The sequence below is a fragment of the Ammodytes marinus genome, assembly GCF_949987685.1.
Source record: "Ammodytes marinus genome assembly, chromosome: 14".
Classification (NCBI taxonomy): Eukaryota; Metazoa; Chordata; class Actinopteri; order Uranoscopiformes; family Ammodytidae; genus Ammodytes; species Ammodytes marinus.
In genome coordinates, this window is record NC_137218.1 from 10,843,226 (window position 1) to 11,131,583 (window position 288,358).

At 40.8% G+C, this 288,358-nt stretch overlaps 10 protein-coding genes across 16 annotated transcripts; 6 read left to right on the plus strand and 4 right to left on the minus strand.

The window, feature by feature from the left end:
- The first annotated feature begins 79,023 nt into the window (after positions 1–79,023).
- Positions 79,024–87,448, plus strand: ccni2 (cyclin I family, member 2). The gene is made up of 7 exons (XM_080040442.1): positions 79,024–79,289; positions 80,110–80,266; positions 80,455–80,589; positions 80,963–81,037; positions 81,198–81,338; positions 84,637–84,930; positions 85,688–87,448. The coding sequence occupies exons 2-7, from the start codon at positions 80,153–80,155 to the stop codon at positions 86,024–86,026; spliced, it is 1,098 nt and encodes a 365-aa protein (XP_079896568.1). The 5' UTR covers positions 79,024–79,289; positions 80,110–80,152; the 3' UTR covers positions 86,027–87,448.
- Positions 87,449–89,616: 2,168 nt separating this feature from the next.
- Positions 89,617–121,524, minus strand: septin8a (septin 8a). The gene is made up of 10 exons (XM_080040441.1): positions 121,365–121,524; positions 112,247–112,361; positions 111,825–112,020; positions 109,716–109,902; positions 105,355–105,516; positions 103,419–103,515; positions 93,719–93,887; positions 93,443–93,575; positions 92,518–92,687; positions 89,617–90,840 (listed from the first exon to the last, which is right to left on the minus strand). Exons 1-10 carry the CDS (start codon positions 121,392–121,394, stop codon positions 90,837–90,839), a joined length of 1,263 nt encoding a protein of 420 aa, XP_079896567.1. The 5' UTR covers positions 121,395–121,524; the 3' UTR covers positions 89,617–90,836.
- Positions 121,525–123,679: 2,155 nt separating this feature from the next.
- sowahaa (sosondowah ankyrin repeat domain family member Aa) lies at positions 123,680–125,229 on the plus strand (the record flags this gene model as incomplete). The annotated part of the gene is made up of 1 exon (XM_080040901.1): positions 123,680–125,229. Exon 1 carries the CDS (start codon positions 123,733–123,735, stop codon positions 125,227–125,229), a length of 1,497 nt encoding a protein of 498 aa, XP_079897027.1. The 5' UTR covers positions 123,680–123,732.
- Positions 125,230–130,722: 5,493 nt separating this feature from the next.
- On the minus strand, positions 130,723–143,396 carry shroom1 (shroom family member 1). Its single transcript, XM_080041613.1, has 9 exons — positions 143,305–143,396; positions 138,359–141,262; positions 138,062–138,242; positions 137,597–137,649; positions 136,571–137,209; positions 135,747–136,328; positions 134,638–134,749; positions 133,572–133,844; positions 130,723–132,144 (listed from the first exon to the last, which is right to left on the minus strand). Exons 2-9 carry the CDS (start codon positions 141,025–141,027, stop codon positions 131,890–131,892), a joined length of 4,764 nt encoding a protein of 1,587 aa, XP_079897739.1. The 5' UTR covers positions 141,028–141,262; positions 143,305–143,396; the 3' UTR covers positions 130,723–131,889.
- A 17,838-nt stretch (positions 143,397–161,234) lies between these two features.
- On the minus strand, positions 161,235–192,616 carry aff4 (AF4/FMR2 family, member 4). Of its 6 annotated transcripts, none has more exons than XM_080041118.1 (22): positions 192,333–192,616; positions 184,002–184,186; positions 179,552–179,681; positions 175,701–176,486; positions 175,341–175,379; positions 175,027–175,113; positions 173,684–173,711; positions 173,499–173,562; positions 173,167–173,259; positions 172,810–172,951; positions 171,595–172,348; positions 170,960–171,111; positions 169,686–169,771; positions 169,037–169,274; positions 168,126–168,223; positions 167,689–167,752; positions 166,934–167,070; positions 166,669–166,740; positions 166,404–166,497; positions 166,197–166,240; positions 165,669–165,886; positions 161,235–165,257 (listed from the first exon to the last, which is right to left on the minus strand). In XM_080041118.1, exons 2-22 carry the CDS (start codon positions 184,016–184,018, stop codon positions 165,130–165,132), a joined length of 3,471 nt encoding a protein of 1,156 aa, XP_079897244.1. In that variant the 5' UTR covers positions 184,019–184,186; positions 192,333–192,616; the 3' UTR covers positions 161,235–165,129. The 6 variants fall into 6 exon arrangements, with proteins under 6 accessions (XP_079897244.1, XP_079897242.1, XP_079897245.1 ...); XM_080041116.1 differs by having other exon boundaries at positions 165,660–165,886; XM_080041119.1 differs by lacking the exon at positions 184,002–184,186 and having other exon boundaries at positions 165,660–165,886.
- Positions 192,617–193,915: 1,299 nt separating this feature from the next.
- On the minus strand, positions 193,916–201,083 carry zcchc10 (zinc finger, CCHC domain containing 10). Its single transcript, XM_080041622.1, has 4 exons — positions 201,025–201,083; positions 197,643–197,804; positions 196,569–196,610; positions 193,916–194,585 (listed from the first exon to the last, which is right to left on the minus strand). The coding sequence occupies exons 1-4, from the start codon at positions 201,063–201,065 to the stop codon at positions 194,360–194,362; spliced, it is 471 nt and encodes a 156-aa protein (XP_079897748.1). The 5' UTR covers positions 201,066–201,083; the 3' UTR covers positions 193,916–194,359.
- Positions 201,084–202,309: 1,226 nt separating this feature from the next.
- hspa4a (heat shock protein 4a) lies at positions 202,310–215,302 on the plus strand. The gene is made up of 19 exons (XM_080041398.1): positions 202,310–202,589; positions 204,390–204,447; positions 204,558–204,698; positions 205,741–205,863; positions 206,998–207,097; positions 207,363–207,496; positions 208,016–208,260; positions 208,509–208,585; positions 208,987–209,138; positions 209,436–209,542; positions 210,014–210,147; positions 210,535–210,704; positions 211,351–211,434; positions 211,964–212,116; positions 212,485–212,610; positions 212,727–212,834; positions 213,241–213,360; positions 213,452–213,613; positions 214,296–215,302. Exons 1-19 carry the CDS (start codon positions 202,483–202,485, stop codon positions 214,494–214,496), a joined length of 2,502 nt encoding a protein of 833 aa, XP_079897524.1. The 5' UTR covers positions 202,310–202,482; the 3' UTR covers positions 214,497–215,302.
- A 1,048-nt stretch (positions 215,303–216,350) lies between these two features.
- On the plus strand, positions 216,351–222,263 carry rnf14 (ring finger protein 14). The gene is made up of 9 exons (XM_080040510.1): positions 216,351–216,409; positions 217,403–217,561; positions 217,946–218,076; positions 218,275–218,464; positions 218,900–219,288; positions 219,678–219,906; positions 220,223–220,395; positions 220,635–220,765; positions 220,882–222,263. Exons 2-9 carry the CDS (start codon positions 217,411–217,413, stop codon positions 220,940–220,942), a joined length of 1,455 nt encoding a protein of 484 aa, XP_079896636.1. The 5' UTR covers positions 216,351–216,409; positions 217,403–217,410; the 3' UTR covers positions 220,943–222,263.
- A 2,412-nt stretch (positions 222,264–224,675) lies between these two features.
- endou2 (endonuclease, polyU-specific 2) lies at positions 224,676–228,739 on the plus strand (the record flags this gene model as incomplete). Its single annotated transcript, XM_080040902.1, has 6 exons — positions 224,676–224,777; positions 225,228–225,327; positions 226,127–226,248; positions 226,550–226,662; positions 227,268–227,421; positions 228,485–228,739. 6 exons carry the CDS (start codon positions 224,676–224,678, stop codon positions 228,737–228,739), a joined length of 846 nt encoding a protein of 281 aa, XP_079897028.1.
- A 1,032-nt stretch (positions 228,740–229,771) lies between these two features.
- Positions 229,772–238,557, plus strand: LOC307261107 (NEDD4 family-interacting protein 1-like). 2 transcript variants are annotated; one of them, XM_080041556.1, is made up of 7 exons: positions 229,772–229,929; positions 232,042–232,132; positions 232,773–232,903; positions 236,096–236,183; positions 236,352–236,476; positions 236,786–236,852; positions 237,390–238,557. In XM_080041556.1, exons 1-7 carry the CDS (start codon positions 229,900–229,902, stop codon positions 237,500–237,502), a joined length of 645 nt encoding a protein of 214 aa, XP_079897682.1. In that variant the 5' UTR covers positions 229,772–229,899; the 3' UTR covers positions 237,503–238,557. The 2 variants fall into 2 exon arrangements, with proteins under 2 accessions (XP_079897682.1, XP_079897683.1); XM_080041557.1 differs by having other exon boundaries at positions 232,773–232,891.
- The last annotated feature ends 49,801 nt before the right edge of the window (positions 238,558–288,358 follow it).

Genomic DNA, 288,358 nt, shown 5'->3' on the forward strand with positions numbered 1-288,358 from the left:
AACAAGCTTATGCCAAACATCCGAGTGAAAAGGAATCTGCATTGAATCCAAATGAGACACAAGGGGAACAAGAAGCTTTAAAGGTCCCATATTATGCTAAATGCACTTTTTAAATGTGTTCTAACATATCCATGGGTCCACGGTGTGCCTAGAGACTGCCAAAATATTTTTAAAAATAACAATCTCTCCTTTTCTCACTCTCCCCCTTTCTGAACCCTCCACCCCTCCCCCCCAATATACTCCAGTCAGAAGTCTCCTCGTTTCTGACCTCACAAACTGGAAAGCCAGAAGATTCCACTGTGCAGCCCACACCCCTATTTCTTATTGGTCCACGGCCCTGACAGACAGAGGGCGAGGCGTATCTGGCTTCGCTTCCGGACAGGGGGCGGGGGGAGCTCAAAGATTGTATATTTACGAGGGGAGCTGCAGCTCTTTTTAAAAAATAGGCCATTGTGAGATTAGCTGAACATCAGCATAGTACAATAAATTATCTGAAAGTTTTTTTCAGCAAACAATTAAAGAAAAACGTATTAGGGACCACTAAGACCATATGGTGTATAATAGAACCGAAAAGTGTATAATATGGGACCTTTGACCCTTTTCCTGTATTTTAGCCCCAAACTTTGTGACGGTTAAATATGTTGTTGTACAGATTATATAATAATGTCTATAGGAGCTTCCATGTCTTCAATGTTCACGTTATCCAAACAGGCCAGTACTATGCAGAAATATTCACCTTTTAAGTAACCCTTACGTATATTTCACATGTCTGAATTTGCTGCTTTCCTTGTTTTATAAGAACATTTATTGGATATTTGTGGGTTTTGGACTGTTTGTCCAAAAATGCAAATCATTTAAATAAGTCACCTTTTTTGCTGGGAACTGGATTTATAGGAAAATCATTGATGATTGACTGATTGACCAAAATGAAAAAAATCGGTAGAGTAATCCATCATGAAAATAAATCATTAGGCGCAGCCCTGCATTAAATGTAATCCATTATTCCTGTTAAAATAGAATTGATCTAATCCCAAGAGCATCTGAAATCTAATACAGATAGTGAAGACGGATACGCTTGTGCATATTTAATGCACAATAACATGTTTTTACTGTAGCCTATGTCGTCCCCCTCATCAATATTATCAATGTTAACGTGTAAAGGCTGCTGAAATATCTTTCTGTTCATCTGTCTTCAAAATACTCGCTTACGTCCTGTTGAAGAAAGTTAATAAGGTATAGACAAATTATTAATCTACAAATTTTTTGTCATCATGTTATACATTATTCTTGGTGATAATTAACTAAAGTGTGAGTTGCACTGCTGTTGTTTTTAAAAAAAAGCAAATCAGTACAAGCCTAAATGGAACATGGATAAGGACACACATGCATTCACTGTTTCAACATGTTATAATTTATATGCTAGAGAAGAGGACCTGTGTATTTTTATTTGTCAGTGTGGTCACATCCAATAGTCAAAGTTGTATTCCAAAATTGTCTCTCAAGACTATCGTCAAAATCAAAACAAAAGTTATAAAAAGTTAAACTTGCTCGATGGCTAACACTGTGGTTATCTTGTTGCTTCACCAGTGTTATTGACTGTACTTCAGAGAGAGAGAGAGAGAGAGAGAGAGAGAGAGAGAGAGAGAGAGAGAGAGAGAGAGAGAGAGTGAAAGGCACTTTGCCACTGAGAATGATGATTGATAGCTTACTATTTGCCTGGAGGCCACTCACAGCTTTTGAAAAGTTCACATTTTTCAAAGGAAAAGTGGCATAAACTTCTGAACTTCAAACTGGTTGAAATCTGTCCCTCAAGTATTTTCCTCCATGGTTGCTGGTTAAAAAAAATAAAAAAATTCAGTAAAAGTAGGCTGACTTTAATTGAATCACAGAAAAAGAAAAAAGGTTTTTAATTTGTTAATCTTGAGGCAAAGCATGAGCGGTACAAATTATTTAATTAGGCTCAATGACTGCCGTGGCGGAGAATGCCTACATGACTCAGTTAATAATTTTGATTTACCTCATCGTTATGCCCGGAGAAAGGTCTGAATATTCTACTTTGGCTTTTCTCTGCCTCTTCTGAGAATAGCACCAAGGCTGGGATGATTTTATTTTTGATTAGTCCTATGTGGGAGCCAAATGTAATGAGAAAGAGCTACAGTGACATGTAACATCATTGCTATGGCACTCTAGATAAGGGAGCAGGCAGGAAATTATTTATTCTCCATTTTAAGCTTTAAAGATTACTTTTAAATCCTGATTTTATGAAACAGCATGACTGTAAGAGGGACTTCAGCTCTGTACTCACTCAGGCCTAGATTTCAACTGCACATAGACTCATTTCAGCTACAGAGGGGTCAGTCAATTTCATTTTGCAGTTCATGACAAATCACCGGGTCAAACTGACATACAGAGGTTACATATAAAGTCAAAGCACTTATTAACTACTGCTACTATCATTTAATTCTGGGAAATACATCAAAGGCAAGTGTCTGTGAACTAATTAATGCACATCTCCTTAGTCAACCAGAATTACACCCAGAGCATGGCTCAGACAGGGTTGTGCTACGGAAATCTGTATTCAAATTAATGTTTTTTTATCTCTAAATGCTCTGCCTTCTAACCTCAGAGCAAGTGGCACCAAACCCAAACCACTGAGGTCAAAGGTTAAGCTGCAGTGTGTATGTGTGAATTCCTATATATGTGGACTTACTGTGGGCTAAGTGCCCTTAAGCCTCACATTAAAAGAGGTCTGACCAACACACAGAGATATTTGTGCAAGACAGATAATCCCAGCACCCTTCTAATGTATGGCCATGAGCTTGACTTTATGTATTCGATTTAACCCCCTGTGCATAGTCAATCATGTCTCGCTTGACAGTCTTACTCTGCATTAACATGTGGTGATAGGACTACCAGGCATGACACCTGAGGCAGTGAGAGATGAGGGCCCTGTTAATGGGTAGAAAAAGTAGCCATTGGACTGTTTCTGGTAATGTGTCCCATCTGGACTACCCTGCACATTATCAACCCCAGTTCATATCTCTCACACCCAGCTATTCCCCAGGCAGCAGAAGATCAAATCCCGCTGTGGCAGTGATGGATCACATTGAAAATGCTTACAAATTTTCTCAGTAATGACAAAAGAGATTTGAACTGAGATATGAATTATGAACTCATGGCAAAGTAGCAGCGTGACACTGAATTCAGTATCAAATAATAATGGCACTACCCTTAGAATACCCCAAACCCCTGTCTTAAGGACATTAGGTCTTGCCGCATTTTTTTCTCTAACTTCAGAGCTGCAGGGTGGGACAAGAACAAAAACATCTGGGCATTACATTGTCATACCAAACGGATGGGAGGGTTAGGGTTAGGGTTAGGGTTAGCTGAGCCTAAGCTGGTAGCACAAGTATAACTCTCTAAAACAAATCAAGTACCCAGCATTGCTGACTCAGCCAATTTTCAAAAGCCTGGGTTTGCCAACAAAGCCGCCGAGAAACACTTTGATGCAGGATTTTCATTCAAGCCTTGTAAAACTATGACGGGAAGTATTTCTAAATCTGGTGGGAAAAAATGAATATCTTACTATAAGCAACAAGCAGAGGAGTCTTTAAAAGGTTAGCATTTCACCTAAATGTAATAAAGCGGCTAGTGACAACACTTTTAAATGCCAAGGCAAATCCCCAGGATGTCCTTTTGGAGCGGACCTCATCTACAGATGATCCAGTGCAGCTTCTGTGTGACTACTAGCAAAAGGCCTGCAATGCATTAATGTGCATGATTTTGAGTTTTTGACTCTATCCCGTTACGAGAATAGCCTAACCAACTTAATTTCACTAAATAAACCAGACCTATCTTACTTCCTTGACTGAATAAGGGTTATAAAACATGTGTTATCTTATAGTAGGCTTTGGGAATCTTGGCTTGATGGTACTCTAGGCCATCTCACAAAATAAATGTAAATTATGTCCTTACTAAAAGGACTGGGGTTATACCCCGCATTTAAAAATGCAAAACTTTGCAGCAAAATCAGTGCTGGTCTGCCCACCAATAGCAATCCGCCCTGTCAGTGCTGACCTTTAAGAAGACGGATCGCTCCAAAATTCAAAATGGAGAATGCTATCGTAGCTTATTAGCTGAGTTGCACCATCAACTCTCGTTTAACCTTCATCTGTCTAAAATGGGCATGGTTTGCAGACAGTAATGAGGCAATGATTAAAACAATCTGATTAAACCATGTGCTCAAGCTTACAAGCTTACTTATGGAGCTTGAAGATCTATTTCCCTCTTCAGAAACTCTTTATTGAATAAAATTATGTACACTTCTTCTGACAGCTAAATACCAGAGAGGAAGAAACAGCCCAGTAGCCTTCAGATAAAATGGAATGTCTGAGAAGTTCTCTGATTAGTGTTAGCATGTTCCTAGCAGGCCAAGGTGTTAACACTTAACTTGTCAAGTACAGCAAGCCCTGCAAGTTCTCCGTAGGCTCTCCTTGTTTTTAGTTTTACTTCCCTGGTGTGACCGGGCCTTAAGACATGCTGCGTTTCTATCACAGTTGAAAAGAGAATATGGGTTGATATTTTAAAAATGGCAGTAGCCTACTGCAACAAACCGAGCTTCATGGGTAAATGTGAGCACTGTAAAGGAAGAAAATGCTCTGTGTCATGAATATTGTGTACGTATAGTCATTCTTCATAATTTACCAGTCAAACGTGTATAAGACAAGAAGCTTTCCCTTGAAGAAAAACAAATCTACTAGTACTCTTAACTTTGAACCTTGAATAGGCATATTGGCCTAAATAGGGTAGCATATGCTGAATTATTAGAAAGTCACTGGAATGCCATTTTCTAAACGGCATACGGCAACAAAATTTGGTGTGACACATTTCATCTTTAAATAGCAACTCCTATTGACACAACATTCATTATAATTATTGATGCAACCTTTTAAAGAGTGTCGCAGACATTATCCTGAAGCAATAAATCGAGTCCTCTCAGTCTCACTGTCAACAGTGCGATGTAATCCTTTTTGCAACACGCATACATGCTCAAAGTCACTGCCAAAGCTAAGAAGACAAGCTAGAGTTGCACACACACACACACACACACACACACACGGCTGCTTATGCATATTGCAAGGTAAGCAGTGTACTTAAGGCAAAATTTGCCTCCACCATTTACAAAAAGTTAGCAAGTGCATGATGGTTATAAAAGGAAAAGCAGAGAGCAGCGAGAGAGAGAGATGCATGGATGAAAGGATCAAAGAGGGCAGAGGACAAAGTGGGGAGGAGAGGTGTGTGGGTAACTCAACAAATTGGATATCAAATTAGATTATGAGGTTGGACATGTCTTTTTTGTGCACTCAGGCCTTCCCGCTTTGTCTCGTTCACTATCTGTTTCTCCCCCTGTCACACCCGACTAAGAAACAATAATGTGAGAGGGTAGTGTGCATTTGGCCACAGTGAAACGCTTTATCCTTGGCCGCCTTACACTTTGGCACACAAATAGACATACACAAAAAGAAATGCACACACACACACACACACACACACACACAAAGATGTATGCTCACTGCTGGCGCCACTGTGTCATCTCCACTGCAGAAAAGAGGACAGGAGATCGACTTGCAACAGCATCTTATACTGCCGTTCTGCTATCTTAAACTTTCAATGTTTCATCCATCTAAAGTACAACATGTACAGGGTTGCATTGTCCCTGACCCAACACAAGTTATTTGAACATAGAAAGATATATTGGCACTCAATGGGAGATGATTCAAAAATCTTTCAGACATTTTTGGATGCAAAAACTCCTGTCAGGGGGAGTGGGTGGTGGGTTTGGATCTGGCCATTGGGTGCAAAATGTTGGGTGTGTATGTCAAACAGGCAGTTTGAAATTGGATCAACTTGCTGAGATTGTACTAAACATGCCAGAGAGGAGATTGCCTCGAAGCAGTCCTACATATACAATGTCAAACAAAAGTTTGAATGTTAACACAGTGGCCAGCAGAGTGAAACAGGGCAAAGAGAGACCAGGTCTGCAGTGAAAACAGAGAAATGTGTTGAAAATTTGGAATCATTCGGGCAGAACAGACCGCAGCTATAAGGTCGGTATAGCTACACATCTGCATTCTTAGAAAGAGCCATCTCACGAAGCTCTATCCCAGGGTTTATTAATCTTTACTAGACCCAGTTTTAGTTCCCATAATTCTCCTGATTGCAGCAATTAACTGCGAAATTGAGTGTGCATTATTTAATATTATATTTTGAAGATAATTGCAAGAGCTCTGATTTGGATTAAAATGGTTTTGCATTTCAAATGCATCTATTATTGTAAATGCTTAAGCTATATATTTTAAATTATGAAAACTCACTGCCATATTTGCCACATTCAACCCAAAGGATGACAAGGAGTTTATATTCCTATTTTGCAACTCCATCATCATGATCAAATCTCTTGAAAATAATTGTAATTATAAAATGAGAGAAACCATGCAGTTTCTTATTAACGTCTCCACTTACTATTGGAATACGATAAATTACAGGTTGACTCATTGCAGTATACAATGGAAAAGTGGTGTCAGGCATATCATTTTATGTAATGATTAGTGATTAGCAGTGGTAGGACCTAGGCTGCTAGAATGATATGCATACAAAGCCAATAGGCAAGTCCCAGTTTAGCAAAGAGCTGCTATGAATGGCTCATCCAGGCATTCTATTTAAAAAGCCAACCCACACATAGGGCAAAAAAAAATGCAGCCTTCCCACTGGGATGAGGGTAAAATGCTTTATGTACATCACCATGACCTTCTAGCGTTTTCAGGCATGAAGGATAGCTTTTCAATGCGGCGGTTGTCACAGAAACCTTCTTATCATTATACCTTTGGGATGAACTGGCAGGGGATGCATATCCCACATTGTAATAATCAAAGTCAAAGCAAGCAGCAACCCTCTGTTGAAAGTGACGTAAAAAGAGATCTGCCATTGGAGGTTAACAAGCGCTTTGGAAAAGTGTCTACAAAAAGCAATTAACTCAACTAATCAATGCTTCTTTTTTTAAGCACCACTTCTGAAAAAGAAATTCTTTGGCTTTATACCTCAATACGATGCTTTGAACATTCATATCCTTGGTAGCTCCTTGAGACAATCCAAGTTGCACAAGCGTGTCCCTCTCAGGATTCCAACATTGAAAGGCAATCCCTGGCCATCATCACGCCCATTGCACAGTTAAAACGGGGAAGCTGCAAGAGTGCTCAACTGTCTATTTTCTTTTTATGCCTTGAGGACAAGAAGAAACACCAGAGAAAGTTAATGCTTGAGCCGGTCACTTCGGGGATGCGGTCACTTCGGGGATGTTAATGCTCAAAACAGCCCTATTGGCAATTGTGAAGCAGCTAAAGGATCTTTTGTACCCTTCCACCAAAGAGTAATCATGCTTTGAAATACTTCAGCTAATAAACCCAGATTTTGTCGACCAAAGTAGTGTTGAAATCTGGATTTGCTGCCATAGCCATGGATGGTGCAATAGGGAAAGCCAGGAGTATAAAGCTGAATACTGATGGTCTCACCAGTGGATTTTCATCATATTGAAGTCCTGCCTAACTATCAAAAGCCCATCCCTTGTAAACATACACCACTGACATGGAGTAGAGAGGGGTTGTCCACAGTTTCACACGAGCTGTTTTAAATCATCGTCCTCAAGGGAGGCAAGTAGCAGTGGTAGATATATGGCAGGGACAGAGGTGCAGGGATATACAATGTCGCCATCTTGCCAGCGACAAAGCCTGGCATTCAGTAAACTACAGCTGGTCCTTAATCCCTGTGTTTCCTGGCTTGGCGTGTAGGAAAGACAGATTGCAAGGGTGACAAAACACAGGTGTCTACCATAAAGTGTTCCAGACTTTATGATATGAATGAGGTGCATCATGCTTTTTAAATCAAATGCTTTCTAACAAGGCTGTAAGTTGCCTGAGGCAAAGACGCTTTTAGAGCAGCAGATAACCAGATCTCCCTCTCTGCCTCAAAAAGCGGATCAGACAACTATCCATACAAATCCTAATGTTTTGTCAACTTTTACTACGTACTGACTTACCCAACTGAATAAGTGATTGCAAAATCAGGTGATTTATATAAGGAAAATCATCTCATGGAAATGTCTTCCTGTGATGTACCCTAGACCGAAATCACTACAACACACACTGTCTACCTCGATGTGTTTCTATTGGTGTGGTTTCACAGATCAGGCAGTCACAAAGATGAAAAAGAAAAAAATGCTTTCGATGCCAAATAAGACACTCTCGGGGATAAAAAAAAAGTAGCCTCACAGGTAGAAATGAAACCCCCCATGACAGATACACACTGACATACAAACAAAATTGTTCTCTTGATGACACGCTCTCCCTCAGTCCCATGAACACACACACACACACACAGTGATGGTGCCTGAGGAGACACAGGAGGGATTTGCCGAAAACGAGCTGCATGTGAAAGATGAGTGCTGAGTGTAATCCCTGCAGAAGGTAAATAGACTGGGGAGGTTTTATATAGGAGCCAGGGAGCAGGGCTGAGAGTGTCAACTCCCGCTGTGGCTTTGAAGACTAGGGTTGAAGAGCACAGAGCCAGATAGGACAGGGGAGAACAGGGAGCAAGCATCTGTTTTCTTGGCTGGGTCGCTTGGGCTGTTTTATCTGTGTGTCAGCCTGCCTGTCTGCTTCTCGGTCTGTACATTTCTTTCCCCTTTCTGCCTTGTCCTATTTTCCTCTGTGTCTTTGCCTGTGTTCTTCTCTTCTCTTGTCTGATGGACATTTTCTCTCTATGAGGATCAGATGAATCTTTAATGTTCCTCTATGGAAACTTTTCCAGAAGCAAAAGTCATAGGATAAAGCTTGGAGAGAAAAAATATAAACATGAAAACACAGGACAAGGAATATAGGATTGTGCAAAAGTTATCTGAGCTGTCAAAGGAAAACCTTTTTTATTTTTTTTATTTTTTGCTTTGTCAAAAAAAGCAACTACTTTCGTGAACGAAAACAATTATTTTATGATACCATACTATGGAAAGTTGGAGGAGAGGTTTTTCAAGAGAAATAAGAATCTGTGTAAGCTGGGATAAAATTGACCAAAACCGAAATGACTTCATTAACATGACAGCACATGCAGCTTTGGCTGTTGCAGGGTAAAACATGGTAGAAAGTAGCAACTGTTTGATGGCTGCTTGCCTGCTTCCAGAAAAGCCCGCCAAGCCCGTACCAAGAGGATATTGAAGTGAGTTTGAGCACCTAAAGGCTAGTGACGTCCGCTTTCTCGACTGACAGAGTGCTCTTGCGTTACCATTTATAGGACCCGTTTTTCATTTCACTGTCCAGGTTTTGATTGATCACTTCCTCTGAACGGAGATGATTTCCTGTCAGTGACCGAACCTGCCGAGATAATTTTATACGGGGGGACAATACATTTAATGTAGCCTCTCAGTCACAGCTGATGGGATACTCTTCTCTACTGCTGCTCCACTACGTGATTGAAGCTGCGGAGACTAGTGTATGCGAGTGGCTAGGCTCTAGAAGTGGCAATTATGTTGTTGCTGGATGGATTGCAGACATCAGGGAACCCCTTATTTCTGATCGTGTTGAAATTGTCCACGTGTCCAACACTTAATAGCTAACAGATAATTAAAAGGCTACCTCTATAACAAATGAGTCAGTACCCGTTAGCCACAGCTGGATGATTAAACGCTTATGCAGAATGCCAACAGGTTAAAGTTTTTAGCGTAGACAAATTAAAGTTGAGCCCACCATGAAAATGAAAAGCTGAGCCTGACAGTCCTTTTGATTAGGTAAAGCATGGCCTTTTTAGTCTGGAGCAGTGTAACTCGATAAAGATAAAACACACTACAACAATGGTTGGTGACTGCTTAAGTGTCTCTCCTACATGTCCCTCACTACCTCTCTCTCCCTCTTATCTCTTTAACTGCATTGCAACACTTTCTCCTTGCCTCAAGCCCCCATCTCTGTTCTCACGGCTTTCCCTCTCATCAGCCTCCATATCTACCTCCCCCTTCCCCATCTCCCTTCATCTCCAAAACCTCCACCCAAGCTTCTCTCATCCGTCAGCACTTAGATCAAAGTATCAAGGAATGGGGCATTTAACCCATCACTGCTTTTGCTGATCAGCACCTTCCAAAGTCCTGCTGGCAGTCTGACAGAGGCTGTGATTCGCATGCGCGCACACGCACACACACACACACACACACACTCCTTTATTATCAACAGTATACACACACGTGTTTAAAAGCCATAGGTTTCATTACTTATTAATGTACTTGAATTATTGCAATACATTTGATCCCATTTGCTCTTCCATTGTAAAACAGGATAAATATTAATATATAGTGTGTCTATCTGGCTCCACTTCACTCGTGACATTTCTGGTTAAAGGAGAAAGTCAGTGAACATCTAGCTGTATTTGCAATTTTTCCATACAACAATATTACGATCTCACAATGACAGTAAGGATTTACAATTAACAAGGCAATGGATAATTACAGTGAAATGCTGCACATTGAGCTATTACTGTAAAGCCACCACTTTCTACTTTACAAATGCAAGAACAGAACCTCACAGAACCTCCCATTGCACATGATGTCACTGTAAAATGATCTTATTGCAACACAAATATACAATACATAACAGAAAAGCTATGTAAAGCATATTTATTTATTTGTATGAGACATTCAATGCATAAATGTACGGGAATTGTTCCACAGGGTTGCTCAAACAGTATACATGCAGGCACAGGCACATGCTCTCACACAAACAAATGCACACACACACACACACACACACACACACACACACACACACACAAACACACACAAACACACATGCACAAACACATACACCATTGATGTCAATGCGTAATGAAGTCAAAAAGTAAAGGCAAAGATAAGACATAAAGTTTATAACATTAATATTCTTGCATAGGTATGTTCATTCTCTCCCTAACGCGCGCACACACACACACACACACACACACACACAGACACACACACACACACAAACACACACACGCACAGAGGGAACGCCTAAGCCCAAGGAGACGGAGGAAAAGGTTATTGGCCTTTAAAACGCAAAAGTGCTGATGCCTGCCATCGGTTGATATCTTTAATCTGTTCGATGGGGCGAGTGCATGCATAATCACAATTACAGATGGGTCTGATCTTTAATCTACAGCCCATTCATTTCTGTCGATGCTTTTCATTTATATTCATTAGTTCTTTAAAGATTCCCTCTCAAATTGTCGAGGTCAGATGCTGCTTGCCGTCACATAACTTTTGTAATGCAGAGTTTTAGGGTCACTCTCTCTATCTGTCTTTATCTATATCTCTACATCCATCCTTCCATATCTCAAGTAAGTAACCTTATGCTTTGATTGAGGACTGCACTGAACATCGAATCTAAACTTAGTGGGGAAAACAGCTGCCTCATCAGTTTTCAAAAACTTCCATTGTGAATGCTAGAACATTACCACTGTTTCAAAGTGGTTTCATCATAAAATATGTTCCTTCATAATATCCAAAGAGAGCTGAGCCGAGGCAATAAATTAGCACATTTATCACTCTTTCATCAGAGTTGCCAAAGTAAGCTGCCGTTTTAAAGTGAGGGGAAGCAGGCGACTGAGACAGAGGATTCAAACATTTCCCAGAGGGAGAAAAAAGCAAAATGAGAGCCTCATGTGGGTCCCACCACTAATTGACCTGATTATTTTTTGTTGCAGTATGTGTGTGAAGATGCTTCGCACAAAAATAACAATTGTCTTGGCATATTTCTACTAAACACATACAAAAAAATGTGTTTCTATGTTGCATCTTGATGTACTGTATGTATAAAGCCTTTAGGGTTTTAAATATGTAACAAGCGTGTGAAAGTTACTTTTGATCAGTCCATCAATCGATGACATATAAACATGCACATATTTTCAAGCTGTCAAGTTGTGACGTCTTTTGAACAAGCCTTCTCGAGCCCCTGAGCATTGACTTACAGGTCTGCCTTTTTTCTCTCGTAGCCTTTCACCTCGACCTAAGCTCAGACGGGCCATATTTTTAAGTGCTGTGATAAACATGACAAGGGGAGCAAAGTGACTCAATGAAAAAAGGCAATTACTGTAATGGATATGGCAGGACGTTCAGTTTATGGATAAATGGGGAACTATTTTTCTCCTGACCCCTATGACCCTGTCTCAAAGCCATCATTGCCAAAGTGCCACGGCCAGCTGATATTGACAAATCTGTTTGGCAGGGATGATTGGTCTATTGATGAAAAGGTATATGGGGTTTAATATGGGGAGGGAACCCCCTTTGGCCATAAGCGATAGAACTTCTCACCAGCTAGTAAAGGCTCTGTTAAATGTGAGTGATATCTAACGGATGGTTAAGATGGGGGAGATTGAAGTAGATAAAAAAAAACGCCCAGTGCGGCAAGATGCTGTTTTACATAACTTAAAATTACTACATACAGCAAAAAGGCTCACTCAAAATAATCCCCCAAGATGTCTTCTACCATGCAGAAAGGGCATATTTATTTTCCATAAAAAAAGAGGGAAGTTTGATACCCTTACACATCTTAACATGACAAACTGGGGATGGTCTAAAATATATATAAAATAAGGGATGAATCTGGAAAGGGAGAAAGCTTTCAAATTAGGGAAAGCATGTGCATTTTTCTACTTCAAAACTCTTTTACATTACCATCCAACGATGAAAGCCATCATCAGCTTGACAGCTGGGGGGGAAAAATCATATGTGATGGAGCAGGACTGGCCAAATCACCTGAGACTGCGAGGATATATTTCCTACTTCCACTGAGCCATGCATCATAAAGAGATAAAAACCCAGGGATGAAACAGACTGAATGAAGCGACCGACATGTCCATCCTTTCAAAAACTACCTTCATTGAATGTCTACCCTCTCATCTTTTTTTTTTTACCCCCGTTCAAAACCAAGTTCTGTCTGAACACACTGACTCACATAAAGGAGCAAGCTAGAAAAACGGTCAAGAGCTTGTAAATTTGTTGCAAACGATTTGTCGATATCATGTTTGCAAGTTGTCAAATCCTTCTTTGTTAGCTGATGTGTGAACAGCCTCAGCACATCGCCAATTAGTCAACATCAGCAGGGGGGCCGAGTGCATCTTGTTTGAGGCAGGAGAAATAATTCACTACATCTAACCAAGCTTAACAAGAGTCTATCATTTTAATCATCAACGTTCGTGTCATCATGGTTCATTCACAAGTCAACCATTGTGAATGACTTGTCAAGATCTGCATTATGCAAATCCGGTTCCTGTGAGTTGACAGCGCCAGTCGCCAGATGCACCCCGCAACGTTTGTTCGTGAATGTAATCACTGTTTTTCAGATTCATTTGTTAGCGAATTAGCCCCCTGACAACGTGACAAAGACGTTTGATAATCTTCATCATTTTGAAACATTAACCTTTTTGTTGTAATCATTAATTTCTCTGGTTGAGCGGTGGCTGACAGGAAGAGTTGGTGGTTTGCTCCCCACATCATAATGAGTCTTAATATGATTGCTTATGTGTCTGCCTTAAAAGGGTCATTTCACACGTATCACGAAAAACATATTTTCCACTTAGCTTCAGACAGTTTTGATGATGTGTCAAATCTAAACTGTACACATTTTGCACTGACAGCGGCAGCACTAAAGAACCCCCCTCCAACAGATGATTAAGTCTCAAAACGCAAGTGTGAAATTGATATGACGCAGACTTCAGATAAAAAAATATCACTCAAGTCTATGTCTGGATGGGAAACTGCCATGTAACCCCTGCCAACCTGGCATTGGGTCTTAGCTTGCGATTGTAAATCATCAAACTCTCAATTCATGGTGCTTTGCTTTGTGATCGGATTAAATACATCATTTAACAGAAATTCTTACTTAACAGCCTTAAAAGTGGGATTGCAGCCAAAAAGCGTATGCAGGAGCCAGCCCAATTAGTAAGAGATCAGAGGCGCACCGCAGGCAACGATGGAGGTGAATGAACGTTACTTTCATTTCATGGAGCAGAAGTTTGTGGATTTTTTCTTTTGCACGCTGACAGAGCTGCTGATAACAGATCACTCACTGAGTTGCAGATAAAAAGAGGTGACGCTGTCTATTAACCCTGGACTGATGTAGAAAAGTTTGTGTTGTTTTTTAAAGGCCATAACCTTTATTTAAAATGGCATTTGAAGACTATATTATCACTATATTGGATGGATGGCTCATCCTTAACATACACTATCATAAACATTTTCAAGTTAGATTTGTCCATAGAATGGAGGTTATGCATCCGCTTAAAGTATCAAATCTATTTATTATTTGTAAATAAAAAAGCGTCACACTTAGAAATGACAATGTCCCAACTGGTAATCCACATGTCGTATGCCAAGAATAATTGATTAATAAACACCTCACGCTCATATGTGTGTTTTTTTAAATAGAAATGTTGATGTATTTTCCTCATTTGGATAAAACTAAACATATAATTAAATCTCGTCATCCAAAGGTTAAGCATGATAACCCGTGTTGATATGCTTACCTCACTGCACTCATTTACTTTGGGCATAAAGTGATGTGGGATGGGTTAGATAAATACTGTTGTGTTCTGGTTGAAGATGAACAGTGTTTGATTACCAGACAACCTTGTTGCACTGTTCGCACACACAAAATAAACAAACAAAGCATTTGTATGGAGAAGGTGCATTGAATAAGCATTCTCCTCAGTGTGACTGTTTATTTATTTTCTTTTGCACACTGCTGTTAGTCCCTTATGTGTGCTCTCTGGGCCAAGTGCCAAAAAAGGATTTTTAATCTCAATGAGACGTCTTTTCCATGACCTACTGTTCCTTAGATAGATATTCCCACCAAATAAAAAGAAAAAGAGAGAGACAGAGTGAGAGACCAAATGAGACCTAAGTCAGGGTAATAGCACTCCCAAGTACTATAGTCGATAGGGTTACGTAACTCAATTTCCTCTAAGTCCAGGGACATCATGAAGATAATGGATTTCTTGTCAGGGGAACAGAGGCCTTGCTGGTCTAAGATTCCAGCGGTGGGCAGACATGCTGTATACTGTTGTACATGGAATGTATGTAAAAAGAAGGATAACTAAAAAATTGTGAAAAAATAAAAGGGATAAAAAGGTTTTGGAAGAAAGGATAGAAGCTGGTGAGAAGAGAGAGCGATGCCAGCCAGAGAGAAAATTAATAGGGAGGAGGATGCATATTTGTGGCTGGAGGATAAAGAGAGAACCTTTAGGGAGAAAAAAACTAAGAAAGAACTGGAAAAGGAAGGGGGATAAATTACTGGAAGGAAGAGGAAAGCAGAGGTGAAGAAAGGATACATGGTTTGACCAGTGGTTTAAAAGGAAGACCAAACAAATAAATAGGGGAATTTTATCAAAAGCATTGAGCAAAGGTAAGATCATTTTGCTTTAGACAGAGATCAAAAGAGAGAGAGAAACAAGTGGGGGGGGGGACGCAAGGACAAATCGAAAAAGAAAGAATGAAGGGATGGATGGAGTAGGAGAAGAGGGATGCAAAGGCAGATAGTTTCACTGGTGGATTAAGCAGGACCCTGAGGACCATCCCAGAGGAAGGGAGGATGATCAGAGAGAATCACTGACGGTTAATTTACTTCACGGGGAAGTTTGTGCACGCTGTGGACCACCTTCAGCCTCAACAAACTTATTTCATTGTTTTTTTTCTTCATATTTTTAGCAAACGCTCAGAAGTGACACATTGTATGTGTGCCTAACAAAATGATGTCCTGTGAATATAGGGGCATCAGATGATAAATAGCTTATAGCTTTAACTGTGTGTGCCATTCTGAAGGGCAACTAATAATTACGTATGTGTAGTTTTAGTCATTGTTTACCATGATAACATTTAAAAGAGAATACTGTGTGGATAAAAAAACAAGGATTTTTTGATTAAAGGCACTACGAGTAAGTCGGCACGTTGGCGACACCTTTGAACAAAAGCGGTAGTATTATTACGACGCCAGCTGTCGTGAAGCTGTTTGCTTGCTCGTGCAGGGCTGCAAGATTCAAATAATCAGGAAGCAATATGGTGCGTGTCCGTGTGTGGACTCATTTCGGCTCGGTGAGAGTGGTGGTGACACAGCATCTACTAATGCCAGTAAGTGCTAAACACTCCTGATTGCAATGAGTTGATGCATTGTCACCTCTCACGGAGCTGAACGAGTCTTTAGTAGGCTACCGCTCATTCATTTAGGAGTAAACACTGCAGTCTAGGTTCACTCCGTGAAATTGTGTAGGCCTATACGTTGCTTGGCAACGCCCTCCCACCCGCCTATCACTCTCCCTTTTTTGCTTTTCTTCATTGCATTTTCTTTTTTTGCTTTGATGGTTCAGCCCCGTTATCAATTATGACGACAAATAACTGTCTCAAACAAGGCTCCCGCTCCCCTTCTAGGGTGACCAGATCGCATTTCCATTACTTTTCACACGTCCCGCAAATTGAGACGTTGTCCCGCATTGTTATTGAAAGTGAGCCCCCCTTTTTAAATGCGTGTTTTATAATCTGGTAGCCTATATATCCGATAGCTGTGTGGAGACAGCAGTCTGTGAGTGTGCGTCTCTCCGTTTGTCTCTGTGTGTGTGTATCGCACTGTCGGGGGGCTGCTGGGCTCAGTGGCTCTGTGAAGGTGCTGCCTGCTTCGGCATTTCCTTTCTGTTACTTCAAAATAAAAGCCAACTCACGTTTGTCAAGTGAAATGCTTATGTGAAGCCAGTGAAATGCTTTTAATGTGAAGCCGCAGCCTTAACTCTATTTGTTTAACAGTAGCTAACTTAACTGCTGCGCGCTGATCTAAAGATAGTGTTTTTTAATATAGAAAGCCGTGTCTCTGGCATTACTGGTGGTGACACGAGTTTATTTTGCTAAAGAAAACGGCACTTTGTCCCGCACAAACGTAGTCTTTGTCCCACATCTGGTGAATTGGGATCTGGTCTCCCTATCCCCTTCCCTCACCTGGAGCCATAGGCTTCTCAAATCGCGTTCCTGCGCCACACTGAAATCTGCGACCAATGCGGATATGTGACCATAGAGCATGCACGCGTGAACCGAAAATCGGACTGGGTGTACGACCAGATCAAATGCAGTAATAAAAACTATATAAAAACGTCTTTCTTTGCACTGATGGACTTGTTTGCTGTTAAAGGTAATTTATGATTATGAGAGGAAACATGAGGCTGTTTAAAAGATATTTAAAAGTTACTCGTTGCCGCTTTAATGGCAACTGCATGGATATAATGGAGATGGTGCATTGGAATTCATTTGTGGATACATTTAACAAATTATGGTTTCTCTGCGGTACCTGCCAAAAGAAAGCCTTTTCAATTAGGGGCTCTCACTTTAAAGTGACTTAGATTAATTTGTGTCAAGAAAAACATCCTTGAGGAGTTGAGTCTCCCTCTGGACATTTGAGCGTTAATAAGGGCTTAGCTAAACATGTTGCAGTGGGGAGATGTCAATTACCTCTCCCTGTATACATGCAGTGTATAAAAGCACCACTGTTTCTACAGCCTTGTACTGTTTCTCCCACACATATTTGACTTCCTGCCCATCAGTGAAAGTGCATTCTTCTCCTCGCTGTTTTTCGAAATGGTACATTTCCCTGTTGCACATTCATTGCCTCAGTCTACGACCTAAAGCACATTGTGAACAGAAAACCACAAAAAAGCAGTAGCCTACGGTACATCAGCTGTTGGACCATGTGTGTCATCCATATGGGAATAAGGGAGAAAAAGAGTTAGAGCAGAATGAGAGAGGGGGGTTGTGGTGGTGGAGTGTTTCTCTGCTGATGAGACATGCCAGTTTGATATAGCACTTGTTTGATGTTGCTCATTCATGTATTCCAATAAATGCATTAGATTTTCAGAGGGCAATGCAAAATTGCACATGGAAGCACACACAAACACGGATACATTATACGTAGATAACAGCGTGTACTGATGCTACAGGGACTCGGCTGCACTTAACCTGTTTAAACTGCATACATTTAAGAAATTCATACACGCCACTGGTAATGAATTATTCTAGCTATCGCTGAGATTAATGTTGAAAATATAAGTCAATGAACCGATGGGAGTTAATAGACAGAAAAATCAATGCATCCTTTCAGTCATTCACCAGGCAAAAAATCTGGATCCCGGTTCTAAAATGTGTGGATTTCTTATCCATTTATTTGTTATGTTTTCTCTATTTTTTTTTCTTCAATTCCACATATACCATAGCTCTGTTGTGGAAGAGTTTTTACTTTTTTACTCTACTCAAAAAGTCAGTGCTGTATAGAAAACTGCTAGCATGCAAAAGGGCAAGATGGGTGTGTGTCAAAGTTCAGCAGTAGAAATCTACACACACTATGTACCTCCTCCATTTGATCATTTGATCATTTGATCACAGCAATTTCATTCAAATTAATTGAAATCACGGTTATCAATAAAAAAACTATTTGAAAGTATCACCATTATGGTGATACTTTCAAATAGGCTCCAAGGGTAAGCTCCAAGGGTCTATGGCATAGACCCTTGGAGCTTATGATACTAATGCATGAAATGAAGCGATGAATCGATTAGCCCAAAGAAATGGTTGCTTTCTTTGAAAGTTCAATTTGCAGCATCAGGGTGTAAAGGCTGTTGGATCTTCATTTGGCAAGACTCTTAACCATCAAGTAAGAGGGTTGTCTTGTCACTTGTGATGGAGAGGTCTGGTAGAGAGCAGGGTTTTCGTAGAGAGAGAGAGAAAGAAAAAAAAGAAGCTGAGTCTCGTCTAGATTGATGGTGGGCAGATTTCCAACTCCAGATAATAAGGAGAGCAGAGTTGTGACGTTACATCTTGGTGTCAGAGGAGAGAAAAACTAAAGCTTAACAGTCACAGCAGCAGAGGGAGATGTTTCGTAATGAGACCATGTGGTACAGATGGCAAACCCTGGTTGAGAGGGTGCACTGTCAAACAAACCATTGACAGACGTCCATGTCAGCACAGGTGGCGAGGAGCATCTGGTGGTCAACATTTTGAAAGGCAGGAAAGAGTGATAGTGAAGTGATGTGTGTGCTACGACATACAGAGACGGTAAGCCAGATATATGTAGCATGCTTTAGAGCTTTGGAGAGAGGAAAAAATTAATATTTTATTTCCTGTAGTTTTTGACATGGGGCACAGGTTAAGTGATTGTAGCTGATTGAAAGCAGCTGGTATAAAGCCAGATGCTTAGTTAAAGGAGGTTTTGATGATAGTAGACATCACGGATGCTGAGTAGAACTAACGGTCGGTGAAATCTTAGACGAAAAGACTATAGAGAAGAAATAAATGAAATTAAAATAGAAATGTACAATTGGTGTCCTATCGTCCAAGTCCATTGATGTTTTTTTTTCACACGTTGTAAGAAGTGAAGTTCTGTGAATATTATGTTATATAGTAAGCCTATAGTACAAATACAGCATCACAAAGCATCGTGTTACATATGAGAAAGGCTGCATCTCCCAAAAAAGACACACAGTTGCTTTATGACCACTGCCAAGGCCAGGAGAAGTCTCTGGTGACCAAGTATGTATGTACAGCATCATGGCCATCCATTTTCATAGCCGTTTAGATATTCCAGTCTGGAGTTGCGGACCGACTGATATTGCCATCCCTCTAAGTGACATGCCGCTTGCATGAGCACAACCACTTTATGGGGTTCTCCACTTGCTCACGCATATGCCCCCAATCCCAACATCACTCTCAAGAAGACTATGCTTAATGTGTAACATCTATATACTATACAGTACTTCTTTCATGTTCTCTCCCTTTTTTTTTTATATCAACCCCTCCTTCCTTTCTACTCTCCCATTCTTGTTACTTTTTTATCTCTTACCAATAAATCCAATTTCTCCTCCTGGGATTCTCTGCCTTCTATACTGAGTGATTAAAGTTCAACCACACCCGGTCTCTCCTTCCTCGGTGGGCCCTTTACAGAATCATATTAGTGACATTACTGAGCCAGGCCACAAAGGGGTGATGTTAGTGGAATGGGTTTGAGGTGAATAAGTAACGTGTGTGTGTGTGTGTGTGTGTGTGTGTGTGTGTGTGTGTGTGTGTGTGTGTGTGTGTGTGTGTGTGTGTGTGTGTGTGTGTGTGTGTGTGTGTGTGTGTGTGTGTGTGTGTGTGTGTGTGTGTGTGTGTGTGTGTGTGTGTGTGTGTGCGTGTGTGTGTGTGTGTGTGTGTGTGTGTGTGTGTGACTCTCTCTCAGCGGAGGGCATTGTGCACTTTTAATTATTTCCACTTTGAGGCTAATAATCAGAACCAACGACGTCTCAATTGTAGTTTCCAGTAGGCCAGACTTCCACTAAAGATTAAATGGGAGGTTACCTCAACAAGAAGCCAGCATGTGAAAAGGAAGGTGGATGGGTCAAAGTCACGAGAAAGGAACTTTCTAACTGGAAAAGTTCCACTTTGCACAATGACTGCTGTGAAAGTACCATTGCTCAAGTTAATTAACCACAAACTGTTCCAATGGTGCTGCACAATACAAGACTGAGGCTCTACTGGCTGGGTCTCAGGTGGATATGAATGTCTATGTGATAAAAAATAAGGGCAGGACTGAAATACAACAGTAAGAAGATATTTAGCAAAATATCTCAAAGAAAGGCACACCGAGAGAAACACACACACACACATAAATAATGCAGCTAATGTGAAATGTTATTTACGCATATGAACAGATCAAGAAAGTCAGAGGAAATTGTTTTAATGGGAATCCATTTTAAAAAGTGGTGAGCCGTAAGCTTTTGTCCTGTGTCAGACAAGCATGGATAAGATCAACATTCATATTTTGGGTGATGTATTCTATTAAGAAGTCGCATAACATCATCTCTACACTTTGGAACACTAAACTAAAACTAAAAGAACAGATTGCATGAACACCTGTCCGTGTGTGTCTTTAACATCAGTAACAACAATAGCTTCTCAAGCACAATATAGAAACAAGAATGTACCTAAAAATGACACATAATTACAAGGCTATACAGCAGTTATGATGTATCTATATGAATGTGAAACTGCACCTCAGGTTGGGACCAAATCAGCTTGCCCACCCATCCTAATGTGGCCTAAGAAAAATTACGCGGCCGCTAAGAGCCTATAATGCGGCAGCCATGATAGATGGAACCATCAATCAGGGGCCCGATGACAGCTGGGTAATTTAAACTGCAGCCCGCCTCAGGCTTGTGTTGTGTATATGACTGTACAGTATGTGAGAGCATGATGTGTGTCTTCTCTCCTGTGTGTGTGTGTGTGTGTGTGTGTGTGTGTGTGTGTGTGTGTGTGTGTGTGTGTGTGTGTGTGTGTGTGTGTGTGTGTGTGTGTGTGTGTGTGTGTGTGTGTGTGTGTGTGTGTGTGTGTGTGTGTGTGTGTGTGTGTGTGTGTGTGTTTGTGTGTGTGACTGTGATAGTGCAGGTCTACAACCACTCAGCCCCACAGCCACTGGTAGGTAATGAGAGCTTTATGTGTTTTCATTACTTTGTGCCAGACAACAGAATCACACTGAGGGCAGTTGGCAGAGACAGAGACATAGGCTGGAGAAATGCAGTCAAATCAGATTAAGGAGCTGAGATGTATGGTATCCCAAAGTGAGCGGGTATAGGCTGACTGAACTAGCAAACCCGTGCTCAAGAGACCACTGGAGCATTCACACACCTGCATCACAAAAGTGTTAAAAGCACACCCGCTACAGCTCTGTGTGCTCACAGTGCATAGAGCACATGCAAAAAGGTAAGGTGACATAGACAAAGACACGTTGCCAGTGATGTGGTGGAGGATACATGTGTTGATGAAAATTATACAGCTGTTCCCTTTTAGAGAAAAATATATTTGAACAAATTTCCTTCTGAAGAAATATTTCTTAAACAGTCAAATTTTTCCTCTGACGATCATAGATTACAATTATGTAACGGCAAACGAGACTATCAGTGCAAATAATTCTATTTTCTAAATGCCTTTGTCATGGGTATGCTCAGCCAGGAACTACAGCTGCCATGGTAAAAACACTACCGCTTTTGTCCAAATAGGATGCAAGAATAAACACAAACTGAATGTTCCTCAGAGCACCTTCAATATTTTGTCTGTACATTTTTAGTTTTCCTTTTGTATGTTTTTTTTATCATGCTTATATTCTCCATGTTATATTGTGCACACCGTCGGACCAAAGCAAATTCATTGTATGTGTGAACTTACTTGGCAATACATCTGATTGTATTCCAATGAGGGCTGGCATTTTTAAAATACCATCCTCACAAGGTAGACAATTTAACATTTGATCAAAGGCTGAATAAAACATGCCTTTTGTTGTTTTGCTTTGCTTTAAACTCGTGCAAACAGTACTCATACAGACTCTGTCAATGTATTTTGGATGTCAGATGTTCAAAGTCTCACTAAAGGGAACCTCGGCAGAGAACAGGAGGCAAACTCCAGCTACAATGTGTGTGTGGACAATGTGTCCATGCATGCTCAGTTTGAAGGCATCCTTCTTCCATCTATTTGACATGACTATCACAGTGTGAAGCTGACATGTCACTGCAAGCCGAGAAAAAAACTACATTTTCTTTCTCATATTATACCTTACGAATCGTTTCGTAACCTAGGACTAGAGTAAGTTGGACATAGACACACACACACACATATTGAAAATACATACGGTAAACAACATGCATTGTGTTATTAGCTTCATACACATGAGTCGCCACATGCATTGTGTCAGCATCTTCAACCTTCGGAAGGAAACTCATCAAACTGCCAACACAAACCGACACATCTTGAAAAGTCAAAAAAACACAAAAGGAGGAAGAAAAATGAAATGAAGAGAAAAAGAGTGGAGTAAGAAGTGAGAGGGGGAGAGAGCAAGAAGGTGATGGACTTGACAGACTTGAGTGGTTCCTGGGAAATAGACTGCAAGTGCCTTGAGACGGAGCAATCTTTAACGACACTGCCTCTGGACCTTCGATACACCCTTGATGAGTTTGGCCAGAATCCCACCACCTTCATCTGATTTTTTTGCTACAGGCTTGGGGACCAAAAAAAAAGGAAATATCAAGGGGTTGGACATCTCTCTCTTCTTTGCAATAAGAAGAAGCAAAGGCAGGCTCTGGGAGAAAGGGAATAGAAGGAGCCACAAATTATTAGTAGTAAATTATGGATGTGGGACTGCACCAGAGACTGGAAATTGGTCTAATAGAGAGGAGCTTTCGAAATGAAGAGAGAAGCGGTGAGCAGTGGCTGCAGGAAAACAAGCTGTGGAGTTATTGTGAGGAATGAAAACAATTAAAAGTTATTTCTGGAGTGCAACTGATACACAGCCTCTATTATTAAAACTTAACTTCATAGCTAAATGTTTGGGCTGCAACAGCACTTACAGAATGCATGCGTGGACAGCAATATGTATTCCCAAGATGAGCTGAGCTGTAAGTCATAGGCGAATGTAAAAAAAAAGTCATTCTAAAACATTTGTGAGTGATAGATTGAATCATTATTTTCATTTACTCATGAACCATAATTTCCCTTTGTTAATTATCTTTTGTTTATCCTGAATTGTATAGCTGGTTCTCAAGTCTGTTTCAATTAACCCTCTATAGATTAATCATACAATAGATCAACCTCCTGATGTCTATAAGCTAAGATGGCTTACAGGTGCATGTGATGAATAATTCGGCCCCATTTTCTTCTTTGCCGTTCTCCAGGTCTAAAAAGTGGTGGGGCTCAAGTATCGAATGGTTGCAAACTGATTTTCGGAGGGCATTTCCAGGTCCATTTGAGTGAAACTAGCACCCAGTTCCACAATGATTGAGATGTATAAAACAGAATCATGAGCATGTGTCTTTATGAATCCCAAAAAAAAAAAAAACAACAAAGTTTCTGACTTCAAGAATCTGGCCCCTGGACTGCTGACTACGATTGAAGTAAGTCCTGGACATGTAGTTGTGTTATTTTCGACACCTCTGTAGTTGGATGCCCTACGTTGTGTAATGTAATTGCAAAATAATTAAACCAAGACTATATGATATTGCGTAGTAATATCTTTGGAACAGAACAATATTGGAATCCAAAGGCAACTGTAATATTTCTGAAAAAAGGTATTCTCTCATCGTGACAGCCTTTATCTGAGTCGCCTTTTTCCTTCTGCCTGTCTCCCACTCAGCAATCAGGTCGGTCACGGTGTCTAGCCAGCGCGCATGTGCTCGTGCAAATCCTGCTTTCACACGACTTGCAACCTTACTATGCAAGAAAGGCAGCATGGGACTCGGAGGAATTGAGAAAATGTTAAATAGGCTGGCCTTCTTCGAGGGCGATCGAGGGACAGGCAAGCTACGTTGGAAAAGAGGGAGAAGACAAATGAGAAACACAAGTAACACAAGTAGAGATTGTTGGGCGACGCCACATCCTCCCGAGACTGTGTCATCTATTTTTGCTGCCTGACAAGCGTGTTTCTGTCGCAGCGAAGTGCGTCGGGGCAGGAGGAGACAGTGAATACATAGTGAATCAGCACCATCTCTCTCTCTCTCTCTCTGAATGTCTCCCTTTCGCTATCTCCCTTTTTCACTCACATACGTACACACACACACACACACACACACACACACACGCACACACACACATCTCCCCATGGATGCCATGTCACTGACTTGAAGAGAGGACTGAGCATTTGCATTTCCCTTCCCTTGTGTCTCTGAACTCACATGCTGATTCAAATGACAGTGTGTGCGTCCGCCTGTGTGTGTGATCCCGCCTGTGCCTGTGTGTGTGTGTGTGTGTGTGTGTGTGTGTGTGTGTGTGTGTGTGTGTGTGTGTGTGTGTGTGTGTGTGTGTGTGTGTGTGTGTGTGTGTGTGTGTGTGTGTGTGTGTGTGTGTTTTTTTCTGTGTTTGGATTCGGTTAATATGCGTAGAGATACAGCATGTCATATGTTTTACACATTTGCACTTGCCTGTTTGGGCTTTGATCACTTCCTGTTGATTTGTATTTTGACAGGTGCTGTACTATATTTCTTGGGGAAGGGATGCTCTTCAGCCAAACATATTGATGCTGTTAGGAATGGAGTTTACAGTGGACAGAAAGAGAATGGAGATTTTGTAGAGAGAGAAAGAGAAAGAGAGAGAGGGGGGTTCAAGGAGAGAGCCTTATGACCGATAAAAAAACATGGATAAACAGGAAAATCGAAATAATTTGGCACAAGTTTTTACCAAGCACAATTTGACGCATGTATCTCAGTTGTAGTAACAGTAAGAAAGAGGTTGGAGGTTGCCAGTTTGAATGAATCATTTATTTTTACACAATGGAAAACTAAACCAGTAACTTATTTTTAAGTGAACTAAAAATGTAAGATAAAGTCCTTTCCACTCCAACAACATAAAAGCAATGGACAAAACAAAACACTGAAGGTGGGGGATCTTGGATTATTTTGCTGTCGGACGTGCAAGGAAGCTGTCTGTTATATATGAAAATAAATGAATGTTACATCAGATGAAAACACTGCTGTGGATATGTTGCGCAATGTTAAAACATTAGAATCACCTCTTCAAAGAGCTACCGTGATGGCAACGTGCTTGGCATCATTTTGTCCTCATACGCAGGCACCGGAAAATAACAAAACACTGACGAATTTGGGCGGGAAATGATCAGTAAACGAGCAATATCATTACGACTGACATGAATGTCATTTGTATTTTCCTGCAAAAAAAGGGATTTGGAAATCATGCAAGAGTGGAACCAGATGAGGAAATAAAGTTAAATCAACGCCCATAATTCAAAAGTATACCTTCAAGTCGCAGGCAAATTCTTCTGTTTTTCTACTTCATACATTAGAATACACTGTATATTGTATTCAGTAAATCTATTTAAAGCAAAGGAGTCCAGATTCAGCCAATTGCAGAGCTCCTGGGGACTCGATTAACCCTGTGGCTATGAGTCACGAAGTTGTTTTACCCAACAGAAAACTAAAGATGTGCGTTAAAGAGAAGACATTATGAGGCGCTGAGTCTGGCCCAAGCATTTTATCTTGTGCCTTCTTCTCCCGTCTGTGCTGACCTGTGGAGTCCAAGTGTTTTAATTAAACTCATTATCCTCAGGGAGAGGCCAAGGGCTAAGCATGAGTTGGGAGGGAACAAGCAGGCAGAGGTGGGTGTCTGAGGGAGACAGGGACATGGTAGACCAATAAAAGGGAGGGTGGGGTGAAAGATGCCTTCACCCCAATTTTAATTGTGTACCTCTCTGGCAGTCCCACTTCACAATGTTCTGTATGTTTGGACTGTTTACCCCCATAAGACATAGTCTTAAATTGTCCAGTAAATCAAACTCAACTGCGCTTATTTGGGGAGGTTAATGTCTATGCAAGGAAATTAAGAAAGTTTACGGTAAAGAAAATAGAGTCGTGTCTTTATGTACAGGAACAGTATATTGTTTGTTCATCTTACACTTTGAAGATATAGAGGGGTAATTTCAGCCAAAATAAATAATATAGCTGACACGCTTGTCTAGAGAAGAGCAAACAAGAATATGTCGATATCATTAGCATGACAAACACCAGTAAGTCTGGTTGGATCATGGTGAATGCACCTGTTATACATACAAAAACCCACACATAGTTTCAGCAAGAAAGTGGCTATATACACAAGTTAGTAATTATTTCCCCGAGTTCACTTCAACTTCTCCTTCCGCAAACATGTCAAATGCATCGGAGCGTTAGAGGCAGAAAATAAATGGGGCTCTTCTTGCCGCTTTGCCGAGCAGAGTTTCGGAAAAATGCTCAGAGCATTTGTGTATGTGCACTTCTGTTGTACGGAATGTCAATCAAGTCGATCAACATTTGCCCACTGAGGTTTCCACTCAATGTGAACGGGCGTATGGGATGTATTGTGCAGGTATAAACACAAGCATATTGTCTGGGTAGAAATATCCTCAAAAAGAGACATTTTTTAAGTCAATATGGTCGTGCTTATTTAAAAGAAAAATGGGGAACTACTTTTCGAATCCCCTGCGGTATACACTGATGTGAGGCTTTCATCTTCATTTTGATTCACGTCGTCAGCCATCCCAAGCTGTGAGAACTCTGTGCAAGTCATCGGAAGTCACAGGAAGGTTGGATACATCCATCTATCTTTAATAACTTTGTGGCTGTTTTCCATCCTTTCTTCCTATCACGTTTGCACCATCTTAACGAGTGTGTGCATATAAGCATTCATCAAAGCTATGGACAATAAATCAACCATATCACAACATGTCAGCGCTCCTGGTCACTGATAATAAGCGATTAGTAATGCAATGCGCGTGCATCACACACACACACACACACACACACACACACACACACACACACACACACACACACACACACACACACACACACACACACACACACACACACACACACAATTAAACACGTCCTCCCTAACCTGCAGAAAAAAGGAAAACTTGCCACACTTCACAGCAGTTGTTGGCTTGGTGACAATAGGAGGAAGAAAATGTATACAGTATAATTCACTGCTATCCGCCCATAGTTGTTGAAGACAATTTTTCTTTCTTTGAGTTTAGTAATGAGGTTAATATGAAAATAAATAAACCTCAATTCATTGTCTGCAATATATCTCAAGTACTTTCCACGCGTAGCAATAAACAAAAAAGGCACAAACACTCTGCACACACCGTAACTAAAACCACAGAAAACAGCAGACGTACACAAACGCCAGACCCCCAAGCCGCTAGCAACATTCGATTGAACCGTCATTGGCAGTGGTGATTGTCAGACTCGGTCGAGGGCTGGAGTCTAATGGCCATTAGAGTCCACAGTGACTGGGGGTTGTAGAGTGAACTACAAAACTGATGTACCCTTAATGGAGACTTCATTGTCACTACTAGGAACATCATTAGTATAGGCTCCGCTAGCCTCACACGGCGGTTTCATCTTAACACTCGCAGTGTTTATGAATCCAATTAATTATGAAGACTGACGTTAAGTTTGAAGCATTTTTAAGACTGCAATTCTAATTACCCACAGGTAATTAGAATTGTTTGCAGGAAAAGTGTGTTGACCTACCATATGGGGATGCAGACCAGTTTTTTGTGTGTGCATGTGCTTGATCGTGTCAACGATATCTCAGTGACAGACCTTGTGTGGACTACATAAGAAAGAAGTCTATTCAAAAGCAGATCTTGGAAAGATAGGCTTAAGATTTTGCTTTTCTAGGACCCACTTCAGAAATAAAATAACAATGAGAAGCTAAACACAAAAAAAAGATCCAAGTCTGGTAAATAAGAAGAGATCTTACATGTGATAAGTTTTCCTCTGGGATTATTATCCGGAGCTGTGATTATAAAGGTGTGGAAACACACACGCACATACTCAGATTTCACTAGAATAATCCCTTTCCCAAAGTAGTTTTTGTCCCTTCCCAATTGAAAATGTGTCATATCAATTTGGAGTGCTTGTGAAAAAAAATCCCATCCTCTAAAAAGGATTTACTGAAACTTGGCACAAGTCAAAAGATTGAATGTATTGAGATGTACTTCCCCAGAAGAACAAAGGTTACAAGAGTGTTGTCAGGATACATTCAATAGCCCCTTTTACACAGAGATTGCGGCATATTGACGGAACAACATCACTCCAAAATGCCGGCTTTGCTTGCTTCTGTGTTATTTACACAGAACCAAGCAACGCCGGCCTGCTGGCGCATCAGTAGCCCCTTTTACATAGCGCTCCGGAATGAAAGAGGTGCTTGTAAACAGCGTCAGGTGTGACGTAAACATTTAGCGCCGCGCCGGTCAGCTGCTTTACAACAACAACAATGGCCGGTGAATTGAGAGCAGAAGTGCTGGAGCTTGCAGTAAGAGGGCCGTATTTTACTGTCCCCACGATGTGCCAGTTGATCTCGCTACGTGCTGAGTCCAACATCACTGGGACAGTTAACCAAACTGACTAAATCAATCCGACCGCTTCACCTCTGTGTGTGTGTGTGTGTGTGTGTGACAGGTTGGTTGTGAGCGAGTCTCTTTGTGAGGGCAGCGATCTGCCAATCAGACATACACGTGTATACACATACACACAGTGTGTGAAGTCACGTTACTGTAGACAGAAATAAAGTGTGGATATACGCTCAGACTTAGGATAATAATAGCGGCGGCGGAATGTGTTAGCAAAACAGTAGCTCTGTGGCTAACAGCTGAGCCGGAGCCATTCAGTCAGCTGAAGCAGACAGTCTAGCGGGGCGAGCAGACTATTCCCCCGTTACTAGGTCGACCTTCAAGCTGAACAAGAGCCCTCCGCTGCGCGTCGGGCTCCTGCTTCAGCTTGTCGGTCTTTATTTCTAGCAAGTGACCCGTTCGCTATACTTTATCCCTTACTTAGCCTAGCCTAGCTTTCCATTGTACAACTTCTCCTGGGCAGAAATAGACTCATACACTCTGCAAAATGAAGCGCGGGGGTTTGGATTGAGCAACGGACCTTATGATCAGCTAGATTATACCCCGTTCCTTTTATTTGGTGATTTTTACGGGACATCAGGCCGCCGTGGTTAATGTTAAACACACGTCCTTCAACTGCTAACATGGTCGCATGTTTAGAACGTAGACTATGGAACGTCAAACGCCCCCCTGTTCCGCAACAACAAGCTGGAGCATTTAAACAGAGAGGCGGAACTGATCGTGTCGGGAATCTTACTACCCCCCGAGGTAGTAAAATTCCCGGAACGATCACTCGCACCTTTCTTCCCTCGTTCCGCAACTGTCGCATTTACACAGCTGGGGGGAGGGCCGAAAGGCCGGCATATTCCCGGCTTTCACTGGCTGTGTAAAAGGGGCTAATGTCTCCTGTTGGGACTGAAATACTTCATTTTGGTTGTCCTTATCTCATGACACCAGGTCCTGGGTGGGGGTTGGAGGTTGAAAGTGGCTCTTGAACTGAATCAAGCAAGTTCTGGGTTCAAAAGGGCTGATCAATGCACCATTAAAAGGAAGACCTTTAGAGACATCAGGACTGGGTGATTAAACTGGAGCGCTGTTCAAACAATGATGGAAGTATATATTGATCGTAGTTTGGCCAAAGGTGTGAGGACATTTTCAGACTGCAGTGGAAAATACTGACTCAGCAGGATTGTGAGGTGACTTTTTCTTGGCCATATCACAGAGACATTCGTGTTGTCCAAGCAATTTGGCATTTACAAGTGTCTAGCTAATGTAACTTATCACCTCATGTTTGGTATTTGTTTTAGAAATTAAAGATTTCATCCACCATCTTTTTTTTCTGGGATTGACTCAGCTACGGCGTAATCTTAAACAAACTGAGAGGGCTTATCATTATTATCAATAGGATTTAGCATAGTGGAGCAATGAGGGGAAAAGCTGGTCCACTTTCTTTGATAGGCAATTTCCAAACCCAAAGCCAAAGTATCCTTTGAACCCAGAGTAGCTCCAAGAGTAGCATTCATTAGCAGATAATGATCTGACCTAACTGTAGAAGGGGACAAAAGATGAATTTCTCCACAGAAATCAATACAGATTCAATGTCTCAGGTACATTCACAGCCTCCAGCATGATGAGAAGAAGACTAAGTCATTTAAAGAAACCTACCTGGGCCTTTCCTTGAAAAAAGTCTGTAACATAGTTTGGTTGTTCGGCTATAAAATGGTTATTTGCTTCTTCTTCTTCTTCGATTTTTGTTTTAGGATGGTGAATTAGTTTTTCGGGCATTGGCTGGTTATTTGGTTCTTTTAATTGGGTGGTTGGTATTCATCCATGTACTTTCATTTATTTTGATGTGTTAATAATTGAAAACAAAAAATAACAGTGGTTCTAATTATCTTCCAATATGCCTGATGGGGTTCAAACAAATAATGAACCATATGTTTGTCTCACTTATGGTCTTCTCTTTTAGAATTATTTCGATTGTGTTTAGATTTTTGCTTGGTTTGTTGGTAGGGTATACAATATTTATTTTGATCGGATGATTGTTTGGTTTGTTAATTAGCCATTTAATTGATGCATCTTTAATAACTCATGTCTGTATTCACTTTGATTTGGATGCATTCTTCATTGGAATTTGAAAAGTATCCGGTTTCTTCCAAATGCGTATACTAGGTGGGCAAAATTATGAAATTGTATGATGACTCTGCAGAGGATGTTAGTGGACATCCCTTACTACAAAAACAAAGGGATATGTAATCCAGGTTTAGGATTCCTCTCAATTGTCTTCCTCGTGTACTCCAGTTGACCAGAGGATTGATTACAAATTGGCAGGAGATGTAAAAGAGGTGTGTCTTCACATGGTAAATATGGCTGATTCAGCAGGGTTTCACAAGGGTAAGATGACTCATTTCTAATACTGCTAATGAGTGTTTTATAAGTTTAGTTTCACCGACCATAACGTTTATGAATGCAGTAAATTACAATACAGTATATGAAACTGGAGGGGAATTTTCTCAGCAGCACAGCTAGCCAAAAGCAGATTTATTCATATAGGCATGCAAATGATTGGAAAACTATTGTCTTGACTAACTACAACATTCTTTACGATTGCTGTGGCTGGTTGAATTTCTAATCATCCCGCAGGCCTGAGTGAAGGACATGTTTTGGGGGGTTCAGTATATGACCTATTATTTACCATCTATGTATATGACCCATAATACTACTGTGAAATTAGAAACCTCACTTACTGGATGCAATAAAACTCTTGCCAATGTCAGCCCTTTCACATTGACAGGGCACTGTGAAACCCTTAAACTTTGCTATAAGGTTAAATTGGTTGAAGCGTTTGTTTTGAGGTATGGTTTGGAACTGGGTTTAATACCGACTGTTTCAGCTTCCATCAAATAAAGAAACAACATATGTGTGTTGTCAGAAACCCAAAGTAAAAATGCTGACATCCCTCAGCCCTTCTATCGTATTGTTTCTCTCTCGCTCGGCCCTTGTCAACTTGAGTCCCGGGAGTGAAGTTTATTGATCTGCCGCCTTGTAAAGAGATTGAGAGCTGCCAGGGACACTGCCTTATACACAGACAGTGGAGCTAAAGTATGTTCATTCATCCTCTGACAATACAGCTGATGAGTGTACAATTAAAAAGGGGAGTGTGTAGGAAGTTAGGAGACAGAAAAGGCAGCCGCCGATGATGAGTCTGAGAGTAGAGGAGCCAGAGTGTGAAGGCAAGGTGAGGCAGTGAGAAAATAAAAGTCCCTTGTGAAGTAGATAAAGAAAGAGGGTGGGTAGGAGGAGAGCGCAGAGACAAAATACAGCTTTAACAGGAGATAGAATTGGCAGTGATACAATACACAATGGAATATAGGCATACTCTTTATGGATCATTCATTTCATTTGAATGAATCATTCTTCACTTACTCACAGGAGGATTCGCTCCAAACGACACACCTCGGAATAAATATCTCAGGGAAAAATAAGGAGACACACTGTTACTCAACTCGATGCCGCCACCATCTGCAATTCTAAATTTAACAAACAACTTTATAGGGGCCGGAACTGGCACTCCAAAATGAGTGTTTATGAGTAAGTCGTTATGTGTGTTTTATATTCAATTGTTCTGTCGGATGGAGCGTACTCTTTTTCAGGGTGGCGCTGCTTCATGCAGAGTTATTTCCTCACCCCACATCAGTCTCTGAATTGTGTCATCCCCAATCTCTGCCTCTCTCTCAAGTCATGTCACTCTGCTACTCCTGTGTTCTTCTTCCTACTATTTCAAGTCTTGCTATCCCCATTTATTCTCTTACTTTTGTTTCGTACTTCTCATTTTCCTCTGTGCCTTTTTTCACTCCCACTTCTTCCTACACTTTTTATGACTTCAATATATCAAACGTTTCAAAGTAGCATTTTATTTTCCCCATTTTAATATCTATTTTTTGGTGCTGATCATAAAAAATGGAAATAACTCCATTGCGGTCTAACGTAATTTTGGCATGCATATGAAACAAGATCCCCCTGTGGCTGTGTTTATTTCAAATCAGATTTATTTTAATCAATTTACTTTGCTCCTCCTCCCACTTCTGCTGCTCATGTGATCCTACGGTATGTCTGACTGTCTGGACTAAAAACAGGGAGAGATTTAGCTCTCGCTGTCTGCCGAACCACCATCAGACCCCTGTAAAGACTAATTCCTGTCTAGTGCTCCTTGTTTAGGAATCGCACATCTTAAATATGTATGAGACCGTTTCCTACAATGTTGCCAGACGAATTAGCCCTTTGGGGATCACAATAAAACTTTAAAGTTGAGATTAAATGTGTGTAAATTGACATACAAACATAATAAAAGTAAGTCAGTGTGTTAACTGCTTGGATGATAAATATCATTATGTAATTTTTCTTAGCCCCTCCTCCTTATGATCTACACAGTAACATGAGTCAAATCCATTTTGTGGAGCTATACACTTCTCTAAAAGTTCTGTGGTGGCAGATATTGAATGTTGGAATGCTTATTAATGTAATAGTAAACATTGTATTAATCTTGTATTACTCCTGCATGTCTAAGGTTAAAATCCTCAAAAGTGTATTTCAGAGTACTCAGACTGTACCTCCCCAACCCCCCCCCCCCCCTCCTCCTCCCTTGGATACCCTCCCTGCAACAGTAAACAGTCTGTCACTGATCCCTCCCCCACCCCCTCCCCCTCACCTGACTGCCAATTGAAACACACAACACTATTCTTGATGCTGATCTGACTTGTATTTAAGATGTGACTTGCCATCTGATCGGGGCCATTCTTCTCAGAAAGTCATCGCGGGGCTTCCTGGGTCGGATGGACCTCCATGTTCTACTGGATAGAACATGAAGCCTCTGTTGTTTGATTGAATACTCCTTGCTTGATTATTAAACACTCTCTGCTTGATTATTACAGCCTTATGATCTCACTTTTCTCACTACAGTTCAGTGTTAGAGTTTTTTATGTTAATGATCACTTGCTCCACCCTGTTGATTCAACTGCATTGTTTAACTGGGGCGACTGTGGCTCAGTTGGTAGAGCGGGTCGGCCGATGATCAAAGGGTTGGAGGTTCGATTCCCGCCCTGCCACCTGTGTCATAGTTGTTGTGTCCTTGGGCAAGACACTTCACCCACCTTGCCTCGTGTGAATGTCGATAGTTAGCCTGCTATCGGTGTATGAATGTGTGTGTGAATGGTAACGTGTAAATGGGAACATGTCTCCCTTGCAAAAGAGTCTCCGGACTCAATGGGATATACCTGTATAAATAAAGGTTAGAACTGAATAGTTTGTTTTCTTTGGTGTTGTAGTAACTTCTATAGCAAATCTACATGTATTCTTCATTCATGTTTGCTTAGTATTCTCTTATAGCCCCACAGCAGAAACATAATCTTCATGTGGACTTGACAAATTCATATTATATTTATTCCATTCTATCGCCTTCTTTCAATGTTTTTCCCCCTAAACCCTCCCACCCCCTTACTCTCCTCTCACCCCCCGCCTTATGAGCTGCAGGTGGCACAGCATCACCCGCAGTGGACTGACAGTTCACATCGCGGCTTCTCCACTCAAAAAAAAAGAGGTGAAAAACACACAAAAAACACTGTTCCATGTGCATACTATCATTTCCGCCCACTGCATCCCATTTATCTTAGCGGGTCTTGCAAATGTGTTAGACGGCAGTTTTGTGACAAACACGCACGCACGTACACACACAAAAATATATGTATTCACTCAGTGGACAAATGATCTGCAGTTGCGCTTGGCGTTTCTCAGCCTGTGCTGTCTGTATAATGTGAGCAGTTGCATCGTACTCCACTCTAACAGTGTGTCTGCTCAAATGAGTCGCTGTAGCAGTGAACATTGTTCTAAATCACAAACATGACTCATGTGTACTGCTTTCCATATTAAGTACACATACATTAACCTGTGACCAATTTAGTCGCCTGTTTTAACATTAGAGGCCATACGTAACTGCTGCCAACCGCTGATATGAGGTCATCACATTCAACTCCAATACATTTTCAAATCACCTGAGGCTTGTTTAATTTGAGTGAATACTACGACAGAGGGCCTTTTCTTTCACATTCACCAAACTGACCTCAGCTTTCCATCCCCCCAAGAAACATCCTTGCATTTAAATACGCTATCATTTGCTTTCCACACCCTTACAAAAAAATCAATGCAAATCTTTAAAGTAAAAAGTGCACTGTTGTCTCTCCAGCAGAACGTTCTGCCTCGGGGGAGCTGTGTCCTGAGGGGCCTAGGTGCGACGTGTACTGGTTTGCAATAAACCAACAGTAAATAGAAGGACACTGCTTAGCAAGCTAATTGTAAAAGCAGTGGCTCATCTCAGCAGCATCCCCCTTTAGGAATGGAGCTGGCAGCCACGAATACAAAGCAAATACGGTCAGACATTCAGCCAAGTTCACAAACAAACACTACCAAAAAACTCATCTGTAAATTATTCTTGTTTTGGCCAATTACTTTAAAGAAAGTACTGGAGCGTTTGCTGGCTTACATTTAAGTATAACTACAGTGGTTTGCCTTCTTAGTAAGATTCATACCCTGAGGGGGGAGGCTGAATACAATAGCTGCCCCAGCAGTACACTGGTACAACTAAGCATATCATTCTGAAGATTCCCATGTGGTGGTGACATGTACAGGTACAATGGACTGACAAGTGGCAGAGAGCTTAACAAACATCACCAAACAGTGGAATGTTAAGCATTTTGAACTGCTAAAGACTTGATAGCAAACGTGACCCCAACCTTACAAGAATTTATTCCAAATATCCTCAAAGACCTGAATATGTGGTCCACTCAGCGATGGAGTTGTAAGAGCACAGGGATGATATGAAGGAGGTGGGCATGGCCAGAGACAGACTGAATAACAAGCTTTCCTAGTGGCAACTGGCCCTTTATCTGGTCTACAGAGGGCTACAGTGATGTCAAGAGACATCAAGCAGCACACCATTTCACCCAGAATAATAAACATATAATATTTAAGATTTATGCTTTTCAAACCAAGCCTGAACTGAAAGTTGGAAAAAGTAGAATTCATTGCAGCTGGCTGTTGTATTGTTAAAACTGTGTTGCTTGAGCATTTTCCTTTCAACAAAGGGGGTGTGTGCATAAACACCAAGCAAAGTGGTGTGCTGACTGAACAAATGTCCAATCATAGATCCAAGCAGTGCATCCCAAAATAACTTCAAATCATAATTTTACTTTCCCACTCTTCAGTCTGTAACAATCATGGTTGGGGCATAACCAGAGCACTTTAATATAGTTTAGTTATGCTGTGTACTAGAGCCATCAATGAGGGATCACTGGAACACTAGCTTGTGCCCCCAAGATAAACAAGAAAATGAATCTCGAACTGGCTCAATATATTTCTCATTAAAATTCAAGAGTAGAGTTTTAGTGGAGGGCAAGCTTTCTTTATAAATAAATAAAAACGTGTTTTTTTTCAGCAAAGTCCTGTCTTCTGAATTCTCTTTTCACACATTCTCATGCACAGACTGTAGCACCCTGGTGAAATCATGTAAGTGGAGCCAAGTATGATGTTTTGCATTTGAGGCCAGTTTGTGAAAACACGCTGTGGGGTACCTCGCACTCCCACGACTGCTGCTGCTGCTTAGGTTTCCTCCAAGACTTTTGAAGATCAGTTGGTCCTTGTGTGGGAACGTCGGGGTCCAACCTCTCCCACAGACATCACACAGTCTTTCCTTTGTTAAGCTATACCCTTGACACTGGCGTTTCACCCGTGGACACACACACACACATGTACATGCCTGCATGCGACTGACATGAACCCGCACTCACCCTCAAAGAGGTGGACATTGCCATTACTTCCGAATCCTCGCCCAACAACCCGATTAAAAATGTGACAGCTTGCTTATTGCTCTCCTCCTCCTCCTTTTTTTCCCTTCTTCTGCTGTCAGCCATTGATTTCCCTGGCCTGATCTAATCCTGGGTTCAAATAGCTGAGCATTAATTAGAGAGGGAGATGCGGCAGGAGGGAGAGAGAAGAAGAGCGCCCCAGCATTACTTACACCCAAGGCTTAAAAACTGCAGGTTCAAAGTTGGATCAAGGGCGGGTAGAGAGAGTGAGAAAGAAATGAACAGAATCCCTGAGTCAACCATCCGCTTTTTATTTCATTTGTGTTTTTACAGACCTCGGGGTATCTCCCGTAAACTGCATTTTGGTAATCAAAGTTCTCCATGCCAACGCCCTCCTTCTCATTTTCCTCACTCTCAGTTGCCATTTTTCTTGCCACTCCTGCTGCTCCCTGTTCGCTTGGATGTGACACGGCTGTATCTGTCACAGTGGAATGAAGCACCCGCAAAGCCCCCCTGATGTAATGGAGCACTAGGTCTCCCTCTGCCTTTATGGAAACGTGATTGAAGAGAGTTGAAAGGACCTGTCTGCCTGCTTGGGGAAAGAAGGGGCAGAGGAGCCCCTGCGTGCCACTCACCATCTGTAGAAACTCACGCCCAAGTTCTTTTTTCTCCTTTCTGTCGGTCTGTGTGGCTTTGCTTCCATCTACTGGCTGCCCAGGAAACTGCTGAGAGGCCAAGAGGGTGGATTCTTTTTTTTTGGGGGGGGGGGGGGTGGGGGGGGGCAGTGGCTGACAGTTTATGCATCATGCATTAGTGAGAGTTTATGTCAAATTGGTGAAAGGATCATTGTAATGATTTACTAAGTTATGACACTGTTATGACGAGTTCTACAAACAACCAAGCCGTCTGTCTCCTCTGCTTCTTCCACTACTCGGTGATCCTTCCACAAAAAAATCCAGCACAGCCCTCCCAATGCATGACTGAAGGGTGTCTCAGCTATTTAAAACATGTGTGTTGCACGCTAAGTGTGTAAAAATGTATATCTTCAAATTTCTTGACTAAAGGTTGGAATTTTGGGATTAAAAGATCAAACAATGTGGTTGGTTTTATTGGTATTAGGGTTGAGTATATGGAATCATATTTTGGAATTAAATAATCCCAAAGTGACACAAATCACAAAATAATGGTTACATATTTTCAGGCTGTTAATGCTCTTCCCAAACACTAATACTAGAAAGGATTTACTCATACGCATGTGTACGCATATGAAATCCAGTAAAACTGGCAGTCATGCTAACTAACCTTGGCCAAGGTCATTGCTTGGAATCCTGATAAACAAAGCAGAACAAAGTGTGTTGGAGCGTTCAGTTTTTGTGTTTGAAATGCAAGTGATGGTAGTCATCTCTGACATATTACTGGCTTCTGGTCTTATGCAACGATGTGAGCAACTCAAGCTTTAGAAAAATGGTAATATTACATCATCAAGAAACAAGAAAAGACTTGCATTGATAAAGCCCGACTGAATTCCCTGTAGTGTGTTACTGTTACATTGCTTCTGTCTTTTATCTCACAATAAATGTCAGTCTCTGAACCATTTGATAAGTATTGAATGAATCAAAAACAAAATTATTTTTTATCCTCTTTGTGGGTATCAAAAGTATTACATGAATGTGAAAAAAATGGAAGATTGCTAGCAGTTATGCAACGCTGAATGTTGTGCTGGAATAATATGTTAATTTTGTCTTTATCTTGTTTCCTTTTGGAATTAACCATGGCGCCAAAAATGTGCACAAACACAAACCCTGCATCTCTGAGGATGACGTCAACTACATATTCCAATAAAATTAGATGTTCTGGCTATTGTGGTCTTACGGCACAAAATAAGTGCCTTCAATGCCAATGTATACTAAAACACTTACATGGTAAAACTCTCTTTCCGTAGTGCCCAGAAACAGAGTATGTCTTGATCCCTGTGTAATGAATCTTTGACTTATAGCCAATACAATACTCCATAACTATTATGAGAAGATTATGACAATTTAAAGGTTGTTAGTCTTTTTGCTGCTATATGGCTTGTAAATAAAACGCTTTAGACGGGATATGAATGCTCTGCACATTTGCGCTCATTACGATGAGGGGTAAATTGTGAAGTGTGCCGTGGCTGCCTGTGGCCCAAAGCACGATGAGTACTTTCACATGGGTTTTCTGGTTGGCAGCAGCTGTCTTCTGCCAATTAGACTTGTTGTGTGTGTGTGTGTGTGTGTATGTGTGTGTGTGTGTGTGTGTGTGTGTGTGTGTGTGTGTGTGTGTGTGTGTGTGTGTGTGTGTGTGTGTGTGTGTGTGTGTGTGTGTGTGTGTGTGTGTGTGTGTGTGTGTGTGTGTGTGTGTGTGTGTGTGTGTGTGTGTGTGTGTGTGTGTCTGTGCTGTGTGTGCCTGTGCTATGTGTGCGCGCATTCATCTCCAAACAAATACAGCCCAGTGCTCCTCACCCCCGCGGGCACATGCTGCCTTAGCCTTGGCAACCCTCTTGACAGTGTTCATACACAAACACACACTAAGCTCACACTCACATTAGATCCCCCAATCTTCCCACACCCAATGCGTTTGCCCCCACTAGGCCCTCAAGATGCTCTGGGGTTACAGAAGCATCAATTCAGATCTAATGCCATCTAAATCTGGGGCAAGCATGTGGTGGAGATCAGAGAGAGAGAGAGGGGGGAAGTCAGAGAAGCTAAGAAATTCATGAAAATAAAGCAGTAAAAGATTGATATTCCATGTCAGTACACTGCTGTACATGTGATGAAACACAGAAGATACCATTTTAATATCCCCATTGGTGTTCTGAGAGTACATCGCGTTCAAGTGGTGCATTAGCCTGGCATTCCCAGACCTGCCACTAGGCGCTGGCAAATTAAATTTGCTGCGCCTGTTGGTCTGGACACTCTCCATTGAAGCTTTTTCAGAAAGTCCAGAAATCCTGACTCACGTTTCAATTGGTTCTATCTAATACGGGCGCGCCAGAGCCCTTTGTATGGTGCTCTGGGGCGGACGTAACCGGATGACGACAGTGACGTGCATGCGACGTCGAAGCCGTGATAGTAAACATCAAAGATGGCTGCGGATATGTTGTGTGAGTTTGAGACTGCTTTGGCCTCGACCCTTTACGATTTGGAAGACGGCACTCAAATCTTTCATTAGCAAGTAAGTGGAATGTTCTGTTTTGCCTACCGACCACGGCAAAAGTTTAATTTAACAGTTTAACAGCTGTTCGCTAAACGAACGGGGCTTAATACGTCACCGTGTGCATCGCTCTGATTGGTTGTAGTGCTATCCAACTGCATGCAGTGGCATTTTAAATGCACGAGTAGGAGCCGCCCCTTGAGTTGGAAATTACTATTGATCGTGGCCAGACCCTCTATCGTTCAAGTTATCAGGGTCTGGATTTCCAGGCTAGTGGTGCATGGGATGAGAGGTTAAAATTCATGGTTTGCTTTTTTTTCTCATAAGGTGCTTGTTAAGGTTGGAACAAGCCTGGCCTCAGTAGTCACTTGTACAGGGTATTCAAAACACTCAAAAAGGACGTCCAAAAGCATTTTCCTGAAAGTGTACATAATAGCTGAAGTGGTGTTTGACCTGCTTCTTTAAAACAATAACAAGGAAATGTGTTTCAAATTTGTGGTCAGTAAAGTGCGAAGGGCCATTTGCAGGCTCTTATCCCCAGCACTGTGTGCCAAACAATTAACTCGTGTTTTTAGTCCACTTTATTGTAATAGGAAACACAACAGGTGGTTAAGCCACCTGGTCTAGAATATTGTTCATCTCTGACCAAACAAAATAATGCGAATGGGAAAATAATGTGGGATTTATTTAATTGTTATTTTAATAATGTAGTAATTGGGAGTTTGATGCTGCAATGCATTAACATTAATCCCTTGATGATGTCATGAACAGTGCTATTCACAAAGCACATCTTCTTCATTATGCAAATGTAGTTGTTAAAATGATATGCAATAATAAAAACATAAGAATCGCAAGCCGCATTGCAAAACAACTGAGCACACAGAGCTTAACGACCAGAAGCTTCTGCAGCAAGCAACAATGAGCTAATCAAATAATTAATTTATCCAAATAAATAGTATATCCCTTCAAAAAAGGTGCTCTGTGTCCCATTCAAATATCAATAAATCATAACCCCATTATGAGACGTTCGAATAATTACTGTAATTAGAATAAGCACTGTAATTAGTTGGAAACAAACAGATGGGTTTTTCCTTTATTGTAAATGACATCAGGTTAGATTTCACTGTGTTGGTTTGGTTTTATGGCTGCAAGGGAGATTGTTAGATTTTAAAATAAGACAGTGAACTGGAAGTGCAAACAGTATTCTAACACAATACAAACAAGTAAGTCTCAACGTCACGTTCTCCTAGCGGACTGATCGGCTGCCTTTGCTGATATCAGTTATTTAGCTTTCTTTTGTCAACTGAAAAAAGCGGTACTGTAGTGTCTGTGATTTTTTTCTGTTTATTGTCTACAAATATTTGTATGGCAAACTCCACTTCTGACCTCAAAAAGAAACAATAGACAGTCGGATAAAAGCTTGAAGGGGTCCAGCCGGACTGCTCTTCTAATCCAACGGTGAACCACGCGTCAAGCTAAAGTCACACAAGCAAACGTGTGTGCACTAATAAGCACTAATAAGGCTTGTGTGCCAGTATTGACAGCTGTGTTTGTGTGAAAACCTTTGGGGCGCCGGGAGAGAGCGTAAATAGGCTGGCTGCCCATCCCTTCTGTTGACCTGCATCAAGCAGTGGCGCATTCTCGTACGTATAAACAACAAACACACAAATAGTAAAAAACCAACACAAACCACGTCAGAACTGTCTGAAAAGGAACAGATTTTCCCAGATGACCTCTTGTTCTGACCCTCACACCGAAACAGTGGACGAACATGAATTTATGAACTTTTTTTTCTCTCCTACTGAAAACACCATCAATCCTACCTAAAAATAAAATCAGGGGGAACACTACAACCAACCGGCCGTCGCCACCTCACAAGACAGAGAGGCCTGGAAATGACAGCAGTCTGTTGGAAGGTCACAGCCTGTGCACCACATATCCATTTGAGCCTCTTTTTTTTGGCATGCATGGCGATCCGCTATGATAATGGCTGCCCGGAGGGGAGGAAACTCTCTGGATGGATGGAGCTGTTTTAATCTCAGAGTGGCAGACCTCTGTGACCTTGTCAGGAGATGTCCCAGGTCTGGGTGAGTGACGAGACTCCCCACAGGCACGGCACATAGCAGGGAGCACGACTCGCCTCTGATGCAGCAGGGAGAGGGAGAGAGAGAGAGAGAGAGAGAGAGAGAGAGAGAGAGAGAGAGAGAGAGAGATAATACGGGGAGCTCACCACTCAGGCTTCAGATACTAGGGAATAGAAGTATCAGCAGTAGTGGAGAGATACGGAGGAAAAGTCGGTGATAGTATACGGAGTAGGGATTGGTATGCCACAATTGTTTTTACTGGACACTGACCACACAAACAGCATGCTATCAACGTTTTACTGCAGCAGGTGTTGTTTCAAAACAAAGGCTGGAAGACAGAAAATGGGAGATAGGAAGGTAAAAATTGCAGGACACAAATCACTAACCACGCTCTAGCAAACAAGACAAAGCAAGCGGTATAATTTACACCTGCTGCTTTGAATAAATTAGGCTTACACGTGGAAAGAGGAGCAGTGTGGATGATGCTCCTCCTGGAAAGGCTTTTTAAAAAAGTACAATGGACATTTTTCTGGTAGAAAATTCATCTTGCCACATCACAGTGATGTGGTTATACAGCAAATAATGGAACCTTTGAAAAGGAGGTCCAGTAACAGTGAAAGGGGATTTCAGCATTTTCAGCAACTTTTTCCTTTTACATATTTAATATATTTGGGTACAAAGAAGTAACAAAAAAAGGTATGAACAGCAGAATATCGGGTAAGTAGTTGAGACCACATTCAGTGTACTCTACTGCGTCCATTCTAAAATAAAGTGCACAGGCACACACAAACACACCCACCCACCCACACACACACACACACACACACACACACACACACACGCGCAGTGCTCTGTTTAATTCACTGCTGGACTCTCTCATTCACCTGTGGACTTGCAGTACTGATGCTCGGAACATGGCCATGGAGATAATTAGAAATGTTTTTTTTCTGACAACATGGCAGCTCTGAGCAAGAAAAGCATGACAACAAGAACGGTGTCCAACCCAAACAATACAGCAGCTTGTTAGAGTGAGTGGGGGTTGGTGTGACAAGTGGAATGGAATGGAATGCCAGATAGATGGCTCATTTGAAAGCCTGACTGATGGTCCAGAGGCCTGTTTCAGGTAGCTGGTTTTGAGGCAACCCAGAGTTTGTTCGCTCTGAGTTAGTGGAAACTCTCGGTTTTCCGTTTCAGGTAGCAGGTTCAGCGCAACCGAGAGTCAGTTACTGCGGCAACATACGCCGTGGGTCTAACCTGCTCGGGAGGTGGTTAGACCTACCCTGAGTTTGTTTTCACTTTACGCTGCAGCTCCGACAGAAGAAAGAGTGTCACTGTCACACGCGTCCCTGTACAGTTAGAAGCAAAATCACTCCATATAAATCTCCATCGGGATGTTTTTATCATTTCCTGATGATTTTACGTTTGACCGATCATTTATCTGATCAGTAGCCTTGTTCTCAGCCCTCGGTCTGTTAATATAGGCGGCCACCTTACACATCGTGACATGCTCTACATTCAGATTAATAAACCTATTTGTATTGTATGCTTTTTAACGTCTGTGCCACTGAACAGATTTACGTCAGGTGGATTCATGTAACGCTGCGGCTGCACGCGATAGTTAGGCTACTGTTCACTTGTGCAATCCTAAAGTCACAGACAAGCCTCGTTAAATAGCCTAATATGAATATAAAAATTATATAATAATTTAAACTGTTATCACTTGAGGAAAATGGATCTGGTAATAAATCAATCAGGCTCTTCAATAGAAACTGTCACCTAATGTGTCTTGACGTTAATGTCTTTCACTCCCCATTTAAAAGAAGCGACAGTCCTTATTATGCCTATGCGACAGTCTGTTTACTGCACAGTGGGCTATTAGGCTATAGCTTCCCAACATATTATAGCCCTACAGCGAATATAAAACACTGTCAGAAATGCTGTGCCGCGCCAGCTTTATTACATTACTGCTGATATGCGTAACTTTTTAAAATAGACTATCTTCTCATAGCGAAATGATTGCTCAGTTTTTTTTCTGAATTGCCGAGGAGATTAGATCAGAGTTATGTGACAATATCCCCGTTAATTCTTCTCCATAGGCTACCATAAGATCATTCGTTAATATTTCTAACTCTAGTGGGAGTAGCGGAGATGTTTTTTTTTTTTTTTTTTTGAGAAGTGGACAAGTGGGAGGATCAAGGATTTGTTTCTCCTGTTTCCATAGTGAATCATGTTATCAGCGATCCATTGACGATGGCTTTTATGCACACGCTCCACCCAGAGTGAACATGCTGCTCAGAGTTGATAAACCCAACGCTGATCCACTGTTCTGAAACCGAAAACCCAGAGTTGCTTATCAACCCAGAGTATGTAAAACCAGCTACCTGAAACAGGCCTCTGGTGTTCAACAGCTCATCCGCTGTGACACATCCCATCCTCTGTCCATTGACGTGATGCTATTCACACAGGTCAAATCACTGACCATCTAGACCAGGGGTCTCCAAACTACGGCCTGCGGGCCAACTGCCAACTGCATTTCTTAGTTAACCCACTAGTGCAGGGGTGTCAAACACTGATTGATTGGCCCGTGGCACATTTTAAAAATATAATGTAATATGGCGCTTTTAAAAGAAAATGAGATTCATGCATTTCACTTTAAAAACATTAAAACATTTCCCGGGGGGGACATACCCCCGGACCACCCTAGGAGGGTCGGGACCTCGGCTGGATACTATTTTCACCCTGCTGTAGCCTACATTGGACGCAAAGGCAGAAAACACTGGGTGTATCATTGGCATATAAAAAAGAGGGGAAATGTGTCTGTTTAATGTGCAAGGAAAGTGTTGCCGTGAAGGATTACAATTTACGAAGACACTATGAAACTAAACATCAGAGCAGCTACATGTCCTGATAAATGTGTTATTTTTGCAAAGTGGCCCGGCCCTTCGTAGATTTTTCTGTATGTGGCCCTCAGTGAAAAAAGTTTGGAGACCCCTGATCTAGACAATTGATCTGGAATTATGTTCTGCACAGGAAATGAGGGGAGAGGCTTGAGACTCATGTTTGTTCCCTTCAACCATTCAAGCCTTCTATGAGGCACTGATTCCATTTACCGGCTGTGTGGCGTCTGTCTCCTGGCACAGCTGTTGCACCGCGGCTGCACTAGTTTGGAGGTTGTGTTGTGTGTGTTGTTGTGTCGTCGCCGTCTGCCACCTCCGTAATTGCTGGCTGGTCGGGGTTTGGCATACATCGTGAGACAGTTTTGACTCTCCCTGGGTCCATGTTTCACACTTTGAAATGGCTTGTTTCAGTTGAGAGAAAGTGCACGCTGACAGACTGTGTGCATACTGAGCACCGTGACAATGATCAAGTTGTTTCAGGACGTCTCAGGGAATGCATGCCTTAATGAATGAACCAAGGCTTACTGCTTCTATGTTATGGAAAACCTTGATTAGTCAAGTATTATATTTTATTGTATAACAAGAAAACTAATTTTTTAGACATTATAAAATACAGGTATATTATAATAATGAGAGTAGGCTATGTCACAACCCTTGTTTATGCCTGAATCTTCCTACTTAAAAAGACTGCACAGCCCTACATGTAGGCTTTATCTTGCATCTATGGTCTGAGGCTGAGAGCACAACATTATATTTTTGTTTGTTTGTGTGTTTTAAGCTCAAAATTCTAACCAAAGCCAATGTTTAACCATCAGTCAAAATACTTATAGATTGAACCCCTGGTCGATATTGCAACACCCAAGGTTACCATGGTAACAAAAGGTGCAGTAATACTACCGCAATAGCTCTGTGAGCAGCGACTTTGTCAGAAAGACAACAGAAGACCCACTGGTCTAGGTTCACAGTGCAATCACTTGTTCTCATTCAAAGTAAATCATCAGTCAGTTAATGATTATTGCAACCTCAACCTAGTTTGTTGTTCATGCACCAGCGGAACACAGTAATAGGAGTTGGTTACCTTTGCTGAAGAGTTAGCGGTGTGCACCAATAACCTGCAACTCTCTTCATCTAACAGCTCACGGTGGCTGCTCCTTTTCGTTCCATTGCTCCCTACAATATTTTTAGACAGATCCTCTAAAGCTGGCAGCTGTCAGCTCAAAACATATATATTTGAAGGTCGGTGAACAAAGTGAAGTTGTCACAAAATATGCTCTGGTTTGTCTTATATTTGAGGTGATTTATGTGATCTACTCTATTCTATTCTCTAACCTGTTGCTCTTTCATTCTTTTACAAGGTCGGCATATCTGTCGGCTCATTGGTCAATAGATATAAAACATATTTTACAGACGGCTTTGTGGTGTCCATGGGATCGCCCTGACTATCAGCTATATGTTGGCAAAATAACTTTACAATTCAATACAATTTTATAAGCCAGTCGCAATTAAATGCCTCTCTGTCATAGCTGAACTCTAGTGTGTGTGAGTGAGACGCTGCATGCTGTTGCACAGCGAGTTATTTGACGCAATTAAATGTTTGACCTATTGCTGACTTTGGTCTCCCACTCACTAAGTCAGTCAGCCAGTCGCCCACTCATTCAGTGACATTCACGTTTGTAGGGCTGGCCTCGCATTGTGCTCCAGCCAAAAATATTAAAGATACACCTTTTAAAACATAAGAGTGTCTACATTTATTGTGGGGCATACAGTAGGACACACATGCAAGATGTTAACTGGTACCCATGTACTTTCAATGCAAACTTACAGTCTGCTCTTTAGTATCATATCTGCCAAGATTAACAAGTCAAAATACTTGGCTCGTAGCTCTTACCAAGTATTGGTTAGCACATTATCACATAAAGTCAGACATTCTTTCAAACCATACCATCTGCACATCCTAAAAAAGAACATCTTACTTCAACACCTGCCTCACAAGACTCCTAAAAAAGAGTATGGCACAAACTAAAGAAGAACTAAATTGTAGTATTTATTAGCAACTCACCACATGCTTTCCCTCTTGGAAGGCATGATAGCAATTTTAATTTACTGATTGCCTTCCTGAGAAAGATAATCATTTGCAATAAACCAGTAATTACTGCTGATTACTGGAAACCGAATTCAATCGCTTAATATCATTTCCGGTGTCAGGGTTTAGCTTAACAAATGATTGACTCGAGCCAACCGACTTAAGGAAAATCTATTTCACACAAATAATGCTGCAGTTCTAAAGATTTATGATGATGTACAGTAAATGTCTATACTGTTAAGATAATTATATGCTGTGCTGTCCTTCACAGTTGTGAAGCGTGCAATATTTCTTTGGATTGAGAAATAATGACATAAACGGTGAAGGAATGGTAATGAGTTCCGTCCGAGAAATCACAACTGCTGCTGAATGTTAATCTGATCCAGGTGCTTAATTTCACCTACACATTCACTGAAGCCTAATCCACGGGTTTGCAGCAATAGAACAAGAGTAGGCAGTCGACTGCATCAGCTTTCATCTGCTCTTTGAAAGTGACTAGGCTTGTTTAGGGAGGGTTAGTAAAAACATTGCCTGAACGCACTCTATAATGCTGAAATCCAATGTATTGCGTGGATTTCAGTAATTGTGGGGCGTGGACATATTCTAGCATGAACAGGATGTAAATCAGGTTCACGCTATGGACTGGTTGCACGATAAACACAAGCCCCTTTTACACAGCCAGTGAAAGCCAGGAATATGCTGGAATTTCGGCCCTCCGCCCTGCTGTGTAAATGCGACCGTTGCGGAACGAGGGAAGAAAGGTGCGAGAGATTGTTCAGGGAATTTTACTACCTCGGGGGGTAGTAAGATTCCCGACACAATCAGTTCCGCAGTTTAAATGCGGCCAGCTTGTTGTTGCGGAACAGGGGGGCGTTTGACGTTCCATAGCCTACGTTCTAAACATGCGACCATGTTAGCAGTTGAAGGACGTGTGTTTAACATTAACCACGGCGGCCTGATGTCCCGTAAAAATCACCAAATAAAAGGAACGGCGTATAATCTAGCTGGTCATGATGTCCGCTGCTCAATCCAAACCCCCACGCTTCATTTTGGAGAGTGTATGAGTCTATTTCTGCCCAGGGGAAGTTGTACAATGGGAAAGCTAGGCTAAGCTAGGCTAGGCTAAGCTAGGCTGTGTCAGGATTTTAATTTTTTAAATATTAATGATGCTTATAACCACCATCATAAAATTACATTTATGCTTATATATAATCAACTAACAAGTAATACATTTATAACATGTGATCTAAAATGTTCTAATTTCAGGCCCTTGAGCAGGGACAGTGGAAGGGAGTTAAATAGCACAAAACTTCTTGTAAGTTTTATATATGTTTTTCCCAGAATAACAAGGCTAGGAACAGACAGATGTATCTATCTTAAACAAAGGCCTACTGTATTTTCCTGACTCAGCTGACTAAACCATAGATACAAGTTACATTCAAGGCCAGGAGCATGATTCTACTTTTCGGCATAGTTCAGGTCAAGAGCGAAGAAGAAGAGGATTGGACGAGAAGATAGAAGACAACAAGATAGACCAATCAATAGACTTTGACAAGATATGTTAAAAAGCCTTGCTGTCGAAAAGGCTCATTACCTTTTTTGTCTGTCACTGACTCCTGCATATGCGAGATCAACCGGCACATCGTGGGGACAGTAAAATACGGCCCTCTTACTGCAAGCTCCAGCACTTCTGCTCTCAATTCACCGGCCAGTGTTGTTGTTGTAAAGCAGCTGACCGGCGCGGCGCTAAATGTTTATGTCACACCTGACGCTGTTTACAAGCACCTCTTTCATTCCGGAACGCTGTGTAAAAGGGGCTACTGATGCGCCAGCAGGCCGGCGTTGCTTGGTTCTGTGTAAATAACACAGAAGCAAGCAAAGCCGGCATATTGGAGTGATGTTGTTCCGTCAATATGCCGCAATCTCTGTGTAAAAGGGGCTACAGTGAGAAACCTCATTCACACCCGCTGTCAATTAGATTGTAGGAGAAATATGGGAGGTTTGTACACACAAATCCAGAAGATCTCTTATCAAGCAACTATCATGAAAACACCTGTGTGGTCATGGACATAAGAGCTGTTATAGGTTTTTAATTTTTGAGATAGAGCACACATCTGCATCTGCTGTATGATGTGTGTCAAAAAAACATTCTATGTAAGCCCACATATATATCTTTCCACAAGACATTCTAACCACATTGTGTAGACCAGCTCAACTCTGCTCTACTTGTTTGTGTCAGTCATACAATTCTCCCCCCACGTTATTTATTAAACCATCCCCTCGCATTACACCATAATACGTTTCCAGTTGAAATTATTCAGTAATCTGTTGAATCTGTTGACATTTTGAAGGTCAACACACAACACACACGAAACACACATGTCAGAATATTTATATTCTTCTAATGCAAATAACAAAATGCAGAAGGCCATTTTTTACGATATATATTCATTCGCAAGAAAACACAATGATGGAGGCCATCAGTCAGCGTATGCCTCATACATAAACATTGGATAAGAATAGAAGTATAGCCGCCGTTCTTGAACAGTAAAAAGCAATCATGTTTATGCAAACATGTGGCACAGTTCCACAGCTGTACATCATGTATAGCACGTCACTAATGAGCAACAGCAGGAGCACCCTGCTCTGCATGCGTCGTTCAGTATCCCACTCCACTTCCAAATTCCGGTTGTTCTGCTCAAGGTTAATTGTTTTCTAGGGCAGACACAAATGGCTTGTAAGTATGTTCATGCAGCTGTTGGTAAATGCTTGTGTGTACCGGTGTGTGTGTGTGTGTGTGTGTGTGTGTGTGTGTGTGTGTGTGTGTGTGTGTGTGTGTGTGTGTGTGTGTGTGTGTGTGTGTGTGTGTGTGTGTGTGTGTGTGTGTGTGTGTGTGTGTGTGTGTGTGTGTGTGTCTGTCACATCAAATCAGCATCACAATTAATGTCAAAATGTAAATAAAATAGGCGTGCATGTGTTAACCCACCTCTTCTGAATCTATGCACAGTGACTAACGCACACACACAAATGTGTTCTGTAAGTAAACGCTCAGCTGTGTTTTGGCATGAATGAACAATCAGTTCACGTCAATCAGTCAAACAGGGAACAACATGAGCACAAATGTTGAGGTGGAATAAATACATAGATAAGACCTGAATGCTGCCTCGAGGTTTTCATCCAATTAATTTGACATGCACCCACAAAGCACAGTATTAACCACCCAAAGGTTGGTCATGTTTAAATGTTTTTAAGTGTAATATATATTTTAAGCTTTCTTATAATGTAGACGCTTTGTTCAGAAAAAGGACATCTACAATCTGACGTGTTTTTGTTTAGTTTCTCCATTTTCTATTATTCGTGAAGGTGTGGGTGTGATTAAATGTGCATTATTGTTTTATTGTTGAGCCTTGTCAAAGGAAAATATTTGATTGCTTTGCTACTGACAATAAAGTTATGTCATCTTATAGACAATATGACGATGAAAGAATTCAAATGTCTTTTAAAAACATGAAAAAAGTATAACATTTAGATAATAAAATATATGTGAAGAATATGGATCCAGGAGGACTTTGAACAACTGTAGGTGTCACTTTGTTACCAAAATAATAACACTTTTACAAAATGGACTCTGTGCAATTTCAAGATAATGCTCTTGAAATCGCTGGTCACTTTAGGTGAAGATTTTGCTTTGGTCAACAAAGAGATGCTGCATTTAAATTAGCATCTCTCCCATCATCTTTTAATCAACCACCTTGGTGTCACCAGATTGCCTGAAGACATTGTTACAACACCCTAATACGCAGAAATGAAAAGCCTGTAAATCACAGGGATGAAAACGGTCCAGATCTGTAGAGGTGTGATACAGCCTGAGGGCAACTGTACGGTATGTGAGGAAAATCATGCTTATTAATCAAAATCACTGAAGGCCAACAGCCTCACATGAGAAAATGTTGATTTCAGCTATACATTTTCTTTTTTTAAATAAAAAGTGGGGAAATGAAAAGGTTTATGGTGCTAGCAGTTGAAATTATGATACACATTCTGTACAGTGATCTGTATTACAACAGGGAGCATGAATCTCCCAAGAACAACTGGAGAAATTTGGGGGGGGGACAGAATGTGCTGATAAGATTGGAAGGAAGAGAGTGAGCTGTTATGTTCAATAATAAACTTCCAAATTGCATTTGTTCTGTCAAATGTTAATTGTAATGACAATACTGGCTTTGTAACACTGTGTACTTCCAGGTACTTTGCTTGTGTGTGTGTGTGTGTGTGTGTGTGTGTGTGTGTGTGTGTGTGTGTGTGTGTGTGTGTGTGTGTGTGTGTGTGTGTGTGTGTGTGTGCACACACACACCAATTAACCAATTGTAGGTCAAATTGACATCTAAGGGTGTGTCCTTCTCATATTAATACACACATAAACATACACACACTCATATGTACAGGCAGTTTTACTGTCAGCCGTCGTTGCCTGCAGCGATTACTAAGGTTGTTATGGCCCCCCTTGTGACTGGCACAGTAGCGCTCCTGTTAGGAGACTCAAATCGACAGGTGAACTCTTTATTATTTTTGACTGCTTGCTTGGTGCCGGAGTAAAAAAACTAAAATTACATACGCAGTCAGACACACACAAGCACAAGAATGGAAACACACGCACACAGACACAGACACCCAGACTTCCAGGCCTGACCTGAAGAGCCGCCCATACCCTCTGGTCCTGCGCCAGGTTAGACTCGTTAACTGTTGTCTACAGCCACTCATCATAGCCACTTAGCATAGGGGAGCAAAAACTCCCTAGGTGGCTCTTTCCATCTCTTCTGTACCTGACCACTTCACTCTCTTGCCCTCTCTTCGCCCACTCTTGTTTGTTTTTATGGCAGTTGTGTTCCCCCACCGGCTCGTCTTTCTCTCCCTATTAACTGGTCTCTGGCCATTTAGCAAAGCCTATTAGAGCCCATTTTCTTTTCGAGGAGCAATGGCCAGTCGGAGCGGTACGGCCTAATCAGAGCGCAGGGAATTCATCACAATCTTAAGGGGAGAGAGCTGGTTGTTTTTCTCTCACACAATTGTGCAAGAGGTAAAAAACACACACACACACACAAGCTTAACTACCTATAGCTGCCCGGCGGTAAATTGTCTTCTTTCAGCCCATTACACTCACACAGTCATAAACATACAACTGCCACGCTCACAAAAAATGCCATCAATCACATTTAAGCGGTTAAGGTATGATAGCCATTTGTTTCTGAAATGCTTCATGATGTACAGGTCATAGAGGGATGAATTAGCATATGTGAGCCTGGCTATCAAAACTAAGCAGTTTTTTTTTCAACACTAGCTGCCACAGCTGGCAAACAGACTCTTCAATTGATTTGGTCACGCCAATCCTTGGGGAAGGCAGTCAGTCATATAAGCAGATAAATTGCTGCGACACTAGTCAGAAATCAGGTCAGTAAAATGCCGGGCAAGGCAAGCAAGTCTGGTAATAAGTGAACAAGACAGTTAAGTGCCTTAAAACAAAACACACACCAATCACATACACACACACATACAAATCATAAAGCCAGATATTGTCTAATTCAGCCATTTAATCACCTGAATTTGATTTGACAAATGAAGGGAATGAAACTTAAATATGGCCAAATGCTGAATAAAAGTGGAGCTGACACGCCAGTTTGTCTTGGTTTTAATTACACGATGCTCAATTACTTTTCATTAGTAATGTAATTTGTTCTCTAATTTGATTAAACAGGCTCTGAACGTGGGGATGGAAACCTATTGGTTTAGAAAGCAGAGAGACTTTTAGATTTTGTGGAAGACTTGGAACCACTGCACCCTTATAGGGGGGGGGGGGGGGCATCATTTGTCTTGTATTGGCTTTTCTGTCAAGAAGTTTGTTAAAATCAATATGACCACATATATCAGTTGGTAAATATATATATACACTTATTATAGAATCTGGCTAGATTTAGGCCTGCTTGATTGTTGTTCACCATGCAGTTTGAGCAGGGTCATTTTGCTTTATTAATTGCCTGGAAGATCAAAGAATCCGTCCATCATACCGTTGAGTGGATTTCTGGCACGTCTTACAGTTTGAGCGGTATGACGATACGATTTTGCACGCACCCTGTCTGCTGTCAAAAGATCTATCATCTGTCATCTTCTATTATCATTATTGGCGTTGTGTTATAAATGTTGTGGCTAAAACTCTAGTATTGAATGATCTTCCAGCCATATGCAGCTCAATATTTTTCTTTTTGAACATTTCTTTAAAAGAAATAATGCTGTCTTTATACATTTTTGTCAGTATTGTTGAGGATGCAGTTTTCTTGTTTGAATCCAATTTATCAGACCTGCCAATGGGACAGAATCAGCTAGGGTCTTAAGTGAGGTGTGAGGACCCACGTCGCGACAGGTCAATTGGTCCATGAAGTATTTATTGAATGGTGAGCTTTAAAAAAGGTGTCAATTCATGCAGTGAAACAGAGTTAAATATGTAGTGTTAAAATTTTTTTCGGGTTAATAAAATAAAATAAAAAATACAATGTCTGCCCAGTCATAATTCATGGTAAAACTCCTAATTCAGGAAAGAAGTTATACCAAGCCATTTAACCAATAACTCAAATAATACTGCAATATGTCATAATTCACCACTGACTATGTCACATGTATCAAAGCATCATACACATGCCAAACAACCACCAAAGTCAAATTTAGTTACGTGACAAGTATAGATTAGTAGGATTTTTTTTTCTTTAGGACATTTTGACATGAAATTGTATGGAAACCAAAGGAGTATGGTCACTAATTAATACCCTTAATCAGAGCTGCATAAGCATTGTGTACTCATGGCTTACTGAAACAGTAAACAGAGCAGAACCATCAAAGTATTAATTACACCTGTGGTTTTGCTGCTGTGAGTCATTACGGTCTGCTGCGAAAAGGCCTGAATATTAGCAATGTACACTCAGTTGGCAGTTAATTAGCTGAACGTAAAGGCCAGGACACACCAGTCCGACTTGTTTCTACTTGTTCCGACTACGCAAAAAATGGGGTCGGCCGTTTCAGGAAGCTCCAGGCTTCCCGTCGCGGCCAGAGAACACACCAAACTGACTGCTGACTTTCCGTACGCTCTGTTGCTTGCGCGGGACGTAATGTCTCCATAACAGCAGGCGGCGCTAATCTGTATTGTGGCCCGAAAAAATACGAAAGCCGGAAATGATGGGACGGCTCTCTAGAGCATAAACATAGATAGAAATACGTATTTATATTTATGGACCATAAGAGCACAATTTTTAGCAGAGAGTGTCGAGCATGGTGTCGAGCAGTCAACAAGGGTTGATGCATGTGAGTACTCTCAAAACGAAACGAACAAACACATTAAAACGATGGCTAGCTGTTGTTAGCTGTTTGTGCTACCCGCCTCACTTCCGGGCTTCACTGATTCGCTAGCCCTCCACCAATCAAATTGCTCCAAATGAAAGACGGTCGCCCGCCGATTGAACATGTTCAATCGGCGCCGACAGGCTCAAAACAAGCCCGACGACCTCTACGTCGGCCGACGTCACGGCACACACCAAACAGATTCGTCTCCCGACCCCCTATCGACTCAACGACGGCGATTTTCGGGCTGGTGTGTCCTGGCCTTAACGCATGCCAACACAACAGCAAAAAAATAAAATGACCAACCTCGAAAAAGAGAGACAGGACAAAATCTCATAAACCTGTTGGCAAAAGCAGCAAAGAAGTGTTAAACTAGCGCTGCACAGCGTTGCTTGTTTTATATTAGCTGTATTATGTAGGCAAGCTATAATAGGCTACTGTGCAGTAAACAGACTATCGCTTCTTTTCAATGGGGAGTGAAAGACATTAACGTCAGACACATTAGGTGTCAGTTTCCACTGTAGAGCCTGATTGATTTATTACCAGATCCCTTGTCGTCTAGTGATCACAGTTTAAATTATTATATAATTTCTATATTATATCATTAGGCTATTTAACGAGGCTCGTCTGTGACTTTGTGATCACAAAAGTGAGCAGTAACGATCGCGTGCAGCCACAGAATTACATTTCAACCTGAAATCTGTTCAGTGGCACAGACGTTAAAAAACTCCTGTTAATAAAAACTAAATAATCAGATACATACAATAAAATGTTTATTAATCTGAATGTAGAGCATGTTCACGATGTGTAAGGTGGCCGCATATGAACGGCACGAAGGCTGAGAACTATGCTACTGATCAGATAAATGATCGATCAAACGTAAAATCATCAGGAAATGATAAAAACATCCCGGTGGAGATTTCTATGGAGTGATTTTGCTTTAAACTGTACAGGGACGCGTGTGGCAGTGACACTCTTTCTTCAGTCGGAGCTGCAGCGTAAAGTGAAAACAAACTCAGAGTAGGTCAAATCACCTATCCAGCAGGTTAGACCCACGGCGTATGTTGCCGCAGTAACTGACTCTCGGTTACGCTGAACCTGCTACCTGAAACGGAAAACCGAGACTTTCCACTAACTCAGAGCGAACAAACTCTGGGTTGCATTCAAACCAGCTACCTGAAACAGGCCCCTGGTGTGCATTTGAGATGTTTGCAATGTCCGTCCCTTGAGTCAGCAGTCATCAGCACTTTTTCAACACTAAAAATGAAAACTTTTTTAAGAGATGAGAATCACCTTACAAAGTTATTATTTTCCAATAGTTTAAAACTGTAGCTTTAACAATTTTAATAGATTTTTCAGCACTTTTGCAAGGAAAAAACAGTAAAAATTCATACCACATCATTCCGACCTAAAGATCATAGGCCTAACTTTGGAAGAAATGTATACACGTACAGTATATAAAATAGTTTTATTATATATACATTTGAAGGTCATAAAAGATTCATTGTGTTCAGTGGGAGCCATAAATTAAAATTAGGCTATAACATTACACAGAGATATTATGAGAAATCTTTGTACATGGATGCTTTACGAGAATCCAATTGAATAAAAGAATCATCAAGAGACTTAACGGTTAGATAAAAATTGATGGAGGAAGACAGTTGGCAGATTTCCCTTTTTCTCTGAATATGAGATAATAAAATGGCAAGTTTGTTTCTAAGAACCTTAAGTCTTCAACGTCTATTGTCTCCACAACATACTAGATTAAACTTCACATACTTGGCAACACATTAGATTTTTATTTAGATAAATACCACAGGTGTCACTGCAATCTTTGGTGTATCCCCAGCACCCACGTTTCTTTAGATCGGTAAAATAAAAGGATATAAAATAAAATCCACTTCACCGAACCACTCTTCAATCATTGAAGGTGAGTGTTCTTCTGTGATACTTTCATAGATTACCAATCCTGTTTCCTTCATTGTTGTTGCTTCCATAGCAAATGTTACATTGTAGGTTTTGTAACCATATACTGCCCCCTACAGCTGACAAAGATTCACTTGTATGAAGGCTATGGTTCATCAACAGAAGTACACCAGAAGGGTGGTTGCTGCTGTAACAGAGCTTAAACCCAGGCCTGCTGATTGGGGACACACTCTCTACTCAGTAAGCGTGTGTAAACATGCATACTAAAGCCTGTGTGGACCAATGCACAAACTGCAAATACACATCTCTAAGACTGAGGGCACGCCAGCCATACAAAATGGATAATATGATTTGTAAATATTGAATATTGGGAGACTTCCTACGTCTAAGTAAACTCTTGAGGATGCAGATAAAGCTTGGCATTAGTTTTACCAAAGAGCATAGAGATCAGAACTGCTTATAATGAAGCACACTATACCGGTGTGATCAATCGGAAAAAAAAGGAACGTCGAAAAAAAGGGCAGAGAGAGAAATATTTTCCCAACTTCTGCGGTAGAGCCAGCATGTGTGCACATGCTTGTGAATGTCAGTCGTGTTCATTTAGAAATAAATTACATTTATGCAGTGTGTGTATAGTAATTAGCATATTTTTCATTTGCGAAGTAACTGTGCTCCTCAGGCAATTACATCATGCTCCAGATTTATTTCACATGTGGGACTTTATTGCATTGATTTAGAGAAAAAGCACAGTTTTAGATGCCGCAAAGCTCCAAGGGGCGGGGAGGCGGGGTTACAACAAAAAGAAAAAGTCAGAAAGTACGGAACTCTACGGGCAAAGATTTCTATCTGAGGAGAATAGATCCAGACTGAATAGAGACTTAGGGAGCTTTGTTGCTGGGGGAAAAAAAGAGGAATGGGTGGAAAACCGACATTGTTTACAATGGGCGCCAACCAGCACACAGAGCTCTGAGGCTCCATGATAAATGAAAATGAATTAAAATTCCCTTTGAACAGGATCACTTTATGAATTCAATTAAGATTATATTAAATGTGAGCCCCATAACATGGTGTAATATCCTACACACTGGTTTACCAACCTTTCTTAATGGGTGACTATTTAAGGAATGGATACTCACACCTACTCTAATCCCATGGGCTGCAAATGTATATGAGCGGTTTTGAAGAGTAAATTATTATTGTTTGAAAAACATTTCAGGAGAAACAATTTAATAATTTTTCACTGGGAGAAAAATTTAAGAAAACCCAAAAAGAAACAATTTTGTGTCGCAGAAAGAGGTTTTCCTTCATCTTTTGGACATGCTGTCGGATTCTGCACAAATGACCTGACTGGGCAGCCACCGTATGTCAAGCTGCAAACATCCACGTCAGACACAGTGGCGCGCAGCAGTTCCTCAGGGGAATAGTCCATGGTCATATTTCCTGTTCAGCCTCCACACCTCAGACCTCAGAAACAACACCTATATCTGCGTTGAGTGCCATTGTGTGGTGTAACAGCAGGGACCAAGGGGTTGCATACGGGGTGTGTTGTGGACAGCTCTTCTTGAGTGGTGTGACTGTGGACCGAACCACCTGCAGCTCAATATCACTAGGAAATAAGAAAGTGTGGGGGACTCAGAGGTGGTTGGGAGATTAAAAAATACCTAGGAGTCCATCTTCAAGCCTTTAAACACAGGTGTGTACTAGAATTGATCCAACCAAGGTGCACCACAGGAGATCCTTCCTCCCACTGCTGGACACTGACAAAGACAGTAACACTGACAAACTGACAAGGGTTATCATCATCACGTAGTGTCATTGTGTATCTTCAACACAATCTGCTGCTTTGCTGATGCACCTTAATACAGCTCACACATTTTGTCCCATTCATCCTCCTCCATATATCCGTCCTTTATATTATATTATAACATTATATATATATATATATATATATATATATATATATATATATATATATATATATATATATTATAACATTTGACAAACAGGGGGAAAAACTAAAACGAGGTATTTAAATATTTTAAAGCATGAGAAGTGAGAATTGGAGATGTGGAGAAGTCTTTGGGGTGGATCTGCAATGGTTTCTGGGCATGGGAGAACCCCTGGGGTGTATCAGCAGGATATGAGAGAGAGGGAGAGAGAGGTGGAGAGAGAGAGGTGGAGAGAGAGAGAGAGAGAGCGAGAGAGAGAGAGAGAGAGAGGGAGAGGGAGAGAGAAGTGAAAGGATTCAACTGAATGGATTTGCATAAAATCAGGTTCCAACATTCTTGCCCCTCATTAATGAATTGGCAATTCTCTGACTTTTCCTGGTAATCAAGTATAAATGTGTCCAATACTATAAACCCCTACACAAATAATGACATTTCACTTCAGCCATTTTGTGTTTAGCACTACTTAACAAATGTCATTGTGTTAACATTATTAATTACGATGATGTAAACATCGTAAATATTTTTACACTTAACATTGGCATGCGTCAGGGTAGGAGTCTGCTAAGGTAGCAAGGAAAGGACCCCAATGCAGATAATGCAGGCCGAGGCAATAGCATCAGCTTATTGCAGAGGTGGACTTGCAAAAACATATACAAAAGCAGGCAGGTGGACTAAGGTTCTGGTGTGGGAAAAAAAGGCACAGCTACTACTACTATTTTGGTGTTACAAACTAGGCTTTATGGGAAATATATTGTTGTCTGGCTGGTGTCTTTCTGAGAACATTCAGTATTTTAAATAAGATGAGATGATAGATGAGATGGCTGCGCGGCTTGACTGACAGTTTATGACTTTCATAAATCAGTGCACACAGTAGTAAAGGCTGACCTTAAACATTTTGGACATTTTTGTCCCTCGGTTTATAAATTCACAGACATTCAAAAGGTTTCATGGCCATTTATTTTTCCCCAAGCTTCATTAGTTCTGGACCATCAGCCACTGAATAGCCTTTTCCTGTCTCAATAGTAATCAGAGAGTGGTGAGAGCATTTGTTTCCTCATTAGGTGCATTGGAACGTTGTACGAGGGTGAATGAAGCAGTGCAGCTTCAAACCCGCACAGCACATATCCATTCACATGACTATTCTCTTCTTGTTTTTTCACCTTATTCATTAAATCGCAATATTCACAGAATTGGCAGACCTTGCCATGCTCTATGCTCTCCTCTTAAGTTGACATTAATGATGGTGCTGCTGGTGGCAGGTAATCATTTCAAAATAACAATATTATGATTGCTTTTTTCTCTTTTTCTCATTAAGCATCCATCCATCCATTTTTTTTTTCATTTTCTGTTTTCAATTGTTCTATCAAGAAATTAGAAACATTTGCAGTGGTGGCAGACACTTGTGAACACTATAGCAAATGCTTCTCCAACAGCAGACAAACGGCAGAGTGGCAGACAAATACTGACTCAAGGTGTATGAATGGTACTGAATTTCAATTGGGACAAGACAAACACAGGAAAGTATCACCTGAAGGCAAGTCACACAACCTCTACTTGGTATTGCATTCTCAAATAAGGATGAGCCGTGTTTCTTTTAGTCACGATGTAAGGCCCTATTAAATGGCAGCAAAATAATTCCTTCAACACAAGTACTCCCAGGTTGCTTTTTAGAATAATAACACAGCATCTCTTCAGCTACCTCTTTAAGGGAGCCATGGAGAGAGAGAGAAAGGGAGGGAAGGAGGGAAGGAGTAGTTTAAATCAGGGACTATTTAAAAATATGTGTACATCGCAGGCTGGCTGCCTGGAGCTCGCTCACTGGATAGTTGGCAGATTTATTTTTTTTTTTAATCCGAAGCAGTGACAACAGCGAGCTCGTGGGAGGAAGACAGAAGGACAGAAACAGAATAGGATTGAGATGGAGAGAGAAAAACTGATCTTGAGGAGGATTCAAACCAGTCAAACACGAGGAAAGTGCCCGTATTAAAAGGTGCTTCAAATAACTTTTAAATATTTCTGAAACTGTCTAATTTTTCATCTGATGATCATAAATTACATGTAACAGCAAACGAGACTGTCAGTGCAAAGAATGCGTTTCTTATATAGTTTTTCTTAATGCCTTTGTCATGGGTACGCTCACCAAGGAACAACAGCTGGCATAGTAAAAACACTACCGCTTTTGTCCAAAGGGGGTGCAAGAATGAACAAACAACTGAAAGTTCCTCGGTGCACCTTTAAGAAAACGTATCTATATAATCACACATCTGATTGTGTTTAACAACATATTGTATTTTGTGCAACATGTTGTTCACCTTTGCAAATACACGTGTAAGAAAAAGTCCTTCTCCATGACTAACCATTGAAAGCTGTTATTTTTAAGAAGCCTGCGCAGGAAGGACCAGGACTTTAATCACGCTCCCGAAGGTCATTCAATATTTAGATTTGGCAGATGAAATGGCTTTTAACCTCGACCACAAAGTTCAATCATGACGCTTGTGGCGCTTACAGCACCATGTGCGTTCACAAGGTTAGGACCAAAACCACACACTTCCACCGCACACAGGTTTTACCCCCCTGCAACCGCAAGCCATATGCATGGTCCATTGCATACTGTATGTGTATGTGTCAAACAAACTAACAGGCCAGCGCCGAGTGAATAAATCATCAAACAAGTGTACATAGGATAGATGAGGTTCCACTGACATGAAATGCAGTTTAGCGTGTGTTGTTGAATAATGTATTCATGCCTCATGACGATGACATTACATTCACACTGGTGGGGTTGGGTTGGGTTTGGATTCTCTCTCTCTCTCTCTCTCTCTCTCTCTATTTCTTCCTATTCATTTTAGTATTGGGAACTTTGACTTAGCATGTGTTTCATTACCACACAATTCAATTTACAGTATTCTATATATTTCTCATTTGCATTTACCCTGCAAGAGAAATATTTTCTTTTTCTACACAATATAGCAACTGAAGCATGATTCTCTTTTATGTGGTCACTGATAGCACTTGGTTAGCATATACATTTAAGGGCGTGTTTCTGTCCACTGATTTATGTGAGTTAACTCTGTTTTGGTTGATTTTTTAGAGCTGCTGCGACCATGATTGCTTTCTTAATGAACAAATTGATTTAAGCCGCTTTAATCAAAACCACAATAATCCCCTAACGTCAACCAAAGTGCTGCTGTTGCCTGAACCCAACCACAATGCAGGACTCTGGTCCCAAGGTGTCATACTCCTGCTGGTTGTGCACCCAACACAACTACACAACCTCACTGCAGCATAAAACTATAGCTCGTCCTTCACAGGAAAAACAATGCATCAAGTATGAACAGTATCCACGCCGCAATTATATTTCCTTCAAAACCTATATTGCAAAACAAATGTGTAGTCTATAAACATAAGTTATAGGAGACGCATCATTTTTCCCCTGGTTGGATTTCCCGGGACAGAGACAGTCTAGTATAAATGGTGCTTATTGTAGTTGAATTTGCTTCATTGTATCCAAAGGGTTAATAGCTGTGCTGGCAAAAAAAAAGACAAAACAATCTCCAGAGAAAAAGGTGCCCATACTCTGAAAAGATAACCCCTCTCGCCCCCAAAACAACACAATGTATTATTTCTCAACTCACCTCACATGGGGGTTAGCGTGGGGACAAATCCAGCAGGAGGACATGGTGAGTTAATGGCCATGGGAAGTCACTCTGAGTTCATTTTGCGTATATATTTAAGTCATGTGTTTCCATTACTTTGAGGAAAAAGATTAATTAAACATTCACCAAAAAGGGATTTGCAAGTTTAAAACAAGATAATAAAAAATGCTTAAGAAAATGCACGGGAGGGTGTTTGGATGTTGAGCCACTGAATAAAAACACATGTGCTTGATGGATAATTCATGTTTTAAGTTTGACCTGTTTGCGTCATGATGAGCTCTACTTCACATCACTGTGCAACAATCACCAATGCAGCAACAGTAGAAAGAGATTTTGCAAAATGCAGCTACTGTGTATTGTACCAGGGACAAACCTGTCAACATGTGGCTGCCATTATCAATGCCACAATGTGAGGATCATACTGTGTGTGGTCAGTCGACCCTGTGTTAATGCTCCACAACTCCTGGATGCAGATGATATTCGTCACCTGTCAAAAAAAAAACGTCTTCTCCTCTGAAGTGTGCTATGAGGCTATATGCTTTCATTAACAATTATAGATATGGTTTGCAGACATAATAACATGTCAACTTCCTGATAAATGGAATAGGTGAATCACTGAGTGGAACTGACTGCAGTGACAGACAGGAATGAAATGGGTTTAGATTAACTAACCAAGACAGGTTAAAGCACTGACAAACAGTGTTTAGGTCAAAGCCAGACCTTTGGACACCCTGTCACTAAACTCTTTTCTGACTCATTGGAGACAACTATTTTTGCCTGTATGGAACATCATGTTGTCATCACCTCATTTGGTCATGCTTGCGCGTCTATGTTTGCCCTTCAGTGCGATGAGCTGTACACTTTGCCTTTAGCATCCTTTAAGCTGACAGAAAAGTTTGCGAAGGGAATCTTCAAGAAGAAAGTAAAACATCGGCCATATGCACACAGATAACGCATTACGTATCCGTGAGACTTCTTATTTTACCTAAAAAGGTGGTGTATTGCATCACATTGCATCTTAACAATTAATATAAGTTAAGTACTAGGTTTAGAAAACCTTTGCTGTATTTCTTGTCCTGACTTTGGCCTGAAAGTGTAACATGTGTAAGGTCCTTATAATAGGACATTATGAAAATTTAGTAATTTCTTTCTTAGAATTTATTTTAATTTATTTGATTTTTTTATGTAACTGGTATCAAAATGTATTTCTAGAGAGTCATGTGCACAAGAGAATATATGCATTATGAGCATTGACAAAAACTAATAAATGCACAAAATCACACATGAAACAGTACTGTTTAACTGTAGAAAGTTTGGAGATTTTCACTTCTGTAAGGCAGACATGTAGTTTTCCCAGTTGATCCTGAGCAATAAAAGAGAGAGCTTTGTGTGTGATCAATCAAGTACCAGATTACTTTTTTTTTATTGTGGCCAACAAATAATCCAAAATGCTGCTATCGGAAAATGAGAAAATATCAAATATACTCTAAATATGATATACAGTGTATGTTCTCTAGTGGGTCCGACTCCCGGTGAGCTTGTCCTACAGTACAGGCAACAGGGTCACTGCGAATGACCAAATCAATAAGACTTTACTTACCTGAACCAAGCCTGTGCATACGTATGTTTGTATAATGTAGAGTATTTCTGCAAGCCAAACTAAACATTAGGTAGTTACTGTTGTGTATCAACGCTGCCATGCCTCACATAAGCTCAACAGATTGTGAACAGTTTGGTACACGGTTACAGGTGTGCTTTAAATCCAACATGCCTCAGTCTATGAATTTGTGCATTGGGTTGTTTGTGGTCTCAGGAGATCCAACGCCTTCAGTATTACGTTCCTCCCTCTTTCCAACATCCCTTATGCAGACCCTTGCTCCCTTTTAATTTGCTCAGCTTCCAACCCTTTGAACGTTGGTTCATACATTAATATTTATTTGCCTTTACATCACTTTGATGTTGGAGCCTTTTAAATGTTTAATTTGGTTCAGAGCCATTAAACAGTAATGCTGGAGTCTTTTGATTCTAATGTACACATTATGGCACAGGCTGTGCACAGGCTGTGTGGGAATGACCTGCATATACTCTGCGCCATGGTGGCCTTGTTTTCCTATTTTCAACATTTCTCTGCTGTTGTCTTATGTAAATCACTTGTTGTCGAAAGATGTTACAGATGAATTAGCATTTCCTTGTTGTTTCAAAGCAGAAAGTTCAACTTCCCTTGAACTTTAATGGCACATTTTCTTTATGTAGCTGAGAATAAGTTATGCTAAAAATATTATAAATAAATTATATTTTTTCTCTTATTTATTTATTCATTTTCTCTTGAAAAAACAAATGGATAACTTCATCCCTTCTGGCCTTTGAACAGGCAACATTCAAAACATCTTAGAGAGAAAAATCTATTTGGGTTGAGGCACTCAGAACTCCAGAACCTGAAATGAGGGGTCATGAGTACACGGGGCCACTCCAGCTATTAAGTGTTGTATTTCAATGAATTTGGGGTGCTCACAAGAGACCGATTTTTGAAGAAAAAAAAGCTTAAAATAGAAGCAGCGGATGATATTGACTTACAGCATCTGGAATGGGTCCACCTCCTGAAAACAATCGATACTATAATACCTATAATGCATCTCAATAGAAACATCATTTGTCAAAACATAAAGGCCAAAGTCTTCAAACTCCATAACTCAAGTTAATGACATGGATTACTTATATAATTGGAGCCTCAAGCCCAATCAGAGATTAGGCTGTTTTCACAGCCCAGTGGCATGTACATTGATCTGTCTGCCCCTCAAATTGCGTAAATATTAAGTGTAAAAAGTTTCAGGCAAAGAGAAAACAAGTTTGGAAGCCAAACAACCCCCAGGTGCCACCATGCAATGTAGGATCATGTGGACCTCAAAACCTCCTCTGTATGTAATCTCTGTAATGTATCAAACTATAGGCTCATCAGCTCTAACACAAACACATGGCCAAGCTGCCTGAGATAATACTTTTAGTCAGAGTTGTCTTACATCTGTGTGTGCCTCTACTATGTATGTGTGTTAGTCTTAAAAGTTACACAATCTGTCCGCTGCCTTCCCCGTTCTCCAATTACCACAGGTAATTCCCCCAACCCATATGAGCACATCAAACACATGTCCCATTAGCTCCCTGCTAGCCCTCGCTCACGCTTGCTCCCAACTGTCTCGTGCCTTCTCTATTTGCGAATCGTCGCCTCCTCCTTTAATTTGTAGTCCATCACATGACCCCGCCATCGATTGACGTCCGCCATCTCTAAGGACATTACAATTAAGGGAAGAGCAGGAGGCCTTTCACATGAGGCTGTAGTGAGGATACATGAGTACAACACACTCAAAGGGGCACACACATTATTTTACATGTCAAGTCAATTTACGGGAAGTATTACATAACCTGTGAAACAGTTGTATGATGATTCATGTGGCTGTAGAAAATGTTTTATGGATGATCAATGTTTCTCTGATGAATGGTTCGGATTAGAAAATCCCTACATTGGACCATGTATGTTTTATGACTTGGTTCAAAGGCATCAGCTGGCTTGTGGCCTGGGAATCTGTTCAGTAATTGGATACTGGAGCTGATCTGATGGTACAGTCAAATTAGTCTATAGATCCAGCAAAAATCAATAACCTACTTCAGTATGCTGGAATTGTATTAAAATAACACTTTGTTTTTTTAAATGTATTAATGAAATGCCAGAGGCTGGTGTCATAGTTTAATATCATCTGGGCGTGCGAAGTAAACATGCAAATCATTTGATTGATCATTAGTTAGACAGAAAATATCTGTTGGCAGTTCATGTGTGGATGTATGACTCGCTACATGTCCAGTGGTTCGATTCATAAGAGACATAACTACTTCCATGACGTACCTGCATCAACTTAAAGACATTTATAAACACAATTGTATTCTTATACAAAGCAATATTTTCACACCTGCCACTGCAGAGTACTCAAGAGGTACATGTTGCCACTTTGGTCCTGGCACATCACCTTTATCTTGTAAGTATTCAGAGCAGAAGAAAAGATAAAAGATGCCTAAAATGAGATTTGAGAAGAAGTCAAACACACATACCCTGAAGCAGTCACTTGTCAAGAAGTTGGCACCTTTACAGCTGACACACACAGAAGTGAGTCGCATTACTATGGATGAGCCAGCACGGTATCACATCACAGTCTGTGTGCATGTGTGTGTATTTGGCAATGGGCACATACGCATTCAAGTCCTTTTAAGGGTACTTTTTGGCCCTAAAGGTCCAAACCAAGGATAAAGTCTTGGTTTGTGAAGATAGTAGTACTTTATCTCTTAACACGTGGCGCTTGGTCATTGAAATAGCCAGGCAACGTTCAAAATGTCAAAGTATATACTTTATTATATATTTAATAATATTCTATTAGCAGTTATAACAACAGGTATGAGGAAGTGCGCTAGTACGTCCACATTATGACAGTGTGTTAGATTAATCCTGTAATAAAGAATTTAAAACATATTATATAAAGCTATAAAGAAGAAAAATATTCTCACTAAGGCTAAACGGGTTCGTTTTAAATCATATAATATGCAATAATGATGAGATTGGGCAGTTTAAATTGCACTGATAGTCTGCTCCAAAGCTATTATTACATTGTAAAAAGATCTGAAAAAAGCAAAAGCAAAATATCCTCGTATTACATCTAATTAATAACGATAACAAGGAAAGAAGAAACAACCTTTGGAAACCAATCCATGGGAGATTAATTGAGTATATAATGAGTATAAATAGATGTTCATTCAGTATAATTAAATAATCAGCTGAGCTCAGAGTGTGGACACAATGCTTTTTTATGTTTAAGAAAAATTAAAAAAAATGTTGTGCTAGCATTATGCAGCTGTGTCTTCATAATTTCGAGAGGAATCATCTTGTCTCTCTGTCTTTGTTGGACTTCATTCATTAACATTGTCTGTCTACAGCAGCTTTCTTTATGTGTGCAGACGATACCTTTACTAATCCGTCTGACAGAAGAACCATTCTATACACAACTTGCAGTACTTGACTAAATTGAAAATCACACCACTGTTTTGTCCCACAGTTATTGGGATTGATCAGATGATTCTCAATTGCATTTAATTTACTTAACAGTTATTGTTATCAATTGTATTTATTGCTTGTGCTCTGCACAACAACAGCAATACGATTGTTTATCTCTTTAAAGTTCTTATGCCACAGAGCTACTCCAGTCCAAACCTATAATAAGACAAAAGGAATACATCTGAATAAATAAACAATGCCTTGATCAATACCTTAAAATAGCATTACAATCATAAAACGTTATTGGTGATTGCATATCATTCTTTACGCCGACTACGTTCTGTTTTCAGGGAATTTGAAGATGATGAAGAGGCAAATGAAATGGGTGGCAGCATCCTTAATACTTCACAACATGGTGATTAAGAGCTTTTTACAGCTTTTGTGTGTGGGTGTGTGTGTGTGCGTGTGTGTGCTTATGTGTGTCTTCATGCTTATCTCACAGCTGTTAAAAAACTGTCCTCATTTTAAAAACAGGATGAAATACAATTATTTGAGCTGTCAGAGTAAATAAAATAGAAAGGGCCTCTGAGTATATTTCTATTTGTGCGTGCGTGCGTGCGTGCGTGCGTGCGTGCGTGCGTGCGTGCGTGCGTGCGTGCGTGCGTGCGTGCGTGCGTGCGTGTGTGTGTGTGTGTGTGTGCGTGCATATTTCCGTCACTTCATTAATGAGCACCTTCCAGGCAGGTTGCTGTGATGAGGACTGGTGCTCTCCTTTTTTCCACAGAGATGAGAAATGATGGTGGCAGCCCAAAGTCTAATTATAAAAGTGAGTCTAACAAAGCAGACGTTCACATGTCCCTCGCAGCTTAATGCCTCGGAGGAGAAAAGCCTGGATATTCCTGTATATTTTCATTCCTTGTCTTCCATGTGTTTCTGCCTTCTCAGAAAGGTGACAGTTGGATGTCCTTGTACCTCTCCTGTTCTTCCCCCTCCTCTTCCACCCACACACAATGGCCGCTCTCTTCGATGCAACTCCCACAATGGCTTTTTTTTTTTACCTCAAGAAGTGATACAATGACCAACGTGTTGTCATGGTTATTAAACTGTATAGCAACAAGACTTTAAGATCTTGTTTGATCTATTCTTTCAAATCCACGTAGGAGGGGCATTGGCATTTCGTATAGTGGGCTATGTTCCTTCAGACCTCCCACCTAGATGTATATCTTTGGGACTGTTGGATAGTTTTTTATCTTTAGGCATATACAATTCCTACAAATAAAACACATTGGATTTGTTGGTTCTGCAACTAGTGTACAAGGAATCAACATACTTAGCTGTTTCATATATTTCAGGACATGTTGATTTGTGTGACGCACAAAGGTAATGAAACTCTCAGACGCAGATGTTAATCAAACATTTGTTAAGCTAAGCTTAAATGGATTGTCATCAGTTAAGCAGATATGTGTTAAAGAAAACGGTGATTTGGACAATTGATATGTTGTCCTGAAGATAGCGCTGAAGATAGCGCTGATGAAAAGCTGAGGGGTTCACCAAACTTATAAGAATGTTTCCTGAGCGAGGAGCATGAATGTATGCACCCAATTTCATGGATTCCATTCAATTTCACTCCAGGCCACAGATGTGAACCTTGTGGCTGCTCAAGGAGGAAAAAGTCAGAGAATGACCCAAAAGTCATTACGATTCAGCATCTGGGAACCGTGGATATCCGTGACAAATTTCATGGCGATCCATCCAATAGCTGTTGAGATACTTCAGTCAAGACCAAAAGCGGTGGACCAAAAAAAAAAAGAAGAAAGCCTGACAAACTATGAAGCCAATTAAAAAGCTGCGTTTCACATTTCCAGTGCAGAGATAGTGAAGTCGACTCCTTATATAAGACGACGGGGCAAAGAGAGCAGATGAGAGAGAAAAAAAAGTGTGGGTCCTCCAACTTGGTGAAATTAAATCACAAGGTACATTGATGTTTCCAATGTGGATGTATAGTGCTGGTTTTCCTGAGGGGGAACATTCATTATGCAGCAAATGTTTGAGGAGCTTCACAATGTAGACTTAATACATTAACAAGTCATTTGACCACATGATTTCATTGTTCAGTGTGGAGCATTATAATAATTCCATAAACTAAGCAGAATAAGCAGAACACTCCCAAATCTCAAATGAACTCAGAAAGAAAGCCCTCGCAGGTATAACTACCATGTACAATGGTGGACAATTAGCTGTACAATAATGATTATTATACAGTGGGTGGTTTCTGCCCACCAATCTGATGATATAAATCTTAATTTGTTTAACGCCCGAAGTTAGCCCACAACTCAATAGTGATTATGCTTAAATTGTATTCTACACCCAAGGTGCTGCATAACTGTAAAGTGATTTAAATGGAAATGTGCTTATTCCATTTTAAGCACTTGCCTGAGACTGGTGATTAGAATTTAATTTCATAGTTAATGGGTATCTCACAAATGGGTAGCTCAATGTGCAACTCAGCCAATCAGAAATGGAAACGCAACCAAATATGTGTTTGGTTTTACACTGGTTTTATATACTAAAGAAAATTGGTGCATGCCACTGTGGGTATTTTTCATTAGAGAGTGGGTGGAACCAAAATAAGTTGCTTTTACGGAAGAAATGATTTACCCTTTTGCTCTTGATTTAACAGCAAGGAAGACATTCACAGTCTAGAAGTCTGGGGAGAACTTTAGGACAAGGTTAAAGTCAAACTCTAAACGTACTGTATAAGCATCCAACGTCTACACTCGAATCAGATGTCAAGAGAGAGGCAGCTAGCACAAAATAGACCCAATATCCATACTCAAATGAAAAGGTTTTTGCAATATAAAGATGTTTTAATATGTGCTTGAAGATGAAAAAAAGCAGCACAAGAATCATAGATAGAAACTCAAACTCAGCTATTGAAAGATATTGAGTTCCCAGAAATTCCACGCCGACTGCCGCTCTGCTTCCAAGATGATTTATTTTTTATTTTTCATTATATAATATTTTCCTCTCCCTCTATACTCAAGATATCCTTTGTGCAGAGGATATTGAAGGCAGCACAGCTCTGGTATAACCATACTGCCCCCTATTGATTGAACAGAAGCACAGTATAGTTGCCAAAAGAGAACCAAGAATCTGGTCAATCTCAGAACAAACACTCTCTGTCACAAGAATATTTCAATTATCCTCTCATGCTCAACATTTTCCCTCCAGGAAAATAAACTGTGACACATATTTTCGGCACTGTGAAAAGGGACAAGGTGAGCTCTCATTAGAGAGAATGAAAGTGACAACTAGGAAAAAAAATATGCAAGGTCATGTATACAGCCCACACTAAAAGCCATAAGTAGAATAACATGGAACTGCCACCCACGCTCTCTGGTTTAATGTGAATGTGTTGTCAAATACGAGGGCACAAATGTTTGTATTTATAGCCACTTTACCCAAGACATGATGTATCTTTGCAGTAAAAATAAGAATATGAATATACATGAGATAAAAGCAAGCCATCTCTATCATCAATGTATGGGCTCGCATGATTTTTTTTTCAAGTTAAGAGTTGAAAGGGAAAATGTAATAACATCATGTAAGATTTGTGAATATGACAGTACTGACACGGTTGCTCCTCTCCATTCCTCTCCTTTTTTTCTTTGCTCTTTGATGTACTTTTTCTTGTGAGCCGCAATCCCCCCTGACGACTTTTTTTCATGCATAGATTTGAATTTATTTGAAGTGCTCAGGATTTAATAAGACATGTGGATTGGTGATATAACTCTCCACTGTTTTATCTCCCATCCATTGTGCCACATCAGAAACACACTGACTGTGCCACGTAATGGGACCACCTGACACTTTTCCATTAAAAAAAGACCATGAAATTGATTGAGCTGGCCACAATGATATTATTTCAAAATGTCAGCCTATAAACTTTTAATATTGGAATGCCCGTATTTTATTATATTCTATCATTATTCAGACCCACTTCCTGATGATGGTCAGGTCCAGGACCCAACTTTCCCCTTTCTTCCATCTCCCTAACCCTAACGATTTTCTCCTTTCTATGATTTTCTACACTCTTAAAGCTCCCATATTATACACTTTTCGGTACTATTATACACCATATTATATGGTCTTAGTGGTCCCTAATAAGTTTTTCTTTTATTGTTTGCTGAAAAAAACTTTCAGATAATTTATTGTACTACGCTGATGTTCAGCTAATCTCGCAATGGCCTGTTTTTTAAAAAGAGCTGCAGCTCCCCTCGTAAATATACAATCTTTGAGCTGCCCCCGCCCCCTGTCCGGAAGCGAAGCCAGATACACGCCTCGCCCTCTGTCTGTCAGGGCCGTGGACCAATAAGAAATAGGGGTGTGGGCTGCACAGTGGAAGCTTCTGGCTTTCCAGTTTGTGAGGTCAGAAAAGGGGAAAATTCTGACTGGAGTATATTGGGGGGGAGGGGTGGGGGTTTCAGAAAGGGGGAGCGTAAGAACAGGAGAGATTGTTATTTTTTTAAATATTTTGTCAGTCTCTAGGCACACCGTGGACCCATGGATATGTTAGAACACATTTAAAAAGTGCATTTAGCATAATATGTGACCTTTAAGATTTTTAAGGCAGGTATAGGGTGTGATCTGACATCTAAGCTGTCCACAGTATTGTGCTGTCCACAGCAGGAGGAACAAAGTAAAAAGGGATTTATTTTTTTTGGTTTTGATGAGAAATCCATGCATCATCGTTCATCCTCTCGTTTTCATATCACGATCATCATCAATGAAGAGGAAAATATGACTGATGTTAAGGGAAGCTGTTTTTTAATATACAGCACCAACAACATCCATTATCTGGCCTCTGTCTCCCTCCAGTGGTGGGCGGTAGACCCAACCATCTTTAAGGACTTTTCTGTTTTCTTGATGACCATGTCAGCTGGAAGGAAGCAAAAGACTGTCGGCCTTTTAATGATTCCTGTATCATTTTTGGTGGCCTTGCTTACAGTCATTCTTCCTGTATCTGCACAACGAACAGTCGATTAAGTAGATAAGTGCAGGAGGATGCACACTCGGGACTGTTGGCCATGGGATCCCATCTGCTAATCTGCTTAAATGGTTTTACTGTATTTGTACAGCAGATGTGTATACTTCTGAGCAGCAAGGCTATATATTTAACATGCTACACAGACACAAACTAAAAGGTGTTAACAGTCACATTGTGGTCAAATACATCACAGGCTTACACTAGTTCCTTGAGAGATTAAATGAGTTGAGAGAGAGAGAGAGAGAGAGAGAGAGAGAGAGAGAGAGAGAGAGAGAGAGAGAGAGAGATGTGTGTCTTTATTTTAATTGTGTCATACCTTGGCTTTTGCTAAAACAAAGCTATCAAATTTTTGCACATCAAAATACATTTAATATTGAGGGTTAAAAAAAACTCCACAGAGAGTGGGTGTTTTTTTCGGAATAACTGACCGCATCGGACTAATGGCCTTTTTCGGTCCAATGGGAAATATGGTGGACTATTGAGCTGTCAGAATAATGGGCCATTGAAATTATGGGCAGTCCCCCCAGCTAACCTTACACTGAGACTAGATTTAACCTCAGGGGATCACCAGCAATCCTCTGGGAGAACACTATTGATATGGGCACACTTATTTCATGGCAATGCATCCATACAATTCACTAGATTTCTTTGAAAAAATACAGAATTACAACAGTGGCAAAGTGGAAAATACTGTAGGATGTGAAATACGAGCATGGGATGAAAGTGTTCTTCTTCTTTGCGTGGTTATCTATAGGGAGCTGTACACTCAGCAGTGCAGGGAGTGTACATTGTGTTCCAACAGTGAATTCCAGAGAATTTTAAACAGCCCTCTGTGGACGTGGATAGGCACGTACGTGAAGTCTGGCTAAGCCAATGCAGAGGCGACAGAGACAGAGAGAGAGAGAGAGAGAGAGGGGCCCTCGAAAAGATAAAAAGGAAAAAAGAAAAAAAAACATTCGAGTTTGGGCCCCGACAGGCAGGGATCAAAGTCAGAGATCAGATGTGACTTTCAGGAACATAATGTGCTCAGCCGAGTGCTCAAACCTTTCCTGACAGGACAAAGTTGGTTCAGGGGTTACCATTGATTTACGGTGTGGTGCTGAAGCATTCTTTTGGCTACTGGGGGCTAAAGGGGGAGACACAGGGGGTCTGCAGACACTTTGTAAATTCTTGTTAATCTGATCAGAGCAGACTTTGCTCCAGCCATCAATGATATATCAAGCTGAGCATGTAGTAGTCTCCTTTTAACTGTTACATACTTAGGATCCAAGACGTTGTTGAAGCCAGTGTGTAACCCCTCAAGGGCTCTGTGAGTGTTTTCATCTCTTGTGCAAGCGGTCCGGCTTTTTCGCTCCCTTGTGAATGTATGGTAGAACTGTATATGATTATATATATATATATGTATTTCCTTTTCAGGTAATTCATGCTTTGTGTTTTATCTTTTGAACTTTGCACATGTAGATTTTTCCTGGCTGGGTTTCTCACATTACCATTTCATACAACAGGAGGACAATGTGAGTTTATGAAATATGTATGCAGCACATTATCTCTTTGGCGGGTTGCTGTTTTTGTTTTTATGTCAGGGCGCTACACATGCTTGCAACCAGGATTATGGCTTCAACTGACAATTGTTTTTAATAATTGATTAATGTTTAACCAATTTAATTTACCTAAAATATTTAGTTTATCAATTAGTTTGTATGTTGAATGTCAAAAATGTAAGATTTTATAAAATAAAATAATTTGCATTACATGTTACCAGGAGCCACAAAATAATATCCGAAAATGTCTTGCCGTGTCTGACAAGAGACCAAGAATAAACCTTGAATCAATTCATTTTACCGTGTTACACGGGCATTATAGTTTTACTTGATAAAAACATAGGCATGATTTGTAATTTGAAAGACACTAACATAAAAGCTCATAATGTTTTTGCTTGCATTTGACACTCTTATCTCAGCAAATTTGAATTATAAAACTTATTGGGCCAGTTTCGCAGACATGGATTAAGCCTAGTTCTGGACTAAATTGTACTTTCAATGGACAATCTCCATTCAAAATTCCATTTATTCCAGGACTAGGCTTAATCCATGTCTGTGAAACTGGCCCATTGTGTTCTATATTGAATCACATTGTGTTTATGTTTATTGTCAATTATAAGCCTTGGGTGGTTAGCTTTGTCACCTAATCAATGCTGATTCCGATTTGATTTATTGATGTATCTGCAACAAAAAAAAACATCAATCCAACATGGTCCCAGGTTGTTAAACTGTTAAATGCGATTGACATATGTGCAGACACTTTGGTCACTTAAAGGATACAAGAAATCTACATGGTGTCCTTCAACTAAAACCAACAATGAATTGATATTCTGCTATCTTAAGTCTGAAATAGCTCGTCCTTCTGTGCTAGAAACACCTAAATGAGCCACAATGTTGCACTGAGTGACATGATACTTTATTAAAGTATGTCATTCTAGAGGAGGGTGATTTGCAGAGCCTGTAGTTAGTTGACAAAACATATTTCCTCTACATGTAATTCTTAGCATTGAACAATTCTATCATCACCAATCAAACCAAATTATTTTGAGGAATCTAGAACCAAATGAAAGACTAGAATATGTCTGCAAACCAAACAGTGGGCCCTGCTGCTGTACACAGCAACAGTCACTTTTCAGGAAGCGTTCTAACTTCAAACAGTGTTCCAGGGATCCAATGTTCCTATGATTAAAGTGTGTTCAAGAAGATATGAGAATATAGGCTATACAGTAGCTTAGAAAATGTTCACTTCTCTGACACACCCAAAGGTACGTAGTGTACCTTTAACCTGAAACATCAGCGTTATAGTTTATTTGTTTGTTTGTTCAATACCACATAGAATCCTGCTGTGGGTAAAAGACTAATTGGCGCACCAAATCTAAAGCTGAAAATAGTACCCAACAAATACACTGTTTACACCTGTGAGAGTAATGTGCTAACAACTACAGGGCCCAGCTGTTGTGTAACTTCTCTCGTACTTCTTCAGTGGGTACGATTGGGCTTGAGGCAAAATTCCAACACAAGGTAGAAAAGCTGGAAAGTATTGGGAAATAGATAGGCTTTAACATGTATTAGAGAGGTTTGAACAAGTTTGTTTTTCTGAAAGAAGTTGTCAGCTTGAAAGAAATTGTCCCAAAGCTAAAAATAACAACATATTAGGGTGGATGTTTTAGTTGTTATTTTTTTCTCTGAACACTGTACAATGCTTTGAGTGTTTTCCTTTTGTGGCTCCGATGGGAATTAGCAGTGTGAGTGCCATGCCCTCTTACTCAGAATCATAGAAAACCACGCTAAAAAACAACCTGGTCTGAGTGACACAGATCGCTTATGCATCAACAGCAAGCAGATAAACACTGAAAAACCATAAACAGCAGCAACAAGTTTTCCAGACACGATACAGTTTGGACTGTGGGGAAGGAGAATAGGAGAGTTACAGTGTTATGTGAGGGTTCAAGGCCATGAATATCTCAGAGCAACCTTTTCACACACACCATTCTCACAACACAATCTGACTTGATACAGGACACAGCCACTGTGTGCCTGCGTCTCTGTCAACATGCAGATACAGTATGCTGCTCACTGTAACATCCTTTCTTATCAGCATAACAGTGGTGACCTCAGCTCAGACACACTGGTAAACTTTGTGTTTTTTATGTGACAGCTGGCATCTGTAAGGTGATTAAGAGCTCCAAGCAAACACATCTGAAACCGCAGCTGACGTCTGTTGACTGGTGTTAGATAATGTTTGTTGACTCCATGCCAATTTATATGGGCAGAGAAAGCTCCAGGGATTCTAAAACAGTCGTAATTTTCTCTGTCTGTCTTTCTGAAACCAATCTGTGTAATGCAATTGATGCACAGTCAGCAATCCGTACACCAAGCTGTCCCCCATCCCTAAAGGTTAGTCAGGGCAAAGTGGCGTGAAGCAATTACAATCTATTACCTACTGCTGCTGACCGCAGACACAGAAACTGACTAGTCTCCGGCACAGCTTAACGGCCTGTAACGGACATAAATAATACATTTCATATTAAGCTGTCTAGTTAGAGCAAATGTCTAACATTAATATGAACTGAGGTTATCATACTACAGAGTCGATTATTAGGTTACAGACGGAGTTTAAAATGAAAAAGATGACTATAGTTGAGCCTTTAACTCATTTCCCATTGTATAGGTGCACTGCATAATTAACACATGCCCACATAAAACAGTCTTTACATCTACAGGGGTCAGGTAGCATTGCATTCTCTTGACAGAGCAACAAATAAAATAAGTTATACAAATCTGAAGTATTTCTGAATAACATTAATTACAGGGAATGTAAGATTCTTGTTATGTATTCAAAAGTTTGACGTTCATGTGTCGTGGAAGTTTTTTAATCAGTTAAACCTTGTGGGAATAAATGAACTGAAACTTCTCAATATAAACAATTTAATAAAAGTAGATAAAACAACAGAGTTACAGAGTAAAGTTCCAACCTGCATGGTCAGCCCCCGACGGGACTGACCCTATCTTTTGGTCAGACAGGGATTTTAAAGGCCCCCTTCAATAACGGGGGTGTCAACTAACATATGTCAACTAGCAAATGGTCAAACAGGTCTCAGGGGTTTATTGTGGTCATTGTGGTTTATTACATTAGTTTAAGCAACTGTTGTCAGCACATTTCTTAGAGGAAATGCACATGTGTTAAACTGATGTGATATACATATAAAAAAAACAGATCAATACGATGGTTACAAATACATTTGCCCTCACAACATGCATCCCCTTTTTCTACCTGAGCCATGACTACTTCAAATAAGTGAGAAGCCATTTGTGAGCTTTTAATGGATTTCTGATGCTGTTAGAAAATGTTTTGGTCATTCGTTTCAAGGAGGTCAGGGGTCAGAGTCAGCTATTTGCAAAGACAGAACACCTCTATAGATCTTGGCTGAAGGACACGCTTTCTAGAAGGGAAGAGAAAAGCCAACTCAACTACCGTCGAAACAAATGAATCCTTATGTTAATACACCTACCAGATCAGATGAAGAGGGATCTTAGAGGTTAACTGTTACACACACAGAAACAACATAATACACTCATTCATCCAGCTCCCCCCGAGGAGAGGAGACCTTATGAAATGATTATTGGCTGCCATTGATCAAATGCTGCTGCCAGTCTTGACATGTTGATGAATGCGCTCAGGTTTTCAGTGGCTGGAGAGAAGCAGACGTCTGTGTAAATTACTTCTGTCATAGCGATAAAAAGTATGTCTCGAAATTCAAAAGAATCCCAGAATAGTTTATTAATACATGATTACATCATCAAGTATATGAGCCTAATGAATATTTGTCATGAGAATCAGCCAGGCTATTTGGCATTTTCTCATTGTTATCTTTACACATGACATTCCCATATAATGTATAGTGTGTAATACAGTTGAACTGGATTAGAATGGATAAGAACAGGCCACTCTGTCAACAAAGTTTGCTACAAGCAGATTACTGGAAGCAAAAAGGAAAAATAAGATACTATGTAAAAAAAAATGAAATTGAGCAATACTGAGTAAGGATTGCAACAAGTGTTGCAATCTCAGCCATGACCTTTTTTGGATCTTAATTGTTTAAAGGAGTTAAAGTTTGAGGTTGAGCAGTGGATTTAACTTGATTTTGAAACACCTTGAATCCTTTATTCAGAAAAGGGGGCATCGGGTGATATTACTGTACAAACAGCGAGTTTAGGTTAAGGCAGTGGTGCCCATCCCAAATACTATTACTACATAAAAAAGAGAATATAAACCAATACAAAGATTTCCGTAGGCCTAAAACTCTATATCCCAATTTAGACCATTATGTTATGTCGTTATGAGAGTGTGAGTAGACATTTTATATCCTCCAGGTTCCCTCTAATTGGTGTTAACGTATATTTCTTTATGTATATTCTTGAACACATTTACACATACATTTGAACTTAAATGAAAATTGGCTTATAGAATATAGAAATGGTTCATTAATCATATATTAAATACATCATCAACAGTTATTTTGAGCATTGGCGTGAGTACCTGCATCTGGCTGTTGTTCTTTGAATGCTGTCAGATCATTGGTCTCATGTTGATCGGATGATTAGTCGATAAGCCGATCTGCAGGAAGTCAATCAGTGCTTCAATCAACACATGCTATGATTAGCATGCATACATTATGCTATCATGGTGAGGGTCTGTTGCATACTTTTTTCCAGTAGAGGCCTACTTGATTCAGCCTTGCCATAGGCAGCCTCTTCTAGGCTCAACTGTGCTAGCAATGCTAATGCCACCCAAATATGTTTGTTTCATCAGCTTTTTTCATAGACTTTTTCTTTGCAGGCATCTTTATGTACAAGTGGGTACTCTATTTTAAAGTGTCCCATTAGTCAGTGTCAGTGACTCACTAGGCTACACCCTGACCTGGAACACGTAGGCCTAAATTGAACAAGGCCATTATTCATAACATTACTTTGTGCTTTGCAACCCTGCATACATACTAAAAAATAAAAAGCCAAAAGTCAACAACAAGTGGGTGAGACTGCAGGATGGTACCTGCCTTAACCTGTGGTAGTGAGGTCACACCAGGTTTCAGCCCTTCTCTTCATAAAGCATGCTTACTTTAAAGTGAGAAATAAAAATAAATAAAAAAGTTACTATATTTTTACACTCACTCACACAGTAGAAATCTTCCATTTCCAGTGAAAGCTCGACCATTTTGTGTGAGGGGTCCCGTATGTCTGACCCACTAACACATTTCTGCTCAATAGACGGGCTTACGTCACGACAGGGGCGGAGTCTAGTGCGTTCAAAACACAGCCTGCCCCCAATCCTCCCAGATCTTTTCGCTTCCTGCCTCTCTCTCTCCCTTTTTTTGCGCTTATTTGTCGCCACTGTCCTACTTATTTGGAATAACGCGCTTGTTTTTTTTTGTATATGTTATTGGCTTTTTGTTTGACTTGTCCTATTTTATAGCCTATATAATGCGGCTGCATTCACTCCTAGACAGGTTTCTTCCCGAGGTCGTAGCCTATTCTCTAACAGTATCCGACTGTTTGTTTGTTTGATTTTTGCTTTCGGTGGATACATGGACCCATAGTGAACCCGTATAAATGCACCTGCCGTCGAAGGGATATCCTGATTTTATAATCAAAGAGGTAAGAGTGCTTGAGCAAAGAAGGGAAAACAAACAAAGAAAGAAAAGAGGAAGACAAATGTTGCAGCAGCAACTGTGCAGGAGGCTGCAGCAGCTGCAGCCCATTATCCCGCCTATAGCGCCTATTTGTGTGTCTGTCTGTGAGAAGTATTTCACCCACAGCAGTGAAAACAGTCACATTTGGCAACAAAATCTTGTTTCTCAACCCCTCGCTGCAAAGTCTGAAATAATAAGGGGGATGTTGTTTTGTGCAGACTGAACGATAACCTATTTCCTGCTGTTCACTTGGCTCCTTCGCCACAGACGGCTGCTGATCCGATAAACATGTTTGGCATTATAACTGTCTGCACCAAAACCGACTAAACATGGACAGTTTTAACCTGTTTTCTGTAATGTCATTTATTTAAGAGTCCTGAACTTGTCTTTTACAAAATCCTATTGTGTTGTATTGGCCTCGATATTTTTTTTTTGTTTTACCAGTGTTAAAACTTGCCCCTTTTCTACTGTTTGAATTGGGTTGGAAATGTGAATTAAATAAGGAAACCCGTTTTGTGCATTCAATGGACGCTTAAAGTAGGCTATAGAAAGTAAATCTTATATAGCTTAATATCACAAATAGCCACCTGGCTGTGTGGGCCACAGTCTGTAGCATACACAAATAGACACCATCTTCCCTTAGGCCCTTGACTTGACAGTGGCACAACTCCCAATAACAACAAAACTCACTTTGCATGTGTGTGTGGCGTGTATAGCTTCATAATTGATGAAGGGAAGTTTTAATTTTTCCACATTGTAATCTCTTATTATCATTCCACTATCAGGTGTGTGTGCCCTGGGTGCAGCCTGGCCTGTGCTGTGGTGGAAATGAAGAACCCGGGAGCTGCGGAGACCCATCGGCTGGTAGGCCTGCTGGTGGCTGCACTGGAGAGGGAGGCTCGGCTGTGGAAGGCACCTGTGTTCAAGAATGGATGTATACAGGTGAGACTAAGTGTGTGTGTAAATATTTTGATTGATAGCTAAAACAAAAGAGTAAGAGTTGCTCCAAACATCAATGACTAAAACTTCCATTGTTGGTCTATTCGACTTGACAACACAGTTAAATATTTGCTTGCTTCTAATCCTTTTCATTTATTAACCAACGGTTGTTGTCTCCTCTGACCACCCAGGGCACTGACATCTCTTCATCCCAACACCAAGAAATGATCCTCTGGCTGGGAGAGATGAGCAGGCTGTTCCACTTCTGTCCAGAGACCTTTGCTCTGGGAGTGTGTGTCCTCAACCGACTGCTGTCCACCGTCAAGGTACACGGCCACGACATGCGATAATGTTTAACATCCTTCCGTTCATAGTATCTTTTTAAATAAAAAGTTTCTTAAGTATTTAACACATTATTCCTTTCCGTCATGCTTTTCCTATTCAATGAAAGCAATACATTTAATCAGTATTTAGTACATCAGAATGTTCTCTGAATAAGGCAGCACACTGGGTCAAGATAAGAATAATCATATTTTTGCTCCATAGTCCATTTATTTGCAAATTTGACTTTATAAAGGTATATTTAGGTTTTATTTGACTCTAAAACCTGCTCCTCTAATGCCAACGTTGTATATCATGCAGCCTAAATTTCTTTGCACATTCTAATTTTAAAAGATAAGTTTTTTTTCTCTTTTTCAGGCGCAACCCAAATATCTGAAGTGCATCGCTTTCACCTCATTGGTCCTGGCTGCCAAAATCAATGAGGAAGATGAGGTAAGATCTTCCTGAAGGATAACAGAAAGACAGATGTCACTTGGTCAAACCAAAGGCTTTAAAAAGAAAAGTGGGGTTAAAAAAAGACACCTAAGGCAATGCTACTTCAAAACAATAGGTTTATTTGTTTCCCTTTTTCTGCTGGCGTCTGTTCAAACAGGTAATTGGCTGTGTTAAAGACCTGGTCGTGCAGAGCGGATGCAACTTTTCAACAGCGGAGCTTCTTCGCATGGAGAGGATCATTCTAGACAAGCTGCACTGGGACCTGTACATCGCAACACCAGTTGACTTCATTCACATAGTAAGTCAGAGTTTTAGCTGATAGACAAGCAAACGTAACAGTTTTTTCTTGCAGTACAAAAACACACATCATACCGTCATGCCTGTATCATCTCTGCTTCAAGATGGGGTTTACGAACCCTCACACGCCCCCCAAGGTGCCCCCACAATAAAGAATTGGTCCTTTTTGAGATTGTGCATTTAGAAAGCTCATTGTGCCCATTAGTATTATGATAAACTCCATTCAGTCATGGTTGGGGTGTGTCGTCCCCTCCCCTCCATTCTTTCTTTCTTTCCCTTTTTTTTTTTTTAATCATCACTGTAGCTAAGGAGAAATACAATTAAGGTCCGAGAATTTACATTTGGTTTTACATTTGGAACAAAATTTACAAAATAATTTTCACTGTTAACCCTATTAATCACTGCTGTAGTGCCACATTAATGTTTGAAAATGCTTAGTAAAGATTCTATATTTCTATTGTCCGCTATCTGCAGTCTCAATGCCTTTTGAAAACCCCATATTGGACAAACCCCAGTTACGTTATAACCTGGGCTAAATAGCATAATTGCGCGTATGTGAACAAAAAGCATGAAAGACGCGTTACAGCGCGAGGTATGAGTAGAGCTGTATGATATTGCTCGGAACCACGTAAGACCGCATTTGCAAACTGCCAGCAAAATAACAGGCGTGTATATCAGGCCAAGGCACTTCTGACTAACTCTTACCCGCAGCCCTACAGTGGATACTCAAACCCTTTGCAGACAGTATCTCACATGCTGTTCATTCCTAAGAATGTTTCTTAAATGTCAAAGCCAGGTTTGTCATTGTAATAAAATCTTATGCTGTGTTTCTCTGTTTATGGCACAATATTGTTTTTATAGCTTGGACCTGAAGACAGACGTTAAACTGTTAAACCGTCACAAATCATTGCCTAAGGCCTTAACCACTGACACAAACATACAACATCATTGAGGTCCCTTCATGCTGTCAGGGCCCGGGGCTGTATTCATAACGCTTTCAATGACAAGTCTTCCAGGATGGAACGAAGGCAACAGTTTGATGGGCTTAAATAGGGCAGGGTGATATTCAGTATCATAATATGTCACAATTGTGGCAACTGTTTATTGCATTGAACAAATGTATTACATTATTTAAACTGTTAACCTTTAACACATGTGGTAGTTTTGAGCCTTGTTAGACACAGCTGTGTGGATCACCACAACCTACTGCTTTGGTCCAACTCCAATATCTCAACAATATTTGGATGGAGTGCCATGCAATGTGTTACTCACATTAATTCCCCAATACATTGGTGATCCTGTAACTTTCCCAATAATAATCTATACTGGCAAAGCTGTCGACTTAGGCTTCGTGTATTTGGTCTTAAATGTTTTCCAATATGATCATTTCTTATTGTAAAATACCACTGAAAGTCAGGAATGATATTGAATCATTTCCCAGCCCTAGTTTCACATTATATGTAGAAATTAGACTTGTATTTTAGGAGGGCACAGGGCAAGTATTTCACCAGTGTCTTCTTTGCTCTAAAGAAAGATATATGAGAAGGCTGAATGGGTTGTTGGGAAGTAGGTTGGCTGCTTTATGAATACAGCCCATAATTTACTTGACAGGAATGGATTTACACATTGTATTGATCCACGCTATTCAAGGGGAATTCCGCTGAGACAACTTCTTCAGTTTTGTAAGGATACCGTAACTCCTGACACACACACACACACACATCTTTCAAATAAATCTAAAAGTGAGTTGTAAGATATAACTTGCTCGACAAACACCCCCAGTTGATATGTGTGAAGTATTGCCTAGTCAATAATCTCATCCCAGATCAAGTGAATACCTGCATTCCTTCACCAATTTAAAAAAAAAAACGTAAGATTTGTTTTTATGATATTGAACTTGGCGGAGGACTGATGCATTTTCTCTTAAAGCCACAAAACCATAAACCGACACTAAAAAGCAGCTTGGCACATTTGGAGTGATTCAGGAAAAAAACAAGACATTTCTTCCCTCATGTTAGTTTATGGATCTGACTGTGATTGGTGTCGTCGTTTTACAGTGTTATTGTTGTGAATATTAGTCATTGTCCTCCTAGCACTTCACTTCAGGTAGTACAAAAATCTTTTGACCTTTTCAAATAAACCATAAATGGACCATTATTATGTATTAATATAAACTATAATAAAATAAAGAGATTTTTATTTTTATACTATAATTAAATACTTTGAACTATTATGTACTTCACAATTACATTCCCCAGCCCTGAAGAAATCCCCTCTCCTTAAATAAAGTTATATTATCCATTGTATATAAAAACAGCGATCAATAATTATGTCACAGACTCTCCACTATGAATAAATAAGAGGATTTACATAGATGCCTCAATAGCTCTCAATATGCTTCAACATCCAAGTCATTGTTTTTTTTCTTTTTTTTTAAAGGCAGAATCAGCTATGTGATGCTCAAGTCTTTCACCCTCTGAGACTGTATCAGGACTTTGCGATCCAAACGCACAGTGTCCTTTTCATTTGCTACATTACCCTGAATTCCCAAATGGAAGTGAAGAAGGGGAAAAATTGAGCGGAGAGAGATTTTAGAAAACTTAAAAGAAGTCAAGAGTTGAACAATCCCATGGATTATATTTTGACCTTCCACAACACATTGCTGAATTTACCTCTCCAATTCCTCCTTTCTAACACGTTCCCCCTTTTTTGTTGCTACAGAGTAGGAGACAAACTAAAGCAAATGAGCTCAACACAACAATGTGACTGGAAGAAACACAGACATTTGACGTGAATAAAATAAACATCAAAATAATGCGCTTGATTTTTCGGAATCTAGTCTGGTTTTCTTCAGTTGTGGTAGAGCTAGTTAGACTGCGCCCATTTGTTTCAGTAAAAGCTAAGCTAACAGTAAGTAACAATTCAAAGCCTTCTCTTCGGCATTGAGTCCCCCAATCAGGTAGTGATTCACAGTGCCTGCCTACAAACGTGGGAACACAGAAAAAGCACTGCACGTACAGTACGATTTACAATACGAACAAGATCACTATGAATCCCCAGGCAAAAGGGTGGGGTAAAAAAAAACCTGATGGTAAGATCATCTACCTGTCGCCGGATGGGGATGAAGTCTGTGTCAAACGGATGAGAGATGTGTTTACCTTTTTAGTCAGATATGCATGGCACTGGTATGTTTGATGTTGATCTTAAGTAGTGCTGGATGGAATTGATGGACATATGAGACGATGACATCATAATGCTAACATTTTGGTCTCTCGCTTTTCCTCTGTCATTTCCTTCAGTTCCACGCCCTGCTGGTCTCCGGCCACCCTCACCTGGTTCCGTCCATCGGGCTTGGCTGGAGCCCGCCTTCAGAGCCCGCTATGCTGCCTAGCGTCGGGCCCGGGTATCAGAAGAGGCTGGCCCCGGGCTTCCAGGCTGCGTTGTGGACCAGGCAGGTGCAGCACTGTATGGCCTGCCACCAGCTCTGGCAGTTCAAGGGCTCCACGTTGGCCTTGGCCATCATCACCTTGGAGTTGGAGGTGCTCACGCCCGACTGGTTCTCCGTCTTCACCGATCTGCTGAAGAAAGCACAGGTAAGAGAAAATGCACACTCACAGGCCAACACACCACCTTGAAAGGCTTGTTCTCAATGATAACAGTCGGATATACTGGAATCTGCATGTATATTGGATGCTGGATATAACAAGAAACTACAGGACAGATATATGCCATAGATTGAGTTTCTCATTTAGAACACCTCCATGTAATAGGTCCACCAGAGAGCGCTGACAGGTTTATTTTTCAACAGCAACAGAGTACATATTGTGGTCACAATAGTTAAATAAATGTAGAGAACTGTGCCAATTCACTATGGATATCAAATATCAGTATGCCATCAGTCCTTGTTTTTATACCTTTGCCCTTTTTAGATATCCTGTGTATTTTTTTTAAAACCCCTGAGTTGTCCTACTCCTTACCCTTTCATTTCAGGAACTTCAAAAGTACAGAAATAGATTTTTTTTTCTCTTCGTACTGAAGAAACAACACACCACATGACTGGCACATTATAGTAAACAAAGATGCTCTGTGCTTCCACAGACAGACACAGATCTTTGGTTAAAGCAGCAGCTGCATTAAGTCCTGTATCATCAAATCATAGAAAGTTGTAAAAAAAAACTTTTCCCCACTATGCTGCAATTGAAAGCCCCACAGTTGACCACAATGTTGTTATTTCTTTAATCATTCCTGCAAACTGTGGTTAAATGAAGTTCCAACTTGAAGCATTTTGACTGGAGTCTATTTTGTATAGTATACCCATGTTGTTGTTGTTGTTTTTTCACTCTCTCCCAGGTTGATAGCGGCGAGTTTATCCACTGCAAAGAGATGGTGGACGAATACCTGCACAGCCTGGAGTTCTCCCTGCCCACCAACGCCGTCTACATCTTTGACAGCGCTCTGATCCAGGAGCCGGAGCGTGCCTGGAGTCCCACACAGTGCCTCAGAATGGCCAGGAGGGGGCGTGGCGGCAGTGGAGAGCAGGGGGACCCAGTCGAGTTCTATGACGGTTTCAAGTGTTTGTATAAAGACGATTTGATTCCAGGGGCGGAGGTGAGCCATGCCGACAGTTTGTTTGATTCCCAGCCGAAAGACGTCTCGCCCTGTCCGCCTCTGCACCCCGCACTCAACTAGTCGGGACGTGTGCACACCGCCCCAACCCCTCATAAGAACACAGTAAAACACGGAGAATGTTACTCTAGTCCAACATACTGTAATTATAGGGTCTCAGTCGCAAGTTTCACAGGGAGGTATAAGACTTATTTCCATGTTACATACCTGCCATAACATTTAGGTATTGATTTAAAAAATGCCCGTGGCTGGGCTGCCGTCAGATTTAAATATTGTTCTAGTTTCTTCTGTGCAATTGTGCACACCCAAATGTGACTCTAGAGGTGTGTATGGATCTGTGCGAGTTTTATTTGTCTGCACAACTGAGTTGATTTTTGATTTGAGCGTTTCTCCTAGGTGCAGAGTTATTGGTCCATTTTAAGTTCTCTTCTTATTAATAACGCCATATTTTGTTACTATTTTTTTACCCTACCCATCTTCTTATATGCACCACAAATTGTTTTGTTGAACAACTTGGAGGTAAAGGATAAGAATTGGGAGGTTGTGTGTTTTTTATGAAAGTGGTTGAGGCCCAGAATGGCCTTTTTATGTTGATCCTGATTTTTTTTTGTGAAGCATCTTGGTGCCCAAGCTCCTTGTAGAGCCACATCGCACTTTAAGATAAAGACAAGCTTTTTTTATGCAAAATATATTTTCACAACTGTAATTATTTTAATAACGTTGTAATCACTTACAAACTTGCTCTAAATGGTTTGTCCTGTTAAGTGTTTATTTACCAGTTATTTAAAAAGACATTTTACAAAAAAAGCTTTAATTTCATGACTAGATGCTGCAAATATTTTGGTTTCATTAATGCCAGCTTTGCGTTTATTAATCATTATTGTTACATATCAAACAAAGGCACCCCATTTGGGAGACTAGTTCAAGACTAGAGCAGAATGACCCAAAACATGGTCATTTTGACATCATGAGATTACCTGATCCAGCACCAATGTTCTCCTTTAAAAATGTTACTTATTTTTGTATCATTGCATACTGTATGAGATGACCAATAATCTCACCTAGATATTGTCACATCATTGAAGTATTAAGTATCCGGTTTTATATTTTGTAAAACACCATGCAGTTCTGTCAGTTTAAATCAAAATGCTGACCTGTACACTGAACAAATATTATGTTTCAAATTAAACTGTATTTATTGTTGGCTGATGCATGAGCATGCAGTGTTTCCAGAGGGACTTTACCTCCACTGCCACAGTTGAAGCCTATAGACATTGAACTGACTTGATCTTCATTCTGACTCTCACCCAGTGAAAATGTTTTCCGTGTTCAAGAGGGAGCCAGTCAATGTGAACTGGTTACTGTCCTGTTTTCCAGTCAAGCTGGATGCTACACCAATGACCAATCAATGACCAATGTAAAGGTTTAATTTTTTTCCTCAATCCTTCATTTACTGAGGCAGCTATATCTTATTGTCTGGAGGTCAATCACAGAAATAAAGCTATGACTTGAAAAGTCTAAACGTGTCTTTCTGGTTTGTCTGTCAAAATATTTAAAAAAAAATTGTATTGGAAAGTTTAGCCGCACATCAGAGGTGATTTGGATTAATATAATTTATATAAACGAATTGGTAGTATTGAGCATATACTAACACGTTACATGTATAGTGGGTAAATTTACACAACCAAGTATGGACTTTTATAATGCAAATGCACTATATATTTATATATAATTAGAGAGTATTTTGACATAGGTCTGATCAGCTAGGGGAATTGAAAACAACTGTATGGATGTGTAGGGCCTTAAGGGGGAACTGGAAACCCAGGCTCAAAAATAAACAATTATTCAACATTTCGAAATATGACATTCAAACTTAAACCTGTAGCATGGTTTGCTGTCACGTTGCATTGTGGGTAATGCCAGTGATAAAGTGCAACGCTATATCGTATAGTCATTTAAGAATTATGAATAAATCGACTGTTGGCTACCTTACATTGAAATAGAAAATCAATCATTTATTTATATAGCCCCTTTTACAGCAACCAGCAATACAACAAGAAAAAATAATTAAATAATATGGTAAAACTTGTTTTGAATTAGAAAAATCTAAATTTATAATTATATAATTGGAATAATTAGATGTTTAAAAATCAAGACATCTTAACCATTTTAACTTAGTAAATTAAAGTTTAGATTTATAGTTTATTTACCATGAGTATTTGTATTCATCATTCCTTATATTTCATTGCCCCCTTTTTGCTGGCAGAAATGGGCTTCCATAATTACTAAATTCCAGTGTTGGATATCTATCTAGTCAGACAAGTTTTCCCTAATATGACTTTAGTGTACTTATTATTGGTCAACAGCTTAACTAACAACATCTCAGCCTTCCTAAAGTAATTTCCTAATTCATGTTAACCTTGTTTTAGACTATAGCACTACTCTATACCCAGGCGGTCACAATGATGTTGTCCTGCATGTAGAATATAGACATCATTATCAGTGAGATGTGTAAGGGGAGTGTGTTGGTGGACTAAATGGTGAGAACAGAGAGCTTTAACAGATTGTACTGCTGGATGAGACCCAGTTAGCCCTGCAAGTGGACAGAATAATAATAGTGCTGGCAGGGGTAAACAGACAACCATTACTATGGGGAGATCAAGAAACCGTGCGGTGACTCCCTCTGTCCGTTTTTCAGTGAGTCATACAGTACATGCACTCTGCGTCCTTAAATAAACACGGTTCAGGAAATGACGAGAATTAAATTAAATTACGTTCCGAACAAAATATCTGAAGAACTGCTCATATTTAAAAAAGGAGAAAGCGTGATAAAACTGCTCAAGGCGTTCGCTGGAAACAAACAACATTGACTAATCTAGAGGTTTAGATGGTGAGAAGCTGAAAGGGAGATGACGTGGGGAGTGTTGAAATGCAGCCATGTGGTTTTGACACAGAGCAACAACAAGCTGCACTTTGTGTCAACACACACACTGTAGAAACACACACTATATACACATACATTGTATTCACACACACCACTTGCAAGCATACTCTTAACCAACACTATTTCCTTTCATACACACACAGTTAGTGTAAACTACTGTAACATTAAGTCCACAAATTTCACATTTATTTTTCACACACACACTTCTTCCTCCCCGAGCCTGGTCAACACACAGTTAACGTGCACACACACACACACACAGCTGAGGTCAGCAGCACAGTGGTGAAAGTAGGGCGGATTGTGTGCGGAGAGAGCAAACATCACTCAGCTCTTCAGTTAGGGATCATTAAACAGGAAGCAGTGTGTCTCGAAACCGACAGCTGTTTGGGTTACAGTTGTACAGCTGCGACAGCCTGTGTGTGTGTGTGTGTGTGTGTGTGTGTGTGTGTGTGTGTGTGTGTGTGTGTGTGTGTGTGTGTGTGTGTGTGTGTGTGTGTGTGTGTGTGTGTGTGTGTGTGTGTGTGTGTGTGTGTGTGTGTGTGTGTGTGTGTGTGTGTGTGTGTGTGTGTGTGTGTGTGTGTGTGTGTGTGTGTGTGTGTGTGTGTGTGTGTGTGTGTGTGTGAATAAGTGTCTTCACCTGCCTGTGTTCCACTTTTATCTCCCTCCTGGATGAATATCGTCAAACAAATCATAGCAGAGACACATCAAAGTCGGGACGAGGTGCATTTATTTCCCAAGACAGACAGTAAATACAGCTGCTTCTCTTCTCCATCTCTGAGTGTAAACTCTTCTACAGCAAGCTGAGATGAGTATGTTTTCCTGAATCCTGGGTATTTTACTGGCTTCATGTTTGTGTATGTGTATGTGTATGTTTGTGTGTGTCTCCAACACTCACATCAAGGCGGTCATTCAGGTCTTACAATAAAGTTACATCAGTTTTGGACAATGTACACCGTCATATGTGCTTCTTACAATATTATCAAATTGAAAAAACAAGTACATTTTTGCATATTAAGCTGGGAAAGCTCTAGAAAAATATTCACATACATATATTGAGTTAATATGAAAACAGCACCAAAATATTGCATAGGTTTTATTTTTTGAATTAAGACTCAAGAATAAGTTTTAGGTTCTCAGTACCTATGTATATGCAGTGATATATACAGTATACAGGTACTCGGTTGTATTGCTTGACATAACGCTTTTAAAATGTATTATGTATTATTTTGATAAAAGGGATTTTTTCTACGGTGAAATGGACTAAATCTAAATTTTCATTGTTACAAAAAGGTTAACAGACAAACCACAGCTGGGCAACATTTCAAACAGCTCAGGTATTTTAAGAAAGAGGGTTTGATTTCACTGATATCTTCAATTAGTCATTGACATGCTCAGTTCTATAAAATCAAGCACACCCTACATTTCTTTATATACACATTGAACTGTTTCAAATGCCATGGGCCCCACTGTGTTACACTGTCGTACCAAAAGGTTTTCATGGCTTGAACCTCTCGTTTCTGTGTGAATAGTCTGATGATGGCAAAACACACACACACAAGAAAAGAGACAACAGAAAATCTTTCAATCACAACATAGAAAAAAAAAATGCATTTATATATATATATATATATAGTGTCTGAAAGATCCTGAATAAATGAGACGGCCACTGTTGGCAAGAACAATTTTTTTTTTTCTAATTATCTCTCACCATCTTTCACTCTTTTTCTCCCCCTGTGGCTTCATCATGATCACCATCACCTTCATCATCCTCATCCTCAGTGTCTTTGGTCCATGTGCACAATGTCAAGATGGAATGTCAAAACAGATAAAACAAACAGACAATCAAAAAAATAAACAGGTGTTGTCGTTGCTATGGTGATGGAGGACAAATCCATGGTCGTGTGTGGGAGGGTGTACAGCGCCCATAAATTAACTGTAAAACAATGACAAACAATAAAACAAAATAAAGTGAATGAATAAACAATGTTTTATGGAAATAATGAATGACAAATGAAGATTTTAATTCGTCGAGACCACAAATTAAAATAAAAGCAGAATTGAATTGAAGTTAGTGAAGAGAAAGCAATAGTGTGAGTGATCAGAACTATGATCAATAAGGTGTAGTTTAGACGCAATATATTCATGTTTCCTCTGAACCGCTACATTTGATCTAAATTAAACAATGTTTTAATATCAGCTGAATTAGAAAACATTTAAAATTGAGGGTAAATTAAAACCTCGTACAAAGTCAACTAAGGATCTTTGGAAATCGCATTTACAAAAGCCACAAAATGGAAGATCGGCATCTATAGCAAAGTGTGTGAGCAGCCACAAGATGGAGCCACATGTCTTCACTTCAATTCTCAGATTTCAAGCCTCAGATATTACGGTTGGGACTACATTAACCAAAGTCCTATACAAAGCTACATATCAGCTGCCTGAACATTACACCCATATGTGGGTGATTTTGGAACAAGTTTGAAGAACGCTATTGTTTATAATAACCTTTTGGGCTGCAGTTAAGCTTTCCCTTAATCGGAACTAAGTATGTGGATCAGGTTGGGCCACATATTTTACATTGCTGATGGATCAAAATCAGAAGCAGCTAAACATTTCTTGAATGCACCTTTAAGTAAGGAATTATTCAAACTAGTGGACTAACAAGGAAGTGAATGCAACATGATGTTTGGCTGCGGTGAGTTACTGAGGGATGGGTGACTGCTACATGTCTGCTAGTGGGCTGTTATATTGTAATGAAATGAACAGAAACCAATGAAAGGCAAAAGGAGGTAAAACATAGATATGGAAACTTAGACTTTGGGCAATGCATTGGAGTAAAGTGAAAGATACAATATGTGTTTAAACTGCTCTATAGGAAATCAGTCTTGCTGTGTGTTAGTTGCATTCTGCATCAGCTTTTTATGAGCAGAGCGTACGATTAGCTCAAAGAGTGAGTTCACTGGCTCCTCCCTGATTATCCGGAATAATTAGAGCGAGGCAAAAGGAACGAGTGAAAGGACAGGAAATGTTGGGCCTGGGCAGGACAAAGAGGGGAGGAAGTTTCCTTAATACATGCCAGGCCTTTTTTAACGGCTGAAAAAGCTTGTGTATTAGACATGAGTTCTACAACTGAACAGCACATTCAGTTTAAAGGCTTATCGGTGTGACACTTTGCCACAGGACTTAACAGAAACGTGAACATCCTGCCTAAAGGCTTGTAACATGGGTTAGAGAGGGGGAAAAAGGGACAGGCTGAGAAAGGAAAGTGATTCTGGAGAATGCCTTTTGTCCTCTCTGTACTGTGTGTGCTGGAAAAAAAAACAGGTTTACAGAGTCTAGGGTGTGTATTAAAACCAGATGTTCAGCACAAACACAGAACAGATCGGTAGCGGAATGTGAGGAGATATTCACTGATTTTGACAAAAAAAATTGGATTTTGACAACATCATTCTCCAAAATCACTGACTTTAACTTTTCAGGCAATGAATGGCAAGACAACAGGATAAGTTAAAGAAAAAGGGAGCAGGGTTTGGAAGGAGCAATGCCCTGCGATGGAGAGATATTGAATGAGATGAGTCAGTGAGAGACAGAAAAGGAAGGATGGGCTTACTTTTTCTTGTCCTTGTCTTTCTTGAGGGGCTGAGATAAGGAGAGCGTCTCGGCCGCCACCTTCTTCCTGTTGTGGGCGTTCATCTCCTCCTCCAGGTCCCTCCTCTTCTCCTCCACCTTCCTCTTCTCCTCCTGGTGCATGCGCTTCAGCTGCTCAAACTTGTCGTGCAGCTGAGACAGACAGACAGACAGACAGACAGACAGACAGACAGACAGACAGACAGACAGACAGAGAGAAGAGACAAGAAATGTGAGGACAGACCGATAAAGAAAAGATACCAATACACTCACCGGCCACTTGATTAGGTACATCGGTTAATTTTCTTGTTAACACATATAACTAAACAGCAAATCACATGGCAGCCACTCAATTCATGTAAGCATGTAGAGCTGTATAGGACAACTTGTTCAAGTTCAAACCAAGCAACAGAATGGGGAAGAAAGGGGGTTTTAAGTGACTTTGAACGTGGCATGGTTGATGGTGCCAGACGGGCTGGTCTGAGTATTTTCAGAAACTGCTGATCTACTGGGATTTTCACGCACAACCATCCCTACGGTTTACAGAGAATGGTCCCAAAAAGAAAAGAAAAAAAATTCAGTGAGCGGCAGTTGTGTGGACAGAAATGACGTTCAGAAGGCCAAAGGAGGTCCAATCCGGTACTAGCAAGGTGTACCTAATAAAGTGGTGTTTCTATTATCTTAACAGATGTTTTTTTAAATATTTTGTAGTGTATCCCCGTTTATGTCATAGAGGCTAATTAACAACAACACCTCTGTAATGTGCAATACAGTTGAAAAAGTGGTGCTTGCAAAAAAAGGTTCAATCTCACTGGTGACACAATTGGATAAAGAACCCCTCATAATGTATTATTATGCATATCAGGATTAATATGCCAAATGTCAAATGAACTTGACTCGAGACTGACCTCCCTCTCCTTTTCTTTCAGTTCAGCTTCCGTCTCTTTGACTTTGTTGACAAACATTTGTCGCATTTCTTCCTCTTTGCGCTGCAGGTCGCCCAAGAACTCTTTCCTCTTTGCCTCGTAGGTCTCTTGAAGACTGGAAGAGAATAACAAAAATAGACAGGGGTATAGATGAGGTATTGTCTTCTAAACAATGAAGAATCTGGCAGCTGTCGACACTTGATTATCACTGTGAATTGGGATCATGCTCTCTCTCTCTTTCTCTCTCTCTCTCTCTACCTGAATGGCTGGCTGTCTGGATCTGTGTCTTTGAAGCCCATCTCCTCCAGCTTACAGCGCCGGTACAGCTCGTAGTGGCGTGCGTGGGTCTGCTCCCTCAGATCCTCCATGTTGACCCTGATCAGCATCTCTCGGAGCTTCACAAAGTCGCAGTGACTCTCGTTCTCCACTGGTAGAGGGAGGGGGAGAGGGGTGGGGGGACACACACCAGAATTAGTTACGGTTCAAGTGAGTTAAAAAAATTGGTTCATAATCCAGAGTTAGAAATGTGCAGACAATTGTGTCTTGTTTTAAAGTGTTGGGTCTTTGTGTTTGCTTTCATTTTGTGCCTGGGTGGAGTCTTTTTTTCCACTTCTTCTTCTTACATATTCTAACATCCCATCTGTCACTCTGTGTTAAACACTCCCTTCCTCTCCATCGTAGGAAGTCATATCACATCTCTACAGGAATGTCATGTAGTCGGCACAAAATACACTGGATGAATCATTTACGGCATTCATAAAATTACACTATCTCATTTTGCCAACAAACGGGTTGATAAATTGGAGATATTCTTTACTTTTGACGTTTCTTTTCTACCACTGCCTCTTAAACAGCTCTGTCAAAATGACTCTGAAACGTTAATGGATTTATGGTAGGGAGCGCTTCCTGCCTGACAGACTGACAGCACAGGAAGGGGAACGTGCCCTCAACCTCATTATCCCCAGCAAAACAATATGGGATGTTCCTAGAATTGAACCTTTTTTCTTTTTCTTTTTGTTGTTCCGTTAGAAGCCTGAACAAAGGTTGACAGAAGGAAGAACAAGTGGGCAGGGGTGCCTGAATGTGGACTGAACCCATTTAAGTTTTAGTTGAAAATCAATCCATGCCCACTATGAAATAATCACCATTCTAGAATAGAAGCTAGAGGTAGTACTCATCTCCACCCCACAATCCACTGTAGCATCTCAAATTTTTTTTTTTTGTAGAAATAAAATGTAACGTTTTTTTTGACTGGTACTCTGCAGAGTTTTCAACACAAAAAATAAACAACTTTAATATTTTCCCCCGATCACAGACTTGAAATACCTTCCAAATGTATCTGGAAACTTGGAATACTTCTAATTATTTGATATGCTCACTCTCCTCTGATCTTTCATTGACGGCATAATAATGAAGCGCCAAAATGTCTGCAAAGAACTAAAAAAACCTGGAGCACAAACCGTAGAGCAGCTGTGGCCCAGAGTATAACTTGATACATCAGCCGGCTTATCTTGGAAGAAGGTTATTTTTTCCTCCGACAACAACAGGTCTGTTTTAACGAGTCACTCGAGTAAAACAGACGTGCTGTCAGAAGGAGAAAAAAAATAACTTTCCAGGCAGTTAATATGATTATCTGTTACATTCTCAGAAATATGCTTTTCTGTCATCTCAGATCTGATGTGCACGGTTGGCAGAGGGCACGTGAATAGCGTAAGGCACATGGCCTTTCAAGGGGCTGGAGCATATGTCATCAAACCCAGGGTGGCAGTGGTGGGAGAATGGGATGTATGTTGGGTTTAAATACCACCACAAGCTGTGAGCGCTGAGGATTTATAGGCACTTTGATGAAACTGAAAAAGCCCCAATTAGCACTGCATTTGGCTTCTCCTAAAGGAAAATCCTGGGAAGGCAGCCTGCCGTGCATGATAGTGCACCACAAGTAGCTTCATAAAAAATGCAACATAATGCCGTCAAGTGCCTGAACAACCCAAACGATTCTACCAACTCTTTACACTTCTGGAACTAAAATACACTTTACAAAGATGTTGACTAGGAGCATTGATACAGCTGTCTGAGTCACTCACGCTTATTTTTAGACAAATTTGCTGGTTGACCACATATCATTAGTGGGAACGAGTTAAACACAGGAATGAGCTGTTTTCTCTGGGGCTGCATCCAGGCTACTGAAATTGGCCGTTCATTTTGCAGCTAATAGTCCCTCAGTACTGGCCCCCCGCTGATGGGCTGAATAAGGGCCAATGCTTTGACTGACTGCAGCACGGAAGCCTCAAGATTTCCAAGCACAGGACTATAAACATGAAAGCAGCCACCCTAAAGCAACTAAGATATCAGCAACATTTACAATATATATAAACAAATACCCTGCTATACTAGCAGCTCTGTGTGGCCAATATTTAGCAGGTGTATTGTTTAACCCTTATGCCCCGCTGGTGGAGATTTGTGTATCTGGGGTTGCATTTTTGAGATAATTTTGGCTGTGATTGTCCCCTAGCCATAAAATTTGGTAAGGAGGTGTGTTTTACAATGAAGTTTTGATATTCTGAGTTTCATCCATTTCCACTTCATTTTGACTGTGTGAGATGTTTTTGTTACACTGGGACCGCTTCGTACATTTTGTGTACCATTGACTTCCATTATAACGACATTTTTTGACCCCCACCTTTAAATTAAAGTGAAAAATATTTTTGACTGTAATTTCCCATTTCTCTGTAGTAAACTTGATAAGGTTATGTAAAAATGAGGTCAATAAAAAAAATGCCCCATTTTAGCCCCCCCCCACTAATCTCTATGGTGACCCTTTACAACAAATTGGCATCCTTGTGTAATTCATGGCTGCAAACCAATAAAAAAAATAAAAAAATACAATAAAATAGTTTTGATGTGTAGTTAGTGAACACCTCTTTTAGTCAGAATGGTTGAAGTTAAAAAAAAAAATCCAGGAGTGTGTCTGTGTGTACTCAAATCACATACACTGAAATCTTTGTCTAAAAAGATGCCATTTCGTGAACTCATAGAAAGCCATAAAACCAGTATTTTTGATTCCTTGGCCATGGCAAGATAAAATCTGAATTTATATAATGTTTTGCATTCATTTAGAAGGTAAGGCATCATATTTTAGGTTTTAACTCTTATCTAGTTGATTTATGAATTGCATATGGTGTATTACTGGGGGAAAACTTGCCTCATGACACAAACGAGAAAAAAAATAGGATTTTTCATAATTTTCAAAAATTTCAGGAATACTGGCCACTGCGACAACAAATCTAAAGAAAAATGTCAAATGTGTTTGAATATGGATGGGAGGGACTGTTGTCTGCATGTCCATGACAGAAAAAGATTGTGTGTGTATGTGTGTGCGTGTGTGTGGGTGTGTGTGTTTGCATGTGTCATTGGATAATATGGCTGCAAATCTGTACCCCTTCTATTTCTCTCCTCTCATACACACACACAAGCACACTTTTACACACACACATGCACACACGCACGCACGCACGCACACACACACACACGCACGCACACACACACACACACACACACACACACACACACACACACACACACACACACACACACACACACACACACACACACACACACACACAAAGAGAACAAAGAGAACAAGTGACAGCCTTTCTGACTTGTGTCTTTGAAGTCAATAGATCAAACACTTTTACACTCCCTCAACTTGTCAGAAGATATCAACATGACCCCAGTGCCCCAACAACAGTTTTGGTGCAGCGAATTGCATGGTGCGAAAATGTAAACAAGGTGAGAAGGCAGGAGTTTTGTTTATGCAGGTGCGGCTGATCTAAAGTTACTCTATACACCCAGTATCAGAAAAATTCATTTCTAATCTGGCAGCCATGGACAAGCGTCGATTTTATGGCAAATCCTGCTCCCAGCTCAGCGCTGATAACATCCATGGCCGGCGGCCTGAACCGAGGGGGTCAGTGGCTGACTCCCAGGCTTCTTCCTCCAGAGCACCAGAGCCTGATTCCAGCGACTCCAGCTCTGACTACTCATCTGAAGAGGAGATTGACTCCACTGAGTCAGACACCGAAACGGCAAGTGATGTCTGGATGCCGCCACCAAGTTCAGACAGTTCAGAGTCGGAAGAGGATGGAGGACTGGAGGATATGTTGTGGTCTAAGGATGGGAAAATCCGTTGGTCCCCCACTGCTGACATCATGAAGCGGCATGTCCCCCCAGCAATCCCCCAGCCAGGTCCAACTCGCTTTGCAACTGCCCGGATAACGGACATCCAATCAGCATGGAACCTACTGATGACGGATAAAATCATGAAAGAGATTCTAAAGAATACAAACCTGTACATGCAGCGGACCCCCAGGACACAGCCCTGGAAGCTTGTGGAGGAGAAAGAACTAATGGCATTCTTGGGGCTTCTGCTGCTAGCCGGAGTGTACCGTTCTAGAGGTGAGGCTGTGCGATCATTGTGGGATGAAAAAACAGGTCGGCCGGTGTTTCGAGCTACAATGTCAAGGAACAGATTTGAAGAGTTGATGCAGGCAATTCGGTTTGATGATAGGCTCACCCGGCCTAGGAGGATGAAATTCTCCAAATTAGCTGCCATTGAGCCACTGTGGGGGATGTGGTTGCATCAGCTGCCAATCCTTTTTAATCCGGGCATTGACATCACCATTGACGAGCAGCTCCTCTCCTTCCGAGGCAGATGCAAGTTTCGGCAATACATGCCTCAGAAGCCTGCAAAATATGGCCTTAAAATATGGGTAGCGTGCGACTCGGAGACCTCATATGCCTTTAAAATGGAGCCTTACACAGGCAAGCTGGGGAGTGAGAGAGAGGTGCAGGCAGGAGCTGAGGAGGCTGAGCCAGCAGAACCTGAGGAAGATGAGGCAAGGGCAGTCCCGTCTAAGAAATCGAAGAATGCAAATAGGGGCTTTTGCTCAATTTGCCACAAAAGGGTGACAATCTGCTGTGCCATGTGCGGGGACCACGTTTGCAGGGAGCACTGGTCACCAGTGTGCACACTGTGCACTGACGCACAGTAGAGACACACACACACACACACACACACACACACACACACACACACACACACACACACACACACACACACACACACACCTGTTTTGTTCTTGTACGGGTTATGGTGTTGTCTGTTTTGATAACAGTTGTTTAAAAAATGCTGTATATTTGATAAAAACCCATCTTTTGAAATAAAGACAGAGGTGATTAAATGGGAAAATTTTGCTATTCTCTTTTATTTTATCAAATTGCATTGTGTTTTCTGCAGAAAAATTGGAAATCAGAGGTAAAAAAAATGTTTCACTTTAATTTAAAGGGGGGTTCAAAAAGTGTCGTTATAATGGAAGTCAATGATACACAAAATGTACGAAGCGGTCCCAGTGTAACTTTTTTATTCAATCTGACATTAAACAAAAAGTAAAAATGCCCCAAATTCAATTTTCTCACCTATCATTCAGATGGGTGAGCCGGTTATACTAATAATAATCAAAAAAAAAAAAAAAAATTGAATATTGAGTTTTAGTGTATTTTTCCAAAAAGCGTTTGGTGGTATATGATCAAAACTGGCATCTAAAGGGTTAATTTTTAATTGTGATTAATGAAATCATGACATAGATTGAACAACAACCCCTTCATGAAAAATATGGAAAAAAAAAATTTGAAAAAATATTGATCTTTCATAATTGTAATGCAATTTAAAGGTCAAAATACACAAAATGTACGAAGCGGTCCCAGTGTAACTTTTTTATTCAATCTGACATTAAACAAAAAGTAATAATGCACCAAATATGATTTTCTCACCTATCATTCAGATGGGTGAGCCAGTGATACTAATAATAATCAAAGTAAAAAAAAAGATTTGAATATTGAATTTTTGTGTATTTTTCATTAAAGCGGTTGGTGGTATATGATCAAAACTGGCATCTAAAGGGTTAATTTTTAATTGTGATTAATGAAATCATGACATAGATTGAACAACAACCCCTTCATGAAAAATATGGAAAAAAAAATTGTGAAAAAATATTGATCTTTCATAATTGTAATGCAATTTAAAGGTCAAAATACACAAAATGTACGAAGCGGTCCCAGTGTAACTTTTTTATTCAATCTGACATAAAACAAAAAGTAATAATGCACCAAATATAATTTTCTCACCTATCATTCAGATGGGTGAGCCGGTGATACTAATAATAATCAAAGTAAAAAAAAAGATTTGAATATTGAATTTTTGTGTATTTTTCATTAAAGCGGTTGGTGGTATATGATCAAAACTGGCATCTAAAGGGTTAATTTTTAATTGTGATTAATGAAATCATGACATAGATTGAACAACAACCCCTTCATGAACAATATGGAAAAAAAAATTGTGAAAAAATATTGATCTTTCATAATTTTAATGCAGTTTAAAGGTCAAAATACACAAAATGTACAAAGCGGTCCCAGTGTAACTTTTTTTTAACGGGGCATAAGGGTTAACATGTTAGCATGCTAATTAGCAAAACACACAAAGTACAGCTGATGCTGGTGGTGGGAATTTCATTAGTGTTGCAGATATTTGGTTATAAATCAAAGTGTTGACAAACTTAAAGGTTTGACCTGATGGTGGTGATGGATGACAGTCAGGGGATCACTCAAGTGAATACAATTCATCCTGTGGAGGTTATGAATTGTGTGAAGCATATTTCATGGAAATCAGTCGACTGGTTTGTGAGAAATTTCACTCAAAAGTTTTAAACCATGAATGTGAGCCTCACGGTCATGCTCGATGGAAAATCAAAAGATCTCCAAAGTTATGAGGGTACGCCTGGGAACAATGAGTGTCTGTGCCATGGACTGTATATAAAAGAGGGTCTGTACATATATGTTGTGTGAATTCATTCATTGGATTTTGAGATATTTCCCTGTGTAGATGAAAGCTATGACCTGCTGCTGTCAGTACATGTCAGTGCATATATGCATGTGTATTCCACTTCACAGCACCATGGATAGTTCTTTACCATATTTCATGGAAATCCAGCCAAGAGTTGTAAGAACATGTTTACTATGTACGAAATAGTCACAGTGCCGATGGAACTAAAGGGAATGTCAGGGGGATCATCAAAGTCACCATTCATCCCCTGAAGATCATGGATGCCGATACAATTTCACTGCACTACAAAAAGCATTTTTTTTTTGGATAGTTCAGTTTTTACCAAAATGGTGGACCAACCTTCAAACCAAACTGACATTGCCATCCATTCAGCCATGGCACTAGAATGGCTAAGAGGAAGCTATGAATGTTTGTGTTTCGCAAAAATTCTAAAATCAATCATTTTCAAACAAATCAAAATTAAAACACAAGTATCACATGCCAAGTCATTGATTAGCAAAATCCATGTTCACATACAAAACACACATGTGTGCACAGTTGAACAAACCCACAGTAGCTTGTGGAGAAGATTAACCAATGGGTCTGCTATTTGTCACAGAAGTCTGGAGTTGAGAGATAACAGAGCAACAAGATCCTGAGGGAAGATACACACACACACACACACACAGAGCCCCCTTCAATTACTCTATATACCAGTAGACAGTCCCTCCTCTGTCTTCCTTCAAGTCGATGGAAATTTCCCATGGCTCTTTGAGAGGTTACCATAACCCATGTACATGACATCTGGCATCTACAAACTGTTTCCACTGACACAGGCCCTTTCTTTCTGTTAGCCAAGTGTAGTAAAACACTGACACATCTGTCCTCTTCTGACACTTTCCTCAGATAGTGTGACAAAGTGTGCTGTTTAAAAGGCGAGCCATAAGTTTGCAAGCAGGACTGGCTAAAAAGCTGAAGTATGTTTGCTTGCCATACATCCGATGGGAAAGAATGATAAGCTAATTGGACGGAGACAAAACCACCTTTTGGGGAAGCGTAACTGTTCTTTTATTTAGAAATCAGATCAAATATTGTACTTTTATGAATCTTTAAAATTGCTTTACTTTGGAGTATTAAAATCAGCCCTGGCCCTGTTTGCAACTCATGTGGAATACATCGATTGCAATTGAGACAAATGACAAAGAAATGTGCTTACACTAAAGCTGAGTAAACTTTTTGCAGACAGAACTGTCCTGTCCGTGACTGGATTGGACAATAGTTTCATGGTGACTAATGGGAGTCCAAAGGAATCCGTCCCCAGGAGACACACAGCAGGCTTTATAAATAAGCAAAGCATGTCCTCTGAGGGGTTGGGGAATGAGAGAGTGGTCAGTGGATAATGGAGAGAGGGAAGGGAGAGGACACAAGAGAAGTCAACCAAGAAAATGACGGAAGGAAGGAATAAGGGAGTGAGAGTTTCTATGAGAACTCCCATCTGAGCGGTAATATTCTCACAGCACAACTCTGCGCAACCTTATTAAATTAAAATGTTTACTCTTGCTGAAGGACACAGGGGAGTGAGCTGTGGGAAACAAAAAATCTCTGACACAATAGGTGATGTCTCCATGGGCAACGCTGACATACAGGCACATGCGCACAGACACACACTCTAGGCACAACCAGAAAGACATACAACACCATAACATATCTCATGTACTTGTATGTGATCCACTATCTAAACACACAGAGACACACTGGCAATTTCCCCAAACAGGCTCTACCCACTCGCCCTTCATTTCGCAGTGTCACTCTGCAGGAAGTCACACTCACATTAAGCAGGAGGGTATAAATAAACAGGCAAACTGTGGGACGCACTTGCCACTCTGCTATGAGCAGGCAAACATCTCTGAGTGTGTGGTAACTGATACTTTTATATTACGTGTCATCTCTCCATGAGTACTAAACACCCTGTAAACAAGATCCTATACTGTTTTTTAAAAACCTGATGATGAGTCATGTGATTTCATTTTTGCATCTATTAACAGTGCAAGTGAAATGTAACAAAGATTAGCTTGACCAAATCGATAAATGAAAATCAAAAAGATGGAGGTTGGAGATGTTTCCTGTTGCCGTTAGATGTATCTGTAATTTAAAAGTGATAGTAAATTGCAGCCCTAATATGAAGTAACAAAAAGTACCGGTAGTTAAATCACCCTTTAAAAGTTCCCACTGCTGTCAGGGCATATGATCAGTAAGCAGCAGACCTTCACATTTAAGAAGGAAAACACGGCAAAAGCTTGCAACCGCTCAAGTTACTTTTGTCCACTTCCAATCCACATTTATTGATTTGGGGTTGCCCCTTAATACGCTGGAAAAAAAACCTATGAATCACTATGCATGCAGTCTCAAATGATGGCATCATAACAACTGTAAAGTAGTGACATTGGTTGAAAAGGCATTCAAATGAGTTGCAGTGGCTGGTGGTTCCTTTCATATTTCCATATGTCACTCCCCCTTGTTTACCTTTGTAATACTTGTAACTAGGAAACTTAATACCCACTCAACAGCTATGGGATATACAAACTAACAAGCATCATCAGGTTTACACTGGGCAAAAACAAATTGCAACCATTTAAATTGGTATTTGCAAACCGTGTCAAGCAAGGACAACGACACAGGCAACTCCAGCTGGAGGACTTTCTGTTGCTTCATTATATGCAAGGGAACTTGTGACTGAGATCAGCAACATTCTTCTAGTGACCCGCAGAAAGGGATTGAGTAATATTTAACCCGCACTGAAATTCAGCTACTTACTATGGGAATGTATTCTCTTAGCGTAATCTCAAACTTAAGCCTTTTTGACATCATTGTCCTATTGGCTTTAGATATACAGAATATGATAAGAGTGACAATATCACAGGTTTGGCACTTCCCCCATCTAATTGCTTAAAATGTTCATTCTGCAGCAGTCTAGATAAGGGAGTTAACCCCCTTGTTACTGTAGTGTTTGCTTGAGAAACACAAACACCCCACACCCCAAGCCACACACACACACACACACACACACTTGCGTGTTCTCACCTTGCACGACACCCCAGGGGTACTGTCTGGCCCTCACTGTTTTGTTCCCCACTTTGACCTCTTCCACGCTCCCCACCACAGCAAACGGCAGATGGGCCTGCACAGGAAAAAGAGGTTGACTGTTAAAATAAAGTCAAAAGGTCACAGGTGTAACTGGAGCCGAGTAGTAGCTCCCTCTTTCTTCAGGTTTATACTTTTCTTTGTATTTGGAAAGTTTTTCTTCCCCCCCTCCGGTAGTTTCTTCATACTGATGTTCTTTACAGCATGGCAACCATTTCACAAGTTCTGTTTCACTAAGACACAAACAAATAGCCCAACAAAAAGGATAATTGGTGTGTTTCATTTGAAATAAAACTCTCTTATCTTCCACAACCACACCACACCAGAGACAAATGTAACCACGTTGACATATGAGCTGCGATACAGCTCCCTCTTTAAAGTTTAACATGTGGCTCAGTTGGGGCTGAGAGGTCTATTTTGTTGAAAGAGGACCTATTATACTACTTTTCTGGTCTTAATTTCTTGTTTTACACTGCTATAGAGCAACCTGACACGAATCACATCACAAAAAACTATGTAGATTTTCGGGAAGCTCTTTCTCTTATTTTGGCGATCCAGCACATCCTGTCAACACTTGAGTGTGTGTGCTTCGGCAATCTCCGCTCCCTCCGCCTGTGCATCGGCCATCTCCGCTACCCTCCCCCCCCTCCTGCAAACCCCACTCCGTTGTGATTGGTTACCTTCCTTCCGAAACACTTTCAGTGGCGGGAAGCGCGAGCATGGACCTATAAGGGCGCGAGGCAGACGCGAACAGGGAAGTGACAGCATTACCATACATGGAAACATCCGCGTGGTCACATCACCAATTTTTATGCGACGTCACCAATTATGAAAGGGTAGACCGCTTTGAAGACGTGACTTCTCGACTGGCTAGAATAGTGTTTAGTGCTCTGCACAGACACCCCAGACGGTCAGCAGGGAATACGTCGAAATGCATGTAAGTCATTATTTGATAATTTAGTATGGTTAAGCATGACTATGAATCATCATAACAACGTTTATAGGTCATAACAGTCAAAAAGCATCATAGGTCCTCTTGAAGTGATTAAAACACAGTGTGTTTAACACACACACACACACACACACACACACACACACACACACACACACACACACACACACACACACACACACACACACACACACACACACACACACACACACACACACACACACACACACACACACACACACACACACACACACACACACACACACACACACACACTTTCTTGTTAATCTCAGAGCTACTATGCCTCGTTAAGGCTCAACGGTGAGGCATCATGGGGAAAACATTCTAGATATGCAACCTCAAAAATGATGCGGAGAGTTGAAAAGCATCTGTCTGGTTGCAGCTCAGAGGAACCAGCTAGAGAGTGTGGGCGCTGATGTAACCGACTATGAATAGACGGTGGATCCTGTACAAGTACATGACAGAGTTGACCGTTTGTGAATGTGTTCATGTGGGGGTGCGTGTTTGAGCCAAGCGTGATTACACATCTTCCACACTATAAAATCTGCACTTATATTAACAGCCTAAATATTCTGAGGGAAATGTATTTGTGCTAGCTGCCTGAGCAAAAGTCACTAGCTTGCTATATGCATATTCTTTTCAGTCTTTCTACAAAATAAAAACTGTAGAAATGAGAAAACATGAGGCCAGTTTAATGAAGCATGTGCTGCCATCAAGATACTTATATAAGGAAATGAGGAAGGGGGAGCTGGTGCAACGAGTGTCCAAACATTTTTCTGTAATACTATTAGCATACAGTGTATAGAACATGTTAAGGTTTAACTCATATTAGCAAATATGTATAGTGTTGCATTGGTAAAGAGGTGATGTCACAAGTCAGTAGGCAAAGTTTAGTTGACTTACGTTCATGGAGCCGTTGATCTCACTGACGGCTTCATCGTCCGTTGGGAACTGATATATCTGGACGCCGTTGCTCACCAACTCGCTCATAATCTTTATTTTGAATTTATGGAGCTCACTCTTGGAGATTGTGTCCGCTTTGGCAATGATGGGAATGATGTTGACCTAAGGAAGGGATGAGAACAGTTCCAACCAATGTATTAAATGTGTAGAGCACTGACTTTTATTTTTTAATGGTCGAGTGTGCCCAAAAAAAAATAAGCACGAACTCTTTGTGTAAAAACGTATATACAGTGAATTTATTATGTAATGGTTTGGTCTAGGCTGTGCTAACAATCATCACTGTGACATGATAAAAATGTCCTTGAGAGATACACATAGAATCAACCCAAAGTTTTTTCAGTGAATCACTGATTAGACAATTAACTTCCCTTTGACAGCGGGTCAGAAACACACACACTGTGAATGAAGCCAATTCAAACAAACTGATTAACATGTACCAAACTAAGTTAATTGCTGAATATGGCTAAGCAAGCGTACACGACCATATGCAACAATAATGTACAGTGAACCAGTCTCAGTCAGAACCCCGACAGATACATAAAACAAACAGTGATTATGAAAACAAACTAGACTCCATCTCCAATCAGCAGCAGATGTGCCGAAATACACACACAGTTTTTTTTATGCATTCCTCTGTACCACTGCATCCACCAGATCGCCAACCGGGAGGATGATACCCCACAGATTCACTCATCAATTCCACGGTGTGCCTAAAAGCAAGAGCCGGATAGCTTGTTGGGAGTCAAATTACAGGCTCTTCATACTTTATTGGGTCATTAATTTACAACAGGCTAGCCAGTCTCTAGTTTGAACCCTTAGTGAACAAACCAAGTGCACTAATGGCTAGCAAGCTCAGACAACAACTGTGTGTGTGTGAAGCAGATGGGAGTGTCTTGTCATGGTCAGACAGTGACAGAGGGAGGGGAGACAGTGATATTTGTTCACTTCCCACAAGCGGGATTTCCCAGCTGGCCAAAGAGTATCCCCAAATAGTTCTCAGTGTTTGTTCTACAACAACTAAGAGCACCAGTCAGGTCGCTGTAACCACATTAAAGCAGTTCACATGTAAGATAATCATAAAAAATAAAAATAAAGTATTAGACTCATGCAGCGTCACTTTTTGCTTTAATCTTACACAGGTCAAATATCTGTATATGAAAGGATATAGGAGAATGTTGATGTCACATACAAGAACCACATTAATAAATTTCGAGCCTCAGTGATGATAAATATTTATAGTGCATGAAAAAACATTAAAGACAGTTTAATATTATTATTATTATTATTATTATTATTATTATTATTATTATATGTGATTGGTCTTACTTCGATTCGAGAGATCCAATCATTTTAAAGTGATGATAAAAAGCCATCTGGAGTTGACTAATTATAGTGTAAATTAAGGGGCAAGGTTAGCGTTTAAAAGGTTAACAATATATATCAATCCGTGTTTGAAAAGGATCTTTTCAATCTGAATCTTATCCATTCTAATATTAGATAATTAACTGGTAATGATTTCCTCCTGTTCCAGAGCAAACATATTCATGTAAAAACAAGCGGCCCTCCTTCAGGCTCTTTATCTCCCTTCCTGCCTTCCTCCACCACAAACAGCCCTCACTGTGGTGTGTGTGGGCCTGGGACCGTCCCCATGTAGGGTGGGGTGACTCGGGCCCCATTAACAAGAAAAACATCATTGTCTAGCTGTGATAGCAAAACTCTACAGACTGAGTGAAGGAAAAGTTGTTTCGGCTCTGCTTCCATGTCTTTTTATCTTTTCCTTATGAAACTTTACTTTATGTTCAAACTGTACCCATCTACATCTGATATTATGTGGTGAGTAGCTGCTGTAAATATTGCCTGCAATAGGTTTTTATCTATCTAGAAAAAGAGACCACTGCATATACGTTCCTATCAAGACTATAAAACAAAAACGGTGTCAAATCCACACTGCGGTCACTCATCACTGGCTTGCTTTCAGACCAAACAGCGGTCACATTTCACATAGTGGAAGGATCCACTGGAACAGAGCCACTGAGGTCAGAGGGCTGTACACCATGGCCACCCAGTCAGGCTAAAAACCAGTCCACTATGCTGTAAGTCATTTTGAATTATAAAGTGCCACACTGCTGTAATTCTACACTTTTCTGGCACTATGCAACTGAAAAGCCCTGGAAGCAAGCGAATGTATTCTTTATAGCCCGATGGAGGTATAAGAAAAGCTGTATTGTTCATATAAATGTATGGGTGGATTTATGTGAGGTAAAATGCAGTGCTTTGCTTATAATAGAAGAGCGTATGGAAAGTAAGCTGCTATACAATAGCTAACATGTTCTTCTGCCTATGTCAACCCCTTTGCTATGGTTCATATACTGGGATGAAGATAGTATATTTACTTCAGGTAAGCTGCCATGCCTTGCTTTAAAGCAGGGAGCACAGAGAGATGGCTGTGTGCAGTGTGGGGTTTGGATGATATCAGGAGACAGTCAGCAAACGTAGGCTGCCAAGTTTCTTTTTGATCATTCTGTTGGCTGGTAAAGACAGAGGCCCAGTGCTGTTTCCTCTCAGGTCAGAATGTTATTTTGGCTTCCTTATAGAAATGATTAAGAAAAACTGAATTACTACATTAATTACTACACAACTTTGGCCTTAAAAGTACTTTTATTTAATCACCTAAGTGACAAAGTCTTGGTAAAACTATTAACAGAGTACCAGTTGGATGAAGCATCCACTCATTGTTTTGAATAGTATCAGAAGACATATGGCAGAGATGAGCAGCCATGCGATGATAGTTGGCAGAGGTGAGCCAGCAGGTTTTGGGTCACAGGCTGACCATCTGCTCTTTTCTGAAATTATTATTATTGCATCACCAGACATAAGCAGGGCTACAGTTGCCACATTTCCATTCCTACAAAATTGCTATCAGTATATGCTCCTCATGTGTCATGGTGTCAAGCAATCAGCCAAATAGAATGTGTTGTGACAGAACTTGAAAAATGTAGCAATTTTGTCTTTTTCATCAGTCTCAGTTTATATGCTTGTTGATATCCAAGATGTCAGTAAAAATCTTTGTTGCCTAAGGTCAAACAAGCACAGACAGTAGTACAATTTTGTAGACAACAAAAATCTTCTCCTTTGCATGTAAACTTTCTCTGTTGTTCCTTCTCTTCTGGGCTCTGTGAACATGTGCTTTGACATTGTTTCGTGGATATTTTCCCTTTCTGAAATTCCATACCTCCCACATTTGAAACCAAGATTAAGGGTAAAAAAAATGCTGAATGCTTTCATCTGTGTTGATCACCGAGCAGTTTTTCAAAACGTATCATCAAAATGTCAACCGGGTGAATTTATTGAAGTGTGTTACCAAGCAGAAATACATCATCTAAATCAATACCTTATATAGTCTTTATGTATTATTCATGATTATAAATGTCTTTGGATTACAAAGAAAGGGATCCATCAGGTAGCTTAAATATACAAAGTTAAATCTTTGCAAATACAACACAGCTTCAAGTTGCTCTTTCAAACCTTCTTTCACACTAAAAACTCTCTCACCCCTCCCATTCTTTCACCCTCCAAGCACTGTTGTGAGGAGATTCTGTTTCCCCACCAGTTGTAATTGAGACCAAGCCAGCGATTGTGCATTCACACGGAGCTGCACTCATCTGATGTATGGCAAAACATGGAGCCACAGACCAACAATCCGTGTGGTAATATTCGCACAACAGAAATGAAAAAGCCACAAATCAATGTGGTCTTCTGAATGTGACTATCGACTAGTGTACAGCTGACCTCTCAACGTGTCAACTGCCAATATGTCAAGCTGGAACTCAGAATGTGGAAGATCAGTACAATTGAGATGGGTTTAGAGATGTTTTCTTTGTTTGTATTGAAATCATTGTATATCACTGTCTCACAAGGACAAATTATTAAAATATTTTGTATTTTACATACATTTTGTCAAGTCTAGCCCTTAAAACATTTTCAAAATCACAGCTAAATAACTTTTCTTGTAATCCTATACGATGAAGTGAAAACACGCAGTCACTGCAACATTGTTTATAAGCTTCATTCTTTTGGGACAATGAGAGTCCGTATCCAAGCCAAAAAGATCAAGGATCTCCGCGTCTCAGTGAAATGCACACTGCATCACAGTGAATGGGAGGTCAGATTTCAACAACAATGATAGTTTTTCCCACAGACAATGGGGACAGGACTGGGAGTCTGTGCTTTCTTTGCCCAATGGGAAGACATCAGCAGTGCCTACATAGATGTGTGTTTGTGTGTGAGTCACTTGTGTGTACCTTGCTGTCCAGTTTCTTCATGGTGACCAGGTCTAGGGACTTGAGGGAGTGTCCTGTCGGGGCGATGAAATAAAGGCAGATGTGGATCCTGGTGTCGTGGTAGTTGAACAGCGAGCGTTTGATCTTCAGCTCTTCCTGGAGATAGTTCTCAAACTGAGTGTCGATGTAGTCAACGATGGGCTTGTAACTGTGGAGACAGCCATAGAGAAACAGTAAGGATATATTATGTCTGCAGGTAAAAATATAACATGCATTGGTAGTGAATGTAAAAGGAAATATGGGCTTGGTAACGATGGAGAGTTAACCCAGACAGACAGCAATGTTTTTGGGTAACTGTGAGATCTGATTCCTTGCCAAGATCTCAGCTTAGACCTTCTACAGCTTAGTGCTGTGTGAAATGTGTGCTCAGCTTATGGGAGTATGGTTGAAACAAATCACAGCGGCTGCAACACATCATGTCCTCCCTCACTGTCCTGCAATAGCCTCTGAAGCCAACAGTGTCACCATTAAATCACTGAAATAAGCATCCAGTGGTAGGAAGACATCACGTTTTGCATGTGTCTGAACTATTGAGACAATGTTTTAAACTTATACTAATCAAGTTAAATGGCAATGTCCTTTATTGAAATGAAATGGCATCACGTTTGTCAATGCAGCAGTACAGTGTATCTCCGCAAGCTGTTTTTAATAGCTTGCGACCACCAGCAGACACCAGCCTGACAGTGTTAGGTCATGATACAGTTGGAAGATAACATACGCCGGTTTAGCAGCTCTCACTCATTAGGTTCAGTTCATTTGGAGAGTTGAGAAAAAAACTAGACCATCAGAAGTCAGTCACATATTCATCTCAGTCCATCATAGCTGCCTGGAATGCTTCTTTCATGGGAGGTTGTGATTTATTTGTCACCATAGATACATTTCTCACAGTCATAGTTACCAAAGTCCTTGTGACGCCACTTGGCATTTATACACTTCTGCTGTGGTCATAATTTGGTCGCAATAATCGGTGTCGTTTCATTTAGCAAAACTCCTCTTCACTCCTATCCCAATGTCAATCATCCTCAGTGGACATTAATTCACATAGTCACAAAAAAAACCCAATGGTTTGACGTGACGAGGTTATCACCATATTTCCCATAGCTACAGACTATACAAGAAACCTTGTCTAATTCTCAGCAGTTAAGTCCTCTCACATTGTATTTTACAGCTGTAAGTGAGACACAAGTCAAACTAATTTATTGTATATCCTCGGCCAGCACTGTGTTTACGGTAGTCTGTCCTCTCCTTTCACGTCCCTCTTCAATCTTCTCTGTGGAATTCACCAAGTCTGACCTTTTGAAGCTCTCTCTCCCTCTCTCTCTTTTGAAGCTCTCTCTCTCTCTCTGTGCATTTACAGTCGGCTTCAGGGTCTGTCCTTCAGGCATGTTGGTTTACACGGCCCACAGAGAAAGCTGCTATCAGAGGGCGTGAGAGTGAGTGCTGGCTCGCTGGCTCAAGTCACAACACTCCATTCCACATCTGTACAGCTATTTCCTCTTGACTGCTGTCCCACCTACCATCTTATTTTACATCCTAGAGAGAAAAAGCCCCAAATGTGCAGAAAACCTGGACCTGATATTAGCTTGTGTGTCTGTTTCTCTCATTTGTATCCCTGGGCAACATTGATCTTATTCAAGCAAAACTATGGAGTTTTTTTTTTTTTGCAAATCGACCAAGAGGATTTGGATAAGGATTGACGGGGAAAATGTGTAGTTGCAACAGTCAGGAGGCAAATGGAAAACGCAGCGAAGCATGTGTTTCACGTATGTGCTCCCAATACCGGATGAACAGAATTTAACTCATATTAGGACAACACAACATGTACTTTTTATCAGAATGTATCAAAACAGAAGCAATGTGCTAAAAAGCACAGTTGGTGAGTCACATTTACTGTGTTTCATACACCGTTTCATCTAAATGGACTGTGAGGTTTTGGTGATGAGCAGCAAAATAAAAATCTAAAAAGTGTGGCTTGAAACTGTGTTTGATTAGGTCAATTAATCCATTGATTCCGAGTCCAGTCTGACCCAAAGGATTATTCATGGCTCATCATTTCACCATCATCCTCACCTATCGTCTTTGTTGATCTGATCGCCGAAGCCGACGCTGTCCACGATGGTCAGTTTGAGGTGCACGTTGCTCTCTTGCAGGTCGTATGTTCGCGGCCGCAGGTAAACGCTGTTCTGATAGTGGCTGGCCTCTTCGTTCTCAAACATGGTGTTGAAGAGTGTGTTCATTAACGTTGACTTGCCGATACCAGTCTCCCCTGTGGATGGTAGGAGAGGATGAAGAGAGGGAGTTAAAGAATGGAGCGGTTTTCATGTAGATAAACATGTATTTTGTAGGAAAACAAATCAAGTAAATACTAGGAGAAAATGCACGAGAAATGTTCAGCATTCACACGTCATGGCATGTCAGCAAGTTGCATATTATACAGCCTACATATACAGTATTCCACACAGTCCGTCAAACTGGCTGTCTTTGGTACTCACCTACGCAGAGAATGTTAAAACAAAATCCCTGTGTGACCGATTTACTGACCAGTTGGTCAGGGAGACTGTCAAATCCAACATGTCCGCCCAAACTCAGGTTACGCTTCTCTTCATTCTGAAGGACAAAAAGAAGAAGAAGAAAAAGAAACTTTTAAAAGTCTGCTTTCATGTAAGGAAAACACACATGGGGATGACATTAGAGGGGAGGCAAGAGAAGCCGGATGGCATAGAAGCTGAAGCCTTCACATTCCTATGCAAATGAACATCAAAGACCCTCGGTACAGTCTGCACATGTACAACTCATTGTCTAACATTATGAGTGGGGAAAGGATCTGAAGACATTTGCAAACAGATATGATGCATGTAAAGAATATGGAGAAGAAGAATAGTAAGTTAAGAATTATGACAACAACATCGACATTGCAGAGCTAGTCCTACCCTAACGTGTCGGCCACATAAGACAAGCGACGATGAAAAGTCTTTATCCTGATGTAGTTCCTTTATCATCACGTTTTCTTGATACAACCAAATTAAAGCAAGCAACAAGCTTCTCAACCAAAACCTGTAAACTAAACTCAAAAACCAAATGATTGCAGAGACCGTGCACAATCTCTCTGTAATCAAAGAGCATTTAGGAGAGAGCCTCCTGGAACTAAAAGCACAGAGATTCAGACAGACTGACAGAACTATTTGACTATTGGGTTGTAAGCATGTTCACCTCTGATCTCCCTTATCCAACACATCTCGTCTGAAGGAGAGACAGACAGTGAGAAAATAAGATGTAGAGGGGAGGAGGGGGCGGGCACAGACAGCACCTTGAGATGAATGAGGCCACCCGAGCTCGTCTGGCTCAGCCACGAAGGACTGCATACTTGAAGGCTGATGTCACCTAACACAGGCAGCCTGAGAGCAGAGCAGCGCAACCCCACTGTACTGAGCTGAGTTGTAGAGGCATGCACAGTAGAGAAGTTTTTAACCTGACTTAAATGCAAAATAAAGCAAGTGTGTGTGTGTGTGTGTGTGTGTGTGTGTGTGTGTGTGTGCGTGTGCGTGTGCGTGTGCGTGTGTGTGTGTGTGAGAACAAATAGAAAGACACACAGGCTTAATGTGTCAGGCAACACCACTGTAGTAATCCTACGAGAGCTGAGCAAGGCAATACTGAGCTCACTGTGGAGTGTATTGCTTTACATTAACACCCTACAGTTCAATGAAGAAACAAAATCAATATGCTGTAAGTGTTTCTCAATGTGATGTTTGGGCAAAATTCAGCCAAGCTTGAGGGAATGCGTTTCATTGCACTTCAGGTAAGAAGCATGGCCAATCAAAATATCAAAACTCCCATTTTAAACTGCTTTGGTTTCCTTATGGAAATAGGGATAAATCAAGTTTGAGGTTCAAGTGCGGTGCAGTGTGACAAAACACTTTTAGCCGTTTATTTGGTTAATGTTTCTGACATTCATTTGCAGGTTTACAGTGTTGAGAAAGAGGATGTGACCATCTTGTCAAACAACATGACTGCTTCGGCGTGGTGTTGACTTTGTAGAGATATTAGAATAGATGGCTGTAGGGGGAGGGTGTGACCGACCGCTGGTAGCTCAAAAAGGAAACCCGTGCAATGACTCTCTGAATTCCTGCTGCCAGAGTAGTGTTTAAAATAGGAGACGCTGACAATTTATATTAGCCTTTATTTATACTGGGAAGGATAAATAAAGGACTGCAAGGCTAATGTTCCAGCAACACTCGGCCTCACTGCCTCACTGTTACTGCACCACAGTTGGTGATTAGGCTGCTCTTGCTCAAGGGCAACTTGACAACATTTCTTTGTGCGAATGAGGAGTTTGTTTTGTTTTACACCGCAAAGTCTGGAAACTTACTGTAAACTTCAGGAAGCTCACTGTGCCTGTAAATATCAGTGGAGGGCTACGGTTGTGTCTCACTCAGTACTTTGACCTTGTAAAGCTTGTCTCTGGTGAAACTGGCCCAAACCTAGCAGCCTCGGCTGGAGAACCAGGCTTACAACCGCCCAACCTTAACACTGTACCGTCACAATTAGGGTTAGGAGTAAGAGTTATTTGGGGACGAAATCAGCAAATAAAGCAGATCAAATAACTACAGGATGTCCCCCGCTCTGAATATTGAATAAACTTTTTTTTTTTATTAAATATAATCACAATCGTGTTTGCAGTTAACACCCAGTCCATTTTACATACTAAAAAAATACTTTCTATTTGACTGAAATCACTTTTAATCCCCGGTAGCAGGATTGGAAATAAAATTAATCTCAAAAGTAGTCTTGCAATATGTGACCCCCTGTCTTTTCAAAATCTCATTCTGTGACTGAGAACTAATGATTAATTGTCCTCAGGTGTGAGTTGATTGTCTTTAGATGTGAGAGGGTTTCAGTCTTTTCAAAGTCCTCTAGTGTAAGACCAGCATAAGAATGTTTTGCCAGCAGACGAGAGCTCATTAGGGAAACAGTCTATCTGTCCATCCATCCATACTCACACAGAGAGGAGGAGAGCAGTAGTGTGAAGTATGAATGGAATGACAAGCTTCTGGTTAACTGTCCTAGGCTAAGAGGAAACTACGCACAGTTTCCCAGGCCGCCCTATCACCAGGCCAACAGGAAATGGCTGCATGCATATACACTACACTAACACACTAACACACACACACACACACACACACACACACACACACACACACACACACACACACACACACACACACACACACACACACACACACACACACACACACACACACACACACACACACACACACACACACACACACACACACACACACACACACACACACACACACACACACACACACACACACACACACACGGTGGCTCCAAGTCAGTGAGGCACAAACGGCAGGAGCTAGTTCTCAGTGCTGTGTGTTTGTGTTTGTAGCTGATGTAAACTGCTTCTATTATGTCAGCAATTGGCCTTTTTAATAGAATGCATTTTGACAACTGGCAAGTGAATACAACAGAGTCATCATTTAAGTAATCACACCTGGGTTTTTTTTCCCTACAAGTCTCAATGTCTGCTGTGAAAAAGCCGTGAAGTGTGCTCTGACCCCTTCCGAAGTGTGGTAACTTGAGAGGGGATAATGCGGAAAGACAAATTTCAATGTAACCATTGACTAATAAAGCAATTAAAAATATATATATTTTAAATATTCACAGGGCAAATCAATGTCTGGTGCTACATGAATAAGCAGATATGAATCCATCAAACTTTCTAGAGAAAAGTTATTTCTCAAGAAAAAGAGTGTGGTGACAGTATGACTCGCTATACTACCACTATTACTCTGTCAGCTTATGATGACCACAGGCTACGATTGATTCATATTTTACCTGTAGATTTCCATAACATTTTTTTTAAATTATTGATTATGTACATCTTATTTCCCGCAGCAAACCTTTGATCTAAGCTAAATGTTTCAGCTCCGTCCCGGGCCTTTAAACTGCGACGGGAATGTGACCAAAAGAAGCATTTCAAACATAAAAAAACAAGTGATTTTGACCCTTTAGGCAGGCAAGTCAGACATTGGCTATGTGACATCAACTTTCCGAAAGGTTAAATAAATACAGATGTAGATACATCCTGACATAAAGCAATGTTTCTGTATAAGCGCCCGTCTTCTCTCTCTTGCTCCCTCCTGTTTTTTTTCATCCCATATTCAGTTTCCCTCTCCCTTTCTGGACTCCGCTATCATCTGACTGACACCTGGGGCCTTGCACAGGGGGGGGGGGAGGGCTTTGAAAGACAGCTTCAAACATTTTCAAATTAGAGATGCACTTTGTGTAGAACTGGTTTCCCTTGAATGTCCTGTTTTCGCATCCAAATTATTAAAAAAACGTCACTTTTATCCTCTTTGGACATTTGCCACTTCCTATGTATTATTTATATAAATGTTACGACATGTGTACCCTTTACAGCCCCAGCATGTTGGTATGCTATCTGGTGCATGACCTGATAGCTTTGTGTGTAACTCTTAATGGCTAGAGCAGATGGGAAGGGTTTAAAGGTACAGTGTTGTAAAGGGAATTGGCATTTTTCCTAACAGACTTGGTAGAAATGGAATACCGTATATTCATAAGGTTTTAATTAGTGTATACACAATGCGTATGCTCTGTATGCAAATATACATGGAAATGTATTTGTGCATGTATGCGTTTTATTTGTCCCTTTTTCCTTTAAGGTGGAATGAGCAATTCTGGAGAACGCTTGTCGTTGAGAGATTAAGTGATTTTCAGAAAATAATTATTTGACAACATGCATTTTTTTTGTGCGTTTTCACTATTTCATTGCCTTACACCTGCCCAATTGAAAAAAAAAAATCAGCAAATTTCCAGACAATGAATGGGACAATGTTTTGTTTTTCAACCTACCTCATGAAAACAACTTGTGAAAACTACAGACATTTATTTTATGACTAAAAATAAACTGGTAGAAGAAGAGACACTCGGATGGTTTTTGAAGGATGACTCATCCCATCAGCCTGTTCTGGTCGCTTGACAAAAGTGTGTAGTTGTCAAAGTGTAACTCACACGGCCAGTAACATAAGCTTGATTTAGTGCTGTGAGTGGATATCTGTTTGGGGGCTTCTGGACACACTAAAGGCCTAATTCGACTCAGCATCTGTAAGCGGAGGAGACCACTTGACAAACCCACACACACATCTATGGGGTGAGTGGTGGCTGCTGGACTTAATGAAAGTGCCTGATGTCCTTACATTGTTTTCAGTTACTGGTACATTATATTTTCGGCAGTTTCTTTGGTAGTATATGGATTTTACATCTCATCCTTTGTGATCAATCAAGAAATAAACACACCATAAGATGTTTTTGCAATAGCTTAACTATATATATCTTACCCGTGTACTTCTATCCAATCCAAACAACTGCTTTTTCTCTGTATTTTTATCTTATCAAAAGCACTCTCTCTCTCTAATCTCACACTTATGCACGACTATTGTACGGCCACAATACTGCTCATCCTCTATGCCTAACAGGAAAGACACACACACACAAAACGAAAGGGACAGATGGGATCTGAGACAGGAACCATTTTATGAGACAGATGTATACGGCTCGCTCATATTCACAGAGCTTTGCAAAAGTACAGTTCCCTTTACTATAACTGAGGAGGAAAAAAAATATGTTTATAGCTCTTTCAGGTTATGTTGTTGGCCACAGGCTTTCTTACGGATTAGAGGTACAACTTGTCTGGATGTGGTGAGCTTGTCACTCAGATCATGTACGGAAAAGCTATTGTGTGTGCAAGATCTGCTGGACAAGTTATTAGTTAAGAAGATATCAAGGAGTGGAACTTTATTTAATCACGGACTGTTGACTTTGATTATGTGGATCTCAGGGGAGACAAAAAAATTGTCTGACTTAAATCTGACATGCACAACCCCGGAAAGGAACCTTTGGATGCAGTACATCTTGCTTTCAGTGGACTGATCAATCAGAGCTTTGAAAAAGAAACAGGAAGTATTTCTGGCTTTATGCACACAAACATGATTGTTTGACTCGAGAAAACAGCAAGTTTATGCTTTTTCCTTATTTTCTAGCTTTCTCATCTGCCTCACAACCACTTGAATGTGCAGGTCAAATGAAAAAGGTGCAGCCTTCGATACTGGAGAAGGTTTGTTGTCAAAATAACTTTGTCAAAATCAGTGAATATCTCGTCACGATCCGCTACTGTACACTGTGCGCCCTGAAAAAAAATCCAGTGTAACACAACCTAGGCTCTGTAAACTGGCATGTTGTGATCTACAGTAGGCCCACTTTGTTCACATGCCAGTTTACAGAGGGTGTGTATTAAAGCCAGCATTATTTTTAGTTTGCACAGTAGGAAGGACAGGTAGCGGATCGTGAGGAGATATTAAATGATTTTGATGGCGAACATTTTCCAGAATCACTGACTCCCCTTTAATAATTGCCCTTTTCTTTTACTTTCCGTTTTGTCTTCTTGTCCGACCTGCTCGAGCTGTGCCAGCGTTGGATGAAAGAGCAAAGGTCAAGGTGATTTGAGCATTCACATACAAGCCTTGTACAGGTTTTATGGTTCAGAATACAAATCAGAATTTGAAAAAAATTGATTTGCTGCTTGTGGTTTTTAATTCACATAGAGATAAACAATAAATACAAATCTATATCCAATGGGAAGCTAATTAGACTTTAGAGTTCAAAAAGACAAATGAGTCACGACTGCTGATGGATTGACTGAGCGCTGCTAGGATCAAACCATAGATAGTATGGATCAAACTTGTTATAGAGGTCTCTAACCTCCGGGCCATCCTGCCCACAGCTGCTCAGCATGGACTACATTTCAAGTTGAACTTTCCTTTCTTTAGTCAAAAACAGAAGTAACGCAGATGGTACACCAACATCTAAAGAAACATGCATCAAAATCTTCATTCAGCTTTTTGCCAAGATTATCCGGAAAGCTGTTTTAAACTAAAAAAAGCATCACGATAAAAGCTCCCAAACCGATCTTTGTGAGTTTCGGTGGTATTCTATAGATGCATATTGACTCATCTCCACAGTATGAGGCCGTAGCTCGGCTGTCATTACTCATCTGCAACACTGGATTTGACAAGCTCGCCTCGAGGCAGCTCTTGCCAGTAAGTTCTATAAACAGCCAACAACCCGAATGACACACAACAGCCCTCGATTTGACCTTAGCAACACACAGCTGGACAACTAGGAGGGAGTTTTAAAGGGCCTGGAATGTGTTTAAAATGAAATAATGTGGAGGGTATTCGCTAAATAAATATGAAACTAGAGCACACCACACACAGTAGATAATGTATTCACTAGTTAACATCACCCTCTGCACCAACAAGCAAAGCAGCAGTTGTTGTTGTGACTGTGAGGCAATTCCTCATTCCTCGTCTCTTGCCTTTAAGCGCTTTTGTGAAGCTAATTTCATTTTCTGCATGCAGGCCTCACGGGAGAGGAGCTATATACGCTCTTCGGGGTCAGTTAGCACTGTAAATGCCAAACACGTTACAGGGCATTTCATTACATAACCATTTAAATGAGCAGCATCCTTTTACATATGTGCTACACACACTCTAATGCAGTCAATAAAGTGGAAAACAATAGTTGGTTCAATCGATCACATCGCGTGGCCCTGGCCTAGAAAGTTATCCCAAAGCAACCATGCATTGACTCAGGTCAACAACGCAACCAACCACACATCCCCATCAATAGTAGCACATAATTAACAGCGTGCCTACTGCCCTTTACCCAAGGCGAGCACGTCCCGTTTGTTTAATATGGTCTCACTTAGTACCAAAAAGTTAGACAGGAAGTCAGAAAGTCAGGCAGTTGTGCTTTTGCCAGCGCCTTCTGTCCACTGCTCCACCTGTTTCATTGCAATCTCAGCATTGTTCTCCTTAATCAATTCTCTACTTTGTTATTTCAAAAAGGGACATTTTGGAAATCGCAAGTCGGCAATATACATCCATCTGCTAGCTACCTGCACGTCGCCCTGCATTAGACACATTCCTAATTTAAGAAATGCCAAGTGTGCAATAACTCCATGCACCCTGGATTTGGACCCTCTACCCTCTCTCTCTCTCTCTCTCTCTCTCTCTCTCTTCGCAGACAAGAGTGGCAGCATAAAAGGTGGAGTCAGCAGTTCTGGAGAACGTTTGTTGTCAAAATCTTTTAGTCAAAATCACTCAGTGAATACATGTTTAATACACAGCTTAGGCTCTGTTAACTGTATGTAGACAAAGGGTACCCTTAGGGTATGTAATCAAAGGGAGACCATCGTAGATAGTAACATAACATGCCTGGTTACAGAGCCTATACGCTGTCAATTAACACTTTTTAGCCCGCACACAGGCAGCAGATTGCAGGGACATATTCACTGATTTTGACAATAAGTGATTTTGACAACAAGCGCTCTCCAGAATCCACCTTTAAGTGTCAGGAGTGGCCCGAAGTGTGTTCCTAATCTCTTTATCCTTGTAACTCAGCGCTGCTTACTGTCCCATTCACCACACACCCAGACTCTTCCAAGCATCTGCCAAAAAGTTAATCACCGTTTCTTTAGATCCCTTCTAGCGCATTCATTCTATAATATTGGTTTGAATACTATCTAGATGTAATCTATCTTACTGAATATTATTGGTGTACTAATTTCTTGAGCTTACATTCATGCATCACTAAATGGTACCTTCAGGGTGGCACATGACCAAAAACGGGGCTTGTCATCATGAAAACAATGCAGGGCACATTCCACTCTCATCTGATAGTATGCCCAACCTATAATGTGATGCGCAAACTTGTATAGTGAAGAGAAACACATACAGGCCATAGACAGTATGGCCAGAGCTTGTTAAGCATCTAGCAGGTTTAACTGACCAATGTGTAAATGTCACATTATGAGTCAAGAGAATGGGTTTAGATTTAATGTTGCACCCTGGAACAGGAAGTTAGAATGAAACCACATGTCAACACATTGCTAGGACTGACGGCCATCACATTGTAACCTACTTACTGCTATATAGGTGTAGTAGTTCATCACAACAGTGCACTTTTACACAACGACACTGCATGGTAACTAATAGCGACTCCATGTGTGGCTGTGTTGGACTGTATCATAGTCTGCTTATTCGTTGCATTTGTTGTATTGAAAAAAATAGTAGTGTTATAAAATAGTAGCCTTTTCTTAATGTTTTGTTTTACAGCCACTTCTTATAACGTCAACAGTAGCCTAGACAGTTGAGTTGTGCCACACGTTACACCCATATGGCCAGCAATGCAAACAGACAGACCAAAGACGCAAATACGGGTGGTTGGAAATCAACGTTTCGAGTCACGACATTTAAATTGCAGCAACGTCTATAGGTGTCTTAACTGAAAGAAGAAGAAGAAAAACGTCCGTCACCGTGACAGAAATCACTTCCACCATCTCGGTTGAGTCCACATTACAAGGCTTCAAAAGCGGGGGAGGCTTAGCTACGAACCGTCACACAGAAGCTAACACACACTTTTATTTTATCAAATAAAAAAACAAGTAGCCTATTCCCGTGGCTGCACTTGCTATGTGCGAGGAAAAAACGAGGAATAACTCACCGAAAATACGTCAACGTCCGTGGCGGCCATGGTGCGGAATGTGTGATGGTGAGCTGGGCAGACCTGAGCAGAGGCGAAAGGGAGCAGCCCTCGTCTCTCCGTACTAGCCTGCTGTAAACTACCGAGCTGAGCTGACAGAGATAGGAAGAGAGGGACACAAGACGGAGAGGAGCTAGTGACCGGGCAGGGGATGGGCTACCAGCGGGGCGTCAAGATGATTCACTGTTACGTATCTTCTGTTTCGCTCACTCGAGCCAAATCGTTTGTTTTTCTTCGTCACAATTTTGTCTGGGAGTCTCCGAGAGTAAAAAGCTACTTGCTTGATTTAACTTAACTGTGTAGCACGCGACGGTAGAAAAAAAGTCGACAAACAATGCTAACAGCTGCTTGGTAGATACAACTGTTCTACGCATGCGTACCAATGCGGATATCGTAAAAAGTAGTTGAAGTAAGCAAGTATTTGTTAAAGCTTATGTTGCAACGAATTACCCAGACTGTTTGAAAAATAAAGTTGACATTATCTGAATCTTGGTCGGTTAAAAGACGATTTAATATCGTCTGCTCACGTTTCCCGGTGGTGTAACGGCCAACGTGTATACGTTCGTTAGAGTAGGACGTGAACTATCTTGACGTTCACCTTTCATCTTTGGGGGGGACAGATAAGTTCCAATATGGCTTCCTCTCAAGAACTTCCATTCACTCCAGGAATGTCATGCTGCACGCTCTGCAAGCCAGGGCAGGCGCGAGAAACACCGGAGGGCCACAGTGGGAGCGCAGAAATATGTGTTACGGCTGTGGAGATAAGAAAGTATCAAATCATTAGGCTACTTCAATGTAGCCAACCGTGGATGTGTCATGATGGCAATGGCATTGATGTTTAGATGAATGAATTAACATGTAGGCTATTTAAACTACAGATATCATTGAGGGATGATCCCTCATTCAATGACATTGAGTCAAACAAAACAATGCAAAGTAAAGTAAAAACAAGAACACAAAAACAATGCAAAGGGAAAACAAACAATAAAGACAAGTATAAACAAAGTAGCCTAAAGACCCACAACAAGCTGATATAAATTAGGTCACGGATTGATTTTACTGACTCGGCCAATCAGAGGAAGCCATCTGATATTGTTACTCCAAATAGGCTATACAACCACTATGTATGTATTGTAGGCCTATAGGCTGCAGCTTTCACCGCAATAGCCTTGTCCTTTAGGGACCCCCAGTTTACATGTAAGCTGTATAGTGCGTCACTTTTTCATGTAGGCCTTATGTTTAATGAATGTCAGCACCATACAACTCTCTGTATTTCTCAGTTTGGAAGCATTTAAACTGGTGTCTCCCCCTTATGCAGGAGCTCAGAAACATCCCAAGAAATGTTTCAGTTATTTATTCTACTGACAAAATAAAACTCAGAAGAAGGCTTATCTCATGTTTGTAGATGCGCTGACAGTGTTCTTGTAATTACTCAGCTGTCATAGGGGCTACAGAAGTTATGCACTGTAGCTTTAAACACACAACAAACGTTATGTATGGGCAATGTGTTTTTAGACCCAATGTTGTTTTAAAAGGGACATTTAAAGGCTATTTCAGAAAAGAAAAAGAAAGTTATAATGATGAGCTCAACATCTTCTTTGTCTTTTAATTTGGTAATTTAATTAGAGGCCTAAAGATTACATTAATTGTGACCATAACATTATCTTTTAACATTTTACCCACATTTTATTTTAGCAACATTCACACTTCTTAGTCTGTGTGTGTATGTGTTTGCTTCACATGAGAATGAAATGTCTTATTCCTAGTAGCATATGGTATAAGCCCTATAGGCTATGGTTATTTTTAATAGGCTATATTAACTCTTATTTTTCATGTGAGCCTTATAACCTAAAGCAAAAGCATTTGTAGGCAAATAAATTTGTCGATTATCTCTCATTTACATGTGTCATGGTTAGCCTCTAAATGGGAAATAAGGAATAGTTTATCTGTGCTCTTTTTGTGATCCCGAGGCTGTTCTTATTTTGTTCGCCTTTTCAAAAATGTGTTAAAAGAAAAAAGATCCGGAATGATTGATTTTCCATTTGTCTTTACTTTCATTATGACAGAGAAATAAACAACAATAAACAGTTGATTTTTTTTCTCCCATCGCAGCCACTTTGCCTGTAAAGAAAACATCTGCATACATTATTCAAATTTAATCCACGTCTGCATTTTTCACCGGAAAGAGACTCCCCCAGGTAGGGAGGAGAACAGCCCGCGGCCAGGTGAGGGTAGCCTGCTGCTGCTACTGGGACAGAGGTGGAACAGGATACAGCTCGGCTCTCGGAGGAAAATAATTAAGCTCGCACAGCCAACAACCATTTACATAATGGCTTTGACGCAAGAATCCTTCTTGTCTGTGCTGATAGCGGAGGGGGGCAAAGTGAAGAAATGCGACCTGGTGGGCAAGTTCAGAGGTGTGATAGAGAGCGACGATCCCGCGGAGAGAGAGCGGAACCGGGAGCTTTTCAAGACTATTGTCAACAGCGTCGCCTACGTGAAAGAAATCGACGGTGTCCGGTACGTCGTCGTCAAGAAAGCGTATCAGCGTTTGATGGACGGTGGGGTCCAGACCCAGCCAACGGGAGAGGCTGAAAATAAAGAGACCAACCCGCTTACAGGTGAGCAGCAGCGCCCACCTGCGCGCAGTGAGGAGGCTGAAAGCACTGGCGGAGACGCACAGGGGGACAGACCAGCTGTGTCTGACCCTGATCAGGAACTGGCCAGTAGTGAGAGTAGTGAAGACCCATCGGAGTTACTTTCTCCCTTTCAGCTGTTGCAAAGGAGTAAATTCCCCAGTGTTAGACTTAAAAGATCGCTGAGGTTTGAGTCCCAAAGGCAGCAGGAGGACACAAACGGAGACCATTGCCCAAGGAAGGGTGATACCATAGAGCCCACCATCACCAAAAGCAAACCGTTTGCATTACCTCTGAGAGTGCCACCCTGCAGCAGCACCACCACCACCAGGGTCGAGGTCCGCAAACTGAAGGCGGACCCAGATGCTCCTCCAAGCCCAAAGCCTGTAGACTCTTACAGGAACAAGAGGAGGCCCCCTTTGGTGGAGACGGGTGCCATCAGATCACCCAATCAGCTGAGGAGGACACTGAAGAGCACAAAGGCATCAGAAGAGGCGGCCAAAGTTACCAGGGAGCACTCCTCTTCGTTTCCCCTGGAGCAGTCGGAGCACCAGTGGCTGGTCAAGTGTGCGGCGGGCCACTGGACGCAGGTGTATGGCCTGCTGCTGAGGGACAACCAGCTGGCCGAGAAGAGGGACTTCACGTCAGGCTTCACCGCTCTGCACTGGGCGGCCAAATGGGGCAACGGCGACATGCTGGTGAAGATCCTCGACCTGTCCAAGCGAGGAGGGGTGGAGGTCGACATTAACGCCAAGACCCACGGCGGTTACACCCCTCTGCACATCGCCGCCTTGCACGCCCAAGAGTACGTGGTGGCCATGCTGGTGGGGGAGCACGGGGCCGACCCCAGCGTCCGGGACAACTACGGGAAGAAGGCTTACCACTACCTGCACCAAGGCGCTTCAGGGTCCGTGAGAGAGATGCTGGGAGAACCCAAGGCCCGGCAGCAGCAGCAGGCTCAGGACAAGACGGCATCGTCAGAGAAAGAGAAAGATGAGCAGCTGGACCTGTTCCCGGATCTCCCCAAGGCGCTGCAGCATTCAATAAGCCGCCTCTTCCAGCCCCACGCCACGGGACACAAGAAGAAGCACAAGCAGAGGCCCACCTTTTACTCCCTGAGCGACGACCCCGCAGAGGAGCGAGAGGACACCGGCTTCAGAAACAGATTGGTATCTGATGCTTTTATGTAAACGCAGATTTAAACATGATTCACAAACTACAATGGTTTCAATTATGATTTTAAAAAAGGGCATTAAAGCTGTACGAACAAAAAGTGGAGGGGTGGTTGCCCCCCTGCACCCCCCTTGTGCAGTAGTGCCTGTGAGTCGTCAGATGACTCACCGTCTGTGGTATCTTCAGTCGTCTGCCTTTCAGGATAGGCCCAGACAGGAAATGAAAAATGTGCAGAAATGATGTTTATTTCATGGTGAATTTCCATTTATGTTTAATGATTGATTGTTATGAATTCCTAGCTTTCTTAATCAAGAATAACTTTATTTTCCACTGTAGCATTTGAGTTTAAAAATGTTTTTACTTCCACGGCCTGTAAAGTTGTGTCTTTCTGTAACATAAGGAACAAATGTGACATTACACTACTTCTTTGTTTGCATACACCCAGATTTCTTTTTAAATGTCTGACCCTGTTATCTTGAAATCTGTAGTCAGTACACAGAAAAATGTGTGTGACAAAGAAATGTTTTACTGATTTGGCGGAGATGTCAAGACCGGGCTTGTTTTCCCTCTGTGTGCTCACCTCTGAGTATAGGGAAGGGGGTCATTCTCTTGATTTCCACAGGCAAACGTGCCCAAACTAAAAAACTAAGACTGATTTGCCTTCAACTCAATAGTGCCTCCACCCAGACCTCTAGAAGCAAGGAAGCAAGTCAATTATCAATCAATGAATAAAACTAAGAATCTGAGACTCACTTTGTTATTGACTGTTGTTAAACACAGTGACACATTCAGGGGAAGCAGTCATATCAAACAGATGATGTCACTCTTATAATACAATATATTTCACAAGAAAATGTGAAGGGTGTGCTATTCATAAATAGGTGTGCACTGCAGGTGCTCTTTCAATCAATACTGTGGGCCAACTTCTGTGTGCCAAGACTTGTGGCCAGTGTGGCTCAGATCCATCTCCTGGCTTGTTAAAGTTATGATTCAGCTGACTGTGAGTGAGTGTGTGGCTGACAGTAGGGTGCTGATGACATCACTGGCAGCCCTGAACAGTTACATAGAAGGAGCAGGCGGCAGGAGAACTGACTTCTAATTTGCTTTCTGTCTCGGTCATTTTTCCTCAGCAGATGTTACTGTGTGTTATCATTTTGGGTGTCCACATAGATATTTTTAAAATGGAAGGTTTTGAGTGTTTCAAGAATGTTATAAATGTTGCGACCTGTTTGGGAGATGAATCATGGGTGAAGAAGCACGTGTTTCGAAATGGTTATCATTCTTGGACTGTTTGTGTTCTCTTCGCCTCGTGTCTCTTTTGTTATGTCACTTCCCCAGCAGCTTGCTTATACTCTTTACACGAAGACCATGTTTCATCTGTTAGCCTCAGGGATTTAATAAGCAAATGTCATGTTTGGCTGCTGCTGCCGCTGGGGAGAAATGTCACCAAGAAAAGGCAAAACCGCATTGTTAGATAATGTTATTAAAGGAAACTGTGCAATGAAGTGTTTCTTAAAAGGGAAATAGGCTATTTGATGGTGAGGGGGTAGACTTCAGTGCTAATTGTAGAGACAGGCCTACTTGTTTTGAAATTGGTCCTTTTATGAGTAGGCCTATTGATGATGCAGAGATCTGGCAAGTATGGTAAACCAAATAATTGTTCTTATTAATATATTGTATCAGATAAATGGAGATTTGAAGGAATAGTTGCGATTTTTTTTAAATGTGCCTTTCCCTTTCTCACCAGGCAACCAGCAGGTTTGCTACCTGACAGAGCTAGGCTAGCTGGTTCCATAATTTTCAGTTGTTTTGCTAAGCTAAGCCAGCTGACTGCAGGCTTTATATTCATCCTACGGAAGTGAAATTTAGAGGTATTAATCTTATCCTTTAACACTGATAAATCTGTATTTGTTAAGTAAAATTAGAAATGTGATGCAAATGAGGCTTTGTCACAATCATGCATTATGTAATAACAACACATTATATGCCTGTTAGCATCATTTTGATGAAGAAAAGTGAACAGGAACGGGACACTTTTCTTAATGAATACTTTTATGATTACTTCAGATGACGTCCAAACCTGTCATAAAACTGGACGAAGTATGGAAATATAATGAGAATGGCCTTTAATGCATGTTTGTCATTGTACACTTTTATCCCCTGTGTGTGTGTCAGGCTGTTATGAACATCCCTTAGGCCTACATTAGCTTAATTAGAGCAGAGCACCAACAGAAACACTAGGGGTGATAAATCATGGTGCCATAAAACCAATGTGGCTTTACTTATCATTGTTTTGGCTTAAGAACAAGTCTTTATAACTGAGCTGTGTAATGACCAGCAGAGGCTAAAGGTGTGGTGACATTCCTGCGCGGTGGAGGGTTCAGAGTTCAGGTTGAAAAGTGAGCTCTGCGGCCTCTAATCAGAGGCTAAACGACTGAGTCATCGACAACAACCCGCCTGACCTGCAGAAACTGTAGGCTATGTCATGGTCCATTTAACAGTTAAAGCTCTAGTGTGTAACTTTTTCATATGAGTGTCGGGTATATTCCAGCCATTGCCACACAAGTTGACACAAAGTTGATTAAGCATATCAGCTCCACAAAACTCTATCAGTATTTCACAGCATGGCAGCGTTTACAAACTGGTGTCGCCCCCAGTCCTTGCTGCCATCAATGGGAATCTGTGCCACTTGCCAACACGCAATCCTTTTCATTCTTTTTTTAATAAGCATTTTTTAGTACTGCCAAACTATCTGCCATTCAGTTTTGAGGCTGAACAAACAAGGGCAGAGACAAATTAGGAGAGAAGGCACATCATTTAGTCCCATTTCCAGGAACAAAATGTGATGTGTCGTTAAAACAAATATTTGGACACTTTCGGAAACATGCTTTTTCGCTGTATAGATCAGAGATAGGCCTATATGAGAATATAAATAGCACTCTCACTCTTAGCAAAAAGACTAGGAGCTTGTTTGTTTAATCTTCCAAAAAATAGGAAGTGTAAAAATTACACGTTGCAGTGTTACAGGGTTCATGTGCCAAACTATTTCTTGTCTGGGAGAGGATACTTCCTGGAGTCTTGTTGTTTATGTGACGTGGCCTGGCAACAAACTGAATCTCCAAAAAACAGACCTGTATCTAATCAATCCCCAGGAGCTAAAACTAATGTGTGTGTGTGTATGTTGGATGTGAGTGGACCATCTGAGTCCTTAATAAAGATTATTATTAATAGCCTACTTTTTGTTTTTACACAATTGTTTAGAAAAAATAATTTGTGTGTGTGTGTTTGTTAAATTAAACAAAAAAGATATGACTTGATAATTAGTGCTGATAAGATATTTTGTTCACTCTGTACAAGCTAGCTGTTCCCGCCTGCTTCCGGTCTTTAAGCTAAGCTAACAGCCTCCTTACTCCAGGAGTGGTCCTGATTTTCTCATCTGACTCTCCACCAAAAAATTAAATTTACATTTAGCTGCTACCTATAATTCCGTAGCATACTGCTTAGCATAATAGCTGGACACAGTGAAACAGCTACCCTGGCTTTGTCAAAAATGAGGAAAAACACCTTTAAAGCAAATGTATTTAATACTGTAGGCCTATCTTGTTCGTTTAATCTGTAGAAACACTATGAAACAGAAAAATACAAGATATTTCAATAAAGGCTACTTACATTTTATTTATTTTGTAATGAAACATTTATAACTTGGTGCTGTGCATAATTCAATTATATTATTATTAACTATTCTATAGTTTTGAAGCTCACGCAATGTTCATAAAAAAGCATTAGAATGTTCTTCGAGAAATATTTCATTCTTCCATTTGCATGCATAGGATTCACTTTTACCGTTTCATCCCGTTGGGATTGTTTTCGTGTGTTGCTCCCACTTCACACTGTAAAGACAGTAAATTAATAAATGGTTAGAAGCAGTGCGTCGATGCGCCTGTAGGGGGCAGAGACGAACTCTGAGAGGAACGACACATTTAAGAAAAACTCAACTACCCAGGACGACTCCAGAATATTAATAGACATGTTTATGAGAATTGGAATTCACTGTTGGGGGGAAAAAGGAACACATGTTGTGGAGGCACTGGAAGGACGGTGAGAGCTTAATTTATTCACAATAATACAAACATTACGGAATTCAATTTACAACTGCAACCAGGCACAAAACACAACAAGAGAAAACTCGAAACTCTCAAAAAACAGATGTGACATTTTAGCAGAAAAAGTAGATTTAGAAATGTCATAGCTGTCAAATCACCAGCGGGGACTCACTGAAATATTGTATTTCCTTCTTGGCTTTAGAAAAACAGATTCTGCTTGTATCAATGACACACCGCTCCAGTAGCCTATGAGAAACAGGCAGAATCCCGAACTTAAACAAACACTGGCCCCTTTTCCTGCCACCTCAACAAAAACATTGCTTTGATTGAATGACGAGAAAAAAAAGAAGAAAAAAAAACAGACTCAAGGAAGTTGTCAAATATTTGTTAGTGTGAACAGAGCATAGCACATAACAAGAAAGGCCTCAGATGATTACTTATCCATGTGCTCAAACTGATCCTTTGAGGGAGGATTTAAACCCCCTACTCCACCCCCTTAAAAAAGTATTTCTTTCTCTAAAAATGTGGGTCTTTTGCATACTTTAAGGATTCCAGCTGGCTGCAGGGAACAACACAAGTCTTTTATAACCCCTTCAGCCCTACGTCAGCACAAAGGCCAAAACAAACATACATTTGTTTAGCAAACTGAAATGGGCAGAGACATAAATCTCTCTCAGCGGTGGTGAAAAAACAAAAACATGAAAATATCTTTGAGCCTTGATGGGTTTTCCAGTGTCTGCAGAAAAGTACTTGTCAACTTATTTTTTGTGTGTGACTTTTTTAAAGTTTGTGAATCTTTAAAAAAAAAATGGTTTCAGCGTAGAGGCTGTAAATGATGCTCGGCCCTCTTTGTGGTCATTATTACATAAATATCATATACAGGACAGCCAGCTCATACAATGTTTTTCAGTACAGGCAACAGGTATGATTTCCAGAACATTTTGATCACTTGTTATGATTTCACTGGAGTTTTAGTTTAGAAACTTACACAGAAAAACACAGGAGTTTTGTATTTCTTCATTTCTACACATGCTAAATTAAGACGCTCGTGATTTCAAACACACACACACGCACGCACGCACACACACACACGCACGCACGCACACACACAAACACAACTCTGATGCGTCTGGTTGAAGACTCAGTAAAAAGAAATTAAAGCAACTATAAAAACCAATGACATAGATGTAGCTTTTAAAGTGTGCCAATTAGGGGCAAAAGTAATTTGACTCCAGAGCGTGTTCTCATTCAGGTCTTTCAAGAAGAGCTCGTTAACAGAAGTTGTGTACGTTTAAATAAACGTAAATACAGGATTACATGTGCCTAAAAAGGGCGCTACACTGTGGAGGTAGAGAAAGGAAAATTAGTTTAAGACACACCTGATTGAAAGATTGTGGACTTTCCTCTCTAAAAAGAAAAGTATTTCAAGTATCACGTGTCACTTCTGTGACAAAGGGTGGGGGGGGGGGGATACTCAGTGAAATAACTGTTGCTTACCTATAATCTGCTTTACTGAGGTTTAGCACCTGTTCCAGCATGAAATCATCAAGACTTAACAACATTAAGTATGACATAAGCTGGAAAAATGTTTGGACACAATCCTTCATGTACCTTTTGAATTTTTTTTTTCGACATTCCTATTTTAAAATGAATGACAAAGACAAACAAAAATAGTGAAATAGTAATATTATTTAAGTGGATGGAGTAAGGCTTTCACTTGAGATATTTTGAAAACAAATGTGATTTGAAGAAATGTGCATTTATGTATCATTACAAAGTGCTTTTTTTTTCATTCACCCTTTTTGGTTTTTAGTGGCTTAAATTTGAAACACATTTAAAAATAAGAACATAAAAAAAGATGAAATCTCCTGCATCTATTGTACTTATTTTTTCTGACATGATACAGTACACCGCCGTGTCTCAGGCTGCTCTCTTTCACTAAAGCCTTCCCACTTGTCAAAATACAATCTTTAAAGCTTATAATAATAGTTTTTTTCCACATGTGCAGATACAGGGCTGTAAGCACTACAATCTTAATGAAAAGTGAAGGACAGTTGCTATCAGGGGATGCAGTGTTTCCACCAAGTAGCTCTAATGGAAAACTCTCCACCGCAACAGCAATATATCAAGGCACACATAAAAACTGTTCAAAAGTATGTGGAAACGTGTACAACTCATTTGGAAAAAGTCTGTGCAGAACGACAATGGGCGGAGATTGGGTGAGAGTTCTGGGGCATGCTCGGTAGATTGACAGAAAGGCACGGAGCTTCAGCGTCAACTGTCTTTGTCGCTCATCTCCTGTAGTTATGAGAGGAGAGCAGACAGCATGATGGCTTCCCCAGCCAGTAGCCCTGTTACATTTTTTTTTAAAAGGACAAGAAGAAAGTCATGATGGTGCAAAAGGAGATTGAGATAGCAGCTGGACCGCGCATAATCCACGCTTTGTGTGTGCGAGCCAGGAAAAAGGACAGCCAAAACTACTGCTTTTTACATGTCTTCTTTGAGCAATCTTTCTTGAGGTCAAGTCCAGAAAGATAAAGGGAGAAATCAGTGCTGTTCTTTTGCTCCTCCCCTTCAAAGATGGATGCTGTTGGAGAGGGCCTCTAGCTGCTCCTCTCCCAGCCTCTGCTTCTCCTCCAGGTCTTTCTGCCTGATGAGCAGCGAGGCCTTGGTCTGGACAAAGCGCCGGTAGTCGCGCAGCTGCTCGGCGGACAGCTGACGTGACAGGAAGGTGGAGACCAGGTTCTCTCTGCGGTCCAGGTTATCCTTCAGATCTTTGGCGTCCTCCCTCTGTTTGCACAGCAGACGATGGCGACTGTCCAGAGATTGCTGTGTGCAGAAGGCAGACGGTTAACAAAGATAAATTACATTACACTTGATATGGATTCTTCTCTATGGAGATAATCTAGCAGAGCTATAGATCCATGCTCACAAATATGAGCTCATAGGTAAGCATGGTCATTTTAGGTTATATTTTTTCGTTTTATTTGAAGGGTAATATGTCGGCGGATGTAATAGAGAGCTGTGAAAGTTGTGTGATCGTGTTTCAAACTGCCACTGGACAGCTGGTGCAGTGTAACCTAAAGTCAACAGAGGGCAGGGTAGATACAAATGTCATCGAAACTGGTCTGGAGTTTCGGTGAGTCAGTGTAAATACCAGTGTTGCTGATAACAGCGAGAAATGAGCCTCTAACAGCACTGCAGCACGTTCAGCCAGGCCTTTGCAAATGGGCAAACTAACAAGGAGCCCCTTTCAGGGATAAATCTAGACATCTAATGCATCCATGCAAACATAAATAAATGCTGGGACCCAGAATGACACAGGGAAAAACAAAGCAAAGCTCAGAGCTCCAGTTAGATGCCGTGATGCTACTCGATGATATTTCAGACCAAGTTCATGACTATAATTCATAATTAAATAAAATTATACTTGAAACAAAGAACTAAATCACTGAAAGTGTGTAGGTACCTCAGATACAGCATGAGGCCCTTCAAAAAAAAGAACATCTCAATATATCAAACCAAAAGTGCAGTCCAATAAGACTGAAATATATCAAAAAATTATCTTCTGATAAAAGCATTTGGTTTAAACACAGATAAACTGAACACTGGCATAAAACACAGCTAAAAGCCAGCAGCATTTTTTGAATTCCACTGTGTGAGAAAGCTTGACACCATTAAAGTCGCCCTTCAACTTTTCCCAAGTGGCATATTTGCTGTTCCAAAGCAAACAGAAGGAGAGTATATCGGAAGGCCTGGGAGCAACCACACGCACACCTCTAACACCCATGGTTGCCTTTATTCGCCTGGAGCTCTAAATGAGCAGAGGTGAATGGTGAGAACTGTGAAGGTTCCACAACCTAATATCCCACCAGAAGCTGTCCATACAGTGTACTTTACTAACACTAAAATGAGTGTGTGTGTGTGTGTGTGTGTGTGTGTGTGTGTGTGTGTGTGTGTGTGTGTGTGTGTGTGTAAACAGCTCAAGGGAGAGCGGACAGGAGCGTAAATTAGATTGGAATGACATGCGTAACAGTAGCCTCTAGCCTACATCAGTGGATTCTTTTTATCACACATTATCGGATTCTGTAAACCCTCAACTCCAGACAGAAGTCAGAGTAGGTAATACATGTATTCACAATGTCAGTGCTCTCTGCTTAGAAAACAACACAGAAGCAAGGGCCAACGTGGGTACAGCTGTTTCTCCAGAGCATACAGAAATATATGAAGAGATTTAAGGCCTTTAAGTTGCACACCTTCTCCTCAGCATCTGTGTGCTGGTCCACGGTACTTAGGGCGTTCTGCACCCTGGCCAGCCGGGCAGAGAGGCACAGCAGCAGGTTGACCACCCTCTCCAGGTCTCCTACAAACAGGTTGTACCTCTCCAGCTCCAGGGGCACACAGCGCTCACACACCAGCACCGCCAGGGTCTCCCCGTGGGCCTTGTTCTCCTCAATCTCCGTCTGGAGGGCCACGCGAGTGTCTTCAAGGGAACCCAGACGCGCCTCGATATAGGACACCATCAGGCGCTGAAGAGAAGGCAATGTGAGAGAGATTTTAGGCAGTGATTCTACTAAACAAAAAAATGGAGAAAGTGTGGAGAAAGAAATGCTCTCTACCCAACAACTTAATTTTAGGTAATGTCCACTAACAAGGTGTCTACTGTAAATATGCTCGACCACTAAAGCTGGCATATGTTTGCTAAGAGAGCTTTGTGATTAAAAATAAAGCAAGGCAGTAATGCACATGGTTGAACTATTTATGGTTATTTATTGAGTATTTCAAACTAAAATAAAAGCATGTCTTCAAATAAAAACATCACATTTTAGTACTAAAGTAAAAATCAAGTTCTCTAAACAGTAGAAAATGAAATAACTTGCATCTCTTGCAAACACAATAAATTATCTTGAGACACTGATAAGAGGTAGACAGCGTGATAAGAGAGACAACTATTTCATTTGGAAATAAGTCCATTTAAGGCCAAATAACATAGTGATAGTATCAATATAACATCACTGAAGAGTTTTTGTTTTAAAAAGAAAAATAATGTATTCGAAGTCTGAACTGTGGACATAGAAATCCTGTTTGTACTGATGGTCTATCTGATTTCCAGTCATTTTCAATGTGCATACAACACAGCTTTGACGATTCACTTCATAACAGCTTATTTACATTTTTGACGGTAAAATAACACCATCTTCTCTCTGTCATCAGAAATACAAAGATTTTGTTGTTTAAATAATTCAAATAAACACATAACTTGTGCTGTGAGGTACTTTGGACCAAAAAAAAATCCACTAGTTTCCATAGATGAATAATTACCTTCTTCTCTGTGAGGTCACCTTTGCTCTGCAGGTCTGTACACTGAGGTTTGAGGCTGTCGGGAGCAGAAGGACATGGAGGAGGTTGTTCAGCCCCTTCGGCCGTTTCAGCACTAGAAAAAGAAAGGTGTGTTTAGGTCATGCTAGCTTTCTTGCACCCTGTTGATGCAGCCAATGATTCCTGTCATAACAATATAGCATAGAAATGCAAACATAATTTACATGGAGTGTATACCCTGAGCAAGGCTTACTTACAACTCTTTGGCATATTACAAATAGTGACATGCAACTCTGCCCATTCTCTCTGCATCTAAAGCCCAGTTCAGACCAAAGATTCGCCTTGCAACTGCTTGCAACTGCAACTCCTTGCGACGAGACCGCCGAAACGTTCTAAAACTGGACCTTGCGATTTGACATGTTAAATCTTCTGCGACGCCTTGCAACGGCTTGCAACGCGCTGCAACGAGCAGTTCACACTGCTGCGATTTATCCCCCGCGACGTTCTAAAACCGTCTCGTCGCAAGCAGTTGCAAGGCGAATCTTTGGTCTGAACTGGGCTTAAAGCATGGTTGGACTAGTACAAAAAGTGCACATACTCAGTGCATGTAAGGAGATAGCCAGGTGTGTCTGTGCATTTGATACAACAAGAAGTAACACAGCACTGGTGGAGTGTGGGTCTTTGGCCATTAGAAACCAGTATTGGGTTTCAGGTATCAGGTTTCGTAGGGAAACATTAAACTAGGAGCTGAGGAAATTAGAAATATGTTCGTGAGATGAATAATTATTTCCATCACACAGCTGTGTCTCGATACAAAACAGAAAACAAAATGTTTGTTCAGTCACCTATTGAATGTAAAGTCTAGGATTCAAGTAAAATTGGCTAGTGCAAATGTGGTTATCTTGCTTTTTTTGGCCAATTCCTTTGACTTTTATTTTTCTGTGAAGATATCATATTCATCATTTCAGAAAAATTCTTGGCGTGAGAGTGTGATATTTTCTCTTTAAAAAATGCTCTCAATAAGCCTGTAAAGTTTCCATTGTTGGCAAGTGGGATCTAGTGGGGAGTTTATGACTTGTAGAGCCAGGTTCAACCTTTTACTGAACAATTACCTTTCTGCAGCTCCTCTCTGCTCCTGCTTCTTCTTGTAATGCTCCTCCATCAGCAGCGTGTCCTCCGACAGCAGCTGCTCCATCAGCATCAGCGCCGTCTTACGATTGGCCAGCGGGTAGAGCACTGTGGCCAGCGATTGGTCGGCCTTGACCACTGCTTCCACGAGCTCCCCCCACTGAGGTCTCTCGGCGGGCCTCTCAGTCTCTTCCTCGGGCATCCCCCTCCCCTCAATCTCCCGATTCTCTTCAGACTTCTCATCTTCCGTTTCTGGGTTTTTCTCCTCTTCCGCCTGCTGACTGATGTCTGTGTCAGAGACGGAGGTGCGGGGAGACACAAAGGTTTCGCTTGTCTGCATCGGAGGGGCCGAGCCGGTGGATTCATCGTCAAAAACATCGTCCGTCAGCATGGCTGTCTGGACTTCCCCTTTGATCTGGTCTTCTGGGGGGAGAATCCACAGCGACGGATCAGTGGTGACGCCGCAGCTCAGAGACACTTCCTGGTTGGATTCAGCCGTCAAGGCCTCATTGCTCAGTTCATCCACCGACTGCTCTCTCTCCAATGCATTCACAGAAGTCCTGATTCTGGAGGAGTAGAACAAATTGCGGTTAAGATTCACCCCCAGACAAAATCATATTCGCAAACCACAATCACCTGTTAAGATTTGGAGTTAGTGTAGTTAGGCGACTGAAGGGCGATGCATTCAAATGATAATGTCACGGGTGTCAGGAGGAAGTTGTGGAAGTATGTGGTGTGGCATGTTCAATTATTCAAATCATTTTCACAAAGGAAACAAATGCTGGATGTGTTTGGAGTCTAATCTTACCTGGAGCTAGGTCTGTTTTCACAAGGAGGCTTTGTCTGGGTGGGAGTGGACGAGGTGGATTTGATCTCCCCACCCTCACCCGACTCTAGAGCTCTGGGGGAAGGTGGGTTAGATGAGCTCTCACTGGATCTGAACTCATCTGCGACAGGGCCGTGAGAACCAGGCGATCCAGAGCCAACCCTGGCCCGAGGAGAGGCGCCGGAGGCCGGGGATGTGGATCGACTTAAGCTCCTTGTTCCCGATATGTGGGCCTCCTCCCCTGGTTCTGAGTTCTGTTTTATCAAAGACTTTTTCTGGTTTTGGTTTTGTGCCTGTTCCTGATTGTTCTTCTGGCCAACAATATCTGGTTCTCTTCCCGCTCGCTCTGTTACATGTTGTTTCTTCCTTCCTCTGTCCTGCCCCTGGGCTTCTCTGACTTCGGAAAAGAATGAAACACTCCTCTTGTCCTTTTCCGCTCCTCCTGAATGCCTCCACAGGTGATCCAGCTGCTCAGAACTTTTACTCAGGGCTGACGGTCTTGTTAACTTTGAAACCCCAAGTTCTTCCATGGACTTCCCTCTCTGTGCCACCACACGGACACGCTGCTGGCCCTCAGGAGCTGCATTTATGGAGGAGTCCTCAATGGCGTTCTTCTGGGGACTGACATTGACATTCAGTGTTGAAATGGGTTACATAAGCCAACAGACAGTCTCAGCCGTTGTTCAAACTATTAAAAACTATTTAATTAGCACCTTTTTCTTATGCATTTCTTTAAACCTTAACAAATCAGGGATCTGGGAAATTTGATCTAAAGACTGGCAACACAATATGGTTTGTAGTTTAGTCACATATTCCTTTTTTTACAGTCTAGGCATTAATCTTTTGAAGGAATGTTAGATTACTAGAAAAGGTGGGTGTTGACTTACTAATGGCACAATGCATCAAGTGGAGAGTTATAGTCTTTGCCGCAGCACACAGAATTAATACTCTTTTGACCTAAAAACAACCAATAATGTGTCCCAATTTGTCTAGCGCGTTGGTACATACCTCAAGGTTTCCATAGTTGTAATTGGTAATGGCTCTATCTCATATCCGAGTGCCTGCAGACACAGAAGAAAAACCAAAAGGGCATCACATGAATAACATTTAAAATCGTTATACACCTGAAATTATTCTTCTGAATTCTGGTATATAGAAAAATTGGGAAATACTGCAGTAACAGCAGAGAGTGGTTGTTAATATCTAGTTTTCCCGGACAAAATTGTTGACCGACTCGATTGTTCTACTAGAACGTTAATTTCATATACTTGTGATAGGAGCTTACCAGACACAAACTTTAACTGGTAAAACAAAGCCCAAAATAAGGGCATTTGGGATTTTAAGTGAAACGTTTAAGTCTACACATATCTAACAATACATGTTCTAATTAACAGAAGAAAAGTTGTTGGTAGTTGTTGGTTTCAGCAAACAAGTGTTTTATTTTCTTTAGTATCACAATAAGAAGAGCGTTACCTGAATTTCATGTGGTGTGGATTTGGATCTGTTCCTGAAGAAACATGGTTCTAGCTGGTCCAAGAGGCTCTCCACGGAGGCAGACCTTCCCTGACATGGACCTTGGCTCTCTTTCCATCTAGGATTTGACTGGCCAGCATATTGGCCTGAACAAGATTGAGCTGAGAAGAATTGGGCGTACCTGCGTGGAGAAAATACAAATAGAATAATTTCAAAAGTTTGATTTGATCCATACAACAAAAAACAAACACAGAGCATCAAAAAACATTCTTCTCTGGCTCTCCTTCACTCTCCTACCTGACGGAGCTGGTAGATGAATCGAGGATGCGGCCTGCAGAGTGGGGTCTGTGGAGTTTCTTCTTGGTGTTTTTGCCTTCAGGATTTGCAGATGAAGGCCTGGGACACCAGTCAAATGGTTTCTCCCCCAGAGAATGCCTCTGTCTGGATGGAGGTGGCAACTGAGGCACTGGTTCCTGTGGCTCAGCCACTTTCTGGCCCGTCTTACGCTCCATGTACTCCACCAGGGCCTTGTGTTGTAGATGTTTTAAATTAGTCTTCAAAGTGCTAGAAGCCGAAAGCGCTCTACCTCTTGTCTCAAACAATTTCCTCCGTGCTGCAACCAGTCCCTGCTCTCCTTGCTGCAGAATCTCCTCTCCCTCGCTTTCACCTACAAATACGTTCTCACTTTCGTTGCCAAAGGAGCGGCAAGCAGAGTGAACAGGGCCATCGCCGAGCTGGTTGAGTTTATCCGGTTCAGAGTAGGACATCTTCTTCAGCTCTGGAGGCAATCGCTTCCTGCCTCCGATGCGTGCTACCTGAGGCTGGGCCACATTTACCGGCCTCCCGTTTTCCTGCTCAGTCTCTTCGTCCATCTCCTTCTGACTCTCCCTGACTTCTTCTTTAATGCTCCCCCTCTCGGTTTCCTCAGAAGTCACAGAGGGAGTGAGCGTGTCTGTGGAAGTCTCAGAGTCCTGTGATGAGGAGAAAGCGTGAATCACTGAAGGCCTTAGCTCAGGTTTTTGCCTGAAACGGTGTGGCAATGACAACTGCAAGTCCCTTCTTTTAAATGACGTCTCCCTAAGGACTTTAGACTGGGCATCCTTCAGCTTCTCTTTGTAATATTTCTTAAATGAGTCATCCAAGGTATTACAGGCAACGGAGATAACTTCCCCTCTATCACTCTTGTTGGTGTCACTTTTCTGAGGTCTCTCGTTATCGTTAAAAGCCACGTTTCCATTACCAGTTTTGTTTAGGATTGCTTCCTTGCCTTTTACACTGAACTCTGCCTCCTTTTTAGGCTTTAACAATGCCCTGCTGGCCCCGGTGAGGTGGTACAGAAGTGGGGTTGTTTCTTTGTTTATCCTCTCACTGGCTACATCTGCCAAGGGCTGCCGTTTTCCCTTCTTTTCCTGCTCCTCTCTCTTGTGATGGTTAGTTTGCTCATTGCTTATCAAGGACGTGACCTCCTTTGACTGTGTGGTTGAATGTGGTGGGCAGTTTTTGTCAGGTCCACAATAGAATATAGGGTGGTTTGCAGTGTGGCGGCCAATTTCTAGGCTCTGCATTGTGTCAATTTCTTCTAAGGCATCAAGGCTTAGGCAGGATTGCGTTGAGATGACAGAGAGCCTGTGATTCTCCTGATCATGGCTCCTGGGCATGTCCTTGCCCTGGGACACAAAAGTGAAGTCCACCCTTTCAGCTGAAGGTCTATAAAAATTATCCATCGTGCTGTGGGATCTTTCTTTTTCTCTCAGACTGTGTGTCTCCAACACAGTGGAGCTCTCACTTCCAGCCTCAGACCCACAAACAGATGCAGAATGTGTCCTCTTACCAGATCCGGATTCAGACAGTTTGCACACTCCTGTGACAAAGTAGAACTGACCTTTTTGCTGGATGCTGCTGTTGATGAAACTCTGACTAGCATTCCAGGGGCTGGAAGCTCGGGTTGGCTCTGAACCAAGCCTTTTGCGCTGACTCTCAAAATGGACACCACTGGGCTTGTTGAGGTGATCTCCACCACTGCTTGAGGGCTGTCTGGCTTTCAGGTGCTCAGGCTGGCTTGTCCCTTTGGGAGGTAATCGATTTGGGTTGTTTGTTGACTTCTGCTGCCCAGAGGGAGATTTGTTATCTGAGATGAAAAGGTATTCTGGGTTCATCGGCACCCTGGTCTGATCATGAGGTTGGAGGTGGGGGCGGTAGCTTGGTGGCTGTTGGGCCTGTGGCTGTTGCTGTTCAGAGCCCCTCCAGACTGAGTCCACTGGGCCAGAACTGAAGCCGGATTTTCCTGTATCTGGGTTAGGCGTCTCAGGCCTTGGGGTATTCAGACCATGGGGCTGTGGATTGAGTCGATTGTGGGGTCTGTGCTGTTGTTGAGGCTGTGGATGCTGGGGTTGAAACTCAGTAGTGTGGTGGTGGACCCTAGTGTTCTCCAAGTTTTTTGTGGCAATGAAACTATCCAGGCGTGCCGGGACTGGAGGAGGATGGACAGGAGGGTAAGGACCTTGGAATTTAGCTCTCAAAGGCACCTCTTGTTTGGAGAGTGTTTTGTTGTTCATATGGAAACTGTTATTGCCATTGTGGTTGTAGTGGTTTACATTGGTAGTGGTATTGTTGCGATACTGCTGTGAAATAGCTTCCACAGAGAGATAGAGCTGATCCATGGTCTTTGAGTCGGACTGGAGAACCTGGGTCGGATGGTAAATGGACTTTACATACTTCAGATCAGCATAGTGGCTGAAGGAGCTGGACTGCAGGTCGTCTGGGAGAAAGGGAGAGGGGTAGTCCGGGGCAGTGGACCCCCCAGAGAAGGAGCTGTAGGCAGAGTCTCCTTTGCCGTGTTGATGGTGGGCGAGATGGTCGCCGATGTTGCTGCTGGACTTGGCAGGGGAGAGCCGGCTGACAGGCAGGCTCAGAGGATGCAGTTCCACGTTGCTCATTCTCTCAAAGTGGAAGTTGTAGGAATCCATGGAGGACTAAGGGCGGATGGCAGGAAGGGAAGGGAAGGGCAGGGTTTGTAAATGTGTTGTACGTGAATCGTGCTGATGCATGTGGCTTCCTTGTGGGTTAAACTGGGGGAATTACCACAAACACATCAGCACCAGGTTGCCTTGGATTGGCCGTCACGCTTGCAGTTAATTAGGTCATTTTCCTGTCTCGTTCTTGTTTATTCCAAGCCTCTTGAAACGGTCTGCTCAGAAGTTCCTGGGGGAGAAAACAAAAAAGCACAGACTGGTTATAAGCCTGAAAACTTGACTTAGGGCTCATGCTCCACTCATACATGAAATAGCTAGACGAGAGATATTCAATATGTCACGTGGCATTGTGTAGTTTTCAAGCACATCATGTTGCATAGGAAGGTACACAAACAACCATGTTTATATCAGATTGTCAAATTAAGTATGTCGCTTAATGGCTCACACCAGCACATCCAATGAAACTAGGTACAACTTTATCTAGGTTACATGCATGGGAGATTACAGCTATCTGTTTTTCACAATGTCAGTGGAAAAAAAGCTATTTTGGTAGAGTGCTTCCTAGTCAAAGACTATTACAATGCCAGAAAACAGTAAGTCATCACAGATAAATCCTTGCCTGGCATTTTTAGGTCAAATTCCTTTAATGATAAATCGAGCTCCATCTGCTATAAGTTGTTAAGACCAATCACATGCCCTTTCACTGAAAATAAAGTTCAATCCAATACAAAACCACCCCTCACAAGTGGTTGCAGAGTCCTCCTTTTTGGGTTAGGTATTTCCCTATACAGCAGTAACTACTGTCTGGTAATCATTATCGTATTCAACCAAAAATGATATAACTTCCCATCATCCATGAAGTGGAACTTAACAGCGTGTGTGCACATTTTTATGTTTCACAGGACACACAGTTTAACACAGCACATTAAACCACCTGTTGAAGAAGTCTATATGCCTTTTTGCACCAACAAGCCTCTAATTATGGGCACTGAGGTTGGCGGTCCAAGTTCCAGCACACACTTGAAAAAATGCCAGGAATTCCATACGGAACTACAGTAATCTGTGAGGATAAATCATGTGACAGAGGTCTAATATAATGACATGGTGTACAGTACTGCGATCCATAAAGTCTTGTCTACCTCTGCTCCTGGTATTTGTTGACGAATAATAAGCAATAAATGAACAACTTTATATAAGATGATGATATAAGATGATGATATAAGCTGTAATGTCAATTTATCTTTATCATGGACACAGTAAATCAACATGAACCCTTAAAATACTTGAACCTACTGCTGTGTCCCTGAGAAAGTACACAAAAATTAATAACTTATAGGGGAAAAATTACTACAATTGTGTAAGACATGGAAAGTTGCTGTCAACTATCAAACTAATCATCTTCAGTACAGAAACCAGCCCCTGCAAGGTAATGATAGGTTAGGTTGTATTCTAATTACAGAGTAAATGTATAGGCTTCTGTGTCCCATAACCTGCATGTCTATCCAAGGCTTTGTCATCAGGTTGAAGCTACATACCTGTCATGCATACAAACACACACACAGATCAGTGTTGCCATTAAAACAAAAGACCAGCCAACCACTCAGTCATATTATAAATGTTATCTTAGTTAGTTAGTAAACTTAGATAACAGAAAAATCCTTTGTTATCAACTGTAATGAGTTAAATGTTCACAGTATTCCCTAATTTCTTGTCTGCGCTGAATAACCTGTATCAAAGATGATCCTTGGTGGTCGTTTTGCATACACACAAAAACCCACCCCCAAAGACCCTTTCAAACTACAGTATTAAGGGGGATTCCATGTGTTTATGAGGGGTCCTCTGATCTGTGGTGTGTTAGTGTGTGTGTGTGTGTGTGTGCGTGCGTGCGTGCGTGCGTGCGTGCGTGCGTGTGTGGTTTCCAGCTCTCCTCTTCCCTCTGCGAACAGAGAGAGGCTCCCAAACAGGGGAGCGCTCAAGTGGAAGTGATGGAGGGGACAGGCAGTGACAAAATGTACAGAGGGAAGAGAGGGAGGGAGGGTGAGGCAGAGGGTGACCGGCCCAGACAAATACCCTCACACGCAAACCACAACAACAAGAGACAAGGGAACTGAACAATGACAGCAGGGAAGCCGAACACAAGTTGGAAGGCTGGATCAAGTCACAAGGCAGACTGCAGAACTACTCAGAGAGCAACTACTTGAAGACTTGTTTGAATAAAAGTCTATGAACTTAAAAGAACACTGTTAGCAAGAAAGAAACGGAAGAACTCACCCAAACTTGAAATCCAAGTTTCTGGACTTCCTTAGTTCCATCTGAAAAATAAATACGTGTCCTTAGTTTCAACTCTTAAATAATATATTGCTGAGTGATTTCTGTCCTCGTTCTCATTCAGAACATCTATCTTTCTTTTAAAGCCGGCACCAAGTAACCAGGAGAGCTTGATATTAAGAGGGAAGACTTCTAGCGAGTCCCTTCTCCCCCCCACCAAGACCCCGGGCTGCCTAGCAGGAGCCACTGATTGGCCAGCCGATGACGTCCGGCTCCCTGATGCACAATGAGCGCAGCGGAGGGAATATTTCACTGCCGCAGATAGCTGCTAGTGCTGCCGGCCGGCCGAACAACAGAAAGAGAGAGAGAGAGGGGAGAGAGAGAGAAAAAAAGAGGCCTCGCATTCCTGGCCGGCATCAAAGACAGAGGAGAGTCCGGGCGCCATTCATTCCCAAGGCCCTGAGCCCTGCACATGGAGACTAGCCAAGGCAGGAGGGAGGACGGAGGAGGGGGAAGGAGGAGTGGTGGGTGGATGGGTGACCTCCCAGCCTCCACCCCAAAAAAAAAAGAAAAAAAAGTCACCCTCATTTTCTCTCATATTCCTAACACCTATTAGTCTCCCCTGTATTCTTTGAAATTGATTTAAAACTTGTTACGTTACATTGCTTATCATTAACCAACTCCAAGGAAATTTGAATCACTATTTACTTCCATGAAACAGATTTGAAGGTCATCCCCACTGTAACATATTTTAGACAGTTAATGTTTAAGTATTAATAGCTATACCAGTGATCATTAGCCTCCTTGCAAAGAGCAGCAGCAACCTGTTGATGATGCATGAAAACTAGTTTGCGTGATTCTTAAGTGCAACTACAGCTTTGATTCTTATTTTACAAAGTGCAAAATGTAAGACATTTTTAGCAAAAACTCCTGCGGTCACTTACTACTAATTATCCCATATTATCGACTCCATTTCAAGTTATATGCTTCCTTCAGACTGACTTGTTTAACATCTGAATACATATTCAATATATGATATTCTAATTCTCATGAAATTAGAATGTGAACAACATGTAAGTGAACCTGAGCACTGTGTGGCTATGGAAGACTCTTTAATTCATTCCTAAGGCCAATACTGGATTGGAACTTGACAGCCAATTCCATTAAAGCTTTGGAATTAAAAAGAGACACTTTCCACTTATGTTTATGAGAAATAACTTAGTGACAGGGTCAACATTTACTACGGACGTGTCAACAAGGGTAAGCTCAAGACCAATTTCTGCCTGGCAACTTAGCTAAGTACCAGCACGATGGAGGGAGGAGAAAGTTTGTCTTAAGAACTATAAGAATTCAAAGAAGGTAACTAAAAAAAACTAAAAACAACATGGTCAGTTAAGATGTCAGGCAAGGACACACACTTTCTTATAAAAAATGTTATTCATAAAACCAATTAAAGAAAAAGATTGAGAACATGGGGAGAGGGTTGGTGGAAAGCGGGCGGAATGAAGGATGGGAGGGGGGTGTTAAATTCTTTAAGAATTTTCTTTTTTTGTCTGTCATTGGTGATTATGTTTTCCAGGGTGACTTGCACCGTGGAGCCACGAGACCGGACCACCAGGCGTCTGAGAAGCAGATGGCAGAAACTAGAGAGATGGAAAATAGGCTTGGGATGATGAGAGGATGTTATAGGGAAACAGGGAAGAGAGACAGAGAGAGAGAGAGAGAGAGAGAGAGAGAGAGAGAGAGAGAGAGAGAGAGAAGCAGGAAATTAGGGGAGTATAGCGACCGATGCCATGGTAGCCAGCCAACCAAATAGCAAGCCAAAACCAATAAGCTTGTTAGCCCCGCTGGCCCCTCTAAGTCTTTTGATAAAGATGATGATCGGTTGACACCGTACCTCTGACTGAGGATCACTGTTGCGCTCAAGAAGCAAGACTTGAAACATCATTAACAACTAAAAAGTTTGGAGATATTTTAGACTGGTCGGTACGGTTATTGCCAGACTTAGTTTTGCTCTCAGCTTATTAGCCTAATGAAGTTAGACTGTTTCACAAAAAGAAAAAAGAAAGATAGCAGACTTACTTTAATTGTTTAAAAGTTATCGGCCAAAAACCACAGGTTAACTCAGAACTGAGCACCATCTTTCCATGCTAAAAGTTATTTTGCAGAGGGAAATTATCATGCCCCTGAATGAGGAGGTACAGAGTTCTTAGAGATGTCAAAATATAAATCAACAAGTCACAGACAAATGATTATACCTGCTGCAAGCATGATGCTCACATTTGATGCAAACATATTCTCCAGGGTGGCACTGTCCAAACCAGCTAAATGCACCTTGAAGAAACAATTGCAAACAGCTCTAACTGTGTTAAGAAATATTTAAGCTAAAACATACTGGACCCTTCATATGGGACAGGACATTCACAACCAAAGCAAATAGAGCAGACACTCTGAGGGCAGAGCATTGGCTCAAAGGGCAACAAATAACAAAGGTATGCACATAGATCTCAGTCAAGAGGCACCACTCTTGCTTAGCATATTTCAGGTTAAGCTACATGTGAATAGGTACATAGGGTTTAAATCGTTTCACTGACCTTTTGGCCGAGGAAGGTTTTTTTTCCTTACAAAATAATGTAGTACACGGCGCTCCATTAAATAACACTTTGTTGCCCTTAACTCCCACAAAGGCACATAGATAGACTCAAAAACAAACCACACAAAAGGTGTCTGCAAAACAGAAATATTTTTAAATCTGTAGGCATAAAATAGAGGAAGGAGGCAAATACTGGACAATTACTACGTCAGTTCTGGACTAAAGTCTCCCACGGGACCTGAAAGACATCATTCCTATTGTCCCAGATCAAACAGACACAGAGAGGAAGCTGCTTTTGAAAAGGTGGAAGTGGTCGGGTGTTGAGCCCTGGCAGAACAAGAATTGTAGTAGCGGGAAAGGGAAAGCCGTGTTGCCATGCAGTCCAAGAGGATTTGGCGTGTCTCTCTGTGTGCAGGGAAGAGACTCTTTGGCTGTGTGTTGCTGGCCAGTGCTCACACCAGTGTCTACAATCTATAGCTGACCAAGACAAGCTGACACACTCTAATACGCTCTGAATTCCTTGCCTGATCTGGCCTAAATACTTGGTTGACACTATTAACATTTTATAAATTGACATGATGATCTACTGAATAGCAATGTAACAGCTTAAAGTTTAACAATTAAGGCTTGCATAATGACACACACACAGCCACACACAAAATAATAAAAAGTCAACAAGAGAATATTAATAACGTACAGTAAAGCATTCTTTATCCTCCCTGGTCAAGTATTAACCAGGAGCTGACCATCATGCCTCGCAGCATTGGGCTTAAAAACATAGGCCTCTGCAAATGATAAACTTCTTATTACATTTGAGTGCATTCTGAGAAGACGATTACTTTTGTATTACAGATACCCCCCAGGGGCTGCAATATGATCTAGTCATGGCAAATTTAACTGGATACTATATTCTGGAATTCCTCCACACTAGAATAGAACAAGGCTTCAGGCGATGGAGATTTGTCTGTCTGTGTAGAGGTGTGTTTGGGCAACAAATGGGCCGGGCAAATTTGTCATTACTGCAGCATATCGTTTTCAGTCCTTGGTAAGTGTATTACAGTCTGAGAGAACATACTGATCTGGGTCAAAGTCAGTTATCAAATGAGAATAAAAAAGGACGATTATGCAAGTGAAGTAAATGGAACTGGATGCCAATGGGAATGCTTTCAAGAGTGCCATCTCTCACACATGCAGTAAAAAGGTCATCCAGAAAAACAAAGCGTCTTGCAAATACCATTAATTTGTGCCTGAAAAAAAAAACTGTCCCTGATGTGGGGGGGGGGGGGGGGGGGAATAACTGCTGATGACTTAGTGGATAGATGGTCAACAAGGTCTAAGACGCACCCGACATCAAGAACTGGGAATCAAATGTTTGGCTCGTTCAACAGCATCTCACAACATCTCCACACAGCAGGAGATTACCTTATTCAGGACAAATGTTTCATTCCGCCAACGAAAACGTCGGGAAAGGACGCCAGGGCGAGGGTTGTATGAAAGAAGCAAGAAAAAATAAACAACAACACAGAAAGTGAGAAAGAAGTGACAGCCCAGCAGGAAGCTGAGGACAAACACCACAAACACAATAACAAATGACCCACTTCCTGTTAAAAGCTGGGAAAGGTCTCAACGACTCGATCATTATTCGGTAAGTTGTTATCCTTTAAAAAAAACACATCTATTGTTCCTCCGTCCCCTGTGTCTCTTAGAGCTCAGCCCTCATCTCTCAACAGTCCCTAAAGACACACTGTCAGCAGTCTAAGCAGGACTAATGGTTCCAAAGTCAGTTTGGTCTTTGTATCTCTGTTTATTCTAATTCCCGTCATCTACTCAGGAAATAGTGAACTGAAAATAATGCAATAATTATGTACCAATTTGTCCCTTTTCTGCATTCATATATCATATCATAGACATTTCTGTAAAGGAAAAGACAACGTCCAGTTACTCGATGACACAAATATAATGGAATATAATGCAGTACGGCTCTCAGGTATTCCTTATTGCTTTCAAATGTATATTCTCCTGTGGGCTACTGTTCAAAACAATCACACTTGTTTTGGTATGGCTATTTAGAAATCATGTCCCACTGCTCATGCTCATTTTGAATTGGTAATGAAATGCCAAGCCAAGATTGGAAATACAAAAGTGTGCGTTTAAAGCTAGCTAGCTGCTGTTGTTGTTGTTGTTGTTGTTGTTAGGTAGCGCAAACGCCAGCAAATGGAAAGAATAATTGGAAATAGTTACAGGTAAGAAGAATATATAATTGTTGGGGGGGGGGGCATATTAAACTCTCCTAAATATTAAGGGGGACAAATCTTCTGCATCCCCTCAAAATCTACGCCTATGCGTATCGAACCTACAGCAATTGCTAACAAACCAGAAATGATGTAGATGTTGTATTGATCACTTTATACAGAGAGCACTGAGGTACTTCACCAGTTAGCTCCTGCATAGCCGTCTCTGCCCTGCCATGCCACACCAAGTTACCACCTCTTTCCTGTTATATAATGAGCTGTGGTCTCAACAGCTGACTAGACACACATTACAGACTCTGGAATTCACCCACGGTGGCCTCTGAACTGGTACTGAGTCAGCCATGACACCGACACATGACTTAATCTTTAGCTCACAAAATGAGACTTCCCAGGTAGACACTGACTTTACAGTGCATGTATTGTCTTGTAACACTCAAGCAATCATTAATAATCTTAGAGAGACCTATATCTACAATCTATCAATCCATACGAAAGCTATGCTACATACGCTAATATCAGATCAAATACTTTTAATGAGAAAGACTACATGTGGACAAATGCCATTCATAGAGAAGGTGATTTTTCATTGAGTTGGTTTCATAAAATGTCGGGCCGGCAAGAAATAAAGTCCTAGAGAATAATGAAAATCCTTATGCTAAGCGGTATACATTTGCTGCCCCCAAGTATTTTCTTTGTTACTCTAGGAATGTATTAATGCTGGTAAAATCCCAGGCAAAAGCTGCATGGACTTATTACAACTTGATGGTGTGGCATGAAGGCCTTAGGCCATATGATATGACCTGGTTCTTACTTGTGTTTGTCACAATTTGCATAAAGCCATGGATATAAATTTAAATCTAGAGTGCATGCATGGTATTTAAGAACATTTGGTCATTTTAATGTATCCACGAGAATGAATGCAGTTGGGTAAAAGTGCCCTGTAATGGGTAATGGGTAAGTAATGGTAAACAAAAGTAAACAACAATGTAAGATGTGTTCAATATTGAAGCGTTGTCAATTATCCAGTGACATATCTCAACATCCATGGGACGAATTTGTACAAAATGTAGTATAGACGTCAATGGTTCCCAGAGGATGTACCCCAACGACTAACGACTAACCCTAACCTCTAGCACCACCACTCAGGGAATAATGTTGACAATCTCTTAAAGCTGAATACATTTTCATCTAGTTCCATCATCAAGTCCAAATTGTTTAGTTCCAATCACTTTGGTAATAACCTATTTCAAGCAGACAGGGACTTAGCTATTTATTTAGTTTAATCTTTCTTCACACAATGTATGTATGTGACAAACAGAGATTTACCTTCACAGGTTGTCTGCAAGAACATTTTAAACGACTGACAATATAAATGCCATACAATAAAACCATCTACTACATAAAACGGGTACGCATGGCAACGGTATCTATCAGCAGGCCAAACACCTGACACTTTATGGCACTCTGACCCTTGGTGCCTTATCACTGCCAGTTTGGCTAGTTTGGGTGTTTGGCAAAGGCACAGGGAAAAGAATGTGCTCGATAAGCAACTAGGACAGGTCCAGCAAACATGTATTCCGTACACAGCCTTCTTTGCTTGACCAACTGAATATTTAAAATCACATTTGAAGATTCAAATGTCTTTGCTATACTTTAATGCTCTGTTTATCTAACATATCCGTAGCTCAGACCACAGGCAGAATTCAATTATCAGTTTTAGTTATTATGCAACAACACCATCACTAGCTGGACCAGTAGCAAGGCTTGTTCACACACAACACTGTGCAAGGCTTTCAGCTACACTAGTTCTAGAAATGATTACAATTTGTTCTCCAAAAGCTATTGAATACACTGGCATATAATTATCACTTATTATGTAACAGATGGTCTCAGCACTCATCTATTGCCCTATGCAGACAGCAGGTGAGTACACCTGATAAGAGGATACAGAGTGCACTTCATTGTCGGACAAACAGCTCTGCATACAAGAAGAAGACATGAATATAAACCAGTTGGGTTTCATTCAATAAAGAACAATGATGACTTGTTTAAAAGGAAAGTTAAGATTACCGATAGATAGGGTTGGCACTTGAGATCTTTTTCATTATCGATTGCAACAGATGAATGTTTGGTTACAGCTTTAGGCTAATAGTTCAGATACTATTGCACACCAGCATCGCTCGTGGGAAAACTTATCCCCATCCTTCTGCAGCCACACACACCCTAAGTCCCTACATCAACACACTATCCTATTCACTGCAAGACACTCACACTACATCATTAGAACTGTGTGTTTTCCCCCTGCTGTAATTGTTCGACCTCCTGGAGAGGCCACAGTCAAGTTACAGGACTAAATGACCTGCTGAGCTCCAAGACAACTGCATTCCTCGTCTGGTCTTGTTGCCACCCAAGATTTATCTAATACAAGGCAATTGCAGACAATGAATGGACAGTTTTCCACCATCGAAATGTAACAGAAGCTTTATATATTACAGGGACTAGCTTTGAATGGGGGAAAACCCCAGAATCTAGTCTCCAACATTAGGTACACTCCCACACTTATCAAAAATAGCATTGCATGATTTAGGCATCAAGCAAAGTTGTAGTAAACCTGTCCTAACTATCTTTCTTTTCTTCTTTTTTTCTTTTGTGACAAGCTTTTCAAACACCTACAGGTGTTCTCAGTTACTTTCACTGATTGGTGAAAACTATGGCTATTCACACTACAAGTATTTGTTCTCAATTCTGACACATTGCTCGGATCCGATTAACATTATTTTTTAAATGTGGCCAATATCATCTTCCAGTCAACTACATGGTCTGTACTGATGCAGCACATCAGTACTACATCTAAACATGGAGGAGGCCCCTGAAGTCAGCCTTTACAGGTTTATTTATTAAAAAGGTCATGTGGAGTTGAAGCCAGGGAATTTGTGAGCTGACAAAAACTAGGCTAAAGATGAAGAAAAGTGGGCCAACAAGCTGCTGGCTTACAGTAAGTGCAAGGAAAGTGGCTCACTGACAGTACGTTTGATAAGAAGCTTTATGATTTACAACCTTGAGAAGTGCTGTTGTAAAACCTGCTAACCTTGCTAGCTCTCTCAGTTTAAGCTTAAAACCCAGCCCGTGTCAGTTCATGTCCCACCTGCTTTCGGTCTGAGCATGCCGTGAATGGACCCTTTTCTCAGCAGACAGTTTGACTTGTCCAAGTGGGAAAAGCACAGGAATTAATCACATTACCGTCGGCATGTGAACAATTCCTCTGAGTTTAAACACACTTCACACCAATAGGGCATCAACGCAGGAGCACTTCTCATGACTTTGTGTTGACATGCTTATGTCTGGTTGACTTACATTATGTTGTACCTTCATCATTCAAATTGCTTTGTTTGGTGATGTCACCCGTTTGCTGGCAGCGCCTTCACCTAACTTGAACCTATACACTGCTTTAATCAACAAGAAAACAAATGAATAGATTCATTAAAATATGTGCTAAAAAATCTTAGCAGAAAGTTAGCCCTTCCTCAAGTCGCAGTATGCAGCAATGTTTTAACCAATAAGAAGAGCACATTTCCATCAAGCATGCATCCTTGTGGTCATGCAACTGGGCAAGCTGGAAAATTGCAAAACACTCCCTCTACAAGGAGCAGCCTTCACACAAATTGTACACAGTCACGTGAGAGGGGCAAAGGCTTTCTGAAGTTGTTTGTGCATGGAGCTCCTTCTGTTACATGGGAAAGTGTGTGACATCATGTCTGGTAAGGAAGGAGAAAAACGGCAGAAAACAAAGAGAAACGTAAGAGTTAAATAGGATGAGCTGGGATAAACTGGGTCACCGTCCACTATCTAATATGGCGTGAAGAAAGTGAACAGACATACCTCTAATCTCTCCCCTTTATACCTGCCAGGATGCCTTGAGGGAGCATGAAAAAGCAGTCAGGATACACGATACGGCAGGACAACAGGGAAACATTTGCACAGTGTTGCCCCAGAGATTTGAATTGCAAAACGACCTGCCAGGCAGACAGTGACACTGTGTGAGGGCCAACGGTTAATATTCACTCCCCCCCCCCCCCCCCCCCACTACACTGACTCCAACATGGCTGACACTAAAGTCAACAACAAATCGGAACCGAGACTTATTCTTAAGAAAGTTGGTTTTCAGTTTCTTTCAGATTAGTGTGTTTCGACAACAAGTCTGACAGATTCCATATATAAATAAAGGTAAAATTAAGCGAATAAAAAAGTGATACGTAAAGAAAGGGATGATGTTTTGTGGGTAACAGGTTTTCGTATAGCAGTATTGTACTTTTAAACGTTTAAAATAAAAGTAATTTATTGGCCTTGACCGTTTAGGATTAAATCTCAGTCCGTTTATTTCGCCTTCATTTTTTACACTTATGTCTCGTACTTAAATCCTCAGAAACAGAGAGAGGTTAAAGAAGGTGAAGGTGAGATTGACCGCATGCCCTGAGGGAAAGATGAGTTTCAATATTTGAGTGTTATCTTATTTACTTTAGTCTGAATAAATCACCCGAAAGAAATATTTACTTTGCATTTATTTGCCCAGTAGTTTCTTGTGAAACACTAGCGTAACACAAACAACAAGATACACTGGGTGCTTTCACAATATCACAGTGGACTTGTGGAAGATCACTTCATGTCCGACTTCTGCTCTCTATTTGTCTGAACAGGTGCCGTTGTTCATAAAGACTTTAGGTAATGAGACATAATGGATGTGTACCGTGCAGAGCGCTACAAAACATCAACTGACTGGTTCAGAGACGACCCCAGTGCACATGTCACCTCCTACCTTGTGAGGCACAATTTGATATGAAAAAAAGTCCAAAGCACACATAAAAAAGCAGATGGCTTGCTCATGTCAAATGCCTGGCCATTTCTGATTGGACAGGATTTTTAACGTGTGTGCAAAGCTGGTGAAATAAACTCACTGAAATGCTTTATTGCTTGAATTCAGTTACAACTGTTATTCCAAACAGACTTTGGCTGGGTTCACCCTTATGGATTACAAAAAAAAAAAAAACATGCTCATATACAAAAACAAACATCACCTAATGTCATCCAAAAGCTATGCAAATAAGAACTAGCTCAACACAAACCACATAATCTCAATTACACACAATGACCCCAGATCAGATGTTAAGCCTCAGTGATCATATGTTGCAACAAAGCCGTTCTTTTACCCATCATAACATCTTAATTGTGGCCCCAACAGGGAAAGTTTTAAAGAGTAAGCTGGCTCTGTTTGAGCCAAACGCATGACTAACAAGGAATGTATTTCCTCTCTCCTGCTTCTCACTCTTTCAATCTCCACATAAAGTGGCACTGGGGAATTTTCCTGTAAAATGAACCTAGGAATAAAAGTGATTTAGTGGACAGCATAAAAAAAGCAAAGCTGCAGTTTTAACTTCTAAAGTGCAAAGATCTCAGCTTTCAACATCTTCCTCAATGGCTTTTCCATGGCCACACCGATAAGTAACAACAGCCTTGCAAAAAAAAGTCTCTGGCTTTAAAGCACAACTGCTTTTGATATGTTACTAATGTGTTCTAGATGGGACACTGTGTTCACATTGAGCTAGTGTTGTCATTATTCTCGGCCATAATGAAGCAGATGATCAATGTAACCCGGCCAGCTATTTCTTCCTTTACAGGCTGGTAAGTCTCTCAAACCGAGTAATCCTGGTAAAGCGCTTTTCCTCTGAGAAGTTTGCTTTATGCCACAGAAAGCCATATAATGCAAATAATGTAACACTGAAAAAGAAAATAATTATTTTATCCTGAATACAATAGTCCTTTGTTAGCTTGCAGCATTTTTACCACGTGAACTGTGATTTCGCAGTCGTTCCAGCGTATTTGGCAGTTGAGCACATGTTGGGAGCCCTATTGACAGAACAAATGAGCTCCTAATGGGCTGATAATTACCGAGTCCCACCTACACCTCAGGCTAGAGAGACTGCAGGCTGTGGATGATCTCCCATTGTAACGATGCCTCTGCTGAGACCAAACACTGTGTTCACATTCAATTGTCCTGCATTTGAAACATATACAGTAACCTAATAGTAAGGTACTGATCATTATGCTCAGGAGTCAAGTGATTTCTAATCTCCATTGTGTTTCCCGGCACATAGTCCGCCACCGTGGTTAATTTTGGAGAGCTGATCACAATGGGTTCCTTTTACTGCTGGCAGCGCAGGTTTCCTATCTCAGAGTGGTGGTGGTGGAGGAGGGAGGGGGAAGTTGGTTGGTTGGTTGGTTGGGAATGGGGGTGTAAGGCTGTAAAATACATCACGCAGAGATTAAACTTCACCAGAAAACAATGAAACACACTCTGGACTTTGTAACCTTAGAGAAATAAATAGAGCAGGGTGGTCAGATGTGGTGCTGGCTGCTTCAGGAAGTAATGCTGTGGCGTTTAGATCATTAGTGCATCGGTATAAAAAAAAAGGTCCAACCAACGAGTCAATTATTAGAATTGTGAAAACGTAGAGGTGAAATTCCCATTGCAACTTCTCAGAAAGCAAGCTAGCTAATGTCTTCAAATGTCTTTATTTGTTCAACCAGAAGTCCAAAACCCCAGTAATGTTAACTTCACAACCAAGGGCTTTAACTGCGCGCACACACACACATAAAAGACATCAAGTCTCTACTTCCAGCCATGTCAGACAGTTGTAAATGCCTCTTTTATTAGCCAATATCACAGCATTATTACTGCATCCGTGGCTGGCTCCGGTCTCAGTGACATCCCCTCCCCAGCACCTTTTCATCAGGGGCTATGAAACCTGAGGCGGCTCTCCAGCAGACCTGTTAACACGCTGCATTATGGAGGTACAGTACAAACACACACCCTCCCACATTGTCTGTTTTTAAATCTCCGTCTAACACACACAAAGGATGGAGGGTCGCTTTGTCCTAACATTGCAACAGGGTCATAAAAAGTCTTGTTCTTCCTGTCTGTAGGCCCATACTTTATGCATGCGTGACCTGGTGTATCTCTACATCAACTTTAAAGACATATTCTGTGATTGGTGAAGGGCTGTTTTTGTATTTCAGTCAAGCAGTCTTGGATTTGAATGAGTCCTGATGAAGTTACTGCAGGCATGTTCTGTTTCCTCTCACACTTCTACAAGTGTGGCATGAAACACAGTCCTGCCAATGGTTTTTATGTTATTCAACAGGTGGCGTAATGCGCAGAAAGTAGTGAAACCCGAGTTGTACACATTTAAAAAAAAGAAGCTGCATCTAAAGTGCACAGTGTGTATGTGTGCACTAATCAATCAATCAATCAATCAATCAATCAATCAATATCCTTTATTTAACCAGGTAAAATTCATTGAGATTAAAATCTCTTTTTCAAGAATGACCTGGCCAAGATAGGTGCACACATACACACACGACATTTGACACCGACAATTCCGTTGGACCATACAATAGTGTAGGTGTGGTCCTGTCAGATAACCAAAATAGGCAGGCAGACAGACACACATAGTCCTACACACTTTCCAGTCTGCCCTCAGGGGGTCTCCCATTAGTTAGTGATAACCTCTGTCAGCCATTTGTCTCCGTCTGGTCCATCTGCTCTATAGGACCTGAAGAGGCCTCTCTATTCCCCCTGACAAAGGAAGGGGGATCTAACAATAACTCACAATTGCAGACCAGTGAGTGGGCAAACCTAGGTAAGAGCCCCCTAGTCCTCCTGCCTGCAGAAAATAGCCACAAACTAGACAAAGGGAGGGGGAAGAGAGCTGGAAATATTTAATTTTCAGTGTACTGTGTTTTGCTTTTGCACATGTCCCATAGTGCATTTTGAAATCAACCCAACTTTCGAGGACAATATCTGACTCTTTAGCTGCTATAGGCTCCACTACATTCACTGGTCAGTTGCTAATTATGTCCGTCTGCTGTTTGGTGCTGGGCAGGTAACAATCAGTGGGCATTTAGAAGACTATAGAGCTGACAGCATTGATAAGAGCGGTGACAGTGAAACCAAAAATAGTAGCTCAAGTTCTACCATCATGATTTAAGTCGTATTAATTTAACTTCCAGCCGGAATTATCAAACGCTTTTAACACCAAGGTTTTTCCCCCTATTTATGTTTCCATTGGCAACGGGCATGTAAGTAACTATTACCTTCCTTCTATTACTCATTGATCCTGAAGGGAGATTCCAGCTGGCATGTTAGGTAGGTTTCTCTCTTCCTCCTTGGGGTTCTTACTCAAAGAGGATCAAATCCTTCAACCCGATGTCCTAATAATCAGAAATGCCACACACCTTATGCTAATTTCTTCATTCTAACTACTGTTAAATTATTGTATGTATGTATTATACAAGTCGTATACTATCACCAAGATGTACCATGTAGCTTATCTCGAATATTTCCAAGATGTCATCCTGAATAGTCTGGTTTTTATCAGTGATTAGAGCCTTTGGTAATAACTGGTCTGATGGACTTTGGTCAGGGCCAAGTAGTTTCTACTCTGTAGCTCTACCTTACAAGCATAATCTCATTCTTTTGGAGCTAAAGTCTATCCTTGTTACTCCTAGGTAGTCTACATACAATCTGCCATTCTTAACACTGAATATTGAACCCTGCAGGTAACTTTATCATGGAAGCAGCCTCTCTTTACATCATGCTGAATCATTGTTACACTGTTAAATATCATTACAAATCCTCTCTTCTACTTGATTGCAGCAAGCATGAGTAAAAGAAAAACAAACAATTGAATTTCCCTTACCTTAGAATGAGTCATTCACAATAGTACTCAAGCCATTTCCTTTAAGCATTTATTTCACCTGAAACCAACGAGTGGCAGTGAAAGCCTCGCGTCATGCAGCACAAAGGAAAAGGTGGAATTACAACAAGATCACATATCCATCATGGGGATATTGTAAACAACACAGGTAAAAATAACGGAAACCAACGGGCTCTTGAGTGATTTATGACCACCACACATTCCTGCTACATCCTCTGCCATTATCTCACTCCGACACCTTCACTAGGACAAAACGACACCATTACAGAGTGGAGATCCTTTGCATTAGGTCATCTGATAAACATTTCTCTTTTTTTTGGCAGCTCTACTTCTGGAATTTCATTAGATTAGAAATCAAGTATTGAGTGTGGCGTGTGTGCAATCCTATGTCATTTGGATCACTTTCATCAACACTTCCACAAGTTCTTAGTATTTCATGTTATTTGTTTGGCTCGTGCCTATGAGGTTTCCTTACTGCTGTAGAGTCAAATTTGAACCCATCTGAACTTAGTCTAACCCTGCTCACGTAGGAAAACCAGTTATTTCATCTTTGTCTAGGTGGGATGTGTTAAAGGTCACGGAAATAATGTAAACATGAACATACCAGTGAAAAGCCCACACATTTAAACACACAGAGATTAATTTTCCACTGGGATAAAAATAACAACCTGTCACTTTAAGACAAAAGACAAGTAGTCCGGAACCAAAAACTAGTGCTGTTTTGAGTCTTGTGAGAGGAGGGAAAATTGGGTATTTTTAAAGGCAGCATAAGAAATGTTTGTCTTAAATGAATGCACTATACAAATAATTGTTTTTGTGGAAGACAGACAGAGATCCTGTTACAACACAGGGTGACTTTACGTGTATGGCCAAAGGCTGTTAATCCCTACTCCAATTGTATAGCCCTACCCTTTTATTTGCTTCCACCAATTGTTTCCGGCATCCTAATCTTCCTGCAAACACGCACACGCAAACACACACACAAACACACACACCACCTGCTTTGCATATGATACACAAACACCTGTATGCAGCAACTGTGCAAATGGACCCTATGGCTCAGTCAGTGCAAACTGGCCGAGGGTATTTAAAAATAGCAATGGTATTCCTTTAATTACCGTCATGAAAATGTCTGCTGTGCAATGTATTCTGTGTAATATCAATGCCTTAAGAGTTTTATTTAACTACTGCTTGATTGTGTATAGAACCATGAATATAAGAATAAATCTTAAAATACTTTAAAGAAGTGACATGCAGGGATTTTGTTCGGTTTCATAAATTTGGAACATGGTTGTATTTGAGATACATTGTGATGTGTTCAAGTGCTGTTAAGGCAAAAGATAACTTCATCGTTTTTAGTTCAATGTAATCTTGTCAAATGTAGTGTTAAGCGAGAAAACAAAAACAAATAGGCTACAGTTTAAGTAGGTATTACTCGACAATAATACTGTGTACCGGCCGGGGTATAATTCTGCAGAAGGTTTAAAAAGGTATCAACATTTGGATACGTCCCAACCCTAGTGCAAGTTCAACCAATCATCTGTGCATTACTATCCAAGCAGTGCACTATGCATGACACCTGCATACAGTACGTTGTCTACTGCTTTGCACTCACTTGTCTGCGAGGGTGTCTTTGCAGCCTGCGGGTCAGACTCTGTGGGCGCAGTGCAGGCCATCCAGCAGAGGTGGAAACACAGAGAGGCCAGTGTGCTGCTGCTGCTGCTGCTACCACCATCCGACCAACGCACCACATGAGTGCTTCAGTTTCAGCCGCAGCACAAAACAACAGTGTCTGGTTTCCCCCAAAACAAGCCTGCCACCGGCCACTGCGCCTTTTGTTATCACTTTAAATAAAACATAGTCCAGTCATTAGGTAGAAAGGCCCCCCTTGTGCTCAACACAGGGACTCAGGTATCAATGTTACGGCAAGGAGATGAGGTTAAGGAAGGACAGTCACTGTGTGTCGTCTGACAACAGACATTGCATAAATATGCAACACAGAATGTAGCCTAATAGCAATGGCTACTAAATGTGGTGATAACACTTTGTTTGGGTTGCTGTTTCTATTCATGCTTTCAACGTTTTCCAACAGGGCTGCAAATGACCATCAGTTTAACCATCAATTAAATGGACAATTAAAAATAGCTGAATGTATCATTAGAAAGCTTAACAGCTCAAAAGACACAAAGATACTTAAGGTGGAATTTTAGTTGATCCTTATTAATGGGTTATTTATGATCATCAATTAATCAACAATAATAGGCTATCACAAATAACTGAATATACTAAAGAGTCAAGATGAGAAAGGCAAGCTACAGTTAGTCCTAAAAGGTTTGAATAGCCTACATTTTACGAAATAAAAACAATGGCAAAAGCTACTGCATATGCTCTATCCAGAGCCTATAGGCCATATCCATTGAGTCACAACATTATTACAGAAAACACCATCTTATTGATATAAAAAAAAAGTAGGCTGCAAAATGTAGGCTACACTATATCCCAAAACAGTCAGTCACTATGCACACTAACAAGGATAAGCTATAACGCTGAAGGCTGGGCTGTTGTAGCTCATACGCACAGCGTTTGTTTTACTACAACGTATTAGGCTACATAAAAGCTATAACTATAGACAGGTTGAAAATAAAAGATTCAGATCATTTAGGCCTACATAAAACCCCTCTCATTTCATAGTTAATAGCATCCAACAGGTTGACCGTTGACAACCGAAACTGAGCGGCCAAAGCGATACCAGATGCACCTGCTTCAAACAGCCTACCTGTTGATTGCGGTCACTTGGCCGTTTTTGACTTGAAGTCCGTCTTGTTTTCTTTGATGTTTCCTCTTCTCGAGTTAACAATAAATACATGCACGCATTAACTGAGAACATTCACTTTTAATTGTAGTGGGCTGCCCGCAACCCCGCGGTAATGAGCTTTTCCCTTTTCCTCCGAGTTCAGCTTACCTTTTTCTTATTCCCTGCCCTGGGAGAGGGTAGAGGATGAAAGGTAATGGAGGACCGAGTGGACCAATCAGACGCGGCGGGAGGCGGGCACTTTGGGAAAACACGACACCCTATTGGTCAGTCCGTGGTAAAGGCTGGGAGAGTTTTTTGTCTTGTTTTGATGTTCTTCGGTTCACTGAATATGGAGCAAAGAGCTGACATTTGAGCAACTGCACTCGCTGACGCAGAAATGATAGATAGATAGATAGATAGATAGATAGATAGATAGATAGATAGATAGATAGATAGATAGATAGATAGATAGATAGATAGATAGATAGATAGATAGATAGATAGATAGATAGATAGATAGATAGATAGATAGATAGATAGATAGATAGATAGATAGATCACATTGAATAGGCCTACTCACTTTGTGAAATAAAACAATGCCAATATTTCACTTGTAATTACTCAAAACGCAAAGTGGCCAAGAATAAATCCATCACAGTACCCACAAGGGTTAATTTTCTTGGGGAAGTGCAATGTGGATTGGAAGGAGCTAATCATTTCTAAGAGGCTCTGCAATGCAAAGCTAGGTCTATATAAACTACTTTGAATACCTTCGTATTATGCACAGAAAGACCAACTAGCACCATCTATTTCTCATTGTAATAGAAAGCTAGCCTACATAATGAACTCTTTGGATGGGTCAGGATACAGTAGATGTATTGGCTACACACAATATGAACATTTATGACAATAGCATCAAACCATGCCAACTTGGGGGGAATTTATCAATAGACAAACAATTCACTCAAATGAGCAGTGACAGTGCAATCCATTTCCTAGTAGTGTTGGGATGTACAGTAAGTACATTGACTTACATACAATGTCAAGGTAGCCTACTTCTTATGTATTTGAGTATTTTCCTTTTATGCTACTTTATAATATATTTGGTGTCTACGAGGGGGATGTTGTAGCCTATATATATATTACTTTCTTGAAGTGAAATTTTTCTAATAGTTGTGGTTACTTTGTGGATAAAGTTATTATGAACAAAACCAAAATACATTGCAATAGGTTAATCTACCCAGTATATGTGAATAAAATAAATTTCACTCACCCTCAATATCTTGTACATTTGGATTATGAAGAGCAATAGGCGTTCACAGGTCATCTTTAATTTGACTGTTCAGTCAATAATAGAACATATTAAAACTAACTTAAAGTCTTAATTTGGCGGTCCGGGACTTTATGTATTCCTAATGTATATTTAGTAGGTGAATACTTCAAAACATTGTCAGATGCATGCATCGGCAGCCTCAACTAAATCTTGTGCATCAAAAATCAAATGATTGACACTCCATAAAACATATCCATATATATTTTATTCTCAATACGGCAAAATACAAAGAATATTCAGGACAGACTCTCATTAGTCACAATTAATACTCACTTCACAAGAATGCTTTTTAAATTACATAACCTAAGTTTGAAGATCAAACTCAATGGGTACCTTTAATCATATTGCATCCATCATATATAGTATCTCTATCATCAGTTCTCTTAAAACTAATCCAATTTAGACTATTGTACATAGTGTATGCTGCTGGTCTCGCTTTAGAGACGGCTTTTTAGAAAAAAAGGTGTTATACAACGTACTGTATAAACTGCTACAACTGTTTTGACCTGTAGAGGAATTCCCCTGTTTCAAAAGACAAGTTGGACCAATTGTTCAAAAGGGACAAATAGTAAATACATCTCTCTGATGAGGACGAAACAGATGTGGTTTTACATAACAGACTGTACACACCATCCATCCATCCATCCACCCATCCATCCATCCTTTCATCCATCCAACCTATGAGATCAACAATATACATTTCATGAAAAGTACACTCCTCCATATCAAATACAGAGAAGACAAAATATTCGCACTTGGATCTAGAGACATTAATGATTATGTAGCGACCATGATACTGAGAGACAGTGAAGCAGGAGACAGAGTATACAAGCAAGGTAAGAAAAAGGACTGAGAAAATCAATTTGATATACAGTGTTAAAGAGACTGGGATGTCATCCGTAACAGCTTGGAAGAGGAAGAGAACACAAAAGGCCCACAGAGAGAGGGGAGGGGGAGGGGGGGAGAAATGTGCATAAAGTATCTCACAAATGTATTTACAGCATTTTTAAATTTCAATAAAAATGTCAACCTGTAGTAGAAATTCACCCTTTAAAGAAATGTTATATTTACAATTTATACATTTGTATTTAAATAGAAACATGCAAGTGTTAACATCTTCCTACTGAATGTCAAAAAAGAAAAAGAAAACTCATCTTACCCTGGATTCGTTCAAGTTAGAATTAATATTAATTACTACTTACAATGAAATCTCATCATGAACAACCCCAATACATTTACATCTCGGTATTTCATAAAATGGTTCTCCTTAAAATGGCAAAATAGAAGAAAAAAAACATTAAGCAAAAGGGGCAGAAAATAAATAAATGTGAGTAGCAAACTGTTAAAAATTATTCTAATGCTAAATTTTGTACATTTGACTACAAGACAGTTTAGTCAAACACAAGGCGCAGACCTGTACTTACAAAGTGTACCAGTGTATGAAGACATATTGACTGGGTTGGCAAAACCCACAGAGGAATTCCTATGAGAAAAGTGGCCTCCAGCTTTTAAGTACAAAATGGCTCAAGCCATCTGTGTTTGGTAATAAAAACAGAGCTATATACATATGTATATATTATATATACTAAACCAGTACACAAAATTGCAAAAGCTAAAGGCATTGGACACTTGAGTTAAACAGGTTTTATCACTGAGGTGAAAAAGAAACAAAGAAAAGTAGTGGGGGAAAAATCCCAAGCCTAAACATTTTTTTTTATCCACTGATTTTTTTCTTATATGTAAAAATCCTGCATAGATCCAAATAATACCTCAATTGACTTAATCTTTTTCAAGTGCAAGAGGAAATAACAGTATTCCCTCCTACGATAAAGGCCAGGGAGCCAGTGATGGAAAAAGAAAAAAAAACATGGAATATGAAGAAAAAGGAAAAAAGACACAAACCTAGGCCAAATAGTCTTTTAAGATTGGTTTTGTTTAATCTGCCAATAAATTATTAATTCCATGAATACTATTTGGCCGTGGCTTTAATATTTCCAGCATGTTTATGCAGAAAGTGGGCTGGGTGAAAAAAAAAAAAAAAAAAAAAGATGGACAGTCCTTCATGTCATTGACCATTATTACCAAACACCAATATGTCAACTGAAATCTTGGATAATGTTAAAGTCTTCATTGAGACCAATTCCATTCATATTTCCATAATCACAATCAGTCATTTTAAATATCCCTCACAGGGTTTCATATCAGCTGACAAACACCGCTACTCAGCCATCTCTTTGCCCCTGCTGTGCCACATTAACAACAACTAGTGGACACATTCCATATCTACCGTCTTGTAATACACGTATGATTTAAGATTTATTTTTCAATTTTTTTTTAAATAGGAGCAATTACATATACAAATACTTTGCATCTTAAAACCCTTGCTCAACCCTGTTTTAAAAGTATGCATCTGAAACGGTATACTTCTGCCTGGACAGGAGAAGAAAAAGACTGCGTGGTATATAAATAAAATCTATATTGGCCGTTATACTTGTTTTTTTGAAATATATAATCATAGATTTAAAACTCTTTGTTCTATAAAAGCAACACTGCTTATTTGCGTCACTGATGCCTTTCTAAAGAACATCACTCCTTTCAGATGAATTTGCTCTCTTTTTTTGCCAAATTAGTGGTCACTCAGGCCATGCTTTTTCTTTTATAAACTGCAATGTACTGTGTGTAAGTTGCATTGTTATACGTGGAATTGATTTCAATACTTAAAAGACACTCCCTGCTGTTCCTTAGAAAAATACACTCTGAGCAAACAAGGGGATCAAGAAAAGAATAACACTGTCCGGAAGTGACACATCCACGAGGACATTTCTCAATGAACAATGCTGCTACAAGTGTAAACACATTTCATAGGAAGAGACTCCTGTTTCTGGAGCTTCAAAGACAGCAACATCTCTTACAGAGAACATTGACATGATCAATTTTATTAAGGCAGAGGGTCTAGAAGCCCCCGCTGGCGGCCCCTACAGGCAATGCTGCTCCTCACAACAAACCAGACAAAGTGGATTGGGCAACTTGACCCGACATTACATTTTCGAGCAGGGCTAAAATAAGTTCATGATTCTGTTAAAGTCATACACTGATCAATAAAGTGAACATTAATAAATATGAGTGTGTCAGAAGTATTAATCTGCTGTGCACAGTAGCCCTTTCCTACAGTCCTTTAATCTTGTGGGCATGCTCCAAGATTAAGCTCTAGCGCCAGGAGACTTTGAAGGAAAGATAAATTAAGACGGTGAAAAGTCTTCAACACCATCTTCACTCTATAATGGCAAACCCATACAACCCTAACCCATGTGTGAAAAGGACTTGATTCAAAATTGAAAGACTGCAATAAAAATCATAATTGTTGCTATCTTCAATTAACTGCTAAATGTTTAAAAATGATTTAAATTAGTTAAAGCAAAAAAAAAAGAAGAAAAAAGACGGGAAATAAAAAACAGACAATCTCTTCAGATATGATGGGTGGCTGTTTGTTTTCCTGTAGCTCACATACAAGGCACAAAAATGATAAAGAGAAACCTTCATTTTAAAGCACCTTTGGTGTTCATGGGAGGTACTTTGGTGAAACAAAGTCAAATAAAAAGTTAAAAGCCAAAGTAGCCTAAAAACCAAACCCCATTGTTTTAAGCGTATTCGTAACAATTCATAATTCATGCCAAATAGATAAAAACATGGCCTTCAAAAGGTTTATGCGGAGCATGGCGATAAGCTCTTTTTGTTCCTGTGCTGCAGTTTTCCGATGCTTCTCCCTGTGCGGTGCTGTCGACGGTTTAAGATGCTCTAAGTTGCTCAGTGTTTTTGGCAAGCTGGTGTAGGAAATGGACACAGTGTTGGAGATATGTCTGAGAAGTTCATCCTGTCTGTGTGTGTATGTATGTGTGTGTGTACATGGAGGACCAGAGGTGGACTGTGTGCATACAGTACATAGTTGTTTGTGTGTGTGTGTGTGTGTGTGTGTGTGTGGGTCCGTCTGGGCGGGCATGCTTGTGTGTCTTTGAGCACATGTTGCTGAACACAGGAGGCTGAGGTGTGTGGGTGTGGAAGCAGCGTGCGGGGTTGGCCAGTCCTCGCTAGGGAATGAGCTTAGCGTCCAGCCGCAGCCAGTGGAGGCCCTGCCGCGTGTAACGCACCAGTTCTGTCATGCTGCTGGTGTTGAAGATCAGAGGACCCATCACCTTATCCAACTCCAAGAAGAAGTCTGGGGAAAACAAAATGGAAAACGCACAAGTAGAGTTTGAGGATGGATTAACAAGCTTTTACTTGAGCGTAATTTTTTTCATTATCATTTAACCTGTTCGCTATTTTAGCGGTTAAGTCTATACAATGTCAGAAAATAGTGAAGAACTATTTCCCATTTCCCAGGATGATTTCTTAAAAATTGTTGCTGTGCTCACCTGACAGTCGGAAAGCCAAACATATTCAATTAGTGTAACCGATAGGAAAGTTTATAAAGAGCAATCCTATCTGGAGTTTCTTATTCCACGCTAAGATTTCTACAACAGGTGAAAATAAGTTCCAAATTCTCCTTCAAGAATTCTAAAACAATTAAATATATTGAATTTTTATGAAACTATATAACATAATAAAAGACATGTCCTACCTTGTTTACCTTTCTGCTCCTTGGAGAGCTGTTCTGACTGGTCCCAGACCTCGGTGGCGTAAAGGAAGTTGGAGGTGACCTGGACATAGCTGGCAGCCATCTGGTGGATCCTCTGAGGGATGGTCACTGACGAGCTGGCGTTGCTGCTGATGCTGACTGATGAGTAGGCTCCGGCCGGCCCCGGGGACAGTTTGGGAGACACTGGAGACGGCATGCTCGCTGCCTTGCTGCATTTGGGGAACAGAGACAAGCAGTCGTTGTAAAAAAAAAAAAGTAAAAAAAAAAAAAAAAAAGAGGGTACTGGTGTTTGTTAAAAAGTTTTTTTTAGAAGTTAAACACACACGTTTTACCTCAGGACAGGTTAAAAAAATAAATAAAATACAATCATCATTGATAGCAGCATTATTATTTAATTTAATATTTGCTACTCAGTATGACTCGATGTCTACAAAAATTCAACACTTGTGTAGGAAATGACCAATGTCTCCTTTACAGTTTCATTAGATCTGCAAACAGCTGAAGCAGGACATGACTTACTTTCCCATTCCAGGAGAGGGAGCCTGGGTGTTACTCAGAGAATTCTGTCAAACAAAATGAAGAGAAGACGATTATGTACACAGAGCAGGTTACACATTAACAGAAAAGCAAACCTTTACCACATGAAGTTTACATTCGGTTCCTTCTGGGTTTGAAAGGTTTGCCAAGCCAAAACATGAGTCCAGCTTTTAGGAAATCACAAAGTACCTTTAAGTGTTCGGTGAGTGTTTTGGAGTATTTTAGTGCACTGTCTTTCCTCAGCTTGAATAACCGCAGGTAGAGCAGAGACTGGCATCGGAGGCTGGAAAGAGAAATGGGTTAATATTGATCCAAAACAGACAGATGTGTAAATAAACAACATCTCCTTAAACAAATAGTGTGCTTGTTTTTAGAGTTGGAGTATGAGGACAGTTAGACACCTTTTAAACATGAAATCTAAATAAATCACCATATGTCAAGTCAGCGTACTTACCAAAGCACAGCTAGCCTCTTGTCGGCTGAAGTAGCATCTGGGGCCATGTAGCTTTTTAACTTCATAGTGTATCTGAAAAAAACCAAAAAAAAAAACAGAAAAACTGGTGAGCTTATAGGAGACACAACTGTAAGAGTCATGATATAAACTGTTCAGAAATGTGGGTGTTAGGCTAGTGGCTGCTAATATAGCCTCAAGCCGCTAGTCACAAACAGACTTAAATGTGTTACCCTTTGCCCCTGAGGGCTTATATGTTTGTTCTTACTTGATAAGTTCCACCGTTTCGGCGTACATAGGGAAGGGAGACTTGGACTCTTGAGCGCTCTTCTCCAGAGCGTTACCACATTCAATGAAAGACACCACGGCATCTAAATAGTAGACCGCCTTCTCAAAGCGGTCCAACTGTAGAAGAACACAGCAGAAATAAGGTCACTCACTTCTTCTTATTTAATAAAACGGTGTTACATAACTGACATGGCTTTAATAGGACTTGGTGTGTCTTACATAAACTTTCTTTTCATTAACAAGTAACAGCAGCAACAGTTAACTCAATTATGTATGTCAACCTTTGAAATGAATGTTTAACATAATAACATGCGCACATTACACAGCAAATGTTTTCATCATGGTAATTTAAGCAATACCGTTGTTATTTTTAAACACCCAAGAATGAAAATAAATGTCAATACTTAATTCTAATCAATAGGGTGTGCGTGATACGTTTGTATTACTGGTTTGTAAGTCAAGTTATTTTAATTTAAATTATTCAAATAAGGGCGGTTACAAAATTGTTTGTTTTTTGAAAGTCTTGAACAAAAACGGTTTCCCATTCAACATAATAACTTCTATTTATTTTCAGCGATGAAGCCAAAAGGTGTTCAAATCTGTTCCTATATCTAGCACTCATCTCACCTGGATGTTGTTTCATTTTAAGTCAAGAACACAATCCTATCGGTGCTTTGCATGCAGCAACTGACTCTGTTGCGTCTCCATTACATATGAAAAGGAGCTGGCTCTTACCAGTGCATCAGCGTTGTGTTTAAGTTTCTTAGCCTCTTGTAAGTAGTGATCTGCTGAATGGACCCTGAGAGGAAAATATGAAAACAGTCAAAAAAGATTTACAACAATGTGTCATGACTCAGGTCCTACATACATGTCCTCTAAGCACAGAACCGAGAAAGTATACATCACTTAAATCCATTAAATCAAACCTTGAAACAAAAGGCAAACAATAAATAGACTATGTTGATCCTTTACACCCTGGCACAACTGCTAACAGAGAGCCTTTTAAAATGGAAATTCACGTCATCTCTCCTGCATGCAGTCACCATCTATTCATGCCCCTCCCCCTGGACCTCCTACGGCTTTATGCATCAAAGGGAACCCTAGATCCCCACGGCAGCTCTCTCTGCATATCCTGCTGAGGGGTTATCCGCAGTGGAAAGAGCTCCCCTTACCTGTCTTCAAACACCAGCTTGGATCTCTGAGACTTGGACCCGTCCGTGGAGAGCGGAGGCACGGCCAGCTGGTTATCGCAGCCCTTTGAGGATTTGTCCTGCATAGACAGCAAGGGAGAGGGAATAAAGTTTCAGGTGGGAGAAAAGAGACCCGGTGTTTGAAGTGATGGAGAAAATGGAGAAAAAGGGTCCGATGCAGGCAGTAGTAGAGGTAGAAATGTGCTACTCTCTTGGGTATATACACACACCTAACTAATTTAGTAATTAACTACTGGTTATTCCCAGTTAAAAAAAATAAAAATTAAACATATACACACCCCATATGTGAAGTACACACAGACATTAAAACCAATCAGTCCATGTTCCTAACCTCTTGCTTTGTTTTTTAAAAAGGTGCACAATGTAACTTAGGGTGTGTCAGAGAAGAGAACATTTTGTAAGGAAAATTCTCTTAACTGAATAAAGAAACTTTCTTCACAGGAAAGCTGGATATCTGGAACACTGTTTGAAGTTAGAAAGCTACCTGAAAAAGTATTATTTCCCTGTTGTTGTTTCCAGCAGCAGGGCCCACAGTTTTGCTTACAAAATATTGCAGTCTTACTTTTGGTTCTAGGTGCCTCAAAATATTTTTGTTTCGATTGATGATGATAGAGCTATTCAATACTAAAGAATTACATGTTGAGTATATGGTATGTAAACTCAATGGAGGCTATGAAAATGTAAAAAAAAGAAAGAAAAAAAACCATTACCCAAAACTGCATAGTGCACCTTTAAGTTCCCGTGAGTTTGCACAGTTGGCAAAACCAATTATCCAAGCTTGCACTCAGGCTTTCCCAGTATCCACAAAGCTTGCCCAAGTATTCACACGTAACAACAACTGGCCCCGGGGCGCTAAGGTTACTGGCACCCACCTTGCCATCGCGTGTGCTGCGTCCCTTGTCTTCTCCTTTTCTGTGCTTGGAGGTGGAGTTTCCCTTGGTGCTAGTGTGGCTTCCCTCCTTCCCACTGCCGGTCCCACTGGACAAAGAGGTAGAGGACTGGCTGATGGTCCTCTTCCGACTCGCGTGCTCCGACTTGGGCGTCCGCTGAAGACCTGATATGGAGGGAGATGGCACTGGCTCCTCTTTCTTCTCCAAAGACCTCTTAGACCTGTTGGCGAGACATGAATTTGTCATTGAAAAGCATACACTTCCCTATTAATTAAATGGACCAGTTTCGCAGCGACAGTGTTCTCCAAAGCAACAATAAATATTAACATCCCAGGTTCATTCAACCCTAAAGACGTAGCAGCAATGCCCTCACAATAAAAAGGGTTATCAGGTGCAGCTTGAAAGACACCAATGTAATAAAAAAAAAAGCCACGTCACCGAGCCTTTAAGCGTTGATTTTTATGATGCTCGTTAAGAGTTTATAGAGTTTAGGATTGTACAAATACAAAGAATAGACATCTGGTTCATTTTGTCTGCAACAATAGTACTTATGTCACACCAAGTGTTCCTGGCGTACAGGGGTGGGGCTTCTCTGAATGATAATCAGGGGGATAAAGCAAAGCATACGCACTCTTTACTGTTGTTTTTATGATGTGACAGGGACTTGTCCTCCAGTTTGCACCGCTTGCTCTCCGCCTTGGTGCTTTCATCATCGTTCTAAAAGATAGAGACAGACAGACAATGGCATAAGAGAAAGTTAAAGGCAAATACACATTGGATGTATTGGTGTGTGTGTGCACATGCCAGTGTAAGAAGGGATTTGAAGACAAATACATTTGCAACTAACTATGCCCTTTAACTCTTACAAGGTACAGTAAAAACATTGGCAAATGCGTTATGGTTTTCCAAATCACATTACAGCCTTAGATAATCAAGATGACTGTTATTTTATTTCCATGGTAGTTTCACAGCTCTGAATACAAATATAACCATCTAATGGCAGAAATTCCCGATCTGGACCCCAGCAATATTTAATCAATTGTTTCTTGGCTCAAAAGGCATTTTCTTTGGTTTTATGGAAACTGTTTGGAGGTTTTTTTTTAGGAATTTAAAGGTGCACTGTGTAATATGACATCATCAAGAAAGTTCTACAAAGTTCTAGAATGCAACACTCTCTGGGTAACCCCAACCCTTTCGAATAATAACAGAAGCTACAGTGGCCTTCAAGGGCAAGAACAATTCTAAATTTTAAACAATGCACCTGATGACATTCCAAAAACATGGATTCCTCCATAAGACTTGCCTGCTCAATGTACAAAATGTAACATTAATATTTGTAATTCTCCGCTCAGGAGGATAATTCAGATTATTGTCAGAGGTGATTTTACACCAATGAGGACATATTTATGAATGAGGATATTGATTTTAGCTAATAAATAACTTCAAATGTTACACAGTGCCCCTTTAAGTATCCCGTTCAATGGCTCACTAAAATCGAAAGATCATAAAGACTATTGATGTTAAGACTATGTTTTACTGTATTTTTTGTTTGTAAGGACCCTCTTGAAAACAAGATGGTTTCATCTCAAGGGGTTATCCTAATAAAATTAAAAAAATTAAAATTAAATTAATAAAATTCACTCATGAAGGTAATAACAAAAATAAAATATTTAAATAGCCATTCATTGTGTAAGATCAAACTGAAAACAAAACCCTATATAAAAGTATTTTTTTTGGAGCCGAGACGATTTGAAAACAATATATGTTTAAATAAACGGAACACTCATTTACATGTACATTTTACTTTTCATAAAAATCAATCAATTGAAAGGAAATGTATTTGGAAAGACTACAATCCAAACAGCAGAGAACACAGTCAGGAATGTGCTCCATCCATCCCCATACCTTGTGTTTCCTCTTGGGTTTACTTGAGCTCTTCTCAGAGCTTTGCTTGCTGAAGTCTTTGTTGTCCCTGTCTAGAGAGTCATCTCTCTCCACTTTGATCTCTACAGGCTCCTTGTATGGCCGCCCAGGAATCCTAGAGAGCAAGCTGAGATCTATAGGAAAAGGGAAGGAAAGGGAAGGGTTGGTTTAATCTGGTCCAATGTCAAGAAAAGCCTGATGGGTGTGCACTTCAGCTCGACGAGTGCAAAGCAAGTGCACAGAATACAGTATGAATTTGTATTACAGGTGCATCTAAAACAATTTGAATATTATGGGAAAAGTTCATTCAAAATGTGAAACTTCCATGAAGTTTGAATCTTGATGATTACGGCCTACAGCTCATGGAATAAAAAAATCCATTATCTCAAAATATTAGAATATTACAGTAAACCTTTAAAAACAGGATTTATAATACAGCATTGTCAACTTTCTGTAAAGTATGTGTATAGTAGATTAATTTAACTGTATGTGTAATGAATCTAGAATATATGCGTTTACATTTTTTAATTAAATTGCAGAAAATAAAATAAAAATCATTGATATTAATTATTTTTTAGATGCATCTGTATATTACCATGAAGTCAAATTAGACTAACCTATTTTCACTAGTAGAACCTGCTGCTGTGGCTGCCTTGCAGGGTAGCGCTCCTCGGGGTCACTCAGTGGAGACAACAGCTCTTTTTCCTCCATTGGGGAAAACACACACACTGGGGTCCTGATGCTCTCTGTGTACTTGGGCGTCTGAGACGAGGACGGGATGCTGTCGTTCCCCTCAGAGTCTGACGAAGAAGAGTCTGTATCCACAAACTCCCGAGACTTCTGGGAAGTCTTGATGGGGGCCTTGGGCTTGCGCTTGTCGTTTGTGGCGGTGACAGCAGGCGGGGTGGGCCTGGGGGAGGATTTGGGTTCTTTTTTGATGCTTGGTTTTCGGGAACCCTTGGTGGCAGCTTTGGGCCGATGAGGAGGTATCTCCGGAGCAGGCTCGCTCTCCACTCGCAGGCCTCCCTTGGGTTCCTCCACCACTGGTGGCTTCTCAGACTTTTTAGGCTGTTTTTTACCCACACTCCTTCGCGGGTTGGTGCCGCCCTCGCTCTGGGCAGGGGACTTTTGCCTGCCGCGACCACCCTCTGCGCCCTTCTGCGCCGCCCGTAGGTCCCTGCTCGGGGTGGGTGCCGCTGAGTCTTTTGAGCCCCCTCCCTGGCTACTGTAGCCGCGTCCGGAGCCGTTATCTCTGCCCTCTTTCTTGCACTTTGTCGGGACGTTATTGTCCACTGGAGAGGCTGGTGAGAACTGCTTGGCCTTCTTGAACCAGTTGTCCAGCTGCCACTTGTTGGCCGTGGGCGGGTCAGGCTGAAGGGGGAGAACACACAAACGTAAGAAATTGTAAAGTAAAGTACACAGAATGATTACGTATGACAAAGATGTTTAAATATGGTGACACAGCTAGTCCACTTATTGAACATTTGGTACTTAAGCTTATGAGCCATTAAGTATTTTGAACCAATCACGGCATTTCTCTGCCCGATCGTTCTATAAAAACAATGACTGATGCCATGGAGACCCTTTGATACGCTTACACAGACCTGTCAAACGGTCTATAAAGTAAAACAAGTAGTTTTTTAACTCAGTGCTTTGAATATTTATGACCATTCATTTTCAATCAGATTTTGGCAATGGCTTATTAAGAAACCAAACTTTAATCATATATGGCTTTTTACTTTTTTAGACCAGGTTTCCAGAGGCTTTGATAATTATATGCATTGCACTAAGTGGCATTAAAGCATTGTACAAAGTTACAGTTGAGTCATTACTTCAGGAGAGGCGGGTCGTGTGCGCTCGTTGGCTTCGCTGTCTGTCGTGCTGCTTTCGCTCTCGCTGTCAGAGCCCGAGCTGCTCGAGCCGCTGTGGCTGCTCGAGTCGTCCCTCGACTGCTCCGCTCCTTCGCTGTTATTGCTGTTGTGACAGGGGAAAGTCAAACAGCATTAGAATGTGTGCGATACAGTGAACAGTCCACTTTGAGCCATGGTTTACACACTTAAGCGGCATGCCCTTGACTCCAAGTTCTAAGTCAAAAACAAATCTCATTTGTGCACTCCATGTGAAGATTTTGTTTGAACTACAATATAGTATGTCATAGTTCCATACGCAATACAGTTTGTGTGTGGTACCTTGCTGATGTGTTCCTTGAGGCATCCTTGGCAGGGTCCTGTTCTCCATCACTGTCCTCATCGCTGCTTAGCTTCAGGTCATCTTCCAGCATACTGAATAACCGGAAGGAATGAAAAAAAAAATACATTCTTAACTTTAAGTGTAACTTGAAGTGTTATTACTGCTGTTTGGGATTGCTGGCTATGTCTTTTAAAACATACTGATGCCATCTATGCATGTATTAGTTACTTATTAACAATGTTGGTTCTACTATCCAGCTCTGTTTTGTCTTTATCACTTCTAGGATAACTACAAAGAAGGGATTAAGACAAGAATATATTGAAGCACTTACGTGGGCTGGTCATCGCAAGGTTTTGGCTGGTGGCTGCTGGAGCTCTTGGAAGAACTGCCTCGCTCTAAAAATCACACAAGCAGGACTCATTAGCAAAATATATACATACAGAATACATATAAATACATAATTGTGTCTGTAATGAAAGTGTGTGTTCAAATTTGAATAAATTGTGTAATACTCACTGTGTCCACTTGGAAAAGGGTGAGGCTCCTGAGGTAAAAACAAGCACACACACACACACACACACACACACACACACACAAAAATATATATATATTATTTGAATGAACCCATTTGTTTATCATCCTTTATCACAAAATGTGTCTGTCGAAATAAGTGAAGGAATCAATTTAAAAAATAAGTTTATTTTAATATGCAAGCACAAAGTGAATTAAACACAAACTAAGGTCCTGTTTGCACACATGTCCTGTTGTCGGCACCAGATGTGAGTTGGATACCTTGTTTTGTTTTTCAGATGGTTCTGTTCACGCTTCACTTCAATTGTTCAATTATTGGTCGGAGAGTTAAAAAGGCTAAAACCCCCGCAATCTTCACCAAAGCCAACATCATGGAGCATTGGTAGGATATTGTGATGCTGGTCTTTGATGTGGAGCGCATATCGTAACTATAAAATGTAGTGCCACAAGGTGGTGGTTTATGTACTGTATATTGAATGGATATAGTGCTGTGGAGACCTGGCGTTGTATGGTTGATTGTTAAACATTGAAATTTACAATTTGCAGTGCGGAAATCCAACTTGTTTGCATGCAGGCTCTGTAAACTAGCCGGAGCTACCGTTAACTACAATCTCGGCTACTTTCCTCCAACTACACCAGCCCTTGTTACAATATCAGTAGACTGTAGTGGATGTAGCATATGAGCGTATGTTCAGACAACCTGTGCTAAATAATGTAATACACACACACAAACCCCACTCGCAACTCAAGGACTATGGCTACCCACACAGGGGTTGGAATTATGTGTTTGTGTTTGCATGACTTATTGTTGTGCAGATATTGTTTTTCATGTCAAATGTTGTTTTATGTTGTTGAGAATTTTCCGTCGGAACGGACAAAAAGTTATCTTATCTTAATAACTATGTATTAAATGAAAGCCGTTATGCAGTAGACTGTGAAATATACACTTAAATGCAATGCTTCCTGTGATTGGTGTGGATTGGGTTCACACCAGCCATGAACCACTCCAGAGTTTAGCTGCAAGCGGCTTGAGACCAGCCCTTTAGGGGGACCAGAGGTCTCAGACTGCGTTCAAACCAACCCAAACAAACTGCACCAGGGGGTTAGATGTTCAAGGGTTCGACTCAACTGTGCTAAACAAGGCCAATGAACATGACCAAACTGAGAACCTTTTGAACCTTTTATCAGATTAAACAAGGTTTCTTTGATTTGGCTACATGTGTTACATTCAACATGTACATTTAATACCTAAATAAGTCTGATCAATTCATCAGGACACGTAATCATTTGAATCAACTAGTAAACACAAGGATGGGTGCGATGCTGACCTTGGTGGGGAATGGAAACTTGGAGGGCTCAGTTTTGCAGGGGGTGTGGATGGCTGTCAGCGGAGGGGGCCACGTCTTAGTCATTTCCTGAAAGAAAGACAGAGAAAACGCACACGCGCGCACACACACACACACACACACACACACACACACACACACACACACACACACATACAGGGAAAATATGTGCAAATTAGTTTTAAGGTGCGAGTAACGTGAAACGCTCTTTCATTGACTGGAGGCAGTAGGATTTTCCCTGAATACTTGTGGTTAACTGAGAGAGGGAGTTTTCAAGCAACAAATAATATTCATACCTTAAGAATCTCATCAACGCAGTTTGTGTCACCAGATCCCTGAAGACAGAGACAGTACGTTAAGAACGTGTTCCTAAAGAATTATGTCATCAGGCCAGCAGGTGAGTGTCCATTTTGAGAAGCATGAGTCACTTAACAGGCATTTAATGAGACCGAAGAGTTCAGTCAGACCAAATGTTAACATGCTGTGAGGTCATTTATTCCAGTTGTTACATCATTATGAAAACATTCCCCAAACATAAACACTCCTCCGCCACTCAAAGTATACATTCCTTATGCAACATCCAGCACTACACATACATCTTAATTGACACAAACACACAGTAGGCCCTTTATATGAAGAGTGTAAATGAGCTTTACCTCTACAGGCTGTGAGGGGATCTTGAGTTTGGAAAGTGAGGCCTTGCTGTTGGACTTCATCTCTCCCATGGTGCTGCTGTGTGACTGTCCGCTGTAGCTTTCTGCCTGTGAGCTCTTGGGTTCTGCCGTTTCCTGGCCGTCCATAGGCCGCACATAGGCTGTGGGCTTCTGCAGCATGGAGCCGGGCTTGGACATGAGAGACGGGGGAAAAGCCTGACTGGAGTGCTGTCCTGTGGGGAAGGAGGTGTGAACCCGTGAGGGCGAGTCCCAGTTGGCCTCTCGGTCTCGTGGGGACTTGGAGCGGTAGCGCTCCTTGCTGTGATGCGTCTCGGCCGACAGGGAGCTCCGCAAGTGGCTGTTGCTGCCGGAGGAACTCAGAGAGCCCTTGGCCGGACTGGACGTGTGTGACTTTGAGTGCTCTGACCCTCCGCTGTGTTTACTGGACTTCTTTTCCCTCCCCCCTCCCTCGTGTCTCTGGCTGCTGCTGCTGCTGCTGCTGCTGCCTCCGCTGCCCCTCTGGCTGCCCAGTCCCGAGCGCTTCTGGGACTGTGTTGAAGATCCACCTGCAGCGGGGCCGACAGGAGTCCACTTACTGCTGCTGCCTCCACCACTGCCGCGCTGGTCACCGCCAAACAAAGGTGGGCCCGATTTCTCCTCAGAGGAAGACGAGCTGTTTGAAGGTTTACCGCCGAGCTTTGGAAGTGTGTCACCAATCGGCTCTTTCATCTCGTCGTAATTGCCCAGCATGCTCTGAATACGGCTGGACAGTTTATCTTCCTTGCTGGACTGAAGAGAGAAGCAGAGAATGGGGGAAGAGGACAGTGTGATGATGGCGAGGAAGAATGGTAAAAAGAAAGGAGACATGATTGAGAAGAAAAGAAAATGAACAGAGGGAAAGAAGTGGAGGGTAGATGGGAAAGAGAAAACAGTCATTATGGGCACAAGTTCAACACTTGGGTTAATTGCTTTCCTCAAACATAATAAAATGCATCACTTCTACAAAATATAATAAAAGATGAAATATTTGCATAATTTAAATGCAGATTTTCATCTAAAAAACAAATGAGGTCCTAATCCCACATGGTTCCAGTTTAACATTTAAAATAACCGACTGTTGACCAATCACACAGTTAGCTGGTTCAAACTAGAGCACAGATCAGCACACACCCATCTGTAAACACAGATAAAAGTTTACCCATAGTCCCAAGACAGAGTTTAATCAATCACTTTGAGGCCATAGATTCCATCAGAAACGCTTGCTATCTGTCCGTGACATGAGGCTGTTCAGAATATCCAGTTTCATGTGCGGCCTCAGACCTCTATTTAGTTCGACAGATTCACACAAGAGGGTGGGGAAACACGAGCCGTTATCTGTAGCCGGAAATGTAACGAGCGTGGTCATAATGTGCACTCCACTACCTTTTGTTATTACACCCAAGGTCCCATGTGTGTAGAACTAGCACACCTGTTATTTTAAAGGGCCGTTGGTTTCACTCTGTAGAAGAAGCATAAATGATATGCTTTATTATGATTGTATAAAGGCCTCCGGTGGAACAGAAATACGAACTACTCTTAAAATACAAGTACTTCATACGAACATTTTGAATAGCTGATGTTATGGCTTAACACACATTCAGGCACAAACCTTTGTCAGCTGATAATGCTTAAAAACAATGAATAAAAAGTACGGGCTTGAAACAAACTCATTGCTTACAGAGAAACTGATTGCGACACTCTGCATTGTGTTGGCAGAATAAAGAAAAAAAGAACAACCAGTCTCAGATTAGCTTTTTTGTTTCAGCCGTTTCTGTACTGAAACTGTGTCAGGAACCGTTTAGAAAACTCAGGAACTTGACCTCCATGTTAATGAACTTATTTAAGTTTGGGTTATTTTTCCCTACAAGAAGTCACCATGATCTGACACAGAACGTTCCTGCTAGCCAGGAACTATCCTTTCCAACATCAATGTCCAAAACAGTCCTTTACCAAAGAACAAGACAATGATTACCATCTCTCCTAAACTTCCTCTTTCCTTTAGCATGCAAAACAAATAAACTAAGCCATTAGTTGTCAATCTTTAAAAAAAAAATTAAATAAATGTATAGGGTTGTATATCTTATTTTCTAAATATAATTTGAGCTCTTCATTGTGTGCAGATGAGTTACAAGGGCGTGAACTCAATGCACAATATTAATGTAACTGCTTTGCTCTTTGCTGGTCTGCATCTGGGATGCCACAGCTGCAGCTGCGCACACACATGGCCTTACATGCCGAATATAATAAACTTCCACTTAGTGGAGCATGACAGAGGGAAAGAGAGAGAAAAAAAAGGTCAAACTGAAGATTACATAAGGCTCACTGTGACACAGAAAGGCAGAAAATCCATTGACTTAAATTTAGCTTAACAAATAAAGTGTGCTGTGACACAGTATACTAGTGGAAAAGGGCAGTGACACGTTTCTGAAGACAAAAGAACAACCACGCACTATAATATTTGCTGCTAATGCAATTGTTTTCCTGTGCAAAAGGTCATGGACTTTGCTCCTAATACAAAGTCAGCATTTTACCTTTTGCCTAGTTGTGGTCCAAAACACAGTCCTGCACTCATCACTCACCTCTGGTCCACTTTCTATTCCCTACCTGTCAGGACACATTCCTCACTGCCTCTTTGATGGCTAGTTCTAGCTAAGCAGAGGAGCCACTTACCTTTGCTCAAATCTGGTTAGTGGCAAAGATTAGACCAGTACAGAGAACTCAAATCCTCTTTACAATTACACTGACCGAGAGGGAGATGGATGGCCTACATCTATGTGTGTCTATGAGGAGGATAAGAGTGGAGGCTGACACGTTCTTATGTTAAGCATCTTCAGTTGCACTACAAAACAGCAAACCAATGGCAGGTGTTGTCAGTTCAACCGACTCTTTGGTAGTAGTGTGTGTAGTCAGTTGAGTTGTAAGTAGACTATCACATCCAACCATTATTCAATTTAACCGTCAAATGTTTGGAAAATATATTGCATTTAATCCCCATGATTAACATAAACTGTGCTGCAAGCTGATCAGCCAATTACAGCTAGACATTGGTCTGGGACATCATCTTGATTAAAAGCAAAAAGACTGTCGTTTTTCTCAATGTTCTCACTATTTATTTATTTTAATTGTTCTATTAACTTTCTTTTCTTTCCATAACTGTCATTTATGTATTTGATGTATCTATTTCACTTTGCATGTTATTGTATTTCTTTTTCAAGTCTTGTCATCAAGGGTTGTTTGAGTTAAGTGTATCTCTTGTCTGAGGAGCTTGTTCAGACATGTCACATAAAACAGCTTTGCTTGGTGTATTAAAGTGTATCAAAGATTGCCGCATTAAGCTTTCCCCCCCACACAAACTGTAAACAAAACCTAGACGGCAGGATCCTGCATGTCATTGCGGAGGGGAAAAAATACTGTTCCTGCTTTATCATTAATAAGGTATCAACAACATTTTCAAATATAGGATTTTTTTTCTAGAGAAAAACATATCGACCTACAGCTGAAAGGTTTTTAGACTGGGGAATGCAGTCTAACACATCTCTCTCACACACACACACACACACACACACACACACACACACACGTTTGCACCTTTGCCGTTGAAGCCTGAAGCTTCAATGAACATTCCTCTTAGAAAGTTCAGACAAGCAGGCAAAAAAGCAAAACAATAGGTGTGAAAAAAACGATATGTGATGACAAAACTGTATTGACATGAATGCTCCAGTTGATGTGTGCAGTTCTCGCTTCTTATGACGGTTACAAACTCCTCTAGACTGACTAATCAATGTCAAAACTGAATGTGAGGTAAACAAATTTACCACTTTGTAGGGTTCAGGAAAAAGAGGGGAATTCGCTGGAAAGGCCTCGCCTCCTCCCTGCTGGATTTCTTGATTTCTCCTTTCTCTTTCTTTCATTCGGAGCACATTCCGGTCCTCACGGTTCATGTTGCTAATAACACAAACAGAACAACAACAACAAGTCAACATAAAAAAAAAATTAAAATAAAAAAATGTTAATTTAAAAAAAGAAAAACACGCTGAGGAGAGAAAATAAAACAGACTTATCTCATGGCTAAACAAGGGTGGCTATGAAGGAAGCAGTACTATGAAAGTGAGACGTTCATGAGAGGCACACATGACAAGTCTGAGAATGAACCGAAAACTCGCTCTCGCAAACCAAGAAAACCGATGTCTTGGCTTTGTAAATAAATGCCGACCTGTTTCCAACTATTCACAACAGATCATACAGTCAGGCTGCCGTCTACTCTGAGTCAGTTTTTTTTTTTTTGGCAAACCACACATCAGACTTATCGTGAGCGAAACCTCAAATCAAAACACAGGGGATCAGAAAGATTACCTGTGGAGAAAGAAGTCCCTAACAAGCTTATGCTAGTCTGGACACCGTGCAGTAGCCAACTTCTAAATTTGTTCCGTTTAAATTTGAACCAAAGCCAAAAGTACTTATGGCCAATTCCAATGTTGTCATGCACTGAGAACTCCATTTTGGTATTCTACAATTATGGTTATTTTAAATAGTATGTTAGTTATAGCTACATAGGCCTGTGTTAGCTCACCTAATAATATGCTATAATAATAATAAAAAAAAACTTACTGAGCATCATTAAAAGGAGGAGTCAGCTATTTTGGGGAGCGCTTGTTGTCAATCACATAGATCAAAATCACCAGATTTTGACAAAACGGGATTTTGACAACAAGCGCTCTCCAGAATCACTGACTCCACCTTTAACACATGAAAAGAATATAAAAGTCTACTCAGGAATAGGTTTAAAAAAAAAGAAGGTGAAACTTACTGTAATTAGGTTTAAATAACCACCCACTGTAATTTGAAGCCACTGACTCACAACTGTTCGCTTAACATGCCTCTCAGCCCTTACTGTCCTTGTGATCATAGTACTGTGTGTAACACAAACATAAAATTAAAGGGCTACTTGAGGGCAAAGACCTTGTAGAGTGGATGCATGGATTCACATCAGAGAGATAGAGGGACAAACAAAACTAGGAGCATGAACATGTAATACAACTGCTGCACTACTAGGATAACACACACGGCTGTTAATGTCTTAACAAATGGTAAAAAATTAAATAATCTAATAGATGCTACTAGGAACATTACAACTTGGGCTTTCAGACAGAAGGGTGTGGATGTTAAGAGAAGCCAGCCTGACAAAATGTGACTTCAGCCAGCTGTGCACCTTCGATAACAGAAAGAAACTGGAGAGGTTCTAAAACTTGCAACAAGCTAAATATCAGCCAGGCGTGTCGCCACCTGGTTTAAGGCGACAGCGTGAGGCGCTGCCAATGACAACAATGATTTTAAGGCCGTTACCAGAGTGTGATTAGATTATAAAACACATCACACAAAGGCGTTTTCAATCTTTACTTCGTATGACGAAAGAAAAAGGAAAAGAAGCAAATGGGAAACCGAGTCAGGAAAAAAACTAACTACAGGGAAGTCAAACTAACCCTGAACGATGTTATGCTGTTCTTACATGAAGGCAGACCAGGACTTTATGACAGGACCAGTCATCTAGCGATAGACTACATCTTGACAGCATTTGAACAACCTCTGACTGCTCATCTGTAAGCTTAAAAAGGTAGTCGGTTAGTAATAGTAATTTACCAACCAACCCCTTAACAAAGCCTGTTTACATCATTAACAACACCCAACTCTGAGTCAACACTCATTATAATACATAATGATATGTACACACTACAGCTAAGCTACATTACACTAAAGCCGAGGAAGCGACCAAGGCCATAAGCACTGTAAGTTGTTTGACATGCACCATTAACTCCATTTGATCAGCGGAGGTGTAAAGAGAAGAGAAAACATTCTTGAGGCTATCAATCATCCTTCAACGCCAGGCTCTTATCATCTGTGGACTTTACTTGACTTACATCACAGCTAAAAACCAGGCTTAGACTATTGACATTGTCAAAAACTACAACAACAGACAGACACTTTCAAAGTAAAAATTCACATCAACACACATCAATAAAGTCTACTGCACAGCTAACAGAGTGAATGAGCTGCTTTAGCTACACCTTCTAGTAATTTCTGCTTGATGTTATTTTTTGTCGACTATCGCACCGAGCTGAATAGTATAAACTACTGTTTAAAGGCCTTTCATGCTATAAATGCCGTCTGTGGTTAAAGAAAATGCCAGTTTCTGCCTGTGAAATAAAAGGTCTCTACATCTCCAACGGTCAGACATAACCAAAAAAATAATCATGATGTACCAACATTGCATTAAGTATGCCGTTACTAATTTGACATTTAACAGATAGGGGTGTTGAAAAAAAAAATCAATCCATGTAAAAATTGCAATTCTTATCTTCTTAAAAATTTGAATCGATTAATGATTTGCAAAAAAACTTATATGTATCTATTTATATTAACTTTGTTGCCACTGGTAATGTTAAGATGCCTCCCTAGCTTCTGTAGATGTTGTGCAGCAACAGGCAGTATACAGTCTATGGCAGTGTGTGGCTAGCTGTTCAAGTGGAGCAGGAATAAATGGGTGCACTCTGGTTTCTACAATATTTTAGGGAACTCTGTCATCATAACGAAGCACAGCACTACGGACATCAGATGGCTCTATTGTCTGTTGTGGGATTCAAGGATACCAGCGGAGCATAAATGGTCATATTAAGGCCCATACCATTCAGCCACGTGATTCATTTTTGCAACTTAAAACATCAGAAAATCTAAATTGACAAACTCCATCATTCTCCCCTGTAGACAATAACCCTTTAGTCCTTCCTACAAGTAAAGAGGAAAATTGAAATGCGCTTTAGGTTTTAAATAAGTAATAACTCCAAGCAACCACATGGAAAACAGAATTTAACAAACTCATATTGGTGACATCAGGTTACGGAGTGAATATGGATCAAGCTTGTGAGCTCAGCCTGTTTTTAAAAAATCAGTCCTCTCATCAGCTTCAGAACTAGGTTAATATGGAGAAGCAAACTGAAACACGGTTTAACAAGGCTTTTGTGGGAATAATAAGAAGTCATAACAGGAACTAAGGTTGTTCTGGAAACATTTCCACTTATGTCTTGGTTTCTTGGTTCTATTAATGATGATTAAAGCCACAAATAAAGAGTTCTTGTTTCGCCCATATGAAAGAAAACGTATGCCTTTGAGGATAACCAAGTATGAAAAGCTCTATAAACGGCCCATGAAGCACGCTTTCCATTTCAACTTATCGATCCCTGAAAAAACTTTAACCCCAACTGCACAGCTGTCTACATCTCTGGTTTCCCACATGTCAACACACGTGGAATGTTTACAATACAGTGGTGGACAGAAGCTATAGTGTGTGCAAGTGCAGCTTAGCACCACAAAAGACATAGGGGAATACAGAGAAATATAAGTGCTGTACGAAAATGGACTTATGCAATAGAGAAAGTTTGTTTATCATGATAATTTTACTACTGCAGCGCACTGGCAGGGATATCCCTAGTCTTAGATCCTGATAATGCTTATTGTCACATAACATCTTCCTAGTTACTGTCAAGTTGAATATGTTCCTTTCAAAGCTAAGATCTAATTTGCCAGTTGAAAGGGGGCCCAATTGAGCATGTTGTTAGAAGATATGACTCAACCACAAAAGCTTTTTACTTGTGGCCTTATGGAAAACCCCACACTATTGCCTTAGAGCGACAAGTAGGCCATAAAGCCAACCTAAATTTCTATTTTACTAGTTGGAATAGCAAATGTTAGCGGAACAGATCCCGAACGTTTTTTTGTTGCCATGTTTTCATTCATGGCCCAAGTCCTACAGCGCTGATCAGTTGCCAACATTGTCAGGTAGGCAATGTAGCGGCTTGCCCTAGCAAAAACTACGCTAAATGACATTTATTATTATAATAGCGAAATGGCCTGCTGCGTTTATTGTAATCATTCAACACTGTGCCAGACTGAAAAGGTCAAAGTCTGCAGAGTCGAAAAGGCAGTTCACTCTGTACCTGAATTAAATCAGCTTATCTGTTAAGCAGTAAAACAGAAAAAGCATTTTAACATAACTGCCAGGCCACATATTCAACACAATCACAAAAAGAGGAAAGAAAGTATGTTCATTGGAGCACTATGAACACAGTTTGAGTTGACTTTTGACACAGGCTTTAAGGAAAGGCCCTTTAAGAACACTTTAGTAAGGCTTGTACAACATCGTAAAAGTGATTTATTCTTCCTACAAACCAAGAGAAATAAGTAAAAACAAACAACTAGCCGTGCATTTCTTACCCTGACTGAGAGGCCATGGCCCCAACCACTGAAACATTGGAAGGAGGGAGGGAGGAGGTTCAGAGGATCTCCCAGGGTTTCACAAGTATTCTCGTCAGAACTTGTCAGCCTAAATTTCTACGCCAACGTCCTCCAGTGAAGAAGACAACCTGGCTTATTTTCTGAATGGATCAGTGGGCGTCCAGCTAGAAAAGAGAGCAACTACAGTTTCTTTACGCTTGTCGAAAAGGTACAGTGCATTTCCTTGGAGTGGAGACAAATCTGACTTAGGGAGGGGAGGTGACTGCTCGTTCTCGGGAGATACCACGTCTGCAAACAGCGGGGGTGGTAACATGCTAAGTGAAGTCTAGGTGAGCAGCAGTTTTTTTTGTTGTTTTTGTTTTGTTTTGAGGTAAGCTCATGTGGGGAGCGCAAGTGAGGTGAAAAGAGGCTGGGGCTGGATGAGTATGCGGGTGAGTGTATGAGGGGTAAAGAGTGAATGTAGTCGAGGAAGATGGGATAAAAAGGCGAGATTTGGCACGCGTCCTGTTCACATGAGCAAGGCTGGTGCCTGTTGTCTTAAATGCAAACAGAACTTTGGGCCAATTTTAATCTTCAGCTGTGAGGACAAACTGCCCAGCAAGGAGTAGAGGAATGTTTTAATGGGAGTAAATTAAGCGTAATAGTTACATAAAAAGGGGAGGCGCTTGTGCGAGCAGGATGCTCACAACTCAAGGCAATGGCAAAAGTATAGTTATTATGATGAGGCATCTGTTAATACAGGCGAAACACTGTACTACACTGCTACTTCTCAGAAGTCTGACTATTTTATAGCTTTATTTATAGCTTGATGAACTGTGTACAATAAATACCTATGTGAATAAATACGGGAGAAAAGGGGGGGGGGGGGTCTTAACATCTTAACACTGTTGTGTATTACACCTTAACTCAACATTAAGAGTAAGTATTTTTTTTTTAAAGAGATAATCTTTTCTCAATTTTCTCCTCTTAAATGTGTTGATGCATGCTGTAAATAGCAGCATATATTGGGATTCATTTATTGTATATGTGCTTGTATTTTTTATTTGCTTGTATTTACTCATATTCTTTTTATGGGGGGGAGGGGTCAGTGGTTGCATTTGTCACAGCTTTGTGTATGTGTGAATGTATTTTGTGTTGTCTGCATATTGTTGTTAAGGAACCCCTCGAAAATGAGATGATTCATCTCAAGGGGTTAATCCTTCTAATAAACTCTATAAGAATGAGCTGAGTATAAGAGAGACTTAGAGCTATATTTAACAAAAAGGAAATAAAAAGCCTTACAGGCCAATTAGGGAGCACATCTACAGGGAGGAAAAATGGCATTGAGGGAGCAGCGAGAGGGGATCAGAAATATCACCTCTCTCCGAAAATGGAACAGCCCGCCTCGTCCCATAAAAGGAGATGTTATTTTACACCACAGGACCTCTCCTCCGTGTGATGTCACTGCCCTCAGTAAGGCGCAGCCAATCAGGGCCCATCTTTCAGTCAACAACCTCCCTCCCTCCCCCACTTTGCCCCGGAGCACAAGGCAAAGCACACTGTTAAAGGGACAGTGCGCCGTTTCCGGCATACAGGTTGTAACAAACGGCAGACGTTTTCATCAGCTACATAGGATGATGACACATGCTGACAATGTGTAATCATCACATGTTAACTTAAGGAAAAAAAAATTTTGTCGTACAAATATTGGCAACATCATGACATTTCAATTCTTTCACTCATTTCTCTGTACTTTTCCAGTCATGTTCAAGTTGATTTTAACATTTGATCACTTTTCTAAACCGGCTCCTTCATAACATAACATTTGCACAGTCTAGCATAATGTTACTTTAGTAGGACTAACTCTTATCAACTCTTAACAAGCTTTAATAGCTGTTGTATGATGGACATTGTTGTTTAAGCTGTCGAAAAAAAAATTATGTATCTCCCCTCCCAGTTAAAGTTTTATATATACACATTTATACATACAGTAGTATATTATAATTTCATTTCTCCTCATAGTTTTATACTCAATATATTGCTGTTCGGTTTTTTTTCTTGCACTTGCTGTGGCCAACACATATATTCTATGGTATTATGTTGCACAGCAGTACTAAACATAGAAAAAGTTTACACTTATTGCAGTTTCAAAATACATCCCAAATATTTTACATTGGGGAACATGCATAATGATTCTCCAGCAAAATGTTAGAATCTTTTTGATGCACTACTGTTTAGTTATGACGTCATTTCTGGGATAATGATAAATGATGAGCACGGCCAAACTTGTGAAACTCCCTTTTAGTCACTTTATTGTGAAATACAGTCAATGGAAACTTTATGACTACACAGCATCGCAAACGGCTGTGCCTTTACGATCAGGGCTGATGTTTCTGCAAATGCTGTACTGTGTTGAAACAAACTCTTCAAACTCTTAACTGCATTTAACCCCATACTTTCATGAGGTAGTTATTTTCAGATCAGCAATTATATATGCCATGTATGTTACAGAGAGCGATGTGATACCAATTCATTGATATGGAATCTATGTGCCAAGTATGACGTTCACAAAAGGGTCCTGCTTAATCATTCACAACTGTGAGGCACGCGGAGTCATTTTGGTGTAAATCTTTGATGTTTAAAAATAAATGAATCCTTAGTCAATGAATGGATCCCTGCATTCCAAACAAACAAAGTGTTTTGTAATGAATCTGAACAACACATTCTCTGTAATGGGTACAGATGGGCGGCCAGTGCCACCTCCCCTGGTGCTTTTCAAGCAAACCTGCTGACAGCAGGCATTCCAGAGGGAGGGTCCATTCAAATGCTACAAACCTGCCTCATATAAGCAGCTGTTTGGGGACAAGTGCCGTCAAACCCACATGCCCCTAAGATTAAGGACTCTGTTAGGATATCCACCACCCCCCCCCCAAAAAAAATAATTTGTAAAATGCGGCGACTTTGAAATCAATATTTACAAAATGAAAATGAATGAACTTAAGAGACACAAATGGTAATACTGTTCAGTAGATTTTGTGAAAGTGTAAAGACGAAGAAGATTTCCGAGTCAGTATGATGATCTCATTCACACAGTATGAATAAGTGTCATTTTCTGTGTGCCTTTTATGCCGAATTATATCGCTGATGATTTCAAAATAGGGATTCAATTTGAGAATTCTGTAGTTCCTGCTTCAGTAAAAAAGAAGGGACACAAAAAAACAAGTAATATATCTTGGTGGTTTAAGATTAGCTCCAATTAACATATCAAAACAAACTCTAAATCATGATTGGCATGTTCTCTAAACAAATGCGTATGTCCTTTCATTCAGGCAGGTTTGAAGCATTTCAAGTGACTCACTGCCTGGAATGCCTCTACTCAGCAGGCGTGCATTATTTGAATCAGAGGGAGCTGCCATGCTCACAATTACCAATCAGGACCCAATGCTGTGACTGTTCTGCGTTTAAACAAAACAAATGATTAATAGTTAGTTATATATCAATTTAGGAGCATTTTTACATTTGACATCTTGCAAACATGTTTACTGAGGTCTTGCGCTCAATGACGACAACATCTTTAAGCACATTATCTAAACTTCGTACTTTTTAGATGCCAATTTATGTCTCAGAAGAAACGTTCTCAAGCTTTTGGGTGAACGCAAAAAGCATTTACTAGGTGTAGAACAATGGGATGTTGCATTGGGTGCATTTAGGATTAATTTCTTAACCAATACTACTACATTGTACTTAACGTGTCCTTCTTGCGCAACCATCAAAACAGTGTAATAATCTGTGCTTAAGTAAAGAGCATGGAAAGTTCACGTGGATTTTGAGTTGGATATCAGATGACCCCAGTAAGTTAAACGCTCTCACTCGCAGCTTTGACACACATAATAACGTTTAAAAAAAAGTTAAAAAAAAAACACGCACACAATGTCCTGGGTACTTCTTTCTGCCACATTGTAGTGAAACATGACACACACACACACACACACACACACACACACACACACACACACACACACACACACACACACACACACACACACACACACACACACACACACACACACACACACACACACACACACACACACACACACACACACACACACACACACACCTCTAAATGATCTTGGCAAAGTCTCAAAACATCCTGCGTCACTCAAGCTCTTCGACATGCACCCCAAGCTTGTACTTTTTATTGCGTGACTCTTTACCCATATCGGAACTATGGTAGGAATAAACAAACACTCCATTGACTTCAAGTCAGTATTGATTCGTCATACTACATGGTATGATGCAACTTCTGTTCAAACTCAAACAGCTTGTTCCAACATGTTCTGCAAAACTTAGATTAGTAGGCTTTTTCTTAAATTGAATGGCCTTGAATTAATCTAGAACTGTGAGGACTTTTTCCAATGCCTTTGTTAAAATTATTACTATGGTTTGTTTGGCCATTTGTTTAATAACAGCAGCCATAATTCCGTGTGGACGACACATAATTAAACTGTTGTCAACCCATGTCAACTGTTTAAAGCTTGCTTATGTTCAAGGGTTTAGATTAACTTTCAGGCATTCTTTTAGCCCAAAACATTAATGCTTACATGAAAGACTACACTTAAAAAAGGTGGAATCTTCTCCCTTAATAGTCCATAACTTGTCCACCAGATAAATGAACTGTTCTTTAGTCAGAGTCATTTTCCATTCTAGAAACTACAAATCTGGGGGAACCTTGCTGCTAATAACCAACATGCAGTCATTTACATTTCTCACAGAAAGTTAAAAAAATCTCCTCAACCCTATAGAAGAGGAATCATAGGAACTTCTGCATTGTATTTCCATATAGCAGACACAATCTTACTCAGAGAGCAGTCTGGCCTTAATTTGACACTTGAATATCAGCCTGCCTACAAATAGAAACACGCTAACCTATAGCACTACTCAGAATCTCTAAATAAACCTTTGCCCTCAACAGACACTTTGATACATACTGTGGCCAAACGTGAATGAAGACAGACCAGTTGATGAAATATTCAAACTGTATGATTCATACATTAGGAGTGTTTGCTACGCAGGTTCTTGTGAGGTCGCTGAAAGGGAAGCTTATGTTAGCATTAGACAGCGTTTTGTTTGGAGCACTTATTATGACAAAAGCTTTTATCCGAGCATTACATAAATCAATACTCGTACACTCCTTTTTTACTCTTCGCGATCCATGTTACGAACTGGGATTTTTTACTGTTTATGTTACTGATGGATTTGTTATTGCCTGCAAAAGCACTAAAAAAAAAACTCTTCTGGGAAAAATGCTATGCTAATGAATTATATCGCCGTTTATCAGAAGTATTACTGCTGCACTAGACCATGATTGATGTTGTAATTTCCAGAGCAATATTATAGAGCGCTGGTATCTGGCAGTGCGGGGCGTGTGCCTGATGTCTGAAATGAAGCGGGCCTTAATGAGCCTCACCTCCTGACGGCCCGTATAGCCCACGAGAGCTTAACTCTCATCCTAGAGAACAAAAGCTGAAGAACAGATGCATGAGGTCAGGACGCAGTGAGTAGCGGATTTTTCTGCTGTGTGAGCAACAGAACAGAGGGATAAAAAAAAAAGAGAGCTGCTGATGTCTGATAAGATTGGAGCTAATTAAACTGGCTGACCCAGAAGAGCCTTCAAATAACTTGCATCCGACGAGCTTCTCTGTGTAAAAGGAAATAAGGTTTTAATTCCATGTAAACGTTAATTCCAAACTTACAGGACTTAGCTGAGGAGACGATTAGCTCTTACTTTGGGTAGGGTTATTAGGAAAATAATATAGCTGCTTAAATGCAGTAGCATCTGTGCCGTAATCAAATAAGATGACAACTGGTTGATTAATTACATTTGTAAAAAGGGATACTATAGGGGACAAGGGAGTATTTTAAGAATTGTGTTTATTCAGAAAAGGACATACTTCGTTTTGAGAGGCCTTGCCCAACAACCTTGTACAAGTCCTTGTTGTTGTTGAACCGCCATTGCTGATTTTTACAAATAAATATCCAGCCTGCAAAAACCACACTGTACTACTACAGCAGCTTACAATGGACGTGTCAAGGCCAAAGAAAGTAGACCCCCCCCCCCACTCTCATCTGCCTGGAATGGACAAACAAGTGACCATAACATCTCAACAGAACATGTGCATGTGCCCTTTGCTTGGCTACAGAGAAAACGGTTACACTAAAGCCACAGAGCAAAACCTAAACAGGAAGTGGCGAGGATTTCACATAGAGCAGAACAAAACTTTATCTACGAAAGCACACTGACCACGTTTGCATGGAGCGCATTGGTTTAAATATAGGTTTGGTATGTCATTATGAACAATAACACTTGTATAGCTTGTTTACTTTTACTAATATTGCCACCGAGAGGGGTTCACCTGATTGTGCTTATGTCTGCTTAACATTACCTATTTGCTTATGTTATTTCTAACCCTGACCAAAAACTTCAACAAGCGGTCTTGCAGTCACATGATTTTTACCCCTCTCACCATTTAACATGTTTTAAGGCAGTCTGCAATATGAAATGTTGCTTTAACAGTTGAGAATAACATGCTGTATCCACTCTTATATCATATATTATTATTCAAGAATTATTTTTTTTAAGATGGTTGTTATTAAATATTAAATGCATTAAACACAGAAACACAGCTCGGCACAGATTCAACCCTCCACCAATTTCAATTTTGAAGGTGTTTCCATGTGCTTTAATAATGCAAATTGGAATAACGCATTCTGAGATTACACCCATTATTGTATTTCCATTTTCTTTAACTTGGCAATTTCTTTTACAAAGTAAAGTATACGTCTTGTAACTAGTGTTGGGTGTGTCAATGTCTTAAAGAGTAGGGGGATGTTTTTTGTGACTTAAGGTGGAGTGAGTTATTCTGGAGAGTGCTACCTCATCAGCTACATAGACAGCCTAGCATCTGTAAACTGCTATGTAAACAAAGGGGGCCACCTAAGCTAGCTACATGGCAGTTTAAAAAGCCTAGGCTGTGTATTTACACTGGATTGTTCTCCAGCAAACACAGTACGTAGAGGATTGTGAGGATATATTTACTGATGTCGAAAGCAAGCGTTCTCCAGAATTGCCAACTTCACCTTTAGCATGACATGAAATTAGCATCACTCCCGTTTGCCCACATCAGAAAAAACAACAACACTTGGACCAACATTTCAGCACACATACTTACAGCCTAAACCCTTGTCCTATCACCTGACTACAGAGGGTGTGCCAGGTGTGTCAACCAATGTAAACAAGTCGAAAGCTCCATATGCCAAGTTTACTCAGCTACATATAGCTACACATGCATCTGTGGTATATCCCCTAACTGTTGAGAGTTACTCTGGACTTATGATGCATTTACTGGCCCTTCCCCCTCAACTGTGGCACGTAAAATGGCTTCCTGGAAAAGCATATCAGCTGTTCTTTTGCAAGACATAAGCTAGTATGTCGCTTATCTAACACAATCGTCTGTATGAGTCAACTTAATTAAGCCAGGAGTGGCGGTCGGGAGTAAAATTATATAATAAATATAGGATAAGATGTGTGGAGGCTATCTACAGGAGCAACAAACCAAAAGTTTTTGCTGACCACTGTGACAAAATACACGACAGCAATAGGCCTTGGATTTGGGGAATTAAGCTGATTACAAGCAAGTTAAGTAATTGTTGCCAGAATTTGAGGTGTCCAGCTTTGAGAGTTCACCTAGAGCTGAGCTGAATTGGAGAGCAGGTATTTTCACGATAAACAAAAACAGTTTGGAAGGTGTGCTGCTTCTGTTTACATTTCACGTGAAATATCAACCCGTCCATGACGTAAATTGTTAATTGTTAAGTAATTAAATTAGCACACTTAAGCTAAGACAGAAAACACAAACACAGAGACGTCATGACCTGTGAAACATGACCACTATCACTCACTATATCATAAAATGTCTGTGTCTATATTCGGGAACAGCCAAAAGCCAGAATACCCCTATCGGTATTATTATTCATACAATAAATGCTCGCCATCTTTAAACCTCAAACGTAGTTGTAAAATGTCTCTCCCATTTAGCAGAAGGCTAACTAACATGCTACCTATACGAATACCTGTATCTTTAGCTTTAGCATAATGTTAGCTTGCCCAATCTGCTACTGGCGTTTACAGGCTAGCCTAGCGGCTAGCTAGCTATGAAACCATTGCAATTTGCTGCGGAAATTTAAAATAACATCCACTCCAAATGTCAGAAACCACTTAACACAAGTCAAACATCAAATTACATATTTTGTGAAAATTAGCATCCTTACCTCTTGTCTTCTTTTTAGGCCCAAACCATTCTAGCTATTGGAAAAGCTCTTTTCTCTTTGTCTTTTTCCACTTCCAGTTTCACGCAAAATGGAATCAGCAAAACGCTCTAACAGCTAAAATACTGCAATCAAATGGACGCTCTCCATCTTTTTCCCTTAAAACGCAACTGCGCATCGAGTGGGGAACCAAAATAAAATCATATTGTCTCTCGTTTCATGTTGTTATTCATGAATACAAGTGAGGGATAGGTAAAGGCTGCTAGCTAAGTTAAGTAGCCAGCAGGTACCACAGACAGGAGTGGATGCATGGATGGCAGCAGAGCGGTGCTGCCTTCAGCTGCTGTCGGAAATATCCTAAACCACAATCAAAACCAAGTAAGCAAAACACGATAGGGAAATACTTTATTTATTTTTTAATAAACGTGACAGGGACAAGGTTCCTTAATGCCAATTGGATTGAAAATAAAGATACATTTTACACTAGACAAAACGATCAATTATTATGGGTTGGGAACAATTATGGCTCTAATCATGACTTCTTTGCTTTTGGTCCAGTGAGAAAGTAAGATAGCCTAACTGTAGAAAGATGTGTTGCTGTTTTATTACAATATGGTGTCATTATTTTATTCAGGTCATTGAATACAGATATATAGATTGAAGACATTTTGATACCATTCATTGTGGCCTTATTTTTTTTATTACATTAATGAATTAAAAAATGTTACTAATCTGTTGGAAACCCTGGAGTAGTTATTTTTGGATTAAAAAAAATGTATCGTGGAATATTACAAAACACCACAGACAGTGGCTTTTAGGGGATAATAATTTTATTTTTGACAGCAGTTAAATTGTCAGCTTAACAATCGATTTCAAAAGTGTGAAAAATATAGTGAGGCCATTAATGACAATTCCCACATGTAGTGAATGCAACATTTCAGTGACGCACAGGTTGCTCAGACTTGACGTTCAGGACGGATATCAGTGTTTCATTGCTCCCTGATGACCTATAGTTAATTTAAAAAGACATGTGACATCTTAATTCAGTTTAATTTAAAACGTACAACTTGACTACTGAATTAAGCAGCTGTCACACACTTTTTTAGTTATTGAATAGATTGACCTCAATGTAGACTCAGGTGCACTCATGATAATGTATTCTTATCTTTTCTTCATTTAATAGTAATTTTGTGGTGAATCATTTGTGCTTCCACCCTAAGACCTTTTTTGTAAGGGCTTGGAAACAGCCAGGGCTTTAAGGCACACGACACAATGGTTCAAAGGGTCAAACTATGATGTTAAAAAGATTAGCAGTCATTTTTTCAATTTAACCCCGCGGGGAATTAAAAAGTACTTGCTCTTCAAGTAACCCACATAGCACATGTCACAAATGATTTACTGACTAGCCTGAAGCCCTAAGGACAATGGTGTTGTCTCACTGGTCTGCTGCACCCAAATTCACCATCATTCAAAACACTTTCATTCTAAAATGTGTGTGCGTAAAGACCATCATTTGTGTGTCGTTAGCCAATTAAAACACTTTTACCATAACAAATACGCAAGAGCTTTAAAAACAAAAACGAGGCAAGTTTATTTGACAGTAAAACAAGCAACTGCAAATTTTACATCAAGATTTTTCTAGCATCAAACCAATGAATACAATTGAACAAACCTTAAGCTGTCATATCAATGTGCAGATTTTGGCGTTTCTTTAGTTAGGTTGTGAGCTGCACAGATCCAGCCTGACTAAAAAATATACTTTAGTAAAAAATCGCAAAATTCAACATGAATATGCACATTAGTTTTCCCCTTTAAGATATTTTAAATGGATATCCTTTAGTAGACCTATACACTTGAGAAAAAAAAAATCACATTTCATTGAATTAACAAGGGAAATCCTAACCAACTACAATTCTATAAGAGGGGGGAAGAAACTGTGGATGGCTATAATTTACTCTTGGAAAAAAAAAAAAAAAAAAAAAAAAAAAAAAAAAGAACAGAACAGAACCCACTTATTTCAACACATTTATTCATTTCTTCTTCTTCTTCTTTCTCGGCGGTCCTTGATCCGATGCGCTGCTGCTGCCTGAGTCTGAGCTGTCGGAGGAGGAAGAGGAGGAGGAGGAGGAAGAGCTGTCATCCTCGCTGTCGCTGCTGCTGTCATCTGAAGAGGAGGTGGACGAGTCGCTGCTGTCCGACGATGAGTCACTAGACGAGCCGTCTGAATCACTGCTACTGCCGCTAGAGTCTTTGGCCCTGAGAGCAAGTGGCAGAGCACAAAGAAGGGGGGGGGGGGGGGGTGAAACATGAAACTCCCAAAACAAAACAGAGTGTGTTGTTACCAAGGTCTGTATCTGTCACAGTCTGCCTGTTGTAGTGTCAGTTTCGCATAGGAGATGAGAAGAACAACAAAAAATGCTGGAATTTTGAGATACTGTCCGACAAACCCTGTTGCACTCCTTTGAAAGTGTAATCTATGCAAACATCTGCCAAGTTTGTGTGTTTAGTTTTTCTTTCTTTCTTTTTTTTGACTCAAATTGAGCAAATAGTAGCAAACTAGGAACATTATCAGCAAATTTACTCTTACTTATTTTCTTTGGATTTTCTTAATTCCCTAGCAGTGTAGTCACGCCAAAAAGGAAAAGCAATCAGATTAGTTCCACCCTATCTAGGCTGCATCAGTGTCTTTTATGAGGGGGGGAGCGACGCCTTTAATCTTCCCCAGTCGTCGCCAGCCTCTGATCTCTCATGACTGATGACATCTGCCCCTCCCAAAAAACAAACATGCCTGCCACTGCAAAAACAAATAAAGAAACTACACAGGAAGACACAATACCACATTGTATTCTGGAGCCTAACTGTCTACTTTGTCTTTTTGGCATACTTTATATGCTTTAAAAAAAATCTGGAATACCTGTTTGGTTACATTATTGTAACACAAGTAACTTAAGTAGGGCTTTAAAGTAAACACCTTGTCCGGAAAATAGTTAAACGTGTTTATCAAATACACCAGCCTTCAAAAATAAAAATAAAAGGAAAAAAAATAAGCATAACATAGCAAACATTTTTAAACTTATTATAAAATAATTTATCATCTTCAGACATGACCTTTTGAATTATGTAACAAGAGTACATCAAATTAACAAATGTTAATGCACACTAATCAGCGTTCAATATGAATAAGTATGAAAGCATTTACTACTGCGTGCGGCAATAAGATAACTGCTTATGGAGTTTTTAACTAACTCTAGTAGCTTGTAGTTCTCATGAGCTTCCACTAGAGGGAGCTCTTTGGTCACGCTTGTGTCATCCCGGTTCAGATAAACTTATAACAGTTTACGGGTCTGAAACAAGAATGGGAAAGGATAAGCTGCAAAGAAAGTCATCTACCATCCATTACCAGCGCTCTGCTGAACCACTAGATCACAACACCATCCTGATTCTCACGGCAATTAAAACTTAAATTCCTGTGACAACAACCCCTCACAAGACTTTCATGTGACTCCCAATAACTCACGTGCACATATTGACCGTCGTGGGACCATTTGTGAATGAACTAGGGCTGCAACTAACGATTATTCTGATAATCGATTAATCTGACGATTATTTTCTCGATTAATCGATTATGAATCGATTAGTGTTTTGGTCCTCAAATGTCAGAAAATGGTGAAAAATGTTGATCAATTTTCCAAAGCCCATGTTGACGTCCTCAAATGTATTGTAATGTCCAACACACATGGATATTTCAGTTTACTGTCATAATAGGATTAAAGAAACCAGAAAATATTCACATTTGAGAAGCTGAAATCAGAGAATTTGGACATTTTCTATTAAAAAATTACTCAAGACGATTAATCGATTGTCAAAATAGTTGGCGATTATTTTAATAATCGATTAATAATCGATTCATCGTTGCAGCTCTAGAATGAACACCACAAATTTAAATGTCAAGGGACCAGTAAGCAAAACTAAAGAAGCCTGTTGAGTTATTCTTCAAGAGTCTCAAGACTAAAACATTTAAACATGTTGCTTCCAATATAAATGTATCATGTAAATGTTTTGCTTTCATGTAATTAATGTTAAGTTCAGGATTTCTCTTGAAATACCTTGGTTATACAAGAAAGGAAATTTAAAAGCCTAATTGTATCCGTTTAGTTTTTTTTACTTTAATAGCATTGTGCATGACTGAAATGATCCAAAAACATGGTCTTAATATGGAATAATAAACATTTGACTTACTTCTTTTTAATTTTCTTCTCACTGGGGCCTTCGCTTCCTGGTCTGTTAAGAGAAAGAAAAAGCGTTAAGCTGAGATAGGATTGGGCAAGAAAGTAGGAATATATGTTATAGAGAAAGAAGAGAGAGAAGTAAAACACACTGTTTGCAGTGTATTTTAATCAACCTGCATAACCAACCACATAGAACAGGTGTTTTCACAGCCTCTTGTTCAAGATTTACAATAAAGTGAAATAAATGTTAAAGGAAAATGACATTTGACAGCTGTTAACACAGGGAACTCAATTCATAATTACATCCTCTAGATGGCGATAAAAAGCAATGGCAGGCAGTGCTCTGCCAATGGGTCAGTTTTTAGTACAGACTCTTCAGTTAGCCCTTTTAGTACAGACTCTTCAGTTAGCCCTTTTCTGAGTACAAAAGTGGACCAATTCATCTACACACTTAATTGTCTGTGTGGGCAATAAACTGGTACACAGTTATAACATGTCATCTCATCTTAGATTGACACCCTGGCTTTTTCCCTAATGGGCCAAATTCCCTGACTGACCAACACAGCCGTGAAAATCTCTTCAGTCTGACATCTGTAGAGCTGGAAGGTGAGAACACCAGCCTCACAAAAAGAAAATCTGTATTGAAGTTAGAAAGTTACCTCAAAAGTTACTTTTTCAATGTATTTGTTTACAGCAGCAAGGTTTACAGATTTGTTTAGAAACAAATCCTAGTCTTATGTTCCTGGTGCCTCAAAATAATTTTGTTTCGATTCTTGATGGAATTATTCAATATTAAGAATTACATGTAGAGTTAGTATATTTTACTAATTAACTGCTGGCTCTGTAAATATAAACAATCCCCCCTCCCCTAAAAACTGCATAGTGCACCTTTAATGATACTCCTGGTTCCTAAAAGGAGCACCACCACTGGATCACCACATTCACACTTTGACAATCACTCCTCTGACCAACTTGATAGCACTGAAAATGTATGTTATAATCTTTAAAGTGTGTTAAAACTTTTTAGTATCATGAAATGGAATCCTTTCTGTCACTACTGGTGAGCCGGTGGGCAAGTCATTACCCAGTGATGCTGAGGGGCTTGTTTTCGTTCTCCTTCAGCTTCTTTTTCATCTCGACTGTCCTCGACGGCCTGTGTACATACTTCCGCTTTCCCGAGCACTCGTAGGTCCAGTGTCCCATCTCCAAACACTTCTGGCAACGCACATTCTGTTTGTTTGCCTCCCTGTATGAAATAACACAGAGAAATATGAATGATGACAATGAAAAACGGTGACTAGGGCTATGTTTATACGACAAAGGACTCGCTATAAAAGGTTAAGGGTTTCCCTTTAAGGAAGTTGTTTCTGAAGATGGTCGATTGTATTTGAGTTCAAACATACAGTCTGTATTGTCACACCGCATGGAGCCATGGTTAAGATTGGGGAACTAAAACGAATCCGTCAAAGTTAAATGAGCATTGCGTTGATGGTTGGTTCTTGAAACATCAAAATGAAAATAAATCAACTTCGAGACACGAAATGCAAAGCAAAATCAATGTTTTCTACACCTATCTAATCAACCCCTAACACCGCAAACTTTTTTTTCTGCCGGGAAGGATTGATTTAAACTTTTACTGTTTTAGACATGTCAATGATTTTTCTACTGCACGTTCAAAACACCATCACAAACAAGCACATACAACGGTTGTATGTGCTTGTTTGTGATGGTGTTTTGTTGTGTGTCTCAGAGGCATGGGACGATAGGTAAAATTTCATATCACAGTTATCAAGGACAAAATATTTGCGATTCACAATTTTAAATCCAATATTAGAAATATTCTATAAAATCTTAAAATGGCTCCAAAGCATATTGGTAGGGGAGACCGGGGTAAGTAGGCACACTTTTTACTCTAGTGAGAATTGCTCATCACCTAAACATCTTTCAATAGTCATTCCTACATTAAATTGAAGCTTAAGGTGTTATCTTGAAATGTGAAGCCCTCACTTTTTCTAACTTATTGTAATAAAGAAGAAATATACCATCAAAGACACCTTTACACATTCTGACAACCAACCCCATCAAGGGGTCGGTTGGCACACACTATGGGGTTGTTTGTCACAATGTTATCTTCATGGGAATAATCTTAAACAGAAGTCAATAAAGCAGAACTACATTTGAAAGTTTAATTTCATTGTCAAGTTGAAAAATAGGCCTACATAACTTTATGCATCTTAACACAAAATGAGCAAGGAATTAACTAAAAGGAAATCCATATTAAGACCAACCTACTGTACTGTATGTAACAACATAAAGAACAAAACAAATAGGTCTAACAATAATAGCCCACTCAACTAGGATACACACATTCACTATCTGAGTTAGCGATGGCAAATGTAGGGTCTGCTCACTCTAACTAAGCAGAGATTGTGTGCCCACTGGTTGCACATACAACACTTCTCCCTGACCTCCCCTGAACGGGTGCTGGAGAGAACGTTTCCATACAAACCAAACACAAACTATCCTCTTCATCTGATGAAGATTCCTCCTCCTGTCTCTTTCTCTTATGTTTCTTCTTCACCAGCTGGGGTGGAGTGCACTGGGGTGCAGTAGCCTTGGCAACTGATCTAGTTTGGGATGCACTGGGTCATTTTGATTTTGTTGCCCTTTTTCTCTTTTGCATGCTAGCTGCCTTTCCTGCTCAATTCTCTCCTTCTCTGGGGTGTCAGTGAGGATACAGCTTGACATTTTCTTTTGTTATTGGGTTCCTTTCCTGGCTGCACCCTTTGGATGACATGTGACAACCAACCCCCCAAAAAATGTGACGACCAACCCCAACTGGAATTTATTGCTAGCATCAAGGCCAACGACCATCTGACAACTAATTAGCTTGCTAAAAACAATCTAAACTATAGCTTACCCTTCACACTTTTTTAGGGTAACAAGTGTTTTGTTATAAACCCATTGTGTAAATGCCTAGAAGAAAAATAGTGAGGAGCTAAATATTTTCAATTTGACATGAAAAACACTTCAGTCCTCTCACCTCAAATACAGCAGTCTAACTCCAAGGAAGACTATGTAGGTGACCTCTGATCCCAGTTGTGGATATTTACATACCAAAATATAACAGACAGCGCCTTCTGGTTCCGAGATATAATGATTGTGACAACCTACCCGCGTGACAAATTACCCCGTTCTCCCCTATCACTTTGGCTTCCGTTTTGTCAAAAGTACAAATATTAATGGTTGGAATGCATCACACCACACATCTTTTTTTTGTGAATGACAATCAAACAATCTTAAAAAAACATGTGTGTGGGGGATACAATAGGCCAGCTGAGCCTTCAGCTATGATGAAAGATTTAGAAATGACTGCAAAGATGCTAAAGCAGTCAAATAATACAGTGTATTATCTATGTTTTTATTTATACTTCAGGTATCTGCTGTAGTAGGACCTTATTTCAATAGGATAAGCTGGATGATTAAAGTTTATAATAATAATAATAAAAATAAGGTTTTGGATGTAGGCCTATCTGTCATACAAATGTGATTATTTTCTCCTGGGCCTAAAGGTGAGAAATAAATATGCATTGCTTTAATCATTTTGAGCCATTGTATCACTGCTAAGAAAAATAGCAAACTAATGAATGAAGTTGGAATCTTAAACGGTCAAATCAACCTGTACCACTAACACCATTTAAAGGAAAACAAGAAGTAAGGCCTGGTTTATTATCTTTAGCACAGTCACGGTGACGCTAGCTTGTCCCAGCCAGATATCTCCTCTTTAATGCTGCCAGAGCTCTATTCATTTCACATTGCTGTTAGCATAATTCTGATTCATAATAAATCATATAAACATTGTCTACTTCCCGCGTGATAGTGTAGTGAACAACATCTAGGCTGCCTACTTGTGAATTACACAACGTAGAACGTATCATCTGATATTATGACAGGCTTATGTGCCGATTTGGATTTTAAAATAATAATTACAATCTTCCAATATGAATCACAGTGAAACAGTCACGAAACACATATTTGAGTCGACATCAGATGTTATATGTAAATATATGTTTCGTGACTGTTTCACATACATCATGTATGTTGAACTAGAAAAACACGGTTAGTTAGCCTACCTTTGTGTCCTATAGGCAATATACCGCTATAATCTCAAATAAACTGAACTACCGTCGAATATTTGAGGTATTATAAACACAGTGGACACTAGTTGTAAGTCTAAATAATCGTTTGAGGACAGAAAACAGCCTCAAAATTAAATCATGATCATGTTTTGGGGAGAAAACCGTGTCGCATTTGTGCTCACAAGAAACCTGCAGGGCTCGTCTATCATCTCCTGTATCCGACACGCGGCTCGCGCGCTGGGTGCCATTCGTGTTTGAGGAATAATCTACATTCACAAGATGATGAAAATGATACATTTTAATCTTATCCATTCAAAATATACTCACGCTTGCCTCCTGGCTATTATTCTATGCATGGGAGTCGCCATGTTGCAGTTTACTTTTTTCTTCTTCACTGGCGTCGGTTCGGTGCCTATTTCCGACCACCGTAATTTATTTAGCGCCCCCTATGTGCAACAATGGTCTAATAAATGGATGTGTGTTTTTTTTTACTGTCATCACTCCATGTTGTTCATCATCAGTAGGCCTACAGTGTAATTAATTTTCTCACATAAATGACAGAGGAGAAAACATAATGTTATTGTATTCTATAATGCATTGCTGACAGTTTGATTGTATGATTAATTACTTCTGTTTGGTTTTGTGCTGGCATATTAAGAGTGTGTTTATCTTACGATAGATAGATAGATAGATAGATAGATAGATAGATAGATAGATAGATAGATAGATAGATAGATAGATAGATAGATAGATAGATAGATAGATAGATAGATAGATAGATAGATAGATAGATAGATACTTTTATTTTATTCTATACCAGATGGATTTTCAAAAAAAAAGTAACTACAATGCGAATAATAATAATTTCCTGAAAACGAATTTTTCAATGAGGCATAGCTGTTGATAGCTGGAACAGCTGAAACATAATCATAACAATCATTACAAAAACATTATCTAACCTTAAAAAAATTATTAAAAAATTTCAGACACACAGCATGAAAAAATGGACTATCATCCTTTATAAAACGCGATCTTAAATCTTAAATGTAACATCAGTTGCCTATAAACAGTGTGATGCAGCATATGTATTAGATTACTTATTTAGAATTAATATTATTTTTCAAACTCTTTCTTCAAGTGACTTTTTTATTCAGTATGGTGTATACAATTTACTCATTCTATTATACTATAATTAGATCTAATCAAATTGTTTGACTAAACATTATTATGATTCGTTAAAACAATGCAATAAATATTATAGAAGCCTAAATATATTATTAAAAAATGTGTGCTTGGTCACTGTGTTGTAGGCTCATACATGATCACTACTTTCAACACCCTACTATAGCACAGTCTATTTTTTGTTTTTCCACCTAGAGTTCACCCCAGGCATCGTCAAATGAGTCAGTTGAATTATTTTAATAATACATGTTATACCCCCTCACTTACCTTGCTAGAGTCGTATGCAAAATAATCTCAGGGTATCCCATGGACATGGTTGTAGAAAGATCCAGATATAGCCAGAACAACTCAAGTCTCGCGATAACTCCCGACGAGAAGTGAGTAAAACCACCTTGCTGCTGCAGCCTTCCAGCACCAGATCAGAGACACCGGCAACAGTCATCGGTGTGGATTATGACTACAAGTAGCCATACTTAACACAGCGAAACATTCAGCTGACTTTTCACCCTTTTTTGAAACCGTAGCTTCACATTTGTTTTATTCTTCCAAGTCGAACGGTAGATAACGTTATATAGCTGGTGGACTAGTCGTAAATCGCTGAAGATGTCAGTGGTGGGATTTGACTTGGGCTTTCAAAGCTGCTATGTAGCTGTAGCCCGAGCCGGAGGCATCGAGACAGTCGCTAATGAGTACAGCGACAGATGCACACCGTAAGTACTCTAACGTACAGGTATTATCTTGGGGAGCAGTTACTAACGAGAGGGGATTTATTTCTTAACGGTTGTTGTTTTGCCGGTGCTGCACATGAATGCAGCTTCGCTCACTAGTCATTGTTAGCTGAACAAGTGTCACTATGCCTCTGTTGGCTTATAAATGTGCCTTTTCGAAGCTAGTAAATAAGTTAAATGTTCGTTAACGTCTCCAAGGCGAGCGTGTAACCGCTTTCTTAACATACACAGCGTTTTCAACCACCAACCATGGAGCTAAGTTAGCAAATACCACTTTTTTCATTTATTAACGGTACTGTAAGCTAAGGTTCGATCACGGGCTTTAGTTGCCCGACGAACATGTAAGGGCGGTGTTTTTCATTCTAAATACTGTCGAGGGGATAGCTCCGACCAACCGGTGTGCCCCGTGTGGCATACTGTGCGCCTTCCCATGCTTCCGTTACGTTCTCCGCGATGACGACAGCAGCCAATCGCTCCTTGGAATATTCTAGCAAATTCTTACAGCCATCAAGAGTTGAATGACTTGTCCTAATGGGTACTTAGCGTTCTGTAAACCTTTTTATTCACAGACATGTTTTAAAAACACATTCTGTTATCAAGGCATGTGTCTTTATATTGTCCAAGTTCAGCTAATTTGGCTAAATCGGCGTACTTTGTCGTACCACTGTGGTCATCAGGATGAACAACTTAAAATCCTTAATTTTTGACTTTGTGTGAAGAGTGTTTATAAATCATGAATTTCTCCATTGCATGTGTTGTATATGAAATATTGCTAAAAATGAAAACAATAATGTAATGTTTGGTTAGGTATAATATGCTTACTCCCTGGGATAATTACCTAGTGGTAATGGTGTTGTTAGAATAATGTAAACAAGTATTTTGTTTACTAAATGATGATGAAAGATGTGTGTTTCCGAGCGAGGTCGTTCCATAGTCTGACAACATCCTCTAGGTAACACTAGATATTTAACTTTTAAACAACTTTGCATATACAATATCAAACATTTGCTGATTATTACTCGATACTTTGGGGTTATTTGTGGTCAAATAAAATATATAGTTTCAAGACATGAGTCCGGCCCTTTTCATCCTGTGGTGGGGATGTTTTTTTTGTAGTATAGTTTTGCAGCTTTTCCTCTTTAATTGTCTTCCTTTCGATAATTTTAGTTTTAGTTTTCTGTGAGTGTTCCAAGCAACACCACACAATTCCCTCTAAAATGTGTTGCCTCCACCCGTCATTGACATCTCCAACTGCACTGCGAATGTAGTTGTAACAGCTGTGTTTGATAGGTATGAGTATGACGCTGAGAGGCGTGTTTAGACCACAACACCCGGAAGGTTACAAGTGGACTGACCACACCACTTAACACTGTGTTTATACAATGTGAGCTGGGAGAGATGGGACTTTACAAGCCAGCATGCATGCACAATGCTGGTTTTTCAGAAAGCTTTCTTTGACAATTGTTATGAAATATGTTATGAAAAAAAAAACACATCAAACATTTGCTACATTGAAAAAGATTTCACGTTTACATAGATTTGGTTTGTTAACCAATTATATAATTTTTTTTTAACACATTGGATTTGTCTTCCATGCAAACTAAAACAGAGTGCTAGTGTTGCTACTGCAGACACGGGAAACGGTCCGTTACGCTTTATGTGGGCAGGGCCCTGAGATTTCTCATCATGTGTTGGCACGAGACCATGTAATAACTTAAATTACAGGAAATCTGACTTAATTGGAGTTGCTTTCACTTAACATTTTCTTTTGTTGTCTTCCAGTTCATTTGTATCATTCGGACCACGAAATCGATCTATAGGAGCAGCTGCAAAGAGCCAGGTAAAATCTATTAAGTCACATCCGTTAACACCCTTGTAAGTACAGCATTGGCTCAAGTTAATGCTCATTGTAACTTTCTCTTCTTTTTTACCCTTTTTCCTCATGTCCAGGTGGTGACCAACTGTCAGAACACAGTTCAGGGCTTCAAGCGATTCCATGGCCGGGCATTTTCAGACCCCTACGTCCAGTCCACCAAGTCTAAATTGGTGTACGACTTGGCACAGATGCCCTCCGGATCCACCGGCATAAAAGTAAGATGAAGAATGATACAGCTTCTGTTCTGTATTAAGGATACCATAGGTAACCATGAGAAGTAGGAGATAGGGAAGCAATATTAGAGCAAAATGTCAAAGAAAGGCTTGAGTTAGCACACTCAACAATCAGTACTACTGCAATCCAGAATAACAAGGGACAGCCATAAGATATTTAGAGAAACCACAACAGCTTGTTTTTGACTATATTGCTTCCTTCTCTCTTGTTGTACCTGCTGTGCCCAAATAAGTGCCTAGCCTACAGCCCTTTACCTCTGAATGATAGATAGATTTATAAATTCTGCCCATAATTATAAGTTAAAGAAATCTCATTTAAATCTATTGTGACTGTAACTTTTCTAATTTCAATATAAGTATGCTTTCTTTGAAATAATGCACAAAGAGTCAGGAGTCACATTTCATCATCCGCAGAGACTTTAGTTGAAACTTGCAAGTGAGTCAGTTATCATGTACACACACATAGTATAACAGAGAAGTGACTGAAGTCAAAAAGGGATGTTACAACTTTTATACACATAATGACACGTGTTTGTTTGACCAGGTGCATGCCCATGGTCATTCAGTTTCTAGCAAGATCTGGGGGATGAATTTTAATTAAGGAGACAGCAGATGATTCAAGAACCTGACCTTGAATATATCTGCTGTGTATTCAGAACATAAAGTCCCTCCCCCCCCCTTCTTTCATCTTGTGTCTCACAGGATACAGGTGTAATAATTCATAGATTATAATCAAGCAATGCATTGGTAGATTTAGGGAGTTTCTAGTCCATGAACTTTTAACCGTGAACATGCATACATCTGTGTAGAGCCAAAATCTTATTAGGCAGATGTATTCTTCAAGGCTAAGAGTAAAACAGTGTTGACCACCAGAGTTCAATGTGAGGTGAACAGAATGTTTACCATTAAAATGTTATACAATCATAGGAAATAGATTTTGTCAACAGCTATCTTAAGCAATTCATACGCTTTGTAAACGACAGGTCTCAAAAGTAACCGTCTTGCTATTTCTCATCAACCCTAGGTGATGTACATGGAGGAGGAGAAAGTGTTCAGCATCGAGCAGGTCACCGGCATGCTGCTGACCAAACTAAAGGAGACTGCTGAAAGTGCACTGAAGAAACCCATTGCAGACTGTGTCATCTCGGTGAGCATTTCCTCCGACATCCACAACTGCCTCATGGTCAAAGCAGGGTGTCTGAAAATCTATTAAACGCCTTAAATAGGTTTGTCAGTACAGGGCATTAGTTATTATTTCTAGTAGAAATGTGTCCACTTATATGGTCCAACTGGACTTTTTGTAGGCTAATTTTTGTGGCAACGTATCTTAATTGGCTTTACCATTTCAACATTTGACTTCCCAGCACACTTTATTTAGAGACATAAGATTGTCCTTAGGAGGCTTCAAGGGACATGATTCACGTTACTTACTGTACTTTGAGCCACTCCCTGAATGGAATACTGTTACTATATGTAATACTACAATTTAAATCTTGCTTACTTGGGTGTCAGCTTTTAATGTCAGTCTCTTGCATTTTCAAGTAGTTGGTGTCATAAAATGCCTGCTGAAAGCTGCCTCCAAGGTGTATAAATGTAGTGCCTAATATTTTATGTGACATTTTGCACTCCTAGCACTTCCCCAGATGTCCTGTCCGTATGCTTTATTTCCATTATTGCACCGTGTGTGTGTGTGTGTGTGTGTGTGTGTGTGTGTGTGTGTGTGTGTGTGTGTGTGTGTGTGTGTGTGTGTGTGTGTGTGTGTGTGTGTGTGTGTGTGTGTGTGTGTGTGTGTGTGTGTGTGTGTGTGTGTGTGTGTGTGTGTGTGTGTGTGTGTGTGTGTGTGTGTGTGTGTGTGTGTGTGTGTGTGTGTGTGTGTGTGTGTGTGTGTTTCTTGCCGTGCTAAGTATATGAATTAACCAGCAGCATCTGTTATGTAATGATACAGATCTCACACAGGAGGACAGGTTGTTACTTTCAATGAGCCTACATCTACAGTTTACATCAGCCCTAGAGATGGATAACATTTTGTTATAATTGTGGCCAATGGCTATATTAAGCCTTTGAGCTTCTCCATTTTTCTTTTGGCACCCGCAGTTGCTAACGCGGTAACATTATCCAGACACCTTGTGGTGTATGCCATTCATTTCATCATTGGCATCTTATCAATGCCTTACAATAATATTATCTTTACACATTTTATGGGTCTCAGACACCAATATCTTCTTTTGCTGAGACATGTTAATCTTTTGCATTAACACTGCATTGTTTTTACCCTTCCCAGGTCCCAAGCTATTATACTGACACAGAGAGACGATCTGTCATGGATGCTGCTCAGATCGCAGGCCTCAACTGTCTACGACTAATGAATGAGACCGCTGCAGGTACATTGAAACTCACATGCAGCATCTGTAACATTGTAACTTGTTATCCCTTATTGTGCTCACCATGCTAAGTGATGATTTGGGTGAGGGTTAGGGAGATATGTTTTCTTTATCCTGGAGCAGTCGCCTCCTGTTCACAAAAAGCTTTGAGAAAGTATTGAGTTGTTGACTTCCAACTGGCCATATGCTATGAGTCATTGCTGAGTGATAGTACGCTGGTTTGAGCCACATCAAACTCACACCAGATGATGCCTGTTTGTTGCAGTGACTCTGGCTTATGGCATCTACAAGCAGGACCTGCCAGCTCCAGAAGAGAAGCCCAGGATTGTGGTGTTTGTGGACCTGGGCCACTCGGGTTACCAGGTGTCGGTTTGTGCCTTCAACAAGGGAAAGCTCAAGGTGAGTAATGAATAATTGGTGCCCATTTTGAAAAGCAAAACCTTTTAACGAGCAAAAGATTTTGGAAGCAGGTTTTGGCCTTTTTGTTTTTGCTAATGTGGCCATGGGTTCACAGAATATTGCACTGTATAGTCAAGGACTTGAACATCAAATCAGCAGGATTTAACCCACATGTTGTACACCTCATTGCTTAATAGGAATTCATTTTACCCATACTGTATATACACTTGATCACCTTTGGTCAACCTGTATAATTGATAAACATTTCAAATACCTTCCCCTGACCAAATCTTATACCTTGATGTAGCTATTGAAGGTTCCTTAATTGAAACAAATTTAATTAAATTATGTGTTCCACAAAACACATATCCACAAAAATGTTGCGTCCACTTTTTTATTTGTTTCGCATGCACCTGTCCTAGACACACGGACATGCAGCGACATTAGAATATAAATCCAGCACTCTGATCATTTCCCGCAAGCTTCATATATTTCCCCCTTGCCCACCTTCGCCGTCAGATCCTGGCTACGGCGTTTGATTCTGAGCTCGGCGGCAAGGACTTTGACGACATCCTGGTCAACCACTTCTGCGAGGAGTTTGCCAAAAAGTACAAGCTGGACGTCAAGACCAAGCCGCGGGCGCTCGTCCGACTCTACCAAGAATGTGAGAAGCTCAAGAAGCTGATGAGCGCCAACTGCTCCGACCTGCCTCTCAACATCGAGTGCTTCATGAATGACATCGATGTGACCGGCAAACTCAACAGGTGAGATGTTACTTTAATAATTAAGAGGACATAGCAATAGGTTTAAACAAAAAGCAATAAGTTTAAACAAAAAGTTATGCAATAGGTTTAAACAAAAAGCACAAATGAATGGGGTGCTTGGGAAAACACGCTAATCTGTGTTGTAGAGAGATCCCACTATCCATCTGCCATTGGCTTCTCTGCACTCGTGTGCGTATTTCTTGAATGTGTGCCACTCTATTAATAATCTATGACCATGTGTTCCCCAGGGGTCAGTTTGAGGAGATGTGTGCGGGGCTGCTGGCCAAAGTGGAGAGTCCCCTGCGCAGTATCATGGAACAAGCCAGTGAGTACATCTGACTTTAATAGCAGTGGAACTGGCAGCACGTGCACACTTGTACAGACCAGCAGGTTTGGTCATGAAGCTCTGCAGAGACAGCCCTTCCCTCCGGACACTGCCTGCCTCCCTTTAATCCTTTCTCTTCATCTGTGCTTCTGCTTCTTCATTCCTGTCCATTTGTTTTGATCTTATAATGGACAGGAAAATATATTTGGGTTTATCATGGTTCCTGAGTAATTTCGTTAAAATTGTACTTGATGTTATTCTTCAGTCTGTATCTTAAGACTGTGCGCTGTGCACAATGCTATTTCAGTGATGACAATGTTTTTGATCCAAATATTAGAAAAAGGAAACGTTGTTCCCTTTTTAAAGTTTTAAAAAGAACACTTTGTCTCCCGCCCACCCAGAGCTGAAGAAAGAGGACATCTATGCAGTGGAGATCGTGGGCGCCGCCTCCAGAATCCCCTCCATCAAAGAGCGAATCAGCAAAGTCTTCGGCAAAGAGCTGAGCACCACCCTGAACGCAGACGAGGCTGTGGCAAGAGGCTGTGCTCTGCAGGTACAGCTCACCTGTCAAGGGCAACACTCTGTCTGGCTGCTGACTCACCCAGGAATATGACACATGTACACATTGTGTAGCTATGTCTTACGTAGTGTTCTTAATTATATATTTTTGTTCATATATACATTCAAGTAAAAGCGAAAAGCAAATATTAATATTACTGGTAACAACAGCTTCACAAAGATAAGTTTGTTTTGTACTAAATGTCTTGCTGCTTCTCAGAATAAGAAAGTGACCTCAAGACAGAACTAAGGTTGGTAACTTTTTTTTTTTTTTTTACTCTCTTTTCCTCAGTGTGCCATCTTGTCGCCAGCATTTAAGGTCAGGGAGTTCTCCATTACAGAAGTTGTCCCCTACTCCATCTCCCTAAAATGGAATTCGGCCGCAGAAGAGGGGCTGAGGTACGATCTCTCTAATTGTCACACATTATGAGGTATCATGTAAGGCATTCAGTTTAAAAAAAATGTAACAATACTTTTACCATATCAGTTGAATGTTTTCCTCCCTTTTTATCTTATATTTTGTATAAGCCATTCTTCTGCTAGACTTCTTTCATGAAGTCTCATCATCATATCTTCAAATAACCTGAAGTTATGACAGCACTGTTTTTTCAAGACCACTCCTGTGTGCTGCCACTGTTTACAAATGAATTTAACTTGTGCCTGCAGGATTTTTTCTGCCACACCTGCACACACCCCTCATCCATTCAAACCACACATGCACATTATTTTAAATCTGTCAGTTGCATTCACTTTTTACTGAATCATTTTCTCATACAGATCAACATTGACTGATGGCTTAGTTTATTTGCTAGTCTTGACCCAATGTGTAAGATTCTGCCTCACTGACCTCCTCCTGCTGTGTCTTTACAGTGATTGTGAGGTTTTCCCAAAGAACCATGCAGCTCCCTTCTCCAAAGTGTTGACCTTCTACAGGAAAGAGCCCTTCACCCTTGAAGCTTACTATAACAACCCCAAGGAGCTGCCCTGCCCCAACACCGCTATAGGTACTACAAGTTCAACTTCAGGAAGGCTTAATTACTTGTAGATGTGTGGACAATTATCAGTATGGGCATCAAATGTGGAAGTCCTTTTTTTTAAGCTACACTTAATGATAAAAGCCGAAAAAATAGTTTCTGTAAGTAATTGTACTTACTTAATACAATCTGTATTTCGTAATACGAGGTTAAGTCCAAAGTCTAACGGTTCTAAGTAACTGAGAGACTTTTAATTTTTAACTTTTGAGATATTCTCCCAGATCCATGTTAGATTTGTAAGTTCATGGTTTTTGTATTTACCATTTAACTCCTAATAAGTTAGATTTCTACACCCTTCCTCACTGATTAAAAATGATCAGCGATGCTAACTTGTGACCCTGTCCCTCCGCCCCACAGGCCAGTTCATGATCCAGAATGTGCTTCCCCAGGCGTCTGGGGAGAGTTCAAAGGTCAAGGTCAAGGTCCGGGTCAACATTCACGGTATGTTCAGTGTGTCCAGTGCCTCGCTGGTAGAGGTGCTGAAGACAGCTGAGGGAGAGGAGCCCATGGACACAGAGCAGGAGGAGGTGTGTACTGGGTCAAAGAGAACAATGACTGTGTGTGTGAAAGTGATGCTGTTTGCTTTGCGTTTCACCCAAGAGATCCCATTCACACATAAAGTCTGTGTCTGGCCACACCTTTGCTTTTAATGGTCGGATATGTCATCATTATGGAATTTAGACGTCTTGCCTCAACAAGCTTAAACCAGCTTCAAGAGCTTGCATTTATCCCTCTCTAATCCCTCTTAATATTTTTCTTTGAGTTTGTACGTCATCAGCTGCACGCCAAAAACAACTGTTGGACGGCATTCGTAGTCATTTGACCCCCCCTCCCCCAAAAAAGTAATAAGCGATCGTCTGAGAGATCCTCTGAGAGACACAATGTTGTGAACAACTGGACCATTAATGTGATTAAACACATTATTTCTATGACAAAAGCTTCAGATAAGAAGCTTACAAAGCATAATTGAGTGGCCTCTTCTGAACGTAAGGAAGAGAAGGTCATATCTTCAACAAGGCTCAAACTTAAATCTACAACTAAAATTATTCACGTAAACTCATTGAAAATTGGCCATATGTCTAAACCCAGATTTTGTATTAAACCAGCCACAAAATGGCATATGTTAAAACATTATTGACGTACCCTCTATTTTGTTTTGTTTCCGTGTGTAAGAACAAAATGCATGTTGATCAGGAGGATCAGAAACACCATTCTGGAGACAACGAAGACAAGAAATCTGAGGCTGACGAAATGGAGGTACAGTAACTTTGTAGTGACAAATGGAGCAACCACTGTAAAGTCAATGCATTGTTTGATACTAAAAACAGCAGAATTACTAGTGGATTTACACAAGTGGCCTCCCAAAAAACCCGTCTTGTATCATAAAATATTATTCATAATAAATATTTTTAACATTTGCATACTGCACACCCACTAAAAAAATCCATGTAAAATAATTCCCCTGTGTATCTAAAAAGCACAATTACAGGTATTTAGATTATGCACTGAATTGAATATATTCACACACAAGAAAAAAACATTTGAAAATCGATCTATTTATAAACCAACACACATTTAAACGTCAATGTTTATCACGGTTTAGACACAGAAGCACAAATATACATTTTAAATAAAGGGGGTTGTTGACAGATTCCAATCTATCCATCTATCTAATCCAACTAGTGGAAAATAACTGAAACATTTAACATACAGTATGCTTTGTAGAAATGCCCTAGATGAAAGTAGCAGTATTTGCATAAGATTACTTTCCTCTATTGTCTTTCAGACGACGGAGGACGGCAAGCAGGAGAAGAAGAACGAGCAGCCCCCTCAGGCAAAGAAGCCCAAAGTCAAAACGAAGACAGTGGACCTGCCCATTGAGAACCATTTGCACTGGCAGCTGTGCGATGACGTACTCAATTTATTTGTGGAGAATGAGGTAATGCTCGAGAAAAATCACCAGGAATGTCCAGCACCCACTCACAGTATTTGTGTCTGAGCATTACCGTTAATGAGACTTTACTGGTCATTGGGTAAATTGCTTTACTTAAATAACTGTCGGTCACTTTATAATGTATGGTTATATTTTCATTGCTGAGCCCTTTCTGGTGATATAATAATGATATAACACGTTTAAACTACAATCACAAAGTAGTAACATTTTACCAAGGCCTTAGAGGTTATATATTTTAAAAATTATAAAGTTACATCTAGTTCGAAATAGGATTCTTCAAATGTAATTTCTATTTTCTATCTTGGTTGGTCTTAGTCCTCTGGTTTGATGTCCCTTCTTTGTGACTCTCCCAGGGTAAAATGATCATGCAGGATAAGCTGGAGAAGGAGAGGAACGACGCCAAGAACAACGTAGAAGAGTACGTGTACGAGATGAGGGATAAACTGCACGGTGCCCTGGAGAAGTTTGTCAATGAGTCTGTGAGTAAACGTCACACTAAAATGTTGACGTTAGCAGCGCTAATCTTCGCAGCAGAAATACGCAATAAAACCTTATTGATGTTTTTTTTAACTTGTTCATTTAATCTCACATGTAGGATCGTGACACTTTCTCATTAAAACTGGAGGACACAGAAACCTGGCTGTATGAAGACGGAGAGGACCAACAGAAACAAGTGTACCTTGATAAACTGGCTGAACTGAAGGTAACTGGGCACACAGTGTGTGATTGGACAGTTTTCAGTAATATTCTCATTCAAGAAAACAACAAGGACACGCACATATTCAGTACAGTTTAGTGACTGGTTCACTGCACCTGTTGTTGCAACTGCATGTTGCACTGAGTTTTGAAGACACTTGCTAATTTATAACGGTTTTGAACATGTCAGCACCGGCTTGTTGGGATGACTGTGGTCTTCAATATATGTTTACCTAGTGTATTCTGTGATCCTTATAGAAAGCTGACATTCATATAGTTCATTATCCTCCACAACATCACTATTTTCCAGCAGCTACTTTTACAGTTAATTTGTCATTAAGTTGTGAATAGGCCTTGTTTCCTCTATGGTTCTGTGTTAATGGCTGACTAAACATGATTTTGTCTCTTTACAGGCATTTGGTCAACCAATTCAAGAGAGGTACATGGAAGCTCAGGAGAGACCAAGAGCATTTGAGGAGTTTGGCAGACAGATCCAGATGTACATGAAGATCATTGAAGCTTACAAGGCAAAGGTAACCTGGCAGCAAGTGTGTTGACCCAGTTTGATTGGTGTTGTTCTAGGTTAGATCATTGAACAAACAAATCCTTCCCTCTGCCTAACAGGATGAGCAGTACAGTCACCTGGACGAGCTGGAGGTGACTCGGGTGGAAAAGCAGGTGAACGACGCCATGATCTGGTTGAACGGCAAGATGAACCAGCAGAACAGTCAGGATCTCACCCTGGAACCGGTGATCAAAGTTGGACAGGTCCATGCAAAGGCAAAGGTACTGAGAGTGCATTAAAGCCATGTTACACACACACACACACACACACACACACACACACACACACACACACACACACACACACACACACACACACACACACACACACACACACACACACACACACACACACACACACACACACACACAAGACCTTAAAACGTTGGGGGAAACGTTATGCTGTGATTGTATCACAAGGAGTTTAAAAGTAGATACAAAACATTGGTGTAATTTATTTGGAAAATTGGAGATGCGACTGGTCCAATCCAATATTTGCATCAGCTGTCGATATGGCCACAATGCACTATATCCGAACCAAATACTAATCCATAGTCTAATCGGGTTAATCCATGTCCCTTTCCTTTACATTATACCTTGATTCTTCCTGTTCATATTTAAGAAGCATCCATTGTTGTTTTCAAGTAATTTGATAGGATCTACCTGTAGGGTTTACTATAGAATCATGGAACTTACACATAATAACAACAGCAAAAATAACAATAGCTCTGGTATCAGCATCGGCAGATATTTAAATGTAGGTATTGGAATCGGATCGGAACTGAAAAAAAAAGCGTATTCCTCAATCTTTTATTTTTTTTATTACTCTGAAGACCTGACATTCTGGAGAAGAAAAATCTTTTAACCTTCCTCTTCCAAATGTTTTGTCTTTTTCTCTGTTAAGGAGCTTTACACCGCCTGCAACCCCGTGGTGTCCAAACCCAAGCCCAAAGTGGAGCCACCTAAGGAGGAGAAGACTGAAAATGGGCCAGTCAACGGGCAGGAGGGAACAGAGAGCAAGACAAGCAACCCAGATAAAGCCGCATCCGCAGACACAGAAAAGGGGACGACGGAGAACAAGCTCCCTGAAATGGACATTGACTAAACTGTTGCAGCTGCCACACCTGAGATTCACCTCTGTTTTATCGCCCCCTGAGTCTGTCATTCTTCTGAGATTGTTATTGATGACATGGTAGCCTCTCCCCTGAAGACAAAGACCACAGCATCCCTTAAGCAGTACTCTTCATCAGCCTCCTCGGCATGCCATTTCTCATTTCCCTCTGAATACACAAATATTGCATAATATTGATATTAAGTGGACTACTTATGACATAAAAGTTGTGAGCGTGGGATGGAAAACTGCTTTTCTCGGTGTTGTTTTATGGCCATTATGTTTCAGATTGTTTTCTTTAGCATCTCCTGAGCATATTTATGCTAAGAATGTCAGATTTGAAGAATTGTGAGAAATGTCGCTGTGTAGAACTAGTAAAACACCCAGGATTTATGAAATGTAAACAAATATTGCAGTATGTCTAAATGAGATATAGGTACAAGTGCAAATGTAAACAGCATGGATTTTTCCAAGTTGTACAAGATGACAATAGTGCATTTTTCCCATTACAAATAATTGTAACTGCTGGGTTGGAAATGGGTTAAGTTTAAATGGACAGAATGAGATTTTGTTGAGTTTACTTGTACTGTAAAACTGTCAACTAGATACAAGTTACGTGCAGGATTTATTTGTTTGGCTTTTCTCATTTAAAAAAAGAAATGGTATGTTGGTTGTTCTCTGGTAGCCTTGTATTGTTTTGTTTTTTCTACTTAACAGTGTGAATGCTGGAACAACAAATCGCCTTTCTGGGTGCTGCCGTTGGTGCCACATCACCAAAAAAGCAAAAATAAATCTTGACTAAAAAAGTGATGTTGGAAATGGCTTATTGATGAAGAACAGATTTTCTTGTGGACATTTAATTAAATGGTAAGGGTGAGGAATAGACACCTGTAAGCTTTTAATGACAGCAAAGATATCGGAGCTATGAAATCGGACTTTTGTCTGTGTGGAAGGTCCTTTCTACATCCCAGTTGGTAAGTTGAAAAGGAGGACAATTCATCGTAATTTTGACACAGCTGAAAGATTGGTTGAATAATAAATAATTGGACAGAAAATTATTTGAAAACTACTTAAAATAATATTTCAAACAAAAGACACGAGAAAAATCACTGATCCCAATTTCTAAAATGTTACTACTTCTAAAAAAAAGAAGAAGAAATATGTCATCCTAAACACTGGGGAAATAAGATGACTACAACTCATTTTGGAAATATAATGCAGAACAAATGACAATCAAAATAATCCCTATTTGCTCTCCTCATATAACAACATAAGTTTTAAAGAAATACGTGAACAATTATACCAAGTGTTATTACTACCAGGAAAGCATTTTGAAATGATTTGGTTAGTTAATGCTTAGTTAATTCTTATAAAGCATTAAGTAAGCATAGGTAAAATAATGTACCTTTATTGTAAAGTGTAATCTAATTAAATATTAAAATGTCTAGCTCATTCAGCCACAGTGCAGATTAGTTTTTAATTTTCATCTATTTATTTTAGTTTTTATTTAAAAGAAATAAGGTAAGAAACACACTGTACACGAGATATTATTCTCCAGTCAACCGGAGAAGGATGACTTATGAACTTAATTATATTTTCATAATCAACAGAATAGCGAACACGTTATTATGCTTTGTGTTAGTGAACATCACTCACAGGGTACGCTATTACACACACACACACACACACACACACACACACACACACGCACGCACACACGCACGCACACACATTCACACGACACGCGCTCATTGCAAAGTTTGAATGAATGGAATGAGGTGAAAAGTGAGCCTACACTACACTCACCGGCCCGTGGGCGGCGCTGTCGCTCCTACACTGCGCCCTGCTCTAGTCATGAACCGGTAAGAGTGCAGGAGTCACTAGTACTAGTACTTGGGTCGGATAAGGTAAGGACAGCTTTTTTTCTCCATGTTATTACCGTTTTACCACTCGTGTTATAGCTGTGTTGTTTGAGGCAGAATAATTACTGTCAAACTGTTTCAGCAGGGCCGGTGCTACGGCTGTAGCCACAGCCACTGTTTACATCAGCTAACCTGGCTAGCTAGCTTCAACACTTTCCCCTCATACTGCTAGGCATTTTTCTAGCTCAACTATCTTATGGAATGACGTGTGCCTGATTTCTCCCAGTCCACAACAAAAAAGTGACTTAAGAGGGCTAGTTTTCATTTTTTTCCGTTACAAAAAACGTCTAATGTGGATAAAAGTTTACTTTTGTAGGCTAGCATGCTAACGTTCGAGCCCCAACGTTAGCCAGGGCGAGCTGACGTTATGTCACAGCAAAGTTACGTTATCTGTGTTTATTATCACGAGACTACAGTCAATACTGTGATGTGGCATTCACTTACTCTGTTATAAATGTGCCCAAGTTACATTGGGTCTAATAATCAATACACCGGTAGGTCTGTCTAATGGCATAAATACCAAAGCAAGTGTCATTCATTGTACTTAAAGTAGCTAGTTGTTTTGTTTGGCTTTGCTACATCTGGCTAGCCTATATGGCGTGTGTTTCTTATCAGGGTTTCTGCAAATCCTTAGAATGTCTTGAAATGCATGAAAAGGTTAAACTAAAAGTAAGGCCTTAATCGATATCAATATTTCTTTAATCAATCTTTCAAAATTCTTCTGGAAAAGTATTTTATTTCTAAACCTTTTCCTTGGACCAGAAAAATTCACGTTTTATGCAAAATTCTCCCTCAACCGAAATTAATTGTTTTTCGTTTTTCTCTACAGGATATGTGTTATTAATCCGAGTGCCATTATTTTTTTTAAAGTCCTCGATATAATTTACCTTAAGCTGTAGAAACCATTGTTTTTTATTATTTTTTGTATACTTGCACATGCACATTGATTAATGTATGCCGCACCTGTTATTGTTGCAGGAATGTAAATGTCTGAGAACAAGGAATCCCAGGAGGATGAGCTGCTTGCTTTAGCGAGTATCTATGAAGAGGAGGAGTTCCACCGGGCGGAGTCCACACAGGGGGGAGAGATCCAGTTCTGCCTGGAGCTCCCTCCTGATTTCAAGGTTGTTGTCAAAGGTACACTGATTTGAAACAAGTATAAGGTGTACTCATTTGCAAGTCATGCCATATATTTCCGTAGGTCTGTTGAAGATATTAAGTTAGTTTCTCCTTCTCTCACAGTGTTATTAATTGGCCTTGCTCCCATTAAGAACATAAATAATTCTCTGGGGCACTCTTGGTGTAGTGGGGAGAGCGCCCACTCCATGATGCTCAGTCCTCGTCGCAGGAGATGCGGGTTTGAGTCTGGCCCGGGGTCATTTCTGCATGTCTGACTCTTTCCCCTCTCTGCCCCATTTCGTCTGTGTGTCTCTATCTGTCAGTGAAGCATAAAAATTGCCAAAAAAAAAATCTTTAAGAAAGAAAGAAAAAGTATAATGAATCCTCCTCTGTGTGTTACAGGAGACAAGCAAATTGAACATCATGTCTGCTTCTTGCCTCCTTTGGTGCTCAACTTTGAGCTTCCGGCCGACTATCCAGACACATCCTCACCAATCTTCACCCTCAGCTCTAAATGGATGACCAGAGCACAGGTAGGACTCGCGTTAGCTGATTTTATTCTGAACTGCATCGCTATGAAAAGCTGACATGTCAAGCTAGCTAGGCATTCCAATTGCGAGCCAAATGAGCTAAAAGAAGTGGCTTTACTTTGAAAGGGAGTTATTATTTGTGTCACTCAAATGAAAGTCCCGGACCTCATTTCCTGGTCCTTTTCCTTTTGACTTCCACAGATGAGCGCTCTGTGCAGACGCCTAGACGAGCTGTGGGAGGAGAACCAAGGCTGTGTCATTCTTTTCACTTGGATCCAGTTCCTCAAAGAGGAGGTTCTGGACTTCCTGGGCATCCAGTCTCCTCTTGTAGTGATCAGGGGAGGAAACAAGGCAGGTGGTGAGCGCAGGAAAACCGACCCGGCAGCCACAGGTACAGGATTCTTCTCTCTGTGAATGCAGCATTGTTATCTAAGCCTCCTCTCCAGTAGTCAAACCAGCATATATCTTTAAAAGGTAGATGAGTAATAGAATGATAATTATAGAATAAGTAGTAGTAGTAGTAGATTGATGAGCTATTTTGTTATTAATATTCATCTGTGAGGCTGATGCTGTATATTAATTGGGTATACTACCAGCAATGAACTTTTATTCAATCTGTCAAACTGGTTTGTTATAAAAACATGTTCTGGCATCTCATACAAGAGCTCTATTTGATTTAAGTACACATTGTTAATAAAGTAAAATCATCACATGACAAGGATTATTTTTCCTTAAGCAAATGATTTTATTTTGTAAGAAGAATACTTATATTTTGGTTAAAAAAAAACCCTTCTCTGATAGTGCTTTATTCATTCATTTTGTGCAGCTCTGACGCAGCACGGGAGTCACTCTGAAAACACAGAGGAGAAGGAAAGAGAAACGAAGACGGACAAGTCTGCCTCGCATCATTTGTGTTGGTCCTCTCCCCCCGACCCGCGCACCGTGCTCCTGATGGATCCGCGGGCCGACCTCCTACCTCAGCTCCTGGACTTTGACGAGGCGCAGCGGCAGAGGGTGTTTGACAGACAGGTCTTCTGCTGTGGGATCTGCTTCGGGGAGAAGCTGGGCGCCGGCTGCCTCTGCTTTAAAGAGTGCCAGCATGTCTACTGCAAGGGCTGCATGACCGAATACTTCCAGATCCAAATACGGGACGGCAACGTTCAGTGCCTTATCTGTCCTGAGCCCAAATGTACCTCCATAGCCACACCTTTGCAGGTAAGAGCAGGTGTGTGTGTGTGTGTCTGTGTCTGTGTCTGTGTCTGTGTCTGTGTGTCTGTGTTTGATTGTAGGTCTAAAGTCACTTTACAGTTGAGCACGTTTTCTTTTTTTTCCATACAAATAAGGCTTTAACTTAAAGGTGGAGTCACCTTATTTGGAGAATGCAAATATATTTTTGGTCTAAATCAGTGACTATGGCTTGTGGCCTTGGCTGTGTTATTACACCAGATTTTTTTAGAGCACACACAGTATGGACATGAGGAGATATTCATTGAATTTGACAAAGTGATTTTGACAACAAGCATTATCCAGAATCGCTGACACCACCTTTAATCCCCACCCTGGGATCTAATGAACATTTCCCTCCCTGTGACTTCCTCTGGCAGGTGAAGCAGCTGGTGGATGAGGAGCTGTTTGCCCGTTACGACCGTTTGCTGCTCCAGTCCAGTCTGGACCTCATGGCTGACGTGGTCTACTGTCCCCGCCATTCCTGTGGCACAGCTGTTATGGTGGAGCCGGACACAACCATGGGCATTTGCTCGGCCTGCCAGTATGCTTTTTGCACACTTTGCAAGCTGGGCTATCATGGTCTCTCCGGGTGTAAAATCTCTCCAGGTATTGTCACAATAAATACAATTATTTATTTCTAACACAGAGACGTTTTTGTCAAGTGTTGTTGGTATAGTTTGATCAAATGCAATGCTGCTGTTAAATAAGAGTGATATATTTTTAACATATTAAACTTTCAAAAATGTATTTAAAAAAAAAAACTTTATGGGTTTGCTGTTGGGTTTTGAAAGCTAAGCACGTAACGTGAGACGTTGTGAATAATGATGTTTTTTCAGATGCTGGAATATTAAAAAAGCTACATTTTAAAGACCAATGAATTGTCCATTTCCCTTGTTAAAACAAGTGATGTCCCTATTTTCAGATGAATTGCGTACTCTCAGAGATGAGTATCTGTCGGCCTCGAATGATGGGAAAAAGTTCATGGAGCAACGCTTTGGGAAGAGGGTGATCCAGAAAGCAGTGGAAGAGTCCTTTAGCAGAGACTGGCTAAATGAGAACTGCAAAGGTTGCCCACGCTGTGGAACCAATATACAGGTGGGGCTCCCCCTGCTGGTAACAGTGCAGTAGAACAGGCTTTCACTGTAACAACAGGGGTCAGTGTTCACTGCTATCAGCTTTAGATATGAAACGAGCATTTACATTCATTACTAACATTATACACAGAATGAGAGAAGGTTCTCGGGTGAATAAATAGCAATTCTGGATCAAATGATTATGTATTTAAAAACAGTTAGTGCTTCTATTAAACATGCCTTGTCTCTGTGTCTTTCTAGAAAGAAGATGGCTGCAACAAGATGACCTGTTCCTCGTGTAAACAATACTTCTGTTGGCTGTGTCTGGGCCAGCTCAGCAAAGGCAACCCTTACAGTCACTTTAACAACCCAAATTCACTCTGTTACAACCAGTGAGTGATCTGTTTCTCTTTATTTGTGTCCATCCTTTCAGCCAATCAGTCACAGACACTTATCTTTCCATCTATCTGGTAGTTCTCTGGTTAAATGTGTGTGTTCCCTGTTGCAGACTCTTCCACGGTGTGGATATGGATGAAGAAGATGCCTTCTGGAGTGACGAGGAGGACTGACGCCAGCGCAGTGCCTCACTGCTCTGCTCCATTTGAATGCACTTTATCTCACATAACCATCACTTGACCTGCAGCACTCACTACGCCTGCAATAGCCCAACAGTGCCACTACAACAATGTGCCATGGCACCGTTGTTTATGTTTTCCATATGATCGAGTATAAAACGTTCAATTCCTGGGTGTTAAAGGATTGTATTTACCTAATATAAGACGGATATCATCTATATACAGTATTCGTCACCAATGGCAATAAGAGTTGTAGCTTATATCCGAGCGAGGAATAGAGAGAGGTAGGCTGTTATAGATATTCCATATTTTGGTTGGGACGATCAAGGATACATAATTGGATACTTGGTTAATGATTGGCTTTAATATGACAAGGTCATAGGACTGGACTTAACATTCAAAAACTCACAGGAGAAAAAAAAAGAGTACATTTTAGCTCTACAAGTCTACTTTCTATCTTGATGGGGTTTGACAGTTATCTTGTCACATTAGGTAACAACCTTTTGGCAAGCTTTGTCAAATATCAATAGTAGGACACAGTTAACTTCTCTTCAAACACATTTCAAGATTGAAAATTAGGTTTATTTAATGATCTAACCAAGACGACGATGATACAGGATTAAAGCAATGGAGGCTTTAAGGCTGTTTTGGGAAAGCCTAACATCTCTCTCAGAGAGATCTTTTGTCAGGATGTCAGTTTGTTCTCTTTTCTAGAAAAAAAAAAGTTTCCATTTGATTTTTCTTGAGATGAGTTAATTTACAGCAATGTCTATGTACGCCATATGATTTAAGTCATGCGAGTTGTAAAAGAGGAATTTCATGAGATTGGCTGTTGGGAACAGTCTTGTGATTTGTTTGAGTCGTATGGATTTGTAATACTGCATTGAATATTCATGGCAGTAGTTTGCTGGGATTTTGATCATGGTGTTTTTGTATTAGAAAGATAAAGCTTTCAGGGACTGTGGTGTGAGAATGGAAATCCTTGGTTGACACTAAGGAACTAAGTAAATGATATTTTACTAGCTTTATTCGCACCCACCTTTGTACAATGGTTATTTTAATTTGGCCAAACATTCGTGTCAAAGAGAGGCCATAGAATCGTGATAATGTCAAGAGATACAAATAATATTTTGTATAATGCTAATTTATTTTTCTTTATTTTTGTTTTTGATCAATCTCAGTTCAGTTTGCTCATGGATTCACTTATCGCGTCAATGCAGAGCTACGGTCTCTTCATGTCCAAAACATGAATACAAGACCTGCAGAATCGTGTTAAAATACCTTCAGCATACTGTTCCTCAAAATAAATGTTACCACTTGACATTTTTGTGTGTTTTTATTCATTGGATCTGAGGCTGAAAAAAAATATTCCATAGATAATCACTGTGCAGTGAGCTAAACACACTTCCAAACCAAACACTGGCAGAGAAAATAATACTGCTTCCAGCCAAGTTAGGGTCATGGAACTGGCTTTTCCCCCTTTACATTTGTATTCCCTAACCTACTGTACAGTATATACACCTCCAATATGGACCACATTTAGGCTTCACATTTATTAAAGGGAATACTTCCACTGAGGCGAATGTTAGATGAACAGTAATCTTTCTCCAGGCGTTCTGAGGTTCACATTCGTCACAGACCACTGTGCCCTTTTTTCACCTGCGAGTGTGGAAGTCCCCGTTTAGTATTGTGTCAATCTCACACAAACACACTGCTGACTCACGTTTATATGAGAATAGGTGGACAAGGCTGCGTTAGTGCCGAGACTTCACTTCCCGCACTCCCTCAAAATGATATGCAAATGTTTATTTCCATGATATGTACAGCACATAAGGAAAGGAGTCACTAAAAAGTTGTTTGTTCAACTTTCAAGTATGCTTTAACCGATATGGCATTGAGTTTAAATGTATTATTATTATTTTAATATTACCCCCCCCACACCTCCTGTAAAAAGGTCTAAAAGTAAATAAATAATTATAGCAAAAATCCAGTGAAATAGAATGAGGCCATCACACCTATCAGTGCTTGGGTCCTAACAACTAAAAAGGTTATACCAATGTATTAATGTGCTGTTTACGTCTCTCAGCGGGCTCTGTGTCAAACACACACACACACACACACACTTATGTTCTTGAAAATAAAGTCACTAGGCCTACCTGTTTTAATAAATGTTGATGTATCCTAAATGTTAACCAGACATGTTGTCTTTAAGAGTCAGGATAATTCGGAATGCAATGTCAACATTTGGAAATTTTACCAAATTTAGCTAGCCATTTTTTTTCTTTAAAATTGGATCAACAATTCAAAGTTTACTCTTTACAGCATCTTGTCACCTGAAATGTGACCCACATTTACCCTGTAATCCAGAGGTTATGCTGTGACAGAGAGACAAACAATGAACTACTAAAGAAACAAAGAGGGTTTTTAGCCTGAGATAGAAAAGAGACGACAACAATCCCTTTGGCTAGAGTTGCTGACGGGGGATAACCCTTTTAAAATGGCCCCTCTCTCTCCTGCCCCTCCCCTGCAGCCCCCTGTCTGTCTTTCTCCATACACAGACTGACTGACCCAATGAACTGTTACTATATGCCCGCAAAGACACCTGCTCTCACAAACACATGAAACCACTACCAGCAGCACCTGACCAACACTGAGGAGCTTCACTTAACCCCTCAAAGAAATCACCCGTTTGTTTTCTCCTCACTGAGCCACTAAAAGACAGGACAAGACTCAAAAGGAAAAAATAGGTGAGTTGATGTTGATGTGGTGGCTGATGGGATGAGGTGTAGGGGCCTCAGATGGTGACAGTGAATTTCAATGGGGTAATATTCTGACAATAAGCTCTGCCTGGATGGTGGTTTTTACAACACCATGCACTCTCACAGGCCCACATGAAATTAACATGGAAGCCTTGGCAATCACTGTTTTGTTGTTGTATAACAAATATCTACTTTTATATTTACCCATCAATGTCTGTTGTATGATGAATGAAAATCCCTACACAGTGTTGACAGGTGGCTGTATAAATTACAATCATCTTAAGCAAAAAGGGGTTTTATTTTCAGATCAGATTTCAGCTCTTCCTTCCTATGGCTGCCTATACATCAATGGCTGAGCATGTGTTGCAATAATCTACTCCTCTTCCTTTCCAGACTTTAGAGAAGCTTTAGTGAGCCTACCGATAAGCAATATAATTGTTATATAATTTGTGATCCTAAATCTTTCAGGGGTTTGTATGTAACATCAAACATCTTATAGTAAATGATCCTCATATGTTTAGATATGAGCATCATTCCACCTCTTGCCCAGTGACACACACATACTAGTGTTCATAAACACAACATCAAGCGAGTTATTTCTTATCTTTATGACAACTCAATATTTGGCAACGGTACTAAGTTTCTTAAATCTGGTAAGGAATGGATGTATGACTGAGCTTTCAACTATATCTGGTGTCTATAACATCCATGTTTAGTCTCAGTGAGAAACACTCTGTCACTTTTTTCCCCTAGTCCATCGGATGTTTTACATGTGAAACCTAAACTAATAAGTGCAATTTCTACCTCAGATAAAAGCAAACATATACAATTCTAAAGTAACAGTTCTCTACTAGAGTAAATTGGCATTTTGTTGCAAAGTTTTAACACTGTTCCTGTCCTCCTAGAGACATATACACTGAGACCAAAGCATTCACTGAGGGACCAAGAAGACAACCAGCCGTTGCATCATGACGGAGAGTGACAGAGAGCTGTCTACCATGGCACAGCAGCTATGGGACAGTGACGTCAACAGACTCCAACCTGGAAAGGACTACAGGATCTCTCTGCAGGTGACACCCCCCAACAACTGTAAAGTGACTTTAGACCTAAAATCAAACAGACACGTACACACGCACACACACACACACACACACACACACACACACACACACACGCACACGCACACGCACACACACACATGGTCACTTTTTGGGGGGGGCTTTACACATAGCCAAAACAATAACCATAACCTGATCCACTGACCTACAGCTTTGACCTTTGCTGACATACTGGCCTTAAACACATCTACAACGTCATTTAAGAGCATCATCTTGCTTCTGTGGATCACCCAGCACATAACATACATCAACACATATATACTTGTTTTAATGCTAAAATGTGTGCAGACATCCAAGAGGAGCATTTTGTTAAAAGGCATATAACAAAAAACAGAAAGCAATTAGCCTACATTTACTTGGCAGGTCAAATTGAAATGTTTGAGCATTGTTCTCTTGCTGCAGGGCAAAGCTCAGAACAACATGGCCGACGACAACGATGGAAAAGGATATCCTCTGTTTACTTTTGTCGATGAGAATAATTTCAAAAAGGAGACTTTTTTAGGTAAGCTCTCGGGGGCTGGGAAATAATTGTGGGAGGTAGCACACATAGTTGTGTTTTTCTTAAATGCAAACGGCAAAAACCCCATAATTTGATTTGATTTGAGCCCAAAGTGAGTTATCTGGCTTCATGATAAAAAAACAGCCCACAAGTGGATTGAATCTGAATTTGGTAATAGTTGCTGTTTTTGCACAACTGCCCTGTAGAGAGATAGAGAAATGTTAATATTGACTTGATCTTTTCACTCATTCCGCTGCACCATAAGCCAGTTGAATACCATCCTCCAGGGCCTCCCCTTCAGAGTAAAGCTTGTTTTCATCCACTCTAATCTCCTTATGACAAAACTGTCACATGTTGCATAACCACAGCCTGTGCCTGGTTCCCTCTCTCCAACCAATGTCTGCTACTTTATGATGACTGGACCAAAGCTTGCTCCACTCCAGGCACATTTTTTCTGTCAAGCTATGTTTTCACATATATATGCTGTGCAGGGTTATGTAATGGTTCTCTAAACAGAGTTCACCCTAAGGCCACCGTCCCATTGAAACATGTAGGATTCCCCACTTCTGCCTATTTTTTTTAACTTAGTTTCTCTTAAGTCTAAAACTGCTTTACACTAGAGCTTGTGAATTGTTCTGTGACAAATGTATCCAAGAAGACACACACATCGCAGCATTGAGACCTTGTGTTGTATTAATATCAGTATATCCATGTTTCTAGGATTGGAGAGCACTAGAATATATTACGTGTTTTTGAAAAATAATGACATCCCAGAATAACCAAAAATCATTGGTTTCTGCAGCCTTTATCTCCCTGTTGGATAACTATGAGAGTGCCACTGGTACGCCAGAGGTGGTGACCCCCGAGGAAGAGGCAGAGAACAGCAAGTTCCTGGACTGCATCATTAAGTCTCCCACTATGAAGGTACCTGTGGAGACTTTTGGAAATAAAACCCCTGCGCTCTTGTTCATGGACCAAAGCATTGGGCTGTATACAGTTTGGATGAACCCCAATGAAAAATAAGGGTCACTACAGTCATAATGGTTCATCTTCTTGTGACCATGAATGTTGTTATATAATGTCATGGAAATCCATCAAAAGTTGTTGAGCTATTTCAGTCTGGACCAACGTAGTCTGCCAAACTGATAGCATCCCTTGATCCACGCTGGCTAAAGCATAGCTAAAAGTATGTAAATGTAAATGACTACATTTTGTTTCTTTGCAGCTAGCTCATAAATACCTGGTAGAGAAGAACCTGTCTCCGTCTAGTGAGACCAAATTCAAGGAGCAGTTGTACAGGATCTGGTTTGAACTTTACGCCAGGAGTGGATCCAGCAGGTGGGTGGAATCTGACATGGTACTTAATCTAACTTCACCTGTGGAATCTAGCACTGTGATGGTAACAGTGTCACTCTGAGAATCTGCCTTATGTGTTGCATATTCAGCCGGCATCGCTGTAAGTCATGGAAAGTGCCCTTAAGCGTATGTAGCTTTTTCGGGATGCAAGCAGCCACTAAACAGTTAATTTTTTGGCCCTGCAAATGCCACATGACTTTATACAATTTGGTAAGTTCCCTGTTAGCCAAGCTGTTGAGTTTACTCTAAAGGTCACATAGTATACCTATTTTTTTTTGGTTCAAAATTGTAATTTGGGTTTCTACTAAAAACTGTTTTCATCGTGTAGTGTCCAAAAACCCTTTATATTTCTCACAGTGCAATTGCTTCTCTTTTCAGCCTCTGTCTGAAACGCTCTATTTTAGAGCTCTCTTTAAGCCCCGCCTCCAAAAAGGCCCAGTCTACTCTGATTGGCCCTGAATGTTAATGAGCTAACGACATAGAGCTTTTTTGAAAAAAAAATCTCTACATGCAACAACAACAAAATGAGCAAGGTCCTTCAGACAAAATAACTGACACTATGGCGTGGACCGTCTCCCACTATGCAGGCCAGACTCCTCAGGGTTTGAACACGTGTTTGTCGGAGAGACCAAAAGAAGGCGGACCGTCATCGGCTTCCACAACTGGATCCAGCTCTACCTACAAGAAAAGCTGGGACACATTGACTACAGAGGCTACAGTGTCACAGCCAATTCACCCGAGGTATGGTATTATTGTGTATGGCTGGCTTTAAGATGGACCAAAGGGTGCAAAAACATTTCCAGCACTACTCTATCTTTATAATTGTACAGTACATGTATAAAACAGGATAAACAGTGTCCTGTGTATTTTAGAATATATTTCTTTGAAGTACTGCTTTCATATCACAGTTTCAAAGCATCATGCAGCCTAATGCATGCCAAAGTATTTGCATGGAACACTGGATCCAAGGGACACAATGCTGTTCGACATTATGATCAGCTAATTTTGATTTAGTCAAGTCAAAATCAAACTGTATTTATGTCAAACCTCTGAGTGAGACCTCTGAATTATGAGAAAGTAAATCAAGAGTTTAAAATAGTACATCATAATATGACACAAAAGTCAAAAATATAGGTAACAAAGTCAAAACTCGAAAAATAAGTGAAAATTATGAAATATTAAAGGAATACTTCACCCATACAGAACCGGCATTCTATCATTATAAAATCACTATTATAATATAATGAATGAGGTTTTACTTCCCTCAGTCTTTCGTCAGTCTTCCCTTGGCCCAGCTGTCCTATTAATCCTAACCCTACATTTTACCATATGTTGTCACACATGGGAAAATGTAGGGTTAGACAGTGAGACCATAAAACACTCTTTCGGCCTTTTCTCAGGCTAGGATGAACCAATTTCTAAATCTTTTGCACATTTAAACTACAAAAGGATTTCAGAGTTCAATGCACTTTCGTATTTCCACCCGTGAAGTAGGTCTTTAAGTTTGACTTGGTATATCATGTGTTGTCTCCTCCTGTCACCCGCACCCTGGCTTAAGGTGTCCTTTTGTCTTTCTTCAGACTGATAATGACATGCTGACACCTCAAACACCACGAGTCTGTTTCAGTGTCACACCTTTCACACTCCTGTCTCTTCTCCTCAGACTGACAGGAACAAAGCCCTGCAGCTGCTTTATGTCAAACAACCTCACATGTTCATTTATCCCTCACAACACCCTCTTTTCCTATCTTTCATCCCTTGCCATTTCTCCCTTTTTCTCTCTCTCCTCTTTCTCTCGCTGCAGCCTGACGAGAACAAGCACATCCTGGCGCTACAGTTCAGCTGGAAGCAAGGCATGAAGCCCAAGGGCAGCATCTTCGTGGGCGTCAGTCCCGAGTTCGAGATGGCCCTCTACACCTTGTGTTTCCTTACCTCGCCCAACGAGCGCGTCAAAGTCCAGTTCAGTTTGTACGACGTGGAGATCGTCTGCCACCACTATAACCAGAAGCACATAGGCACCACTTACCCTGTGCTCCTTAGGTACCAAAACAATAAGTAACTTTTGACTAGTCATCATATTTGACTTCTATTTTGAGCTTGCATACCAAAGTTTCACAGGTATTGTTGTTCACTTTTTATTTTAAATAAAGTTTCAATAAAAACCTTACAAGACCCAAAAGCCTTGGATGTTTGTTTTCATTACACGATGATGCCTATTTCGAGAGTCTGTCAAATAATACATTAAGGTATATTGTACATATGAGTCATGTTAAAAAATACTGATATGTTTTCCTTTTATAGTATACATTGTTTAACAGTTGAGGTAATAACTTAAAATGTATTCCTTGTATCTGTACACATCTTCACACGTGTTTAGGTTGTGGTTCCAACAATCTGCTCACCTATGTCTCGCCGTATCCAAAAATGACAAGCCACAATACATTTGGTACACAGCTTTGCTTTAGAATGTGTGATATTGTTGGTAGGCCTAGTGTCTTCCACCAAAGTAACACTTACCCTACTGTATTGTACCTGTGGTCCCTTGCTTTGGATGCTGGGATTTTTTATTTGTTATCAAGATAAGAAAACTCCATAACAAATCTATGAATAGATTATTGATATTATCATATATTATATTAAAGCAGCATGTAGGCTACTGTGATGGATAACTTCTACCCATTATTGTAATTTTCATAACCAATGTTGACTGTAAATATTCGTGGTTGTTCCACTTTGTGTCAAATGGGGACGGTAGAGGGTTTGTTGTGGCCAATGACGTCAATCGCCTGGCGAGAAAGATCAAGTTAGCGAAAAGGAAAAGGGAAACTCGTCGGGTTTTATTTTCAAAGTAAAATCTAATGGAATATCCCGTTTCTTAAAAAAACACAATGGTTCTCCATGATGTAATTTTGACAAAATAAACCAGAAAATAATGATTAGAGGGCTTTACTTCACAACACAATGACTCAATGTATTTGCAACGACATTTTTTGTTGCACAGTGGGGACTTTATATTGAAATCCTAACAGGAAACGCTGTGTTTTATGCTGATCATTCCTGTACCTTGACAGCACTTTGGGCTCAGCACAGACGAGAGGAGAGAATACAGGTTTTTCGGTTTTCATTGTGGCGAGGCTTGGTTTTATATTTTCGTTTTGTTTGGGTGTTTCGGCGGCGTGAACCTTCTCTGTTGTAGATTTCCTGTCGTTCAAACTGGGAATGGCCGAGCCGAGCGCCAGATATCAGCAGGTATGAGCAGATACAAAACCCTATCATCACAAAATCGGACACGTTAAACATTTAACATAACACGCTAACATTGTAACCCTATCTGACTGAATAAGGAAGCTCACACTTACCCAGGTGGGTCGATAGCATAGACCTATTATGATGTATTCCTGGAAATGGATGTCACTGTCGTCAAATAGGGTTCAGTCTATTTTATTGCTCATTATTTCCATCGGGTGAGGCTGGCTGCTAGAAAACCACGCCAGCTAGCTTACTTTACGCCAACGCTAATTGAGTCAATGCTAACGACACTGAAGTTGATTGACATCACATGCAATCTTGCCATCTGTAAATGAGATACTTAGCATTGTTAATATCTTACGTCGAAAGGGTATCTGAAAGGAGAAGGGTTTCGACGACCTAATGTATTTTATGGAGTGCAACTCGAGTGATTAAAAATATATTATTAAACATATAAGAAATACGCAATAAATGCAATAATATGCCATTAAATGCACCAAGGTGTAATTAGAAATAAATGTAGGTATTAATAAATGTTAAGGACATACATTGTTATTTATTTGACAAATGTCTCTCTATATAGGCCTATATTTAGTCAGCCTACCTTTGTATTAATACCTACGACGTGTATTTACTTTCACACTTCATTTGCCATTTCATTTAGTTGTCAATTGGATTAATTTTCAAATGTGTGTATTTATTTAAGCCGCTGACTGATAATAATAATAATAATAATAATAATAATAATATATATATATATATATATATATATATTAAACAAAATGGAAAGTATAATGTGAAAGTGAATAGTAATAGGTATTTATTCAAAGGTAAGTAAATATTTATATATGTATAAATAGTAAATTATGATGCCCCTATCATTTATTAATGCCAACATTGAATTCTAATGTAATTTTTTGTGCATTTAATGGCATGTCAATTAGTTTTATTCATTTATTTATCTCTTTAGCGATTACTTTTGAATATGCCAGGTGCAGTCTTATACTGTTTATGTGCAAATGTAAATGTTTGCACATGACCCACAGCAGTGGGTGTGTTCGGGGGTCATCTAGCTTAACTGCTAAACCCTCCATTTAACCTCATTAGTGAGGAGTTACTAGGGCAGCTAGTCCTTATTATTATTACTTCTCTATTTCTTTGTCGGAAATAGTTTTTATTGACCTGGTACCTTCTAAATAGGGACGCCGCAAGAAAAAGTGTTGAGAGTTAGATACTTCTCTGATTCAAAGTCCAATCATTACAGCAGCACATGTATACAGAGTAAAATACACATGGATAGACTATCTGTGGCCTAAATAAACACATACATAGTACAAAGACAGTGAAAAGAGAATGTAGAACTAGAAAATGTATATGTAATCGACTGGACTTTGTTATTTGGAAAACAACCACGGTCCCCATTTCCTCAGTGTTATACTGTATCAGTTCATTTCTAGGAAATGATAGAGAACTATGGGGGACCTGTACAATAACATGTTACCCCACACCAAAGGGAAAACAGAGGCGTTGTCAACCTGTAATTACAACTGCAAACCCAGTGTTGCAGAAGAACTGCTTGGTATTCAGTACCACCTTGACTCGGGCTTGGATTTAATTTGTTGTTAAGGAATTGGGAGTAGCAGAGCAAGACTGGCTTCTGTGTCTGAAGTGATAGACAAAAACAGTTATTTTCTACTTTTAATAGTGAGGGAGAAAAGCAATGAGAAACACCTTGGTGCTCATTTCGTCTGTGTAACATACGTGCAACAAAATAAACATTTTAAGATATGGGGCCCAGTTTCCATTCCTCTCCACTGATGATGTAATTGAAGCATAGTTTCTGAGTTCCTTTTAAATATGACAGTGTTTGTGTTAATCATGTTTTTCAAATGCAAAGCAAGTAGCCAGTGCTGCCACCCTTGCATTGTAGCATTAAATAAACCAGGATGTGGTTTCTCTCTCCCTCTCTCGCTCTCTCTCTCTGTCTCTCTCTCTCTCTCTCGCTCTCTCTCTCTCTCTCTCTCTCTCTCTCTCTCTCTCTCTCTCTCTCTGTCTGTCTCTCTCTCTCTCTCTCTCCCTTTCTCTCTCTCTCTCTCCCTTTCTCTCTGGTAGCTGCCTGATGAGGAGGACACAGAAGAGAGTGCTCAGGTAGCAGCTGACGCACCACCACCACCGTACAGCAGCATCACAGTGGACAATGCTGGTAAGACCATGACTCATCCAGATGTTTCCATGCGGGGATCTATTTTATCTCTCTAATATTGATATTAGAGCTTTGCAGCCCCAACATGACAAATTCATTGACAGTTTATGCATCAAATAGGTCAGAAATAAATGTGGCTTGTAGAGATTTCCCGATTAACCTACAGTAAATATTTATTAAGTATTTCAGTCAACGGTTCAACCAAACCAGTAAATATTTTCAAAACCTAGCAATTCAGTCTGAAAGAATCAAAGATTTGTATCAGAAAGGCTACTCTGAACCAAACAAACAAACAAAGCATTGTTTGTTTGTTAGTGAGTTAAAATGTAATGGTTGATATGGCTCATACATGTTTCAGCATCCTGCGGAACAGCAGTGTGTCTTATTAATCATACTTTCCAATATCACCTCTGATGTCTTGAGCCTCTCTTCACTCCTGGAGCTTTTCAGTGACAAAGCAAAAGAATAAGAACACATGTTAAATAGTGGCTTTAGTTTTGGAAATGTCAATAGATGCAGTTAAAAAAAATTAAATTATTATAATTAGAGTTACTAGTTAAGTGTCTGAATATATGAAATAAGGCATTATATTTGTAAGACATCGGCCTTTGTGTTTGAAACTGTGCCGTTTTTTCTTCAGCCTACTTTGACTGCAAAGAAGATGGGTCTTTCCCCAAGCCTCCATCATACAACGTAGCGACTACGCTACCTTCCTATGATGAAGCAGAAAGAACCAAGGCTCAGACTACTGTTCCCCTGGTAACTGGAAGAGTGAGTGTCTCACTTTTTTCCTTTTTGACTTGTGATCACATTTACAGTGCACCCTCACATATGGTGTAGCTTGTGCTCAAGCACTTCCTGTGTTGTCTGCAAAGCAGAAATTGCTTATCGCCCTGCCACGGAAAGTTTTTCAGTTTCTTCTTCAGAACTCTGTTTGTGTACTCCTAGTATCTGATTGTCGCATTGTCTTTGCTACGTGAACTGCTGGCAGCCCTTGTTGCTGGTTTGAACAATTGCCGAATCATAAACATTCAGAAATCATTTATTATCACTCGTGCATTAAATGGCATTCAGTTATCTTGTTAGCCCAAAATTACCACAGTCTAACAAGTGCTCACAGATGCAGGTGCTGAGGCCTCCTGAACTACCCTCTGTGCACCCTGTGTACCCTGTGTTTGTTTGACAAGGTAAACATAGCTGAAGTTAGCCACAGAAGCTAATGTGTCCGAAGGTACTCTGGTTATGTTTGTTTTGTCTTGCTGTTTTCACAACAAGCTCAAACATTGCCACCACCTCACATCTTCAAGTTTTTCTTTGGTTGTAATGGTATACGGACCGTCAATTTAGAAAGGTCTGGTCAGAAACTGTTATGATGTGCACCCTTTGGATTTATCCCCGTGTCAGTGACCTGGGCAAGGGTGACATCTGTTTTCAATTGGTTTTTAAAATGCTTTGGCGGGAAGCATAAGTTTTAAGATATTAACATTGAAAGTTTGCAAAGCTGCAATAGAAAGATTACTTCAGGAAACATCCGGTTCTTTTATGAACACAACCCATTTGTGTGTGTTACTACGACAGAGGATCAAGGCCACCTTTAGTGATAAGAATCCGCTAGACTTCAACATAGTATGAGCGTTTTTCCCTCAGCGTGGCCTTAATACTCCGTCGTAGTGTGACCCCCTTCCAAGTTATCCCATTTATTTACAAAGGCAGAACCACACCTTTACTTCCATCAACCATGTAATGCAAGAAAGGAGAATGTTTGTAAAGAACACCAGTAATGAACACCAGTAATGTTAACTCCCGTGTGCAGCAGGCTTGTCTCATACACAAGTCTCTCAGTCAGAAATAGCACAAATTCATCAGATATTCATACATACCTGACGTGCCCTTTTTAAAAACTACTCTGTCTGTTAAAAATGTGAAAGGGAAAAAAAAAAAAATCTTTAACCACATAGACTGAAAGCTAATCAAACTGATCTGTATTGGTCACTGTGATGCCTTCGTATTACTGCGTGCGAGGCCACCCTGTTTTGACTGTTGGTGTTGTGTTTCTCTGCCACACACACACACACACACACGCACGCCATTGCGCTCTGCAGCAGCCTCAGCACAGGGAACATCTGGAGACTTTTGACGATGTAATTCGCAGTTCACTGGAGGTAACTGGGAGGAGTGGGGTGGTGGGAGTGTATAGTGAAGTTTACTTGGAATAGCTACGCAGATGCACCTGCAGTGTTTTATGCATTCAGCACCCCACCCATCTTGTACGTTTGTGTCTTTAGAGTGCTAGCTATTGTTTAGTTGATTAGTTATATGAGACGTACTTGTGCTTCTCATGTTCTATATTGAATTTGACTTAGTACAGACTCACTGTAGGGTAAAGTAACACTAATATTAAATGGGCTTGCAGTGTTGTGATTGTGCTTCCATTGGTCTGTGCAGTGTTTGTGTTGTAGTTACACTGTTGTGACTGAGCAAAGCTGGGTTCCTCTAGCTGGTGCTTGCCTGTGCTTAATACCACTTCACTTTAATATTGTCTCATTGTCCTTGTAGGAAAATATAGCAACAATGATCATATATATTGATTGATCTGTGTAGACTAGAAATAGTTTCAAATAGGGTTGCCGCGGTAGTAGGTGTTACCGGTGTTACTCGGTGTTGAGGCTCACCACCGGTGTGAGCCTCAACACCAAGCAACACCGGATAGTCTAAAAAAAAAATAGACATAAAAGCCAATTGGTCCAATTTTGCGTGACGGCGGCAGTTCATTCGGCTAAATAAAAAACTACAGAGGCTACTCTAAATTCTAATTTATAATCTAAGTTATAATAAGGCTATTTAGAAAACAATGAAACTGAAAGTGTCTGCTCCGCTCCGTGCAGCGCAGAGCCGCGTCACAGCAGTAGAGTCTCCCGTAGAGAGTTTATATGACGATGGCGGAGGACTTGGCTTCAAAGCCCAAAGCAAACGCGCCTATTTGGCAATATTTTTGATGAAACCCCAATACTAGGGAACCTGAAAACGTAGGCTAAACTAGGTAGTCTGCAAACTGTTGAAGATTCAGCAACGGGAGGTAACACACACACACACACACACACACACACACACACACACACACACACACACACACACACACACACACACACACACACACACACACACCGCGCCTACACAGAGGCAGGTGCTGCTGCTCCGTGCCGATGACAGCTTGCGGTGAAAAAATAATATACATTGTTAAGTGGGGGGGACATGTTACGTCCACAGTGGAAATTACGCCGCAAATATAGCCTATCCGTGGTAGCTTCACTCGAAACATTCGGAGCTGAAGCCCCGGTAAAATGACGTCGCGCGACACCGACACACCTCAAAGTGCACGACAACAGTTATTGACAACACTGTAGAAAGTTCATATGGGTTGGTATGAGTCAAGGATCACACCGAGTTTAAACGACTGCATTTAATCCAAGCATTCAATAAACTGCGCTCCGATACAGACAGGTAAAAGTGAAGTAGCCCACCGGGCATTCTGATTCGATGAGGCAACACAGTACGGTGGCTCCGGTGGCTCATATTGAACAAACTGCACAATAATTTAACCAAATGATCTACAAACACAAAGCATTTGTTTTGTTCAAAAATAAATTGCGCAATCTAATGTTTAAGATCAAAGTAAGCGCCTACAGAGCCGACTGACCGTCTTCTCTTGAAATCTGCGGTGATAATAGGCTACTCTTTTTTTTTTTTTTTTTTTAATAAGCGCCTGTCTGGCAACACCGGTAACACCGGTGTTGACGCACGTGTATTACTCGGTATGAAAATGTCCACACCGCGGCAACCCTAGTTTCAAATAAGTAAAGCTAAGCCCTGGAAAGCTCTGCTATTGCCTTGTTGTGTTGTGGTAACATTGTTTGATTGCTTAAATAGCTGATTTTTTTTCCCCTCTCGTTTATTCAATCGTAGGATGAAGATTTTGTGGCCAGAGACGACTTTGAAGATGCCGATCAGCTGAGGATAGGAAACGATGGCATCTTCATGCTCACCTTTTTCAGTTAGTTGCCCAGTTTGCATTTTTTCTCTTTCCATATCCTTACCTGTCTCCTTCCATCTTCACCTCTTCTCTACCCAGATATTTGCATCAATGAGATATTCTCTATGTTGAGATACAGATAAGTGACCTGTCTAACACTTGCTTCCCTTTTTTATTCTTTTTGCACAGTGGCGTTCTTGTTCAACTGGATTGGATTCTTCCTGTCTTTCTGTCTGACCACATCAGCGGCCGGCCGGTACGGGGCCATCTCAGGTTTCGGCCTCTCCCTCATCAAATGGGTCCTCATAGTCCGGGTACGACAAAGCAGCCAACAAAACGAAAAATACACAGTCATTACACAGCGCAAAATACAAACACATCAAATGTGGTTTTTATGTACGCACAAACAACTCAAAGAGCCCCAAACACCACTTTGGTATTTTAATGTTCTTTTCTGTAGTGGTCGGTTTGTTAGTGCTGCACTATTATGTCAAATATCTCTTGAGAACTTTTGCCGCGTTATGCACTTTCTTTAGAAAAAGGCAGGAGTCCTTTGAGTGAAACCAGTGCAGGGCCATATTTACCCTAACCAGTCATTTCTGTCGCTCTGTTGGCTTTTCTAGTTTTCCACATACTTCCCTGGTTACTTTGATGGACAGTACTGGCTGTGGTGGGTGTTCCTGGTGTTGGGTAAGTAACATTTCTTCTAATTTCTGTCCATTCCATTCCTCAATTGCAACAGTGTGACGTTGTCATATGCTGGAAATAAGTTGCAGTATACTGTAGTTCCAGCAGGAAAGTTCATTTAAACAATCCTGTTATATTATAATTTGGATAAATTCCAATTTTCTCAATGTTTTCTTTTATGCTGTCTAGATAGTCTTCAACATAGAAAACGGTGCAATAATAAATATAATCATATTAAAAAAAGTAAATTACTATGTGTATGTCAGTAGCTATTCTTGTAAGATTAAAAAAATGAACATACACAGAATTATCAACGGACTCAATCTGAAACTATGTTTGTTCAGCTAAAAACATTATTGTATCTTTCTAAAGTGTAAATGAGTGTATTATAATTTGCCCATGCCTATATTGCCAGATCAGTTTATTAATTTAATAAAAACTTGGAACCATATCAAACAGTTGTGACTCTTTTGATGTTCATAGTACTATAACACTTCTAGTCGTGTCTCACTGTCCCCTTATTTTTCTTCTGCTCTTCAGGCTTCTTGCTCTTTCTTCGAGGATTCATCAACTACGCCAGAATCCGCAAGATGGCCGACACCTTGTCCACCATGCCCGCCATGCCCCGCACCCGAGTCCTCTTCATCTATTGAGCTCACAACCTATCATTTTTCATCATCATTTTCCCTCATTTTCAGTGAGTCGTACTGTCTGGGTTTATCCAATCAAACGGGTAGAAAAATAACTCCTTTCACTCTCCTCCTCCACTTGACATGATTTGGACAATTCAACGTCTTTTGTCCGCCCCTACCCTTGGTGTAACATAGTGAATGCTATAAGAAATACGTGAATACCCCTTTGAGTTGTTAGTGGTGAACTGTCAAGTGCTATTTTGCAATTATGAAGTGTGTGATGTATAAATGAATGCCTTATTTACCATTTTTTCTGAGCTGCAGCATGCCCTATTCTGCTGTTTAGCCACCAGGGGGCGGTCTTGTTTGTTATTTTTTTTTCACCAGTGATAGTGGTGGTTCTCAACCCAGGGGGTCAGTGTGTCTAATTTTGGGGGTTGTAAAATAACATCTAGCATCAATTTATTGTGTGTTTTAACCTAGGGGCTCAAAAAGTTGAGGATCACATGTAGAGAAGATCAAGGGCTGGGTTTCCCCTACTGCAATTTTCCTCGTGTGTGTATAGGAATTTGGCCATGCTTACACAAACAGACTGTAATCGGGAATGTTGCTTCCTTTATAGATATGATATGTATGTCAGCTACCTGAGAGGTAAAGCAGAATGGAAAGTGTAGGGTAGTCACAGAGCTTTTTCAACAGGCTGGGGATCACTGCCTCGCTCAAAGACACCGTGATAGGGATGGAATAAGCTGATAGTCTCTATCTGGATTTAGATGTGCAATTATACATTTCAAGGTACATTTATAATTATATCACCCTATCTTAGTCACTGGTACCCAATTGGTTTCCAATACGGAAGAAATGATTGTGCCAGATGTGATATGGAAACCCTGCCCTGTAAAGAACAAGGACTTTACTAATACAGAGCAGAGAGGCCCCCCGCACCCCTTCATAACAATGAAATATAAGATTTTTTATTTTTCTTTGCCCTCATTCAATTGGAAGTGAAATTATTCTTTTTAATTGTGATAATTTAAAGTATCTGGCTTCGCAAATGTTTGGAATTAAAGTGGTTAAAAAAAAAGTCAATTTTGGAGTTGTGTTATTTATCAAAAGATAAATGTTTTACATAGCAGCCATTTTAGTATTGCTAGTGCTTCGGCTGCAGGATACCAAATGATGTTGATTTAACATATAGACTGACATCTGAGAGCTGTTTAAACATGAGTATATTAACTAACAGGACAAGCTATTTCTGTGGCTGCTGTATTTGACTGGAATTACTCCTAACATAGGATTTATTAATGTTTTAGACTTAAGTCAAGTTTATTTGAACTCAACCTCACCTTCATGACATTACTGAACATGAAAAAAAAATAAAAAATCTACCTTGAGTGTGGAGGCTTGGGGCCTTAAGCCACAGAGAAAAGAAGCCTATTTACCACAATGTTCGGTTACTGACACAAGAAGGTACTTTTAGCCCTGCTAAATTTAACACACAATACATGTATGTGTGGGTGTGTGTTAGTATTTAAATGATTTACTGGCATTGGCTAATTATACATGTCAGCAGTGTTTTCCCTTGCAGTTGGAACAGGATGTGAAGGGTCACCCCACCTGGAAGACATGTCACACCCACTGAAACAGTCTTTGGTTTCAATGGAACATTTTATAGTGTGTCACTTCATCTGGCTGGTCTGTGTGCAGTGCACCCCACGGTGGCTGCATATTGGCCTCTAGTGGTGCATACTTGATATGGCATTGGCTTCATTCAGGTCATCTTACACAGGGCACAGGAGGGGAGGGGGGGACCTGTCATTCTCAATTCGCTCAAATGATTATTTTTACAGCACACGATTTAACTACTCCTAGGAGCATAATATAGAGGTCAAGGTAAGCAGATTTTCATGCTTGCATAAATCCAGTCTAAAGATGTGCTTTGCCTTATGATAGGCACTATGCTGTAGTGTAGGCCTATAGAAGGAATAATCATTCTAAACTCACGCCATGTGCATATTTTTTACAGTACAATTGTTGTGAGTGACATGATGAGATTACAGGAAACTGATGGGTTAGTTGGTTAAATGTTTGGCTTTTTCCCAAAAAAAGTTTCCCTCTTCTATGAGCTATAGCATCTTCTCGTTGTTTACCTCCGATTACCAGCGCCACTGTTGGTTTTTGAAAATCACATTTCCTGAAGTCGTTGCTTCTGTTGCATTAAGCACTCTGGAAAAACAGAAACAGCTGTCGCTCCAAAATGACAGATGTTCAGTAGCTCTGGGCTTAAAATGTTAACTTTAACAAGTCTCAGATTTAGAAAATTCACCATTTGAGTAATTTAAGACCATTTATTTTGTTGATTTTGGTAAGATTTTAACACAGCTTAAATAGCCTTGTAACAGTGGGGGGAGAGCAAAAGGCCTATGGGGAAAAGGTCATATGGCAGACCATCAACACCGGTCCACTGAACCACCACGTCACCAGTTGACCTTGGAAAAACAAACTTCCATTTGGCCAGGTGCAAACAGGTTCAACTGCTGACAGTTTTCCAGCTGTAAATTCTGCTAAAGCACACACACACACACACACACACACACACACACACACACACACACACACACACACACACACACACACACACACACACACACACACACACACACACACACACACACACACACACACAACTAAATTCCTTATCTTCTCGACACATCTTACAAATCCAGCCTCAGTGCAGCCCCGAACCCCCTCCGTGACGTCATCCCTCCTCCGCTGCTCCGGCGGGGTCACCCGGTGCAGGTGTTCTTGTTATCCAGATGTCATTCATAAAATAACCCCATTGTGCCAAGAGCCGTCCGTGTCTTGTCAGCTGCCCTCGATTTACAGAGACGGAAGTATTTTCTCGGAGTAATTGATGGGAATTATGTGTGCTAGCCAAGTGCCTGCGCTGCTTGCATGTTTTAGCTATCAAAAGATAAGAGGAGGTTTTATGATTTACAGAGATCCTGGGAGTTAGCCATCTTTCCATAAAAGGCGTTCTCTACTTTTCTGGCTTCTGTTAGAAAGACTCTTTGTGCGAGACGAGACAATTTCTTTGGATTTACAATAGTTGATAAAAGGCATGCGACATGTTTGAGACAAAAAGCCTGTACACTGAACAAGTATAATGGAGGCAGGGTAAACGGCTTGTTCCTTCAAACACTGCTCAGGTTTTTTCAAAGGTTGTGTTGTTATGGCTCTTTCAACAGGACAATACTGCTCTACAGGTTAGAGGTAGTATACAAGTCTCTTTTTAAAAAAAATTCTGCAAAGAAAAAAAAATCTCTGGTAGGTATTATTTAAAAAAAAGAAAAGAAAAAAATAATAACGTACAGTTTTCATATTTGAGTGATTTACTCCACCTACTGTAAGTTAGCTACAGATTTAATAAGCACTGATTGAGTGAACTGCTTTTGACATTTGGATTTAATAAAACATTTGACTTACTTAGAATACGCCCTTTCCCAAGCAGACATTTGGACTTACCACAGTAGGCCTAAGGGAAATACCTCCAGCCTGAAACTGGGGAAGCTAAATGGAATTCAGACATTGTTTTATTGTATTATTTACACCTGCACCTTTCATATTGTGACATGTTAAAATGTTATAGATATCTTATTATAGTTCTTATGCTAAGCGAAGGCTTATTGGCTGCTAGCTTGAGCTGTTTAGCACTCATATACATGAGAGTGGTATCACACCTCCAAATCCTAATGACCATCTCCACCAAGCTCGGATTTAGATATATTACAATTAATTATTTAAACACATTTAAGACTAGATCACTACACTGCAAACGTTTAAATTTAAAACAAAATATACACTATCCTTATTTATTTAAAGTTGTGGTATACTGCCAGAGAATTCCCATCACTTGCATTTGGATGAGGCGTCCTGCTGTCACTCTGAGTTTCACATGGGAGGTTCCCTAGGATGTGGGGAGGATGTGGGTTGCATCCAAATGATATGTCCTTTTGTGTGTGTTCGTTCGTTTGTGTGTGTGTGTGTGTGTGTGATTGTGGCAGGGGGAGGGGTGTTATCATTGATGTGTGAGTCATCCTGACCCTCCCCTCCTCCTCTCCCTGCACTTCATGTGGCGTGTGTGCGTTTGTGAGCTTCCTGTAGGCGACGTGTGTTTATGTTGCGTGGATGTCTACATGCCTCTAATGCCATGCATGACATTATAATTTATTTTAACATGTATGTGTGTCACGGTGAAATGGCATGAGCATCCCTTTGTGTGTTTGTGTGTGTGTGTGTGTGCGCGTGCGTGCGCGTGCGTGTGCGTGTGTGTGTGTGTGTGTGTGTGTGTGCGTGCGTGCGTGTGTGTGTGTGTGTGTGTGTGTGTGTAAGGCTGGTAAAGCAGTGGTGAGTCATCCACAGGCCAGCATTGCCTGTTACCATGGGTCACCCACAGCAGGTACCCCACCTCCACATGTGCTCCTTTTTTTTTACCCACCTCTCTTCCTTATCCTCTTCCTCCACCTCCTCCTCTTTTTTCTTCTTCTTCCCTCTCTGACTCACTGATGACTCCCCCAACACCCCACCAATGACATCACCACCCCCTCCCTAACACCTTGTTGTGGTGAATCATACTGTACGTTGAGACTTTTTCTCTCTTCCCCTGTCTTCAGTCAACCAGCAGGGCAAAAATGTCAGCCGTTCATTCATAAAAATCAGAGTCAAGTTGCTGAAAGGTTTGGCTCTGAAAACAACTGTAGGCCGTTCATTTAGTGATGTTATGAGATACATACCGAGATGTAATCAAAGGGATATTAGACACAGAGACATTTTCTTCTCATAATGTTCAGAGAAGAATAGTACATGCAAACACAGTAAAAAAGGGTTTTATCACAATTGAAAAATGCATTTGCCCACATATTCGCATAATAATTCATATACAGTATCTCACAAAAGTGAGTACACCCCTAACATTTCTTCAAATATTTCATTATATCTTTCCATGCGACAACACTGAATAAATGACACTTTGATACAATGTCAAGTAGTCAGTGTACAGCTTGTATAACAGTGTAAATTTACTGTCCCCTCAAAATAACTCGACACACAGCCATTAATGTCTAAACTGCTGGCAACAAAAGTGAGTACACCCCTAAGAAAAAATGTCCAAATTGGGCCCAAAGTGTCAATATTTTGTTTTGCCATCATTATTTTCTAGCACTGCCTTAACCCTCTTGGGCATGTAGTTCACTAGAGCTTCACAGGTTACAACTGGAACCCTCTTCTACCCATTAATGACGACATCAAGGAGCTGGTGGATATTAGAGTCCTTGCGCTCCTCCGTCTCCCGTTTGAGGATGCCCCAAAGATGCTCAATAGGGTTTAAGACTGGAGACATGCTTGGCCAGTCCATAACCTTTACCCTCAGCTTCTTTAGCAAGCCAGTGGTCGTTCGGAGGGGTGTTTGGGGTCGTTATCATGTTGCAGTACTGCCCTGCGGCCCAGTTTATGAAGGGAGGGGATCATGCTCTGCTTCAGTATATCACAGTACATGTTAGAATTCAATGAACTGTAGATCCCCAGTGCTGGCAGCACTCATGCAGCCCCAGACCATGACACTCCAACCACCATGCTTGACTCTAGGCAAGACACACTTGTCTTTGTACTCCTCACCTGGTTGCCGCTCCACACTCTTAACACCATCTGAACCAAATAAATGTATTTTGGTCTCATCAGACCACAGGACATGGTTGCAGTAATCCATGTCCGTAGTCTGTTTGTCTTCAGCAAACTTTTTGTGGGGTTTCTTGTGCATCATCTTTAGAATAGGCTTCCTTCTGGTATGACAGCCATGCAGACCAGTATGATGCAGAGTGCGGCGTATGGTCTGAGCACTGACAGGTTGACCCCCCGCCCCTTCAAGCCCTTCAGCAATGCTGGCAGCACTCATACGTCTATTTTCCAAAGCCAACCTCTGTGTACGACGCTGACCATGTGCACTCAACCTTCGTAAACTGGGCCGCAGGGTGGTATTGCAACATGATAACGACCCCAAACACACCTCCAAGACGACCAGTGGCTTGCTAAAAAAGCTGAGGGTAAAGGTTATGGCCTGGCCAAGCATGTCTCCAGACCTAAACCCTATTGAGCATCTTTGGGGCATCCTCAAACGGAAGGTGGAGGAGCGCAAGGTCTTTAATATCCACCAGCTCTGTGATGCTGTCATAAATGGGTGGAAGAGGGTTCCAGTTGCAACCTGTGAAGCTCTAGTGAACTCCATGCCCAAGACGGTTAAGGCAGTGCTGGAAAATAATGGTGGCCACACAAAATATTTACACTTTGGGCCCAATTTGTAAATTTTTTCTAAGGGGTGTACTCACTTTTGTTGCCAGCAGTTTAGACATTAATGGCTGTGTGTCGAGTTATTTTGAGGGGACAGTAAATTTACACTGTTATACAAGCTGTACACTGACTACTTGACATTGTATCAAAGTGTCATTTATTCAGTGTTGTCCCATGGAAAGATATAAAGAAAAATGTGAAGAAATGTGAGGGGTGTACTCACTTTTGTGAGATACTGTATATAGTCTCATATAATAGATGTAATTTTTGAGCTGCTGAAAATGTTAACCCTTATCTCAAAAGACAAAGGTACCCAGTGGACACAAGTCAATTTTAAACAATAACAATTCTTAAATATTTTCTTCTTTTTGATAAAAAAAATATTACTTGCTCTTTTCTTGTCAGTAGGACAATTTGTTGGATACTTCATTCACTATTTTCTTTGGTTGGAAACATTTGAATTATTAACTTTTATTAAATCTAATTTTTATTATTTGTTGCTAATTAATCCCATCATCCAGACATCCAGATTTCTTAACTTTGTGCTATAAATTGTAATCACAGAGACACTCTGCTTCTGTGTCTTTGACCCTTGACAATCGGTTACCATACTAGGTGTCACGCATGAAACATTATTATTCTGTTAGTCTGCCTACAAGAATAGCATTGGCCAATACGATACAATGTGCTTTCTATGGCCTTGCCTGTGAGCATTTACCGTAAATGCATCATATCCAGATTTAGCTCAATATAAAAGAAAGGGTTTCCTTTTCCTTCAATGTATTTCTGGTAATCATCCATTGACAATATTGTAATGTCATCACATCCCTCTTGCTGGGTGGCACTATTTAGTCTGTGAGAAATGAGCCTTGTTTCTCGCTTTACTGCTTACCCCGGCAGACTGCTGACGAGATAAGTTCTCACGGACATTTCTGAATGTCATATAAAGCAACGTGCTGGTCTGTGTTATTAACTGGCACAATGTCTGTGAAAGCCCTCCGGAATAAGATGCCTGCTGTATCAGCTGCAAAGAGGGGGGAGGGTTGTTTTGTGCTATTTTTCCTGTTGTGATGTCAGGGAAGAGTGGGTGAGTGAAGTAAACTGGCTTTTCTGTCTTCACACTATTTATCAATTCTTCCAAAAGAGAGCTGATCACTGGTTAAAAGCTGCCCTATGCACTGTCTGGTACTCTATTGTAAATATATTGTGATATATGGCATTATTTGGGATTGTATGACAATACAATGTGACGTAGGCCTCCTATACACTATTATATTCATCACTGCCATCTATTACAGAATATCACACTGAACTGGACAAAATCTACCGGGTTGTACAGCAGTGGGTTACTGCATTGCATTGCAGTTAATAGCAGTGCTGTGCTATTCACACACTCATTCACAGTTTTAGATCGGACACCACAAACACACTTCCTGTCAACAGTTTAATTACTGTTACAAATCAGTGCCGTTGGCAATCTGGTTCACATTTGACTGCACATGGTATAACCATGGCAACAATAAATATTGCACAACGTTTACCAACATTAGCAGTTGAGCTCAAAAAGCTGATGGTGAAACTAACTCACGGCTGAGCCCAAGATTGTGTATTTTATCTGATCTGCTTTCTTTTGGTGAACCCAAAGTGCTGAAAATGTATTTCTACGTCAGTGTTTTCGCACCGTACAATTGTACACCACTGAAATGTATAATATTTCTGCTCTGATGGTGTGAATACACCTGCCGTCTCTCTCTCTCTCTCTCTCTCTCTCTCTCTCTCTCTCTCTCTCTCAGCTTACAGGGCTTTTTTTGAATGGAGGCTTGCTGTGCTATGACGGGAGGATGGATGGATGAATGGGTAGGGATGGAGAGGGGGACGCGTGTGACGAGGGAAGGGGGAGATGGAGGCTACGTCACATTATACGTTTGCGCAGTGCATCAAGGGAACTGGTCTGTCTGTGACTCATACCGTCAGGATGGGTAGGGGAGGGGGGATGGAGAGAAGGGCAGAGGGAGGAGGAGAAGGAGGAAGGAAAGGAGAGGGGGGGGGGTCTGCTCTACCCGTCGTTTTTTCTTCTCCTCCCTTTTCCATCGCTCTATCCTCCATCACTGATGTAATACAGGTGACCTATTCATAGCAGGGAGGAAGCCTACCTCCTCTTCCTCTTCCTCTTCTCTCATTTTATCTCTGTCCTCCCCCCCTCCTTCCTGTCTCCTGGCTCAGCTGACTGGCTGAATGCATGAATGAACAGGCCTCTCTCCTCTTTATTGCGGTGGGGGAGGGGACGAAACAGGAAGCGAGTGAGGCAGGCGCAGAGCAGGAGAGGAGGAGAGAATGAGTGATAAAGAAGAAAGAGAGAGAGAGAGACGGTGGAGGAGAGAGAGTTCCCATGGCATCTGAACAGATAGACACTGACTGCTGAATTCATCTTTTACGTGTGTCAGGCCGTTGCTATTGTCTCTCAGTCTATGCGTGTGTGTTAATGTGTGCCGGCATACGCGCCTTTGTGCGTAATGCATGAATGGGACGCAACCTTGTTTTATTCATTGAGAAATTCTCTGTGCACATGCTTTGCCTCTGTCTAACCACCATGGATGCAACATGCAACTCAAATGATCCTACATTCAACCAGTGTTGTTGAATGACTTTAACTATTAGAATGTAAGGGGGGACTATATTTGTAATGAGATGAAAAGATAGAGTAGTGTATCTACATTTAACTTCAACCAGTGACTTTTTGGGGGTTTCACATTGCCCTAGAAAGTGCAAATCTCCAAACCAAACTCCAAAAATTAGCTGAGTGAGCGATAACAACAATAATGCACATGGCAGAGGTGAAGAACACAATATAATATTAATGTAATGTACTGACTGACAAAGGGCATAACAGCAAGTTAGCTGGTGAACTTAAAGGACCATTCAGCGGCTCAATGGCCAGATATTTCCCTTAAGAGTTAATGGAGACCAAAATGTGCAATTGGTGGTAATGATTTAAGTCCAAAGTTTCTATGTGGCAAAATGTTAATGTTGGATGGACCTGAAGCTCAAACTGGTCTGTAACTTGCTGTATGTGCAGACATGGTCAGTTTAACTTGGGATCTGTTTCACCAGTTAGAGTTGAAGGCAAACGGTAAAGTGCAACATGGAAGTGCTGTTCCTATGGTTACCTGCATTTTAATATACCTTGCACACTGATTTAGAGCGGTGTTTAAACTGTTAACTGAAACAATGCTTTAGGTAATGTTATTTTAAGAAACACATGCAAAGCAATCAGACATGCAAATGTCCTTTGGGATAAATCATTGAAAGTTTATCCAATGAAAAATCGCATTGAAGTAACCTACACACAGTAACTAAGCCAACATGTTCTCAATTCTAAAACATTAAAATGATATGAAAATAAATTGGGTGAAAAGATTCTGTATTTAATTTAATACTTTTTTTCCCCCTATTTGCTGGAAATATTTGACATTTTATATTCTGCTCATTGACAGCACTTGCATTGATATGGAAATATGGTAGTCTCTAGTCTAGACAGAGGAATTTCTTTTTCCAGTCGAAGCCTGCAAAGGAGGCAACATAAGTAAACAGCAGTAAATCGATGTATACTGGTAACTGACTGTATAGCCTAGCCTTTGTTTATATTTATCTACACACATATGCGTATATACGTGCTTTATGTAGTATGCATGTGTATACATATGTATAGTATATACACCATATCCTTTTTCCTTGCTATATAGACCATAAGATAAGATACGAAAAGATAAGATACAATACGATAGCCTTCATTGTCATTGGGAATGCCACAACTGAAAGTGTAATAGTGATATCCGTATGTATGCATGTGTATGCGTGTGCACGCTCATTGCCAGTCATAAGACCCTGGTTGTCTCTGCCTCCACGTTGTATGAGTCAGAGCTGCAGTACAGTGTGGGAGGGGCTGGGATTGGATATCCTGCTGGTGGCTGGTCCAAACGCACACACACTTTAGTATTATTATATACTTGGGAGGACCCTCATTGACGGGTTACATACCAACCCTTGAGAAGTGGGGGCTAGCAAGGTATCCAATAGCTCAAAACATATGCAGAAAGACGGATGACGGGACAGACAGCGGCAACCATATATATAACTACGCTTATCACACATAAGCATAAACATACGTACACACTCAAACACACACACTCAAACACACACACACACACACACACACACACACACACACACACACACACACACACACACACACACACACACACACACACACACACACACACACACACACACACACACACACACACAGCATGCTGTCACATCCGGCCCTGCGCTCCACAGTGTGGCCTATAATTAGCTGCCTGCAAAGCCGACTGCCTAGAGATGAGATGAGCTAACCAGAGAGAAAGGAGAGGAAGAAAAGGAGATGAGCTAACCACATGGAGGTAGATGCTCCTCCGATGAGAGAGGACCAAAAGGAGGGAAAATGTTTGGAGGGAGGGAATGTAAGGGGAGAGAATGAAAACCAAACAGGGATCAAGCTTCATAAATGATAAGGGAGAGATGAAGCACATTCACAGGAATTTATCCAAAAGTGTGTCATAATACTATGGGTGCAAACACACACACACGCACACACACACACACACACACACACACACACACACACACACACACACACACACACACACACACACACACACACACACACACACACACACACACACACAAACACATTCTGAGTGTGGGTGGCCCCAGCAGGGATTAAAAACCAAACTCCAGCAATGACACACACTCATCCTCAACCCATTACAGTTATAATAAAAGACGACCAAATAAGGGTTTGGAAATGTGTGTGTGTGTGTGTGTGTGTGTGTGTGTGTGTGTGTGTGTGCACACATATGCCTTCCTCTGCAAATACTAAGAAACTGGCGCATTTTTTATTTTTATGAATGAGGCTCCGGCAGCAAGAGCGGCAAAGTATGTCAGAGCACTATAATGAGAGCAGCGATGGCTCTCTTAAGTATAGCACGATTTCATCTGTATAACAAAAGTAGGCTTGAGACTCGGCCGTGAATGAATGAGTCAGGATCGACGTAACCCGGCTACACAGGCACCGTAGGCAGAGGAGAGAGGGAGGGGTTAGTGTGTATGACTCATGCTCGCTCCCCTCTCATTGTCACTCCACTGCACTCCACAGTCTCTGTCTGTCCACTCCATTTAAGATCTCCATCTCTCGTTTGCTGTTATAGCACGGTGATGAGGGAGATTTTCTTAACCTCCTAAAGCCACTGCTGAACCCAATTGGTCGGTCAGGGAACTTTGCTTCATGTTACCAAACATGCCAAATGTGTCAGGTGAAATCAGTATAAATGATTCCAAGAGACTCCAAGAGTGTTTAGAATTGATGGAGTGGTGAAGACCATAAAAATCACATGAAGCCTTGGGTTTGAGTCGGGAACATGCTGATTAATCCCCATTTTCACCAAGGTTAACCTGGTTTGAGTTGTGTTTTAGTCTGTGCTGGTTGCTAGTGGTCAGGGAGTCCAACTTGTGAACCTTCTATGAACCGGTTTGCTTTTCCATGGGCTTAGAGAGCCATATCATCACGTCACTATCATAGAATTTGTTGTCCAAAAGTGTTTTCGCAATCCCTCCTGGGGAATATGTCCAAGGCCAACTGCTGTCTGAAGCTACGTGCATTTAGCCACATGTGCGATAGTAAAGCCTCTCTATCAAATAGACTGACCAGAATGACCAACCGATATGCGTACTTCATTCAGTTTTTTTTCCGCATGAAATACATTTGGAATAAATTAATGATTAAATCATGCCGCTGTTTACAACTGCCAGTGTGTGTGTGTGTGTGTGTGTGTGTCTGTAGCTGTGAGGAAATCATTTCCCTCTGATTTTCCGCTCTCTTGCAGCTGCTTTCCAATGCTATTATTTTGGCTTTAAAATTATGATGATAATAATAATAATAATAATAATAATAATAATAATAATAATAATAATAATAATAATAATAATAATAATAATAATAATAATAATAATAATAATAGTTTGGATTCAGGACTATCAGCCAGATGCAGCATGGATCACAGCATAACATGGGGAAAGACTTTATGGCTTGAGGCTGGAATGTTTCCTCCCTGTAACTACAATATTGCTCTGATTAGTTTGTTTGCGCAACAGTAAAGCATACAGCATAGTGACACTATCATACAGTAATTGAATACAGTGATAATACATCTCAAACGCGAGGAAGCCTTTATAAAGAATCTTGATGACGTAACGGCTGCAAGAGACTTATAAAAAAAAACCTTTGACCTTTCTAATCAGCAGCAATGCAGAAGATGAGCAAAACAAATGTTGGACTACACAGGATAAGAAACCAAACCACAGTGATTAATAATGAGGCCCGCAGATGGCAAATATGGATAAAGATGATTGCCAAGACAAGATGTAAAGTAAAAACTCTTTAACAACCGTTTGGGAGTTATTTCTGCCATTTAATGTTGGTCCACTGCAAACAGCAAGTGTCCCTGCTTCATAGAGAGGACTGAGAGATCTGTTGAAGTGGAAGGGACATACATTTTACATGATGGAAATACCTCCTGGAAACTCAGCAGGCAGAGGTGGTGGTGGTGGTGTGTGTGTGTGTGTGTGTGTGTGTGTGTGTGGGGGGGGGGGGGGGGGGGGGGTAGCTTTACTTGCTCATGCGCGTGAAGTGCGTTCATTATTATTCCATGCCTTCCTCGGCTTGACTAATGGGTGCACCGGGCCCTGTGCTTTCACGCTGGGCTGGAGGAGGCATGGAAACAAGATACAGGGTTGTGTGAGTCAGTCAGTGGTATTTACAAATTAACAAACAGCTGGTAACCTGAAGATTGTATGGCAACCCAAAACCGCAGATCTTTAATTAGGAGACCTTGGGTAAGGCCCAAGTTATGTGTTCTCGTGTTACTGGAGTAGGCCAATGTCTGATGACGAGTGTTGCTTACTGTGCGATACCAATTGGAAAAGGAAATGTAGGCCAGAAGATTGACTGCAGATGGGTGCTCTTTTTTTCTTGACCTATTTTCGTGACTTTTTGACAGAAAAGCAGCATTTAAGATACAAACTTGCATTGTGCTCTTTAAACCTGAACACAAAAATAAGCATGTCAAAAAGGCTCAACTGTAAACCACAATGCCCCTCAACATTGATGTACTGTAGGCTAGGTGCTTTTATAGTGTGTTAAACCGTGGCATTCTTCTGTTCTCATACTGATGCAAATACAATTCCATTTTGATCTTTGAAAACAGTATTACACAAGACCAACAATCTACAGCCTCACTCCTAGCGGCTATGTGAGGCTGTACTTTCTCATGGCGGTGCTTTGAGTGAAATGCTTACACTAGCATGCTAATATGATCCCGATGACAATGCTAACATGTTGATCTTTCAGCAGTTTTAAAGTGCAACAAATAAATAAACATCTGCTAACTATTACTACTTACCAATTACAGCCGAGCATATTGAGAAAGTAATCCATGTCACAAGTAGCCTATTTGGTCATAAACCAGGTAGGCCTATAGGACTAGGCTACTAAAAAAATTGATGTAGACACTAGATGAAAAAGGGTAACGTGAATATCTGTGTATCTTCAGTGCAAACAGTAGCCTACACGTTAAGAGGCGCACACATGCCGACTCCCAAAGCATGTTCATGAATTCACATGAATGTATTTAGAATTATTATAATGCTAATTTGTACCTGGTAATGTCTGTCCATCAATAGTTAACTTTCTGCTCATAGATTCTGTGTTTGGAGTGCATGGCTCCCACATAGCATCCATGTAGGCCAACAGATTGTACTGAGTTTCTCAGGAAAATCTTTAAAAAAATCTCCCAGAGCTTTGTAGGTTTGATATGAGACAGTGTCAAACTAAATAAAAGAAATATCAGGCTGATGCTGTGTCATAAATCAGACTCAAATGAATCATGATTAGTGCTTCATTTTATAGTTCCCACGAGCAGTTTTCTATCAGGCTGTTTTGTTATTTTACCTCCCCACTTATTCGGTCACATTTACTTTCCACGTCCAACAGAGACGATGTGTAAAGATCTCGCTGGAAATGAAGCCTGAACCTCCAGAGTGAGCCAAAAGAAAGCTCAAAGCTAATCATTGTTCTCATAAATCATCCCACTGTTTATAAAGTGATATTGTTTAAATAATTATTATTACCCAATATGACTTATAAATGACTGATTTATTAATAAATTATCCTGAGAGAGTTGCCTTTCTTGAATCTACGCCTGACAAAATTAGATTGCCATTTCCAATGTTCCCCGGGCAGATAAAAACACACGTTTAACATATCCCCGTGGTTGATGCTGTGCAGTGCAAATATAAAAGACATGAAACCAGTTTCTGGATATTTTATAGTTTAATCACATGTGTGAGACTGATTGCAAGATTTTTCAGGTTAACCTTTGTCAGGGAAATTAGATTGAAAACATGACATTTGTCTTGAATAGGTTCACTTGACTGAAACTAGGAAAACAATATACACAATAAAACTGATAAGTAAATCCTGAAACAAATATGGATTAAAACATTACAAGTCAAGCTGGCAATTTTTTTTTGCAGTGTATAAACAAGCCCTTAAATGATTCCCTTTGAATTGCACCTTAACACAATGTATCCTGTGCCTTGTCTTATTCTACTTGTGTCATGTGTCATTTGTATAACAATGTACTGACTAACTGCTTCAAAGCAAGTTGTCCTCTGAGGATAATAGATGTGTTCGACACTTGCAGCTTTAGATTAAATACGTTAGCGTATATATAAAACAATGGATAAAAATCATTTGCGCGGTTTTTCATTTCTTAAAGGCTTTTCCCCGAGTAGGTGCTATTTTTATGAGCCGACAGGTCAGATGCTGACAGATGTGACGTGTCACACAGGAACAGCGAGTCATTGTGAAGGCTGCTGGCCAGAGGAAGAGAGAGAGAGAGAAAGAGGAGAGGCGAGGAGAGGTAATGAAGGTGTAATTTGCTAACCATCTGTGAGATGCCTGGCTGCCCCGGGGGTTTCCTCTTCTCCGGAACTCCCCCTCCGCAGGGGCACAGGTGCTGGAGAGAGCAGGAGGAGGAGGAGGAGGAGAGGGGGACTTGTAAGTAGGGAAGGGAGGGGTAAGGTAGGAAAAAAAACAGATGAGGAGGGCAACAGAGAAGGGGGTATGTAGAGAAAACCAACAAAATATACAGAAGGCTAAAAGGACAATGTGTTTTTTTATGATTTCTTCGGGAAAGGGAAAAATGTAAAGGTGCATCAGTAGTGAAGGCATGGAACAAAGAAATGGTGAAAAAATGTCAGCCAAAGGGGGATTTGGACAGGAAGTGCTCTATTTTTGCTTTGTCCCAGGAGCCTTCAACTCTTCCTCCTGTTTATGCCTGCACTAATCCACAAGCAGAGCCATTTTCCCGTCCATCAAATTCTTCCTTCTCCATCCTTGGCCTCCTACTTTCCATCCTTCTGCTCTGCTATAACTCACCACCATTGCTTCCTCCCTTTTCCCGTTCCATCCCCAACCACAAACATCCTCCCGCCAGATATCTTCTCATCTGCGGTAACGCTTCACATTCACAACAAGAAGATAAAATGCCTTCAAAGGTAACACATTATACTCATTTTCAGGGTCATAATTGTAATTTGGGTTTCTACTAGAAATACACTGTTTTCAACCCTTTATATTTCTCACAATGCCATTGCAGAATCATCTCTTTTCAGCCTATGTGTGTCTCTTTGAGCGCCGCCTTCCAAAAAGCCCAGTGTACTCTGAATTAACTTACCGGTTTGAATCGGACTGCCAGTAAGGTCCAAGGGTAACTGGGGTGAGGGGGGGGGGGGTGCATATCACAGGTGGAGGTAGTGCTAAACTAGGTTGTTAATGAGGGGGTGTGGCTTTTCCCCTTATGACATCATAAGAAAAATAATCTCACTGAGGTTTTTGAACAGAGGTTTTCAGAAAGGTGGGGGTGGAGAAAAAGGGAGGGGGTTGTTTTTTCTCAAACTTTAGGAGTCTCTAGACACACCGGGGACACACATTTATGTTGAAAAACCATGAAAATTTGCATGTTGCGTATTAGGTGACCATTAAATGTACAAAAAAGTCATCAACTTAACCCCTGACCCTAACACAAGAGTGACATATCTTTAATGACAGCTCATGTAAACAACTCCAACAAATACCTCTCCCAATACCAACCCTTGTAGCCTATGTCTTCTCATCCACCATGCCCTGTAGACCCCCCCATCTCTCCCTGTAAACTCCTCACTTCTCCTTGAACATGCAGGCTGGTGGAGGTAGGAGGTGGTGGCTGGGCTGCTTCCTGCTTTTGAAGCGCTCCAGTCAGCTGTGTTGCCTCAGACTGCCTCTCTCTGAGGGGCATATAATGGCTTTAAGACGCCCTGGCTTCCTCCGTAATAACTGCTTCCTCTGCTCTTGTCCTGTCCTGGCTGGGTGTGTGTGTGTGTGTGTGTGTGTGTGTGTGTGTGTGTGTGTGTGTGTGTGTGTGTGTGTGTGTGGGAGGCTGGCTGGCTGGCTGGCTGGCTGGCCACCTGACAAGACTGACCAACGTTCAGCTCACATCTGTAGTATTTTAAAAGAAATAAAAAAAACAACCACACTATTGTTTCCCAGAAAACCTCACAGTTTGTATTTACTTTCACATGTCACCTTATCAAGTAATTTCCGGCACATTACACACGCTTAAGTGGTAAATGGTTGTCATGAAAATAAAAGGAAAATGCTCAATTCATTCCTAAACTCTTTGCCCCTGTTGCCGTGCTTGGCGTTTTCTTTGTGCTGATGTCTTTTTGTCACAAACTGCCGTTGCAAATGGCCGCCCGCTTGCAGATTATTAAAGTAGTAAATCCTGCTAACTGACCGAATGGTTTACAGATTGCCGGCCTGGCTGTCTTGCCGATTAACTGGCGGGATGGATGGCTGCTTTACTGCCTGGCTCTTTGACTGACTGGCTGATTAAAATTTGGCTCCTTAAGTAGCTGACTTATTGGCTGTGGAATGCAGCAGGTGGTTCACAATCTGAATGGGTTTTGCGGTTGTGAGTGAGTGAGTGAGTGAGTGAGTGTGTGTGGACGTGTACGTTTTATGTTTGTGTGTGCGTGTCTGAGTGCATGTTTTTTCCCATGGTTGAAGCCATTGAGTTTGTCTGCAGACCCTCAGATTGCCTCCCTAATCTGGCATGTTTCACATTCCCAATTTCCTCCACTGATGCATGACTCCTCCGCTCTGTGTGGAAAGTACGACAACTGCCTGTCTGTCCGACTGTCTTTCTCTCTATCTCCCTACTCTGCTTTGCAGATGAATCTCACTTACTGGATTTGTCTGTCTGTATTCGCTTATCCTGTTTTCTCTCATCTCCTGTTTGACTGCAGGTCTCTCTGTCACTGCACAGAGAAATCAGATTGCAAATGTGAAAAAAATAAAATAAATAAAAAATAAAAAACTTAAAGCCACTACGAGTAACATGGCACGTTGGCGACCCCTTTGGACAAAAGCGGTAGTATTTTTACGACGCCAGCTGTCGTGAAGCTGTTTTCTAGCTCGTGCCGGGCGTGCGAGATTAAAATGATCAGGAAGCAATATAGTGCATGTACGTGTGTTGAAAGTGTGAGGGCACTGGACTCTTTTCGGCTCCGTGAGAGTGGTTAGTGACACTGCATCAACTAATGCCAGTCAGTGCTACACACACCTGATTGCAATGAGTTGATGCAGCAGTGTCACCTAACTACTCTCTCTCACGGAGCTGAAAGATTGCGTGTCCTCACACAAAGCGAATGAACGAGAGACGGCAGTTAGTATGGATCACGATGAGGTAATGTGTTTATGTTGTAAATAATGACTATTTCAGATGAATAATGGTCATCTGATGATGCTGGTGAGGCAAAGTAAACTTTGTTTTAGTAGGCTACCGCTCATTCATTTAGGAGTAAACACTGCAGTCTAGTTCGCTACCGTGAAATTGTGTATACGTTGCTTGGCAACGCCCTCCCACCCGCCTATATCACTCTCCCTTTTAGCTTTTCTTCATTGCATTTTCTTTTTTTTCTTTGATGGTTCAGCCCCGTTATCAGTCATTATGACGACAAATAAGTGTCTCAAACAAGGCTCCCGCTCCCCTTCCCTCACCTGGAGGGATAGGCTTCTCAAATCGCGTTGCAGCGCCACACTGAAATCTGCGACCAATATGGATATGCAGAGCCGGCCCGAGGCATAAGCGAACTAAGCGGCCGCTTAGGGCCCCCGACTGCCTGGGGGGCCCCCTAAAAAAAAAAATAAAAAAAAAAAATGCATTTAAATGCATTCACTATATTACAGAGAAATATGTCCCGTAAAAGAAAAAGAGCTCCAAGCCCAACCCATAATATTTTATTTTATATTAATATTTTTATGGAAAATCCATGTGTCCTTCTTCAATAGCTTCTAATTCATTTGACCCAGTGTCTCCAAATTATTTATTCACACAAAATTTTTCAGATTTAGCCTCTTAATTTTCCTCTCAAAGTGCACCAGATTCATGCATTTCACTTTAAAAAGGTTAAAAAAATCTCCCGGGGGGGCATACCCCCGGACCCCCCTAGGAGGGACTGAATCTCGGCTGTCTAATATTTTCGCACAGCCGCACAGTGGAGGCACTAGCGGAAAACACTGGGTGTGTGAATGATATTTAACAAAGATCTATAGTTTCAGCAGCGCTAACATTGGAGAGGGGCCCCCTAATCATATTTCGCTTAGGGCCCCCTGAAGGCTTGGGCCGGCTCTGTGGATATGTGACCATAGAGCATGCACGCATGAACCGAAAATCGGACTGGGTGTGCGACCAGACCAAACGCAGTAATAAAAACTATATAAAAACGTCTTTCTTTGCACTGATGGTCTCGTTTGCTGTTAAAGGTAATTTATGATTATGTGAGGAAACATGAGGCTGTTTAAAAGATATTTAAATGTTACTCAGAGCTGCTTTAAGCAAACATACAAAATAAAAAAGGACTATGGCGCTGATTCCATAAATGTTTTTATTTCCTCTGTTGGAGACGAAATTAGAAATGAGTTGCTTAATGTGATTCAAATCTCTGTTTGCAAAGTAGGGGAGAACGGGGGAATCTGAGGCATCGGGTAATGTGAGCCACCCCCTGTATCTAGGCAACGGAAAACATTTTTGGTCATGTGAGATATATGTTTTCAAGCCCCTCTCATTTCCCCATGGCCCTGAAAGAGAGGACCTCATGGTGCTGTGGTAAGCATGTTTTTTTCACCAAAATAGGTATTTTACATAAAAGGAAATTTTCTTGCTGTCAACTTAATCAACTGTTGTGCCAAAGCAAATGTATTTACGTAGAAAAACTTCTATCATACGTGTTGATGAACTACCAACATATAAAAACCATGTGATGATATTAGCTAAAGATTAGCCTGAAATGCTAAGAGAGGTAGTTTTTTCTCATATTGTGGTGGTGGGGGAAAGTGAGCCAAATGCTGTGGGGGAAAGTGAGGCGCTGTCTCACTTTCACCCACCATGAGGCACAAGTTAAGTTTAGTCTTAAACATATTTTAATGTAATATTACATAACATATGTTTTATTTTAATGTCATACACATTGTAGAAAAGCCATCATGCCAAGGAAATACACCAGGAAGACGACCTGGGGCAACCACATGGAAAGAGCACCTTCTCATCTTTTCCTGTAACCTTCAGGGCTGGAATGTAGAGTAGGCCTAGTTGTAGAGTATGACAGGCTGATGTTATAATCCAGTTGGGTCTTCTCCTGTGTTCTGAGTCCCAGGGTGTTCTTGCTGGTTCTGATTTTCCTATGCTTTGACCCCCAGACACAAGCTGGCTCTAAGGGTCCTGTGTTCTGACCCCCAGACTGTGTTCTAATCTAACTGGTTCTATCTTTCATTTGAATCTTATTAAAACCTTTTGAATTATAATATGTTGTTTCAGAGTTACTTCCAAGTGTTTAGAAAATTTGCTTTGCTTAATTGACCAAACCCCATCATTCTTTTACTTGTCTGACATTAGTTCTGGAATGTGTGGCTAGCTTTCAGGATTCTAACTGTTACAATATGTGTTGTTATGGTAGTTTCAGAGTGGAAAAAGTAAGTGGATCAGTTTACCCCCAGCTGGTTCACTTTACCCCCTTGATTTTTCTGGTCTGTCTCAGTTTACCCCACAGCTGGGGTAAAGTGAGCCACATGACAACTTTTTTTTAAACAATCATATTTTCACTGCCCTTTGTCTTGAAAAAATTCTGCTAATGCCCATTTCTAGGAAACATCCTGAATTAATGGGAAATGTGTACATTTGAGTGATAAATCATTTTAGCTCGCTTAGAGGGGAGCAAATGTAAAAAGTGGCTCAGATTACCCCGTTCTCCCCTATATGGTATTTATACAATATATACTGTATGATGAAAACATATGATAAAATATCTCTCACTCCCCCCCCCCCCCAATGTACTCTGTTCAGAATTCTTCCCGATATGTCGTCACAGCCATGGACATATAAAGAAATGGACACCGGATTGAAACAAGGCGCCCATTCATTCCTATGAAAGCTGCTCATTGGCGCAGAGAAGCAACAAGAAAGCATAATCCGGAAATTCCATGTGGCCCGGAAGCATGACGTAGCATGGACGTAGCTGCTCTATGGACCTATCAAGAAAGAGGGCGGCAAGCGTAGCGGACTGGAGGCGGGAGTATAATCATTCTCGTTCTGTAGCATCTAGCCTGGCGAAAACAAACTGAAAGCCGTTAAAAGCCTTAAAACTTCCATTTTAATAGTATATGGTCTAAAGATAAGTATGAGCCTCTAGCCCCTTTTACACAGAGATTGCGGCATATTGACGGAACAACATCACTCCAAAATGCCGGCGTTGCTTGCTTCTGTGTTATTTACACAGAACCAAGCAACGCCGGCCTGCTGGCGCATCAGTAGCTCCTTTTACACAGCGTTCCGGAATGAAAGAGGTGCTTGTAAACTGCGTCAGGTGTGACGTAAACATTTAGCGCCGCGCCGGTCAGCTGCTTTAACAACAACACTGAATTGAGAGCAGATGAGTGCTGGAGCTTGCAGTAAGAGGGACGTATTTTACTGTTCCCACGATGTGCCAGTTGATCTCGCTACGCGCTGAGTCCAACATCACTGGGACTGTTAACCAAAACTGACGAAATCAATCCTCTTCACCTCTGTGTCTGTGTGTGTGTGTGTGTTTGTGTGACAGGTTGGCTGTGAGCGAGTCTCTTTTAGGGTGACCAGATCCCAATTCACCAGATGTGGGACAAAGACTACGTTTGTGCGGGACAAAGTGCCGTTTTTTTAGCAAAATAAACCACCGGTAATGCCAGAGTCACGGCTTTCTATATTAAAAAACACTATCTTTAGATCAGCGCGCAGCTAGTTAGCTAAGAGCATTAAGGCTGCGGCTTCACATTAAAAGCATTTCACTGGCTTCACATTAGCATTTCACTTGACAAACGTGAGTTGGCTTTTATTTTGAAGTAACAGGAAAGTAGACGCTGAAGATAAACCTTCACAGAGCCCATTGAGTCCAGCAGCCCCGGCAGAGCGATACACTACACAGACAAACGGACGGAGAGACGCACACCCACACACACAGAAACAGAGACTGCTGTCTCCTCACAGCTATAGAAATACAGTGTGGATATACGCTCAGACTTAGAATAATAGTGATCGCAGCATAGCTTAGCCTAGCCTAGCTTTCCCATTGTACAACTTCTCCTGGGCAGAAATAGACTCATACACTGTGCAAAATTAAGCGCGGGGGTTTGGATTGAGCAACGGACCTTATGATCAGATAGATTATACGCCGTTCCTTTTATTTGGTGATTTTTACGAGACATCAGGCCGCCGTGATTAATGTTAAACACACGTCCTTCAACTGCTAACATGGTCGCATGTTTAGAACGTAGGCTATGGAACGTCAAACGCCCCCCTGTTCCGCATCAACAAGCTGGAGCATTTAAACAGAGAGGCGGAACTGATAGTGTCGGGAATCTTACTACCCCCCGAGGTAGTAAAATTCCCGGAACTATTTCTCGCACCTTTCTTCCCTCGTTCCGCAACCGTCGCATTTACACAGCTGGGGGGAGGGCCGAAAGGCCGGCATATTCCCGGCTTTCACTGGCTGTGTAAAAGGGGCTTCTGATTGATATCCAGAATTTTTTTGCAGAGACAATCTGCCTACGGACCGCATGAAAATAAGCTCCTCCCCCAACCATGCAATACCAATGGGTTGGCCACATGTCCATGCTGGCTGCTCGGAGAAGGCACAGTCCTGGGGGCCTGGTCACAGCGAGAAGAAGCCACTTCCCCATATTTTCTTTATATGTCCATGCTTCATGATGCTTCCCCCCCACATTAGTAACCAGAAACTTCCACCGTGCAGTCGTCTATGATAACCCCCCCCCCCCATTTCTTATTGGTCCACGGCCCCGAGATCCTCTGGAAAATATTCCAAGCGACAGCCATGTTGTTTTCCCCACTAAGCGACAAGATGCCCGTAGTACAGCAAACCATGCAGAGTGTTGCATAAACCAACACAGAAGCATTCTGCTCATAATCCACTCATTTATCTTAATCACAGCAATAATGCCGCGTTTATAACGAGACAAAGCTTAGGGAGCTACTTGTGTAGTAATTCCATCGATGAAACTAAAAGGAATCTCCTCAATGGTTGTTTGCCTGTTATTTACCTAGTGTAGCATGTAGCTTCGGGAGTAGCACCCAACGTATGCTTCTATTACACTAACTTAGCTTTCCCATTGCAGTTTAATAATGCCTCGTTTTTAACACCACAAAGGGTGGGAAGTTATTCCTGTAGAAATCAAACTGTGAAGCTACTGTTTTCACTGGTTTTAAATCGTCTGAGTGTTATTTTTAGCCGTTAGCGCACATGTAGCTTCGGATGTAGCATCCAACGGTTGCTGCTATTACACTAACTTAGCTTTCCCATTGCAGTTTAATAATGCCTAATTTTTAACACCACAAAGGGTGGGAAGTTATTCCTGTAGAAATCAAACTGTGAAGCTACTGTTTTCACTGGTTTTAATCATGTCAGGTCATGTCAAACTGTTCAAAGTATGGCTTCGCTCCGGGTAAACACTGTGTTCGCAGTCACGCAGTGTCTCTCTAGTATCACAAGAGCACGGCAGAGACGGTGGGAGGGGCCAGCCAGATCGCAGGCTGCAGACACCAATATAGGTAATCCTGAGACCAGAGGAACATCAGGGTATAGAGGCTTGCTACAATAATTTTTTTTAAACATTTAAAAAAATAAGTATTAGGGACTACTTAGACAGGGTTCTCAACTTTTGGAAATTGTTTAGAGTGAGACAGAAGCGGATTTCCCATGCGAGCGCGCGAAGCGCGCGAGCGAGCGAAATTTTATTGTTTATTTATTAATTTAAAGCATAATAATGGTTTTTAACACAAGTTCAGTTCAATATAATTTCTTTGTTTTAGTTAAAATATAGCCTATAGTAGTAATTTTATGATGAAAGTATAACTGGATTAATACCAAATGCCAGACTAGTGAGATGGGTGTAGGCCTAGGGTAGTTCTTCGGGGTAGTTATTTCAGTAAAACTCTTAGTTCAGTTCAGCAAATATGGATACTGGATATTACTGATGCTCGCTGTTGTAGCTTCGAGTGGCAGATTTTGAGGCCTTCAGGATAGGGGTTTTCTGGCTCCCACTTGAAGCACTGTGGCTCCACACCAGCCATTTAGACCATCATAATGGAGGACAATGTTCCTTCTAGGGCTAGTCTGTTTCTGGTGCTGGTGAAGACCAACCATGGCGAAGACTCTTTCGGCGTCCGCATTTGAATGTGGGAGCACTAAAACCAACTTGGCCCCTCAACTAGTAGGTGAAAAATTGAAAAGCAAGTGCAAAACAAAAGCATTATTAGCTATGTCTTATGGGCTTCATGAGGGGCCTCTAAGGCCCCCACACACATACAGGAATAAACTTTCTACATGTAAATTATATACTGTTCATAAAAAAGTAGCTTTCCACCCTGTATCTGTTGCAATGGGCCCCTCCATCATATAACATGGGTCTGCAGACCAATCTTCTGAAATGTTTTTACAGTTGCAGAGTAAAGAGTGCTGCCTGTTTAAGAAAAATAATGTTCCTTCTGCAGCTCAAGATTTGATTTAAATCTAAATTTTCCAGATTGATTTTTCAGATTGATGCATTTTACTTTAAAACTGTACCAATTTTCTTCCAGGGGGGCATGCCCCCGGACCCCCCAACAAGGTACAGGATATCTCCCACAGTATCCCAAAATCCTGTGGGAAACACTGACTCCCTTAATATGTTTATGCCAGTAAACGTATGTATCTTTGCGGAAAAGTCAATGTAACTGACTGGATAGGGAGAGGGGCGGGGGGGCTTTAAGAGTCTGGGCCTATTATCTCATAATCCGTCTATGAACCAACTAGTTTCCACAATCTTTTTTATTTTTGCGGGGAGCATGCACAAGCATTATTCATAGAAAAAAATAAATGTGGGCCCCCACAGGGTCTTGAAACGGGCCCCGAGATCGTTAGGACCGCCCCTGCACGCTTGTCGTGTAGCCTGACGAAACGCTGCGCCTTCTCTCTGCCCGCTCGGCTCTCGCAGAATGCATTAGTGGGCGCAACAAACGCCACGGCCCGTGTGAAACGGCCTTAACTACTGAACGAAGGAAATCAAATTAGTTTTTCCCCAAAAAAACGAATGAGTTTTTCCCCCAAAAAATGGGACAAATTGTGTCCCGGGAGAGATTTTTCCTTCCTCGGGACAGCTGGTGAAAAAAGAGAACAATTTCGGGAAAAACGGGACGGGTGGCAACCATAAGCCCCTTTTACACAGCCAGTGAAAGCCGGGAATATGCCGGCCTTTCGGCCCTCCCCCCAGCTGTGTAAATGCGACAGTTGCGGAACGAGGGAAGAAAGGTGCGAGTGATCGTTCCGGGAATTTTACTACCTCGGGGGGTAGTAAGATTCCCGACACGATCAGTTCCGCCTCTCTGTTTAAATGCTCCAGCTTGTTGTTGCGGAACAGGGGGGCGTTTGACGTTCCATAGTCTACGTTCTAAACATGCGACCATGTTAGCAGTTGAAGGACGTGTGTTTAACATTAACCACGGCGGCCTGATGTCCCGTAAAAATCACCTAATAAAAGGAACGGTGTATAATCTAGCTGATCATAAGGTCCGTTGCTCAATCCAAACCCCCGCGCTTCATTTTGCAGAGTGTATGAGTCTATTTCTGCCCAGGAGAAGTTGTACAATGGAAAGCTAGGCTAGGCTAAGTAAGGGATAAAGTATAGCGAACGGGTCACTTGCTAGAAATAAAGACCGACAAGCTGAAGCAGGAGCCCGACGCGCAGCGGAGGGCTCTTGTTCAGTTTGAAGGTCGACCTAGTAACGGGGGAATAGTCTGCTCGCCCCGCTAGACTGTCTGCTTCAGCTGACTGAAGGCTCCGGCTCAGCTGTTAGCCACAGAGCTACTGTTTTGCTAACACATTCCGCCGCCACTATTATTATCCTAAGTCTGAGCGTATATCCACACTTTATTTCTGTCTACAGTAACGTGACTTCACACACTGTGTGTATGTCTGATTGGCAGATCGCTGCCCTCACAAAGAGACTCGCTCACAACCAACCTGTCACACACACACATACACACACACACACACACACACACACACACAGAGAGGTGAAGCGGTCGGATTGATTTAGTCAGTTTGGTTAACTGTCCCAGTGATGTTGCACTCAGCGCGTAGCGAGATCAACTGGCACATCGTGGGGACAGTAAAATACGGCCCTCTTACTGCAAGCTCCAGCACTTCTGCTCTCAATTCACCGGCCATTGTTGTTGTTGTAAAGCAGCTGACCGGCGCGGCGCTAAATGTTTACGTCACACCTGACGCTGTTTACAAGCACCTCTTTCGTTCCGGAGGCTGTGTAAAAGGGGCTACTGATGCGCCAGCAGGCCGGCGTTGCTTGGTTCTGTGTAAATAACACAGAAGCAAGCAAAGCCGGCATATTGGAGTGATGTTGTTCCGTCAATATGCCGCAATCTCTGTGTAAAAGGGGCTATAGATAGTATAAATAAGGTGGCAACACTAGGTGATGGTGGTGAAGGCCAGGATTTATCGAAGCTATAGGCTATATATAAAAAAAATTGTTTGGCAGAGTTATAATTTGCGTGAGAAATGCAAGGTGTGGCGTGGAGCGTGTGAATTGCCTGAAATGCGTGTGTCTCACTCTCATTGCGTGAGGGTTGAGAACCCTGCTTAGACCATATAAAAGTGACAGCAAAGTGCATAATACGGGAGCTTTAACACATTGTGCTGGCGCTGATGGGAATATTTTTTAAAGACTTTGTTAATTTTTTTTAAAAAATTTTAAACAATGTTGCGTTGTCCAGCAGCCGCCTTGACTATAGGATCTCGACGCTGTATTATTATAGTGGCAATGAAATGAATGTGTTCATTAATTTTTCTTCTTTCATTCATTCAAACTGTTACTATCCACTCTCCAGGGACGACAGGACAAAGGTAAGTCATGGAAAGTTCTCGAGTGCAATGTGAAACAAAACGTTGAAACTTGAAAATTGTTGAAATGCAGAAAATAATCCAAGCAGCGAGAACATTTCTCTTAAATTGTATTTGGCAAGACAAACAAGCAGTATATGAACGTCATCTTTAGGACACAGTGTTGCTCCAATTATACATTAAAGTACACAGATACTGTAAGCATATAAAATGTGGCTGTGGCACAATGGAAGCTGGAAAACACCCACATAATCATAACTGTTCATGTGCATGCATGCACACGCACGCACACACACACACACACACACACACACACACACACACACACACGCACACACACACACACACACACACGCACACACACACACATACACTACCAGGCACACATACAGATCCACTTTATCATAGGTAAACAAAGGGCAGCGGAAGCTAAGGAACACTCAATCAGCAGGCTATCTACAGTACTGTTGACTCTACCGTCCCTTATCTGTTACATGAACTCTACACTGTCACATAAACACGCTGTGTGTGTGCCTGCGTGCGTGTGCTCCTGCATGTTGCATATTTGGCTCCACACTCATATAAATACACTGTGTCAGTATGTATGCTAGTCTACAAATCTCTTGTTGCATAGGTGTGTGTGACAGTACAGTATATATGTGTGTGTGTGTGTTCTGTTGACATTGAATTAAAGCTGCATTGCATGTAAATGTGACACCCACTTTTTCTGATTCAACAACGTTACTGGATTAATTTTGTAATTGTGTTACACATCATAGCGCCCATTACTTCTTTCTATAGAGCGGAAATGTATTGAGGCAAAATTAATTGACATTTCTATCAATATACATTTAGGTCTAATAATTTAGGTCTAAAAATTAAGGACCTAAAGTGGATCCTAACTGTGAAGCATTACTTAAAAATGTTAAGTAATGCTTCACAGTTAGGGATAAACATAAGGCATGCTTCAATATGTTCTTACTCCCTTAAGAAACATTTCAACCTTTTTGGAAATATGCTAAGTCTCTCTCATGCAGAAGACCTCTTCCATCTTCATTGAAAATATTTAGCTAAAAAACTATGGCTTCCAACATCCGAAAACCCGTCAACACATTATATGTTGTTGGTTTAATACGTAGAAAAAGAGTTAAAAATGATCGGTTGCGGTTTCATGGGGTTATATTTACCGGACTAGTTTTATGGCTGGGTGCAGTGACTTCCTCAAGTCTCTGCTGGTTGCCAGACAACCAGCAGAGACTTGACCACAAGAATGACCACAAGAGTCCAGGAAGTCAATATGTCTGGCCAGAAAATTATTTCAGCTCATAATCCCAAGTAAAACTACAACCTGTCATTTTAAATATTGGTTTGTTTGTGCTGTTTTGTGCTGGTAGGAGGTTTTAATTCCCATTGGACCGAGCAAGGCTACCTGTTTCCCTGTGTTTTCAGTCTAGGCTAAGCTCAGCTGTCTCCTGGCACAATGCTTCACATTTAAAGCAACAATATGAGAATGGTTCCAGTCTTCTCACCTAACTCTTTGAGAAAACGAAAAATATTTACAAAAATGTCAGTTTATCACAATCTATCCCTAAACTGCTTCTTGGCATGAGAAATGTTCCCCATGTATGTGTTCTTTAGTATAAAGCGCAGTTTAATAGCTGAGAGGCAGTTGATCAATGTACAGACCTTGACTTAACATTTCTGCCGAATCAAAAACAAGCTGAACATCTGACACAGAGTTTGACGGAGAACTTTGGAAACACAAGTTGCTCATTTGCTTGTTTGCGTAGCGATATGCCAGGAACCGGTGACATGCAGTTATTTCAAGGATATTCATCAGGTGTTTGTTGCAAGACCTTTGTCAACTTTTCCCAGGACAGAAGGTTATCAGCATGAGTTTGTCACATTATAGCAGAGGCTTATTTCCCCCTTGAATAAGACATGCGGACACACATTACTGTATGTCTAGTGCCAAACCAGTTCTGCATATCAGGAGGGGGAAAAACAGGGACACAGTGAATTATTTCATTATATCTATAAACCCAAACTCAAAAGTACAGTTTAACTTTACCACAATCACAAAATCCCTGTCTCTTTTCTTTATTATTTTTCTGTTTCCCAGGCAGTATCCTCTCCTTTTTTTCCACTCACCTCTCTCTTTCTCTCCCTCTCTCCCTTTCTAACCTCCTTCCTTCCTTTCTCTCTCTGTCCCATCCTCCATGCTAAATGAGAACCAGACGTTGAGCAGACCTAATCAAGATGTCCTCAGCTGAATGAGCCTTATTATGGGATGGGTAAACAGTGAGTTCCGATGTTGCCGCGGGATAGAGTCTCGGGACAAACCGGGGTTGATTGAGAGGAACGATACTGACATCGCACAGTGAGCGCTTGTCAGCTACAACTACCATTTGTTGATGTCTGATGAGGTGGAGGAAGAGATCTTTTCAGGACTGTCAGAAGGTTTTGAAGGGATATTAAGACCCCAAGGAGTAGTAAACACTGGGAAATACCCTGCTATACATATAGCTTTGTTTAATAAAAAATATCAGTAAAAAGAGAAGGATAGACTCAAGCTTACCATTGTATTTTATACCTCAATGTGTTTGTTGTTACCCTCACAAACTCTCACTGGGAGTCCAGGAGGGGTTTTGTGGAGGGACAGAGTTTCCTGTGGAAATGCTGGCTTTGAGTGGTCCTGCCATAAACTCTGAGCCGAGCTTGTTTTGTCCTTAATGATGAGAGGCCGTTCAGACTAACAACCTGTACATAAAGCATGGCTGTAAAAAGCTGCGTGGTGAGGCTGCTCTTGAGTGTTAACTGTGGATTGGATTCCTCGTGACAGATGTCTAACCCCGAAACATGGAGTTCATTTCCCAAAATGTCTTAGCCGTAGGACACATTTTTCACATCAGTAAAGCACATAGGAGTTTCAGTCCGTGAGTCAGCCAGCAGATAAGCTACAAACTCTCTTTTCAGGAAATACCATGAGATACCTCATGTAGAGTAAACATCTACTTTATTGCAAATCGCTGTCTAGGATACTACACAGGTATCTTTCACTACATGGAAGCTTTCACGTTGTATTCTACATTAGCAAAATATCTTCGGGCAGCATGTGATGCACTAATTTTTATCGCTTTTATCTGTTGTTTACAAATATTTAGGGAAAGAGAAGAGATAGGCCTACTAGCTTGTTGAGAATTCGCTTGAGACACCATAATGTATTACTATGCTGACGTTAGCATGATATGATGCGTACATTTTAGATATTACATTCAGTCATTGTTTAAAGATCCAATAAATGTGAGGGTGTATGTGAACATGGTAACTGCATGCTAACATTAGCACATTAACTATATGGACGCCTTTTGTGTTTTAAGCCTATGCAGAAATGTGTGCATCACAAACAGAAATGGGCACTCTAATGTCATTACTGTGTTTTTATTATGAATTGTGTTGTAGAACTAGTCATACCATATTAATTAAACGTTAAGTTACATGATTGTTATATAAGATGCATAGCCTACTGAATGCTACATAAATAATGTAGCATGCCTGTTACATACAGGCAAACTTCAAAGTTCCTGTTAAAGGGTCTAAAGGTCTATGTTCACTTTCTGTAACAGCACAATAACATTTACCACAGTACAATAAAATAAACTGCAGAAATTAATATCCAATCCTGTATGGCCCATCTGGAGTGTAGAGCAACTGACCCGAATCACCAAGAGTAACACTTTGTTTTTTGTTTTATAAAAACTACGTTCCCCACTGTGGCCTCTCTGTTGACTGCAGCTTAACTGGTAGTCAAACAGAAAGCCCTTATCATAGGTAAACACTAAGTGGCCACTCAGCCATCCGGCTACAGAGATAGGCAGAGAGGGATAAACATCTCTGTATCGCCACGCAGAGCTGCATTCAAATCGAATTTCCGCTCTGCAATTTGGAGGCTTGTTTATATCCAAAAGCATCTGGAATATTAACATGCCCTTGAAAGAATTTCCTGGCATGCCTCATGCAGTGACCACATGCATCTTTGAGTGCCGTATTAGTGCGAGACTATACACATGTGTAGCAGGCCATGTCACAGTGTGTGTGTGTGTGTGTGTATATTGATGAACATGTTCCTGTTTTGTGTATTGTGTGGGTACCTGTATATATTCTGTAGTATTTATGTATTTGATGAGCCAAATTCCTTATCACTGTAAAACCTGATATTTGACAACAACTTCAAGTACCTCTTCAAAGTTTGTAATTTGTGACTCTTAAATGTCTACTTTTCCCTTTGAAATAGTTTTCAGTTCGTTCCCCTTCGAGGATTCGCCTGGCGCACATTCAATTTTCATATTTTCCATTCTGTCAACACATCTCATGAAAGGACCGAAACCAACTCTGTCCCTCCTTCCTTTAAGACTCCTCTGCCATGTCTGTGACCTCAAGGCCATTTGTCCCTACTAAAGATAGAGATCTTTTTAAAAAAGTCTCACAAATGTATCATTTCCCTTTTAAAACATGCTCAGTTATTTCTTGGATAAACAGGAGTCCATTTGTCGCAGACTATTTCAAGGTGCGGAATTGGATCAGCACACCTTTGGTTTCGCTAGTGAATATTTACGGCACCAGAATGATGCATGTGGGATTGACTGAAAATAAACCATGTTCATAATAATGAAGTACATATGATTCAGTGCTAGGTGTGTGGCTAACAGATGTGTTTTCGACAGTTTTTGGACTACAATAGAGGTCTGCGGTACTGGAGAATAAGTTTTACACTTTGTCTAAACAGACAATATTTGATAACATTACACATAAATGGCTGGTTATCATATTTGTATTGGATTTGTTGACAGTACAAAACATATAAAACATTGCCAGCCTATTCTGCCAATGTACTATACACAATTTTGTACAACTGCTCTCATGTGTCAAGTCGCATAACTCAAATTACCTTACCTCATATAAAGCTTCATATACATGTTATATGAAGCTGTATTTGCATACGTGTTCTTGTGGGACTTTCTTGGGGCATTTATGTTACCACACTAAGCCTGTTCCCTACAATGAACCTCACACCAGAGCAGACTGGAGCGAGGGACGTTGTAAAAAATCTAAAAACAACTCCCTGCATGCTTATTTTGCTCTTGTTTTCCTGCCGCACACCAGTTTTTCATTTTGGGGAGGGATGGAGAGAGGAAGGCGGTATGGAGTGTGTAGCACTGACAGTATTTATAGCCCGGTGTTCTGACCAAAATTATCAGTGTACCACAAAATAACTTCCTCTGGCCTCACCGCCAAATAACAGGAAGCCTTCAATTGTGCGTATTTATTAATTTAAACGCACGCGCATTCACTCAGGCAGACACACAAATACTTGTGCACATGCTGAAATGTGCTCACACAAACAGCTCACACATACAGTACAGCACATGAAAACATACTTTTGTGTGCAGAAACACACACACACACACACACACACACACACACACACACACACACACACACACACACACACACACACACACACACACACACACACACACACACACACACACACACACACACACACACATATTTGTAGTGAGGGTAGGCTGTCTTTATAAATAGGGCAGCTCCTGGAGCTCTGCACAGTCGGCTGTGTAAACTTCCTCCACTTTCTGGAGTTTTTCTTTGTACTCACAATCTCTCTCTCTCTCTCTCTTCCTCTCCCTTTCTTTTCTATCCATCGCTCTCATGCACAAGCAGGCGGACACATGCAACCCAGTGTGAGTGCACGTGGAAACGCACAAACATGAACACTCAAAGTCTGGCCTCCATTAGAGAACCATTCAGTGGAGTTTTGGCGGCGGGGTCAAAGGTGAGAGTGTGTTAATGGGTGACGTGGGGGGTCTTTTCTGCTTGGCTGACCATCACTGCCATGTGTACACACACACACACAAACACACACTTACACACATAAAAACACGCATATATATATTAATGAATCATGCGAAAGTCCTTCTCTATTTTCCATCACTTCTGTCTGTGTGTTTCTGTTCCATCTCTGTGTTTTTCCTTTAGGTCTGTAAATCACAGGTTGGATGTTTCAGCGCAGCACAAAATACAATCGCAGATGCTACACCTGGTAGACATGTTAGTGAGCATCTGCACATGAGCAGCTCAGTGTGTATACATGGGAGAATGTATGTAGTGCACGCCTACCAGCCGTTGACTTTGTAAAGGCAACACTCAACATATGCTGTGATGAGTCATTTTAAAAGACTGGGACTATTCTGTGTCATCACTGCTAATATACTGTAGTAGGTTTTGTATGAAACAGCCTATTTAGCTTTGTTTAAACTAATACATGCAAACCTGTTATTCTGTTAAATTAATTGTTATGATAGGTGTCAAAGTCAAGAGGGTCGAAGAGGTCTGCACCCTGGTTTCACTGAAGAAACACGTGCTTTAAAGTGGTCCTGCAGGAGATTAGAACAAATGGCGTAAATCAAAACTGGCAGTATTCTTCCTCTCATGGCACGCGCGTGTGCATTACATTACAAGTGTGCTCTGTCTGCTCCAAAAGCAGAACATTTTTCTTGCTTAATCAGAAACAATAAACACAAGCCTAGATTTCTTTCTGATTGGTAGCCAAACGTACTCACAGGCAGCCGTCTGTAAGTCGCTCACACTTTATGGCTCGTGATTATTTTTTCAGAAAAACAGATAAGCTTACTCCTAATATTAATTCCTTGTCTCCAGCTACACCTGCAGAATTGGTAGTGCAATATATAGTGAATCCCAGTCTGTATCCGTTCCTAACATTTTTGAAAATATCTCTTTTGAACAGTTTTCCATTCTGGATTTCGGTTTCTAAACAAACTCCCTGCCTACTTGACCCCCTACCAGCTAAACCCTTTATGGCTATTTTTGGAACTGACATTGCTGAATTATTATTAATTTATCACTCACGACTGGCACTGTTTCCTCCAGCTTATAGACTGCAGTTAATAAACCTCTTAGTTCATCTAAACATTTTAAATCTGCTATCAGGGACACTCCACTGTAACTCCAGATAACTAAAAAAGAAGAAAGTGGTTAGATCATTTAAGCTAACTTCAAGAGTCCCTTCTCGTCCCTACGTCACCAAATCAATCATCTTAAAACATGATGAAAAGATTAAAAACAAAATGTTCAGATTTTTACCTGCCTTTGTAGCTGGGTAGTTTCTCTGCCGATTACTGCAAAGCGGAGTGACTGAGAGACCTACGTTATGAACCGTGCACACTATGTATGTATGTGATTGCTTTATGAATATAGAGTGATGTAACATGCATTCCTTCTGCTTATCATGGATTCAGATTTCACCTCTATGCTCCTACTGGATTTCAGTGCGGCTTTCGTCAACACAGATCTTGCTATACTTCTAGACTAAATGGAAAACCAATCCTGGCCTGACTTGGATCTCACATGGTCAATGTCTTACTTATCTAAAAGGACATATTTCTTTCCTATAACAATACTACTTCAAAATGTTCTGATACCTCTATGTCAGGGTATGAACTGATATGCTGATGATACTCACATTTATGTGTGAAGGCGAAAGATCATTCCCAATTGTTTAAACATAGAGGGTCTGCTTCTCTTTAATCTTATTTGATCAGCACATTTAAGAAATCACTAAGACAGCCTCTTTTGACCAGGCAACATAGTTCAAATTCTCTCTTTTCTGTCCGTGGCTGATGCAGACTTTCTTTGTTACATACATACTTGATTATTGTAGGGTTAGTTTCACCAGTTTTTGTTTCCCTGTATTCGCTCCCTATCCATGTCAGATTAAGGCCAGGACACACCGGTCTGACTCCGAAAATGGAGTCTGCCGTTCCAGGCAGCTCCAGTCTGCCCGTCGCAGCCAAAAAAGTGCCAAGAGCACACGCTCTGCGCTTGCGCGGGACGTAATGTCTCCATAACAGCAGGCGGCGCTAATCTGTATTGTGGCCCAAAAAAATACGGAAGCCGGAAATTATGGGACAGATCTCTAGACCATAAACATAGATAGAAATACGTATTTATATTTATGGACCACAAAGAGCACAATTTTTAGCAGAGAGTGTCGAGCATGGTGTCGAGCAGTCAACAAGGGTTGATGTACAGTATGTGAGTACTCGCTGAACGAAACAAACAAACATAGTAGTTAGAGTTTTGCACATTGAGCTACAGTTGTGCCCACTGTGGGTTAGCAATCGAAAAAAAAGTAAAACAATGCCTAACTGTTGTTAGCTGTTTGTGCTACCCGCCTCATTTCCGGGCTTCACTGATTCGCTAGCCCTCCACCCATCAAATTGCTCCAACTGAAAGACTGCCCGCCGCCGATTGAACATGTTCAATCGGCTCAAAAGAAGCCCGACGACATCTACGACGACCGACGTCACGGGACACACCAAACAGATTTGTGTCCCCGCCCCCTCCAGACTCTCCGACGGCGATTATCGGGCCGGTGTGTCCTGGCCTTTAGACCTTAAGGTGTTTCTGTTTTACAGGACTGTAAATGCCCCTTCACTTCTTATCTGATCACGTTATACCTTATATTCCATACCATACTGTCCACTCTCAGAATGCAAGGCTATTGTTGCAGTTTAAAAGAAGCCAGTAGGCTGCAGGTCTGTTTCCTATCGCGTCTCCTTCCTCTGGATGAATCTCCCTGTCGACATCAAACAGTCTGACTCTGCCGAGGCCTTTGAATCCAAACTTAAAATTCAACCTTTTGCCTTAGCTTTCAGTTGGTTATGAGTACCATTATTCTTCCAAAGGGTCGGCCTATGTCTCAATGTATCTGTTAAGCCTTGCACTTATAGTCCAACAGTTTGTTCTGCCAACAAAGTACTGTACACTTTTTAAAAAAACACTGCATCTCTCCCACCCTCTGTTTGTTTGTGTTCCACAAGCACAGCTGTGTGCCTATCACTCTCTCCCTCTCTCTCTCTCCGGTTTCTCCTCCTTGTTCTCTCTTTTCATTATGGCTTCTCTGTACTGGACCATCAGTCGCCCCGAGACCTCTCTCTCTCCCCTAGCTTCTAGTGCCTCTTTCCAGATGTTTTGGATCTGGCCTTTGTCCTCCAGGAGATTTAGCCTCTCCTCACGACTCTTCTTGCATGTTCTCCTTGTCAATTGCATTTCTGTCTGTCCTTGATGAGGGATCCCTTGCCTCTCTTTGTTAGGTTTCTCCCATTTTTAACCAGTTAAAGGTTTCTCCAGGGCCGTCTTTTTCCCTTGTCCGAATCAAGGGTCGAAAGAGACACTTGTATGATCATAATGGCTGGTAAGGATTTTGTAATCTAGCTAGCAAGCCATTCTTAGTGTGAACTTCAATCAAACACAATTGTTGAGTGTGTAATAAAAGAACAACATTGATTTATTTACTGTTATCAAACCGTTCAATGATTCTACAAAGATGCAGTTTCAAATGCCAAGCGGTTAATGTATATTTTAAGATTTTTCATTGGTTTGCTTTTTTTTTGCTTTTTTTTTTAGGCATCTATAGCAGGAGGACCAGAACATGTCGACATGAGGCACAAATCTGACCTCAGAGCTATTCTCTATATTTTGTTTTTCATGTCAGAAGCGTGACCATTAGAGTGACCATTCATGCAGGTTTGTTTTAGTATCCAGAATCCCATTCAGCTTGTGTAAGAGCACTTGAATGCGTATGTTTCCTCACCCAGGTGAGTGCATTATCAGTGTATGTGTGTGTGTATGTGTGTGTGTGTGTAGGAAAGAGGAGTTGGCTGGGGTTGCGTAACCACCATGTGCCTGGGTGCCTGGAGCCGGCAGCTCGTTAACCTGCCTTCCTTCCTGCTGTCACCTCAAACTAAATAAACACAGAGGCTATCTGCTGTGCATGCACATGTGCACTAAGACGCATGCATGTACGCGCACACACACACACACACACACACACACACACACACACACACATACACCACCTAAATACCCTCACTAACACTTGCGTTTATGCACGTGGACATTTCTTTCTGTATTTCTCTCTGGCCTGAACACAGGAGCTGTGCAAGTACGTCACCGGAGGCTCTTTCCTTAGAGGAGCAAGGATCATATAACTCTTTCTGATCACACACAACCCACACCCACACACACACACACAAACACACACACACACACACACACACAAACACACACACACACACACCCACACCCACACACACACACACACACACACACACACACACACACACACACACACACACACACACACACACACACGTTAAATTTGAGCTTTTATTTACCCTGTGGGGAGGATGTTACAGTTAGGATGGGATACAACATGTCATTAAGGAATCCTGCCTCTCTGACAGTTGAAAACAAGCTGCTTGCTCTTTGCAGACTTTAACCTCTGCTTGGTGTTTTTCAGCGGGTGTCTTGTTGGCATCCAACCTGGATTTGCAGATGTTGTGACAGGGCAACTGAGATGTTATGAAAATAAGACTTGAAGTATAAGGCCAGGTTAAATTTAGGATGGTTGTGCCGAAGCCTGACCTTCAGGCAAACACTCTTTACTTGATCCAAACTTTCAGAGATAGCGCTGTTAGTGTTTCATCAGGAGATTTTATATATTGTTTTACGTTGAGCAAACATTGATGTAAATACCTCACAAGTAAACACGGGCCTTACCTCATCGTTTTTCTGAAAGCTCTGCCCTCCACTCCACTCTAAAATCATACGTATCCATTTTTAAAAGCCAAACAGTTTTTGGGGTGTGAAAATGATGAGGACAAGATGCATTTGTTTAGATGTAGCTGGTTTTGTTTGGATGAAGCCAAAGTCAAGATATACAGTATACTAATAAACAAGTGACAAAAGCAATTTTGAAAATGTGAGTGTTTTATTGCCATAGTTTCTCATAATTCAGAGATGAGTTGATGTTTACAGAATAAGATGAGATGTTCTTGCTCATCCCTTACATCACGGCGCCGGTCGGCTAAGTTTGACATCATCATATTAACTGTGCGCTTTCTTTGTCCTGAGGCCTTTGAATTTGTTCAATACCCACTTTGAAACTTCAGCTTTTCATTGCGCAAACACAAAACAAATCAAACCACATGTAAGAAAACCACATCAGGGAATCATGTTTGTTTCATAAAAAAAAGTAATAACTTAAACATACCCCCTTCATATTTTTTCATTTTTTTATTTATTTTTTGCTTTTTAAACTTGGACCCAGTATTTTTTTTAAATGAATCTTCTTGAGGCCTCCCAGTCTGTGAGGTTTTTGTGCTAGTTTCTTTCTTTTAAGAAAATAACACAGGAACATGGGGGAGGAATGGCAGTGGGAGCATTAATAAACGAAGAAATAAATAATGTTTATTGCAAGCCAGACATCACAGTGGGTTTATGGCGGGACTGTAAACTAAAAGACCCGACTTAGAATTTACATAATTACTTCCTGGTGTAAATGACTCACCCCCTCCCTCTCCCACTCTTCCTCTCTCTGCCCCTCTCGTACTCTGTCTCTCTGTCTCTATCTGTTCTCTGTCTATATTTCTCTCTATCTATCTCTCTCTCTTCTAGTTTATGTCTTTGCTCTTAATCATTAAAAGACCAGGTTTTTCAGTAGCACTTATCATTTAAGAAAATAGCATGTTACTGTATAAATGTATTCTTATTTTAGTGATATATGGTGTCCACTCCATACAAACAAAAAACTAAAAATAACTTAATGAAGTTTGGTATTGATGGGCATTGCTGTCCCATAATACGTTGCACAAGAGGTCAAGGGGGTAAAGACACATGGGGATAGTGGAAGGGTTCTGGCAACAGTTAAGAGAAAACTGGAACAAGTCATTAGAGAAAATACTGTTGTTGTTGTGTTGTTGTACAATTGCTTCTTTGTAAAGTTGTTTCTTAGTAGTGTTCCAAAGTCACAAAGTTGATTTATTGGCTTGTAAAAGTTGTTTGGGAGTGCCTACCAAACCACTCACAACAATCCGCTGTTATTTTTTATATCATAATGAGAACTTACTATATATATATATATATATACATATATATATATATATATATATATATATATATATATATATATATATATATATATATATATAAAGACAATGTGAGACACAAGACACACGTGTTTAGGCATTACAACTTTTTTTTGCCAGAACCTCAGCACACACTCAAGAGGCCATGTCACCAACCATTCACTTCCCTGCAACTCACATGTGATAAAAATGTATAGCACCTCCGTCACTCTATAATAAATCAGTAAACAGACAAAAAGGTTACTCAGAAAGCCTCAAAAAGGTTAAAACTATATCAACATTGACTTGTGGGAGGAGACAACATGGCAGAGAGTATAAATCCATCTGAAAGGTTAATACCATGACAAATTCTACCTATCTTGATAAAGTAACATCTGTTGATAACAGATACAGGGCTCACTCATTAACAACACATATTATATATCAGAAATATATTCATTTACTCAACAAAATGAGACACTTTACAATGAAAGCCTTGTGCTGCGAGGTGCAGGGAGTGTTTCTTTTCTACGGCCCAGCATTGAATTGTTAAGCACAGGGTTAGGTTGGGTTTTAGTGTAGGTCAGGGAAACACAAGGACAAATTGCTAAATGAAACGTTTCCCCCTCTTTCGGTCAGCCTCTGTGCCTGTCTGGTGTTTATGACCTGGGCTCAAGACGAGAGGGATGGAGGGATGAAGGGGGGGAAGTGAAGATGACCTGGACGGAAGAATGAAGGCCTTCACTTTTTTTTTCTTGCCATCCGTCCCATTTTTTCTAATTTCTTTCTATATCTTTTTCCTCTACCCTATCTCTCTTTCTCTTCCTTGGCATCACTCTTTTTATTCTGCACTTCTTTCCCACTGGGACGAGAGCCATGTGCTTTGGAGGCCTTTTGGGATGAAACCGCACATTGGAGCTGTAGCAGGGGGTAGAAGGAGAAGAAGGAGGAGGCTCCAGAAAAAGCTTGGGCCGCGCTTCCCAGCCAAGACACCGGCCAGAAACCAAAACTGGATGTGGTGAAACTGTCAAATTACTTAAGGAAACTGCAGCAAAACCTCAGGAGGCAACAACAAAAAGAAAAAAAAGAGAGAAGGAGAGCAGAGTTTTTTTCCCCTTCTTTATTGTGTTGCAAAACAAGCAAAGCCAAATGGTATTTGTAAAATAATTTGTGATTTAAAAAAATATATCATATGGAAGCTTGGCTGTTAGAGAGCACATTTTCTCAATACCTTACCTGTCGAATGTAGTCTTAATGGATACTAAGTGTGCTATTTTTATCATCCAGGTTGCTCTGCAAAGCATTTTCCAATTAGTTAAAAAGGTATTTATGAGCTTCACTGTTCATAAAGTTATTCTACACTTATTATATTATTATTATATACAGTCAGCTCACTAATATAGGAATGCAATTCTCCCCCCAGGTATGTATTTACTAAAAACTATTGATTTGAATTTATTTAAACACCTCACACCAAGTCTGTTTTCGGTCACTCTTTATCTGGACTTAGAGTCTGTAATAAAATGATCTATCTATGCCACGTTAAGCAATCTTCTTTGGCCACCAGAAAAAAAAAAAGATTTCAAAAAGGTACTCCCAAAAGCTGAGAGATTTATGTATAGCCTTGTATGTGCCTTGAGAAACAACAATGATGCTGAGACAAACATAAGCTTTTTTCAAATTCTACTCTAAAACGGAAGATGATGTAGATGTAACTGTCTCAGCAAGCTTAAACTGCTTTGAGCACATACTGTAAAGCAGCGGATATTTTTGTTAAACAAATACATTACGGGCGTGAACATTTTCCAGATATTTCCTATATGGTTGCATTTACCAACTTGCCAGGATACATCCCGCTTGATGTTAGAAAATGTTGTTACTTTTGACAATGCTTTTCTTCCAAATTGTATATTCACTGATGCAACTTAGTACTATATACTAGGAGACCGTGATTGCCATGCTGAAGCTTGTCTGAAACTATGGAAAGTACAATTGAAAAGTTTACCCACAAAACAATTGGCACCGCTATTATGTACTGTTTCGTGCACATTCTGAAAGTTGAACAGGGCTTTTATGTTGACATTGCCGCCTGTTTAACTAATGCGGGATTCCAGTTTTGTGTCATTGAAGAGGAAGATGTAATATGAAAACGCTGGAAGAGTTGACATAAGGGATGAATCAGCTCAAGGCCTGAGTGGATCATTAGGCTGCTATAAATCACTGCTATACGTTTCAAATAAAGTGTTACCATTTGTGACTGTGTGTGTGTGTGTGTGTGTGTGTGTGTGTGTGTGTGCACCCTTGCCCCGTGCTCTGGCTCCACTGAGACTCCATGCCCAGCAGTTATAGACAGCAGACACCGCTACCACTGCCTCCATCTCTCTCTCTTTCTTTCACACACACTCACAGACACACACATACAGACAAACACACACACACACACACACACACACACACACACACACACACACACACACACACACACACACCCACACGCACACACATGCAAACACACAAACAGACCACACCTCCTCCTCACTCTATAACAAACAGCAAGGGTCTGGGCCCCCAAGGCTTCCTGTATCCTACACACAGCCAGCAAATAAACACAATCACATTCATTTACCCCTACACACACACACACACACACACACACACACACACACACACACACTAGCATTCAGGCATGTGCAGACACACAAACACGCACATATTTGGTCTGAAAGGACTCAGACCAAATGGGTAACCACTGCTATTTCTTCCCTCGTTAAGCAGCAATATTACGAGCTGACACTCTGAGAGGCCTGTGGGCTTGGACTCGGTGTCCCAAGGTTCCCACTGTTAAAGGGAGGAAAGAGGGACCAGAGGAATCAGTGGAGATAACCTGAGATTCTGCAAAGGTTTTAATTCCCATATTCAGATGTGGTAAAATCAAGGAAAGTGCATGTCCACAGGATGATTAAGTTAACACAGAGATGGATGAGCTTTTCATTTGACATTCTCAGACTCTCTGCTTTTCTTGCAATCAAGTATTGAAATTGCACAATTTCCTTTGCATTCTCTGCACGTGTTTACTTTATATCTGTCAGAGGGGGAGTATTTTCTATCACTATGCATTCATCAGGATTTCTTTATTTGAATAAAGCACAGCTTGCAACTGTTCCTCCACTTCCAGTCTTTAAGCTAAGCTAAGCTGATGGCTACATTGCATTATAGTTAGCATGCAAAACCGGAGAGTGTGGTATTGATCTTCCAACAAAATGTGAATACAGAAAGTTTATTCCTAAATAAATGCAATGTTTCAAATTGTTTTGCCACAATGAATTTAAAGGACGATGGATTAAAGTGGCTAAAATGACTGAAACCATTTATAAAATAATAATCATAATAATCACTCAAACATAATTGTCCTTGTTTCATTTCATAATAAATCTGCAAGAGTACAGAACTGTTGCTGCCAAAGGACCAATGGACTTCCCTCTGTGTATATTGTATAAACATGGGAAGGCTCAGTAATAATAATTTATCTTTATATCAGCTTCATTCACCACCAGGCCAAGGAAAATATTCCACTGGTCTGTGTTGGCTTAACAGCAAACTGCTGCAGGACAGATACATGTAAGCATTTGTGAGTTGGGACAGGGAGAAGTGGTTTCTGGGTAACCATTGCTGGCGTAGGCCTCCAAACAAGCCAGCGTGCACTGCAGGCCTCCAAAATATGAAATATTCCTTGCGCAAATCTGTGGTTCTTTGTGTCAAACAAAATTGTGTTAGAGTAATGCAGGGAACGAGCTCATGGTATCACGCCGACACCCAACAGGGGACTAAAACCAAACAACCCAATGGTGAGCATTTGTATTTGTTTACCTCATTCATTTATTAGTTTTGATTTGAAAACATTCACTTCTATATGCTGAAGTATGATACATTTGACACTTGCCCCTGTGTACACATTGGAGTTACGAGTAAATATCTTGGTAGGGACATCTCTGCATAATGTTTGCCTAGTTGCAGATAAATAGTTTCTTTACTAAAGAGAGCTTTGGTATTTACTGTTAATTTATTTATTTATTTTCCCCCCAGCAGCGTTCACAGTATGTCACAGCACCAAAACCTTTTCTTATAAATAAAGATGTATCACTTCCTACATATACCAGGAAATGTTTACACTGTTTGATTACTGTCTGTAGCCAATCTCAGTGTGCATCAGGGTGTTAAATAAAATGTATTTTTGTACCTCAGAGCAAAAATCTTTGCCATGGAGAACAAGTGTATAGCCAACACGTTTCAAGAATGAAAGAAAGGATTAACATACAAACAGACTCTAAATTAATGAAAAAAGACGACTTCACAAATCAGTTTTGTAAACACACACGTATTCCCTGTTTTATAGCAGCCCCGCAAAATGATATATTTTTGACTTCACCTCAATACATTTACATGTGTTTATGATATCCTTTTCCTCTCCCCCTCATCTCAACGGGCGTGTGAGTGGAAGATAGCGTGGTAGCAACAGAGGAAACATAGCAACCACATAATTGGTGGCCAGGATCAAACTTCAATCACGTCGTCCTATCTGCGAGGCTCTCTCTACCCTGTTCTTTTCCCATATATCTTCTTGTGCCATAATGACTGTGACACAGCTCTGCTACAGGCTTTGGTTGAGTTGGAATGTTCTGTGTTTAATTGGTAAAAAAAAAGGCATTCTGCAAGGTTGCAGTCTCATACATTGTTGTAGTGGAGACGAAAACTCATCGAAACTCATCAAACCTTTTTAACAACTTTTTTGTTGAGACATGAATAATCAGTTTACATACATGTAATGTTTTAAGTTAAGGCATGTTGTTTTAAGTGAACATACACTTTCTATAAAATATATTTCTTTTTTCTGTATAGTTGTAGTTTACCTGTTGTTAATGAGCTACTTAAAAGGAAATTAACTAACTTAAACATTTTAATCCCTCAACATAACGTTACATTAAAAAAAGATACAGCCTGAACATATGAATAAATTACCATTGTTAACAGATAAACAGTAAACTTTCTAAAATGGTATATGTTTCAAAAAGGCAGTAGCCTAATTTAAACCTACCGCTGCAGCACTTCCAAAAACAGCTGAAATGTTTTGCCATGTTGTTAAGTCTGTAAGCAGGAAAAGGAGGTTTGGAATTTTATGTCTTGATTTCCCTGAACTATACGGCTATAAAAAATAAATCCAAGGCTGAGTCTGTTGATTTAAGAAGAATTTGAGTCTCCTTCCTGTTATCAAAGACAGACATTTAGTTGGTGGACGATCATGTAAAAAAACTGAATATCACCGACCTGAGTGGAACTGAGTCCAAGAAAAGAAAAGAAAAAGCCTTTGATGAAAAGCATTTTCTAAATGCTTTCCTCTTCTCTCTTTCCCCTCTGACCTCCTATTGGTTAAGTACAGTATTTGGGAAATACATTTCCTCTATGACCGTCGATCTGTTTCCATGACGATGGGCTTCTCAAGTTTAGCATCCAAAGTTTGGCCCTAAAAAAGAGGATGGGCGAGGAGTCATTCTAATTCTTCCTGTCTCCTCTTCTGCTTTTGATAGACGAAAAAAATTATCTTACAAATGTATGATGATTAAAATGTTTTCAAATCAGTGAGCAAAGGAGAGGGAATGTGGTAGTTTGTCGTCTCACTCGTCTTATAGGCAACAATATGCTTCTTCTGAGGTAGTTTTAATTACTGAAATTCCATTATGTATTTATCTTTCAAATGTAATAGATTTATAAGCCTTCAGAGGTTTGCCTGAAAAACGTAAACTTGTGCAGAAATGTCTCTGTAGAGAATGACTACTGATTACTGACTAACGCTCTGTGTGTGTGTGTGTGTGTGTGTGTGTGTGTGTGTGTGTGTGTGTGAGTGAGTGAGTGTGTGTGAATGCTCCAGCCTGCACAGACAGCTAGCTTGCTGTGCTGTTTGGTCGTCCCACCAGACACAGGAAGTTGCAGTGTCCCGGACGTCATTGTACTGCAGGACAGAAGTGTCTTTGTATCGGGCCCCGAGGTCGCAGAGCAGGTGCTCCGTCTCTGTTCCCTCAGTCTTTCTCTCTTCTCTCTCCCTCTGTCTTTCTCTCACTCACTCACTCACTCACTCACTCACTCACTCACTCACTCACTCACTCACTCACTCTTTAAATCGCCAGCTGAAAGTATTATGCACATTAAACACATGAATGACAGGCTAAATGAGTATATATATATATATATATATATATATATATATATATATATTATTTTATATATGTTTTCTTTTTTTCTGATGTCATGATGTGTTTGGGTTTATTAGGTGTGGCACTTGGACATTGGCTATGGCATCTCCCCCCCTTGGATCCAATATCCAATAGATTTTAAGTGAGACAAGATTACCCCCAAATCTGTTTAATACTAAAGACATTATGAGATAAGAGCATATGTGCAGAAATGAATCAAATATAAATAATGAATCTGGTTGGACAGGATAGCAGTTGAAATTCTTATGTTATTTCGTGAGCTTGCAAATGACCGACATGCCAAGACTGCGGCCTTAGAAGAAACATTACAATAATACCAAGTGCTTTTTTTTCTTCTTGTCTTTCCTGTCTGGTTATTGAACATTAATTGACCTCAGCAGCAAGGACACACATAGAGGTATGGCCTTCTTGTTTACAGCATCACAGGCTGTCTGCTAGGATGGATCGGGCCTGTGACAAAGTATGGAAGAAGGCATGTGTATGCAACCACACACACACACACACACACACACACACACACACACACACACACACACACACACACACACACACCCAGGAAAGAGGAACGTGAGAAAAGAACTAGAGGGAGATTAACACACTAATCCAATATCCGATGCTCCTGGACGGAGGAGCGGCTGTTGAATGATGCACCCCCCGCTCCCTCTCTTTCACACACACACACACACACACACACACACACACACACACACACACACATGCATACAAGAAGCATAGCGACCCAAGATATTTAAGAGGGTGGTCTGAATGATCCGTCTTGTAAGCATTTCAGTAAGAACAACCACATCCTTGGCTAAGGCTCACCAATACAAGAGCACACACACAGACACACGCACGCACACACACACACACACACGCACAAACAACACACACACACACACACACACACACACACACACACACACACACCGACACACACACATACATATACACACACACCGACACACACACACACACACACACACACACACACACACACACACACACACACACACACACACACACACACACACCAACAAACTCATGGCCACAGGAATAGTATTCTGGGCCAGAGGGCTTTTCAGGCCAGACCCCTTCACAGACAGCACTACTGCCACACTGACTTGCTGCTATTACAGTATACATTCAGCTGCATTTGTATGTCTTCACACAAATCTGTGCGTCTGCGTGCGCAAGGACGTGGTTAACTTAAATGAGTTGCTGTACTTCCTAGAGATTCCTTTTCTTGGAAACCATTACCTAAATTACTTTTCACAATAGCTGTAAGGAGGTGACTCTCCAGAGGGCTTATAATTCATTCCCTTTTCTCAATGTTGTGCAGCTCTTTGTTAAGCAAGTTTAAGAGGGTGGTCCATTTTTTTTTTATAATATTTCACATTCCTAAAATTAAGGGAATATCAATGCTTAAACCCAATAAGAAGAAATACGTTTTGTAAAATACAGTGGTATACAAATGGCCAAAATGATGATATCCTTTATTTACTACTCCTTTTGCACTTTTCTCTTAAAACAGATATTGGTTATTGGACACCCAGATCCACCCTTATGCTAGCTGGTTTTCTCTTTTAAATTGACCTTGTTTTGGATGTGTCCTGTCAACAGTTATACACGTCTCTGCTGTAATGGCAGCCTATGGGGCCTTCACAGCAAAACTCTCCCAGGTCTCTCTTACTACATCCATACTAGAAAAACCCTAACTACCATAATATCATGAAACTGATAGCGTATTTCTCTATGTGGCGAGGTAAACTGTTGCAAATGGTTTTTTATGAAAGTTAAAAACAGCTGGACGAAAATAGATATGTAACTGAGTGCACCTTTCCTGTTGAGCCATATAACTGCACTGTATATGATCCTCTGTATAACTTTCTTTTGTATATCTATTATGGACCATCATTTGATTATTTAACCAGAAGATTACGAGACAAGACTGATAAGGTTGATATTATATTATATGTTCGGCTTGCTTTTAAGAACGCTTTAAGACTTCATGTGTCGTTCTCATGCAGTGCACTGTAATTAAACTTCAGCTTTGCTATCCTGTATCGAACATATATATCACCACTGTCTGTGCAATGGTATTTCAAATGAATTAACAAATCTACCACAAAAGCCGTCTTTCTGCTAAGAGACCAGTGACCTTTGGGAACAGAGAGTGCATGACAGGAACTTCACAGGATGGGGAAAAGGTCAGCCAAGGAAGGCACAAGAGAGTGCCAACAAAGCTAAAAGGAAACATTGAACCGTGGTGACACATGCCAAGATACCCCACCCTGAGCTCCTAAACATGCAAACGTGCACCCACCATAACGCACACGTATACACACAGACACACAGACACACACACACACGCACGCACACACACACACGCACGCACACACGCACGCACACACACACACACACACACGCACACACACACAAATGCACACAACCGTCACATATATGAGACGACATGACTTGACCTCTTCTCTCTTTGCCTATAGGTGCGCTACTGTGCGAGGAGGTGAGTCGTGTGGTTGTGTTTGATGGGTTGCTGTGGTGATTTTCCTTGTTGCTCATGATATTGACTGAACAGACGTATGTTAACAGGAAACTAAAAAGGGGCATTCTGGGTAAAGCTGTGTTAGCGATTGGCTGCAGAAGAAGATGTGGCCGTGTGAAATTTACACAAGTTTCCTCTCTCCTCTTCTCTCCTCAGCAACAGTGAGTGAGCCGGCAGATTCCCATTTGCAACAGATGTGTTTTGGACATCATTATTTCAATCGCTGCTACGATCGCCGTTGAATTTGTACAGTATTACAAAGCACGCTTTAAGTTTAATCAAGACACATTTGGCCTTCGCGCACAAAACTCTCCCATGTTTCCCAGGGTGGCGCGTGAGTGAACCCATATCAGTGTTGTGCATGTGTGTGTGTGTGTGTGTGCGTGTGTGAGCGTTGGTGGTTTGTTTATAGCATGATGATGCAGAGTTCACAAGAGCTGGATTTGTTTCTTTTGGCTGTGGGCTGAGTGACAGTTACAGTCAGTGAAACTCTGGGGATTCATTTGTTTCCTGTAAAGCCGAGCGGACAGAGAAACTTGATCATGTGGACCGTTGAGTATGAATTGAAAATGGACTGAGCTTTTATGCACACAAACTGCTAACACAGCACATCAGATTTCCATACGTCCTTATTTCTATACTGGTGGAATACAAAATCTAGGAAAATGATGTTTAATGTTAATTTAAACATCAACACCAGTATGTTTGAATATGGTAAGATTAACCTTAAATAAAACAATTAAATGGATTTCTTTTTATAAAATTACGCTTTTGAACATTTATTACCTTTTGTTGACCAAGCAGCTCGCCAGCTCACACAAGCAGCAGAAAAAAACACGTGTCAAACTGGACATCGACGATTCATCCTCGTGCATCAAACCACAAAGCCTCATTGTGGACCTCAAAGCTGGCACATACACAAACAACAATGCACACAAGATGCACGCAGGCAAGAGAACAAAGGAAACTAACACAAACACACAAACATACACGCACACACACACACACACACACACACACACACACACACACACACACACACACACACACACACACACACACACACACACACACACACACACACACACACACACACACACACACAATGGTGCTGACTTCCTGTGAAGTCATACCTGTTACATAAGTCTCTCTCTCTCTCTCTCTCTCTCTCTCTCTCTTTCTCTCTCTCGTCTGTCCTGACGAGAAGAGAAACTGGAGCACAGATAGACAGGCAGACAGACACGTTAATGAAGCAGATTTAACCTTCAAGAAGTATCAAGAAGCAGATCTAGTGAAGACTGAGAAAACCTTCTGTACTTAATGTTGGGCTTTTGCAACAAAACAAATAGCACGCACCATTCATTTTTTTCTCTTATTTTTTAGACAAGGCGATTAGTCAATAAATCAAGTACAATCGTTAGATTGATCGATCATGAAATGATAAATATGTAGCAGGCCTAGTTGATTTGACGTTTTCGAGCTAATTGGCTTTAGCTTCCTTGCACTGCACAGTGAGACTTTGTTGCCATAACGAGAAAGAGGCACTTTTTTCCCCTCTGAAAACAATAGAAAAACAACAAAAATTGCTTGTTCTGTTGTTCTGTTCACTCTGTGTATAAGTGTTTAGTATTTTTTTTTTAGACTAACATTGAGTGGACGTCCATATGGTTTTCGGATGGACCTCTCCTGTCACATTTGTTTCATCTCTGCCTCTCCAGACGCACGGTTAAAGAGAGAAGCCAAGTGCAGTATCTATAATTTTCCTGGAAAAGAGTCACTGAACCAGGTCTTTGCTTAACTGAAAACGTAATAATTGCTACACACTTATTCCCTGGATAGAGTACAATTCTCAAACTGAAAAACGTTTTCAGCGCCCGTGTGAAGAGACCCATGAGGCCGAGCAGGATAGGATATCAGCTGTATCCCGTAACAAGTGGGGGTCAGGAGGGGGGGGGGGGGGGGGGGGAGAAACGTCGGTGTAACGGCTTCACTTCAGAAAAAAGGGGGAAGCAAGATTTGACAAAGAACATAGATAGGAACACTTGGACTGAGAGATGAGAGAAAAAAAAATATATGAAGTAAAAACAGTGTTTTGCAATACTCTGCTGTGTACGCGCAGTTTCTCTGTCCCGTGCATGCCCGCACAGTCACATGTGTGTGTCTGTTCTCTGTTTGTGTCAGTACTGAGTGTAAGAGACACAAGCCAAGAGATAAATGTATGAAATGTTATTGTGGCGGGGGCTGGCCCTGCTCCAGAGGAAGTGCTTGGCTTTGACAATGCTCTCACCAGGAATGCACTGCAGGCCGCCGCCAAGTGGGCGTGTCCCTGCTCCGGGGTCGGAAGCCAAGTTTGGTCGGTTCAGTTTTTTGGCCCCTCCGATGCCTAAGGGGAGAGGGGGGGGTGGGTGGGGGGGGGGGGTTCAGAAAGGGAGAGAACGAGAGAAAAAAGAGATGGAGAAAACCAGAGGGAGAGAGAGGGAGTAGGTTTGTGTGTTCTTGTAAGCTTAGTTTGTATAGATTTGAATGAGTGTGTTTGTGTGTGTGTTTTTTCCCCTTTGAGAGGAGGATCTGAAAGGAATGCAACTGTTCCTTTACACATGTCCACCCCCCCTCAGGCTGCCACAGGGCCTGCTGAGAACAGACATGCATCCACGGCTTGCACACGCTCGCACATACACACACGCGCAGCACGCACACACGCACGCACGCACGCACGCATGCACTCACGAACACACACACACACACACACACACACACACACACACACACACACACACACACACACACACACACACACACACACACACACACACACACACACAGAGTTTGTGGAATGAAAGGAAGTATCAAACTACACCGGCAGAATACTTATCAAGACTGAGGAGCAAAGCTGCCCATTAAGATTCCAGACTTTCACTGCTTAACTTCTGCAATAAGAAAATAATAGGATTAAGATATTTAATGGAAAACTGTAGAATTCTTTGTAGAATTGTACATGTTTTGGCTTGAAATGGTTCTCCTTGAGTTGTAAATCTGAAAGGTCCACTGAAAAGAAGTGGAAAA

Coding starts and splice junctions, on each gene's coding strand:
- ccni2 (XM_080040442.1), top strand. CDS start 80,153: ATGAAGAACCCGGGAGCTGCGGAGACCCATCGGCTGGTAGGCCTGCTG. Junction 80,590..80,962: donor GACTGCTGTCCACCGTCAAG/GTACACGGCCAC, acceptor TCTCTTTTTCAG/GCGCAACCCAAATATCTGAA. Junction 81,038..81,197: donor AAATCAATGAGGAAGATGAG/GTAAGATCTTCC, acceptor CTGTTCAAACAG/GTAATTGGCTGTGTTAAAGA.
- hspa4a (XM_080041398.1), top strand. CDS start 202,483: ATGTCAGTGGTGGGATTTGACTTGGGCTTTCAAAGCTGCTATGTAGCT. Junction 209,543..210,013: donor GCCGCAGAAGAGGGGCTGAG/GTACGATCTCTC, acceptor GTGTCTTTACAG/TGATTGTGAGGTTTTCCCAA. Junction 213,614..214,295: donor AGGTCCATGCAAAGGCAAAG/GTACTGAGAGTG, acceptor TTCTCTGTTAAG/GAGCTTTACACCGCCTGCAA.
- zcchc10 (XM_080041622.1), bottom strand. CDS start 201,065: ATGGCGACTCCCATGCATAGAATAATAGCCAGGAGGCAAGC. Junction 197,805..201,024: donor ATAATAGCCAGGAGGCAAGC/GTGAGTATATTT, acceptor TATTTCATACAG/GGAGGCAAACAAACAGAATG. Junction 196,611..197,642: donor AAGCCCCTCAGCATCACTGG/GTAATGACTTGC, acceptor TTCTCTTAACAG/ACCAGGAAGCGAAGGCCCCA.
- shroom1 (XM_080041613.1), bottom strand. CDS start 141,027: ATGGATTCCTACAACTTCCACTTTGAGAGAATGAGCAACGTGGAACTG. Junction 137,210..137,596: donor ACAACTATGGAAACCTTGAG/GTATGTACCAAC, acceptor TGTCAATGTCAG/TCCCCAGAAGAACGCCATTG. Junction 134,750..135,746: donor CAGAGAGGAGCTGCAGAAAG/GTAATTGTTCAG, acceptor TTCTTTTTCTAG/TGCTGAAACGGCCGAAGGGG.
- septin8a (XM_080040441.1), bottom strand. CDS start 121,394: ATGGCCGCCACGGACGTTGACGTATTTTCG. Junction 112,362..121,364: donor CGGACGTTGACGTATTTTCG/GTGAGTTATTCC, acceptor TTTGTCCTTCAG/AATGAAGAGAAGCGTAACCT. Junction 112,021..112,246: donor TTTTAACATTCTCTGCGTAG/GTGAGTACCAAA, acceptor TACCATCCACAG/GGGAGACTGGTATCGGCAAG.
- LOC307261107 (XM_080041556.1), top strand. CDS start 229,900: ATGGCCGAGCCGAGCGCCAGATATCAGCAG. Junction 232,133..232,772: donor CATCACAGTGGACAATGCTG/GTAAGACCATGA, acceptor TTTTTTCTTCAG/CCTACTTTGACTGCAAAGAA. Junction 232,904..236,095: donor TTCCCCTGGTAACTGGAAGA/GTGAGTGTCTCA, acceptor ATTCAATCGTAG/GATGAAGATTTTGTGGCCAG.
- rnf14 (XM_080040510.1), top strand. CDS start 217,411: ATGTCTGAGAACAAGGAATCCCAGGAGGATGAGCTGCTTGCTTTAGCG. Junction 219,289..219,677: donor CCATAGCCACACCTTTGCAG/GTAAGAGCAGGT, acceptor TTCCTCTGGCAG/GTGAAGCAGCTGGTGGATGA. Junction 220,396..220,634: donor GCTGTGGAACCAATATACAG/GTGGGGCTCCCC, acceptor GTGTCTTTCTAG/AAAGAAGATGGCTGCAACAA.
- aff4 (XM_080041116.1), bottom strand. Junction 176,487..179,551: donor TTCCTGAACCCTACAAAGTG/GTAAATTTGTTT, acceptor TTCTCTCTTCAG/TCCAGCAAGGAAGATAAACT. Junction 167,753..168,125: donor AAGCTGGTGTTTGAAGACAG/GTAAGGGGAGCT, acceptor TTTTCCTCTCAG/GGTCCATTCAGCAGATCACT.